At 41.3% G+C, this 267,171-nt stretch overlaps 4 protein-coding genes across 11 annotated transcripts; 2 read left to right on the top strand and 2 right to left on the bottom strand.

Moving 5' to 3' along the window:
- Nucleotides 1–35,817: 35,817 nt before the first annotated feature.
- add3a (adducin 3 (gamma) a) lies at nt 35,818–166,159 on the bottom strand. 6 transcript variants are annotated; one of them, XM_049567311.1, is made up of 17 exons: nt 166,006–166,159; nt 143,558–143,595; nt 79,148–79,392; nt 66,437–66,575; nt 65,663–65,814; nt 64,147–64,227; nt 57,013–57,162; nt 56,473–56,616; nt 55,774–55,872; nt 53,502–53,678; nt 51,452–51,709; nt 49,704–49,808; nt 49,459–49,545; nt 48,505–48,528; nt 47,634–47,757; nt 43,315–43,407; nt 35,818–38,822 (listed from the first exon to the last, which is right to left on the bottom strand). In XM_049567311.1, exons 3-17 carry the CDS (start codon nt 79,340–79,342, stop codon nt 38,572–38,574), a joined length of 2,079 nt encoding a protein of 692 aa, XP_049423268.1. In that variant the 5' UTR covers nt 79,343–79,392; nt 143,558–143,595; nt 166,006–166,159; the 3' UTR covers nt 35,818–38,571. The 6 variants fall into 6 exon arrangements, with proteins under 6 accessions (XP_049423268.1, XP_049423258.1, XP_049423260.1 ...); XM_049567301.1 differs by lacking the exons at nt 143,558–143,595; nt 166,006–166,159 and adding an exon at nt 126,421–126,720; XM_049567303.1 differs by lacking the exons at nt 143,558–143,595; nt 166,006–166,159 and adding an exon at nt 86,286–86,708.
- A 9,152-nt stretch (nt 166,160–175,311) lies between these two features.
- On the top strand, nt 175,312–191,322 carry cusr (Copper-only SOD repeat protein). The gene is made up of 10 exons (XM_049572038.1): nt 175,312–175,572; nt 177,345–179,427; nt 180,000–180,099; nt 182,715–182,783; nt 184,186–184,293; nt 185,262–185,394; nt 185,513–185,627; nt 188,609–188,733; nt 189,872–189,949; nt 190,812–191,322. Exons 1-10 carry the CDS (start codon nt 175,533–175,535, stop codon nt 190,901–190,903), a joined length of 2,943 nt encoding a protein of 980 aa, XP_049427995.1. The 5' UTR covers nt 175,312–175,532; the 3' UTR covers nt 190,904–191,322.
- A 2,339-nt stretch (nt 191,323–193,661) lies between these two features.
- xpnpep1 (X-prolyl aminopeptidase (aminopeptidase P) 1, soluble) lies at nt 193,662–206,156 on the top strand. 2 transcript variants are annotated; one of them, XM_049571711.1, is made up of 20 exons: nt 193,662–193,796; nt 194,975–195,099; nt 195,446–195,509; nt 196,111–196,215; nt 196,677–196,769; nt 197,023–197,166; nt 198,219–198,314; nt 199,088–199,169; nt 199,352–199,562; nt 201,082–201,171; nt 201,291–201,341; nt 201,762–201,820; nt 202,128–202,205; nt 202,935–203,006; nt 203,127–203,187; nt 203,333–203,402; nt 203,868–204,041; nt 204,965–205,041; nt 205,172–205,270; nt 205,579–206,156. In XM_049571711.1, the coding sequence occupies exons 2-20, from the start codon at nt 194,983–194,985 to the stop codon at nt 205,696–205,698; spliced, it is 1,863 nt and encodes a 620-aa protein (XP_049427668.1). In that variant the 5' UTR covers nt 193,662–193,796; nt 194,975–194,982; the 3' UTR covers nt 205,699–206,156. The 2 variants fall into 2 exon arrangements, with proteins under 2 accessions (XP_049427668.1, XP_049427667.1); XM_049571710.1 differs by lacking the exon at nt 193,662–193,796 and adding an exon at nt 194,551–194,672.
- Nucleotides 205,859–210,158, bottom strand: si:dkey-246e1.3 (uncharacterized). 2 transcript variants are annotated; one of them, XM_049571713.1, is made up of 3 exons: nt 209,388–210,158; nt 209,178–209,274; nt 205,859–208,000 (listed from the first exon to the last, which is right to left on the bottom strand). In XM_049571713.1, the coding sequence occupies exons 1-3, from the start codon at nt 209,491–209,493 to the stop codon at nt 207,778–207,780; spliced, it is 426 nt and encodes a 141-aa protein (XP_049427670.1). In that variant the 5' UTR covers nt 209,494–210,158; the 3' UTR covers nt 205,859–207,777. The 2 variants fall into 2 exon arrangements, with proteins under 2 accessions (XP_049427670.1, XP_049427669.1); XM_049571712.1 differs by having other exon boundaries at nt 205,859–208,120; nt 209,388–210,153.
- Nucleotides 210,159–267,171: the final 57,013 nt, after the last annotated feature.

Here is a 267,171-nt window from a genome sequence, read left to right as displayed (position 1 = left end):
TCAGATTCACTTCCTTGGGCTGAAAGATAAGAGAGGAAATATTTGTGTCACAACACAATGCTATGCCAGATTTTCTTCCCTGGTTTACCTACGAGATATTTAAAACCCTGTAGGTTCGAGTCTCTGATCAGATATTAAAGTATTTAAATTGAAAAGCTTATTATTCAATAGCCTTACTCTATCTACTATAGTGTTTGCCTTAGCTGTAGGTCTTCTACAAGGTGTTTGCTATGCTGACAGGCCAGAATGACACTCAACTCTCATACACTCACTCGCTAATTTTAAATTGAGCAACTATTGATGAGGTGCAATTCACTTAAAATGGGTTGACAAACTGATGTAGAGTTATATGATTTAACATTAAATCTTAATGCTATCAAGTGCTCCGTGGGTATTGTTAAGGCTTGTTTACAAAGGAAACCTGATAGTGTAAAGTTAGCTTGCTAACAGTTGGATAACAGTATCTAGACGGTACATTTCAACCAGTATTTTCATGGCACATGATATGGGGCACATGTTATGACGTTCTAATGTTAGCATGACTGGATAGTGAACATTAGAAGTACTAAGTTACATTGTTTGTACAAAACAAACATAACTCGCCCTCCTTCGTGGAAAACTCATGAACATGCCCTCACAGCACGGGCTGACTGGGGCTGAGACGGTTACAGAGCTCACGGAAGTGTGCACTACTACATCCTGCTAAGCCATGCCCTTCAGGAACTGCCCATTGGTCCAACAGCCCATCGGTCCGACAGCCCATTGTTCCGACCATATTAAACCCATTGTTCTGAAATCCATTCAGAAATCATCATGAAGCCCTGTGGTTAAGGTCTGGCTAGGTTTAGGCACAAAAACCACATGGTTAGGGTTAGGAAAAGATCATGGTGTGGGTTAAAATGAAAAAGAAAGTGACAAAAACATAAGCCGTGAGCCTGCTTCGCCTCAAGCCTTTCCCAGCATTTCCCAGTGCCGGTCACGGCGCACCATCAAGGTAGAAATACGCCCGCCGGGAGCCGTTCAGCACCGCGGACTGTCGGACCAATGACATAGCCCATTATTTTAGAGAGTCCCACAAAGTTGGAGGAACCTCAGCAGCCCCAACCTCGAAAACCAAGATGGCTGCTCTGCACACCAACAGTATAGAAATACACTGTTTTTTTAGCACTTCTGTTTCATTTGTGTCTCATTTGATCAGTCGTCCACACAGTCCTGTCAAACTTCTGCCTGTCGACATGTTGCCATGGTGTTTAAAATGCAGCTTAATGTGTTATCAACTGGTATTGCTAACAATGACTCACCTGGCTACAACTGGTATGCTAACTATGGCTAACCTTGCTTGAACTGGTATTGCTAACATCTTGGGTTTCCAACTTGCACTGGAACAAAGTCAACTTGACTCATTCTCTGCTAGGTAAACCCACGTAAATGGAGTGCAGCATAAATACAGGCTCACAGAGCTGCTAGCATGGCTGTAGACTCTTAGTGTTTCTGCTTGATGAATTTACATATCAATAAAAACACTAATGGTTAATGTTTTGTTGATCATCTTATTGTTTCAGCACAAGTAAAACTTATTCTAATGAGTGACATCTGGGGAGCTGTAGTGATATGAGGGTGGTAAAGCTAATGTTGCTGCTGACAATGACAAAATCATAATGTGATGATGACGACAATGCCAGTCCGTCATTTATGATAAGCAACTGTGTTTTCAGAGGATACAAAACCATTTTGAGGCATGGTGAACATTGATCTAATTGCATTTCGCCTGGGAGAAATTACAGAGTTTGTTTTGCCGGAGCCATTTTGCGTCATCCCTGAGTCAACATCATCTATTCAGTCTCTGTGGACTGAGGACATATTAGAGTACCCGGCAAAATGAAACTCTCAAATCTTTTGAAAGCGGTAACGTAGGAATGGGAGACACATTGACACAATAAAAATGCTCGGCTATAATGGGTCTCTCTCGCCCGTTATTGCTTCCTCTGAAAACTCACTGACATTTTCGGAAATGTCACAGATTTACATCATTCTCGGAGGACCACTTCAGCTGGTGGTGTTCACGGGTAATTAGGCAATGTCCACAACGTGCACCTCGGGAGGTAGAGCGGGAGGAGAGGAGAAAAAGGAGGACTGAGTGATAGAGAGAGGACGATAGAGGGTAAAAGCTGTGTAAAGAAACTGAGTGATAGTTGAGAGAATACCATCGAATCTTTTTACAAACACGCATGGCCCTCCAGAGTGAAACCTTTGTCCTGGCAGCGGGGCATAGAGATTTGAAGAGTGTCCATTCATACTGCTGACCTTTTTACAGCCTTGTATTCCTGTCTGTTCAGCTTTCCAAAACACCAGAAGCACCCTTCTGCTTCTCATTCACCCAGTCGGCCTTTTGACCTCAGCCTGCATCCATAAGGTAAATGAGAAAACTTTAATTGAGACTAAAGGAAGAAAAAATACATAGCAACATGCCTAAAATGTAAAATACTGTATACATGTCCGCTTAAAAGATGCATATTAAAATACACTCTTAACAGTTATTTCCAAAGATCAAAGATGGAGCATTTGGGTGTCAGCTGCAGGGTAGCACTATCCTAAATCAACCTCTCTCTTTTGTTTTGGCCTCTGTCCACTAGTGTGGTTAACAAGGCCTCTGAAAGAGCCCCTCATCCTTAACCTTTATGTCCTCTCCTCATCAGTCACAAAAGGTATTTGTTCTCCATGGGAGGTCAAGCTTGACATGCAAACACTGAATACATGTCCTGCCTGCTGCTTTTTTTCCCTCCACGGATCAATTACTGTAATTGTTGGCTTACATGTGAACCAGCCGTGGTAGCTCTTTACATTTACGCACACACAAATCTGCAAATCTCAGGCTGAATTGTCCCAAGCTACATAACAAATAACTATCACTGTGTTTCAGTTCCATCCTGTTTACAAAACTCCCTGTGCAAACCCAGAGCAAGCTAGCACAGGTGCGTGAGCGTAATCGCATGCCTGCTCAAAACACCGTCCATCAGATAGAGGGAACACTCGCTCAAGGAAAATGACCGGGTGAGAGTGACAAAGCATTTTTTCTATGGGAGCCTCTTCTACTGACCTCATGTTGACACTGTGGGCTATATGCTACTGTCAGTGTGCTTATTTTCCCAAGGGCCCACGAGCTGTGTGGTTCTCTGCTTTGTCAGGGCTTTCTGGCCAAGATACTAATCTGTCTTCCATCAAGATTGCAGTCAGGCTGTTCTTTTGTTTGGCTCGAACCGTGCGGCCGCTTGGGAAAGGCTTCCTGGGTATTATCTCCATTCCAGGATATTCTCAGCCCTTCCTTGTGATACAGTATCAAAACAACACATTATACAGCTGCACCCCACCCTGTTCTTCAAATCAACGCTGCTGATGCGACTACTTCTGCACCTCTCAATCTCAATTCTCACTTCCTGTCCCAACACTCTCCCTGGTGCATATTTTCACTATTTCTTTTTTTTAATTTAACGCCAGTGTCCCACGGTGCAAGGAGACACAGAAAACACCCACAGCACCAAGTCACTCACAAACATGCTGATGAAATGACAGGGCGAGTGAAACATAAACCTGTTAGACGACAGACTGGTGTTGCCCCTCCCTAGGCGATTGCCCTTTGGCTCTTGGTGACCATTGTTCCCCTGTGTTCCCAGGCAGTGACATCTGGTGACAATGGCCACGGCTGGAAAGAGGAAAGAGCCTGTGAGTGCGCACTTACACAAATACATACATACATACAAACACACACATGCAAAGCAACACATGTTTATTTGGAGACATCAGTGCAACAAACACACGATGGGTGCATGCAGAACTGAAACAAAGCTCAGACTGAGTTAACACACACATGCGCATGCGCACAAATTTCTGAACACACACAGAAAAGGAAGCAAACTAAATCTCTGTGCAGAATGAACTCGAAGGAAAGAGCTGAACCATAAAAGAATGATAACACAAATAAACACATTTGCAGACGATTACACACACACACTCTCCCAGACATGGGAGGGGCGAGAGTGGTGGAGAACGACACACACACATACAAGGGTACATGCAGAGCCATACAAAATGATGCAGATGAGTCAGATGTGTAAATGCTTATTAAGAGTTTAAGGGATGACATAAAACTAGCGCACACATGTACACATACACACTGTCTCGCACGTTTTCACTGAGCTGAAACAGTGGAAAGTTAGATAGATAGGCGGTGGGGGGTGGGGGTGGGGGGGGGGGTCATGCACATGCACATCCAGCATGTCCTTTCTCTCAGCAGCGACACACTGGTGTGAGTATTTGCTTCAGTTTTCCATACTAACCTGTCATTTATCCACGGGAGCCTCAGAGTGCTGTCTCTGTGTCTCTGAAGCTCCACTGGAGGTGTGGCACCACACTCCCCTAAAACATTACAACAACCCTGACTCTCTGATGTGGGACGCTGCCAAATTAGCCAGGAGGGCCTTCGGGCAGTGTGTCTCCTCTGCAAATTAAAGACAAGAGAGAGCAGAAGAAGACCAGAGAGAGAGGGCGTATGCAGGACACAGAGGGAGAGAGAGAGAGAGAGAGAGATTGCAGGTTCAAAGAGCTAATGACCTGCATAGGAGGGGAGCAGTAATGGGAGTCGTGCAAAGGGAGTCACGAGAGAAATAGGACGAGAAAGAGACATGACCTCATCCCTGTAGCTTGTTTAGTCTGATCAGACCAGAAATGGAGCAACAACATTCTTTTGCCTATCCTCACCAAACTGTATATAATGCAAGCTACTGAAAATAAGCAATTAGTTGCAGTCACTAGTTACTTCTCTCAAAAGTAATACAATTACTTTACCCATCATTGCATATACAAGTAATTAGTTACTAGGGAAAGGAACTTTTGCATTACTTTAAATATCTGCTTCAATATTCTTAAGATGCACATGTTATTTTGGTGTTGCTGTGGCAGTGTGGGACATGACAACTGTCAGATTTGATCTATTTCCCCTTTTCCATCAAAACAGCGCATGCACACAGGTTTTATAAACATTGGAAAATATGCTAAAAATAGATTTTATAAACATGTTACCATTGCCAAAAGGCCAAAGCTGTGTACACAGCTCTGCAGCAGACAAGTGTGCCTTTCTGTGTGTATGTTGTTTTTTTGTTTTACTGGTTTGTGATGTTTAATGTCACAGACAGGCTGGAAAGCAGGTAAGTAAACAGTAGAAAGCAGCATGGTGGCCAGTGAAAATGTTACAATGGTTACTTCTTTTTTTTTTTAACATCCCTTACTTACTCAGTCTCTTTTTCAATCTCAGTGCTGACTAATTTGGACCAATGTTCAAGTACTGCTTGGGCGGAGATGAACAGTATGTTCTGGAGAATCTAGTGGTGAATTGCAGATTGCACCCAGCTAAAGCTTCTCCTGGCTAGATTTCCTTTAGTGTTTGTTGTTCAGGAGGTTTTACCAGAAGCAGAATTATCCACACAGGTCTCTTCCTCTTAAAAAAAAAAAAGTGGTTTCATTTTACAAACCAGTGTAACTCCAATGCTGCTCATTGCAGATGGGCTTTGTAACCATGGTAGCTAACGCAAAGACGCAAAAACGCGGAAACAGGAAAACGCAAATGGCCCTATTTGGAGTCAGTGTTTGGTTTGTCCATTCTGAGCTACTGTAGAAACATGGTGGTGCAACATGACGATCTCCATGAATGAGGACCTGCTGACTATGTGGCCATAAATGGCTCATTCTAAGATAACAAAAACACAGTGATTCTCATTTTCGGGCAATTATACACAAAATAAAAAAGTAAAGTGGAGGGGCAATGGCCCCTAACCAATTTCCTGCCCCCCTACTTCCAGTGCCCCTGCTTGGACCGCACCCATCTTTAGACTCTGCCTTCATTGTGATTTCAGCTACACACCTGTAAAGTTTTGTAAGCCAGGGATGTAAAGTGGAGGAGTAGTGGCCCCTATACCCCTGGTTCTAGATTTGTGACTGCATTATGTACAGTTTTGACTTTATCACTGACAAAATCTGTCCACAGACAGACAGACAAACTAGCAAAATACTCAAAACCATTTCTGTGGTAGTTCCCCTTACAAACCAGCAAGACCTACTTTAGCTGTGATAACACACACACACAGTCACAAAGTGAGGCTCACAGATACGCCAGCAAGATGTCAAGAAGAGTCAAATTTTTTAAACCTATAATGATGACCCCAAAAAGTCAAGCACCAAATATGCTTAAGGATACTGGCATATCACAAATCAATGTATTTATCTATCAGCTTGGCAAATCACCTTAAAACTCTAAATAACAGCTTGGTCATATTGCAAAGTATTCTCTCTCTCTCTTCTTTTTTTTTTTTTTAGCTATTATGGCTAATGTTATGGTGACCTGCATGCTAATATGGAGGCAAACTTTCACATTATTTTAGGTGCAACAGCTGAAATCTGATGTTTCAAAAAATGTTCTCTTGTCTCTCACCCCTCCATCCCCCGAGCTCCCTCCGACCTAAAGCTTTGATTAATCGCAAATATATCTCAATGAAGCCTCGATGCCCCCAGACTGGTATTCGAGACAGCCCTAGTTTTGACAAATATCTCTCACACAGGAGTAAACAGTGCCTTTGTTTGAGACTATTTTCAGCAGTGGATTGTACAAAATTGGTGCTCTGGTGAGTATTTACAGCAGCAAGATGGTGCATGTGGGACTGACTCAAAATAAACTACCATGCCCCAGCTCATCATAATGCAAGAACACATCAGTCAGTGCAACGGTGTGGCTAAATGATGTTTTTTTTTCAATAGCTGTTGGACATTGTGGTGGGTGTATGGCTGTTTAAATAAATGTGTTGGTGTTTGTATTTTCAAAGGATTTGTTTAACGAAAAAATGGAATCTAATCAGAGCTATCCTTTAAATATTTAGTTTAAAACCCCAATTTAAAGCAGATTTTTTTTTCTCTTGATAATTAAGACATTATGCTGCAGATAGCGTTGGACTCAGATTTGGCCAGTAAAAAATCATGCAGGCTTGGCAGGATTTGCATGACAAATGGCTCCACTTCATTGTGGATTTTCTGGAATGTTGTCTGTAAAATGTCCGTCAACCAGAAATCTTAGATGTTGCTTTGGCAGTTGTGATTGCATGGTGATTACTTTGTACATTAAAATGCTGCCAAGTGCATTTCTTTGTTTTACATCTTCTGATGAAAGTAAACAACACGGCCAACACGATCTTATCCTTAAAAAAACACCAAGTGCTAACACACGAACCACAGACATTTGTTTTTGTCCCCAACACACACACACACACACACACAACAAACTCTGCTCTCATCTTTCTTGTAGCTGTAGTCGAGTAGCCTCAGACCCCCAGAGACACTGCAGTGTGATGATTGTGAGCACTTGGAGAAGCTGAAGGGGAGGCGAGAAGAGGAATCAGAGGAGGAGAAGAAAGCAAGAGAGAAACAGAGGAGAAGACAGGAGAGGGGATGCTGTGGGAATCCTCCCTCTGTCGTTTTCATACTGGCTTCCTGTTGTCACCGCTCCCATTTCCTGTCCCAGAGGAACTCTGCCCGCACATCCCATGGTTCTCCCTTTTGTTAGTGTTTATTTCCCGTCCTTGTCTGCTAAAAACATTTTTATTTTGGGGGGTGAATACCTGTGGTATTTTTGTCTGAATTCATGAGTCAAAAATAGATGATTCTAAGTTTTCTTGTCAGGAAACTGAGTCTCGAGGAGCTATGTTGATCACGTATGTTAAGTTTAATCATTCCCTTGTTAAAATCCTTGTTGTGTTTACGAATCAAATGACACATACATCCCCCTCTATCCTATCTTCCCTTCATCTTCGTACCTCTATCTTCCCTTCTCTTTCTGTTTTGTTGTTTTCCCAGGTACTTCTTCCTTTCACAGGCCTTCCTCCCCCCAGGGTCTGTCTGTGAATCTCCTCTTCTCCTTCCCCTCCTTCTCCCCTCTGTGGTTGTCTGTCTGTTTTCTAAGGTGGGGGCGGTGGGGTTGGGGATTGGGGGGGGGGGGGGCGTGCAGTCTGGCTAGGAGTTCTGCCTGCAAGAGAAGCAGTAACCTTTCTTTGGGTCCTTGCTGATTTCATTATTTTCATTATTGGGAGACTTCCACCGTAGCAATCCCATTAGGATAAGACGGGGCCCAGCAGGAGAGGGCGCGCTGCCTGGGGGTGTCGGCTGGCTGTGTGTGTATGTGTGTTTATGGCATGGGTGTCCCTGCAGGATAAGAGACTAAACTTCAGCACAGCTACATTTATCCGGATTGTCAGGAGTCTAAATTGTAAATGTCTCATTTGTGATATTTGCGGATTTAACTTAAATAGCTGTTTATATTATTCCCTGTATGATAACAAATGAATTAGTGTCCAGTGAATAACATTACGTACTTAACGTATAGTTACGCACTTAATTTTAAGTTACGTAGGGTTAGTTTTAGGCAATTGTTTCTGGTTTGCTTTGTTTCACACAGTTCCATACACCAGTGTCCTGGGAAGTCATGTGTTGGAAAGTCCTGTGCTTTGTGACCCATCCCCCACCCCAACCTACCTCCTTAGTCGCACTATTTGCTTCTTAAATCCTGTCAGCGCGTTGGTCATGTAATTGCAGCATAGGTTATACATTAATTACTAGCCTCTTTTGCATTGCCTCTTCAAGGTGAAAATTTTACGCCATTACGCTGCCTGTTCTCTAGAGAAGGTACAATCGTGGAATTGGGGGAGTTGTCTCGCCTTTAAGCAGCAGAGGTAGTAACAGCGCCAAAACTTAGTATGTGTATGTGGCAGCACGGGTGTGATCATGCGTACACCTAGAAGTAGTTAGCGGCTAACTCAAAGAAGAAGAAGAACAGCTTAGAATGTCCACTAATTGGGCAAATAATGAGGTCTGGGAGCTCCTTACACTCTGAGCAGGAGGCGAGATCAGCTGCCGTGTAACTGAGACGGTGAATGATTGAAATTGCCGTGCTAATGCCATTGTTAATATTTACAAAACACTGCTGATGTGTATGTTGTATGTAACACTAATGGCCAATGCTGTTATATTACATGTCACGCCAGTCATGCTTCTTTTGCTTCGTGGATGCCAGCATCTAAAATCAGACACTGGAGCAGCATGATGCCAGTGTTATTTAGTTCTGTGTCAAAATGCAAAGATGGCATGAAGAGGGGACTTCATAGTTAACCTATTGTGCAGTCCCTGTGTAAAAAGGGCTACTGGCTCATGATTATGTGAGATATATACGAATGGGTATACGTACAAACTGTGCATGAGAAAAGCCTGTTTAGATAGACCTAACATTACTGAGTTTTTGGAGACTACTACATATTAACGTGACAAATGATTAATTTAGCATTATGTGCAATCATTCATTGAATCCCCTTAGATGCAGTAATCCATAAAATTAAACCTACACAAGCCTTAAACATTGTTAACTAGCTTACATCCGATGTGCTTTATTGCCTTAAAGCAAATAAAAGAAGTCATCCATGCATCTTGTGGCTTGTCTTTCTCATACATTGTAAGTGGAAGTGCAACAAGCTCTCCTCCGACATTTACATACTTATCTCTCTGCTCCTTCTGTGTGTGGTTAGGCCCAGTGAGCTGCTTAGATGACATGTTGCTTCTCTAATCGCTTATTGGTGGTGTAAATCACCTCAGCTGCAGTAATGAGTATATCCCACAGATATGTAGCATCAAAGCATTGTTTTGCTTCTCTTGATATTTGACTTAGAGGACTGATGTTTATTATCAAGTGTTGTTTATTTAAAAGTGCTTTATGTCACTCAAGAGAAAGACAGTTGATTGTTGAGTCTCATTCCCAAGTCATCAGATACCTACGAATCAGGCTGATGGTTCGGTCCAAACTCTATCCCAAAGCATTGGAATTTGACGACCTGGAAATGAGACAATCAACAGTCTTTCTCTAAAATGACATACAGCACCTTCGTTGTAGATAGAAAACAAGTGAAACTGGTCAAATTGCTTTCCGGTAGTCCTTGCCCCATTTGCCCATTTATGAGCTCAGTAACGTTACTCCATGATTTGGTCACAAGTGTTCCCCACACAAACCTTGGGAGAAGAACATTTTAACCTCTTTTCCAGCAACAAGTTGTATATTCAAAGATCCATAATCAATAATCTCACGGATGTCTGCTCTCTGCTTGGACAGCAGACACCAAAACATTTTGACTCCACAGGTCTAACTGATTATTAATGATGACTTTATTCCTTTTAGTGTCCCAGTAAGCAAACCCAATGAGCCAGCAGGCTATAGTGCATGCCCATACGCAGAGCCCTTAAACTTGCATATTAATTACACCTGTACTTGTCCTGCTATGACATGTCAAAATGTCTGCTTCCAAAAAGGTCTGTTTCTACAGACTGCTCTGCCTAAAGCCCCAGTCTGCTAGCTAGCAAAGGGGAGAAATGTTGTGATTGAGACAACTTGAAACTGAAAAATTTCTCTCCTCCGTAAAAGAAAAATGCACAGCAGATCCATGTCATTAGAAGGAGCAGTTGTCTGACATCACATAAAAATGGCAGCACCCATAGAGGCACACATTTCAATCAGTAAGGGAGAGGGGTAGGACGTAGGCCTATTTGTAAACCACAGTGTTTGTATTAGGCTAAGGAATGGAAAATTTAGATACACTTGCAAGTATGGAAGTACAATTAAATGTATAATAGTGTCTGTTAGTCAACCTGAGCACAAGAGTAAACCTTGACATTGTACATTTCTGCAAACCCCAGATAAGCTACAAGATCTTTAAGCTTCATAACATTTCAACAACACTGTAGTTAACGTGTGGTAAGGTTTAAATCCACTTGGTTATGGTTAGGAAAAGATCATGCTTTGGCTTTAAATACCCAGTTTGGTGGCACAGTCTCTGCTGAAAATGCAACAATGTCTTGATAAAAACTACTGCTTTTCATGGCACAATCCACACAGGAAAAACAGCAATGAGTCACTAAAAAACAGCAAGGTCTGGTGTTTGAAAAGCCGTTGGAAATGTGACAAAGCCTCACTAAGAATAACTGGTTTTGTTGTTTGTTGGTCTCAAACAGTGGTCTTCTACGGAAGCGTATTGCATTCACTTGACAAATAAAAAAAGCCCTGTTTTTCCTGAGTAATTTTTTTTATTTTTCTGTGTTTTTTTTTGGTGTAATTTTTTTCTGTTTTTCTGCATATTTTTTTCTGTTTTTTTTTTTGTGGTATTTTTTCTGTTTTTTTTTTTTTTTGTGGTAATTTTTTTCTGTTTTTCGTGGTAATCTTTTTTCCTGAACGAGGAGACGCTCCCACCTGACACCTGCAAGTGACCGGTGCCTGGGTAAAGTCTTCAAACTAATGATAACACCATCTATATGACTTAAAGACAAGAGTATCTCCTAGTGTCTCAAACCCAAAACAAAGTAAAACTGGATTAAACTAAACAAGCGGGTCATGTTTGCTTCCATTATATCAAGCTCTCAAGAAAGGAATGAAAGCGTCTGTTGTTCTATTGCTCTCTTAACTCAGAAAAAATTACCCCAAAAAACAAACAAAAAACCCCCACAAAAAAACAGAAAAAGAATTACCACGAAAAACAGAAAAAATCACACCGAAAACTGAAAAAATTACTCAATAAAAAAGAATTTTTTTTATTTGTCAAGTGAATGCAATACGCTTCCGTAGTCATCAGCCTGGCATGTGTCTCACCAAGGTGATACACAATCCACTGTCCCCTCCCAGTGACTCATACACTACATCACTTTATTGATGTTCGTTGATATTAAAACCGATAAAACACACATGTATTGTATCTGTGTTTTTTTAGAAACGTATAATGCCGACATTTTCTTCTGGCAACTGTGTAGCTGTTACCTCATGTGTTGTATTTCCTCCTCTGTTCAGTATCTTTCAGTTTATCTCTGTACACACTTGCCAAAGAAAGATAAGTTTGTCATATTCAACTGTGATGAGCCTGAACACTTGGAGATCGGAAGCTGGAAATTTCAACTGGGAAATTCTGACCTTTGACTTTGACTGGAATGCAGCATAAGAATATGATCCAAAGAGTTTATCCTTAACCCCTGAATGTGCACAGGGAGCAACATTTTCGGAAGAAATGATTCAGATATATGCTCTTTTTTAACATAAAGACTGAAGTGGCCTAGAATCAGCCTTGTGATCATTTTTATAAATTTATAAGCACTAGTCACCTGTGGTCCACACACATAGGTGTTTTCACTTATGTTTGACACTCATCTTCCTCGTTCTCCTGTTACACTTGTTTGGGTAGGACAACTTTGAGTTATGCGACCTCACGTCATTTCCAGTGTAGTTCCACCCACCTTCAGCTCAGCTGGAGGTCTTATGCAGCCAGGATAATATTGAAAACACCTGTGTGGGTGTGCAGGACCTTTAACTGAAATACCGCCACAGATTGCAAGTCCATACCTCCTCCCCCCTCTCAGCTACCCTGTGCATCTGATGAAGCCCTTTATGAGCTGCTGAAGATCAAGTATGCTTTCCTTTAGTGGTTGTCCATGAATCACTGAAGGCTGAAGCCCAACGTAATGTTCATAGAGTCTGTGATAACTGCGCAGACACTGGTGCAATCTCTATAAACACCAGTGTGTCCAACGCCATTGGGGACACGAAAGAGAAGCAGAAACGGAGGCACAAACCCTAATTTGATCAGACTGTATGTCATCAGGTGTAGGTCTAATCCAATTAACATGAATAGACGTAGGCCCATGGTCAGAAGTTGTTTATCTTATCTGATGAATCTTCCTGCTGGCCCATGTTTCTTGGCAGCACCCTGTCTAATCTTACACCGACAGAGAGCAAAATTTCTCAGCACAGAAGGCAACTGTAGTGCTTTAATTGAGTCTGGGAGCAAACCATTTTCTGACAAACAATGTTAATCCCTCACATAGCTATCATTTACAGCCACAACTCTTAGCTCACTCGTTGCTCTGATGAGGCTCTGAGGGAGCAGAGGAGTGTAATAGCCAATGAATCATCTTGAAAGTGAGGGGGTGTGAACCTCTGCGGCCTCCTTACAACATTATCATCTGGAGCCGAACTCCCGCCCTGCACTCATCACCCTGACAGCTTAAACACCCCGTTTAGTGCCCTTTTTGTAGGAAGGGTGTGTGTGTGCGTAGAAGGGAAGCGCAGGAGGGGTGAAGGGCTGAGGGGCCTCATTTAAACTTCAGTGTGGACACCATTACATATGCGTATACTCACACAACCAGGCCCATTCACATTCTACATAGCCAAAGTGGCACAGATACACACTCACACACATAGCCACTCAGCTCCATACTGGCCTTTGGCACAAAACACCCCCTGCCCCCTAAACTCATGACTGCAGAAGCTAAATCCTTATCAGTCTAATACCTCAGTGTTGCTGTCAGCAAAATAAATGCCACGAATTTGGTATTACAGAGGGCCTGGGTCACGCAAGTGACGATCAGAGGAAATGTATGTGCAGTGTTGGTGGTGTTCAATCTCCAATCTGACATTTGGCAGAGTCCAAGAAAACTTACAAATAGGATGGGAAAGATCAGAGTCCTCGCACGCAGATAAAAGGTCAATAATGAAATTAGGCTTGGGACTGCAACATGCTGTTTGTTATCCTCTTGGTAACCATGGAGATTAGGATCAAGTGTCACCACTATGTACACACACACACACACACACACACACACACACACACATCCATATCCTCATGAGGACATTCACTGATAACCTCAACCATCAGGTGAACATACGAAACCTGAACCATTAATCAACTTACTAACTTAATTGAAACTAAACCATAACTCAAGCCTGATCTGCACTAAGAAGTGAGCCATGCCACCTCTTTTCAAACATATAAACCCTTAAACCCTTCCAGTTCCTGAGTGATTCATCCTGTTTTTCTGAAATAAATCTGAAAATCTGAAATCTTAAATTATGGTCACTCAGGAAAGACTGTCTGAGTTTGCTGAAACAATCTGTTTGGTTTTAAAGCCAATCTGGCTTTAGAAATCTGCGCTATGAATCCAATATGTGTACAATATATCAAATGACTATGTGTAGTGTGAAAGGGGTCACTCATAGGTTAGGTGTTAGGTCAGCCTTTGCCAGAGTAACCTAAATGAACGGTATTTCATTTAGTGTTTATTTTCATTGTCTTTTGCACAGATTAGGCTACATTATCATAAAACTCTGAAGTGCTTTTCCTCCTGGAGTTTTGTTGCATTTTGCAGTGGCGTGGTGGGTGCAGTTGTCTTCAATTCTGCGCTGCTGTCTAGTTCTCCCCTGCATAAACGCTATAAACACCATACGCCATAAACACACAAGACTTTCACACTGAGTACAAATGAAAATAGCGCTCATGATTTTGGTAAAAAAAAAAACATAAATAAACAGTCTCATACTGCATTTTTGCTGTTGGTTATGGCGTATTGTGGCATGGCTGTATTTTGTCACGGGCGGGGCTTGGCCCTTGCTCCTACACACACACAGAAGCTCAGTTGAGTGGAGGAGAAAAGAAGAGTGGAGAGTTGGAGACGGCTGCCCACCATGTGTTTCTACATGTTTCCCGAGTAAAAACACCTGTGTCACAGCTGACGTTAAACAAAGGATCACATGCTCTGTTTAGCTCAATATATCCAATCCTGAATAGTTAAAAAATGCCTTGATTGGCCCCAATCCCAATCGTTGAGATTGGATCGTGTCATCCCTAGTATAAAGTTAAGCCTAACTAAGATCATGGAAAATATTTAGATTATGTTATAGTATAGTCTAAAGTGTAGTTGTACTGGTATTACTTTGCTATAAGCTCAGCAAGACAAGTTTCCGCCAACGTTAACTCAACTCAACTTGAATATACATCAGTAAATATTTGTAAAATTCTTGAGGACTTAGATATTCTCCCTTCTCCCATTGACCCACAGTGGAAATAGGGTGACCTCAGCAGTGGGCTGTTTCTGGGTAAGTAGGTCCATGATGGGCCTCCAGCGAGGAGGAGGCCCAGCCAAACAATAGGAGCCAAAGGGAAAAAGTGGTGGAGAGGGTCCTCCAACCTCTACAGCCAAAACTAGGTCTTCCATTCACTGAGCTGTTCTCCACAGACAATGGGGCTGGATGGGGGTGAGTGAGTGAGTGAGTGAGTGGGTGACCAAGTGAATGAGTGAGGACTTTACGGGCATGGTGAGACAGCCGGTGCCAGGCAAGCACATGTATAGATGTTTAGGGCGCGTGTGCACGTGTGTGTTCCGCTTTCTTTGAGAGGAGCCAATCTACATACACACAAACACACACACTTATGCACAGACACAGACAGAAGGAGCCCCTATAGCTGAGCCTTGCACCCCGGTTATGGGTCCTCTGCAATCTAAATATGTCTCCCTACTGAACATCTGTGCTTTATCAAAAGCAAACAGCTCTCCTCTATTCATCTCCCACTCTCATAGCCCCTGAATGGTGATTTGATGTGTATTGTTCGGCCCTGTGGTCATGAACCCTGCTCTGTGATATTTTACTCCCAGGGAGGTTTTTTAAAAAAGTGGAATGGCCCTTTAGTAACCCATTTCCATGGCTGATTATGTGTCAGATGTCACTTTTTCCCACTATTTCATCCATTCTGCTTTCTTGGCGGACATTAAAATGAGTTATGAGTGAAGCTGCGGCTGTCACCAGGGAGGTATTCTTTCTTCTTTTTCTTTTTGCCCATGCATCATGTTTGATATTCAAATGTACAAATCTTAATCCAATGTCAGTTGAAAACAGCTCTGGTGAGAAGTTATTGCTCTGTTGAATAATTCAAACATTATCTTTTAGGGGGGTGTCTGGACTTTTTTTCCCCAAAAAGTCTGGGCAGAGACAATGAGCTATGTGAACAATTTCGGCAAGTCAATCGGCAACTCCCAGGAAAACACAGCCTCTCATTGTGTGCCAGAGAGATGGGAGAGACTGAGGAGAAGAAAGAAGAGAGAGAAAAGTTGATATTTCATACTGAGTGAGTGAGAGGAGGGGGCAGAGCTGAACACAGCCAGCTGCAGAGGAAAAGAAATGGCTGCCTCAATATGAGTTCCTTCTTTCTTTCTTTCTTTCTTTCTTTCTTTCTTTCTTTCTTTCTCAAGATAAACAGAGAGGGGTGGGATCTCCCCCACCTTGAAGCAAATCTCTGTCCCTCTCGTAGTTGCGTACGTGTGTGTGAAGGGGTGTGTGGAAAAGAAATGGGGAAGCTATCCCCCTCCTTAGACAAAGGGCGCAGATGGCTAGCCCTCCTCAGCTTTGGGGTGGGGTGGTGCAAGCAGACGCCTGCGACGGAGCGCCGTGCCCTCCCATGGAGTTCATTTCAGTTCCCCACTGAAAGAGACGGCAGACAGGGGGGCCCTGCTTATAACAAGAAGGGCTTAGAGACCCTAAACTGCCCCCCCTTCCCTCAACGCCCCGACGCCCCCTCACCACTGGCCCATGACCCTTGTTCCTCATGAGGTCACATGCACAGTTACGAAGGTGGGAGGAATGCCAAAGCAGAGGAGGGAAGGAGACAGGGGCAGACAGAGAGCAAAAACTGGCCAAAAAAACAGGACGGTTTAAGAACTCATCTAATCTTACACTGAAAGCAGATTGTGCTGAGTTTGTCAAATGGTTATAACAGACACTAATCTCATTTTCTAAGAGAGATAAGAGCCTGACAAACTGCTAGTTTCTACCTCCTGGCCTCAAAAAGTTTGTTACAAATGAGTTTATGTGCTATTTCAGCTGCAAATTTCCGGACTGTGGTTGAAATATTAATTTGATCACTACAATAAATGATGTCATGCCACATGTTGAATTAATCCCATTTCTTGTTTTGGCATTTTGGTAAATGTGTTGATTCATTCTCATGCTCAGATTTACATGAGATGATAAAAAGGCCTACCGCTCTCACACTAAATATGAAACTGGAAATAATTAGCGTATACCTTAAGAAATAAATCCAGCAAAACTGTTAAACCCCTAAATGTCTTTTCTACATTTTCCTATATTTTTGTAGGATTAAACAAACAAGATATAATATGTTAGTTGGTGAGCTTTGGAGGTGCTGCTCATAGACTATAACAAGGGTAGGCAACCTGTGGCTCCAAGTGGCCTTTACCAAATATTAGGCTACATTGAAATGAATCACGATTATTTTTTAACATTTAAATTTTCATTCATCATTGTTGTAGGCCTAAAGTGATTCTTAGAGTATCCAGCTGTAATTTAAAAAAGAAATTTTAAAAAAGTTTTAACATTTGTCAACTAAAACGTGAGTCATAGCGATATCTACAGCCTGGTGCCTTTTGTCTAAATTTTGCTGAACATCAAGAACGGTGACTTATCTTGAATCTCCTTAGCGAAGCTAGTCATGGATTCCAAATCCAGAAAGGACAAGTCTTGGAAGAAAATACTGAATTTAATAGTCCATATACAGATTTGTTTACTATCCTACAAGGTACGAAATATTCATGAATTCCACCTGATGGTAAAACATATTGATGATTAGACCTATTAATAATGTTTATAAGCTAACTTAAATAACTTAGATAAATAAGGCTGTGTTACCTTTATTAGAAGGCTCAAATATATTCTAATAAGTTTTTTTGGTAGTAAAGGTTGCTGACCCTTGCTCTATAATAATGGACCTAGCTACTGTGACATCACCTGTGCACTGCTGTTTTGAAACCTCGAGTTTGGGATTTTGGTCATTGCTTTCTTTTTTTTTTTGGAGTCAGAAGTGACCATATTTGAATGAGAGGGTTGAGCTGTGAAGGAGTGAGGGGTGGACCCGACTTGCTGACTATAGTGAAGCCTCTCACACAGCCTGTAACTTTAAGCAATTTAAACAGGTCAGTTTCAGAAATTCACCACCTGTACAGTTTTTCATAAAGAGGAAAATAAGCTATAGACACCAGGCTGTTAACATGTCAGTTTCTGCTTTAAAGTTGGCCATTTAAACAATGGGGTCTATGGTATTGACTCGCCACTGGAGTCAGCTTCAAGTGGCCGTTAGAGGAACTGCAGTTTTTGGCACTTCCTTGTTTGCATTATTTTTCGGCATCGGAGGTTGATAATTGGTAAACCCCAATAATTATTATTCATACATTTAGATTTTTTTTAGGATTAAGCAAAGACATAACATGTTCATTGTTGAGCTTCAGAAGTGCCGTCTTATTTTTCTTTGAACAGACCCAGGCCAGGTGGTTCGCTCTACTTCCTGTCTTTATGCTCAGCTGAGTAAACAGCCTTGATATTTACCTAATGGACGTGAGAATGATGTCCAGCTTCTTATCTAACTGTCATTAAGAAAGCAAATTAGCAATTTACCAAAATGTTGAAGTGTTTCATAAAAAAGGCCAAAGAATGGGGTGACCTCTAGCACACCTGAGTATACATCGCATATAGGCTACATCCTTTGCAGCTACACTGGTTTGATTCCAACCTGCTGCATGTCACCCCCCTTTTCTCTCCCATCTTTCCTATCCATCTACATTTCCTATCATGAAAGGCAAAGATGAGGAACAGCAGCCAAATAATGGAAAGACGGAGGAGGGATAGAAGAAGAGCAAGTTAGACACTGACCCAGGATGATCAGTCCCTTCCACCTATCAGCAATATTTGTTATCTCTGGAGGAGGTGCTTTGTTCGTGTGCTCATGCTCATGTCACAGCCATCCCTCCTTCACTTGACCCAGAGTACTTGAATGCCTTGTTTTGTTAATTTATCCCCCTTCAGATAGCTCGTTCTTGTTTCAGGAGATCTCCCAGGTCGTTTGGGATAACACAGTCCAACTGTTTCAATGTGGCTGATTAGCGGTGATCTGATCCCACTCATGTTTAGGCGACACCAAAACATGTCAACATACATAGTCTACTTTCTCTAAGCGGAGTTTGATTAAGGGCAGCATTCGATGGGGGATAATCTGCAGGTGATTATCTGTGGTAGATAGGGAAGAGGAGAGTGGAGGCACATTCATAATTCCTATGTAATACACAGCACTTAGTCCCTTTGACCCAATGACCCATATCCTGCCTTGTAGAAGGGGGAGCCTATATTGTGATACTGAAAGGCTTACAATGGCTTATCTGGAGGGACCTCAGGCACAGTGAGGCGCTTGTCAGCCCACTCCTGATCCAGGGGGATTTGACCACAATGTGTGTATTATAATGGGCAGTGGGACGTATGTAGGCGCTCTGGCAGCTGCCCCACACACTGTACGGAACATATAGTAGATGTGTGTGTGTGTGTGTGTGTGTGTGTGCTAATGGGGGAAGAAAGGGAGGGAGGGAACACTGTTTGCAAGTCTAAGTGTGTGTGCGTAATAAAGATGGAAAAAGCGGTAATATATATTGTTTGCCAGTCAAAGGGGGCATGTGTTGTGTGGCATATAATGTGTAAATGTGTGCCTGTGGGCATCTGCGTGAGTGAGTGAGTGAGTGTGTGTGTGTGTGTGTGTGTGTGTGTGTGTACGTAAAATGTAAAGAAAGGGGGGGATATACCAAGTCTTAAGTGCACATGTGCATCGTGTGTTTTCTGAGAACATGTCTAAAAGCTTAAGTGTACATGTGGACAGTGGTCATTGTGTGTGTGTGTGTGTGTGTGTGTGTGTGTGTGTGCGTGTGTGTGTGAGTGAGTGCATACATGTGTGATGTGATGATTGTTTAAACCAGTTCCCGCTGAGGCAAATGGAGGACCTGCACACACATATGAAACATTTATGCATGTGTATACCCAGATTTTCGCAATTCTGAGTATGTATTATACAGTGTGTGTGTGTGTGTGTGTGTGTGTGTTGCAGAGTGAGTGGGGGATAAAGGACGAATTGTTATCAAGACTGTGCACATGAAAACATTGTGTGTAGTTGGCAAGAGGGAGCAGAAGTGCGTAAGAAAAGGTTTTGTGTTGCCGTTGTACACTGTGTGTGTGTGACTGTGTGTGTAGAGTCCCAGAGTGTAGCGTTACAGTGAGTAGGGGTGGAGCCCTCGTTAGTAGCTGGTGAATGGAGGTCAGTGTGACTCCTGAATAGTAGGGAAGAGAGAGGAAAGCCTGACAGATAGAGGATGAATCAACAGCTCCTCGCCTCTGTTTCTCTCCCCTCCCTCTTTTGACTCTCTCTTCCCTCCATCTCCAGCTACAACTATGTTGCAAAGCAGTATAGACTGGAACTGGGAAGCTTGTACATGTAAATGTGCAGCATGAGAATAAATTTACAGGAAAAGATGTAAAAAAAAAAAAACCTGAATGAAAATCATCAAATCCTGTAAAATATCATGAATAACTTTCTTCAGGAAACAACAGAACTGAATCTGCAGTAATAGCAAGCAGTACACTTCCACAAGCAACTCACAGTGCACAGAAATTTGATATGGAAGAGCATCTTTCAATGGTAATGCAAACTCTAAACTAAAAAAGTGCCCTCAGCAGTGTGCAGATCTCTGCCCCACAGCCACCTGGGCTGATGGCGTCCAATCTAGACAGTTCTTGTAATCCCAGCAGACGTGCACAGCACATTTCATAAGCGACTCAGGAAAAAAAAAAAATGCATGCATACTTGTCTAGTTTTGATGGAGCTGCAGCGCATTGCAAATTGAGTTCTCCTGGTAACATGCACTGTATGTAAAATATAGCCACAATATAATTACTCATAAGTGGATTTTTAATAGTGTTAACATTGTTTGTGGGCTACAGCACAACAAAGTAGGAAATGACAACAATTAACACAACTATAATAGACAAAAAAAAAGAAACCTTTTAACTAGATAGCCTGCTGACTTACTTATGGCAAAAGCGCAACTACAAAGAAAAGTCCATAAAATCAGGCAGGCAAAACACTCGGCTTCTGAAAAGCTTACAGTGTGGTATGATGCCCTGTGGGGAACTGCCCATTGGTCCGACAGCCCATTGTTCCGACCATATTAAACCCATTGTTCCGAAGTCCGTTCCGAAATCATCATGATGCCCTGTGGTTAAGGTCTGGTTAGGTTTAGGCACAAAAAACACTTGGTTAGGATTAGGAAAAGATCATGGTGTGGGTTAAAATGAAAAAGAAAGTGACAAACACATAAGTTATGAGCCTGCTTCGCCTCAAGCCTTTCCCAGCTGACCCAGAGCCGGTCGCGGCGCACCATCAAGGTAGATATACGCCCGCCGGGAGCCGTTCAGCACCGCGGACCGTCAGACTAATGGGATGTCGGACCAATGGACTGTCGGACCAATGACATGGAGCCACCCTGTGATGGACGGAACAAAACAGGGTTACATCTGCACTATCTGCGCGCAGTGGCATTGTCCCTACTGTCTTCCTTCCAGTCAAGATGACAAAGAAGATACAAAAAAAAAAGAACAAAAACAGGGAGTAAGTCATCTTGTTTTGTGCTAACTTTAATGGATAATAACACATCAAGTATTTAAATAATCTGTAGATGCTCCGGTTCAGAATGAGACCAACATTTTTTATGGATGTCACGTGTTAGCCACAATGACGGCCAAAATGTGGCCTGCAACCAAGCAGCAACCTCTGAGACTGAAAAATGAAGCCAATGTGGACGTATCAAAAACTGCAGGTCATCAAATGGCCACTTGAGACTGGCTCCAGAAGCCAGTCAATCCCCATAGACCTCCATGTTAAAATGCCCAACTTTATTGCAGAAATAAACACATCTAAAGCCTGGTTCCCTGTACGGTTCTGGTCTCTATAGCTAATTTCAACATACGTGGCAACTGTTGGAGGGGTGAATTTACGTTTGATTAAGGCTTAAAGTTTATGCAAAATTACAGGTGGACCACTTTGAGTGACAGGCTGTCTGCTGACAGTGTCCTTGGCTTCTCAGCCAGATCCACCGCTCACTCCTCCACAGCTCCAGCCTCTTATCCAAAAATGGTCACTTCTGGCTCTAAAAGCTAAGATGGCAACAGCCGAAAACTGAACGCAAGGCTTCAAAACGGGAGTATACAAACCAGTGGGTGACATCTTGGTAGCTACTTCCATTATTTTTCAGTCTATGCCTGCAACAGATGGTAAGGCTTGTTGTTTTAGCTGTGATGACTTCCGGAAAATTTGCAGCCCCTACTGGCAGGTTAAGAGAAGTAAGGTTAATGGCAGTATAAAACAGTAAGTAAAACAGGTTTTTTGACAATTGTGAATCACTGCAACCGCAAGGGACCCTTAAGAACATAGTCATAAATGTGTTTGGCTTCAGACAGACAGATACAAACGCACACACTCACGCACACACAACCAAACGCATTCCCCCTCCAGGCTTATGCCTGGGGGAGATAATTCACCACTACAGGATCAGTAGCTTGCCTCTAATATTTAAACTCAGAGCTTTACAGCAAAACTTGACTGAAAAGCCAGTCAACAAGGATGTGATAAAAATCTCACTCTTTTACCACCTTCAGGCCACAGCAGCGACCCAAGACTGACGTCAGTGTTGACAGATCTACAACATCTAAGCTGACCTGTGACTGTGCCGCACACCTGTGTGTAATGTGGGTCACAAACTGCTTAGCTCTGGCGTGAAAGGGTTAACAGACTTGTGGGACTGGTCAAATGTGGGCTGAAAGCTTGTGCATGATCCCACATCAAACACAGTGTTATTGTGTGAAAGTGTTGTTAGTCTCATCAGAGAATGAAGATGATTTCCCCTGTGGGAAGCATGAAATTGGGCAAACTCTGCCAGCAAATGTGATTACAAAAAAATCCTTATAAAATCCTCAATAAATGTGACATTAATTATTCCTGTAATATACATTTGTACAGCAATATTAATCTTTCCCTCTGCCTACATTCTCCTTGTATGTATTGCCATTATGATGTCATCCTGGATATTAGTTGCATCAACGTCAGGGTAATATACATGCAAATGTACTGGGGGATGTAAAGTGATTTTGATGTATTAATATTTATTTTTGAATGTTTAGCTGTCAAAAGAGATATCTTCTTTTTGAAAAGTGACAATCAGAAAACTCATTTTGGTAAACCGCTGAAACAGTCCTTGCTTTAGATGCAAATATCTTTTAAGTTCTGCATTTAAAAGTGCAGGTTTTCTAGAATACGTAAACCATTCCTCATCTTGCTGTCTCTCCTCTGCCCTGTCTGTTTTATTTCTATACCACACTCCGTCATGATGCCTCTCACATTGCAAGCAGGAGCTCGAATTCCTCGATAGCATGAAGATATGACCGAGCAGAAAGTTTATCCCGATCCATATTCTCCCCTCTCTGCAGTCCTCCAGCTCTTCTCCTCGTCTCACATCTCTCCTCTGTCTGCTACACCTCTCCTCCCCTGTGCCCTTCATCGCCTCCATCCACCTCTCCCTCCTTCCTTTTCCCCTTTCTCGCCTCAGCAGAGAGACGGTCACTGGGGACTCGCATTTCTGTCTCTCCTCCCTCCTCCCTTCAAAATCCCCCACTGTTGTTGTTGCCCTCCAAATCTCTGCTGGCAGACTATGGAGAGAGCAAGAAAGGCAGACAGAAAGAAATAGACTTCTGCCTCCCCCCTAAACCATCCTCACCTCACCATCCCCCTGCTGTTGTTGTTGTTGTCGCCCCTTCAAATCTCTTCTGGCAGGCTATAGAAAGATGGAGAGAGAGATAGAGTGGGAAGGTAGGGTGGAGAGAGAGGTTTGGGAGTCTTCTCAACAGGGGGATAGTTCTCAGGGTGGCAGGAAATTACCCATGTTGTTTTTCGGTAATCCTTTTTTAATATCAGGTTTTGGGAAGGGGGGGGGATAAGAAGGCAGGAGTAGGGAGAGAGAGAGAGAAGGAGGGAGACAAAAGAGGGATCCAGGCCAGACAAAACGATTGGCGGCTCCCAGGGGGACGATATGGTGTCTGTGTGTACATAACACACATCTCAAGTGCTGGAAATGAATAGCATTATGAGACTCACACAGTATGTCTTTGCTGCTCAGTAATACCATTGGTATCCATCGAAATGAGTAACATGAATGAGCTAGTTTTTCTCTTTGGGGAGACTTTCCCCCCCATTATTATTTTTATTATTTTCACAATTACAAAGCTTCTTTCACAAGGCTTTGGTTACGAATAAATGCCTAAATGCCTGAATGAAATACTGCCGAGGCGTTCTCAATAAACTAACTGCAACTAACTAACTAGATTTTTGTATGTTCTTTTGGAAATGTGTTGGGCCATTGTAGCCTGTTTGCCCTTGTCAGCCACCGTACACCCCAAAGAAAAGCAGAAGCTCTGATAAACCCAATGTACAGATAACAAGGCAGCTGTTTGTTAACGCGATTGCCATGACAACTTTTTTTAAATGTCAGATGTGTGTTTAGTTGATGACATTCCTTTGCCCCTAACTCAATCAATGCACGTTTTAAAAAGAAGTTGAACAGCTAGGAAACAAAACTGTGGATCGTGGCCTTTCATCATGATTATAAACACTAAAAACATCAATCAACAACATTTTTAAAGCTGCACATATCAATATTTTCATACTGACAATGGATCATATGACGATGTGTAATGCAAATGTAAAAAATGTCACTTAAAGTCACAAACCCACAGACATCTATAATGTGATTCTAAAGTTTCCCTCAGCTGTGTGTAACATTTTAGCATCTTTTCGCTCGATGTTTTGATTTTATGGCTCGCAGTTCTGCTGTTTCGGTTCAGCCTCACTGCTTTCATAAACCTCTTGAATGCTGCAGGAAGTTCTTTCCAGCTCTAAAACCCACTGCACACTACTTGCTCAGATACACAAAGTTAGGAACTAGCTTGGTGGAACATTTAGCAGGTTAAGAGCTAAATATCCTGGTCAGAGGTTGGTAGAGACCAAACTTTAACTTAAAGTAAAGTGACTATTGGAGTTACACCTGTAAGGTGGCCAGAGAAATGATCCAAACGAATGCTAATGTTGGTTTATAGGCAGCTATTTGCTACTACTCACACCACAAAATCTTCATAAAGCAACCGTCGTGTTGTTTATGGCTTGCTGTACTACTTGTGCTACAACTGCAGCTGCTTTAACTTGTCAAAACTTTTTTTTCCCGCACTTAAAAGAAATTTAACCCCCCTTTCAAAAAGTCAAAACGTTCCTTCAAAGGCACACTTCACTTCTCACTTCAAGGCTAGATAAGTGAGGGCATGTAGTGATAAGGAGGAGAAGGATCTGCTTGCATTCTCAGCCATTAATCAGTGTCACTTATGGAAATCCAAGTCTCCCATCAGTGTTCCATTGTAGATGGTGGCTGACACAAAAGAGGAGGATCAGCCCACAAGACACAGCTCGCCGTAGCCTGGTTGTACCTTATTGACCCTCTTTATGGCAGATGCTCCCCTTTCCAAAGGGAGTTAAGCGTCTGTCTTCCACTCCTCCCCCACCACCCTTTCTTCAACGGGGTGTGGCAGATAGTGGAAGAAAGGAGGGACAGGAGGACAGAGAAAAAAGAAAACTATACAGTCTCTCTATTAAGACATTGTCAGAAAACATGTACACCCTCCTTTCAGGATGCCTTGTGACCCTGGTATTTTGCGCAGGGGTGATATATGCTCAGTGCAACACACACACAACACAAACACACCACACACGTGCCCCTTATTTGTCTAGCAGGAGTTGGACAACTGCTTCAGTTCCTGGGGTTTGGGGTAGGAAGGGAGAAAATGGATGTTTCACTCAACTCAGTACAACACAGGTCCAACGAGGACATAGAAGTAAAATCCAATTTATGTATTTAACCCTGTGCTTCATGGTTTGAAAATCTGTTGCATAACAACCAGGTGTTGCTTTGACTTCTTGACTGAGGTTAGCAGTGTCTCACGTATTGTATCCAAATACATCTGGGTTGTGTTAAGATCTAGTTTAGATGGCGAACTGTCACTCACACTGACCTCACACTTTGATTGAATTTTCGTTTATATGTTCACTTTTGATTTTACAAGAAAGAAAACTAAATGGTACTAATAAGACAGAGCAGACATTCGACTCAGACATTCTGCTAAAGAACAGTCTTAGTAATATTTGATGTCTTGCTTTTATGTTTATAGATTTGACTTGATCCAACCAACCTCAGTACATTCACAGTGGGTGCAATGCAAGGCATCAATATTGTGTAAGGGACAATTATCAATAGTTACATGATAAATAATTCTGTGAACCTTGTGTTTAGTTATAATCCATAGGATTTCAATCGTAGTTGATTTGGAAACCAATCCCAGCTGGCACAGGACGTCAATATGACATCAGAATTCCTACTATGGACAGACATTAAATTTTGGTTGGGATGAAAATCAGGTTTATGATATTTTGAATGTCTGACATTAGAATTTCATGTCATGGGGATGTAAACATTATGACGTTTTGCAGATGTTGGGATTTGTTTTCCATACCTTACGACCAAATGTCATTATTCTACATTGAGGCATTTGGAAGACATGAATTTTGGTTACTTAACAACACAACGTAAACCAATAAAATATTAATGTCATCTGTCTGAATTGAATCTGACGTCAGCCTGAATTCAGCAAAATATCAACATCTTACAACATTGGTGGCCAGCTGGGATATGCCTTTCTCACAGCAGACATTTTGACTTGTCACAGTAGGAAAAGCACGGGTGTCACTATTAACACCAATGATGGATCAGTTATATTCAAGTTTTCAAGTGAGAGTTACAGTGAGAAAGCATGCACAATAGGAGGAACCTGAAATCGCAGCAGCTAATTGGGATTAATCCATCATTAATTTCATATTTTCACGTCTTCTGTGAAAAAGGTCCATTACTTCTGGTAACTGTGGTTCATTTTAATACTACAAATCCCATAATTCTGGGGGCACCAAACACTCCATGAGCAGCAACTTTGTCAAAAATATAACAGAACGGCAACAGGCATAGGGAGGCCATTTGAATCTAGGGCAGGAATGGCGGACTCCACCACTGAAGATGAAAACTATTACATGAAAAGATGAAAACCACTAAATAGAAAGGTAATTACTGAATGTAAAAACATTTAATGGCCACTGCTGGAAAAAATGCCACCCATCAATAGTATCAAAACTGGTGTTTGACTTAATAAAATTTGTAAAGATTATAACTTCAACTGACATTTAATTGCATCTGAGGGTGGAGTTTCATTTTAAATCTAGCTAACTGTGAATCCAACTGACATTTTATGTTGACGTAATTTCCATCAAGTACATCTTGGCCCAACCACACTCATTTTAGACTTGCATTGTCCAGTAAAGTCCTGTCCAGTCTGATCTAGATAAAACCAGTTCAGCTGTTCTTAGTCTACCAGTCCAGTCCTCTTTAGCTGAATTTCACTGAGTGGAGTCAAACTTAAGGCAACCAAACCATGCACAATTTAGCTTGCTTCAGCCCACTTCAGTCCAACCCAGCTGTCTGGCCCAGTTACCCTTGACTTTTCTCGCCAGTTCAAGCTGTCATCTGAACCTGCGTGACAATACAAGCAACGCCCTGCCAAACCCAGCTTAGATCAGCACACTTCAGGCACTTCTCTGTCTCTTCCTTCCTGGATCCCTGGTTTCTGGTGATAAGGAGGTTAAAGGGCAGTGTGTGTGTGGTTGACAAGGGACTATAGATCACAGTGAGTAGCCACAGTTCTTCTATTTTCTGCTGAGGATGCACAAACACCCCCTTCAATCACCCCCCTTTGTAAAACAGCATTGATCCCTCAAACAGTTTATAGTGATATTAACAAATGATCAGGTCAGGTTGATAAAGGTGATGTGGTGCTGCGTTCTCAAACACCATACGTTGTAAATATGCTCTGTTTAACTAGTAGCAAATCATAATATATGGTTTGGTATCAAATAAATCCAGTTTTTTTAATAATGTGCAGAAGTCTAGTCCACTCAACTAATCTACTGAATCCTTGACAAGCGAAGAGGAAATAGGATGCTATTGATCTCCAATGGAGGATTAGATTTCCTATAGCAAAGGGATACAGGTCTCTTTCTACAATGGGTGGAGCATGTGATAGAGTGGCCTATATATAACCCATAGCAGAGAGTCAATATCTCGGAGAACAAATGATACTGTGGCTAAAGGCGATCCAGGCCACTAATTCCTCTCAGCAGTCGCTGCATTTGTCACATGGATCTGTTAACTGCAAGAGAATATAAAGCAGCTTTCCATCTGTTTCCAGAGCTGAAGTCAGTGGGAGTTCCTATGTGGTTTTGTTTAAGGGTACTTCATGAGCATCACATCCCTGATGGTTTGCTCCAGCATGTTGCCACTGTGTCTATTTGCTGGTTTGTTGGATATTTTTATTCTGTTGTCTGTAGCATTAGTCTTTTGTAGTTCTTACTTGTATACTGTATTCTGTTTTTCTGTCTACAATACTATACAAACAGCACCTATCTAATGTCTCTCTGTGTTGCCCTTTCTCTGACTTTCCTCCAAATACGCTGTACAGACTAATGTAGAAGCACAGTAAGAATTTTTGGCACAACTTCACCTACTTGCAAGGTGCATGGAGAAGGAAAAATGTCTTGAAGGGGTAAAACTCCAGCAACAGGTGCTGCATGCAGAACATTATATGTGCTGCATTTATATAACACCTTTTTACCTTACCGGTCAAAGTGCCTTACAATCTGTCTCTCATTCACCGTCATACACCAGTGGGGGTGGAGCTGCCATGCAAGACACTGGTCTGCCTATCGGTAGCAACTGAATTGCCCAATGACGCTTCAACGTGTGGACAGGAGGAGCCAGGAATCAAACCTCCAGCCTTTTAATTCTTTACACAAATTTACATCAGCTGCTCACTTGATCGGTCTCTATTCTGAGCATCTGTGGACAGAGCAGTTGTGTCTTGTCAGACGTCTGTACTTTTGAAGTGTATCACACTGAAGCCACTGCCTTTCATAACACTGCATTGCAAAGTTGTACCAATCAATATTTTTAACATTAACAGTGGATCAAATGACTGCATGAAATGTGAAAGGTGCTGCTGGTGGTGATGAAGCCTCAGAGATTCATCTCTTGACTCTGCTTTTCCTCTCAGATCTACTGAGTGTTTTAATGTGTTTGAAGGTTTTGCTCTTATGGACTGCAACTTTGCTGTTCTGTTTCTCTTTTACTGCTCTAATTAGCTTCATTTTGAGTGAAAAAGCTCTAAAAAGTAGCTGTAAACTATAGTGATGTGTGGGACAGGGTTATTTAATACCCACACCTACCTTTCCCATTATAAGAGCCAATCTATGTCGCCCCACCCATGAAAATACGCACTAATAAACACCAAACCTGACCCACAAACTGCCATCTGTATGCATTAGTAGCACAATTGTCAGGACTGAGGACTTAGACAAGGACAGACACATGAACTGAGCGCTGTGTATGTGTTTGAAAGAAGGGTGGAAGGTGGACTATTGCACCTAATATTTCTGTTAGCTATTAATAATTTGCTGAAGCTATGATACTTTTTGGTAAGCTTACCCAAACCCACCTGACCAATGGGTCAACTCATGGGACCTGCAGGTTGTGGGTTGATGTGCGCATCACTAGTAGGCCTACACTACCTGCACAGCACCAAACAGCAGCCAGACACAGTTAGTGTCTAGCTGGTGAACATCATGGAGCATTTAGCAGCTAAAAAGCTGATTATTTCAAAGTTGGAAGAGAACAGAAAACACTCTATAGAGAGAGCAAATACTGGACTTACATTTGTTGGGTGGCCAGAAACACAACTGTAAATGTATGCTAATGTTGCTCTGTGTCTGCTGAATGTGTAAATAGGCTTAGACTGTTTCCTAACACACTAGCAAAAGCAACTTCATTAGAAGAAAATATGTTAATTTTGTGTTTATGGCTTGTTTTTGTCTCTCATGTAGCTGAAACAAAAGCATCCATCAGTACCAGTTTATTGGCAATTACTGCTCAACCACACACTACTTATTCGTGATGCAAAATCACATCAGTAAATCAAAAATCTACTGATGTTTGTGAAACATTAAGCTCAACTTGTTGATGCAATCAAATTGTCTCTGAAGTCTGCAAGAAATTAATGGTGTTTTCATCATGCTACTAGCTCTGAATGCTGAGTCCAACTTTAGGAATTCACACCACTGTGACATATCAATCACAAGCTTTTTTTTCCCCTCTCACCATTAGGCCATTGTTGAGGACTCCATTGTGTCCCCTGCCCTTGAATGTCGATGCTAAAATATGGCACTGGGTTGCTTGTTGGGGGAGGAATGATAAAACACCAAGATAATGCTGCTCAGCAGATTTCCTTGTCTTGGTTCCCCAAACAACATCTATAATGTCGGCCTTCAATGAATTAAAGATTAAGGGGCCATAAGTGAGATCCTTACTGCCCCATAGCACAAAATGAACATAATACATCTTCAAGGATTTGATAGAGCAGTTTATCAATAACAGTGACTCCACAAAATAATCACCCCCAACACTGTCTTACTCACACACACACACACACACACACACACACACACACACACACACACACACTGACTTGCACTTTTCACCCTCTCAGTTGATGCAAGGCAGTGCTATGAGGGCACCATTATGTACTCAAGCCACAAAGCCAATAACACAGCAGTATTATAATCACAGTATACTGCATCATGATTATCTTATCACAAGACACTTTTGCTGGAGCTCTGCACACAATGTGACTTAATTAGTTCTGCTGATTACAGGCCACTGGGACCTTAAACACTGCAGCCAATCTGTGCATGCAAAAAGAGACCAATAAAGGTTGGAGGTTATTTAATACTTAACCTGCATTAACTGATTTCTTTGGCCTTCTGTGGGCAGCAGCAGGAACATGCTTAAACACAGTGATGTCTCTTTGTAAGTTGATATGGTGAACTTGTTAGCAAACAGTGGCTTATTTGCACATCCAGCAGTCGTGAATCAACATCATCAGTAAAACATCATGAAACACAACAAAGGGTTAAGTATCAAAAAAGAAGAGGTCTTTTTGGTGAAGACGATCTAGAGATGTTTGATTCATGGCCGGTCAGCAAGTCTAGATACGCATTTACTATCTTCTCTCTCACACAGAAGACATCAAGGATGAAGAAAATTTACCACCAGCTTGTGTGACTCAGTGTGTGTGTGTGTGTGTGTGCTTGAATGGGTGGGTGGTCCTGTGGGGTGTGCATTTGGGCTCAGACCTAACTGACCCCTTATGTTGTTTATCAGTCCTTAATTCATCCCAGTGGCATCTGGGCATCACTGCAGTCTGTGGTAGCTGTGAAACTTGGAGTGGTGGAGTGTCTAGTTGTGTTTGTGTGTGCATGTGTGTGTGTGTGTGTGTGTGTGTGTGTGTGTGTGTGTGTGTGTGTGTGAGAGAGAGAGAGAGAGAGAGAGAGAGAGAGTGTGCATGTGTGAGAAAGAGAGTGTGTGTGTGTGTGTGCGGAGGGCTGTGAGCCCCCCCCAAAACAAGACCTATCATGGTTTCCACACTCCCCTAGCAGAGCATCCATCTGGATGCAAGTAGGTTCATTGTTTTGACACTCACAGCGTGGTGCTGTCTGGAGAGGAGAGGAGAGGAGAAGCCCCTCTTCACCTCCTTAATTGTGCTGAACATGATGCAATAGGATGGATGTGTGTGTTTGATGTATGAGTGTGTGCATCTGTGTTGTGTTGGAGAGCTTCAGTCAAAAACAGGACACTTGTCATGTGACAAAGATCTACGGTGGCCACTAAAGCTTACAGCACAGCAACTGTAGAAAACACACACACATAATCACAACACCAACTTAACAATATATGCACAGCATACAGCCAAAGACAGCAGGACACAATGGAAAAGTTACAAAACAATGGGAACACTAATCGCTTGTTTTCCAGAAAGCATTTTTCCCCCATAGACCACCATTATAAAAAGACGTCTGTAACACCGTTGACAAGGTCAATAGTGACTGTTTTTATTACAACTTGGAGGTGTTATCATCCCGTATCTAGTTATTATTATACATCTATACATTAAATATGGTTGGTGTGTTCATAATTTTTTAGTGTACCCTAGAAACTTTTATTGTCTTTTCAGGGCCACCCTATAATCAGACCTATTCCTGCAAAATTACAAACTTAAAGGAACAGTGTGTAGGGTTTAGGGGGAATCTATCAGCAAAAATTAATTATAATATTCATTGGGGCAGCTGTGACTCAAAGGTAGAGCCGGTTGTCCACTAATCGGAAGATCAGCGGTTTCGATCCCTGGCTCCTCCAGTCTGCATGTCGAAGTGTCATTGGGCAAGATACTCAAAATTAGTCCCAGTGGCTCGTCCACCAGTGTGTGAGTGTGTGTGAATGGGTGAATATGTCATGTAGTGTAAAAGCGCTTTGAGTGATCAGAAGACTAGAAAGGCCCTATACAAGTGCAGTCCATTTATCATTATTTTATTTTAACAGTGTGTTATCACCTGAAACTGAGAATCATGTTTTGTGTTAGCTTTGAATTAGCCCTACATATTTTCATAAGTAGCAGGTCCTCTTTCATGGAGTCCATTGTGTTGCACCGAATGTTTCTTAGGTAGCCCATAACAGATAACCACTGGCTCCAGAGGGCCTTTCGAATTTTTTCGTTACCCGAAGATTGCAATCTGTAAGCTCACTACTACATGGCACTAAATTCTACATACTGCACCTTTAAAATTTGTAATCAGTCTCTGTTTTTGACCAAATACTAGATGATTAACTTCTTTTGTTTCCCTAAATTGATAGATTTGACAGTACCCAACATAGTTCTAATGAATATACATTTTGCCCTTATCGTGTGTTCCTCTTTGCTGCTCTACAGGGAAGAGGAACACATTATGAAAGATGAAGCTTTATTGATCCCGACCCAATTTCCCAAGGGATCAATAGTTTCTTCTCTTATATTGTAATTTGTCTTCCTATATAGTACAGTTAAAATGTGAACAACAAACCAATCAAATGAACTCGGCATCAGCACTTTACATTAAATAGAAGAAGCTATAATTGAATGCACTGCTAAAACTGTCATTAACACACTTCATCTTTCCACAGTCACAGGAAACACAAGTCACAGGATTGCTTGTATGCTTTTATTGTTCATATCAGGAACATTGCCAAGTAAAGTGCTGTATACTGATATCACATTCACTGACACCAGGACAGGATTACAGTGTTGTAAATACTATATATGGAAGCTACATCTAGCAATATGTAAAAACAGAAATGATCCTAGATAAAGACTTTCTCAAGACATTCTCTTCTTTCACTAACACACTCCCTGACGTGTGGATTTCAAGATTTTTAGCGTTTGTGTTAAACTGCTTATGACGCCATGTGGATGCCAGGAAAGTTTCCTTTCCCTAAAATTACATTCAAATAACTTTTTTCTCCAATCATTCAGGCATATCTTAAATTGTCAACTCAATTATCTGGTGTGTAAGTATCCTAAAAAATATGATTTCTGACAGGTGTGGTGAAAGCTGAGTTGTGTTGTTTCCCTCAGAAGAGTTCAAGTGAAAATAGGCCGAGGTGAGAAACGGCACGTTTAAATTTTAATCTGTTCTAAAAAGAGACAGCATAAGAAGTGAAGGGCAGTCCAGAGTGGACAGCTCCACCAATAATATCTGCAGCAGCTTGGCATCACAAAGATAATCATTATCGGAGAAAAAAATATCTTGAGGGGGTGTGTAAGACTAAAAACTGCTAGTTCTACGTCAACATATAAATATTCAGTCAATTGGCAGATACTTAAAGACCAGAAGGAGACATCTTACGGGGAAGTTAGCACACACTATCATGACATAGGTTTTGCATATTTTGTTTTGCATCTGAGGATATAAATGCAGTCAAGGCACATTGGCTGCTCTCATACACACAAAGTCCCCCAGTTGCTTGGATACTCGACTGGACAGTCCATGCTCACTGTGCAAAACAGACGCCATGTTGTGTCAAAGCTGTGACAGTTTTTTGAACCAGCATGAGACGGACATCCCTCTTGTGGATGGAAAGCGTGCAGCTGATTTGGGTATTAAGAGAGAAGTGGATTCTTTGGTGGTAAAGTGAGCATCTGTGGACACATCAGAAGGGCGCCGAATAAAAAGTCACACCTACTCAAACAAAAACAGAACAACACACACATTGTTTAAAGCAGTGGTTCCAGACCTCTTTTGATCATTTGAAGGGAAACTCCACTGAGCTCCACTCAGCTGTGTGAAATCTGCTAAATTTCCTAAAGTGATGTCATCTGCGTCAGTTGGGTCTGAAGACTCCAAGTTTGAAAATGGAAATAAATCTGGGGGTGTGGAGTTTGAAGAAAGGGAGCGTAACAGACCCCAGAAGCCTGCTGGTCATCCCTGCTGGAAGATAGAGGCTCAAAGCTACATTAGCTGCTGCTAGCTTAACATACTGAATTGAACTGGCTGTGGTAGAGTTGCATTGTGGGTAATGTCAACATGTTCTCACTCCCAGCTTGTCAAATATGGCAGCTTGATCAGTGGTCCTACGCTTCAGACTATGACACTCCACAGTATTTAGCCTTCTAGCGTCACTTTTTGATGCTCAGGAATGGCGTCTAAATTATTTGCTCGTTACATGCATAGTGTCTTTTCAAAATAAACTTTCATATTGATAGGAGATGTAAGTTTCATCACAGAAACTACTTTAGGTTTAGGCAACAAAAATACTTAATAGGCTTAGAACGTTTTGACTGTGTAATGTAGTTATTAAACCTCATCATTTCACAAGACACACACACACTGGTCTCCAGGGTGAAAGTCCTGCGATTGTTTGAGACATCCACCACCCCTCCCTTCCATCTACCTTGCTTTCTCGCTCTTTATACTACGTAACTGCTGTTGATGGGTTTACACTGGTGTTAGCTGAAAGCCCAGTACGTCTTTTACAGATGCTCAAGGGTGCCTTGAGAATCAGATGCAGACGGCCACTGACCAGGCTGCTGTATTTGACACCTGGGAATGAGAACGGGCTGGTAATGCAGGCCCCAAATTTTGTCTTATCTAAATATTTTCCAATGGGGTTAAAGTTATACAGTATTTTACGGGAAAGAACCAAAGGTAAGTCTGAAAAATAAAACTAAATTGCTGTCGCAGAACTGAGATCTTTCTCGAATTGAGATTTTTCTTATGCCTACCCAGTAACCAACTTGCAACCCATTGTGAAGGTCCTTCCCTAGGTTTGAAACCACTGCTTTAAAGAATACTGAAGAATTCATTACTTTACAGGTAAACAAGATGCCACACAGTATTTATAGTTTGTCAATAACAAAATATATGTCATATTGAAGGGTCAAATTTCTGGTAATGTGTATCTTCTGAGTACACACCTTTTTGGAGAGAGACCTTCTTATACACGTCTGTCTCTACATTCATGCAGCGATGCATATCTCACTGTGTCAAGTGTCATTGTGCTCACTCTGCATTTCACAGCATGTCTGCTCAAGTGCTTCCGCTTTTCCTGTGCCTCTGTTACGATCATTGTCTCACTTGCATTTAGTCAATCGGTGCCATAAATGTGTCGCGACTTCCTGATGGAACCATTCACACAAACAACATTTCCATCTTTTAACATCATGAATAAACATTTTAAAAAAGGCACGTTACTTTTTTCCTGCTCATTTAACACTGAAGTACTGTATTACAGCATAGGTGCTCCTATTCAAAGCTGCTCTACAATACTGTAAATCATCATGAAAATGCAGCATTAAGCTTGTGAAGCTATGAATATGTACACTTCATCATATACCTGTTTGATTCATGATAATGGCATAAAGGAAAATGAGTGTGTATGGATTATGCTGAACGCAAATTGTGATGAACAAACATGAAAAATGAGCTTCCGTTTCTTAAAATACAGTTTTATTTGTGAATTTACACTGATTAGCAATACATCTAAAAGCAACTCCATTAGATAACCATTTATATAGGATTTTCACAGGTCACAAAGTAGCTTGGCTCATTCTGGCATGCCAAAGCAAAACTCGCTCTTTAAAAAAAAAAAAAAAAAACAGAAAAAAAGGTGGATAGAGAGGCATTAGTAAAGCAAGGTGCAAACAGTCGGAAACAGAAGAGGAGAAAATAAAAAGGATGCAATGCACATTCAGTTCATCTGGGAGCAATTTATGCTCATAAAATGGTTAATAAAAAAGCCTAGTGCTCTCTGCAAACTAAAAGAAAAAAAAAACGTACTGCGATACAAATGGAGGATGAAAAATAAAAAGAACTTTCCGGGAAGAGAGATGGTATGAAAGAAGAAGACAGTCTGAGTGATAAAAACATGGTGCGTTAGTGTCAGGTTGTCCTTACCCCCTGCCCCTCTCTACTACACACACATATGCACTTCCATTTCCAAACTCACACCTCCCTTCTCCATCTTCCAGTTGTGTGACCTCAGCTCTTTGCCCAGAGCCAAAAGCTATCGTTTAACACAGCTAAAGATGTGTCCCTAAACCCTCCCTCCCTTCCTCCCCCCCAAATCCAATACTTCACATTGCTAGCTGGGATATTGGTACATCTGGTTAAACTGCGGGGGGGAGGATATGTGGCAACCCATCACACTTTGGCTTTGCAGTTCAACTGCGGGTCATCTGACAGTTACAACACGATCGTGTTTACTAGAGAAATTACATGAGGGGAGGCTTTAGAAGCTGAAATGACGATCGGGCTCGCAGAGCGATCAAATAAAAGTAAAAATGTCCATATGACCTCCTTATTATGTTCCAGTTCCAGGAGGAAATAAATGGCAAATTAAGCAAGAACCGTAGCTACTGTGAAAGTAGCTACTGAGAAAAAAATAAAGTTTGTGGGAGCCTGAGGGGTGTCGATGCAGTCACTGGGGTGATTTAACAGAGGTCTTGTGAGGGTCCTTGATGCCCCAAGCAGGCATAATCGCAACCCTTGTCTCATCATTTAAAACAATGGAGGAAAAAAATTACAATATGGCTTTAAAAACAAACACACAAACACACCAAACTAAAGATGTCACCACTCCACAACCCGTGATTCTCATTTCAGCTGGTGACTGCAGATAGTTTGGCGTTTCAACACTACACTTCCTGTTTTGTTGAGTTGAGAAGTAGAGATCATTTCTCACGCGTGACACCAATGAAAGACTACTCCCTCTTTTCATTCGACTCACTTTCTGGGTCCTGACCTTTCTCCGACACCATGCCTCGCTTGCTACTTGCACAACTTTTTTGTTTTTTTTTAACCAAATACTTCACAATCTCCTTCACTGGTGAAACCACCTGCAACTAAAATGTGTTATATACCACAAGAAAAGTGCAGCACAATAAAATAAAAAATATATAGTTAAAAATCTATAGCCAACATATCCAGTTTTCATATATCTGTGTTATATAGTAAATTTGTGTACTCTGAAGATTAGAATATAATTTGAGCAATCAGGCATCACTACAGAACATAGTCAGCCATATAAATTCAGTTCTTGCAAAAAGAGAAAACATGCGTAACATCTGTAATTCTCTGTAAAAGCTTACAAATGAGTACAAAACAGAGTCGACTAATACCAAATTTGTGTTCGATAAAAAAAGATCAGATTTCATGAGATGACAAACTAGACACAGTGACGCTTCACTAAAATGAGATTGTTTCTTCTTTTCTTCCATTTTGTTTGGCAAAAAAAGGGAAAGAAAACATTGAGATGAAGAGGAGAAGATATGAAAATGCTACATAAATATTCTGAGTGAGTCAGCGGCTCTTTGAGATTACGTCAACTTAGTTGTGATAAACCGTCAGCCTTCATCCTCACTATCTTTGTCCAGTCCACTCTTTAACTCATCTTCTAGTTCAACCACAATCAGCTGAAGACAGGGTTTGTATCAGACGCTTGGAGAGTGTGAGAGAGCAGAAAGAAAACATCTCTCACAGCAAAATAAATCAACACAAGCCCTGTGGCTGTTGTTTTTTCTGAGACCAGTTTTCCAGTGTGACTTCAAATTTCACGTGGCCTCTCAGTTCCCTATACAGAGTCAGGTGACCAGAATGTAAAAACAAAACCTTTAAAGACCAGGGGATGTCTTTAAATAAAAAAAGGTTTAGTTTCATTTTGTGCAGTTGTACAGCACTCGTGTTGCAACCCAACCATTTAATAAAATTGGATTTTGAAGCAACAAATATGCGAGGTGGTTTCAAGTTCTATTTTCAGCCTGCGAAACAACACAGGAGGAGCCAGTTATTCAGGATCTAAATGGCCTCAAATGACACATTACGACTTTCAAGGAGCCCTGTTAGAGTACTGCATGAGTGATCAGGTGTGTAGACACCCAACACCCACTAAAGTCACCCCATATCTGCTGCAACTTTAATTTGTGGACCCATACGCCCATCCCAAAAAACATTCTCGTCTTTTTGCAGAAGGAGAGACATTTCTTTTTTGTTGCAAACCAATTAATTTTTTAACTAATCAATTATTCTGCCTTTTGCACATAAAACCTTTTGTTAAAAAAATTCAAATAAAATTAAAAACATAAAAGGACATTGAAAACGAAGACAAAATAAAAACACAGACAAACAGAAAAGGTGGCTGCTGCCCCTCTCTTCTTCTTCTGCCTCGCTCCCCGCTGCCCAGCTCCTCTCAGGCCTCTGTCTTCTCTTTCTTTTTGTTCTTCTTCAGGAAGGACGGGGTGCGGAACTTCTTCTTCTTCTTGGTGTTGGGCGACTTGGAGGGCGAGCTCTCGGGGGACAGCGCCTCCTCAATCTTCTCTCCGGAGCGCACCGTGATCTCCACGCTCTCCACGCTGGTGGTAAGCTGGCTGACGCGCTTGGACAGCTCCTCATCCACGTCGCCGTGGTCGTCTTTGCCGTTCATCAGGCCCGTGTGGTTATCTGAGGGGAGGGGGGAGCGAGACACAGGTTAGATCAGGACAGGGAACAATGAACAAAGGAGACCACATCACTCAATTCAGCTTGACACACCCTATAAACAGACAACACCCACAACTACGAAACAACCATATGGTCTGTGCCTGATATAACATCAGGGAACAACATGTACTAATGTGGAGGAGTGGATCATGTGGGAGATAGTGAGACAGAATTTGCAATCAAATTAACTCATGGAACAAATCAGTAATTTTCTTATAAAATATGTAAAAAGCACTGACGCTGTGGGTGTCAGGAAACACTTATGTCCTTTATGTTCACTGTAAAGGTCTTCACACACGAGGGGCATTTTTTCATGTGATTCATTTACTCATCAATATATATGTTTTTGTACCTTTGGTTTGGTCATGAGCACTTTGACACAGAACGTGGATATTATGCAGTGAAACAGCTTCTTTAAGCTTTTTTTTAAGGTTGAAGTTACTTTTTTTTCAAGCTTTTACACCTCTAATAAAGGATGCACCAATCACATTGTGCAGAGTAGATGTCACATCATAACCTTACCACAATAGCAACTGTTTCTAATTTGCATCTTTGCCGGTGTGAATAGTTTTGACTGAAAGTACTCATAGCTGAGTATTTCAGTGTCATTTATTCACCACTGCCCTGGTGTGTCAAGGCCTAAAGTCAATGACAAGCACAGACAATGCAAAATGAAGTCACAGAGACTGTCAGTCGCACCATACGCCCGCCGCGAGCCATTCAGCACCGCGGACAGTCGGACTAATGGGATGTCGAACCAATGGGCTGTCGAACCCATGACATGGACCCATCTACATAAGGGTGACATGACACTGTCATAACTATGACATGACACTGTCACGAACTTGTCATAAACATTATGTACATGTCATAAACGTTTATGACTGCTGACATTAAGTGTCATTCGGTTTTTGTAATGACAAGTTGACATTAAATTTGTTTGGGATGTCCTTATTATGACGACCTGAAATTAATCAAAGTGACGTTACCAGAAATGGTCTTTGTCATGACAACTTGACATTAAATTTGTTTGGGATGTCCTTATAATGACAACTTGACATTAACATTAAGACATCCTCTGGTAATGTCATCCTGATAATGTCAAGATGGACATCCCAAACAAAGACATCATGACAAAGGCAACTTCTGGTAATGTCACTTTGATTAATGTCAAGCTGTCATAATCATGACAACCCAAACAATGTCAACTTTCATTACAAAAACAAAATGACACTTAATGACAGCAGTCATAAACGTTTATGACATGTACATAATGTTCATGACAGGTTCATGACCGTGTCATGTCACAGTTATGACAGTGTCATGTCACTCTTACGTAGATACCTTCAAGTAAAGTGTTACCCAAATATATAGTAGTTTATCCACAGAAGACGTTAGGATCATGTCCATCATATGAGGGGTGAGCTCACCAACATGCTTGTAAAATGATTAAATATAAAAAGCCACGAGATCATCAAGTAAAAGTTGTGTGAAATCCTCCCTTCTTCTGTTTCAAATAAAAAAGAATGAGACTCCCAAAATATCTGGTATTTCACCCTGGGGTGGTGCCTGAAATCCTGCATCACAGAGAATGTTGCGTGACTTGTGTGCGTTCGACAGCTCCCACTGGGTCGTCTCACCACTTTTAGCAAAAGCTAGCAAAACCGTAACCTAAACAGCTGTTTATGAACCTAATCTTTGCCTGAACCCAAACATTTATATTAAACATTCAACAAATAAACTGATCTCATATTGTATTTGTATATTATTCATTACAGTTTGCCTAATTTTCCAAGCTTTACTTTGCCACTCAGTCCAACTTCTCACTTTCCTCAAACCAAAGTAACTCAGGACTTTTTTAAAGCATTCTTGCAAAGGTGCACTCAGGTTATCACATAGTGTATGCTGAGACGGTCACGGAACATTATAAGCTTCACCAAAGTTCTACTTTTAGCAGGAACAGTGTATAAAACTGAACTATATATTACAGGTGTTCATCATGTTACTGTGTCCACCCTATGTATGTCTCACTCTGCACATGTCGTTCATGTGAGGCTTTGCTGTTCTGAACACACTAATACCATCTGAACTGTGTGTTGAACTTCCACCTCACACAAAGGGACATGCTGTCCCAGTGCTCTACATATTTCATAACATCCCTGCGTAAAGCTCCAGTGACCTGATAGCACAGAGACTCTGTCCTCCTTTCACCTTAAAAAAAATTGGGGCTTTGAGCAGCGACCTACACCCTCTCCCTTAATGACTGTTCATGTAACAGGCCCGCTAGTGTCACATCTCTTTCTCTGGGCTGTGAATGCAGGTCAGAGAATGAAGGGCAGCGGCATCGTGTTGCTGAACATGAAAACGGTGATGACTTCTCCTGTTATCTTCATCTGAGCACAAAAAACCCAACACAGTGCGACATTAGAAAGCAGCTCACACAACAACTGACCCGGTTTCAGTACATCTACTGTACATGCTGACCTCATAGCGGTGGTGTCAGAAATTATGGGTCCCCTGAGCCAATGTGCTGTCGTGGGTTAATTGTTACTCATTGTGTGGTTTTGCGTGTTTGTGCTGGAGGGAAGCTGAAAGGAAGTCAATCCCATAGTGTCATTATTTACAGCCTGTAAGGAAGCCGCTGTGATCTTTGTCTTTCTTGGAGGTACACCAACTGGCTTCAAATGTCAGACCCAAGAATTTCTGTGTAGGTTAATTGTTACGAAACTGTAGATCCAAATGGAAGCAAGAGGTAACAATTCAGTACCCAGAAATCATGTGAGGTGACATCATAGCACACTAATGTTACCAACCCAGCAGGTCTGTGATGTTTTACACAAAGGAAAGAGACGGGGCAAAAGAACTCATATTGATGTGAACTCCTTTTGACAATGCTAGTAAGTGGTGCATTTAAGGACACTCCAGCATTCAAGATTAAGAGTTAACGTGCCCAAAACTTGATTTGCCTCCTTTAAAAGGCATAGTTTGTTGTTTTAGGGAAAAAAAAAATTATTTGGTTTCTTGCCAGGAGTTGGACGAGGAGATCGACACCACTTTTACGTCTGAGTAATAAAGAAGTATTTCACCACTGGAGAGATAGTCTTTTCATAAAACTAGGCTGTCTTTGCAGTAGAAAGACATAAATACTTTTGGAATTGGTGCTACGTGACCAGAGAGAACAGTGAAAAAGGACTGTGTCATATGCTTAAGAGCTCCGGCTGGTAGGTGACATAATGTGAACTTGTCCATTTGACACTATGGCGGTTGAATGGTAACAAACGACCTCCTATTACAGCCAAAACACATTTCTGAAAACATCTGAGGCAAGAAATAGGCAACACAGTGAAAGAATCTTGGTTTATATTTGATCAACGCTGCTTGGCGATGCACGCTTCCCTCTGCACAGTGACATGGCTGGCAGATGTCGTTCAGTTGAAAGAAAATAGTTCCCACATGAAACTGCTCACAACAAGGTCTGCGGATTATCTTGAGTAACTGGGTCATGATTTCTGGAAAGTGACATTGCGGTTGAGTCTGCAAATGTTATTTTTTTGGCACTTTGAGCACCACAAGCTGAGTGCCATGTAGTGCCATTACATTGGAGAGAAGGCGGACATCTCTATGGCCGATATCTCCAACACTCAGCAATTCACTCCAAAACAATCTAACTTGATAAACAGCACTATGCTATGCTAGCTATGCTAATTGCCTGGCTCTCGCTCTATTCTAAACGTACAGACATAAGACAGGTATCGATCTTTCTGTCTAACTCATTGCAAGTCAGCAAAGTCTTCGCAAAATGTCAAACTACGACATCACAATCAAAGCCAGAAGACAACACGCAATAAGCCAACATGGACACTCTGAAAAGAACAATGTGAATTTGGTCTTTGACGTCCCTACATGCACCAATAAGGAGAGCTTTCAAAAGCAGTTCGAACAAGGTAACAGAGCTGCTCCTGTGATGGATTTAACTATCTTAAAGGATTATTTACGACATGTTTCTCATATTGTGCTGAAGGCAACCAGTGGCTCTGAATCTGTTTTTGTACCCTGAATGTAGAAATTATAAATGTATGCTTTAAAAAACTGTCAGCAGTAATGTAAAATAAGTGCCTTTAAGGTCTGCTTCATCGCTTCTGGCGAGTACTGATGAGTTTTCATAACCAACAGCAGAAATGTATTTGTGGTAAAAAAAGGACAAATTAGGTTTTAAACAGACGGGACACTATTGCAGTTTCATTATGTAGACGGGTGAGCTTTTACATGAAAAATGGTTAGTGCAGTACAAACTTATAGCACAGATCAGTAGTTTAGACATTGCATACTGAGCTCTGAGTCCATTTCATTTTAATTTGCACTCTCATGCAAAGACACATCTGATTTTAAAGACACACAGCAAGGCAGTGAAGATCATTCAGACAAAGTGTCTCTGTCTCTGAGTGAGCGATACCTTCTTTAGCTGGAGTGCTTTGCGGAGACTGGGTGAGAGACAGAGACTGAGAGAGAGTGGAGCCGTCGTCGGAGGTTAGCTCGTGCTCTCCATCTGCAGGGAGGGTGGGGAGGGGGTCGAGGCGGGGTGAGGGACGGATGAGAGGATTGCAGGGTGGTGTAGAGGATTGAAGTAGTGGGACGACAGCAGGGGTGAGTGGGATGAGAGGTTGGGGAGGGGGATTTGGGATGAAGGGTCAGAGGGAGGGTGAGGGAGTGGAGGGAGGGGTTGAGAGATTAGTGGTAACACACACATGTTAGAATCAGGCCATGCACAGCTGTTTTTCCACAAAATTTCACAAAAATCCTTGTCTGTTGATTGTCAGGCTCTCGGACAGCCGCCGTTTGTTACGTGATTCTCCTGGTGGCTGAGCGTGCACTGTAACATTCTGTTGTGCCTTAATGTCACACTGACGGGGCAGACGCTCTGAACTCAGAGGCTGCAGGTTGGATTACCAGAGCAGCTAGCTAGCTCCTTGCGCAACATGCTAACACAAAACATGCTAACAATAAGGCCATTTATCTGCTTTAAATATGTGATGGACAAAAATACAAAAATCTTTGGGCACTTTCACAGGAAAAACGAGGGAGATTAAATATATTAAAGCTAAGGCTGCCCATTATCTAATAGTGTATTTTAATTTTTAGCGGAACTGTATCATGATGAACTTGTTAGCCAAATTATATCATCAAATTTTTTGGTTAAGAATTAACAAGAGGAGCAATACCAACTTTTAATGCACTTTATATCCTAAAGGCCTTTGCACACTGAGCCTGTTTTTTCGGATGCATTTTTAAAAAATCTGTCATCTGAAAAAAATCTGCACAGAAACCTTGCACACTGACTCCAATGTGTGACGCATTTCCTCCTTTGCCTCTCTCCACCTATCTGGCTGTCATCACTCCCTCCCTGTCTTTCATTTGGCACTGCAGCTGCACAAAGGGGCTGCGCTGTCCTCCCTCTCTGTCTCCACATTCTGTGTACTGTCCACCTCCTCCTCCTCCTCCTCATCATCATCCACCTGAATAATACTATCTGACCTGCTGAACATGAGCTGCCACATTTTCTTCACTGACTCTTGGTCAGACGTCTCTGAAGGCTTCTGACAGATGCAAAGAACGCAGAAAATTTAACCTGTTCCAAAAATTTTAATGCTGGGCAAAAGTTTTGAACTCAGTGTGCAAATGTGATTGACACGTGAAGTCGTGCGACAATTTCAATCAAAAAATAAGGATTTAGTGTGCAAAGGCCTACTAAACAATAAGAATGTTCTTATTTCACATCCTACCATCATATTTTTTAAATTTCCAAGACTACCTTAAAGGAGCAGTGTGTAGTATTTGGTGCCATCTAGCGGCGAGGACTGCAAATTGCAACCAGCTGAAATTCCTCCCGTTTGCCAAGCGTGAACTCCCAGTTAGAATTACTTCAATTTTAATTGTTAAGGAGCTTTTTACTGGGTGCCAAATCATCTGCAGAGGTCTCCTCCTCTCCAAAACGACTGGACCAAGTTATTCAAAGATCTTCAAGGTTCCTAGAAGGTAGAGCAGTTTGGCTGCTAACTACAGTGGCTGATGTGAAAATGCGAATGGCCCTATCTAGAGCTAGTGTGCCAGTGTTTGGTTTGTCCATTCTGGATTACTGTAGAAACATGCCACTGCAAAATGTTGGATGAGGACCTCCTCCTTTCGTAGTAATGAATGAAAATGCAACATCTCATTTACAGGTGATTTTACATCAAACAAAACATAATTCTTATTCAAATTCTGTCCATATATCCCCCTAAATCCTACACACTGGACCTTTAGGCCACGTCCTGGCTCTTAATGCATGAAAAACAACCGAGTACATGTTTTGTATCTCGTCCATGATAAAAACAGCTTTTAAAAAACACCTTTTATACGTACAGATAATGTTACAGTGCAGCTCAGCAGTAGTAGCTTCATTAGTTTTAAACACTGATTAGTATGAATGAAAGACATTCCCATATTACTTTAACACATTCATTGACACATTCAGGGTTACACATTCAGTTGGCTGACGCACCACAGTTATTCACAACAGCATTATAGAACGTGGTTGCACAACAGCCTGGTCTGTGCAGTGAAAGTGCTAATATGTTCTCCATCAGATGTTACATGCATTTAGTTGAGATCTGAGGAGTGAACTGTGCATTTTTCAAACATGGTGTGAGCTACATGAGTCCTGTCATGTCGAAAATTACTAAGCTCAATTTAAGTGCACCTTAGGCAACACTTAAGTTTCCATCTGACAGCTGCAGTATACGCATTTCATACTCTATACATTTATAATGATCACACTTTAACTTACAAAATGAATTTACAGAGTTGACTGAACACTTTCAATCACAGGCTAAACCTGTAAGTGTGTGTGCGCATGTGTGTGTGTACGTGTGTGTGTGTGGCCCAGGCATATATCAGGCCATTACAGACGGTCTCCAGCTTGCATCCAGATTGGCCACCGGGGATTCGTGGGGCTGTGGGGGCAACAGTGTCATAGCAACGGGCTCTGCTCATGTGGCGGGTGTGAAGACCTGCTGTCTGTTCGGTCTGCCATCTTAGTCACACCGACCTCTCATACAGTACATGTACACGCACGCGCGTGCGCACACACACACACACACACACACACACACACACACACATTGCACCATGTTTCATATACACATAAGGATGATCCATGTGGATGATCCTATAAACACTCATGACCATGTGTATACTGATGTACACACACATGTACACCAGTATACACATTAATCTGGTCCAACATGGAGGGAGCGTATGCAGAATGGGGACTAGTGGACAACCCCCCATCACTATCTGTTCACTATTGATTTCCCCCCTGCCTGCCTGAAAGGCAGTGGGACAGAGGGCTAATATGATTAGCATTGACAATCCTGTGTGTACGAGCGTGTGTGCACACAAGGTTAACATGGATGATGGCAGCAGTAGAGCCTGCGGGAACAAGCCCTCATGTTAGGCGATATGTAGGTGTGTGTTTGTATGTGATACCCCAGGCAGTGTGTTAGAATCCTCTGGGATCACTATGGTGATAATATGGATGTTTACTGCTGAGAGAGCGCAGGACAGACTCAACCTGAACAGTAATCAATCTGCAAGTCAAGATATGAGGAGGAAGAGGAGGGACGGATTTGCCAGTTCTAAGAAATCCTGATTTGGTTTGAACTCAGTTTGAAATCTGCTCCAGCTGTTTTAGCTGATTCTGAGCACTTGAAAATGTCAGATGGAGCTTGTTAACAACTTTAACAGACTTCAGCAGGACGTGCTCACATCTGGCTGTTAGGGTCTCGTCTTTGCTGCAGTTGAAAGTCTTTGAAAAGGAAAGAGAAAGCTCATGGAGGGAGGAAGTCACCTGGCACCAGCTAGACTGGGACTTTATTCTCAGTTCAAATCCAATAGATTTAACTCTCGGTGCATGTCATGGTCATGTCAGATTTTGAGGCTGATACCAATATCTGGCTTATAATAGAAATAAGATAACGGTATACTGGATAATTTTGTAATCAACTAGTTGAAATACAAATGAAGTATGTTGGGAGCAGGATTTTTTACAGTTGAGGATAAATTTTAATTTAAAAGACGGCAGCAACAGCTGCAAATTCAAGACAATGAACTAAATATGTAACTATAATAAATAACTATCAATCAAAGCACAATAAATTCAATTTAAGAGAAACTGAGGTTAAAATGATCCATTAAAATACAACCTAAGAAACATATATTGCTGCGATTGATTTCTGATCTCTGATAAAACAAGATTGGCTGATACTTTTGACCCTGGTGACACATGAGAAGGCTCTAATACGAACAGCCAAAAATTAGAGCACACATCATTAAAGACAGCAAAGACTTGCCACTTACTCAAAATCTTTTTAAGGGCTCAGATTAATCAAAACAAATTGTGCCTTACAGATTGATTATTGAATGACTGTTGTAAATCTGCTCAATAATGTGATGTTAAATGAACCTTCACAGATTGGGAGGATTGTTTGCTGCTCACATAAAGCTTTTGGCTACGAGGACGTCACTGTGTGTGTGTTTGTGTGTGTCAGTGTGTGCAGTCCATATGTCTCTCAGTGTGAGCCGGGCTCTTGTGGTGTTTGCAAGTTGAGCGTGAAAGAGTTCAGAATCAAATCCACACACCTATGAACAGTCATGAATTTACGGGCTGGTGTGTACTGTACGCGTGGGAGTTTACACGTTTGTTTGAGTGCGTGTTTCCATGCATGTGTGTCGTACCGCTGAGGCCAAGTTGCCTCCTCTCCACGTTCTTGCAGTACTCCTTCAGCTCCTTCTCTGACAGCTCACTGAAGGGGTTGGGAGGCAGGGGAGCCATCTGCTCCTCCTCTGTGGGCACGTATGGCTGGGGAGGAGACAGGGAGAGGGGTGAGCATGGGCATTAGAGCACACACACACACACACACACACACACACAGACACACAGACGAACGCATCAGAGCACAAATGCATGCACATACAAAAAACAAATCCCTCTCCTTTTTCCTCTTCCTCTTAAACACACACACACACACACACACACACACACACACACACACAGTGTCTGAGGGGTACAATCATTCATTATAACATGACTACAACAGATCATATAAAGATAAAAGTGTCGACCACATCAAACAGAACTCATCTAATCATCAACTCCACGCAGAAATCTTCAACCAATTAGCCTGATAAACCCCAACATCTTTTTAACAGACTGTGGAATAATAAACACTCCAAAAGCGTACTGATGGAGTTTACACTGGGGGCACCTAACAAAACAAGTCACACACATGCACACAACAACACACATTTGTGACACGTCTGCTCAGATTTTTGCTAAAAAATCTCTCCTGAAACCATCATGCTCCAACATAACATTTCATTTCCAGATCTCACACACGGGAAAACAAGAAGTGCAACATTGTCTGAAACAGAATTATAAGTGGTGTAAATGAATTTAGAATCTTACAAAAACAACATTTATAAACACATGCAGTGTTTTTGTTCTGAACGGGCAAAAAGGTATAAAAAAAAACTCACAAAAAACTACAGTCAAATAAAAGCACCACTGCAAACGGTGACATTTAGAAAAACACTTGTGGATATTTACCAGAACTTTTATCTGCACCAGATCCTTCAAGACAAGACACCAACCACAAAACCATCAGCATGGAAATGTCTTAATTTGATATTTTTTATCTTACGTTTTATGTGTTCATTACTGTCTATTTCATTCAGTCTTTCATAACTACGTACATCTATAAAACTTACAAGAGGTAAGGTTGCTAAATGTGCTCACTTGTCTCCACCTAGTGGCCACAAGGTGTCATTAAACTGGCTATGCTCTCCAGTGAACCACTGAGGCAGGTGATTAAAGCTCCATCACAACAATTCAATGCCAGCACAGGTGTTTTCACTTGTGTCTAATCAGTCAGAATAACTGAAAACACCTCTGAGTTATTTCTCAATAAACAAGTATTTAGGGAAATGTGTATTGTTGCTCCAGTGCAGCAGGGAGGCCGAATGGTTACAGACACATATACTGGATCTTTATAGACCATCTGCCGAAATCCTGAAAACTAAATGTGGAGTAAATGTGTCTGGCTCTGAAGAAGAAGAGAAAAAATGTGTGTGTTATAATGTGTAAATTTAAAAAGGGGTAAAAATGGATGCGAACTCTCCATGAAAATCTGATTTCTTGCTCTTAATTTCCATCATTACTTTCTGAGCTGCCTTCAGTGTCAGACAACTCTGTTAAAGTGAACAGGTGCCTCTTTCGGCAGGAAACAAAACACTTTTCTGTTAGGCGGGAACATCAAACTGTTAAAAGCCATCTGCATTAATTCAGATATTTTTTTAAAGTTTATTTTTCTAAACTTTTGTTGTATTTTTCGTATATCTCTAACTGTAGGCAAGGTGATATGGAGGGCAACTACAGCCAAGTATAAAGGTGATCTAAAACAGGTCTTGGTGTCAGACCCAGTGTGAACAGATCTAAATCAGACTGTAATGCCAGCAAACCAAGTGAATTTAGATTTGGACATCAAAGACAGCAAATTTTTACCCGTCGCGGTTCATCTATAGGGATGCCTGCAAGGTGCTGAGAGCGTGGCCCCGATGACGTCATATCAAAGCGGTTCTGCTCTCTGATCTGTGATAGGACAAAACACACGATGGAAGCTTTAGCAGTGACTTTGATTTAAAATTATGGACAATTCAGAGCTCAAATTAAATTGACTGAAACGCTGAAATTTGTACAACTTCACATGTAACATTGCTGACTGAGAGGAGAGAATAGTTAAGACTCACTTTGTTTCTCTTCTGCAGCACTTCAGTGGGGTCTGTGTTGAGAGGGACAAACTGATTGGGGTCCTCGATTCGGATTGGGGTTCCTGTTTCCTCCGCCTTCATCCACTATAGAAGAAGAGGAGGTGAAAACACGTGAGATTAAAACTATCTGCTCAGAATTACAACCTGACACAGTAAAAACATGTAAAAACCTCTGATGCGACTATTGAATGTATAACCCTATTTATAAAGCACTTTTTTAAAAACACATCTATTCTATGCTTACAATATATATTTTTTTAAATATTAAAGTGTGGGATAAAAACTGAGGGACTAAAAATATATGAGCATCCAGCAGTCAGGAGCTCTGATAAAAACCTACTAGGTAGGCAGTTTAAATTTTGGCTTAACTGGGCAAAATTCCCATAATAACCTTTGAGCATTTTGTAATTCAAGTGGACTGAGAGAAAACTAGACTTCTGCACCTCCTCTTGTCTCTGTTTTCAGACTTTAGAAAGTCTCGCCTGTGATGGGAGACTTTGGCCAATCACAGGTCATTTTAGAGAGACGTGTGTTCCTATTGGCTGTTCTACAAATACAGATGTGCATGTGCATCCCTTCAGACTCTGAAAGCTTGACGTAATGGTGGAGAGTCCTGCAGAGATAGTTGTTATCCCAGCATTAGCAATTGCTGCCTACACTGCAAAGCATCCCAAAAAGGAACACTGACTTATTGAAACAAGAATCTAAAAGAGAGTCTGACTATAAATGAAACAAACACATGTCAGTGTTTCAGAGATGGAGAGATAATGTTTCAAATAGTTTTGCCTTCTGCTAACCACAGCCAAAGGCTCACAGCTGTTTCATGTTCCCATTTATTGTAGCTTATTTTAGCTAGATCCTCGGAGAAGGACCCCCCCCAACTGTCTCCTGTGCTACTGCTTGCTCTCCTCCCAGGGAAAAAGTCCACAGTGGCGGAGAGACCATAGGGTAGCTTGCTAGCTCAGTCTCATTTGTGGTCTGACAAGCAGAGACAGAAAGCAGGGCGAGGAGGGGCTGAGCCAATGAGCTGAATGCAACTGTACAATGAAAACAGGATTAAACACGTCAATGTATGGGGAACACTTGGTTACTGCATGATGCGTGTGCATATGCCTGTGGATGTCTGGTGGGAGGGACTTAGGGAAGAGAGAGGAGAGCTGCAGGAAGAGGACATATTTTAAAATTTTGCCTTTTATGCCTTTTCTAGATTTCCTCCCATCACATTTGTCAAGATGTTTCAGTTTTTGCTGCTGATTGTGCTCATTCATTTTAACAGTGCCTCTTCTGAACCATTCAACTTTGTGGAGGTGCAACATAAATCACTGGAGTACTCTTTTAAAGTCACTAAGCTAAATGCCTCAAAGATAAATCACATCAACCAGTGCAACTGATCCATAATGCAGTTCTCTACTCAGCCAGTAGATGGCAATGTAGTATCAGGTTTTAAACACTGAGGCGCAGCTCCAGTCACAACAAAGCAGTCAACACTGACTGACAGTAAACTGGAGGATGAGTCAGGGCACTGTGTGATGTACATGTTGACCCTTTTCCTTCAGGTTTATTATTATAAGTCCAGATTCACATTTTAACACACGAACATTAAGAAAAAGTTTTACTTTAAAGAAGTTATGGAAGTTCAGCTTCATACATTTATAAATCAGTATACAAACTGAAACCTTTAATCCTCATGTTTTTCACACCAACACACACACACACACTCTGCTCACCGTGGTTGTCCTGCTGTTGTAGCGCTCCTCTCCGCCCTCCACGCTGACCTTGGTGTAGCTGTTGGGGGAATTGAGCCAGCGCGTCTTCTCCCTCTGCTGCCGCTGCTGCAGGAACTTGAAGGGCATCCTTGTGGCGCCGCTGTCCCCGTCCTCCTCGAACATGAATGCTGTGACCGTGGCGGGGATCTCTACGTCACTCTTGTGCCTGGGCTTCTCTCGCATGATGGGGTGCCTGTAGGCGTAACCTGTCCTGTAGCCCTGCAGCGGGAAACAAGGTCACATTAACAGTTGGGTTTTTTGATACATCACGATTTGTTTAGTGTTTACAGTCACCAGAAAACAAACCTCATGGTTAAATCATACATTCCTATTTGTCTGCTGTATCTATGTTGTCCCCATTTGACTTCTGCTCCTCCATCCATTCCTTCTACAGCTGTAACATCCTGTTTACCCCATCAGGATCATTAGATGGTCTCAGATAATAGCTCACATGACAATACAAACATAATGATGCACTTAGTTTCTCATTTTTACACTAGCAGGAGCATAAATTAGAATTTACTCAGTGACTTTTCCTTCCTGTAATGCTGCTTGAGCTGCCAGTTTCACACTTAGTCGAATGGAAAAGAAAGAGAGACCCAGTGTTGTGACCGCAGGGTTTCTGGCAGCACAGACGGCAGAGCCAGAGAGCCATTTCCTGTCTGACCCTTTCTCTCTTGCCCCTCTTCCACTCACTCATCCCTCTCCTCTTTATCCTCATCTTTCCTTTTCTCTCACACTCCCACTGCTCCCCTCTCTCTGCAGCTTAAGTCTCACTGGGTCCTGCTGTTTTTCAGACATTTTTCCACACACGGCTTGACAGTGGAGTTCCGTTCTTTTCCGTTTTGTCCTTCTCTATTCATCTCAGAGTCACGGACAAAGTTAACCTTTCAACTTGACGTGAACCTCCTTTTTGAGACAGTTAGCAGGGCTGGCATGCTCTCTTCCTGCAACAGCTGATTTTTGTACTTGCTCAAACCAGGAACTTTGTTATAATTGTATACTGGTTGTGAAAGATGGACGGAGAGAGCAAGTGGTTTATTTTGTTTCCCCTCGTTCTCTTCACTGTGTCTAGGTCTTGTTCTGGCACCAGCAGCTTATCTGATACAAATGTCGTGTTCATGAGGTGTGAGAGCAGAGACGGATGACACAGAGCTGAGCTGTTCAGAGTCTTGACATGCTGCTGGGAGGCAGTGACTCGAGAGAGGAGAGCAGAAGAAGAGAGAAGAGGGGGACGGAGAGAGGTGAAAAGGTGAAGTGTGTGTGCGTGGGGAGGCACAGAGGAGGAGCAAAGACATTTAGCAAAGACTGACACAGCACCTCTCTGCGTGGTGATGCTAAATTATTATCTTTTAAATTATTTGCCCTCTTCACCCAAATTTCTAATTGTGCCATTTTAAATTCATCTCTCCTCCCTCTGACTGTTTCTGTTACCAGATTAATAGCTCCCAGTATTGCCAGTTTCCTCACATTTTCTATTAGTAGAGTTTAGGTTTCTGTAGGGGGCGCTCTTTTCTACTGTTTCTACGGTGGCCACCACCGTACATGTTGCTTCCTAGTCCCACATCAGTTCATTGCAAATAAAAACAGACACGTACTATAAAACTACAGAGGATTTCTCCCACAGAGAACATTTAAAACAAATATAATGCATTCATGAAACGCTTATGGGTTGTGTCATTTTTTTTTTTTTTTTTTAACGAAAAGCCAAACAGATGTTTAGTTGTAGGAAAATGACATCACTTTACAGAAGTGGTTTTGTAGAAAACGACCTCTGAAAGGCCACAATGTGCTGAGACTAAAGAAAGGAAAAGGAATCCTCTGTATACTTTTATCTTCGTGTAATTTTAATATTTGCCTCTGAGCTTATTTGTACAAAGATAACACACAGAAGCGAACAGTGTAAATCTGATCTAAGCATTTAACGAGCCCGAGGCTTTATGATAAACAGATGAGTGTTCTTTTCCTATCGTTGTGTTTGTGCTCCTCTCACTTTGATGTCTGGACTCACCAGGTTATCAAGCATCCTCATCAGAGACTCAAACTCCAGCTCGCCAACCTTCCATTTGTACTGTCCGGCCATGCTGACGGAAGCCATTGAGGCCAAGGTGAACACTCGTGATTTGTACTTCTCCTGATCCAGCACTATCAGGTTGTCCACACCGCCAGCACATGAGATGGCATTCACCTAGAATGACAAAGTAGGGACAGAAGGAGAGGAATGTGAGCATCGACTGCAGACTGATGGCTCGTGATGCAACACAAAACTGACACAAAAAGGCCTCTCTGTTGCCAAACATCTGTAGCATTAGATCATCCACCTAAAATAAGAATACGCAGACTTCCTGACTATTTTCCACGCAGAAGAAAGACGTCATTCACCAAAATCAAAATGAGATGCCCCTCAATCTACAGCGACCACAGCACCAAGGAATATACAGTACATGGCACACAGCAAACATGGTGGGGGGATTTATTTATAGAAATTAAGCTGGGCTTTGCAGGATGGATTAATGTTTTCTTTTGCTTGACCGGGGGAGAGTCAATCAGGAGATTTGGTATGACTGTTCCGGCCTGGGACGCAACATCATCTCTAAAATCCTCCGTAAAAGTGAACACAAAGACACGCAAGGGTCCACCAGCAAAACAACCAAATAAATCCCACACATATCTCTAAGCATTGATACATCATAGCATCTCTCAGTGATGACATGTCAAAAAAGTCTGATAGCTATATCTGCAGATAAAAACACTGTAGTTATGTGACCCGTCTTTGACATCATCATAGGATTCCTGATGTGTTCCTCTTTAAACTGAATATTATTCACCCATGAATGGTATACCAGCAGCGAATATTGTAACAATATGTTTTACATACAGTTGAACAGTCAATGTTTATGTCAAGCAGGTTACGTTTGGATTCATACTGCTACATTTCAAACATTTACCCACCCATTTATTCAACCTTTTCCTACTTTTGCCTGACTATCCCGATCACTTATCAATTATTTTAAGCTTACTATTTCAAGCATTTATCAATTGTTTTTGGGTAATTATTTCAAGCATTTATTAATTATTTTGAGCTTACTATTTCAACCATTTACCCATTATTTTTAGGTCACTATTTCAACAATTTATCAATTATTTTTTAGGTTACTATTTCAAGCATTTATTAATTATTTTGAGCTTACTATTTTAACCGTTTATCAATTATTTTTAGGAAATTATTTTAACCATTTATCAGTTATTTTGAGCTAACTATTTTAAGCATTTATCCATTATTTTAAGCTTACTGTTTCAACAATTTATCAATTATTTTTAAGGTAACTATTTTAACCATTTATCCATTATTCTGAGCTATTTCACCCATTTATCATTTATTTTCAGCTAACTATTACAATTATTAATTATTTTTAGGTATCCTTTTCGAACCACTTATCAAATACTTTCATCTAACTATTTTAACCATTAATCCCAAGTGATTTTTTTTTACTTTTGCAAACTATTGAAACCGCTTATCTTTTCCTTTCAGATAACTACTTCAACCATTTAATCTATTATTTTTTTAGGTAACTGTTTTAATGATTTATACTTTCGACTAGTTGTTCTAACCGCTTATCAATTACTTATTGCTTACTATTCCAACCAACCGTTTTAACTGTTTATCCATTACTTTTAGCTAACTGTCTCAACCATTCATCAGTTACTTATTACTTTTTTTTTTTGTTTTTGTTAAATTAGCAGAGCTACAATCTTTCCACATACCCCCTTGACAACAGACGACAAAATTCAGATACTGTAAACTAAATATGAATGTGAAATTGAATATCAACTGATAATTCTGATTTCATTATCATTCATATCTCCTGCCTGATCCACACCTCTTGAAATCCCCTCTGCCATCTTTCTTCCAGCTTTCTCAGGGGCGCAATAAATCAAAAGGAAGAACAACACCCTTCTCTAAATGCTGCTTTGGACCAGCGTCAACAACAACACATCAGCTCATTACTCCCTTCATCACTCCTGATAGCCTGACTGTGAGACTGTTTGGCCAACACTTTCCATGAGGCAAGAGATTACGACTTATGGAGTGTTAAAATAGTGAGAGTGGGGAAATGTGAAAATGGCTGTGGAGACATTATATTTAGCGGGAAAGCTGCCGCCCTGTTGGTCTAATACATGTGCAGAGGAAGCTGAGCGGTGCTGGAATGTGCTGGGTTCCCAAAACAGCAGCAGCTAGCTCGAGTGTGTGCATTGGTCTGTGTGTGTGTGTGTGTGTGTACCTGGATTTCGCAGGCGTATTGGGCATTGTAGATGTAGTGAAAGGCCTCTTCGATGGTCTCCCCGAGAGCAACCACACCGTGATTCCTCAGCACCAAAAGCTGTAACACAATCAGTGATTAGGAACAGCAGAGCAGTCAGATCAAACAGAGTCTTCAGAGGTACAATTATGTAACAGGTCATTTAATTAATAAGTAACTATCAAAACATTTCTAAGTCAATGTATCAAGGGGTTCGCGCCCTGGATGACGACAGCAGGACCTGGCAACACACTACTGGTGGAAATTCCCTTGAATTCCATCTTTCTGCCAATTCAAATTCTGTTGAACTTCGATCATTACAAAAGAAGCCAAGTGCATGACACTCACATGAAGAGCGTGCAGGGACAGAGAGGTAAACCGAACCTCTCAACATCTCAACAGGATGTGCTGGTTTGACTGTCTTGCCACTGTTTCCTACTTGAAATAAACCACACCCTGATAATTAGTTAATTTCTCTTTCTTGACTGCAAGGACAAAGAACGAAAACACCCCTTCCTCTAGCATGTTAAAAATACCCGTCAAGATATCAGGTCTGCACATCCCAGGCTTAACAATGGCTCTGTGCTAATTTAGCATATTTCTAATCAGTGAGCTATTCCTTTAAGAATGACGACGACTGCCCAGGTGGACGACCTTGCTCAATTTCTTGTTTTTTCCTACCTTCGCCGTAGGTCCCAGGGCCTTCTGCAGCTCTCTGCGCTCCTCCTGGTCGTCCAGGCTGCCCTGGTAGTTGTAGTAGGCGATATCACCCAGGATCAATGCCTCCTGGGAGATGGGCAGGATGCCACACTTCATAGATGACACCTAAAGCAGGAGGAAGGTGAAGAAGGCAACAGAGGCATATGAGAGATGAGAAGTTTTGACGGGTGTGCTCGAGCTGTTTTATTCATCTGAGTCTGAGGCTGACATTTATATTAGATGTCTCTGTGAAGAACACTTTGAAACTCCTCTGATGACTGCAGAGACGAGCCTCTGTGTTGCGTATCACAAACACTTCCCATAACAGCTTCTATTTAGAGATCATTATTCCTTTTAAGTTGAGGTGTGATTTAATTACAGCATTCAAATTCTAAAACCTCTCTGAAACAACTCAGCTCAAAATCCAACATCTGATTATTACGTTTGCTGTCAACAAGAGCCTCAGGTGCTCTGCAGGTTAATCAGGAGGTTTCAATACTGTGTAGTGTAATGTGAACTTACAGCAGCTGCGGCAGGAGTGTGCACGTGTATGATGCAGCGGATGTCTGGACGCATTGAGTAGATGGCAGCATGTGGGCTGAAACCTGCAGGGTCGACCCTCAGGTTGGTGGAGCCCTGATCGATCACATCCCCTATGATGTTGACCTTCACCTGGGGCGACAAGGAGAGGAGACAGAGTCAGTGAATGCTTCATGGAGCTGGTGGAGGTGAAGCTATTTTTACCCAAACCTTTTTTCCTTTTTCTTAACTGGTGCAAAACTAAAGCTGGCTATTAAAGGTTTCTGAAACCCTGACAGCTGCACCATCCAGACAGCTCTCCTGAGAAGGGAAGGGAGGAGAGATGACGAGGCTGCAGGGAAACATACTCTAAAACAAACCATGCCCAGATCAGTGTAATCAAATATACCCAGGCACTAAAGTACGTCCGGAGACTTGCATATAACCAGATCCACTCCCTCACACACAAACAAACAGCTGATAGCCCTCAGAAATTAACTAAGAAGACATAAACACAAGTCAGAATCAATGAGCATGAAGACAGAAATCACATTATCAATGATTTCTCCTCTCCGTCCACTCCTCTCTGGGAAATGAATTGGAGCGTTACCAGGAAACATAATATAGTCGGGGAGTGGACATGACGTCCTGTACTATGACAACTTAATTACCAGGCAGTTAGCAGTTATTAGATTTAAGGATGGGAGAGAAGAACGATGGAGGGAAAGATAGAAGAGGCAGAGACCTGGAGGGAAGAGAGTTGGCTAACCAGAGTAAATGAAGAAAGATAACTGGACCAAGAGGCTGAAGAAAGAGCAACTGACTGCAGATGACAGTTCCTCGCTGTAAAACCTAATGACAAACAGAAAACAGCTCTGCCTGTAGATCTTGCGCTGCCGTTACCGTGACCACATATTCTGTGATAGAAACTAGAACCTACAAGCTCACATTTCGCTTTCACATTACAAAGTCCAAATGTGTATCACAACAGGAAGGGGCATCCACCATCCAGTCTGAGGCTAACGAAATACACCCATTCAGCTGAATATTTACAGTCCAGATTTTATCTCATGTGCTTCACTTCTGCCACACTTCGCTCCTGCCTTGAGAAAGACTGTGTTTCTGGAGTAACTTGTTTTAAACTCTCTTTTCTTTTTGGGGCTTTTGTCTCTTATTAGGACAGTCGAAGCGGGAAAGGGGGGGGAGAGAAAAGCGGGATAACATGCAGCAAGGGGCTGTTGGCTAGAATTGAAAAATCAGAGCCCCGAATAAGAAATAACTGGTACAGCCAAAAAAGACATCTCAGGTAAAATAAGGGGAAACAATATCAGCTGGGAGCCTATCCCATTTGATATTGGGCGAGAGGCAGGCTACACCCTTGACAAGTCACCCGAAAATCGCAGGGCTGACACATAGAGACAGACAACCATTCCCTCTTCACACCTACAGCCAATTTAGAGTCACCAATTAACCTGCATGTCTTTTGACTGTGGGAGGAAGCTGGAGTACCTGCAGGAAACCCACACTGACATGGGGAGAACATGCAAACTCCAGGGTTCAAAGCCCCGACCCTGGGTTCGAACCAGGAACCCTCTTGCTGTGAGGCAACAATGCTAACCACTGCACCACTAGCAAAAAGTAATTTTAAAATCACATGTTTACTTTGTTTATCATCATCAGTTTTCACAGTCACTTTCTATCAGGTTTTCACCCCTCCAATTAACATTCAAAACTTTACTGTGACCTGAGTGGCAGTGGCAATACACTATGTGTGGAAAATTTTGTGTAGTTGCCTTGAAAAAAAAAAAATCAATAATTTCTTGATTATTCTTGACATGTAGGATAAGCCTTGCACACTGAACCAGATTTAGTAGGCCAACATACAGTACTGCTACCGAAAACTTAGTATAGTATACAGAGTATTAAAAGTACCGAATGCTAATGACAAAAAATGCATCAGATTCAAAACATGACTTTTAATTGGTTTACTTTGTATTTTGTTGCGCTTGCATTTTTATTTTATCAAGATCACAATCTAATGCATTAGTGAGTTTGGCTTCACACAGACAAAAGGTGTGGAACATGACTCACTTTGCAAAGTAACATATGTTTTGGTATTAGAACAGAAACGCAGGTGTTATATCGGCACTTATATAAAAAAAACAATATTGATTAACTTAAACACCAGGGTGAAGTGCACAGCTTGATTTTAATCTCTGGGTCAACTCAAGCCGAAAATCCTGAGACCTGTCCTGAGTGCTGCTGCTCTGTCTCCGACTGTTTGGATGGATGACCTTGTATTGATCTTTCACCCAGCTTTGGAAAGTGAATAGCACCAGCCGAGCGTAACTAACCACCACCATTTTTTGTCTCTCTGCGCACACCCACAGCTGCAGCCAGCTGTCAGGCAATGGAACATCGATTGGTTTAGATCACATGTCCAGTACAGTGTCAGTTCACCCTGTCACGTCCTTCAAAAAGCAGCTCCCTCACCCTGTCAGTCAAACCCACCCTGCTGCTGAGAGGCCCCTCTGACAAACATAGCACTTCTAATTATAAGAAGATGCCAAAGGACGTGTCAGAAAGAATCTGAAATGTGACTCGGCTGGATGAAAAGTACAGGATAAGGGCCTGAAGAAGAAGAAGAAGTGTGGGCAGCTGGAACTATTTATCACTGCACTGACATCAAACTGAACTAAGAGATGAATGAAATGCACAAACCAAAAACACTCAGATGGACCAAAGTGTGAATCCCTCTACGAACTCAAACGACCTCGTCTTCACCTCAAAGCTCAAACAGAAGATCGAGAGGGAGAGGCAGATGGAAACTGACCAAAGCCAACTGAACTCCAGCCTTTCTCTGACGCTACAGCCTCCACCCAGCTGACCCCAACACGACCCCCAAGACTCTTTATTCTGGATGACTTCCTCTTAATCAATCTCTTCGCTTCTCTAAACACTTGAACTCAACCATGTAACTACAGAGAGCGATGGATCAAAACAGGTTGAGAGAGGAAGAATAAGAAGGGGAGGAGGATAGAGAGAGCGAGAGCGAGAGCGAGAGAGAGAGAGAGAGAGAGAGAGAGAGAGAGAGAGAGAAACCCAGCAGCGACAGACTGGCATCAAAACACAGACAGGCAAATCTGAAAAGTGCCCCACAGCATAATTTTGTTGTGTCTCCTGAAAGCTGCTATGTTGTGGTCGGAAAAGATGGATGTAGTCCAGATGCACACTCAACTAAATATATGCCATTTTCAATGATTTTGTCATATATCTTCAAGACTGAGCCACACTTTACCCTGCTGTCTCTGATTTGTACGATACAGTAAGTAGCTGTCAGCACAAAGTGTCATTATGAGCTATTTAACTGGGACAGTGTTTTTAGTAGTTAGACTTTTCCCAGTGGTACAAGGACAGTCATTCTTTCAGTCACTGAGACAGCTGAGAGAGTTCAGAGTGAAAGCTGCATGTAAACAGGTTCATTTATGTTTCATTTGAAATGAGTCATGTCGGGAAACAAAACAAGTCTGGATTGGTAAAATATTTTGATGGGAGGAGTGTGCGTCCACTTTTAGAAGATGAGGTGTCTAGCTCGTAGAGTTCTAAAGGCCTAACCACACAGGGTTTAAGGTTCCTGCTAAAAACTTTCTCAAGTGTGTTAAGTATTTGACGCCAGAAATCAGTTTAATCTGGACAGGACCAGAACATGTGAGTATGGTCAGCAGGCAACCTTTTAAAATTATTACTTGTATACCCCGAAGAGGACCTCAGATTGTAATAAACCATGCCTTACTCAAATAGAAGAAGAGCGCACTAAATCAACGATATGGTCCCACCTGTTGTCAGGTATTGGCACACCAATTTCTTGCCCTCTAATCTGCTTCAGATGGGCTTTCAGATTCAGGTTAAGGGAGTCAATGGGATTGTAAATTACAGAGATGGAGTGTTTCTGGATGGGATCCAAAGCCGGAGGAGAATCCATCAGGGGCCCAGGAGGGTGATTAGGGAAATGGGGATAGTTAGAGTTAATGAAATGTCAGACTTTAAAGCAGTATTTTAACTCCCTAAAGAAAATAGTGTTCTCCCTTCTGGACATTGAAATTGTGAATACACTATACACGGCAACTTTTCCTATTTACTATTTGGTGTGAGAGTGTTTTTGTTACAACTAAAGTAAACTAGAGAGCCTTTGTGAGATACAGTGGTGGAATATTAAAGATGTTTTATTTAGTTTTAGTCAGCTAAAGACCTCTGACCTACCTGCGTTTGGCATTGAGGGAATACCACACTCCCCAAATGATTATTTTATATAAATTATTTACCCTGTGTTGTTGAATTTGTGAAGAAAACTTTCTTTTTCTCACATCCCAGTCTCGAACGACAAATCCAAGAACAGAGAAAATTCTTTATCAATTGAAGTAAAAGGGGTTTGTGTTAAACAACAGCAAAGCTATATCAAAACATCTGTTTGCAAACTTTCACACAACTCGTGCAGTATAATCCGAGTCTCATTTATCCAGTCTTATGCTCGGTGCTTCTCAAATAGACGGCCCTTACTGACGGGGAAATGAACAGAAAATGGAACTTAATCTGTGCTCTCTTCAAAGCCAGACTCCATTCACAAAAACAGTAATTTTACCGCGCTGATCACGGGAGCTGCTGGTCTACCACTGCCTCCATCAGTTACTTAGTTGGTATTATTGTGTGACTTTGGTGAATCTAACCCACTAAGACTTCAATTCATCAAGATATTTTCAGTTTTTTGGATTCTTTGTTCATCGTGAACATGTGAGAAAAGCAATATTTTCAAAAAAATGTAGTTTAACAAGGGGTGAATTATTGATACACAAACGATCATTTGGGAGTGAAGTATTTCTTTAAACTAGCACATTCATTCTTACTTAAAATATGTTGGGTGAATAAAAGGTTATCAGATCAGTATCATGCTTCACTTCACACAGAGCTCAGCACTGACTGCGCAGCATCTGGACTTATTTGTTATTACGAGGTAGCTAACTGATACCACCACATCTTTGGAGGGTTGTAAAGTTGATCCAGATGTTACACAGACAATTTCTAATTTATCTATTTATTTAATAGCGTGACCATTGTCTTTATTCCTTGAATAACTTAAATCAGATTTGGATTTAAGCGATAAACACACATATAAACTGAAGTAAACTTTATGTTCATTTGAGGCTGCAGCTTCTGTTTGACAGATATATTTTCTGAGCTTTATTCTGCATCTAACAAAGTTTTTCCACCAGTTGAACTTCTGCATTGTATTCCCTATAACGAACACAAAGCTGTATTTCCTTTGAGAACAGCTCCAGAAATATCTCACTGTAAAATCTGACTGTGTTTTGTTCTCGACAGAAACTGAACCAATCAGGACTGCCAAGAAGGTTTAGCAATAAAAATGTTCAAATTAAAGCCAGACTTAGAGAGGAACAAAGAATAAAACTAATTCGTCTCAATGACCTTAAAAATGCTTGTAAATTTACTCTTCACTCTCATTGCTATCAGGCACCAGCAGGAACTGAACTTCAGCTGAGTTTCATTGCACATCTCCGCCTGCCAAACGCTCCCGCGGGTCAAACAGTGAAATCTGCCTGTCAGCAGTGTGGCTACTACATCCAGCTGTCGACCCACACCTGCAGCCACATTATACAGGTGTGTGTGTGTGCGTGTGTGTATGTTTGCACAGGTGCTGATAATAAAGTAGGAAAGAAGTACAACAAAGCAAAGAGAACAAGAAGAGAGGACATAAAGAAAACTATTTAAGTGTCAGGTGACTTTTATGCAAACTTTGATAATGTTACATAATAGAAAAAACAGATTGTGGGGGAGTTACGTGGCTTTGTTGGGTAGACGCTGAAAGATATTCCTCCTGAACGTCAAACAAACCGCAGCCACCAAAAACATGACAAACATTCCAAGAATTTATCACTACTGGGCAAGTTGATATTGTTGTTTTGTCAGTTCATATTTTTTCATATTTTATGGATTAAACCACAGGACAAAAATATTTGCCCTAGAGCACAAACGGCCCCATGCAAATGACTGAAAGTTTAATTAATCTCAGAAGTTGTGACTGACTGACTGAATTTTCAGGGGAACATTAATGCTAAAGTGCTTTTTGTGCAACAAACATGAACCATCTTCTGGCTGCTAATGCCAAGTATGAGTCATTTTTTTCAGGCTGTTCGGTATGTCTATAAAACTATTCATAGCATACATTACTTCATTAATACCACAAGTCAGGGTGTTTCATCTTGTTTTAAAACACTGAGAAAGCCTAATTAATTTTTGTCAGATACATGTGAGCAGAAATAAACTCTTGGATGGAGACGAGAGGGAGAAAGTAGAGCACGAGGAGAACAGACAGACAAAAACATGAAAATAGAAACAGAATTAGAGGGAGTTTAGGTGTAAGGCAGGAGGAAACGGAGGTTGCAAACAGATTATTACACACATCTATTGACATCGCATGCTTGCCACTGTGACAGCGTGTGCACTCACTGAACCAAAACCTGACAAATAACCCGAACAACAATATTTGCTGACTTTTTAGGGAGAAGCAGCAGACAAAAAGGGACGGACACAAGACAAACACTTGAGAGAGGGTGGCTGAGAGGGAGGCACGTTGTCCTTGCAAAGACCAAAACACTGAAAAGAGGCTCATCTACAATTTTTCATACAATTCAAGGAAGTACATTGAAGGAAGTAAATGTCTGATTAAGCTAAGTGGAAAAGCATTAGCCTTGTCCAGTGAAGTTAACAACATTAATACTCAGAGCAAACCTTATTACTGCTGGCAAACACACAAACACAAGGACACTGACACACATTTACTACCTATTTGTTTGTTTCACGCTAACCAAGGGACTGCTAAAATCAAAGGTAACTTCGGTTATGAAGTTACACAAACACATAAATGTCTTGAAAACATCTCAACTCAGAATCTTGCGCTTGTTGTTAAAATTAGATAATTGGACTATATCTTAATCCAATTATGTAACTTTTTTTCTTTTTGGCTTTACTGCTAAAAATGTAATTACATTCTTTAAGGCTGAGAATATAACTTCATGGCTGTATGGATGTAAGGAAGGGTCTGTGGCTTCTTAAGTTTCTTACCAGGTTTGATGCAGACGCCTCAGCGAAGGACAGTCCTCTGGGGATGATGAGGATGTGGTCTTGCTCTTTGCTGACTCGACCCTAAGACAGGGAAAAGTAGAATTACTTTTTTTGTTGAAGGATCAAGTTGACTGAAGTCTGATGGCAACTAACTTAAAAAAAAATCTTCCTACTCTGAATGAGGGATGTGAGTGATTAGTCAACTTCTGTACACCAACTTCTCTTCACTGTTAAGTTAGAGGCACTCACTCTCTCTTGTGTATCACTCATATCTGTCCCCACAAAACAGGGTCAGGTAGGAACCAACTGGCTCATAACCAAGGGAACATAATGACTCCACTTTAACACGGCACATGAGAATACAAATGAAACAATACACAAAGTACAATAAATGACAATGAAATAATAATTTACCAGTAACTCAATAATGCTGAATCTCTTGCTACTTAAATATAATTAATGTACCCATTAATAAATACCACAGTAACTTAAGAAATAAAAATAACTGAAAAACATAATGTGTGCAGTAATTGTGGTTACATTATTTATAAACTTATTATTATATACAATTGTGTTCACCAACAAAATCACATTTATTAAAGATTTATTTTCTTAAAGAATATTGTTTTAAATAAATGTTATTAGTGAGCTTTATGAAGTGAGCTGTTGCCATTTTTTGTATGATAATGTGCAATGTTCGTAATGCGTGGTGTAAGGTTCCCCACATTTTAATGCATTTAAAATATGATTTAGTTATTGAAAAATGTGGTTAATGATTTCAAATGGCTCTTATAATATATGCAATATTTTTATGTTTAACCATAAAGAATAAGTTGTGCTCAATTTTGAATGTTTTTCTGAATGTTTTGAGACTTTTTTAGACTTGCCGACTAATTAAAGTTTAAATTTCCATTTTAACATCAGTAAAATTAGTTGTAAAGAACACCTTTTTATTACTGTATATAATATTGAGCAGTGAAACCATACTGGTCAAAAGTAAAGTTAGCATGTCAAAATTATTCTTTTAGTATGCTTCTATGAGTGAAAGTAACATGTGAGTCAAGACAATTCAGTCAATACATCTCAACAGAACAATCAACATCTGGTGTATCTACTCTTATTGCCTTTAGAAACCATTGCTGTGTCTGAAGTCATTTCCTTGTAAATTCATTCACTACTCCCTGTAAGAGAGGCACTCAATAATAAATCATCAAGTGCAGAGTCACACCTGCCACCTGTCATTTTTACTATAAAATCCAACACACTGCATTATGGGAATGTGGGAAGAAAGAAGCATACATGCCACAGACACTGTTTTTTTTATCCGTTTTTGAAGGCAGTATATATAGTGCATAAATTTCACATTTAAAATGAGGACACTGAAATAAAAAGGAGGACAGTAAACATAGTGTACTATATAGTAAACAGAGACTGATTTCAGACACAGCTCATGACTGTCAACACTTCTAAAGGACAGAGTTTGAAACTCAGTCGTGCACACGATGCAGTGCCTTACTGTGATGAAGGAGTTGGCGAAGTGTGCCCAGCTGAACAGGTCCACCAGTCTGTAGAGGCTGGCCACTTTACAGCGTGTCAGCTTCTCGCCTTTCACCATCGTGCTGGATTCCACTCCATACATATCGTTGATGGGTGTGACCATCCCCAGACCTGAACGATGGCACGATCAAGGTTAAAGGAAAGAAAATGATCCAGTCGCATTAAAATGACATGCACAAACACTTATCGTCTCTTTCTAACTACGGTGACGACAGCCACGCAGGACCACTGTCAACATCTGTCTTGTTATCTAATGATGTACCCAACACATCTGGCTCCACATGAAACACACTGAGGTGATGTAAACAGCACTTAAGCTTTATACTTTGTTTACTGCCAACGCCTCTTAGATTCACTCATTACGGGTATATCTTAAGGCAGAGCTCAACTGAACTACTACATAGCCTTTGGTATGTAATTCTGCATTAGTCGTGCATTCCAGCGCACTGATTGAAAGCAGACTTCACATACGGACTCCTGGACACAACTCAAAGATCAAAATGCAGAGAAGTATGCGCAGCTCTTCCGGAGTCTGGGGTCGGGCTGTCTTTGGGTATTTATGCCCTTCAGCACACAAAGTTCATGTTTGGATGTGGATGTCCTCTCTGCAAATACTGATGCTCCGTTTTGTTTTTCAGCGTAAAGTGGCTGCACCCTGAGCAAGGGTGGCACGGTCTGCTAAATGTTAGTCTGGTTGCCCAGGGTGATGGCCCACAGCACTGTGAGCACTTACTGAGGGGGGAGGTATTGAAGCCGGCCACAGAGCTGGCCATGAAGAAGTCAGCGATCTGTCTGAGGGCCAGCAGGCCGGTGGGGTTGTTGCCCTTCCTCTGCTGCTCCTGGATGAGGCTCTCCAGCTCCTCTTTGAAGGCCTGGAAGAGAAGAGGAGAGAGGAAGAGTTGAGAAAGGAAACAATGTGACAATGAGATGACATAACGTTGATAACTAGAAACGGAACCCTCAGATTCCCCTAAACTCGGATGGGAAAGCGATTTTTATAACATCATAAAGGGCTTTTTGGATTGAAAAGATAAGATCCACCTGTACAGAGCACCAGCAGGAGAGTTCTGTATATTCAATTTAGAATTTTCAATGTATCACAACTGAAAAGAAACAATTTCCAATATTTATACACCACACACAAAAATCAAACCTGTGATTTTGAGTTACAAGACTGGACAAGGAAGAAAAAAAATCATTTTGAAGATGGGACTTCAACTTTCTTCAACTGTACTGACATATATAAAGAGTGAAAAGACAGCAAGAGTTGATGGTGAGAGTGATTAGAGTTGAAGGGAGGGCAGGGGATTAATGGTGACAGAGGGATGAAAGAGTAAAAGATGTGGGAACATTAAGAGAGACAGGAAGAGAGGGAATAAACAGGGAGACGTGTTAATCACAGATTAGACATGCTCCTCCAGTGTCAATCTAAATAGTCGTCAAAGCGCTCTATGAAGCCGGATCAGGATAGGCTGGCTTCCCAACAAGCTGAGTCAGGATTGGCCGTCCGGGTAGCTCGCAGCCTGCGCTACGATTGGCTCCAAGAGTGGGAAAGAGAGTGTGTGTGGCTAATCCTCCATGTCCAGACTACAGTCATCTGTTGAATCAACAGATTTAGCTTCAGCTCCTTCATTTAAAAACAGATATAATGTTCATATTTATTATAGCTTATTCATGTTTTCATTGTATTTTTTCTATGCTATATTTATGTTTCTTGACTTTTGCAGTACTTGATTTTATTTTATTTTCACTTACTACACAAATGCAAATTCCTAGTATGTGGAAACCTACTTGGCATTAGACCATGCTCTGATTCTGACACAATAAAATAGATGCCAACAAGCTCTTATGCAAGACCATATACACTCACAGCCGGCTGTGATACATCACATGAAGCACTGTATGATTTTATGTTTTCACTTTCCTTCAAAGCAAATCACAAGACTTCTCATTGTACACTGACTGCAGACTGTGACAGCAGACAAGATAATACTGTATGTGTAGCTGCTCATAATCTTAATAAGGTTGTTACCCTCTCAGGGCGCACGTTCAGCTGTCCATACTGGCTAATGTCATTAAAGCTGTGACCAGTACAGAGGTAATACAAAGGAAGACATGATAAAGTGTTTATATATGGAGAAATAATGAACAACGTCTGTTATTTTCCATATCAGGACATCACATTTGTATCACATGGTCATCCATTAGTTTTAAAGTTTGTCTTCAGTCAGTTTAGCCCATCGTCATTTCACTGAATAAGAGAGTTGATGAGCAACGAAGCAGTGTTTAACTTCAGTTTTCTGTACTTTGTGCACTGGTTAAAATTCTTTATTAAATCGACTCCAAGCAGCCAGAAATAAGTATTTGTCTCGCTGCTATTACAATAAATTCAATATATATTAATGTAAATGAAAACTAAAACACTTCCTGGCTTATCTTATCCCCTGAACCATCTCTGTACGAGATGATATAAATGATTTCCTGGACTCAAATCCAGCTGAACGTTTTAGTCAGAACAATTTCCTGATAAATCCGTAACAGAGATAGGCTCCAGTCCCCGCGATCCCTGACAGGAAAAGCCTTTACCGAAAATGAATGAATGAATGAATCCCCGAACATTTTGTTTTCTCCATCTGTTCCACCACCCTATCTTCTATCCTGCATTTCTTTCAAGATCTTCTGAAATTATATTTATTCATTTTATTATATCATTTGAATTAACAGTCCTCAAATCTCTGTGAACTGATTTGTCAAAATCCTTGTGTGGATCTCCTGCAGGTACATACAGTTCATGTCTGACATGCCTTAAAGGGAGTGCTCACCCCAAAAATAAAATATACATCTTTTTCCTCATGGGCTGCACAGTGGTGCAAAGGTTAGCACCCGTCGCCTTATAGCAAAAGGATTCCAGGTTCAAACCAACCAGCTGGCTGGGGCCCTTCTGTGTGGAGTTTACATGTTCCCCATGTCAGTCCAAAGACATGCAGGTTAGATGCTCACTGCTCACAATATGATCTATGAAGGAAAAATATGTGGTTTTGATTTTGGGGTGAACTGTCCCTTTAAGAGTTATACTAATTATTTGAGAAGAGAAAAAGACGTGTATACTACCGCCTGTTTTGGCCTTACCCACTGATCTGATCTAAAATCGACTTCACCTCATGTGAAGTATGCTGACAATCTCTCACAGGCTCCGAGTCCACATTAACTGCCTGGTGGAAATTTTACACCAGTGATTGGAATCTGTGGCAAAGTCAGCACAGCCTGAGAATGAAAATAGGCCATGACACTATTTCCATGCGATGACTCCTATTGCAGGGAAACATCCAATATTTATGATTTTATTTCATCTCAGTGCTTATGCAACAGCCAACACATTCCCAAAGGAGCTGCATCTGTGCACAAAAACCTCTCCGACACTTAACTTCCCCTTGTCTCTGCCCCCCGCATCCCCTCAGCTCACCCTGTGGGACAGTCCATTAGTGTTATGCCAGTGGAGTTGGGGCCGTTGGTTTTATGCCCATGTGGGAGTGTTTTTTGTTAGAAGTGGAGCAACCCCCCCTGTGTCAGGACGCACACAGTCCCGGAGTACCGCTGATTCTTAACCCAAGCCAGACATTCCTCAGTCCCTGGTGGCAAGGTTGCTGTGGCAACTGGCCTGTTACGGATGTCTGACAGTGGTGGGTCGGGGTTTTTTGTTTTCAGTTGTTGTTGTTGTCGTTCTGGGCATTTCTGTTTGAAAGACTGTTGTGCCATCACACTGACACTGGAGCCGCAGTGCTAAAGACACAGTTTACTGGAGCCAGAGCAGAGTCACTTGACCCTCAGGCAGATTCTGTGCTCCTGACTCGACTATAAAGGTTTTTGTTTTGAGTCTGTGCTGGAAGATTATTTCTGCTGTGACGCTGCTTTTACAAAACGTCTAACATGAACAAAAACTTCAACAGTTGGTACAGTACCATTGTTACTATTAACCCTGCATTAACAGACTTATTGACCACTTGAGGTCAGAGGTACCAGGTATCGAAACAACCCAGCAACAAGCACTATTGAAACTTCACCAGTCAAATGATACATGCATTTGGTCCTTTTTGTACTCTGATCTAGAAATAATGCCCATTTATATGGTTTTGTTCACGACCAATCATCGCAAGTGCTCCTCAAGTTAACGCGACCTGTGATTGGCCCACTGCCACAGCAACTACGACCCATACAGTCTGTGGTGTGGTGAAGTCGAGCTCAGTGTATTTGACAGAGTTGACAGTTAAGAGTGCAGGGAAGCCACCAAAACATTATTAAGTATGGCTATACCACACGCCTGTGGCATCCTGTGGCATCCTACGCAGGTGAAAGCTTCCATTCACATGATGGGTATCGAATAAAGTAGAAAAAAAAGGATCAAATAAAGTTCTCTTTTGGTGTCTGTATCACTTTTAGGGTACTGGTATCCTAATGTTTTAAATGATACCCAACCCTAGCGCTACGAGGTGTAAACATTAACACTGACATATTATTGTCTTTAAAGCTGACATCTGCTTATTTACACATCCAGCAGATGCGAAACAATATTTGAATTCATTGGAGTCATGTTTCTGGCAATCTGATAAATTTAAATTTAACATTTTGTCTCCTTTTAGCTCTGTTTTGGTCTCCACCGACTCCTAAGGGAAATATTTGGCTCCAGCTGCGAAATGCTCCACTATGTTTACCTACTCCTCATTCATTTTATCTGTCTGCTTCTGAGCAGGCAGTGTAGGCTACAGTGGACTTTTACAGCTTTTGGCTTGGCTTCAGCTTGATGGCTGAAAATGATGCTATTGAGAGCTTAAACTGAGGCAAAACAATATAGTTGCAGGCCGTAAAAACAAAGTAGCTTAAAGATGCTAAAAAAAACTATTCAGAATCACTTTTAAAATACTGTCCAATCAATTTCAGACAAACTTACAACACTACAGACCCGTAGTGTTTTGGAATGAAACCTTATTAAAAAGCACATGAGCATAACAACAAACACATCCAGAAACACACACACGCACACACAAACACTAGCAGGCATCTGCTCTACAATTTGTGTGTGTGTGTTCTCAAGCAGATTATGACAGCAGGGATTTGATTCCCATCATCTAAACAGATTAATCCTGAGGTCTAAAGTGGATCGTATCATTAATATTTTGGCAAAACCCCCACATCTACACCAATGAAAATAACATCACACGTCAAGTGTGTTTTTTAGCTGCTGTGGCGTGACTGCTCGACTCTGATAACACCTTCGAACCTTCAAAATGCATTACATCACTGCAGTTACAGCACATTTGCCTTTGGAGTGAAAAATAACAAATATCCATCATCTACCTCGCCTGATTTAAAATCACTGACAAGGCGAAGCAGCTCTCTCCACTTACTGGAGGAATAAAATGTGATCCAATCAGAGAAAAGGTTTCCGTGACTGCTTCAAAATGGCAAAAGCTAAACTGCAGCAGGCTTGAGAGAATTAAATCAACATGCAGACTAGAGCTCGGCCAGCACTTTGGGTGGACAAGTCGAAATCTAAGAGTAGAAAAAAAAGTAAAACATGTTCACTCCTGTAACGTAACAAAAAGCTGGTTTGTCTGACATGGAAATGTTTCAGACAACCTCTGTTGTAAAGGTGAGGATTTATTGGATGAGCTGTCAGGATTCACAGCCTGCTGAAGGACATTACATCAGGGCAGATGCTTCCTGGAAAGAGCACTTTTAGACTTTACTACGCTGTCTGGTGAACAAAAACAGACATTTTCACATGCATATTTTGGATCATCGGAGTCACATTCTCCAGAGGTCAACAGAATCCTTTCTTCAAACTCTTACTATAACAGGAAGTTTCTAGTCTTCCAAGAGCTTGAGTCATATGACCTACATGGGAGTTTCCTTTTGTCTGGTTTAGTTATTGTTGCAGATACAGGTGACACTTAAACCGCTGTACGTCATTCTGTGGGAAAGGAAGACAGAAGTTTTTATGACTTTGTTGGAGCGAGGCTGCTTCTGCACGTCTGTGCTTGTGTGCTGATCAAAGAAGTGACGGTTGCAGTATTATCTCACATGCTGATCTGAATCAGTGCATTTAAACAAATCTGGTTGTTGTTAAGGTTCGCACAGAAAACCAAGGCTTGAAAACAACCGTCACAAGTAGCCTGTATTGGACGGGGACTCAACTAGGCTTTATCAGCTGAATATCAAATGTCTTCTTCTGTTTTCTTATACCTGTGAACGCTGTTTTTTGGGATCATTTCCTATAGCAGGTTAGGATTACCTTCTCACTCCTACAAAACTGCATCACAGCTCACCTGGAAGAACACAGTGACCTTTTTACAGGTCTCTCAATGAAGGTATCCAAGCTCAGATTGCATTACCATCAACTGGGCAAATAAACCAGTAAAGGATCAAAATCAAAATCAAACTCCTCAGACATACTTGCCGTGAAAAGACTCTTACGTACACAAACAAATGTGCAGAGATAAGTAAAAGGCAAACACACGCACACACATTATCCTCAAAGCTTGTAGACACACACCAGGTGAGGCCTGTAATTTCAGCCACAACCTCCTGAGTTATGTCAGCACAATGCTGCTCTTTCAAGTCGCCAACGTGACAGTGTTACAAAGTAAGAGAGTGTCTGCCTGCAAGCTGGCCAATGCTATTGATTTCCCCCATCCAACCTCAGAGGGTGCGTCAGTGAAATTGGTCCCCAACTCCAGCTGCAACAGCTCCCTACTCTGCATAAACTCCCTGCCCTTTTTCTTCAGAGATGAACTTGTTCACCCTGACAGAAACTACAGGAAAATCTGAGTAACTGGGAGCATTTACACTGACAGGAATTACCTGCTCCTGTTTGTACACAGCATTGCCAACAAAAATAAAAGCATATAGTCTATATACATTGTTTTAGGAAGATCCTGCATTGTATTATGAATGGTTGTCAGAAGAGGACGGAGGGAAGGAAAGAAGGCTGAGTCACTGTCAATCAGAGTCACTGCAAACCTCCAGGTGTGCTCGTGTGACATTAGCCTATGGCACAACATACTGTTAACTCATGTAAATCACACATGCCACCAAACCATCTATCAACAGACTCTTATTTCACTGGTTGCGCAACAAATGAAAACAAACATAAATGTACCGACGCTACATGATACAGTAGCTGGCCTGCTGTAACACGTAGGTGCAGGAATGTTTATGTGTTGCTTGGCAACAGTCCAGTCCCACTCCAGTTGTAGAACTACTTGTGTTGGCAGTGCCAAATAAATGATTAAATAAACAAACAAATCTTAATCTATAGTTGTTTATTACTGTTAACTAATAGATGGCTCTTATAGAACTGTTGTATAAAAACAATATCACAGCTCAGGCCGTGCTGTTGTATTGAATATCAGGTTGTACGACTGAATCCGTGCTGATAGTCAGTTCAACAGCATGACCTCAAGTGTGATATTGCTCAATTAAATTAGTTGCAAACTAATTTGATCATAGATTAATAAGTTTGAGTATTTTTTAAGAAAAAGAAGTCAAACCTTTCTGATTCCAGCTTCTTAAATGTGAATATTTTCTGGTTTCTTTCCTCCTCTACGAAAGTCAACTGAATACTTTTGGGATAAGGACAAAATAAGATATTTTTGGACACTATTTTGGGATATGGGAAACAGTGGTCTACATTTTTAACCATTTAATGACACTTTATAAACCAAACAACCAACGGATTAATCGAGAAAATGGTTGACAAATTAGTGAACAATAACAATAATTGTTAGTTGCAGGCTAGTCCGGATTGTATCAATGTCACTGACATCAGAAGCAAGGAAACTGTGCATTAAATATAGTAGGTTGGTCATGCCACGGCCAATACCCAATCCACCTAATCAGGTCAGTATCTGCACTGCTACTGAACCGGCATACTGGATCACTGCATAGTTGCAGATAGGTTCATGCCCCCATTTCAGCAAGAAAAATCTTTACATTTATTTTGCTTTATGACTAAAACATTTCTGCCCCTGATTTGGAATGAAAAATGTTTATTTTAGTTCCCAGACGGGGAAACTGATGACGCTTACACTCTAAGCACCCGAGAGATTCTTTTGACTTGTGGTCGATCCTTTTGAGGTTGCACATGAGCTAAAGTGGACTTAGTAACATTTTAGTATGTTACCCTCTAATCCTGAGGGCTTCTGCTAAGTTCAGCACCCAAGAGATGTTGTGAAATGCCAAAACTGAAACACAGTCGCCGAGACATGGCTCTGAGGGGAGAGGCGGTGGTTTAAAAGAGTCTCTGGAGAGAGTTCAACCACTAATGTTCTATCAAATGAGACCTTCAGGACTCGAAAAAGAAAAAGGAAAAACATAATAGAGCGCAGTCGTGACATTCGCCTCACACGAGGGGTTCTCAGCAGAACCCGCCAAAGCACCATAAATTATCCACTTGTGTTTTCTGGCAAGTGGGGGGGAAGAGGGGAAAATGTGCACTTCCTCTGAAAACCACGGGACCGGTGCAAATGAGGCTGAGTAAATTCACCACTTGGCATCAGTAAGTCACTTCTATGGATGATGAACAAACTGTGCCACAAGACGTGGAGAGCAGAGGAAAACCTAATAGCAGGGGAAAAAGCAAGATGAGCGGAGATGCAGAAAATAGAAGCAGCATGTGGAAGTACAACTCAAATTCAATTTCATCTGATTTAATTTCAAGCCTCTGAGGGCTCCTGACCTTTTGACTTTCTGGGTCGTGAATAGAGTCACAGCAACCTAGTTCCCAACACAGAGTGAGGCTTGACCGCAGAATTTAACACAAATTAATATCATGATTTACCAACCATGACATCATGAGACTTGGATTTGCAGCCAAAATCTGGATCCAAGCTCCTTCTTGTGTATGAAATGCGACAGCAAACCACCTCAGCGTGCCTCACAAACCACCTCAAGGCACATTTCAATCCTTGCATGTCATACGAAACACTCTTTATGTTAACCACCATTACCAACGAAAGCCTTCTGAAACATCCTTTCGCTTCCTCTTCTCTCTTCCTTCCTCATATTGAGTTTAAGCAACCAAATAAATCGAGTAATATTAACACTAAAACACTAAAACACTAAATGAGCAGTTTCACGTAAGAAAAATCTGGGTTTTTCGGATGCTCTTGTTGCAGAGAGGGGTTCTAACTACGGTGGCAGATATGAAAACGCAAATGGCTCTGTCTAGAGCCAATGTTTAGTTTGTACATTCTGGGCTACTGTGAAAACATGACGATAAAACATGGTGAACTCTGTGGACGAGGACCTGCTCTGTACGTAAAAATATAAAAATGGCTCTTTCTAAGGTAACAAAAACATAACAATTCTTATTTCAGATAATTATGCATGCGTTACCCTCCCTTTCATCCTTCCACCTGTTGTCTTACTGTGCCTCAGTGCATATTATCGTTGTGTACATGCAATGTTAAGTGTCCACAAAGCCTGGTGGGACACAAAAGGACTGAAAAGGGTTCAAGGTTCATCTGCAGCGTCTGACTTCCAAAGGTAAACACTGCCGCATGAATGAGGCGGGTGCATGAAGTCAGCTGAGTTGATTCAGTCCCGCCTGGGCTATATTGGTCCGATTTTAACTACAACCTGCCATCTGAGTGCTAGAAACATGTAATCTGGAGCCGCCACTAGTCCCATAACACTGGAATCAAAACAAATAGACAGAGAGCGAAAGAGGGAGAGGGAGAGAGAGAGAGAGAGAGAGAGAGAGAGAGAGAGAGAGAGAGAGAGAGAGAGAGAGAGTCCCCATGTGTAGACTCCCAGCTGGTGACATTCCTGTTATTGTTGTAGCTGAACATGGGAGAGCAACAGACTGAGAAAGATGGAGAAAGACATGGAGATGATAGGACAGAGAGAGGGAGTGAGAGGGAGGACAAGCACACATGTGCACGTCCAGCTGGTGACACACACTTGTTATTGTTGTTGAATATGAGCAGAGCAGCGCTGAGAGGCCAACTGTCCTGATGTAAGGGCTGAAAAACCCTCGGCGGCCAACAGGGAACCACCTGTTACTGCTGACGGAGAGCTGGCTGGCTCATGTTTACAACTGCATCAGGCCCGGATAATATACATAACACTGCAAGTGTTACACATAAGCAAACACACACACAGCTGCTGCGACTTGAAATATGATTGATGATGACAGTGAGAGTGAACTGAAAAGGTCAAGTTTTGGGCCATAACACCAACAAACGGTTGAAAGAAACTAAAACGCTCCATAGAGCTGAGGGGAACTGCAGTATCAATTAGGGGGGACCCATATTCGACAATATGATAATAAGATCTGGCAATCTGATGCTAATTGATGCATAGAAACAGCTGTTTGCAGCTCACTCTCTTGTTAACTATCCCTTCAGTTCCCTGTTGTTTCCCTTCTGTCTGTTGATTGCTAAAATGGGGGGACCAATCAGATCCAGCTATGTAAATTCTTAGGGAAACCCACAGTGTTGAGTGGTAACTCTCTGTGGGTTCATCATAATGAGGAATATCTTTCACATCACACACTGTCATTTGATCTACTGTGAACACAAACATGGATTAGAGCTGCTAAAATAAACGGTTATAGTTTTGTCATGATTAAAACATCACTTCAGTTTAATAAACTATAGTTAACCTTAACATAGACCATGAGTTTAGACCATGAAGATCAACCAAGAACTAGGGCTAACTACAACTTACTTAGAGCCTGGCTTGAAAGCAGCATTAGAACACACTATAAGGACAAGAGCCAATAGTCAGCTGGTGGTCGGCAGCATTCATGTGTTCAGCACCTGCCTGAGAGGAAATAACTAGTTTATGTTCAAGCCAATCGTCTCATTTCACAGTTTCACTGGTGTGTGAAATATGTAAATATGTTCATAACACAAGTTGAGAGCATGTTTAACAGATAACTGTCTGGCACCGTTTTTGCTCGGTGTTGTCAGGCTGTGGTCGGGCAGCTCTCACTCACTCACCACCTCTGCCATTGATTCAACATGCTGAATCACTACTGATAAGGAAGGCCTGAAGCAGGCTGTGCCAAACACACCAATAGCTCAATGATGGCCCTGCGGACGACTGTCTGATCAGAGCAGGGCCCTTTACTGTACACACTCATTGGCTCACCCGAAACTGCACTTGTGGTGCTCAATCACGTATACAGACAATGTGACACAGACACACACAGGGTATCAAGTGGAAACCTGCATCAGCAGCACCACGCTGCTGCCCACCCAGACATCTGGCACATAACGCAGCGTGCCAAGAAAACCGCACTGGGCATGTGCAGAATGCGGATCACATTTAAAGCTTAAAAAGAAACAGGCCAAACCACGGCAGCCACTACCCAATATCAATCACACACACACACACACACACACACACACACACACACACACATACACAAGGCTTGTGTTACACTACTTGTGAGGGACGCTCATTCATGACATTCATTGCAGCGTCTAACCTTATCCATTACCTAACTTTAACTTCACCATAAACCTGTCCCTGCTGACTCTAAAACCTTCAAAGCGTGTTTCTCACTTTAAAGTAATTTGAAGTTCAAATACATACAGACATACACACACACCTCGTCTTTCCAAATGTAAGATCTCATTGTTAACAGTGAGGAGTGCTGCAGTCAGAGACCAGCCTTGAGTCAATAGCACAGAGTAAATATTCTTAATACTGTGTGGGCTGAGCTGAAAGGCAAGGGGCTCGTTGTAAAATCTCCACTCAAGGTGAGTGGAGTGTTCAAAGGGCACAATACAGACAGCGAGACAGGGCAACACTGAACTTGACTCTGTGGCCGAGACTACATGTCCTCGGGTATTATTTTTACTATGATTTTGGCCTTTTGTCCTCACGCAGACTGCATTGTAGGTCACTGAAAATAACCCTGTGTAAAACTCTGTACAGGGTGACGATATTCAGAGACTTTTCAGTGCTGCCATGTACACAGAGAAAACCGAGTTTTTGGCACGTCACATCAAAGTGTGCGCTGTTATCTCCTTTGTGAGATGTCACAATCGATGCGACATTTCGTGCAATGGCGGATGTGTCCAAAATAATGCTGGCTCTAACCTTGCTAACAGGACTTCTTACACAGTTATACACACATGTACAGTTACTCTTACACTATACTGATAAACAGAGGCGTCAAAATATGCTATGGAGGTCACTGCTTCAGGTAGCCTTGCAGTATTAGCTTTATTTCAGGCTTCAGATTGGACATCTTCTTCTTTGTGTGGCTTTAGGGTTAGCATTGTATCACTGCCTGTTGGTTTGGCATGAAGTGTGCTTCAATTGTGTTTTCATTTGGACAAATATTTTTTTGAAACAGTGCTTGTGTGGACAGTTGTTTTTTTTTTGAGAATGAAAGAGGAAAAACTGTTTTCAAATATACCTGTGGATGTGTGGACTAGGACTGTGTATGGGTAGATGAGCGGAGTGAGTGGGGCTGTTATGACCAGAGTTGGGTGCTGAGTTCCTGACAGGGATGCATCCAAAAAGGAAACACAACCATCGACAATGGTTCGTAACCCTGTGAACTCTGGCTCTGTCGCATAAGTTGCCATAACTTGTGCTCTCTTTGAGATTCTGCCTGTTATCTATCCAGCAAACACACAACATCCGAATACTTTACAGTACCACAAGTGCCTAAATAATTAGTATGCGTGGTCCCAAAGGGGCTCAAACCTTTAATTGTAGCTCCAGCACTTCAGTTTGGCTTTTAGACTAACAGTAATTCTCAAGAACTCAAGGCCTCCAGGGAAAGAAAATCCAACCACAACATGATGCTTGTTGGCTGAAATATGCCCTGTGCTCACAGAGTTGTTTACCTCAGCAAAACCTGACCCAACACGAGAGCCTCTGGACTGGAGGGCACTTGGGAGAGTTCTGACAGTAAGCCTGAGCGAGGGCGTGGTAGCTGGTGGTTATATTAGGGTTTAGGCGGGCTGCTGACTGCTGTGATTTTGTGGCCAGTGTCACAACATCAACATGAACACAGACACACGAGCACATGAGATGCTGTAACGTCTTTAGAAATAACTTGATTGGGGAATAATAACTGACAGAAGGAGAAAACGGGAAGTGATTACACAGAGTGTTAGTCAGTGAGGTGAAAAGTTTGCGGCAAGTGCTCCAGTGAGTCGTCAGTGATCTTAATAACTCAACCACCCTGTTGTTTGGCAAAAGATAGACTGACATGCAGGTGGTTTTCCCTCCTTCCATCCTGTGTCACTGCAACAGTTTGTTTTGTTCGGGCTAGAGTCTATTCCAGCATACACTGTGGAACAGGTGGGGTACACCCTGGACAGGTCCTCAGTCTATCACAGGGCCAACAGATACAGACAGACCAACACATTCACCTATAGCAGATACAGGGAATTTAAAATTGCCTCTTTTGACTTACGGGGCTCTGTAAGATCTGCGTGACTCGTTTCTTCTGCTCCAGTACATTGAAGTCCTGCCGGAGGTCAGGGGACATGTTCCTGGCCCTGATGTACTCCGGATCATTGACATTGACCCGGTCGAAGTAGCGCTCCTTAGTCCCTCCACTGGGCGGGGGAGGAGTGGTCACCACCCCCTGATGGCCGTCCGCACTCATGCCTGCTTCACCTCACACGTTCACTCTATGGCCGCCGCTCTGACTCTCACCTGAGAGGGAGAGAAGAGAGAAGAAGAAACGATAAAACACAAATCGTGGCATTATGAAAGGCAAGTGTGAAGTGGCCATAAAGCAAAAGCATATGCACTCTGATGTTTTGCAGTAGGTTTAGGGAAGTTTAGGGAACAGAACAGAATGTACAAAGATCCAAACTAAATGCAAACATAGTCATCAGGATGCAAAACAGATTTGCTTGTAGAAGGCAAATTCCTTCTTATTTCTCCTTATTTCTACTACAACACACAGAACAAAGACTTCACTGACAGACACACCACTGATTTAATATCCAGTGCTCCCCCTTGCCACTGGATTGAGTTCAATGATTGTTGTCTTTCTGACATGACAGTGTAAGCAAAAAGTAACATATAACTTTCAAAACTAAATCAAAACATTGGGCATATGCCAGTCCAATTTACTGACAAACAACATATCACCAGCAGATGACGGAGCCACAGTGTGTGTTTCAAACAGAAAAAAGATGGCCCTGTTGCTGCTGCTCTTTGACACAAATAACAAGCTCCTGCGCTGTCCTTACAGCACAGTTTTGTTCCATACACACATCATGTCACAACTGCACGTAGGCATTAGTCAGGTCACTCTGACACAACACCCAACAAAGCATATGAGGAGGACAGGAGCAGTTTTGTTTGAACATCCAGGCCTTGACTGGTGAGAGGGTTTACTCCCACCGTTCATTCTCAGGTCAGCTGGCATGACAACAAGCAGTTTGCAGGATAGAGGAATTGTTACAGTAAAAGCAACAAGTGTGACTGACCCTCTCAATGCCTTGTTGTAATGCCAAGGGACAAAGCCAATGAATGCAAAAGGAAATACATTTGAAAATATGGCAGCATTTGTTATGTAGAAAGAGTTTACTTTGTGATACAGGATACATTTAAGAGGAAATCTAGCAATAAAGTACAATCTTGAAAACAGACTTTCTTTTGGTTTAAGTGCATAAGTTAATGACCACAAAGCCCCATCTATGTCCTACGCAAACTCCTTTAAAACTTGACCGAAGACCAAGTGAGGACACAGTGGCCTGACTTTCCACCAATTTCCTTTTTTTGGATATTGTGAAACCAAACACATGAGAACAAATGCATAACCTCCTTGGTGAAATGCAAAGATGAATTCAAAGACAAAACATATAAAACTTCATTCTCCAGGATCCCTTGCAACACAGCTGCTGTTGCAGTAGTGAAGGATAAGCTGATGGTGTATTAGGAGAGGCGGGGTTTATGGGAGCTCTAACAGATGGTGCCTTGGCTTGAAGAGCAGAGGAATGATAAAGAGGGAGCAAGAAAGAGTTTAAGAAAGGAATCCCGCTGCTTTCCATCTTCAAAAGCCCAGTGGTCATCTGACAGCAGGAGGGTCGAAATTTAGGGTTTACTCTGCCAGAAGTGACTCCTTCTCCTTTAGCTGGTTCTCTTAACTCTGTACAATAGGAAACAGGGGGGTTGGAGAGGTGATTTGGTCCGCACATGCTGCTAAGCTACTCACTCAGGTCAAATGCCACTTAAAAAGATGGTTGAGATTAGTAGAGTGACACACAGCTCAGTGTATGGAAGAGTCGTACTCAGAGCAAACAAACAATGAGTTTAAGAAAAGCCTTCCGAGCGGATGAACGTGTTTTCAGTGGGTTTTTTTCTCATGACCACACGTCCTCACTTGCTCCTATGACAGTAAACCACTGTGTAAAGACTTGACGTTTATTGTGTTGCTACTGTACCAATTAAAATACACAAGAAAGCCAGCAACAACACTTCCTTTCTATTACCAATGGCTTCAAACGTTATGAAAAGTTACTGCAATTATCCATTACGCAGCAGACCGTCGATTTACCTCAATGTAACCACTGCTGCTTCCTCTGCTACCAAACACTGAGCGGTCAAGTGTTTAATGCCTCGCTCAAAGACACGTCAGTGGTGGTTCAATGTGTTTGTCACTTGTTTTTCCAACCTAAATATTCTCCATTGGTACTTTGAACTGGAATCACTGTCACAACCCTTATAAGCTAGGAGATGTTGCAAGCCACAGACAAGGAGTGTTAGAAAAGTGAAGGTAAAAGAAAGCCGGGCACACTGTACAATTTGAGCCCATTCTGGACTTGATTTTTGAGCCACATGACTCATTTTAGAATCAGAACCAAATTTCAGCTTTGTTGGGTGTCATTGCTATGCAGTTTTTCTAGCGAGAAGCGATCCTAGCCCAATCAGCTGCTACTGATCGTCCGACCGATATTCGGATGAACTTCTGACGTGTCCGAATTTTTGGACGCCCATCATCAGGCTCTTTCGAAGCTGAAGCAGAGCTGGCTGTCAATTTGCCAGGGTCAGTGCTTTTTCTTTCCACTCAATCACTCATACAGCGCGTACGTACATATCCAGCTAGTTTGTTGGTGCTGCTCATTTGATAACTTGTGTGTGTGTGTGTGTGTGTGTGTGTGTGTGTGTGTGTGTGTGTGTGTGTTGGTGAGGGAAAAGAGAGTGAGAGAGAGGGAATCAAAACCTGGACCAGTTTTGCAGGAATGGAGCCTGAACCGTACGAACCGTACCTCTGGTGGCAAACATACTTCTTAATTGACAATTGGGAATAGCCACAAAAATTCCCAGGGCCACACAGGATGAGCATGTAAATCATGAACTTTGGCTTCACATCGCAGATGATTTACTCTTACAGAGGGAGTTGGAATTAAATAACAGTCTTTTTAAAACATGCACAAATTGCTTAATATGACAAAGGTTTGCCAAAATATCCATGTTATCCGTACACCAGAGAATCCATGGAAGCGCAGGAAGCCCCTCACTCCGCACCTGATCCCACTAATAAAGCTGTGATTTACAGTATGGAAGTGAATGAAAGCCACCAAAAAAATCCTCTTTAACTGGAGGCAGCTGGGTGGTGAAGAGTTATGTAACATGATATTGAATTCACCCTCCTGCTCGCCTGCACAGTTCTGTTTACTGAACGCACAGGACAGGCCAGGCCAGGATAAAACCACAAAATGATGGGTTGGTGATGGGAGTAGGCGTAATGGGTAATTAAAAGAAGAAAGACCTGAGGAGTTATTTGCTATTGTGCAACGTCTGTACTCCGTCATCAACTCGTCACTGTACTGTTGTTACACTCTCAGCTTTGAGTTCCTTTACTTCTTGTACTCATCCTGTTGCACTTATTCAAAGATGCTCCAGTAACCAAAAGTAATGAAAAGTTGCATATACAATTATCCACACCGTCTCAGATGTGTTCCTGACTGACAGTGGAAGCTCATGCCTGAAATTTGCTGAATGAGTGAAATTCTGTGGGGCCGAATGCAACAGCTGAAACCTCACCAAAATAAAGTGACACCCCCCCTTGGAGCTCTGAACCCTGCCTCACCCCGCCCTCTACTCTCACAGATACACCAGTACACTATCCCATCCCTGCTCTGTCACAAGACACACAACTCCAGCAGTCCCCAGCATGAGCTTCCACCCTCCCTCCCTCTGCTTCTCTCAATAGATCATTGTCCCCATCCCGAACCCTCTGGGCCTGGCCACATCCAGAGAGATCGACGGTTGGGAGGTTTGGGAGGGTGATGCGGGGAGAGGCGGTGGTTGTGTGAGTGTGCACAATTAATCTGAGTAAGAATGAAATCTGATCCTCGCATTAATGCATCAATGTTTATAATTCAAATTTCACGCTTCACGGCAGACGCTCTCTCGTGATTTGCTCAAACGCTTCTTGAATGAGACACATTGAAGTCTCTCAACAATGCCAGAAGTTTAGATTGAGTTCAGTGACCAACTGGAAATTTGAGACACAATTGCCCTTTACAGATATGGCATTAGAGGACAGAGCTGTATTGTAATTGATTTAAGCTCCATTAATCTGTGGCAGATAGACCAGGCAGCCTGTGTTTACTGAAGGGCGCTAGACTGTGACTGCTGCCTGAGGCAAGGTGACCACAACCTCTCACCCCATGACCTGCAGTGACCTTCCCCTCCCTCTCACAGCTCTGGAGACATAAGCTATCTTCATCAGTGGGCAAGCTGTCCATGAAAACTTTCTCATCTATAAACAATTACTTTAAAAGTGCCATAAAACAAATCGCTGCGATAAACCTTGCCATGCTCAACATGTTTTTGGTTAGGAGTTACAAGATGAATGGTGTGGACACGTAACCCCCATCTAGCCCCACTTTAACCTTAACAGTAGGCTGTTAATGCATGAGAGGGAGAGATTTATCAAACACTCTGCAGGTATGTCTTTATGTTAACAGAAAAACCCTTGGAGTGTATTCCAGGGTTTGCATCGGACCGAAAAATCTGTCAATTATCGATCAATAATCTGGCAATTATTTACCCAATTAATGGGTGAATTATTTGTTTCAGAAAACGTCAGAAAATAGGAGTAAATGGCTGATGCCACTTTTTTAAGCCCAGCCTGATGTCTTCAGATTACTTGTTTTGTCTGATGTGGTCCAAACCTACAGACTTTCAATTCACTATCGCAGAACACAAAGAAAAACAACAAATCTGTACAATTAAGAAGCAGTAACTAAACAAAGTGTCTGCTTCAAACACCCAGTGAAATGAAAACAATAGTTTTCTCAGTTGTGTCCCTGTGTTTATTAATCATTTGTCTATATGCCAAATGTTCGTCAAAAAAGTAGTATCAGAGTATATTTACATCAAAATTCTCGTATTTATTCTTCGTGTAAAACCAGGTAAAACAGCTGAGCACAAGTTTTTGATGACAAATCGTGCACTATGGGATGTTTAAAAAAGTCCATCCAATCAAATGAGACTTTGGGCGACTAGCCACACCAATTAAATAAGCTCGCACCTCACCATTTGTGGGTTGTAGTAGCTAACAGTGCAATATGGAGACTGAAAGAGATGTGTGTTCAGAAATCAGTGGGCAGAACCTTTGTTTTCATTTCCATAATACTGTGGTGGAGGACTATTTTGTTTACCTCTCCCTCATCTTTCTTCTGATCTCATGGTGAAGGAGTTGTGTGTGAGGAACCAACAACCAACTAAACTCTAAGCCCGCCCACACTTAAGTGGTCCTGCAAAGTGCAAAGGATTTGATATAAATTCCTCAAAGTACAGAAGCTAAAGATGCTCTAACTTCCATTTCATTAGGACTGTGGATGTCTGACCAACAGTCTAAAATCCCAAAATACTGTTATGACTATCATGAATGACCGTCACATTGGAGAAGCTGGAACCAGCAAATGTTTGCTTATACATGGACTAAAGCTATTATTTGATCATCAAAACAGTTGCCAATTAACTTTCTGTTCATTGACTAATTTAATTGCATCGATCAGTTGCTTTGCTATAAACAAGAGAGTACATATATCAAATTCTGAATGACTTAAAAATGCATCTGTCTTGTGAGACCTCAGAGAAGTCATATTGATGTATGACTGCATTCCTTCATCTTTATCATTTTTAAGAGCTCACTGTACATTTCTAAGACAGAGTATTCACCCACAATGCTTCAGTGGTCCTCTGACATTCGGAGCTGGAGCAGAGCCAGCAGCTCAGACAACACACAACTCTCCATCTTCATCTGATGACAGCCAGCTAATCTGAAAACCTGCATCTGACCCATGTATCTGCTGCTCCATCTCTCTCTCTCTCAGAGCCTGTCTCACTAGTTTGCTACATCTCTCTCATTTCTGTCCATCACTCTGTCTGACTTTATCTCCCTCCTCACCTTTTGTTTTCTGCCCTTTAAAAAAACTGCACGCAAGATACCTGGCACATGCACGCCTAGAAGAAAAGCATGACAAACTAAAAACAAAGTCATAACAATACTGATTGATATTACAGGCAGTCGACACAAGCACACTGGAGGAGACGCCCACCAACAACACCACACACCCATCCACCCACTCACACACACCTCCTATCTTTATCTAGCCTGGGGGAAGCTTCAAAGTGTGGCTGCTTGAGTCTCCACGAGCTGCCACCACTAAAAATAGACAAACAGCCTTTTGGGTTGTGTTACGACCCCAACGGCAACAATACCAGGAAAGAATCTGTACGTTGGCTAATTTTATCCACACACAGTGTAAATGGCACGGTGAGCACACGCATGTAGAAGCAACTCACGCACACAGAGGTAGGTGTGTCATAACATGCCTGCATGACAGATCCAGCAGTGAAGCTGGAGGATGGTGTGTGTGAGCCAAATGCTCAGCAGCTTACAGATCCTCCAGCGGCTTTACTATGAGACGGTGAAAACTCTTCTTACGAGCCCACCAGCGAGCCAGCAGTCCCTGCTTTTGTCTGTAGCTGTAACACATGGCAGCGGCTGGTTGCAGTTTGGGGTGTTGGTTTATTGTGCAACACTATTATGCAGATTGCAACACACAAAAGTCTTATTTTGATCCTTTTCTGGGCGTTCTGTCTGAATTATTGATTCATATTTTCAGGAAAGGCATGCTGAAGGCTGGTTCTTGTTGCTCCCATGACCCTAAAGTGTGTCCTTCCTTCACAGACAGCCACTGATATTGTACACATTAGAGATAATAACCACAGCTAATCTTCTCTGGTGTTCACACTCACTGCACTGTTACTGCCAAGCGTGTTTATAGTGCAGGAGTGTGTGCCTGCGTGTGTGTGTGCCCTACCAGTCACACTAACATGGAATTCCCCTAAAACTACAAATCAGTTTAAGGGTTGGGAGCTGGAGTCATGCTTTTGAAGCTTGTGGGAGCACAAAGACAGAAGACAAACTGCATTCCTATTCAAATGAATGAGACTGGGTCTTCAGAAGACAATTAGAATATATATGTACGTATCCCAACCAAAATTCAAATGTCCAACCAGGTGTGATGCCAGAAGAAACCACGTCATAGACAAACAAGCCAAGCCCAACCAACCTTGTATTTCCTCCTTGGTCAGTGAATGGGAGAGAACAGGCAGTAGTAGTAGGCGGCTGGGGCAAAACACATGTCTCTATTTTTCCTCCACTGCTCGCTGTCTGTGCTCAAATTCCAACACTGAGTCCCAGAGAGAAGCCGGTGAAAGACGAGACAGAAAGAGCGGGATGCGAATGACTGAAAATGAGAGCCAGGCTGCAATCATGAAACCAGTCGGTCCACTTGTCCGTCTAGATTGTCCATATAGATGCTCTCTGGCCGAGCTGCCAGCAGTCAGCAGATTCTCCCAGATTCCTGTGGGCTCTGCTCCTCGGCTGCTCCGGCGTTCATCAGAGAGAAACGCATCAACAGCTGTGAGTGTGTATGTGAGAGGATATATGTGTGAGTGTGTGTGTGTCTGTGTGCCCTCTGAGAATGAGGGTGTGTGTTTGTGTGGAAAAGAAGCTAAAGGGACCACGTGATGCAGGCTTAATCCCCCGCCCACTGGCTGGAAGCACACACACATTCGGGCAAACACACACGTACAGGCTGCTGGACCAATCAGAACTCAGGCTCACACACACTAATCACCCCTTCTCCTCCTCCTCCTCCTCCCTCCTCCTCCTCCTCCCTCGCCTGCTTTCTCTCTCTCTCTCTTTCTCTCTCTCTGTCTAGTCATCTTTTTTTCTTGCCTCTCTTTTTTCTTTGATCCATTCACTTTCTGCTCTTTCTCCCACATTCCACAATCCTCTCTCTCTTTATGTCCCTCATTCACGCCCCCTGCTACAACGCCACCCCTCAGGCGACTGTACTAAAGGTCAGTGTTTATGAGTCCGGCTGGCAGCGGTGTAACTACAGCCACACAACCTGCTGCAGCCAAAACTGCACGGCCTTTAAAGCTGCTTCCGCCCCTCACGATCATTGTTCTCTGACTCTGTGGTGAACTACAACACCAAATGCCTTAAACCAAGTCAGAGGACACTGTTGAAACTACAGTTTCAAATTAAAATGTCACAGTTTAATGATTCCAGGTCAGAGGTCAGAGGAAGCCTCGTCACAGCTGTTTGTAATTCAGCGCCTTTGCCTAAAGCAAAATCCATTATAAGCCTGGCGTCTTTCCTGCCATCCATTTTTTCTGTTAATATTTGTTACTGTTGATTGATTCTCACCAAAGCTGCAACTACTGACTAACTAGTGATTTGGTTAAGTCATCAGTTCCATACTGACACAAATAGTGATTGATATAATACAGCAACTGTATGCACAATCACACAAAATATGATAAACTGCATTGCTTAATCACTGCATTGCACCATGTTCCATTATAATGTATAATTGGCCTTGAGGCCCAGACGCACCAAACCAACATCAATGAACTAATGGCGACCAAGGCCAACTGTTGCGTTGCCTGTGTCTCAGCCAAAACATTGTTCCTTAACACATGGCAAAGTCTACAACCATTGGCCAACTACTTGTAGGTTCTGTGTCTGTGTGTGAGGAAATAACTCTTCATACCGACAGGAGGAGGTAGTCTGTATTCAACATTCAAAACGGGAAACCAGAGGTCTGTCAGGATGGACTGAAGATGCTAGTTAGCCAGTTAACAAATTAACAACGCCACCCAACGTTGAAAGAACACATTATATTTACCGTGCAATGGTGAACAAAAACGAACCATTACAAACTATCTCTGCTAAAGAGCTCACTGGCTAAAAAATAGCCTTACCTTATTACAAATTTTTTTGTTTGTTTGCTTTCCTCACTTCTGTTTCTCTTCCTTGTGAACTGACCTGAACTGCCAATGAGAGTGATTTCATTCACCAACTGGCCCCGCAATCTGCAATGGCTCTGGCCCCAATTAAATATGCTGAATTGGCCAAAAAAGGACAAGTAAAGCAACAATCTCCACAGTGACTACGTGATTATAGGGCTAAAAAGAAAAAGTTGGACTTTGGGTACATCATCAAATGTACAACGAGGACATGGAAGTTTTTCTTCCTGTTGATATATCGAATCAGGAAATTTACTAAAGTTGTACCATAAAATAAAGACCACAATCTGAACCCAACTTGTGGAGTGGAAGCAGAGGCGCAGACGATTGAACACAATTTACAAGTCATATATGCAGAAGAAAACAAACAATCCAAGCAGCCGGCAAGATGTCAACAACCTGTCAGCCGAGTCATGCATGATGCTGTTTGATTTTCACAGAATTACGCTTCACCTTGACTGCTATGTAAATTTACACATGGATAATTTAGATTTACCAGTGAAAAGAGAGATTATAAATGCAGGTGTGATGCACAGAAGGGTTGAAGAATCAACAGGGACTTTTACTCTAACTTGAATAATTAAACAACTTGTAAATGTCTCACACATGCAGGATACGACACCTCATTCCTGGCTGAGTGTGAGAGATAGCGCTGGTATGTAACCTACCAACAGTCCCTTTTAACTTTGAACTGTCCTGTAAAAGTATGTCATTATCTCACGCTGGCGCCAAACTTTGTCATAAAACCTAACACACGATTTATGTGGATAATAGATGCCAGAGGCTTTTGGCAGAGAGCGTTTGGGTTATAAAAAGCCGTAGTTCACGGTGATTGCCATCACCTGATAGCTTAGATGATAAGACATTTTTGTTTAGGCTCCTGCAAGAGAAACTGTAGCAACACAGTGGCAACAGATGCCAAGCTGAACCAATCTGATGACCTGCAGTGTGAGCTGAAAACCTGCCAGAATTAAACTTTACACTAAATCCTCGATTGTTTTGTGAAATCTGTATTTCCTGCTGATATCTAGACAATCGTGCATGACATTTTCTGTACTGTAATACAAAATGGTGACATTTGTGCTGGTGCTTGAATTCACTGAACAACATGTAACACATGTTCAGGCAAGAAGCGAAAATCAATGTGCCAAATATGCATGTTGTAAGTATGCAAATAATGTTGGCAAAAGAATGAGTTAATCAAGATAACTGCCACTGTGCGGAGTCTGATTATTAGTGTTTCAGTGTGTGTGTGTGTGCCTCTCTCTCTATCGCTGTGAGCCTGAGGTTAAAATGAGAGGGACACTGTGACTGACAGCTTGACACAGGAGGCAGTTAACACCACCGAGGTGAACCTGTGACACAGTGCAACCATGTGAGCTCCGTAGAGTTTAAAACCACAACTGGCAGCTATAATACTAAAAATATTTGGACAAATTCAGTATACTGATATATTGTGTTTTATATGCTGTTTAACTGTATGTGAAGAGTTTTTAAGTTTTTCAAACTGTCTCTCCTCTTGAGCCCAAGAAGAAAAAAAAAACATTATCATAAGAACTCATAATACAGGCTTGCAGTACAATGGGTTTACAAGTTATTTTGAGAACAATGTTTGTTATCAGAAGATTTCATGTTTTTCATTGTGACGCATTATTGCACAATCTATTATCTCCACCTGACTGTTCCACTTTGATAGGAACACACACACAGACACACACACACACACGCCCATGCCCACACACACTGTGCGAAACTTGTCTTTATAGCAGAGGAAGAAGATTGTACCCATTGATAAGGCTGAGAAGCCGCGGACATCAATTTGTCAAAAATATCAATTTATCAATACACATCGATTCTGAATATACTAAAAGGTTTCAGTGCTCATTTTCCGCAGTATCGATACACCGACACCAGCTGCGCTTTCTCATTTTCTTGTTGTTAATGTTTACTACAGTCATTCTGCTTTTTCTGCTATTAGCCAAGAGAGGAAAAGTCAGTATGTCATGTTATAGCCTTGTTATATCTATTTATTTTAATAATAAAAAATTATAATTTTATGCCCTAAATGTCAATTCTTCCGTGTGATATCAAAAACGGTTTAAAATATTGATATTTTTAAGTGTGTGCCCATTGTATCAAAGTTAGAAATTCCAATATTGCCACAACACTAGTGGGCATACAAACACAAACACACAGACTGTGTTATGCATTCCACAGTCATGGACTGGGTGCTGCCGGCTCTTTTAAACCAGTCAATTCCTCTAAATGGCATCACATGCATGTGGAGGGAATAACTGGAGCATTTGCTCAGGGTGCTGCAGCTGGTTTGTACCAACAAACAACTATCATCCTGCAGTGGCCTCATGACTAACTGTCTTTTCCCACATACTGTGTCCCCTACACAAAGAACAATAATGTGCTCTTGGGCATTGCTTGCGCTGCTTGTCTATGAAATTACATTATGAGCAATGCTTATAGAAAATAACCGTATTTTTAACACTGTTAGCTTAGAGGAGAGTGAGCCTCGACTGCAGCAAAATATTCCTTCAGTGCAATAAATGTGTGATGGAGAGGCTCTGCAGTTTTTCAGCCCAACCAAATGCTGACACAGCAGATCTCACTGATTAGTTTCTCCAGTTTCAGTGACGGTGAGCTGATCAATACAATCTGCAGCAGTACTGATTGACTGGAATCAACATCTGCACGGCACATTATTGTATCCTTGTCAGTCCGTGCTTTACATTATCAGTGACATATAAAAAGCTGCACGGAGGACTCTGCTATTTGAGCTTCATAGTATTCTTCATGCTTGCAAACCATGGACTTTAATGGAATGGCCATGAATTCCCTTGTTCAATATTTGATTTTGCTTTTGTTGGCAGAGTCAGTGAAATACTGACACTGGCATTATTCCTTTGCATTGGTACAATATTAAGTCTCTCTGTGCTGCCCTGCCCTCTGTCTGCACACTGTATTCTTATCCGCAGTGCAGCGAGTATGCCAAGTACAGACTGGCATAGAAAGGAGACTGATCTCCCCCTCAGCTACCATCACCTCCTGGATGTTGGTGCATCACTCAGCACTTTTATGCGCACACGCACACACACACACACACACACGATCCCCAGCTGTCACTGCCAGGCCTGACTCAGGAAAACAGAGCTACACACATACACAAACACCTGCACAACACTGAACGCTGCCACTTCTAGACAGAGTCTAAACACAGGTCATTGTATGAAGACATAACACTGCATTATGGATTGTGTCACATTAGTATGGGTTGTAGCACCTGCTGCTCATGTACTTTGTAGTTATCAAAGGGTTGGCCTGGGGTTAGACAATAAGAGCATTCAAAGTACCAATCACTTTGCTCTGACAGACAACATCTGGACTGTAACGCTTGCACGCCATCTAAAATTTTAAAAACCTAATGAAAGATGCAACACAAAACTGTTCTACAAACTTCACTGCTTCTCTCTTTTGCCTACACAACAAGTGCAAAGAAGGCTAAAGCAAAGGGAAGACATCATGTTGGGACAGACAGTATCCAAGCAGCTATGTCTCAGTGGTTGATAACAGCCGTGTGGAATCCAAAATTACTGTTATTGCTTTAGGTTGACTCATGTGACACATTACAGACGAGGTTGGTCTAAACCCAGGCCATCAAAAAGAGCTTGATACTCTGCCGTCTCCACGCAACTGTTATCAAGTCTGATGATTAACGAGCCCGTTGCACACCACAGTGCTCTTAAGTCACCCCCCCCCCCTTGACCTCTGTGATAAGCCGCGGACAAAAACAAAAACACAACAGTGAGGAAGACGTGAGCGTCTGCGGGGCTAAGTGCATGCTGGTATCATTTACTGCCAAAGCCCTGCTATCAGCGTTCTGTCAGCGTTTCCCATCAAACGCCAAGCAGTAACAGGAGAGCAGTGAGGGGCACGTTCACTGATGCTAACTGTTCAGGAATGTACAAACACTTGAGGTTATTGCTGGGCCCTCTGAGCTTTTTCCCAAGATCTGAAAAAAAACAGCCGACCAGTTTGGGAGACCCCACGGTGGGAAATTGACAGATGTGGTAATGCTTAAGAAAATAAAACTCATTTGGTTAATGGGTGTGAGGCGACCCCACTGACACAAGAGAAGGATTTTTTCCATGAAGCTTGTTTTGACTACTTTTACTTCAAACACCATTTGCCCACATGACAGGGAGGTCAAGTTGATTCCCAGAGGACAGTCTAAAGCCACATGACGGCCTCCGAAATAACTTTTGCTAACAGCTTGTCAGTTCTTATAAAACACCATCATGTTTGTGTCATGGGTCGACCTGCAGGACAGATACAAAAGAGCAAGTCTGCAGAACATATTGAGACGTTTATACCTGCCAAGGAGGATTTCAGCCTCACCTGGAGACCCGACATTCAGAAAGAAAACAGTAGTGGTGGGGACATGCTGCAGGTGCTGGCCCAGTTTCAGAAATACTGTCAATTCAACAATTTGAAGGCTTACTAGATGTGAAAACACTGCAACCATGTAGAATTCTGAGACACTATTATGCAACTCTGCAAAGTTATCAGGTTGATAATATTTTTTTCTCTGGTAACAACACAATAACCCTGTTCATGTTACAAAATAATCTAAATGTGCATTTACAACAATGACTGGAGCGTCTCCACTTCTGCTCACAGTGCAAAAATGAAGCCAAAACATCCCAAATACGGGCGCTGCCATCTTGCGCTGATGAAGTCATTTGGAACCCGAATCTGCACAGTAGCGATCAGAAAGCGGAGCCGTGATATCAAGTTCCCACCCATATAGCCATCCAAGCCAATCACGAGCACCCCAATTTATATTCAGCTGTCCATCATGATGTCAACCCCCTTTTTTTAAAGCATTGGATAACAAATTAATACCAAACTTATCGGAAAAGCAAACACGTGACAAAAAAAATTCTAAAATGAAAAAATGAAATGAAAAATTAATTTGACATGTACTTGGATCTTATAGTTTGGCCCATGTCCCATCCGCTAACATGAAGGAGAAGGGGTTAACGACCTATACTGCAGCCAGCCACCAGGGGGCAATCCAGATGTTTTGGCTTCACTTTTAGGGAACTGTCAGGCCGTCCATCTTTATTATACAGTCTATGATTTCCATGTATACACACCTGCAGAATGACCTTGTATTTCTCTGTCTTAACACTAGGGATGTAATGATTACCGATATTACGGTAAATCTCGGTTAATTTTTACACGGTAAGAATTACCGTTTATGTTTAAATAATTGCATTATCGTGGTGGATTATCAGGATATGGAATAACAGCCTCATTCAAGTCTCGCGATGCAGAAAGTTGCTGCGAAGGGTAGCGACACTACAAACCTGCTGGCTCATCTCCGTGACCATCATCCACAGCTTTACAGCCAATGCAAGTTATGCCATGCAAACGTCAGTTATTGTGTGAGGGACTTCGGTTTTACTGAGATTGTCATAATGTGTAACTCTCGACGTACACAGGACATTTGAGCCGTATCTGTCCTCCTAAACGGCGACTAGGTTTTCCGTTTTCGTTTAAGACACTTAGGAGCTAATACTAGCTGAGTAGCTAATAGCCGTATTAGCATCTATGTTGTAAGTGTTTCAAAATGAAACGGAGCTGAAAACACTGAGCGGAGCCAACAGAATATAAACCAACGTAACGTAACGCTAATTGAGATCAACTATGATTGAATGACTGTGATTATGGTTATTGTATGGCGAGCTAGAATCGATATAGACAGCCAGTTATGCTTTCTCAACATAAGCTCAAGGAAACAACATAAAACGCTGCCGTGTTAACCTTTGACCGAGAGCATGCACTCCTTTTCTCATACAGGTAATCCTCTGACTCACATGCACACTTCTAATGTGTGAATTATTCTGTGTAATGATGACCATTGCCCTTAGGGCTTTTTTGGTTTCTTCTGCACATTTGTGATATCTATTCTATATATTGTATGTTTTTTTGTTCTACTTGTGCATTGTTTTGTTTTATATATATTTTTCCTCTCGTGCTAATAAATAAATAATTAATATATAAATTGTTTACATATTTTGCTGACTGTTAAAATGCACCAGACAAATAAGCTTTGCTCCTGTAATGTGTTTACATATTTTGTTAATTTAAAATAAAATTTTCTGTTGCTGTGCCAATCTCTTGCCCCTTTAATGTGAAAGTTTCATTTTAATATAAGATTTTGGCTGTTAACATTTTGGTATGATAAGGAGGTTACAAGATTTAGTGAAGTTATTTCAATGTATCTATTTTTTTGACATTTTACAGCGCTTAAAAAAAAATATCGCAATATTATCGTTTACCGTGATAATTTGGTGACTATAATCGAGATATCAAATTTTCCATATCGTTACATCCCTACTTAACACAGTCTCTCAATAAAAGAAATGACCAACCTCAGTGTCATTCATTTTTATACTACAAATTTGATGTAATTGACACACAGCTTGCTTGCTCCTGGCAAAGTTTTTTGTACTGTAGGAGGTGCGACATTTATGTATCACGTACAAATTGACATAATAATAAAAAAACATGGATACTAGGCATCTATTTATCGATTGTCATGCAAAGTATCGTAATACTATGCTGTATCGATTTCTTCCCCTACCTCTATAACTGACACGGTTGACATATTTTTACTTGAAAATGGCAATTTTCACTGAGAGGTGCAGCCATTATAATGAGGAAAAAGTTAAATAAACAAAACACATAATGAACCCTTAACAGCTACATTTGCATTTGTTGCTTTTTTGCAACTTCTTGACGTTTTTTTTTTATTATTATTTCTTTATTTCAAGGAGACAGTGTTGGCATGATGGGTTGCATTTTGTTTCCATGTAGTGCCAATGCTGGTCTGAACCTTAGTTTATCTATCAAACTTATGTGGCATGCTTGCAAGTAAAAAAAAAAAAAAAAGAAATAGAAAAATAAATAAATAAATAAATAAACAAACCCACTTTAATCTCAAATTAGATATGTTTGGATGCCGGAGGGGACTGAAATCTCCTGATACCTCGTGGCATTCAGCAGACCCTGTTTTTTTGTTTATTTTCTTATTTTTCTACAGTGTCTTGCTTGGACACGACAGCAGAATACAGCAAAGTCCTTCATTAGCAGTCACATTCAAGTGCAACAACAGCAGGTGGAACACAAACCTGTGTTCCTGCTATTGTTAAATAAAAACAGAGAGATAGAGGTGGAGAAGACAACCAGGTTCAGAGCCTCTTTGTGTTCTTGTAATCAGCCTTTATGATCATCAGGGTAGTAGGTGTTACAGTGAAGCCAGCTCTGGTCTTCTCTGATCAGTTTTTAACCCAGCAGGGCTAAAAAAACAAAGGCAACTATTGCGTTACCTGCTGTACACACACACAAACACACAGAGAAAACCTGTAAAGCTGTCACTCCTCCGTTTATCCGGCTCTTAACGGCCTGTCTAGTTTTACGCTTGTATGGGAGTGATCTTAAGTAGCCTCTAATCCATGTTTGAGGGGTAAAGAGGCATTTAGAAAGCAGCTAATGTTTAACGCACTGAGACGCGTTCAGATTCACTTCCTGGAGCATTCACTGGGAACAATGCTGTCACTGTCAGGGCAGCTGTGTTACTTAGCAAAGAGCAGAGGCACACACGCACACACACATAAAGGCCATTACAGGGATGTACTCAAGCGTGACCAGGGAAGTCTGCCTCTGCCTCAGTTCAGGTAGAGAGATAAGGGTAGAGACAGAAGAGAGTGGGCAAGGAAGTAGAGTGCTTGTGTGTGTGTGTGTGTGTGTGTGTGTGTGTGTGTGTGTGTGTGTGTGTATTTTTTAAGAAGTCATTGTTAATCCTTCATTTCCTCCGTTGATGGAGATGAAAAGAGGCCTGGAAGGGACAATGGGAAGTCACCGCCCAGTCGTCACCTCGGTCAAATGTGCAATTCAAGGTCAAGTTGAACAAGAAGCACTACAGTGACACATCGCTTAGGAAATACAATGTTTGTCTGTAGGAAATTTAGAGCACGTATGCTGATTTAGTACCCAAAATGAACTACCGATTAACCAGTTATTTCCCGGATCTGATCTGTGTCGACTGTTAACAGTCACGTTTGAAGTGACCCATATCTGACCGCCATACTTGGAAGGTCTTATGACGCCATTCTGTATAATGATTAGCCATGTGCTTCTGTTTGGAAGAGTGTGTAGCATATTTTGGGAAAAATGGCCCATCAGAACAATAGGAGTTTGTTTAGTGGGAGCGGGCTGTTATACAAATGGGCTTTTGGTCCACTAGCTCCATTAAGCAGCTACTGCTGGTAGTTCTGTGGCGTAAAAGAGAGGTGTGGGTGCATCCAGGAGAGGAGTCAAGAGTGGTGGGGCTGCATGTGGAAGGCTTCACAGAGGAAAGCTTCCTCCAAGACCTGAGGACACCCGGAGCTACATTCTGATATCTCTGTTGGCACCTCCAGATAACACTGTCACGGCATGTGGCAAGCTGTCCTTGCCACAAAGCATGTGGCAGTCAGCTCTATTGACTGGTGACTGAAGCCTACTGCAGCAGTCGTACAGCTATTGCAGGCTTCTGTTACTTCAATTGTTTTGTTTCGATGATGCATGGTGAGTGATCTGCTCCTGCACACTAAAGTATGATGTGAAAAATTGCGTTGCGTGGCCAGTGATCGGATATGTGGATTTGGGATCAGATATGAAAGTGGCCCAGATCTGATTCTGTATCCACACTATGCTAAAAAAAATCTGATCTTTGTCACATGAGAGCAAAAACAAAAGAAAATCAGATTTGGGCCACATCTGCTTGTAATGTGAACGTGGCTGTCAACGTACCTGTCAAGGCTCACAACTAAAACTAGAGTAAAGATAAAACCAGCTGATAAAAATGACCCATTCATTTCTATGTGCTCTTTCTTGTCCTGGTCACATGTGTCACTGCCTTGGAATACTGGTAATACCTTTCAACTGGCCTTAATTCCATTTTCATTCGTCACTGAAGCCTCACACTGATATCTCTCTGTCTTTTCTTATCTTTCTTGTGAACAAGGCGGGTCACTAAACGGATTGAGATAAGCTTCTGTTTAAATTCTCATGAAGGCATTATTGAGTCATTTTGTTTCCAAAAATACAGAAGTAGAATTTGAATTTGAAAAAAAGGCCGGTGAATTTTGTGCTATTGTAAATATCTAAGTGAATTATCATGTAAAAGTTTGCTAACATTGCCTGACATGGGGCACAGGCGTTGGGTTTCCAGCTGGTGTTCATTCAGGTGCGCTGTAATGTCTTTATCTGTGCTGCATATCACATGTGGAGGCCCCAGACCCATTCTAAACAGAGCCTACAATACCTGGGCTGCCATCACTCCCATAGCAATCACAGCTTATCAGATAACACCATGCACACATACATGCACCTTTTCTCCTCCCTGTTGACAAGAGAATGCGATACACACCTTGAGTCAACAGAAACGGAGGACAAAAGTTTACAATAATATCACTTCCTCTGGTTGTTAATGCAGGATTTCACATTTTTACGTTCAGCAGGTTTTTAAGTTGGCACTTGATCCGTTAATACATTTATTTGATTTACAAATTGTAAAATGAGCAAAGCAGAAAAAGGGAAAGACGTCAGACATTTTCTGAACTCTTGGTTGACCTGCAGTCGTTATAATCTGAAGGAGCCAGATGGACCAAATTCAAATTCGACAGAATGTCAAAAGAAATTTCCTGTCAAGTTTTAGTCGAAAAATGGCCGGATACACCTTGAACGCAAACTATAAATGAGTGCAGGACAGCTTAGAAGTTCAAAGTAGACGTTCCATTTTTGAAGCTGAGGAGAACCAAGTCTATCACAGTCCAGACTTGGCAGTCAGTTGCATGACTTTTCAATGAAACTGTGGCATGAAAGCTAAAACACTGCGACTCACACAAACTTTCAGGAGACAAAAAGGTGCTTTGTAGCTTCACATCCCACAGGCCAATTCCTCTGTATCAAAGCCGTGAAAGGAGGGGATCGCCCACTTTTATCTCCACAACTGAACGCCACCGTGTGTACAGCATTAAAGACACTAATGACCTTTCATACCAGCAGAATGTGTGCATGCAGGTCTCTGTGTGAACGCGTGTCCTAAGCCTCTGTGTGTGCCAACACTGCCAACACAGTAATCAGCATCAGTCAATACTGTTTAGCAGTAAGTGGTGTGACACTCTTAATTAGCTGTTGGAAATGCACTGGTCACGCCGTGGTTTGTTGTAAATGGTTAGAAAAAGTTATATGAAGCATGGAATTCTTGTAAAGAGCTGGAAAAGCAAGTAAGTGTGAAAGAGAGTTACATTTAGTTACACAACTTGATTCATCACAATGAAAGGTCATTTTGTCGTCAGGTCATTAAGATGGCCTGCACAGTAAAGCTTGTCGTACCACTGATATCACAAACTAGGGGTAAAATTAATACCACAGACATGTTTTCCATGAATGTATACAAAGATATGTAACTGTACTCACATTTGGACATAAAATTATATAAAGTGCAAGGAACTGTGCTCAACTGTTGTGGATTACACCAGACAAAACTCTTCCTGTAAGCTACCGTATCAGTACTTTTTACTTGTAATTAGTTGGAATAACAGAATTTCATAATAAAAATGAGCACAACAGCCCAATAAGATTACACTGGAAGTACATATGTGTTCAAATATAACTAGTCTTCAATTTTGGGAATTATGTTTATTGGTTTCTTGCTGAGAATTCGATGAGAAGTCTGATACCACTCTCTTATCTGAAGCTCATATGAAGCTTCAGCCAGGGCACATTTATCTTAACTTAGCATAAAGCAGTAAACAGCCTGTATGGCTCTTTCAATTGGTGGTTTCATGCTAAGCTAAGCTAAAGCCAAGTTCACACTACACACTCAAAGTCATTAGATCGCTACGCTGTTCACACTACATGACTGAAAGGCGACAGGGGGTCATAATGCCAGGGAAACACAGAAGTGCAATAGTCCACCTTCTCTTCCCCACTCTCTGTCCCTGGTTCTCTCTTTCTCTCATACACAGACAAACACACCTTGGAAAGCACAGCAGCACCACTTGTCTCAGTCCTCAACCTGTGTCTTGCGCTGTCATTGGCTGTAGCTCCCAGACAATGTCCATGACTGGTCCAGATATCTGGGGAGCGTCTGCAATGCGTATGGTTGCTTCTTGTCTTACATCTTCAGTTTACACATAGCACTCGAGCCCCAATTTAGAGTGCCAAGCCAGCATTGCTTTGCCTCTGATCTGTGACGTTGCTGAGGGGCTCAAAAACAGTTGGGGGGTGGACAATCAAGGCTACAGTCATGTAGTATGAATTAGGCATAAATACCTTGAATGTATGTGTACAGGGGAGTCCTGTCATCGAGGGTTTGTGAAAATTGAAGCTTCATAGTAGTCACATATCATTTTAGTATATCATTTAGAGGCAACAGTGAGTCAGAATTTGTACAGCATACTGCCATACTCAATAGTCAAACAGGTCCTTTACTGTTGTTACATCTAAGTTAATTGGGCCTGCCCAGTAAAGTGATTCTAACATTGATGTTTGAGCAATTTAGGACAATTTAAAAAGGATTAAACAAACAAACCCAACTGAAATGTAAAATAAACTCTTATGCGCACACACACACACACACACACACACACACACACACACACACACACACACACATTGCTGGCTCCTAATCACCCTGTAATTACAGCTGGTAATGACAGAGCCATAGACAAAGTTTAACAAGACCCCGTTGCTTTAACCATGCAAACAAAAACAATCCATCGCCGGGTGTCACAGATGCTAACTGCTACCGCATGTCCTCGCCGCCAGACACTGGCTTTATAGTCAGGCAGGGGCTCAACAGCAGAGCGGTCCAGGGCGCTCCATGGCTACACAACACAATATACTTTTACAGGAGAGCTGTGTGCTGAATTAGCTTTGGTGTGAATTACTTGACATTTTCTCAAAGCTCTTACTGACATCAATGCCTGACTGGGAACGACTGTGAAAACCACGTGGATGCTGATAAGTTGACTCCACTGTTTTTTTCTTTAACTACGCCCTGATGGTTTCTACAAACAAAAAAGCTTTTGAACAGTTTTAATGGTACCTGGTTAAGATTCAAATCACAGGCTGCGGCTCAGAATGTCTCCCTATTATTCAGACAAACAGCTTCGGCTACACAAACAATACTGACCACTAATAAACACACTCGTCTGTGACGCTTTGCTCAAGGGCACAGCGGCATGTAATGTTAACAGAAACTTACTGCAGTACTTATGAACTCCAAATACCATTTGCTGGTCAGTCAGTTCAAATCATTGGACTTGACACAACAGAGACACACACACCAACAGAAGTCAGTTCCCATAATGCTGTGTGGGATGTAAACAGGAAGTACAATGTTGCCATGAATTTAAGTTGTTAACACTGTACACACTTTATTTTTAAGTACAGTGAATTTCTAGCAAAAGCTTTTATTTTAAAGTGCCTTTTCCTGTTGTTGAGTGAGTGACTAACAGACAGCTACTTAACAGATACAACTAGCTCAACAACATGGGCAAATACAAGTGTGACGCTGAATATTTTAAACTTTGTGGACCTTGAACTAATGACTAAAAAACAATCTGGACCCTGTGGCTGGACCAGTTGGGAAACCCTGATATAAAGTATGCTGAATTAGCTATTTGTAGTTACTGTCTGCATTGTACCCAGGTCTTTACAGACAACTATTATTGGATTACTTTGATGCTTGAGAACATTTTAAAACACAATGATTCCTGGGCAAGTACTTGAGCATTAAGAGGTGTCTTTTGACGTCCGAGGTATTATATGATATTAATACACGTATATGATATCCTTGGAAAGAAACAGTCACACTGAATCTAAAAATATGTGTTCAGTGTCTGTGTGTTCAGATTTGATGCATCTGAGTTATGACAAAGAATTACAAAGCCATTACTGAAATGGCTGAATCTTTGCCTCATGTCTTTCTCCACAACCTCCCTTCAACTCCACTGGATTTAAACATGTGTTAACATAATCTTTTTGCCAGTTAGTTTAGTCATGTCTGACTAATGTATCAGAAATGTTGAGCCGTGTAATACAGATCCATTTTTCAGGAAGCAAAACTGCAGTATCTCTCAGGCTCTAAGCAGAAAAGTTCTACAGAGAAACCTTTTATGATCTTTTTTATATCTATAAAACCCCTGGAGATTTCCCCGCTCTAGGCTGCAGTAGCTTACACAGATTCCCTGCAGTAGAGGACGAGAATACACTTCTGTCCTGGATTTCTAACAGATAATCGAGTTATTTTTTGGCAGTCTCAGGGGCGAAAGCTGCAGAGTGAGATGGACTGTGTGTCACTATTGCAGTAACAATAGATAAGTCATATCGGAACGACAAGTTTCATTTTGTATGTTTGGCAACAAACTGTAGGATGTACTAAATAATAAAAAAGAATTTGTCTTTGAGGCCCCAGAACAGACGAGTGACAACAAACTGCAGCTTTGAGGTAGGAAGGTTTTGGCGCCGTGAAGCTTAGCGGTTAATTTCCAAGACAAATGGTTTCTGTGCCAATCCCTCCACACCAACCTGAGCCTGTCTCTACACCAGGTGAGCACACATTTTGCCTGAACTGGCATGTGGGAACAGATAGGCAAATTATCCATGCAGCACAATAGCAGCTTTGGGGGATTTCTCTGCTAAGTTGCTTGAGTTGATGCGCGTTGGTTGTAATCCCTGAGTCCCTGCAACAACCTTATAGAAATGACTGGTTTGAGTCAATTTATCTATTCATTCCAATGTGAAATGCCTGTTTGAAATCAGAGTTGTAAAGTTGCATATAACAGGATAAGTAGTCATGGGTATCCAAATGTAACTGATTTATTTTTCTCAGCTTTGAGTACTGACAACGAAGGAGGCATACTGCAGCAGCAGCAGCAATGATCCATCGACACTGTGTCAGTACTTTGAATGTGCCCCTTTTTACAGTGAATATGGCCTTTCGGTGGACGACCACAGTCACATGGTGGATCAGTAACAAGGCCTTTAATTACCGTGCACGTTTATGCTTTGGGGGAAAATAGATCTTCCAGAAATCTTTGTGTGATGAAGCAGAACTTTTCCCCTCAGAGAAAGCAGCATTCTTTTCCACACGGAAAAGATTTCTTACCACTGACTTGGCTCTCAGCTATAATAAATGCACATCAACAGCTGGGCTGTGTTCCACATTTTCACACTATCTGAGATTAGCAGCTGAGGAACGTCAAGTGATTGACCCCAGGTGATAAGGTGGGAGTGGGAGTGGTTTTGTAACAACATGAAACACTGAAATGCAGCACAAACACATGTAGAGAACTCAAGTTCGAGGGTTCACAGTCAGTTCATGAACTTTCTTTCCCCTTTTCTTAAAAGTCGTCTGATTCAGATAAATCAAATTCCACGCTTATGCATGATACAAAATCACATTATCAAGAAATCCCGGATTGTTCCTTTTCTCAAATGGAGTTGTACTTCTGTTGCTTAGGGACCCATGACTCGTCTGTGGTCAAGCAACGAGGCACAACATTGAGGGGGCGTCGGCCAGGGAGCTGGTGTGTGTGTGTGAGTGTGTTTGGGGACTATCCATTACACAATCCGAGGAAGCAGACGGATTCGATATGTTGGGGTCTGTGTCTGGATGAGGTCATTACGCGTGAAGCAGAACTGCAGCCCCATCACACCCGAACAAACACATGCACATATACACGCAGGGACATGAGCACACAAACAGTCACAAGCTCACATGAGTTTCTATGGCAACTCCAAACAAACAGTCCGTGCATGTGGTGACCCCACCCCGGCAGAGAAGAGGGAGAAACCAAGAGTGCGAGGCAAAAACAGACATAAAAGTAAGATTGAAAGTGAGAGCAGAGATGAAGACTGCAGCGAGGGCCATCACATGCAGCTCCATATGCTGCAATTTATGCTTGCTCTATGTCTTATTCATGCTGTAGCTGCCATTAAAAAAAGATCACAAGCATCGAAGAAACTCATAACCATATGCAAGTGTTTCCCTCTGCACATAAATCTCCTAAACTGTGTTGAACTTTTAACCTAAAGTTGCATTTCTATTCCTGAAACCATCCTCAAATTTGGTAACTTCACTTCTAAAACCGGAGTCTCATGTTTAGTCACTTGGAAGGACTTGATTTCACAAGAAGACAGGGGAATTGTGAAATATCCTCATCCCACCAGTATCCCACGGGTTTCTTGTGTTGTTCCACCACACAGGTTGCAGCCTGAACACAGTGACCACACAGGCAACCACCCCCCTCCAAAAGGCCTTTTCATTCACCTTAGAGCTCCAGGAACAGCCAGGGAAACAAACCAACAATAGACACGCAGCTTTGCATCAAAGTGACGGCCAGTTATTGAGGCTTCGCAGCTTCCAAGGTCAATCAAGGTTGAAGACGCCCACATCCGCACATTAAAAGGACACTGGCATTTAGATGTTTTGCTGGTTGAACAAACCTCTGACCATCTGGACTTCTGGCATTTTCACCTCTGTTTTACAGATGAAAGCTGTGACTCTGCTGTTGTAGCTAAAAGGTTATGGGTTGGATTCCACGAAAGCCGTGGGCACCTATGGGCAGGGTTGGGAGGGTTACTATAAAAACATATTCCACTACAGATTACTGAACACATGCCCTAAAATGTAATCTGTAACATACTCCTTTAGATTACTCAAATTAAGTAATGGATACTAAACACTTTGGATCACCATATGGAATGCTCAACAGTCTTACTGAGCTTATCTGTCTGGGTCTTATATTTTCATGCCAAAAACACTAGCTGTGCATCTCCTCTGACACTGTTGAGTGGCAGATGCACTGCCCACACTTTTTTAATTTGCTAATGGGAAATGTGTGCCTCCTATGAATTTTACAGCATGTCCTACAAGAGCAAGTAAGCATCGCTCTCTGTCCACACAGAATCTGTTGAATATGCACTTCTGTTACATCAAGCGTGGGTTTTCTCCAGGTACTCCGGCTTCCTCCCACAGTCCAAAGACATGCAGGTTAATTGGTGACTCTAAATTGTCCGTAGGTGTGAATGTGAGCATGAATGGTTGTCTGTCTCTATGTGTCAGCCCTGTGATAGTCTGGTGACCTGTCCAGGGTGTACCCCGCCTCTTGCCCAATGTCAGATGGGACAGGCAGCCCCCCCGTGACCCCTAACAGAATAAGCAGTTACGGAAAATGACTGAATGAATGAAATTAATGTTACATCGTGTAAACACCAACCCTGTCTATAGGCACCTGACGTGGAGGATGACAAAACTTCAGATGTGTTTCAAAGCTTTCTGGTTGAATGAATAACACAGAAATTAACCAGGTTAGATAGTGGCATGACCACTGTTTCTCCAGTAGAAATTCTGCACAAGAAGAAATGTTTCAGTAGCATCAAACTGCCAATTTTGTACTATAAATAAATGTCAAGCTGTTGTCCCATCAGGGAAATGAAACAGTGAAATGCCACAGTGATGCCAGTACTCACTAATGACTAGCAGCATCCTTTAAAAGATAATAACAAGTAAGGTGAGTAGTCGACCATGACCTGATGTATACACACAGCTGGGGCAGGTCTAGAAGCTAAAATGTTTAGGATGACAGATACAGGAATATTTCTCTCTTTCCAAAAAACACTGACAGTAATGTTCAAGAAGCTGAAAAGCTGCTCTCCAGACTGGACTACAGCATGGACCCATGTAGAGTGGGCACCAAACGGGTAGTCTCCACCGTCTGGAACTCAGCCAGGGGTCTTTGATGAGTCCTTGTTTTGTTTGAAAGGAAATCTCAGCATGTCTCTACCACAACAGGAAAGGAAACAAGCAGAGTTCTTCTCAGTGAGTCACTGTCACTGTGCTGTGCTTTGACCCTTTCTATCACATCTGACCGCTCAATGACACACTGTCAGAGCGGAGAGAAAAGAGCCTCCAGTGTGTGTGTCTATTTGTGTGCGTGTGCGCGAGCCCCTTCGTGTTTCCGGGCCTGTCAGGCTCGGGCCTCGGGGGTTGCGACATAAATCCATACAAAGCATCCATCATGGAAAGGAAAGTGGCAACAACTGATGCTGATGACATGCAGGAGGTCAGGCATCTTGCTGCACTGGTCCCCAGGGTCGGTCCTCGCCACGTCAACAATTCATCCACTGAGCTTTGCTGTCATGGAGAGTCCAGCTAACGTGTGCTAAGATCGAAGAATTTCAGCTTTGATGAGGAAAGAAGAACATTTAGCCGGTGCTTGTGGTAGCTGTCAAAAGTACAAGTATGTGTGGCTGAACAGAATGATATATTTTTGAACAGTAGTGCTGAAATGGTTAGTCTTTCAAGTCTGGGCTGTTGCTTGGACAAAACAAGCAGTATGAACACATCTCCTTGGGCACTGTGGTGGCCATATTCAACTGTCATTTTATACTGAATGATTAATCAGGAATATTAACTGCCAGTTGCAACCTTAAAACTGAAAAATAATAGCACTTTATCTGACATATAAAACATACGGATGGTTTTACCGTCTTCTTCGAACTATGAGTTTCAAGTCAGCTGTGCCTGCTCTATGGAACCTGTAACCACACCTGACAGCGATGATGTCAGAGTGTACCAACCACATTGCTGGGTTTTTCTGATACCGGTGCTAAAACAGCACTTTTAAAATGGTACAAGTGCCTGAACTGATAGCACAAAATGATGGTCAACGATATTGAAAAACGGCTTTTCTATTGCCAAGGCAAATTTTAACTTGAAATTGAACAATATATTAACTCTTAATAGTTTAAAGTAAACTTAAGTGTGTAAATAAACTAAACAATTCTCTCTTCTGCACACAATCCGGCACCAAAATGAGGCACTGAAATCTGCATTTTGACTGACTGATTGCAGTGCAGCAGATGCTTTTCGGATGCCAGGCACTCAACATGGGGTCACTACTCTCCATTAAGAGGTCCTGGTGTAATTTAGGCACAATTTCCCTCCATTTGTGGTCTGTGTAATGAATTCTATTCATCTTTGTCTCCTTATCACTGTTATTCTGCGGCTGTCCAAATGTGTAGCCTGCAGTGTTTCAGTGCCTCTCTCTCCCCCTGTGACAGTCCCATATGTGTGTGTGTGTGTGTGTGTGTGTGTGTGTGAAGGAAGGACAAGCTTCCTGTCAGGATGTGGGGTCCAGCAGGGGGACAGTGGCTCTTTGCCAGAAGTCACAACTTTCTGCTGAAACCAAGTGTGTGAGTGTGTGTGTGTGAGTGTGTGTGTGTGTGTGTGTGTGTGTGTGTGTGTGTGTGTCCTTGCGGTGCACGCATTCATGTGCGATTGTCCGTGTACTGATCGCTCTGGCCGCTGAGTGAGCATACTTCATTTCAGAGGAGTCATTTCATCTACTGTAAGAAATTCTTTGCCAACATCAAAGAGATTTGAGGCTACTGCTGCAGCAGCGCTTCTTTCATTCATAAACTCCTGAACAGCAGAGCTCAAGATGAACCTGAATAAGGCCAATTATCAGCATCTCTCCTGCAGCATGATCACAGTGTAAGGCTTCACTGGTCTATACACACTCCAGATAATTAGACCACCAAGGAGGGGAAAAATTCTCCAGAGCCTGGGCCTCATAGATGCTGTCTCTTCCTCTCCTCCTGTCTCTTTGCTTTTTTACATCCTTTCTACTCCCTCCATTCATCTCCTTTGCCTTCTCTACATGCATTCTCTCCTCCTTTCAACACAGTTCATGCTTGGTTCTCTCTCTGTCTTACTACCAGGCAAAATGTATAGAAATCATTGAGATCTGCACAAGAAGAACACATGGTGCCCACAGTCTCTGATGCTCTGAGCAGGAATAAAGCTTTATCAACCAAGAAAAGTAGAGAAGTATTTACATCAGAGACTTAAGTGACACTTTGTTAATAAATACTATGAAATTACAATTTGGTCTGAACCAAGATCAGTACTGAGCTAGTGTTGGGTGTGAGGGGAAACTGCAATCATCCAACTATCACAAGATGTCTCGCATGGATTCCTATGATCATTTCATTCACATAATTGTGTTTTTATGCCTTTAAAACAGAGAGGAAGTGGCAAGAATATAAATGGTCATAATCGACAAATAGCATTTCCAAGAAAGCATGAGGTGCTTCTTTCCCCTCAGATGTGAGTAAAATCCCACTGTACCTTGTCACAGTTTCAAGGCCCCAAACAAAATTGCCCACAAACATAGAAATGACCTCACAATTATTACCAATTGTACGGATGTGGATGAGTGTTTCTGTGTGTGTGTTTGTGTAAGTAGGTCCAGCTGTTTCCTCACACTTCCCTCACAATCCCACTTACACACAAGTTCACAAACTGCCATCCTTCCCACTCAGGAAGAGCTGAAAGGATATCCAAAGAGAAGCAGCGTATCATTGGGGCAACTTATTGTTCCTGACGACCACTGTGTGACTCACAGTCGCCACGGAGACCGAGAGCTAGTGATGCAATCAGGAAGGAAAAGTTTGAAGCTAGTGACAATCGTCACAGCTGAAAGCTAAAGTTAATTTTCCCTGGAAGCTGCCAGATGCTGCCTCTGAAAAAGTCTAGCTGTACTGAACTGACTTGAGAAACCCTTGATGCAAACTTCAGGTTTTTCACACTTCTCCTATTAAATGAATAATTTATGGTACTTAGAAACTAGTTTTATTAAGAAGAGATTAAACTACTGTTTGTTCTGGGGGAGGTTTGCTTGGTGTGAAGAAATTTCAGTTTATGAGCTCAACTGCAATGGTAGCTATTTACTCTCATTACACCTCCACCATGGCACCATTTCTGGTTCCAGGAACAAACACTGGGTCTTGGGTGTAGGAGCTAAGAGCTTAGCACCATATTACTGAAAGCAAAGCAGAAGCAGAGGCAAAAAAGATGATGGGATGCAGTACAGCCCTGAACTTGCAGAAAGCTAGAACACATCAATAGTGCTTACTCATGGTATTCACCTGGTTTGTTTTGTCTCAAACCTCGCCTTGCTCTTTTATCTATTTGGCATCTTGACAGAAGTATCTTAAGACTCCCCGTCGCTGACATGCAGTGCGCCTGTCCCGCCATCACACGTGTCACTGTCATTTGAGACAGGTGGGGAACATACCAAAGGATCTAATGACAGATATGTTAAAGCCACTGCAGACAGGGAGATCTTTAAAAAGGCAGAGGAAAGCAAAGCAGGCAAAGGAAGGATTACACAACTGACGGAGGATCATAAAGCACAAGGGATTATCTTTTCAACCTTCAAGCTTAGAAGTCTGATCATTTTCCCGCCGGGATAAAGATCACTCAGATGTTCAATCAAGAAAACCTCCTGCAGGATAATGGTTACTGGGAACTACAGCGTGTCACTGTGCATCAGCTTCAACTCTAGTCGCCTCAGCTCACTCGTCTGAGAATTTTATATTTTCAAACATTTCGAGACAAATCAGGAGTCATTTTGTCTGACAGAGGAAGACCTTTTATCAGTTCCAAACTTCAATTAAAACCATAAACACCTGTTACACTCACATTCTTATTCACAATGAATGCAACAACAGAGTATGCTTACTTTCTTATGATACAACTGACAGGTTGGGAGTACGAAACGCCAAGAAAACAAAGCAGATTTCTGTGCCTTCAAGATGGATGACTGTCACCAGTAGTACCAACCAAGGGAGCGTATCTATGTTTCCCGGGTTCTATGTTTCCCGGGTTCTATGTTCCCCACTTAACCCTGCAAAAAAGGTTCTGTGTTCCTCGCTTACACAAAAAAGGTTCAATGTTTCCCGAGTTCTATGTTCCCCACTCAACCAAAGCGGGAAACACAGAATCCTTTTTGGTTGAGCGGGAACATAGAACCCGGGAAACATAGGGACGACCCCCCAACGAATACATACAGAATGTCACACAAAATAGGAGCTTAATGCATTGGCAGCTCAGCAATCTCATCTTTAAAGTGACTTGCTCAAGAGTAACATCAAGAAGAGAGTCAACCACTTCCTCTGGTTTAAGGCCTCACTTTGCCTCAAATGAACAACTGCGTATGCAGTCTTTTCCATTCACGTGTAAAAGCACTCAAAGGTGGGGTAAAATCTTCATCGTCGTAGCTTCTTCTCAACTGGATCCCACCAGCTGTGTCACTAGCCAAGAACTATGTGCTTTGCGGGTCCTTGCAGTCTTAATGTAACTAATCAAAGCATCCTTAAAGCGCCCCACGAATTGCGTTGTTACATTACGTACTTAACGCAAAATTATGTGCTAAACGTAAAGCTTCTTAGGTTATGTTTAGGAAAAGAAACACGGTAACAATATAGGCTACCTTATCATAACTCAAAGTTAACTTGTATGCGCATATGAATACTTGTCTCTTGGGAGTGATCTGATTGCAGCTTTCCTGATTACAGTGGTTAAATATGAATTACTGGCTCATGATTACGTGGGTTATATATAAATTTGGGTGCAATATTTGTTTCTATGTGTACGGACGAAAAGTGCGTAAGAACAGCCTTGATAAATCATATAAATGGGAATAAGAATGCACACTTAAAGGCAGTCCTTCCTCTAAGGCATTCATGGTGTTGAACTTGGTCAAACACAAAAAGTGACCAACATACACAATACATAAAGTTCAAAGCCTGCCTTCTTCACACCTGGATCTGCACAACTAGCCAAGCTCTGCGTAAAATGGGCAGGATTGTCGATTTACTGCTTAAGATGATTGTGCCACTGGACAAGATGCTTCAGATGCTGTCACATGATCCGACAAGTGAAGCATGGTGTGGCCTTTAGGATTCAAACTGGGCACCTTCTTCTTTGACTTCATAAACTTTTGAATAGAAATCTGTTCATACTTATTTAAAGATGGTCACAAAAACCAGAAGGCAACCTCAGCAAACCTTTTGCATTTGTCTTAAAGCAATAACAATAATTTACAGAATCCCACTTTCATTTTCAAGCATATCTACCTCACATCTTTGGTATTGAAGAATGCATCTGACCCATGGCACCTATGTCACGTCAGCTTAGACATACCTCGTAATGATTTAATTTGGCATCATGGACATGTTATCCCAGTCTTGGATCTGTGTCAAAGGCCACAGCCGTCTGGGAGGGAACATTTAGGCGGGAGGGAGACACAGGTTCTCATGTTACATCTCAATTAGCCACCGATTTGTCGGAGAGGCAGGTAAATGCCAGGATCACCCCCAGGGCCCACATTGCAGTGTCAGACTCGATTAGTATGATCAAATAGAGGGAAAGAGAGAGAGATGGAGAAAGGAACAGAGAAAAAAAGAGGAATAGAGATGGAGAGTGACCTCGCTGAAGGCCTGTTGCTGAAATCTCAGTCTCCTGGCCCACGATGAGGGGAGTCTCCGCGGTGAGAAAGATCTTTTTGATACATTTTTCAGCTGCGCAAGGCCATACCGCAGCTATGCACCGAGAAATTCCACAACTCCCTTCTTTCGCTCTCTGACAGCACAGTCCTCATCCCTCATTCCCTCCCCCTGTGGTGTCTTCACAATCTTCTTATCCATTATCACTGGTTATAAGATTTAAAAAATGACAGAAAGATGAATGGACTCGAGGCACAACCCTGAGGTCGACTGTAGGTTTTCCCTACTATCAGGCTACTGTCAGATCAGATGGCTAACAGAATATCTCCAGTCGACGAGAAAAAGAAAAGCAGTGAAGTGCTTTAAAGTCAAGGCGGTGACTTGACTCGGTTTACAAGGTGCCTGATGGAACAGACAGACTGGTCATTTCTGTTTTTGTCTCCCACACACACTCACACATGCACAGTGGTACATTATAGAATCGGTTCCCCCGGGGTAACACTCTGCACCAATATCCCTTTCAAGTCCTCCCCTCTGTTTAACCAATCAGAAAAAACGCCCACCATCGCAGCAGGCCGTTCTTGGATGTGGTGTTTAAAGACGAGCATGAAGGGATCTTTCCACATTTAAAATGAAGGCAAGAAAAGATTTATGGCTAGTTGGTAGGCGATGTAAAGCATGACCATGTATTGCATATGGAGGAACTAAGAAAATAAAGAAAATTACGTCTTTTGAGGTCCCTTATTAACTGAAGACAATGCTGGATGGCTTTAACAGAGGATAGTGGTGTGCAGAGGGGAAATGATCTGATGGTCCGATTAGCTGTTTCGGTTCGTACTGATCGTACTAATATTTAGCCCGTTTCCATTACCAGCTCGACAAATACCGTGGCTTTGTCAGTGATCTTGATGACTGACACACTTGGGCACTTTTCACGGGGGTATGATACACATTGGGCAGCAGCAGTTGACACAGTATGCAACAACCAAAAAGGGAATGTCCATGTGAGATACCGATGCACAAAGGTACAAACGCACCACCCCACAGAGTTTGTAATGCCACTGGCAACTACGTAATATAAAGAGTGAGACTGTTCATATTAGGGCAGGAGGGAGTGGTGGATGGGTCAAACAAACTACAGACTTTCACATGGGAGACCATTGTTCATTTCCCGTGTGAAAGCAAAAGTTAATCAACTTATAGTGTGCTAGTATGTGTTGCATGTGACAGTAGTGATGCAAGTCACATCGCAAATAAATGTAAAAATAAGGTGTTTTACTCAGGTTGTACATTTATTTTGAAAAAGACTATAGGCCTGTAACAAACTACAACTGTACATTTCCTGTGAGAACAGATGGATATTTTCAAAAGACACGACGCATGTGTAAATTAACGTGCCGTCCCAGAAAGTTCAAAACTGGCACAGGAGGCTACCTAGCGCGTCATAACTTCACATTTACGTCCACTAACAAATGGCGGTATTTGATATGTTGGGATGAGAGTGCACTGTAATATTATTATTTGATAATGAACTTCATCAGGACTTTGTTTTAGTGGTTTGATCAGAATTAACAGACAGTCTTTGAAGCAAGCAAGCAACCCTGTAACCATCATCAAATCAGTAAAGGAGGGAAAGGAAAATACTGCTAAACTGATTAACATCGCCTTTTTCCAACAGAGCCTTGCCAACATAAAATCGGTGAGATAAAAAAACAGAGGCCTTTCATGGGAAATTATCAAAGGTGTTCTCTTAACTTTGTGTGCTCATGTCATGAGAAAATACCTCTTTGGAGCCTTTGAGAGGCTCTGTAAAAAACAGACTTGTTTAGCTAAAATCTGTTGCTCAATTTCACCTCATGGTTGACTACAAAAACAAGTAATCTGAAGCAATTTGCTTCCCCTTGAAGGTACGACAGACCGTGTTCACATTTTTTCCCCCAAAACAATCTCTAAAGCCTCATTCCTACTGGCCCCTGTGCCAGCGTAATGCATTGACGGGTCAAAATACCATCTGTCTCCGTCTAAGCACCTCTCGAACATGATTCAAAAAAGTCTGCACCATATATATATATATATATATATATATATATATATATGACTGTGACATGACTATTTACATTGTAGATTCTCATTGAAGGCATCAAAACTATGAATGAACACATGTGGAGTTATGTACTTAACAAAAAAAGGTGAAATAACTGAAAACATGTTTTATATTCTAGTTTCTTCAAAATAGCCACCCTTTGCTCTGATTACTGCTTTGCACACTCTTGGCATTCTCTCCATGAGCTTCAAGAGGTAGTCACCTGAAATGGTTTCCACTTCACAGGAGTGCCTTATCAGGGTTAATTAGTGGAATTTCTTGCTTTATCAATGGGGTTGGGACCATCAGTTGTGTTGTGCAGAAGTCAGGTTAATACACAGCCGACAGCCCTATTGGACAACTGTTAAAATTCATATTATGGCAAGAACCAATCAGCTAACTAAAGAAAAACGAGTGGCCATCATTACTTTAAGAAATGAAGGTCAGTCAGTCCAGAAAATTGCAAAAACTTTAAATGTGTCCCCAAGTGGAGTCGCAAAAACCATCAAGCGCTACAACGAAACTGGCACACATGAGGACCGACCCAGGAAAGGAAGACCAAGAGTCACCTCTGCTTCTGAGGATAAGTTCATCCGAGCCACCAGCCTCAGAAATCGCAAGTTAACAGCAGCTCAGATCAGAGACCAGATGAATGCCACACAGAGTTCTAGCAGCAGACCCATCTCTAGAACAACTGTTAAGAGGAGACTGCGCGAATCAGGCCTTCATGGTCAAATAGCTGCTAGGAAACCACTGCTAAGGAGAGGCAACAAGCAGAAGAGATTTGTTTGGGCCAAGAAACACAAGGAATGGACATTAGACCAGTGGAAATCTGTGCTTTGGTCTGATGAGTCCAAATTTGAGATCTTTGGTTCCAACCGTGTCTTTGTGAGACGAGAAAAGGTGAACGGATGGATTCCACATGCCTGGTTCCCACTGTGAAGCATGGAGGAGGAGGTGTGATGGTGTGGGGGTGTTTTGCTGGTGACACTGTTGGGGATTTATTCAAAATTGAAGGCACACTGAACCAGCATGGCTACCACAGCATCCTGCAGCGACATGCCATCCCATCCGGTTTGCGTTTAGTTGGACGATCATTTATTTTTCAACAGGACAATGACCCCAAACACACCTCCAGGCTGTGTAAGGGCTATTTGACCAAGAAGGAGAGTGATGGAGTGCTGTGGCAGATGACCTGGCCTCCACAGTCACCGGACCTGAACCCAATCGAGATGGTTTGGGGTGAGCTGGACCGCAGAGTGAAGGCAAAGGGGCTAACAAGTGCTAAACACCTCTGGGAACTCCTTCAAGACTGTTGGAAAACCATTTCAGGTGACTACCTCTTGAAGCTCATCGAGAGAATGCCAAGAGTGTGCAAAGCAGTAATCAGAGCAAAGGGTGGCTATTTTGAAGAAACTAGAATATAAAACATGTTTTCAGTTATTTCACCTTTTTTTGTTAAGTACATAACTCCACATGTGTTCATTCATAGTTTTGATGCCTTCAGTGAGAATCTGCAATGTAAACAGTCATAAAAATAAAGAAAACGCATTGAATGAGAAGGTGTGTCCAAACTTTTGGCTGTGTGTATATATATATATATATATATATATATATATATATATACATAAAAAAAAGCTGTAACCATCGTAACATTTTCATGGACTACCATGCTGCTTTCTACTGTTTACTAACCTTTTTCCAGCATGTTTGTGACATTGAACGTGACACATTAGATGGGGCTTTTTAGCCTTTAATGGATAGGACAGACAAGTGTGAAAGGGGGAGAGAGAGGGAGTGACATGCAGCAAAGGGCCACGGGCTGGAGTCGAACCCGGGCCGCTGCGGCAACAGCCTTGTACATGGGGCGCCTGCTCTACCACTAAGCCACCAGCGCCCCTGCTCTGGTCTTTTTAACATGTTTCCCTAAGTTTATAAAACCCACAGACATGGGCTAAATTTGGTGGGAAAAGGGTCTAAGAAAAGTGAAGACACCTGTTGCATATTGTTCAATGAAAGGATTAAGCAGAAGTTGTGCCCATAATTCACAAAAAGTATCCAGGAATAAGATGAAAACAGTTCCTATATAAGTTTCCAACTCTCTTTCCACAGACTGACTTTCTTTGCACTCCAGCAGTTGGATTTTCATTTCATTTTTTTCAACCGATATCAATATTAGAAAATCTGGAAAAACAAAACGCATAAAAAAATTCCTCTTTAATATAACATGTTTACAATATTTAAAATTGATGTGGCCTTTGTTACCACTGAATTCCTTTTTAAGGCCATGTCATTTGCATTAACCAAACCAATAAAACCTAGTAAACTTTATTACATTTTTGTGACATTGTTAAAGTTTGTCTAAACTTCACTTGACAGTTGCACAAAATGTAGCCATTATATCTCCGCTTCTGCCTCCCTCCACTGCTCTCTCTCCCGCCTCCAGCCTGTGTGTCAATCCATCCGTCTCTAATCCTCTTCCTGTACGGCTCACTGAAACCTCAACGTTCATTTGTGCGACTCTTTGTTTGGCATCCAGTAGAGGGTGTCTGCCTCTCCCCCTCCTCTGTCTCCATTCATCCCTCCGTCCTCCACTTCCCTCTTTTAACCACTTCCACTCTCCCTCCATCCTTCGGTCCCTCTACCCACCTGACCTCCACTCATTCCTCCCCTCATCCGTCTTTCATCTCCTTCATCCTCGATCAGGCCGTCCTTCTCTCACACACTCAGTCTGCTCTCCTCTGTGCTGAGAGAAGGACAGTGCAGCGTCCTGGCAGCTCTCCACCCTCCCTGCCTGGGAGGAAAAATAAACAAGCGTCCACATGTTCCCAAGGAATTTTAATGACTTCCATAACTCTGACTTCTTTACCTGCCAAAACCCAGGCAGCATGAGAGAAACGGGGGACTCTGGACGAGCCAGTGTTAGCGGCTCTGATGACGAGCTTCGGGAGCCTGAGCCAAGTAGTATCCTTTGAAGAGCTGAGCAGTTTTAAAAGAGGCTGGAGGTTTCTCAAGCGAGAAGCCATATAGCCATATAGACAAATCAAACAACGCTACATAAACCTTGAGACTAAAAGACATTTTAAAGTAGAATAATTCAAAAACATTTTTTTAAATGCTGAATCAGTGGTTAACACTCTGCCAAATCAACTGTAAACTGCAGATTTCTTTCTTTCTGTTACACATTAACACACACGCACACACACATACACACACACACACAAACATTTGCATCAGTAATGACCATGGCTAGATTGGGGCCTTAGCACGCATTAAACGTGTAGTGGTGTGCTGAGCAGTGATCTGTGCATCCTCACAGCAGGAAACCCATGATAATGTGGTCCTCCTTAGAAACAGTCTCTGTCCTCAGCTGGGATGTTTAAATGCACTGAAGTGATTGGCTCAACATTTGTGGCTGGGCAGGAAGCTACAGAGAAAATGGCATTTACAGAGAACAGTAGCCTTTTTAAATAGGAATTGTGCAAAGTTGCATGAAAGCCCAATCAGTCTTTGTTCAGCATCGGCAATATAAAAACAAAATCTGGGAGTGCAGCAAAATGCTACCTACTTTTGATTATACAGAATGCGCCTTTTTCAGGGCAATGGGGGGCGTAAGCAAGTAACAAAATGTGTGACGTAAACAGTGATGTGGGAGGGAAGCCGTGGCTAGTCAGTCCTTCGACGATTCTCTCGTAAGTCGGCCCGTCTGTCACCTTTCCCGTCATCTGATGGTTAATGGCCTCTTCGCTTGCGAGGACAAGGAGGGCGCGCAATTCCTTGTCTCCCCAGTTGCTCATCTTTACAGTGTCTGTCAGGTTTGCGTTTCCCTCTTACTACTAGCTGCTCATTCCTGCTATCAGCTGCTTCCTGTTTATCCACCGCCAGTGGGTCGCACATGCAGCGTCATCAACAGCTCCTCCCACAAGTCTTCAACAGCCCCTCCCATGGCGGAAGAGCGCCTTGTTTTTTTTTTTTTTAACCAAAAAGGTTCTGCCAATATGACTACCCTACGAGGTGGAAAATTGGGCACCTCGGATCAACTCGCCATTCCGCCTCTGTGTGTCTAAACGCTTGCAGCTTGCAGGCAAAACGGCCCAACATTTGCCGAAAATCTGGCAGTGTAAAAGGGGCTAGTACCTCTGTAATTTCCTGTGTCAGGTAGTGAGGCTTCACTTCCATGATTTGCTGATCTGCACGTTTTGGCCAAGGCTACTATCTAGGTGCAACTGCTGTGATGGACATCACTAAAGACTTCAGTTTGCTTGAAACAAGTGGGTTTGCATGATGTCTCATCTGACTACATCTTAAGGTTAAAGTGTTTATAGCTGATGAATGGTCACACTACAAAAGCCTGCCATCACAGCCTCCCTCTGGCTGCCTCCCTCTGCCTCTCCAATCTGTCTCCCAGAGTTCTGTGTCTTTTGCATGTCTTCATAGTCTAAGAATCATAATGGGGAAAAGCTTGCACACTTTCATTCTCCTCTCGGCTATCATGATGTTGTATCCAGATGTGCTCACAATAAGTGACGGCAGCAGCTGTGTGAAGAATAAAAAAAGAAAAATTGAGAGAGAAGGTCAAACCCGTTGACCTGACAAGCACTTTGTTTAAAGCATAGCACACGGAGGCCTCTATATAAACCAAACATCGTGCGCTTCAGCTACACAAGGCTTTTGTTGTAACAACAGGAGCTCTGATCACGATTGCGTAGAGTATGACATACAGCGGGTATCCCAACCATATGACCCTTCCTGGGTTTGAATTGTCTCTGGTGTGTATGAGTGCATACACAATTGTTCATGAGTGTATGTTTGCAGTGACTGAGGTCCAAAGGAGACTCACTGTCAGGTGGTAAAACCCTCGTTGGGAGTGTGTTTTAATGGGGTCGTGACCCACAGACTGTCAGGTCAGACTCCAATGACCTGACCTGAGAGTAGACGGGGGGTTGATGGGAGTTCTGTCGAGGGTAAACCAGGGCAATAAATCTGTGGAATTACTCTTGTCACATTAAATATTGAGACCTGTTTAAGCAACAGGGAAACAAAACAGCCACGACTTTCAATGAACTTGTATCAGAAGAATATCTTTTTTAACTTTGTGAATCTTTGCTTCAATTCACTGATTTATTTAACATAAGGGCTGCATTGCATCTGTGCATTTGTAACTCGCCTTGCCTTCTCTTCGCCTTCATTAGCACCACATTACGAAATCAGACAATGTGTTTTATTACAGATGTGTCAGCGGAGGGGAACACCCAGCCCACTGGCAGGACTAATGTTTATATTTCTGATCTCCTCGGTTGTGTTATTCTTTCCCTCTCAACCCGGGACCAGCTGCAGAGGAAATGACAATACGAGGGGAAAACAACAGAAATTAATAACATCTCCTCCCACCTACTCACGTGCCCAGGCCTTATCCCGAACTGGTCTTTTTCTGTACATGTGGCCTGTTCGACCTCCCACCCTACTCCTCAATCTGCACTTATACTCGTTTCATCTACACGATTGTGACCCTCGACCCATGAAACTGATACGTCACTCTGTGTTGCACGAACTCAGGAGGCTCACACACTTCCAGATTTAGTTTCTCCCTCTCCTTTCCCCTCTTTGGAACCCATCCTCTCATGCGCGAGGAATCTGGGCTGTGTTCTCGAACTTTAAGCCAGCAATGATTAGCAGGCCTTGGAGTGTGGACCCACAGAACTCCCCCAAAGTTGTAATGTTAGAGCTTTATGGCTCAACGCAATCAAGAGATTTGTCTGTTCCTCTTTGTCTTAAATGTGTAAATCTACTGTCTGTGTATCTGCACAGTAAAACATCTTAGCCCTTTTATACTCCCCTTTTTCCTGTAGTCATCACAGTGTGAGAAAGGTACATGCTGACTTAAGACTCTCTCTCACAGAGGAAACACAAAGGTACAGATCACCTCAGAGAATACAGACGGATCAAATCAGCATATTTTCCGGTGAACCCGATTAGGTAGATCCGGATGAGAAAGCACAATGAGAGTACAAACTAGCTATCTCCTCGCTCTAATCCAGTTTGTGTGACAACGGTAAGAGACGAGAGGAAAGGAAGCTCTTTCAGCTGAGGCACAAGATCAAGATTAACAGGATTCACAGAGACAAAGGAGGATAAAGGTTAGAAATGAAACATGGATGTTCTCAGAGAAATTCTCTTTCCCCTTGGAGAGGACTGTGAATGACAGATGCTTTGGATTTGTTTCCTTCAAAAGTGACTCAGTAATCCATTCCTTTAAGATACGCTTAGACATAAAGCAGTGGGGGCTGTACATTGGAATATCGTGTGTACATGGTAGGGATGTCAGTTTTGGTTAATTTGCTTTCATTAGCCTGACACCCATTACCACTGACTAACTGGTTAATTAAAAAAAAAAAAAAAAAAAAAAGTAAAGTGACGTGAAATACAAGAGGCCAAGAGGCGCTACAGTGAGCTTTGGCATCACATTTGAAAGCACAATCCATTATGAAGTGGTGAAGTTTCAGTGCTTTTAAATGTGTTTCTACTTGTTTAATGGTCTCTTGACTTTGCTGACAGACAGCTGGCTCACTGCAAAAACATGCGGAAAGATAGCGTCCACTGTCCATCCTCCAGTATCCACTGTTTAGCTAGCCTTGGCCTCTCTGCAATGCCACCCTGGGTCTGGTGGGAGCAGGCTAGCAACACCACTCATTTGGCGATTACCACTGGTAATGGCATCCCATTGGTGGGATGGCATTGCTGTCCATTGCTGTTGCTGTCGAAGACCAGAGGGGGGCTACCATGTTTCCGCAGTAAAGCCATTATGCCATTGGAACAATGTCACTGGTCGTAATCACGGAATGAGTGGCACCGCTAGCTAGCTCTAACCCCACCTGGGTGGAGCACACTGCAGAGTGACCAAAGCTAATATTAGCTAACCAGTGAAGAACAGAAGTTGGGAAGTGGGCACTATGTTTCAGTATGTTGACGCAGGTTATCTGTCAGCAAAGCCAACATTTACATCACAGAACATTAAAATTTCACCACCTCTAAATGGATAGCACTTCAGAATGTGGTGCTAAAGATCACTGAGTCAGTGGAGCAACAGACTATAAGGAAAGGCCTCCTGTAATTCAAGTAATTTTGCCTTTTCTTTTTCTTCAAAAATATGTGATTGGTTACTAGCTAAAAGGTGTTGAGCTAGCAAAAGCAAAATTAACAGGACCTGATATCTCCAGTTTTGAGCAGATAACCCCATTAGCATTGCTAACCAACGTATGTTAGCACTACTAGCAATGCTGACACCACTAACGGTGCCAACAGTGATAACATAGTTATCAATACTAAGAAGGGTTTTCATCTCAAAACTGAGCCGTTTACTCACCAGGGTGAACTGGTGGTAGACAGGAGGGTGGGCACAATGTTTCCATAGCAACACTGTTGAGTCGGGACGGTGTTACTTGCGGTAATAGCTCCCATCAGACCAGGGTGGTGCCAGTGCACTGAACTGAAGAGTAGCAAAACTAACCTATGGACCGACAAAAATATTCCTGGCCTTTACTGATTACAGGTTAACCAATGACATCGCTAGTACATAACAGAAATCCATCAACTCATTTATCTTCTTATCATCACTTAATGCCCTGAGCTCAGAGGAAAACATGTGGTGAACTGTGCCAGTATAGGATGTTCCTGATTTCTCCCTCACATTGTACAATATCTTGTACAATGTGTTTTCACCAACACTACTGACGCATATTCCAGCACTTGTTTACACTTGGGAGACTTTAACTAACTGTGGCTGTAGTAAACACAATCTCTGCTTTAGTAACTAAGTTTTAGTTATAGCCAAAGCTCCACTCTGATGCAATTCTCTTGATGGGAGGTGTGGGACTTCAAACTGGAGTCCCTCCTCACTGAGCCCTACTCATGTATCCACTTCTGGATGACGAGAAACCCCATCCTGCCCTCTTAAATGACTTCCAGGTTTCGGTTAAGAAGGCGGGAGAGAAGGAGGAAAGAAATGATAGAAAGAAAGAAAAAGAAGAGATTTGAGGGGAAATTGGGAGGTTGTGTGCTCAGCCCCCTCACTACCAGAGTCAATATTTGCCAGTACAGAGAAGCTTCCCAGTCAATGATGAAGTCATTGTTTTTTGGGGAAACAAGGTTCTGTATTGTTTTGCAGTGTATCCCAGGGATGTCATAAGTGTTTGTGCTAGCTGGTTGGTATGATGCTTCGTTATGTAAAAGCTGACAAGGCCAGGATGAGTAAAGCAACACCCTCCTTCATGCATGCTTCACTCCTCCTTATACAATCCCCCAACCTGCCTTTACATTACACAGAGCTGCAAATCCCTGCAGACATATGTCACATATAAGCAGACAGCTTGTCAAAAAACATCTCCCTTTTCTTTGTTCACACATCCCCTCTTTTTTTAATTACAAAGCAGAATTCGGGGTTCCAAAAGTTTCTACTCTTAAAGACTTTATCCCAGGGAATTGAGAAATTAGCACGTATTACCTTGCATTTGGTAGCAATTAGAGTGAGAGTCAATGGAGCATTAAACATTACAATAAAAAAACTCATAAAACACCTTTCAAACTTACCACAGCTACAGAAAAACCAAGAGTGGCCTCAGTTTGATGTGGTTTCTTATTCGACTAGCTTCCATCAGCATTATTATCTAACACTAATAAAAGGCTGATGCTGGTTTTATGCAAACACAAACCCTGAAATTCCCCCCTAGGAACAGCTGATCTGGTGTAAGACACACGATAGTCCCTGTGACTCAGCACAAGTCTGCTATTATCACTGCCAAGACGAGGAGGAAGGCAGTCCTTGACGAAAAAGAAGGACTGAGGAGAAACTATTAGATGCAAACAACATGCTACGTTTGCAGATAAAAATGTTCATGAAGCACTTTGGGTCAAAGAGTAATTACAACTTTGGGTCTTATGACCAAGCGAAGCAAATTTATGTACAGTAATGGAGTAATATTTGCAGATGGGGATGAACCAAAGTGAAAGGAACGTAAGCATAATGGAAAGTAAAGGTTGGTCATGAATGGGGGAGAAATGTCCTGCTGCATCGTGTCCCCAAGGCCTGAGTCATCTGCTGGTTTCGTGAATATTTCATCTGGTGGAAACTTTTACTCAGTGTCTAGGAGTATTCAGTAACTAATTTAATCTTGAGCATGCATTCACAGCCAATGCAACTTCTTTTATTCACACTTAAAATGCATACATTACATTAATACATAACATTTACTGGGTCAGAAGCCACATTAACAGTTTACTGAACACCTACAGTAACAGGTGTGTATACATTTTCCTTACTTCTACAAATAACTGTGAGGTAACTTTGATGACAAGTCATGAGAGCAACATGTCAGCAGGTCCTGCCGGTCGGTGAGGACAGGTTCAGCAAAGCTTTCCCATGAACTCTGACCCAACCAGAGCAGTCTATAAAAAGTGTTACTGGTTTCACCCCACAAGCCTCAACTCACTGCGGTCAAGGCCGACTGGGAGCCTGGGGTCAGAAGGGTCTAACCACTGCTGGGCGAAGAGAAGAGCAAGACATTGCCAGACATTTCTATTGGCACTTAGCCACTTAGCTGATATTATCATCCAGAGGGGCATGGACAATGGATATAGTGAGCGCAGTTTGTATCTCACTGCCCTCTCAGGCATCCTCAGAAAGCAAACAATTCAACCACGCAGCATCAACTCCTCCTTTTTGGAGCCGTTTTCAAGAATTTGATTAAGTGGAATGATTGTAAACCACCGTGGGAGAGGACAACAGTGTCAACAAAACATGAGATATGTTTTTAAGTCTGAAGGAAATTGAGGATCAGTTGTCCATGGGAATATCAAACTTTAAAAGACCTCAGTGTTTACTAAATAAAATGACCTTGACTGTAAGAAATTGACCATTTGGCAGATTCAAAGATCTCCATGCTTTGCTTTCTGCAAAGAAATGTGATCGTAGTGAGTCTGGGCCCCTGTGTGTGCACCTGCATTAGAGCTGAAACGTGTGCAGTCCTTTGTCAAAGCTCACATCTAAGCCCCTCACTGGGACCCAGCCCAAATACATTTGGTTTAACTTAGAGCAGGACTGCAGTGTTCAATCAGACCCAAATCACATCATCAAAAAGGTTCAGAGCTTTCATCAGCCAGAATCTGACAGCATTCATTACTTGCTTGGCCGGCTGACAGGTGACGCTTAACAGAGTTTATTGAGTGTGCACGTTTATATAAACAATTAAGCACGAATCTAAAAAAGTACAAATATATACTGCTTATGTACACACTGTGACATAAACCACACACACACACACACACACACACACACACACACACACACAGGTTGGGGATGACTTTCTTGAAAGCAAAATTAAATGCAGCTGACTTGGACAGCTGGAAACCATGCTGTATGACATAATGGCAGGCAGGCTAGCCAAGCTATTTAACACAAAAACACACACACACACACACACACACACACACACACACACACACACACACACACACACACACACACACAAGCACAGCACCATTACATAAACCAGTGATTTACAACACACGTTAGAAAGAGCAGTAACACCCATTTTTTGGACGATAAGACACCCACTTTCCTGTCTCTTTGTAAAACGTACACTCATTCACTCACATACCCACACCCATACCCACACCCACACCCACACCCACATACACATACACACACACACACACACACACACACACACACACACACACACAGGGTCTATCATCCCTTCTTAAGTGGAAACATAAGGAGAGGAACTGGAGAGCTGCTTGGGTCACTGAGGTTGATTGAGACACCGGGACAATACTTCACCTCCCAGGCCTCAGCATGGGGGAAACTGGACCTCTTTCAGCTACTTTAAAAATGTAATCGAACTACATGTCCAAGGTTGAAGTACAATATCTCACTTGCAACCCCGAGGAATCTGTCTTAATTTAACACAAAGATATATCTTAAAAAACCTTGACCCCGAGAGCAGGCATGTGGTGTTGAATTCAGATGAATGCACATTTGCCTGGGGAGAGGAAATCAAGGCCAGCAGGACTGCAAATCACTCGGCCTGAAGCAGCAATATTTTTGTCCAACCTCCCCGGCACACAAAGTCATTCCTGAAACAATGAGAAAACCTCAGAGAATGGCCAAAAGATGAAGACCAAACAAAGCCTGTTGCAAAGGTCCTGTTTTATTACTTCTCTGGAAAAAAAAAAAAAAAAAAAGCTCTGGACAAATATTTGATAATATTTGATTAGACGACTCAGGATTTGTCAGAGAACTGAGGCCATCACCATGGTAGCAAGTACCATGGAAGCAGGGTGTGTGCGCAGATTGTATCTGTCTTCTACAGACAGAGTTGAATCTCAAAGCAAAATAAATTTTACCTCACTCTGCAACAAGGCCATTGAAATTGCAACTGAAATGACCGTGCACATTTTGTTTATTCATAAAGTGTTTTGAGACATTTTGTGACTGCAATCTTCTTTTCAGCAAGAACAAGATGTTTAACAAACAATCTTTTACATTCTTTCTGCATGATGCTATCCTTTTATTAGAGCATTATAATCAATGACATTCTCTGAGGACCTCTAGTTTCAAGTATGTGTACCTTAGTGAAGACTGAGGCTCGAACAATATGTTCATCTCCTGTTTGGATATTATTCTTGGGTGAAGACTCATATAGCACCACAATATCAACTTTGATTGCCGCATTGTTGTTTTTTACAATGTGAAATGGGTAAAGTCTTATGACATTGTAGAGTTGCATGCAGCACACTGAATTGCTCGGCTCCTCAACCCATTCTCGCTCTCACTCTCTGTTCATCAGACCACAATTGAGACAAGAAATGACAAGCTAACATAGACTATTCCTCGGGAGGAGAGCAGTCAGAAGCACCGGAGATGGACCTTCAGGAGCAACTGTAGCAATTTAAGATCAACCGGAGCAAACCCCAGCGCCAGGGTCACAGCAGGCTGCATGGGTTTAATCTGTGTAACAGCAGCAACAGAAAGTTTGCTGATCCGACAGGGAGTTTTCACTGGCTGAATCTGAGTTGCTGTTCAGGCTGCTGAAGGTCTGTGTACTTGTACCAACCATCATTTTCGACTCTGGCACTTCAGCTTTGTTTTTTACTTACAGATTACTACAACAAAAGCAGCATTTTCTTTCCACCGCATTTAAATTGTAACAATTCAGGCATTTAAAAAGCAATCTTTGGTGAATCCCGGTTTTTTCCACCTTAAGCCAGTAAAGAAAGTGTGTGTGTGTGTGTTTGTGTGAGGAGGTCACAGCCCTCAGGAGGCAGTACCATGGACGCAGGTGTCTGTGTCACTGATGCGAATCCATCAGACATCATCGCTTCACCGCTGACAAGACAGGCATGACAGCAAGTCAACCCTTATTTGCCAGCGGTTGAGAAATTATTTCAGCTGTGCTAGACAGGCGAAACGGTGAGATGACAGGTAGTAAGACATGAGCAAACAGACACACTTTAGAGTGTTAATTCTAATATGGACATTTTCAAGTTTTGTTATTACACTTCAGTGTTCAGGCTCGTTTTGTTGCAGTGCTGAATGGTCTTACTGCAGAAAGATTTGGCGTAGGTTGAAATTATACCTTACTACCAAACCAAAGGCAGCACAAACAAGACTCAACTTGACTCTTAATATTTCTACTTCACTCCCTAATCCAACAGATGATAAGAGTTTGCTGTCAGATAAAATGCGTACTGAATGTTAAAATCAGAGGAGATTGAGCTGGATTAGAGTACTGATATTGTGCTGCTTCTTCTGTAGAGGTTTACAGAGAAAAGAAACACTGCTCCATAACCTCGAGGCTTGGGATGCAGATCCTCGATCACGCCAAACACCTCAAGCAACAAGAAATTGAAAAAATGAAGTGACTAAAAGCCGCACATTCAGAGCCAGCAAACAGAGATAACAACACAAACAAAGGACAACTAAACGGCAGACTTTCCCATCACTCTGTCTGTTATTCTACCATAAAAGGAGGCCTTTCATAGGAACACCCAGAAAACAACAGGCAGAAATAGAAACAAGCAGCTGCTTATCACTGCTCAGTGAATGGTAAACAGACACCTATGAAAAGATTGGCTAAAGCACTTGACTGCATCACTCCGCCTTTCCCTCGAGGGTTAAAGAACAGTATAGGAACCACAAGAAACATTAGATTTTAGACAGAAATGAACCTTTGGGACTTCTAAAAGTTAAAACAAGTAGATGACTACATGCAGGTAACAGCTCATCTCTTATAAATGTGTCCCAAATGCATGAAACCCAGCCCCCTCTCTGTAAACTTCAAGCACATGAACCTACCCCCCGCCATCAACCCACTAAGCATGCTGACACTTGAGAGGGCGGCACCTCTCTTCTGCACACAGAAAGCCATCTCAGGCCCATTCACAGCTCCTGCCTCTATTCTTCTCCAAAGTAAAAGCAATCTGAAAAGGAGGGAAGAGGCCCTCTGCTTTTTCATTTAGCATGAAGCAACCAAAGCAGAAAAGTCCTCTATTCTCCTCCTGGCTTAGAAGTTTCTAATGTAGCCTGAACTTGCCGTGCATGAGGTACCAAGAAAAATAAAATCCATGCCTCGAGCTTTGAAAACAATGTGTGAGTTTATCACAGAGTCGTGCTCTTTTTCCTTGGTACTGTCAGCTCTGGGAAATGTCACAACCGCAAAGAGGCAACAAGAGTAGACAGCAGTGAGATAGCAGCCTTGATGGTGGAGAACACAGCATCCATTATACCAGTCACAGAACACACACACACACGCACGCACACACAGAGGCACACAACATGCAACAATGAGTCAGCATTGTAAAGAAACTGTGCTACAAACCTGCTGGACCGCCAATTAGAGTTTAACTGCTGCCTCCGAGCCTTCCTCTTCAGTTGTGATCCACCTGCACTGCAGCGAGTCCTCTGCCTGTACTGCTCTCTCTCTAACACGCCTCTCCCATTGTAGCTGAGTGCAGTGTAAAACTGTTGCGCCGGCTGCCCTCTTTCCTTCACGCTCCTCCTACGGTATCTCCCCCTTTTTTTCCTTTAGTGCTCTTCCTTTCCCACTAAAGCAGGAGTCACTTCACAATATCTAGTCCTGTGCAGAGTAACACTGATAGAAAACAACTTATCTGATGCAGGAGCTGCAGAGGACTAGCCAGCATGGAGAGAGAGAGAGGGGAAGACTGTGAAATCAGTGAGTGATGAAGGTGGTGGGGGTAGAAGAGGGGTGAAGAAGGGGGAGGGTCAAACCTGATTTAAATTCACGCACACAGGAGTGAGATGACAGGGTCCTTTCCCCTCTTAGAGCTTCAGCTGTGTGTGAAAAATACCTTAATTTTTTTCTGTTATAAAACCACTTATTGGATTTATTCCCTCCATCTATATTCTTACCTTCTCTAAATCTTCTTAACTATTCTCCAATTTCTTTTAAGATCAAACTTTTATTTAAATTTCTCCTCTCCTATCCATCATCGTTGCTACATTTTCGAGAGTCCTTGGCGAGACAGAAAGAAAAAAATGCCTGTTTCTTTCAGCAAAGTTTGACAAGAGAGCCTTCCCATACTTTCCCTCCACTGAAAGGGTCCCTCCCTCCCCATTACTCCTCCAAAAGACGTCCAGCACTTTCCCTGATAGCATCTTAACAACCTCCTCATGTGAGGAATCTCACCTCCGCACAAAAGAGTTTGGGGAGGGGGGGGGCTTTGACCAAAACAAAGACAGGAGGGAGGTGCTGGTATTTAGGAATTGGGGAATTTGCATGAAGCATCAAGACGATGAATATTCTGCAAGCTTTTTGTGTGCTTGTAGAGTTTCAGAATACACAAGCAAGCCAAACCAAGCCTCTTCCTCGGAAGGAATAGTTTGACTTTTTGGAAACATCATTAGCCACTATCTTGTGAGGCTACATACACAATATGTTTTCATTTTAAAATGAAAACAATCTTTGCACAGTCAAGTATTTCAGAACTAGCCTCTGTCCATACCATGCCTGAAAATATATCACATGAACATTGACATATGCTGGGCATGCATGTGCCCGTATAAACAGGAAGCAGATTGTCTACTCTGCAGTTGGTTGCTTAGTTACAGAAACTACGAAGTGAAAAAACAGACTTTTGCAAAGCAAGCTCAGCAACATAACAGAGCAGAACTGGTATTGTTACAAAAAATACAATTCCAGTGTCCATACCAGTGCTCTTAAAGTGATACTGATACCAATGGAGTTCTTCACTTGATACCTTATTTCTACTTCATTTGATACCCATCATGTGAATGGAAGCATTCAGTTGCGTAAATACCACCAGGCACCACAGGGCGTGTAGAACTGTCATATTTTCGGCATGCTGAACCGTCAACTCCATTAAATACACCTTGCTCTACTGGCTGTGAGCAAAACCATACAAATAGTCTTTTTTTCCAGATGTGGTAACAAAAAGGATAGAATGAAGGTATCTTTTGACTGGAAAAGTTTCAATACCACTTGGGACTGGGTTATTTTGGTTGATAAGATATGTAAGGTATCGCGCATCCATACCAGGCCCTAGGTTCCAGGAGCATTAACCACTGCCCGAGGAAGCCATGGGAATGGGAAAGAAGTAACGCTACCCACAGAAAATGGATAAAATCACAAAATGTCTTGCTATAATGTTTTGGTTTGACACGTCTTGTCTAAAGAGACCCAATAGGGAACCGAATGTGTGTTCTCCTTCTAGACAGAAAGGCGAAAAGGCAACCCTGGAGTTTCAAACTAAAATGGGGTCAGCTGCATTTTCCAAGGTCTCCACTTACGCGGTTCCAAAACCTCAGAGTAATGTGGACACTTGGCATAAACGTAGCAAAAGTTAGGCTATGTTCTACAACCAAAATGCAATAGCATGAATGTAGCCAGAGTGAGATGAGAATACTGATGTCACAGTCACAGCCTTGCGCTCCATATAAGTGAGAGCCAGCAGTCAGTTAGCCTAGCTTAGCATAAAGAAGGAAACAGCTGCTTGTAGAAATAGTCAGGGACATCACCCCCTAATACAGTGAATTGTAGTTTTGACACTTTGGCTTTTGTAAGGACTGTAACAAACTTCTGTAGCAAACACAGTATTACATGTTCATTAGTGATATTCAGAGGTGCTGGTAAGCAGATTTTTCTTATCTTTGGACAGATCCAGTCTGTATGCTAAGCTAAGCTAACTGGCTGCTGGCTCCAGCTTCATCATGTTATCAATCTTATCATCTTACTCTCAGCAGTGTACTTTCCTCAGTGTCTAATTCCTTTATAGGAGGCTCAAAGACACATATGAACAGTAAAGGGTAAATACTACTTGTTGGCAAACACTGTAGGGACTATAAATACTTCCAACAGGACACCGATAATTAATATGCTTTAGTGTTGTCACATTGCTGTGGTTAGGTCAATTTGTTAACTGGGGCGATAATAAGAAGAGGCCAGGGGAATGACATTAAATTAGCATGTGAAAGGATCACTCACTGCTCACACTGTCCAGGCTGTCCACACAAAGTTCAACTGAGGAGGCATCTTCACACTTATTCCCCCCATGTCCCTGAACAACTCTTAACACACTGGCTTTTATGGCCATCATTTAGTTAGTTTGTTTTCAACTGATTTTGAGAAGATGGATATTGAGGAAAATCCATTTCCAAGAGGCCTTAGATTTCTCAGAACTCCATTTAGAAGAATTAAAATAGGCATAGGCTGACATTTAACTCCCCTCATGTAAAGAAACGGTTGGTGTGTGTAATTTATGGTTAGTAAGAGCAACAAACAAATCTCAAATGAATTTTTAATTACCACTTCCTCGAAAATGCTTCCATTTAGAGGGTAAAAGCCTGGCTTTACTGCTGACTAGCACAGAAACAAGGCAGACAATAATTATAGGAAGTAAAAATACATATACGGCAGGACGAGCAAGTGAGCCAGCTGAGCCTGAATCAATTCAGAATCAATTATTCAGGTCGAGAGGAGGGGATTATGGGGAGACACACTCTGGACAAGCTACTGTATACCCAGCTGTCAATCTCTAAGTGGCAGGGATTCCCTGCTTACTCTGCTTGTCTGTGCGGCGAGTGTGGTTTTGTTTGTCAAACTACGTCTAGTACGGGTGGATCAATCCCTCGTCAGGGCTGAAAGCAGTGAATCTCCCACACTGGAAACTATTTAGTTGTGGTGTGTTGAAGCTGCACTGGAATAAATGCTGTCCTCTGTGTTGTCGGGAATAATTTGTAGCTGACAGCTAATGGCTCATGTTTGCAGGAAAATCTCATACCTGCATAGCCTTGATGAGAAGATGCTTCATATGAGAATAATTAACACATGCATTTATTTAACAGCATATTAGAGGAGCAGCAACACATGCACTCTCACGGTGTCCCTGCAGCTCTTTCAGACTGTGCATACCTGTCCCAGAATAAACCTGGCCCTCTGGCCTCCCGCTGGATGCCTGGTCTAACATTAGCACATATTTGAGTGAACTGTGCAGGGGCCCGGCAGTCTCCACGGGTTAAAAAAGGATGCACGTCTAGATTATTTATGAGGTGGATTGCTAGTTGTAACTTTCTACAGTACCCGCTTTAAGAAGGGGAAGGAGGAAGATGAAGTGCACTTTGCAAATGGCAGAGGGTGTATGCCCACTGTGTGTTAATAAGCACTCATAGGTAGGTAATTATATAGTTCAAGCAGAGCAGGATGAGCTCTACAGTTAGAATAAAGATGTAAATCTCTGCTGGTAGGTAATTCTGTGTGTGTACATGTGATCGGTGCTTACCACAAGATTCATACATTATAAATCATTAAACGGTTACGTGATCGACAATCAGAACAATCAGAAACCTCTCCTGTAAGCATGCCTATACTAAGGTCCTGTTTATACGACAGCGATTTCAACCGAAAATGGTAAACTTTAGGTGCGTTCTGGCTGATCGTTTACACAACAGTGGTGTTTTGGGTCCCTGAAAACGCATCGTTTTGAAAACAGGTTCCAGAGTGCAATTTTTTGGAATCAGCACCGTCTCCATTGTCATGTAAACTCGCAACATGTAGTTCCTCTGAAGAGACTTTTCGCACATGCGCATTACGGTTCCGGTCACTCTGCACGCGCAAGAAAGTCGACCATCACAACAACAATGGCGGACTCCCGAGCTCTGTTTGTGCTTCTCACAAACTTTATCAACGCTTCTCCAGCAAAGTGTAGATTTACTGTAGCAACTCCACCTCGTTGTCCATCCAGACATCCGTGCGGTTGCCATTTTGTTTGATTATACATCACCGCTCTGTAGAAGGAAGCACATGTGCGCAGGCGCCTGTTGTTTCATTACAAAGTCACACCGCCAACTACCGGCCTGGCATGTAAACTACAGTGTTTTTGCTCATTTTTGCAGCTGCATGTGCACAGCGATTGTTATCAAAACGTTGTCGTCTGAACATGAAACTTTTTTCAAAACAAAAAAGAGAAATTATTCCGTTTTCAGCAGTTCGTTTTCGTGTAAACATGGCCTAGGGTGGAAATATATGTCTCCCTTGGGATGCAGCAGATAATCAGATCAAAAGCTGTATTGTACGTTAAGCTGTAATAGCATTCAAAATAAATGATACTAAAGCAGCCTGCCATGTCTGAGGAGGCATACATCATCCCCCCCCATGATGTGTTCCCTTGATTTGCATCCAGCAATATTGTATTAATTGATTCAATGTTCTAATTTGCCTTGTGTCCCATCTAGAGCCACCATACATTCTTGGAGTTCTTTCCGCTATTACATTTGCAAATATGTAGCTTTTCCTAATGAAAACCAGTTAAGTACACAGCCAGGAGCAGTAGAGAAAGCCATACCCACAGAACTGCAGCATCAACAAGAATAAAACAATAGTTTGTCAGGATGTTTTCTTCCGAAAAGGAACAAGATGTGCTTAAAAATTAGATCAAGTAGCTTAAAAAAACCTAAACCAAAACAAAAAAATAATAATTTCTTTGCCCAGAGTCCAACTCTGTGCACGCACAGTGAATGAACCCATTCTACTCGATGCAAACACGAAAGGATAGCAAAGCAAAGGAACTGCTGACGCAAGCTCAAATCCCCTGAAAAACCCAGAGGAAGTGCAAGGATTCACCTGCAGTGACCTATTGGCCTGCATCCAGCATTGCAAATAAAGTGTGTATGTGGAGTAAAGAGTAAAGGGAAGTTGATGCAGAGGAGAGGGGTGGAGGGCTCATATCACAGTGACTGACTGCCTTTTTGTATAAAAATTTGAGCCATGTGTTGTCAAATCCCCTGATAATGCAGGAAGGCTTTGCAGCAGCTACAGTGGAGAGTTTTGTGTTTGTGTTTAAGTAATAAAACCTGTAATCATTTTAGAGAAAACAGTGGAACTGTATGTATGTATGTATTATTCATCAAACTCCTTCAGGGGTCTATAAGGTTTCTCGGATCATAGCTCCAGATGTTTACAAAATATGACATTGAATTAATAATTAATGGGTTTAATAGTCATTCATTCATTCATTCATTTTCTGTACTGAATATCCTCTTGAGGGTCGCGGGGGGGCTGGAGCCTATCCCAGCTGACACTGGGTGAGAGGTGGGGTACACCCTGGACAGGTCGCCAGACTATCACAGGGCTGACACATAGAGACAGACAACCATTTTCGTCACATTCACACCTACGGCCAATTTAGAGTCACCAAGTAATCAAACCTGCATGTCTTTGGACTGTGGGAGGAAGCCGGAGTGCCCAGAGAAAACCCATGCTGACACTGGAAAAACATACAAGCTCTACACATTAGGGCTCCCCCAGGATTCGAGCACCCCACCCTGGGTTTGAACCAGGAACCGTCTTGCTGTGAGGCGACAACTGCATCATCGTGCTGCCTATAATAGTCATATTTCATGATAACTAAACCTGACAAAATGGCCCCCAGCACACAGCTTTATTAATCATCCAGATTTATTTGTCCTTGTTTATTCAGAGAATTCGGTCGCCTCAAGTCCTGAGGCGACCTCCCTTCACAGTGTGGGGTGTGGAGACTCTTGGCCTATTTGCAGTGGGGAGCGGGGGGTTCTCCTTAATTCCCCATGTTGACTGTAACACCATGTGACAGAGGTAAACATGGTGTTTCAGCTAATGAGTCCATGTCTGACACAAGGTCAGGAGGTGCTCATTATGGTAAAAATGCACTCTGGAACAGGGACTTAAACTTCACCTTGTGATAGTTAGAACATGTTTGCAGCTTCATTTTAAACTGAATAATCCAATTCTTAAAATACCACTGAAGGCAATGTTGTTTAAAACTGACCTCACATCAGTGGAGCACCTACCCCTCTTCTGCACAGACAGAAACACTCATGCTGGAAGCTTCATACTATAATGATGTCAAGTTTAGCAAAAGCATGAACGTCATGTACCTACAACAGGCTGTAAAAATGTGAAATTTCAACCTAATCTCCCAGTATGGTCCGCAGGGAGCAGTTAAGACATAAAATCTCACATATATCCGAGAGGGGGGTTGGGGTTCGGGCAGTGAGAGCCCCTCGTCAACAGGAGGCCCGGACTTAAAGTCTGCCTGACTCCACTGGAGACAGCGAGGGAGAGATCCAGACAAACACAGCTCGCTGCCAAGCATCGTTACTTACAACACCCACTCCACTCCGCAGCACATTTCCACTGCGGCTGCCAGATTCAGTAATGATGATATTAGATACAAAAAAACAAACGCCTTTGTAAAATAAAAAGATCTCTCCTGCAGAGAAATGAAATTAATTTGGGATGAGCTATTGGAAAGAAAAGGGTTTGGACATTTTCAGAGTGTTTTTATGCATCGGGACAGAATGACTGAAGAGTGTAAATATGTTTGAATCATTGTGAATAATGATGTGTTATGGTGGTCGTCAGTTGCCTCTAAATTCTGGGAGTTTTGGCTGTGCAGCTCATAAACTAATGCAGGATTATGTTTTGATGGTGCACTTTTACGACAGCCATAATGATGCTAATAATGACTCTCTATGCTCTCTATAATATATCTGGACCCTCTGAGCAGAGCTGGGTCACAATGAAGGTTGTGTTTGTTATTACCTGCCTTGGGTATGTGAGGTTTTCATTTAGCACTTGAGCCAATCAGAGACAAGATATGACATCCCTCCAACTCTCTTTTACCACAAACATAAACCCTGCAAGACACTTAACTTCAAGAAGAAAACCTGTGCAGAGGGAGGAAATCCAGAAGTGATCTCAGCACCGGCATGATTTGCATGCTTTTATGTCACAGATCTTTAGGCAGTGTCACATTACAAGTTTGTAGTATACCAAAAATATAGTTCAGTCAATTAAACTCAAAACACATTATACCCACAATACACTGTTAAAACCAATGCTTCTGCCCACAAAAGCCTCGAATGACACTCATCTATGGGCCCTGACACACCAAGTGGACAGTCGGCCATTGGTCAATGTCCAGTCGTCGTTGAGCGCCTCTTGCCCTAGTTTTTGTGGGATGTCCCGCACTGTTGGCACTAGTCAGCCCTTGTCAGCTGTTCCTCAGCTGATTCATTGTGTAGAATTTGTGTTGGAGACGGCAGAGCCTGTCAATGAGGGAAATCACTCTGATTAGAAGTTCAGCTCAGTGCACAAGAAATGAAACGGAAGTGAGGGAAGCAAATAAAATGACTGAAGTCAAAAGGGAGTGAGATCAAAACAAACTGACGTATATTAGGTAGGATTAGGTACAAGTTTTTTAGCCATTGAGCTCTTTAGCAGAAACCCAAAATTGTTTCTGCCATTGTCCACTTGTACAGAATAAATATCCTTTGTTCTTTCAATATCGGGTTGTGTTGTTAATGTGCTAACTGGCTAACTAGCTAACTAACTGGCTAACTGTGCTAACTGCTAACTGGCTAATTTGAATCTGTCCTGTCCGTCTTCCAGTTTCACTTTTTGAATGATGAATACAGATGACCACTGCCTGCTGGAAAAGAGAGCTGTTTCCTCTCACATACATGCTAGTTGGTCATTGGCTGTAGTCATTGCGGTGTGTTCAGGTGCAACTTTTGGCAAGACACAAGCAATGTGAGGTGACTCAACAGTCAGCCTTCGTTGACCTGAACACTGTCAGGTCATGTCTGATTTCAGCCGCAGAGTGCTGAGCTGTAACACTCCCGTCTCCTCGTCCTCCCTTTCCTGCAAGTCCATTTTCTCCTCTAGTGTCATGAGGAGGCTCTAATGAATCAGCCTATTGAGCCGGGCAGAACTGCACACAGGCTTTGACACTGCCAAAGTGTGTGTGTGTGTATGTGTGTGTCTGTGTGAGAAAGAAAGTGTGCGTGTGTGTGTGTGTGTGTTGCGGTCCAACTTTCCCAGCCTCCCTGAACACAAAGCTGTCGTTTGTGGCCTCTCGGCACTACAAAAGCCCCACAGGCCACCAGAGCTGAAAGTGAATGTGTGTGTGAGTCTATACGCTTATATACTGTATATGTTTTTGCCATGTGTGTTTGACTAAATGTCCTGTGTGTTTATGAGAAAAATACTTTCTTTCTTTTTTTTTTTTTTTTTTTTTTTTACATGTGTGCATGAGTTTGTGTACGCGGTCAAGATGTGGCCACATACACCCCGTCTGCATTTCACTGGGATGCACCTAATGATTACAAGACACATCATGTGGCCTAGAACCAGTGAAACACAAACTTCACCACCAAACCGTGGCACACGGACAGACGGCCATAAAGCTGAAGATATACGACCGCTGCAACAAAACTAGAGCTCTGTCTTAGATCTTGACACAACTTCAAACAGGCCAACAAATCATATCAAGTGTGTCTGTAAAACACAAACCAAATACAGTACATATGTAACAGACACAAACACACACAAACCAAATTCTCCTCCGGCTGCTGTCAGGACTGATGAGTCACAGGAGAGGCAGCTGTTATTTATCAGTGAAACACCCACTGTCATTATTATTAATAACAGTTTGTTACTACATATCTGTGGGTGTCGGTCCTTGGAAAGACAACTTTTGATTAATATCGATGCACATGGTCACCACAAATCAACATCAAGTGTATGTGTATGTGTGTGGGCGTGTTCCTCCAGGCCTACAGAAAGAGGAGTAGGTCAGAGTGTGACCTTGACTGTTTGCAGATTCATCTCTGTCTAACCATGCTGTAGATGCAAAACAAAACAAAAATATAAATTTAAACAGTTACATTCATTTAAAACTTGGATGCGTGTGCAATATCTCAATAACTCTAACACAGTGGACAGGACTAACCAGAATTAGCTTGTAAAGTTGAAGCCCTGTTATGCCAGAGGGCTGGGCTGAACATCATTCTTCAATTATCCATGTCAGATGTGCCCGGCCTTTCATGATTTACACCAAAGACTCTCCGCGAAAGTCCAAGAACTGCATGCCTTTTATTGTTTCCACCCTCTATAAAAACCCATCTCTCTGGCTGGATGCCTGCAGTCTTTTTATGTTTCTGTATCACGGCCTGTGTGCCCACCAACAGCTGCCCATCTCTGCAGTATTTTTTTAAAAATATAATTCAAAACCCTCCTTTGTCTGCAGATTTTCTCAGCAGTCTCTAAACTGACACCAGCTAAGCATGTGTGTGTTGACTTGTCTGAGTATGTGAGTGAAAGACATGTCTGGCTCATGATGTATCTGTGAGAGAGAAGACGAGACTCACAATGTGAGTGCACAGATCCTCAGCTGCACCCATCTTTAAGGAGTGGAGCTCTGGACCAATCTATAGTCTTAACATACGTGACTGCATTTGCCTGATGAAAATGCCACTGTTATAATCAGACACATTTCCTAAAGATTTATTTTCCTAAAGAATAATGTCTTCAGTAAATGTTATTTGTTAACTTTAATGAGCTGTTTTCGTGTTTTGTAGGACAATGTGCAATGTTCAAACTGCACCGTGACGCACATTTCAGCAGCATTTAAAATCCAATTTGGTTATTGAAAAAATGTGATGGCTCTTACAATACATGCAACATTTTTTCTGACAATGTTTAACTTTATAGATTAAACTGCGCTAAATCTTGACTGTTTCCTGAGGGTTGTCTCACTTCTCCACTACTCTAAGTTTATGCATTTGCTACTTTCTTACCAGCATAGAATGTTATACATATATCTTATGTAAACTATGTGTTCTGTATTTCCTGATGACTTTGCATGCATAAATATATTTTATGTATCCTCACGGCTATTTCTGCGGATATCATCGTGGATGATGGAGGAAATTGGCATCTGTATTAAATTCCTGGTTTATGTTTATAATGGTCATTGGATCCCTGGCTGGCAAATGGGTGGGGTTGGAATGAATAAAGTAGAAGGAAGGAAAGAGTTGTTATTCATTTATCTATGTATTTGTTTATTTTCTCTCTTTTTCTGCATGTTTTTGTTTGTGCTTGCTCCAAGTCCATGTACATTGTCTTGTAGGGCTGCAATTAATGGTAACAATGGTAATAATAATGACAATGACAATTTTAATTATTAGTCAATATCTGCCTTACTCAGCTCCCGTACTATGGTCTCTTCTTGTCAGGGTTTAGGGGGCCCTGGGTGGAGTGGATCAGGGGAAAGGGAACACAGGAAATAAGGGGGGCAGAGAAATGGCCGATTTCTTTCTTGTATTTCACTACATTTGTGACTCCAACACCTCCTTTGGTGCCTAAAATATACACAATAAACAATAAAAAGTTTAAAAATTTGTGGTAATCTCAGGGAAACTAGTCATTAGGAACATCCTTGTTGGCAATTAAATATTTAAAACATTAAAAAGGAGAGGTTCATGCAGCAAAAATCCATTCATTCATTTTCTGTAACCGCTTATCCTGTTCAGGGTGATGGGGGGCTGGATCCTATCCCAGCTGACATTGGGCCAGAAATGGGGTACACCCTGGACAGGTTGCCAGACTATCACAGGGAGGACACATAGAGACAGACAACCATTCACACTCACATTAACACCTTCAGACAATTTAGAGTCACCAGTTAGCCTAACCTGCATGTCTTTGGACTGTGGGAGGAAGCTGGAGTACCCGGGGAAAACCCAGACTAACATGAGAAAACATGCAAACTCCGCACAGAGGGGCTCCCCCACCCTGGGCTCGAAGTCCCAAGCAAAAATCCAGAAAAGGTTAAATCAAAATCAGGTATGTTGAGGGTCCTCTCTGTCTAGAACTAAATAGGGTTTAAATAGCATTGCCGATCAGTTGTGTGTGTGTTGTGTACTGAAACTACAAATCAAATTACTGAAAATGCATTGAATATATGTTGGCATCATGTCTGTATCAGTTTATATTGGCTATAGTATCAAATGACTGCCTGTATTTGGTCACTTGTGGAATTTCTTTTCTCAATATGTTACATTGCAACTCTCAAGAGGTACGTCTGAAAAGCTTCACCTGTTTTGCATTTACAGTGAGACTCTGGAAAAAATTTTGATATCAGTATCAAATGATGTGTGGAAAAATTATATCTTCACACAAATCACATTGGTGCACTCCTCACAGAAAATAAAGGCAATTTCAACAGGCATGGGAATTTCCATCGTCACTGATCCCTGATGAATTCACCAAACTCCGCTGCGTATGTGTGTTTACACAGAGACGGTTATGTGGGTGGCCGGCGTGTGTGATTTGGACCATGCGGGAGATAAGAGCAGCTGTGATGCCATCCAGATGACTGGAGAGGAGACAGCACCAGCGCCAAGTCAAACCAGCATCTCAGGTCACAGAGCTGATTAACTTCACCAAATATTCAACATGAGAAAGTTATCTGTGGGGATGGAAGCCTGGAGGTTTTTTTTCATAGTTACCATCATTGTTTCCAAACTGCCAGGGCCAATAACAAAAGGCAATTTACTATTAAAGTCAGGCAGATCGCACCAAGCCACTGAACTCATATTTCTCCTGTAAAATCTCAGTGTAAATCACATTACAAGCAGGTGCATGACATCAGAGGGGCGAAGCAGCCAGGACCGGGCTGCACGCTGAGACATTCAACAAAGTCAGAAGATGAGGGCACTTTAAATGAGGGTGAAGGGAGACGGCTAACATCCCTTTACTGCCCTGCTGAGTAGAGGACAGCTTGTCTTACAGAATGAAAGAGACAGAGAGGAGGAGCAAATATGGAAAGTGAAGGGATTGAAAAACAAGAGTGGAGACAGAGGAGAAAAAGACAACTGAAGGAGAGAAAGAAAATGACCAGTGGAAAGTTTTAACCTTGGCTTCCAGTAAACGGTTTAGCAGTGGTTTTATATCTCTATTCTCCTATTTTTTGCTTGGCCCTCAACTTGGATTTTCAGCCCTTCTTGTAGTGCAGACACCCATGAAATCCTCAAGAATGCCTGCTCCTTTCCTTTTTTCTTACCTTACATTGTGTCTTTGTTACCTGGTTACATGGACACCTTGACCGCTTGTGATGCAAAGGGTTTTGCTCTTTCACTGTTGAACTCTATCATAGACATTAGTCACGAAAGACTGGCTTACAGGAATAATTAGCTTGAGAGAAAGGACTTGCTGTAAGCAACATTTTTATGTTAACAACAGAAGAAATTCTTATGTATAAGGGCGGGGTATTGCTACTCAATACCTTTAAGCTGCTGACAGAAATAACCCAGTACGAAGCAGTATCAAAACCACGAGCTAATGCAGCAGCGGCTAACATCCAACACCGAGCCGTTAAACTGTCCCAGCAAACTCCCATTGCAGTCTCCAGAGCCACTCTCCTCTCAGCAAACGGTAAGTTCAACTCGTGCCCAGTTAGCACAAGCTAACACAGCAGCAGCGACTAACAACCAACACTAAGCTCTTAAACAGTCCCAAAATCAGCAACACTAAAATAGCTCAATAAGCTTAAATCTGTTGATAACCATAACCAGTGTGATGCTAGTAGTTAGCCCTGTTACTGTGTGTGTGCAGGCAGACTCCCTGTCCCAGACATGTATAGTGTGTATTTGACTAAGTTGACAGTTCAGCGTGCCGAGATGCCACCAAAAACGTTGAAAAGTATGGCAATACTACACACCATTCCTCTAACATTTGGATATCAAATGAAGTTCTCTATTGGTATAGGTATCAATTTAAGGGTACTGGTGGTATTGTTATATTATAAACGATACCCAACCCTTATAGGTGTAATGTGAAAGGGATTATTCCCATAGACAATTAGCAGTTACCCTCAGTTATATGGAGCATTTCAGCATCTTTCAGTGCAATGTTTTGGTTTTATAGCCCATGACTTTACAGTTTCACTGCTCTCACTAGAGTCATTTCCCATGAAAGTTTTCCAATAAACCCAGAGTACGCTACCTGCCCAACACCCAACAACACAGACACAAAGTTAGCACCTGGCTAGTGAACACTGTGAAACATTTAGCAGCTAAAGTATTAGATATTTCAGTCAGGAGTTGGTAGAGACCAAAAACAGAGCTAAAAGAGAGTAATGGACTTACTTTTGGCTGGACACAAACTCGACTCTTGCCTGTGTCCGTTTGAGTGTAAATAAACAACTGCTTGTAAAGATGTTCCCCACATCAACTTTATAATGTGATAATATGTCAGTGTTGTGTTTCAAGCTTGTTGTGCTGCCCACAAGTGGGCAAAAAATCTGATATTGCAGCCTTTAAGAAGAAGAAAAGGCAGAAGGATGGACTTAAATGTCTCCTCACCACTACAAAGTTTCATCACTTGACAATATCAACATGTCAAAAGTCTGACATGCTTAATTCAGCTCAGTAGTGTGTATTTCTTCTGAACTCTGCTATCAGTGCAGGCTAAACCAAATCACAGAAATCACTATGAAACTCATTAAGGGATTACATCAACAGCTGTTAATCCACTTTCTATTGTGGTGTAATTTATAAATGGAGCATTAGGGGCTTAGCCAGATGGCTTAGCTGTGGTTTGCATTGTAAATGTCAAACCTGTCTGAATCACAAAGCTGTCAGCTCCACTGGGAATCCTGTGGCAGAGGCCTTGTTGATAATTACACAGACCCAAAACAACATCAGATTTAGTTATTAAGTCAACTCTTAGTTAAGTTAAGTCAATACAATCTCACTCCCAATACAGACTCAAATACAGATGCTTGGTCAGTGGCCTTACACGTCAAACTGGGAACCCTCCTTCCTCAGTTTTGGATGCTGTGGGATGACGTGTCAAATACACTTGTTACACGCATTGTGTTTTTGCAAAATAAACTTCCGTTTTCACAGGAACTATGCAGTTTTATATTTGACATACATCACATGACATAAAGTATGTACTTGCATAGTATGCTACACATACTAGTACACCATATTATTTAAGTTATGTTACAACTTGACTGACTTTTGGTTCCACATAGGAACCGAACAGCTGTCTTGTGGGTGAAAGTCCAGAGTTTGTTTGACCTGACCACCTCGCCCTATGCAGACTTTCTTGCTCTTTATACTACGGCGGTTGCGGAGTTTCAAAAAAATGCCGCCGCATAGGTATTTGACAAGAAGGAAGTGAGACAGGGTTGGTTAAGTGCATGACTATATAGGTGGAAGTGCTTAATTGAGTCAATGAGTAAATGTTTAGAAAACTTCATAGTACATAAAAAAATTCAGGAACACTTTATTAAGGTAGTCCGTCTACAGATATTTCATACAGTATTTGTAACATTTCAACAGTTTGTTAATTTAGATTCTGTCTAGGTTATCCATAGAGTACATGTGACAATTTATGAACATAAATGTTCTCCAAATACTTTAGTTGAACGTAAACTGTTCACTCAACCTATGCAGCACAGACTGAATCAACGGTTCAAGTTAAACTAAATTATTCAGAGAATACGTAATGGATTGTCACATATATTCTATAAATAAATACCTACAGATAAAGCGAAACAGCTGAATTCTTGAATCTCAACTAATAAGCTGCTGAAATGTTACAAATACTCTATTAACTATCTGTAGGTGTCACCAAAAATCCTCTGTGATTTCTGTAGGGAAAAGTGTGTCTATCGCACTCAATGTCTGCAAGAAAGAGGCAACCTACAATGTGATGTTGTCACCTTTGTTTGGCTTAAACTTTATCGTAAATGTAGACATTTATGTATATCGGAAAGACATGCAAAGTAGCCCATTCCCAATCCCATGTTGGGTGATACCATTTAACATACTGATCTAAATATAAAGCACAGCATTATCAGCTAACAGGAGCCGAAGCATCAGAGAGACACACTAATAGAGTCTTGAAAACAACTAAAGCTCTCAGCAGCTAAACCTGGTGAAGGTTCAGATGGTCCCACACATGGATAAAGAACCCTGATATGAGGACAACTGTCGCCTGGCTTAGTCTGCACCAGTACTCTGAGAGGTATCTGACACATTATGAGACACGTCAGCAAGCAGAGCTGCATTGTTTTTTTTTTTCTCCTGACCTCACCAGCCCTGGACCTGACAGGTCTGCCAAACTGGGAGAGAGAGGATGGGAGAGACGCTCTAAAAGTATCTGACAGAGAGAGAGGCAGAGTGGGACGGTGAGATAAGACTGAGACAGCAAGACTGAGAGGCAAGACAGGTTAAGAGAGACACAGAGGGGGGATTCTTGTGTCTCTTGTAACACACTGTTTGACAGTTAGAAGTGAACATACTGACACTACAGAGATAATAAACTGGTGAGACAAGACAAGTGGAGACAGTCAAGCACAAAGAAATTAGGGAGGGAAAAAGGGGAAGACCACAGAGAAGCCAAAAAAGAGATTTTAAATACAAAATAGACTAAAGCAAGCAGGCACTGCTGCAATAAATGAGATTATCTCTTTATAGTCTGAGAAGGGAATTTGTCTTAAGAGGGAAAGGCAACATTACTCAAAAAGTGGAAATGAAGAACGGCAGCTGTGACCTGTGCAGCCATGTGCGACAGAGGCCATTAAATTCTCAACAGTAAAATAAACAGGTGTTCTCCTGCCACGGAGTTGGTATGGTCGATTCAAAGCAAGATTGAATGGGTTAGGCTTGTAAGATGTTAGGATAAAAGACAAAAGTGAATGTGAACTGACAAAAGAAATGTGAATTTGAAAATTAGAAGCTTTACCCCTGCTAAAGTGCCAGTCAAGTGCACTTAGACCGTCCAACCTTTGCAGCACTGCACCTTTTTCAATGGCTACAGCTGCCAGTCAGGAAGTGTTGTGGTGTAGTGGCACTTGACATGCCTTGCCTTCAATAGGCAATTCATCTGTAAGTATTACAAAGTCACACATGCACAGACTCCTCATGTATGTTTGCTTCAAACAAAACAGACCCCCAAAATGTCAGAATCAAAATGCCATTTTCACCAAATTCACCAAAACAAATTCTTATTCATACTGCACTTGGTAAATAAAGTGCTTCACAATCGAATTCTTGCTCTTTCCATGAGCTACTGACAAAATAAATAATGGCCAGAAGGTTCTGACAATCTCAGAAAAATGCTTGTACCATGCACCATGGGAAACAGTAAATTATTTGGGAGACTCATGAGCAAGCCAAGATATGAGCAGGATTTATGATTGTTAAAGTCATCATGCACCAAACAAGATCCTGGTTAGTTTTTATGACCACAAGTAGGCAAAGGAGAAATAGGGAGAGAAAGACCTGTCACTGTTTCCTTCGCAGGATCCCTTCCAACACAGTAAAATGTCTGGCCAGAAGCAGTTTGTAAGCTTACCACTGACCAAAGCTGAAAAAGAGCTCACTATAATTCTCCATTTACCTTCTGTGTCCTTGAAAAAAACAAAGAGGAGGGTGGAGGCGTTTGGACGTCAGAGCAAAACTTCAGTCAACACTACATTTCAGACTTACATTTTTTTTTGCATCTTATTTCCCATCAGCTGAGGGCTGTTATGGCGTAAAATAATACTCACAACTGTGCCGCGCTGTTAATGCAATCAGCAGGTGTTTTAAAAGGTTTGAGCAGGAGCTGAAATGGTGCGTGTTGATGTAGGAATTCTTACCTCTCAGGGGACTGCTGGAGGTAACGACGTCTCGCCAACTAGGACAAAAACAGACAAATGCATTATTACTTTCTGCATCCGAGTCTTCGGGGGGCTCTTAGAGCTATCCACTAAAACTCTGAGCCCTATCGTTTGCCTGAGGTGAAGAAATCTGTCACAATAAAAGGCAGACGCATTCATCTGCTTTAAATATTATTTACTTGTTGTGTGTGGTTTTGAAGTCTATAATGGCAGGATGCAAAAACACAAATTAGCCCGGAACAAGTGAAATAAAAACCTGAAATTAAAAGGAAGACAGCTCCCATAGTAAAGCTGGAAACCTTCTCATTATCCTTAAAAACTCCGGTGTGCTCTGTAATTCGACATATTTGACATACTCCAAAAAAATCTAATCATAAAGAAGATACTCAATGTAAGCAAATGCTTGTAATCTTTCTTTTCCATCAGGTGACAGACATGGATTTATGTTACTTATACATCCTCTGCTGTTCTGTTGTGTCTCCAGGCACAATTACAAACCAGCTGTCCTATTTTGAGACACAGCAGACCTTATATCTAACCACCTTCTTTACAAAGGAAACATTAAATGCCCTTCTTCTTCTCTTGTGAATCATCTACAGAAGAAAAGACGTAGAGATGAATGTACATGTGGTCCAAGTGCTTCATTTATTTTCATTGTGCTCTCCCCAAAGTCTCTGCACTACAGGAACCTCGACCATCTCTAGATGTGGCTCAATTACTGCCCGTGTCCATGTGTTTGCGCTGGTGAATTCTCACGTGAGGTTAAAGGCCTCAATGTGTGTGTTTTTGGTCACGGCGGTCAGCAGTTTCCACCGCGGAGAGTGGTACTGTACTGGCGGCTACACCAAGCGGCGGGCGGCCTGAGGGACTCGGTCTGTGCCCTTGATAGTCATCTCTGTCATCTGCACAAACACCAACTGTGTCAACACCAGGAAACACGGCTTGCCGTACGAGAACACGAGAGCTATTGATAGCATGTGAGATGTGTTATTGCTGAGGGTGCTGCGCCTGCATTCCATTATAATGATAATTGGCTACTGGGAATTTTGGGATTGGCCCAAAATAACACAACAAAAAACATTCCAAACCTGTAGGACTGTTTATCGTTTAAAAAAATGACGATTTCAATACCATTAAAGCGATACCTATCCATTAAGATACTTCATTTGATACCGATGTGAATGGAAGCATTCAATTGCGTAAAATGCCACCACTAGTCCTTTACAGCCAAATAATTTTTAAAGACAACATTTAAAAAGTGCTCGAATTATTAAAATACGAATCCACATTTTATGCATTTATTTTTATTAGATGCCAAAGGCGTCATACTTTCAAACCTTATGGCGACATCTCGGCATGCTGAACTGCCAACTCCCTCAAATATACAGACTGTATGGGTTGTAGCTGCTGCTGCAGTGGGCAAATCACATGCTTGTATTAATTGGCTGCAAGCAAAACAATGCAATACAGTCGTCTTCTTGTTTAGATCTTGGTAAAAAAAAAAAAAGGATCAAATGCAGGTACGGTTTGTCTGGAGGTGTTTCAATACTATTTGAAGCTAGGTTATTTTTTTGATACCTTAAAAGGTCTAAAGTACTGACAGCTGGCCCTACACAGATCTATATGTAAAAGAATAATGGAGCAATGTGTTGAGTAGTCTCATATAGCTAGACCTATCTCCACAGCACTGTGTCAGTGCTACAGAACGGTCTGGAATTGCCAATTATCTTTCTGCTGTAGGTAAAAAAAAAAAAAAACAACAACTCTGGTTTGTTGTTGTTTCTTTGAACCAATCAGTCATCTTGGGAGCACTAAGCCCATGCCCAGGATGCAGCAACCTTGCTCTTGTGGGTAGGCGAGCACTGTCATTAAAATGGCTCCACAAAGAAAAAAATGGCACAAAAAATAAAAATAAAAATATTAGTAACAGATGTCACTGTGTGATTTAACTTTTAGTGATAAAAAAAAAGACAAACATAATTTGATAAACGGTGCCCCAGAGGGGAGGCATGACTATACCTTACCTCTGGGGGAGCTTACTGGAACCATTAAAACCACAGAAGATTTGCTGGGTACTTGTGGCTTTAGCAGAACATTTTTACGACGATATCACAGAGGCTTGTGAAGTAGAATGGACTGGCATTAGTGAAGCCAATGTCACTGGCACATGCCTTCGTCAGAGTTAAAATCGACTCTGACTGGCTGTGTCACAAAACAGATAAACATCGGGGGTTGCGAGAGTCCTGCAAGACATAAACTCTCTTTCCCAAGGTGTGCTCACAAGTTGTTTTATTTGTTGTAGATCTTAACAACAATTCACTGCTAAACAAAGGAGGCATGCCTTGTTGCAAGATCAAAATCTTCGTCAAAACATGACATTTTCAGCTGTTGGGTCGGAGGTTGTTGTCGTTGTTTTCTGTAGCAAAGAAGATTTAGAAATGGTAAAACACAGATAGTAGAAGAAAGAGAGTATGCTGGCTGAAATCTCTTCCCCAATGGAAGGCTTACAGCCAAAGTCTACATCGGGTGAGTCAGACTATGTGTTGAGAGAACAATATGTGCAACGATAAATGATGAAGTGACTGCATGAATCCACAGGGCTCACATTAGTTTGTATTTAGCAGAACAGCTCAGAGATGAGTCTTGCATGAGTTTGTACAGTCAAGATTATGTAACTGCGGTCACAATGACTGAAAGTGTTGGTTGCTTCTGGGAGTTATGCGAGATGTTGGAGAGCAAGTGAAAATCCCCAGATGGCAGAGCAGTTGTGGAAACACGCTTCTGTCCAGTTTGGCTGAACGAACGGGAATTGAAACCACCTGCTGAATCTGGTGGAGATGTTTTTCGTATTAGTGGAGGTGGAGAAATGAATTTTCCGTCAGGTGTGGAATGACAATGAGAAGTGTGAGAAGCACGAAGCTCGCTGACAGCAAGTCTGCATTTTTTTCATAGCTCAGATCTACAGTATCGAGCCACATAAAGAATAAGAAGCCAGCAGTGTCAACACAGAATTGGATGACAGATTCTACTCAGCGTGGTTATCTATGCACCCACAGCCTGTTTAGACCTAGTGTTTTTGTAATGAGATATATTAAGACTGTGCCTAGATCAAGTAGAGATGGACTGCTGACACCTGGCATCAGCATTAGCATCTACCTCCTGAGCCACAGCAGACCCACAATCAAGACACATCTGAAGTTGAGACATCTGAAGTTGAGACATCTGAGTTGTCCAATAATTGCAGGGTTGATTGTTTGAGCCCTAGCTCTTCTGTCCAATTGTCCTCAAAGTGTCCTTGAACAAGACACTGAACTCCCAATGCTGCCGATGCTTAGGCCAGTGCCTTGCCTTGCGTGTGTGAATGGGCGGATGAGCAGCAAAAACGGAAGCTTTGAGTAAAATATTATATATTGTGAATGCAGTCCCTTTCCAGGTAGTGACAGGAAGTCTTCAGTCATACATGAAGGAACTAGGAATCTACATTCATTTATTTATTTTAATTTCACTTTTGTCTATAGATCAGTTTGACACAAAGTGGCAAAGCACTGCTTTTGCAAATATGAAACCTTCAGCAAACAAAAGTTAATATAGTAAAAGCCTTCACTCTACCTTTGCTGGGATTATTAAAAAGTCAGTGTTGTCATATAAATTAAGGGAAACATTGCCCATCACTGTTAAATATTGCCTACCCTGTGTGAAAAATGGTAGAGCAGATTTGTACCTTAAGGAGCAGGACATCAGGTTGCAGAGATCCTATGAAGGTTACTTTGTAGAACTTCACTATACGTCCATTTTTTTTTTTGGACCGACTTACTCAGTTTTTGTTGGTTCCTGCTCCCACTCTTGTTCAGAGTAAGACAGAATGAATGGAGCAACCAATAGCCATTACTTTTCCTGCATCAAATACATAATCCCTCAACGGTTTCCCAGCCACCACCACTACCAATAGTTTTTTGATGCCTACCCAGAAGGCACCGCTGCCAGCGATTCATTCTGGGTCTCGTGGGCCAGAGCTTTTTCCCCTATGCCATCTAGATGCCTCATCAGTGTGCTACCTAAACCACCTTTTTAACTTTATCTCTGATTTGAGCCAAATTGCTACAAATGAGGACCAGAACATTTGTATCAGAAACTTGGACTTAAACTTAGAAATTTCGTGGTAGCTTGTGAATCTTAAGATAAGCACCCGCACATTATGTGTTATGGTGCCAAGGTACATACTTAAAATACATAAGTACTTACTTTTAGTACTTTTACGTAGATCCAGACAATATCGCGATTTATGGATATCATGATAAGAGACAAGATATTCTTAGATTTTGGATATCATACTCTACATGTTGTCTTTTCCTGGTTTAAAGGCTGCATTACATTAAAGTGATGTCATTTTCTAAACTTCCCAGACTGTTCTAGCTGTTCTATCATTTATCTTTGCCCACTTAGTTATTATATCTACATTACGGATGATTATTTATCAAAAATCTCATAGTGTAAATATTTTGTAAAAGCACCAATAATCAACCCTACAATACTGTCACAATATTAATATCAAGTAGGGCTGTAATGGTACATGTATTTGTGTCGAACCGTTCGGTACGCGACTTACGGTTCGGCACAACCCTGTACCGAATTATTGGGCGCAGGATATTATTTTATTTTATTTTAATTCCATTTTTGCGAGCCGAACCATTTAAAATATCTAGTTCCCCGACGGACATAATTGAGTGACGGACCGAGTCCAACCGTAAATCTCCGCTTTCACTTTGTGCAGCGCATTCTCGCATTTTCACAACATGGCAAGTGAGCCTGACGAACCTGAAGACCCACCCGCAAACCTTAAGTCCTCCGTTTGGGAACACTTTGGTTTCAGGGTAAAATACGAAGATGGAAAATGGACAAGACAAAAGCAGTGTGCCAACACTGCAGAACAGTGGTCGGGTATGTACTTGGAAACACGTCTAACATGCTAACGCATCTAAAGCAACACCACCCGAGTTTGAAAGTTAACCGACATGACTAGAAAAAGCAATCTGGTGCAAACTACGATATCGTCGTCGTTTAAAAAGAAAGAGCATTTCCCTGACCATCGCGCTAAAGAAATAACCAACGCCATTGGAGTTGAGTAAAATTGTTTAAGCTGCACTTTAGATATAAGCATGTTTTGTTTACTGCACTTTAACAAAGTGGGAAAGCTAAGTAAGTTCCTAGTGAAACTGAATCTGAGCAGGCTTTAAAGCTGACCAGCTGCACTATACTTTTTATTTTAATTGAGTAAAACTGTTTAAGCAGAAATGTATATTTATATTTTTCATTCAAAAAATGTGTTAAAAAAACAGCAGGATTTTATTTTTCACTTTTATATTTCTATTTTCATTCAAACAATGTGAAAAAGCAGGATTTTTTATATATTTGCTTCATTCAAAAATTGGGTAAAAAGAGTTAACTGCTGTGGTGGTATGTTTTAATAAGGTTACCAATAAGTAAAAGATATTTAATAGTTGTCTATTTTTTTCATTACTGTACCGAACAAAAACGAACCGTGACTTGTGTACCGAGGTACGTACCGAACTGAGATTTTTGTGTACCATTATACCCCTAATATCAAGGTAAAGTATTTGGTCAAAAATATCATGATATTTGATTTTCTCAATATTGCCCAGCCCTACTTTTAAGAACAAAAAAAGTACATCTATTTATTTGTACCCTCTCTGTGGAATGTAGCTGAAAATGCAAACTGATTAAAGAGTCTGCCAGATTGGTTTGTGGTGTTGATAGTCAGCTGCAGGAAGTCCCCCATCACCCATACATCCTGGGGTCAACAAGCACTTTTAACATGGTAGCTCTCACCCCTTAAATCTTTGTTTCACACTAATCGTTGAACCATCAGGAACACACAGTTGTGTCACAGCCTGTTGTCCAGACTTTAGCCTCATGGCATTACCCTCATGACCGGGTTCAAGTCACACTGTCAGCAGCATTAATATCCTCTACCAGAGCAACTAGAAAGACCAGAATGAATTCCGCTTCACGTCATTAACTAAGCTGGGCACTGCACTTGACATGCTAATTATTTTTTCTCTGGCCGAGATGCAGAGAGACAAGGAAAACCAGCACAGTTACATAACAACCTCTTCTGCTGACCACTTTGGTGGATGTGACTGTCTAGCCGCACAGCATGGCCCCCTTCAGCCTCATTATATAAAATCCAGACAAATGTTATTTTTAACTAATTATTGCCTTAGCCATATTAGAGGAGGTGAGGTCACTTCTAATAGTCTGAAAGCACCGCAAGGCCTTAAACAAGTGGCTTGAGGTGTCACCTAAACTCTAAGAGACGCCACTTCATTATAAAAAAGCCCAGGGATGAGACAAGAGTGAACTTTCTGTCTTGTTAGTTTTGCCACAGTTATACAACAATCTCAACATCTCGTTAATCTGATTCTGTCAGACGGGTTTAGAAAGACGACGTGAGATCCACAATGTCCAGTCTGGTCAGCCTTGTCACACTCTGATGGCATGATGGCTAGAGACTTAACTCAGAGGTATGAGGAGGCTGAGGTGATCCTTTCACTGCTGTTGAGCTGATTTATGTTACTTGTGACTTTGAAATTTAATGAGAATAAGTAAGTGAGTTGAGGAGACAACTAGAGTGGCTGAGCAAAGATCGGAGGTCAAATTCTGAACTGAAGGGCAAAAAAACATAGTGGATCCTGAAGCAAAAGCAATTGTGTGTTAAAATGTGTTTATGTTCACATCAGTTGCAGAGCAGATGGCGAGATAAGACAGTGTGTCAGGACTGTGTTCATTCAGCAGGAAACATCAGCAGATGATATTTAGTAGAATTTGTTCGGGTGTGAAAATCAACCCATTTATCCAAATAATCACACGTGGGCATGACAACATCTCACCACAATAGCTTAATAAGGCAGTAGCTGGTGATTGCAGGCCTGCTTATATGTTTTCCATTCTGCTTCAATTAAATGCAATGCAGTCAAATTTTTCTGCACATAAATCAGTTCAAATTCAAGAAACATTTATCATTCTTAGCATTCACTCAAAATGATCTCTTGCAAAGTTGAGACTTGGTTTCTGATCCTCTCATTTTTTATACATGCAAAAGTGGATATGAATCGATGTACCCTTGCTGCCTGGCTGAAGAGCAGATGACAACAGAAAGCAGAATTTCCACCTGGTAGCAGCAGTTTTTCAGATGGTGTGATTCTGTCCGTGCTGCTGTCCACTCCAAAAGCCCCCTAATCTGACTACTGTTGACTCTGCTTTATAGGGACATGTGTGTGTGTCTGTGTGTGAGCGTTTGTATCCGCCCAATGCAGCTACTGTACTGTCCATTAACATCAGGTTATATTGGGCAACTTTACTGCTGGAAAAGATGAGTTACTTGTTAAACTTCGAACATATAAGTAATTGCTGAAAATGACTAGAAAGGCAAATATCTTAATAATGAATGATCAAATCAAAATAAAGGCTATTAAGTGAAATGCAACATGAGTCAGTACAAAGGTTGCAAACAAGATAAAACACAGTGACAGAAAGCAATTGTTTCCCTTGAAACTATAGCCAAATAACTCATTTATCCCAGTGGAAAAAGATGACAATAGCCTTAAAGCTGAGTTAAGACATGGGCTAAATGAATACATTAATATACAGTAACCTCACTGTATAGTTGGAGTTGCTTGTTAAGTCAGTTATCGACCCATTCCTTGTACAACTGTGCGGCTGTAAAAACCGGGCTATTGTCTGCATGTCAAATCTGCACATTGACTGCACAGCTGATGGAGGTCCCAGGTGTGAGCTGAATTTTGGGGGATCTTATCTTACAGTAATTTCACTGGAGAGAACGAGCAGCACAAAGACAGGCAGGTCACTAATACTAAAGTTGGATGAACACAGCTGCTCAGGTCTGGAACGCTGCACACAAGCATGCACACATGAATACACGCATGTGCAAACACGCAGATGCCTTAACGGGGCACAGGGAATTATCAAATTTGAGCTCTGGCACACATTTAGGGGGTGGATATGTACTATGTAATGCAGTTCAATGCACTTCAAGTCCTTTTCATTCTGCTAACAAAATCATTTCACAAAAGGGAACCCCACCCATAAACAAACACAACCAGATTAGAAAATATCCAACACTACTTCTTTGATGGGAGACAAATCTTTCTGGTAACGTAAGGACTGCAGGGTCTTTCAGACACACACATGCGTCAATACAAACTCACAAACACAGACCCCAGCCCAGCATGAACCTCTCCACCCCAGACAAACTACATGACAATCCAATTTGGATAATTACCAGAGACACAACTTGTTTGGAGGAAAACAACACCACACAGGCTGCGAAAAGGAAAAAAAAAACCCACAGGGATTGTGCAGAGCTGTGGGAAAAACAGACAATACTTTAACCAAAAATTCAAAACTGAGACGCCCGCTACAACTGAATTTATGTTGGATTAACAAGACCTTCTGGTCTGAACAACAGCAGTTAAATACTTAAAATAATACTAAAATGATCATATCCAGCCCATTTGTTTGCATTCACAATACAAGACGAGCAATCCGATGTCGAATGTTGTCTATTGTTCTGATGAGATGACACAATCTCCTGCTTTCTCCCTCAGGTCGATCTGTGTTCAGTGCTGGCAGCCTGCTGCTCTCTACAAAGCCTTTCTGAACAGATCACCCAGACAGCTGTATTAACAGGAAGAGCGCCTTCACTGAGGGATAAGTTCAGGCAGAGTACATGACGTGACTAGCCTAGAAACCGCCCCATTAAACACTCACTTTTGTTTTCATTTGTTTTTATTGTAATAACAATTTGATATACTATCAATCCAAGCAGGACAAACACTCCTCCTCAGGGAGGTCAGGGGCTGTGCTCAGCTGTGATACAGACACTTTGCTCAAAGGCACCTCAGCAGGGTCAGTGTTTGATGATGACACATGGGCTGGTAGGTGAGGGACGCAACAGCCCACCATGCTGCCAAAAACTGTTGGAAAGAACAATAATTTTGACTGCTGAGTGTTACTGTGACTGATTGTTGTAAAACTTCCTTACATCCATATAAAGTCACAAAGTTAAGATGCCGCAAAGACCTCATTCAATCACATTACTCAACAGATGTTTTGTTTTTCCAGCTCCCATAACTTAAGAAACTGCTTTAGAAAATGAGTCCTACTGTAAGTAGCTGAATGGCTTTTGGACAATCCAAGTAACCAAATAAGTCCAGTGTTAGTCTGAGTCAACCTAATGTTTCTTTAAACATGGACCAGTTGTATTCCAACCCACAAACTGGCAAGGTTAAGCAGCATTCAGTGCAGATGAACTTGAATTGTCCTCCCAAAAAGGAAACCTGCTGCCAGTCCCAGGAATCATGAAATGTAAAATTATCATATGACTGAATATCGATATGGCTGAAAACCACAGACACAAATAAAAACACTGGACTCAACATTTTGTAAGTTGCCCTCTGTGGCTGTTTTCCTAACCTTGACATCATCTCTAAAAATTCACCCAAACATAAACCATGTTTAAACCTAACAATCACCACCACAATTGTACCTCTGGCACTAAACCGAACCTCTAGCCAAGAAATAACCTAAAATTAACCTTGTCAACAAAGGATCAAATATGGCCCTGCTGATTTTATGCTCTCTCAAAGAAATAGCTCAATATTATTTGGTTTCTTGCAGAAAATTAGATGAGAAGATTGACACCACTCTGTCTGTACACTAAATATAAAGCTATAAAGCCAGAGGACAGTTAGCTTAGCCAGGCCTGCCTTCAGGGGGGTCAAAGGGTACAGGTTACCCCTGCCCAAGGCCAAGGGAGGCCCATGAAAAGGTCTACGAATCTGCTTTTTTACGTATGGAACATCCCATCTGGAACGTCCCTTCTGCAACGGTTGAGATGCGTCGTCGTTGAGGACTTGGCTCAGATTCTGGAGTTACTCTTATCCTGAAACCCCCTTAAGGAATCTGATCCCATTTGATTCGGCGGTGGGAACCTCTTGCGACCGCATGCCTTTGCTGACGTCGACCCCGGCAGGATTCGAGCACTGGACCTTCCACATGGAAGACGAGTGCTCTAACTACTACACTAGGGAGGCCCATGAAAAGGTCTATGATTGACCTTTAAATTAGATCAGGTACAACGATTTACTTACTGACTTAAATCACCAACATAAAAGGTTTTATGTATTTTTCTAAGTAAAAAATGTTTTAATGTGCTGTCTGATACTCCCATACTCAGTCCAGGACAAGTACAAGTACGTGTGGAAATATGTTTACTTCGATTATATTCACAGGAAGTATAAAAATGCATAGGGATCCCCCACAAGCCTTATATGTGCCAGTTGGGGGATTTCATTAGCTTTGGAGGAGCTAGATCCAGGCTAGCTGTTTCAACCTGTTAACAGTCTTAATGCTAAGCTAAGCTAAGCTAAGCTAACCAGCTGGCTCCAGCTTCATATTTAACTGACATATTATGAAAGTGGTATGAATCTTCTCATCAAGTTCTTATAAAGAAAGAAAATAAGCATTATTTATCTCTTTAATGGCCTCTGAAGTTCAGACGTAGTTGTGATTTCTCTGCGTCTGGCTGTGAAATCCTGCAATTCCTAAATTTATCACCTGTAAGCACATCTATTAGTCTAGACCAGCCTGGGCTCGCACTGCAAGTAATGCTAATGATGATATGCACTTAAAAAAACAGATGGTGATGTTCCCAAACTCTGTGATTTACAGGCAAAATGTCATCATCACAATTTTTAAAGATCCTTTTCTTTAGTTCATGCTGAAAACATTTTGGACTTGAAAAACCAGTAACACTCACTCAGTAACAAATACTTAGTAACATACACAAACACACACACCACAAGCGTATTTGTCATCTTTTCCCCTGATTGTCATGTCCCAGAGGCCATGAAACACATTTTTTCCGGAACACCAGAGTAGGGCTCAAACTGATGACATCATCTCTAGGACACACCACCACAGTCCCTTTGACCACAAGATGAATGACATCACTCGTCCAACTTATAAACAACAACTCTTGTTGGCCCATAAAGGACGCAGAAACATGGTGATATCACATGGCCTTGTGTTTGTCTAACTTCCCACCCGGAGCGTATCAGTGACCGTCCTGGAAGGACAGAACAAAAGATGGGTCCTATCCAGTGATTTCCTCTGCTTAGGTAAAGGAAATACAGCGTTCCCATACTTCCCATCCTGCGACAAGAGCCCAAGACATGTGACACAACACCACGTACATCTGACAGGGTATCTCTCCCCGACTCCGACCAGATACATCCTTAGTGGAAAATCTGTGAGTTTGTGTGTGTGTGTGTGTGTGTGTGTGTGTAGGCAGGGATCCTTCATGAGGGGGAACCGATAAGGCTGAAAGTGTATTTGTCATGAGAATCTGTTTTGAAATGCTTAAAAGGAAATGCATACACTTTGTATTTGTTGTTTTGATAAACTTCCTGAGAAGTGTTGCAATTTGCAATGATTAATCATTTAGTTAATTGCACAATATGAATGGTGGTTTGAGAATTTAAATTCTATTTCAGTGTGATGAAAATTGTATTATGAATTTCTTTTATCCACTACTCTACCTGACACTACGGGGTGATGTTTCAAATACCTAAAATCTGTTTTGTTTTCAGCCCATTTTCATAGCCTGACAAATGCACAGTTTTTTTCTCACAGTATGTATTAATGTTAGGGTGGGTCCTTTCTTTGAAGGAAGGGTTGTGTTGCCATCTGAATGCACAGGATGTAATGCAACATCGCTCCTTGAGTAACTGAAACTGGTAACAGACAGGGAACACTGGGTGTGACACGATGCAATCTGCTATCAGATGATCAGTTTGTTCACTTCTGCTCAACCTCAGCAGGTTCTCCTCTGCAAGCACTGAGAAAGTAATAAAAACCCTGAGCTGGAGAGGATGAGTGGCAGCTGGCGGGAGCTGAGACAGATGGAGCGGCTCCGTGCTGTACCTGTGCTGCACACAACACGCACATACATAAATGTGCATTTTTCATCCTTCTGACAATAAATTCTGGAGGAATGATGAATTAAAAGTGTAAAAATTGGGCTTAAACAACTTGAAACCTCAGTTTTTCCTGTGCATATAAACAAACACACCAACAGATTATCTATCTCTAGGAAGAGAAACATTTACAGTGCACAAAAAACATGCAGTAAATTCAAACAAAGGGGAGCACGTTTTGTTGCACATCAAATTGTTAACACTACAAACACAAACACATGTCAATTTGTGTACCATGCACACAAACAAACACAAACTGAAGGAGCGCACAGACTCACAGGCTGCTCATGATGCCCAAAGGGGGGCTACTGAACAGAATGCAACATGCATCACTGATGACATGCGTTTGCCCTCTAGCAGAGGAGAAGCTCAACAACGTCAACAGGAACACGGTGTAAAGACACACTGCTCCTGTACCAACAGTACAGTGGTTTGCAGGCCAAGCACCAGTGGACACAGTAGATTATAAAGAGTTTTTACCTTGTTTATAATAAGGATCTGATCAATTACAAAGTCCAGCAGATGGACTCCTGATGGTGTAGTATTATGGACTCAAGGGCGCTGTGAGGAGGGAGGAGGTGATGGTGATTAGAGCAGCCCACGCCTGGAGGGAGTCCCCTGTCTTTTAATTAAGTGTCTTAAAGGTTGTCCACTTTGTTCATGGTTTTAATGGTGTCTTCAAATGTATGAGCCTCACGCTATGTCAGGAAACCTGCAGCAGCTTATCAGGGATGTCAAGGTTATGAGTTTATGATGTCCTGTACTTTGAAAGTCATGCCAGAGTGTATTACGACAGCTGGCCCTGACATGCTCATTCTGCATCAGTGTATCAAGTAATCAGCACTATTGTAATAATCACACCTGTGCACACTGTTTGGGTGTAACACAGCTTCGATGTGAGTGAAATATCAAGCAGAACAACCATGTTTCACTGTCTCTGAGTGTGTTTGTTTGCACCACTGACCAAACCCACGGGTGCTGTCATAGTGTACTGACATACCCTGGGGTAGGAATGCACACGATGAGTTGACTAGTCGATTAAACGTTGCCACACTTGCTAGTCGGCGAGTACTGTGTCACTTTTAAGCATGTGACACAAAGAAGAGCTGCTTTTTATTTAACATTTTAACAAACCATATATGTTGTAACTCCTTCAAAACAAACACACTATGACCCATAGAGTATTGTCTGCATGGTGTCCCGAGTGGTATTTCTGGTCACGTATGCAGGGATGAGAGGTCATATTAACAAATGTAACTCCATAAACACACACAAGGGCAACACAACTATTTGTGACCCAGCAGGAGAGGAAATAAATGAACCGCAGATTAGCACCATGGTGGTCCTCCGGATCTAGTGTCACCACACACATAGCTCACACTCCACAAACAGCACCACTATACCAGTGATGCAGGCTACTGTACCTTTAAATACAACCTATCACTGTGGTCAGCTCGGTCAATGTGCTAAAAAAACACACACATGTAAAACACAGCTGACTGACAAGTGATGTATGGGAGGCACAAATACAGAAACACCAACAGTAACCTGTGCCTCATAAACGTCAACACTGTTCTGTGAGCTGACATGTGGCTTCATGTCACGTCTCGTCACGCCCTGCTGCACCACACATACAAATAAAGAGCACTGAATCAATTAAAACCATGACGAAGGACAACAAATAACTGCCGAAACTCAACATTAAGACCACACTGGGCAGTGCTGACACAGCGTTTTAGTTCAGTGGCAGCGGAGAGGAGACGCATCATTTAGTACACAAGCTGACCCAGTTAGAGACGAGACAACAGAGGAGGACAGCACAGTACAGCTAAACTCAGTGCTGCCAACCATGATTTGTCACCGTGTGTGTGATGTGACAATACCACGGTGTGTGTGTGTGTGTATTTGTGTGTGTGTGTGTCCACAAACAGGAACCGAAGCATGGGCGTGCCTGCTGAAACAGATGTGGTAAACGTAGCTGTTTGGTCAGAGGCAATAAAGCATGTTTCCTGGATGCAAGAGGCCAAAAAGAGTTCAAATATGCACTTAGAAAAACACATATATTTAATTTACTGGATTCAATTGTGGTTTCCACTAGATCCCTGTGTTCCCCAAGTTGAATAAGCTTACATGAATGAAGACCTGCAGCATTACTATTACTATTTTACAGCAAAAATGCCAAAGATTTAATGGTTTCAAGCTCTCAAATTTGCTGCTTTTCTTGGGTTTACATTGTAGTAAATTGAATATTTATTGATTTTGGACTGTTGGTCAAACGAAACAAGACATTTAATGATGTCATCTTGTGTTCTAGGTTACTGTTATGGGTGTTTTCCACTGTTTTCTAAAGTTATAGCCCAAAAGATTGAATCAATGAATCAATTATGAAAAAAATCACTAGTTGCTGTCCTAAAATAACATAAATGTTTAGCCATTTAGCTTTTACAGCTCATCCACAAGACTGTCTGTCAGCTGGACAATAAGTTACTGATATCATGAATCTTTACCAACTGAAAATTGAGTCATAGTGCAATTTACAGCAGTAAAATAAATGTATATTAAGTGACAGTAGCGACAACAACCACTGATATTTACGAAGAAGTTCGACCAGCTAATCGGCTAACAGTTGCCTGTCTTTAATCGGTCAAAAAGCAAATACATGTACTAATGCTTGGTACTGAGGTTAAACCTGATGTAGATTTTAGGTGATATCATTCAGCTGTTTCACTGCCACAATACCTCAGTCAAACAACCACTAAATGCATCCACATTCAAATACAGAGGTTAAACATGATATAAACCAATGCTGTGTTCAGGAATCCCCAAATTAACCAGCTGGTGGTCATCCAACCGAGACAGTAACCGGTGCAACAAGTGCAATAGCATTTTATTTCGTCACCCAGAATGCTTTTCACCTACACAGTACATGACATCAACATGCTGTGTTAATGGTTGGTAAGAATTTAAAATCCAGTGTCCTTTTAGAAAACACGTTCCAACCAGCGAGAGTAATTACACAGAAGGTCAGTTACAGAGTGATATATCGTTCTATACAATGATGACAGAATGAACAAAAGCAGGGCCGACTGAGCTGAATGTCACCATGGATCCAGGGCTGAGACTGTGTGAGGTTTTATGTGTGTGTGTGTGTGTGTGTGTGTGTGTGTGTATATATAAGAGTTATGTTGCTCTGTAGGACTTTTATAGCAGGGTAATAAAACAGCAGAGAAACATGGCTCAATAGAGAGAAGAGAGGAGAAGAGGAAGAAAAACACCAGGCAATATCATGGATTCAGATTTGGTGCACTCGTGCACACACACACACACACACACACAGTACACATGTGCAATTTGAGCTTTCCATCACAATCAGAAATAGAGACAGTGCATCCTCTCCAGATCCCCACACAGCGAGGGGATCAACACCCGTAATGAAGGCATCCATACAAGCTCCTCACGTGGCCGAGATCACAAACACACACACACTGAGCCATACTGAACCTCACATGAATGGATTCACCCTGGTTCATGAATACAAACCCTAATGGCTACATCACTGTACATTCTAGTATTTCTTTCCTTTGCCAGTAAATATGCAAAATGACAGTCAGTTAATTGAGTCGATTAAGTGACCTGGAAGATTCCTAATCTCCATATTAATGCGGACCCTCGGGGCAGAGTAATGGCCGAGGTGCCCTCCCCCCCTTCCTCCACAAACAGTGGCTGCACACTCACTCACATGACTGGCAAGCAGCCCAGGCAAAGCAGCATACCAAGTCAGTGCCATTCTCTGCTCACAATGGCAGCTTTTCATTTGTCATCAACAATAAAATCGACAATTAAGATTGATGGTTAAATAAGGATCCAAGACTTTATGGATCTCATATCACACAGGAAGAATTCAGCGATTGTCCTGGTTGATAAAATCATAACAACTTTACAAACTCAACGACTGGATGACGACAGTAAAACATCGAATATTAGGTCTCATTGTTCATGATGAACACTCCAGATGATTCAAAGTCCAATCGTCATGTTGAGTCGACATTCCCATGTCAGCCTCAAACTTCCATGATCTCAAATGCTTGACCCACAAAGAGACACTTTAATAAGGTGACGACCGCGGGGATCAAAGGAGCCGCTGTCTGCTTCAAAAGCTCATTTAGCCCCAAACTTGGCACCTCCTCTTCTCCCATGGTCGGAGGCTGACCTCGTTACCGTGGCTACGCCACTCTAATATCTATGCAAACGCCTTCTCGCTGTGCTGGGAAGACCCACTGCTGACCGGAGTTGACGCCCTGCCAGGGACTGCCCCCTCACACACAAACATAGAGCGGCCTGTGTAAACATAAACATCTTATGTACCCGATGCTAAATAAACACTTGTATATCAACACACATGCAAACACATGCATATCCAAAGTGATGGCATATGGATGCACATGTGGAAGAACACACGTCCCCCGAGCTGGACAGAAATCAGCTGTGCTCCACGTCAGGCCGGATGCTTTCAGTAATTCATCCACCCACAAGTGTATAATAAGGTTATTCTAACCCCGCCCCGCTGGGACCTTTGGCTTTGGCGACCAAACAACTGTGGAATCTAAACACTCGGCCCACACATGCAACACTTCAAACAACACCCTGACTGTGGGTGCACAATAGTATGAAATAAGAGACTGACTCCTTCAGAGCATTAAAAATAAAACACTGCAGATCAGGAGCGCAGCTTGGCGCGAGTTTATCAAGATCACCCACATCCTGAAAGAATCAGTATCTCAACCAGAGCTGATCCAACTACACAAACAAGCGTAAACAGCAACCATGCATGTCCACATTTATCAACAAAATCATCTAAAATGGTGCTTTTTTCTACATTTTTCATTTAAAAAAAATGGTCTGTTCACATCTGCTTTAAAAATGGCAAAATTTTGTACTGAAATTAATTAAATCCCATAAAATCGCTCATGGGGGTGAAGGAAATCTGCACTCAGCTCAACTGCATTTAAACCTTTACGTGCAAAATTGTGCCATTAAGCAAAAGTGAGCCATTTGACAGTGTTGCCCCCTTAAAGGGACAGTGAAAGGAAGCTATCGAAGCTTATTAGCTGTGTTGTACCGTCCAGTTTTCGTTAACCTCCTCTGACAGAGTATAATCTGCTCCACAACAAAAGAGGAATGGTTTTCAGACAACAGATCTTTTTCACAGCAGCCATTTTGACATGTCATAATAGGAAAAGAACAGGTGTATAATCACACTAATGATGGCTGCATTCACAGTATTGTCCATGCTGGCTCACTGGAACAGCTTCCTGGGACACTTAATGAGCTATCGTTGATGTTACAGTTTCACCTGTGCTTTTCATACTATGATACGTCCAATGTCTGAACAAACTCTGCACAGATATTGTCCAATTAGCAAACTAGCTAACAAACTAGCTGCATGTTAGCTACCAAGCGGTTAGAAAATCTTTGGTTCAGAGAGCTTTTGTCCCTTTTACTGAATGAAATTATTACATGACAATCTGGAAAACGCCAGGGGAGAGTGAACTGCACAATGGAGAGAAAAGCGAAAGAAGCTCAAAGCGCTAGTGCTAGCATTTTCACTGTCTAGCGTGTTAGCTTGCCAGCTACAGCCTTTAAACCTTTAAGTTTAAAGAAACAGTTGGACACTTGGGAAATACTTGATGCTTGATAAGATAAGATGGTAACTATAACTCATCATTTATTTTCTGAATCCAACACTTTGTTGCATTTACCTTTTATCAGTACACCAACTTTTTCACCCTCAAGAGTAAAAACTCTTGTAATATTTGATGATTTCTTTTAATTTTTGGTGTTTCTTTTAATTTTTGGTGAAACACACCCTCTGAGTGTGATATCAATCTTGTCCTCTGACTCTCAGAAGCAAGGCAAATGAGCATATTTCCTAAAATGTCGAACTATTCCTTTAAAGCACTGTATAGTATTGTTGTGTAATAATATGGCCAATAAATTGTTATCCCCGTTATGTTTTTCCTCTGGTTTCATTGGGCGGAACGGACACGTACACACGAGCTCAGATGCTCAGGCATGGTGTCGTCTATAAGCCTGTCCAACTCAGTCTGACCAAACCCAGAGCTACACACTGAAACAAGCCAAATGAATGACAGATGAAGTCAAAACCCAGAGAGAGAAGAAAATCCAAGATAATAAAATGAAGCCTTCTTACGCACAAACACACATGTCCCCTAACAAAGGAAAAACATTGGAGTCCAAGACTCAATCACTTTGCAGTGTGGAGGGAGAGTGGAGCCACATGTTTCTGATAAGTCCTCTAGCAGAGCAGGGTGAGGTAATGATGAAGTCATCTATGTCCTCTGGACAGGTTCAAATTCACTGGGCCGTGTGCATTTTAAATGGCTTCAGGCTCACTAACACACACACACACACACACTTTTTTTTTTCTTTTCTGGGGTGCGATGCAGTAAAAAGAATACTGCGCAAAAACTTTTATTGAAGTTTGCAGTAGGTATCAAGACCAGATAATAACTGAAGAAGCTGTACCATGTATGCGCCTCATCTTCTCCACACCTGTCACTCATAAAGGACAAAAAAAGAACTGCATTCATCAAATATTTTCTGCCTCCACGCTCTTCAGTTCCTGTTTCCACCAAAACACTCCCAAGCAATCAAGTCTTACTATGGACACACCTCATTAACAGTCCCTGTAGACTGCGCCCACTCAACCGGTCACTGCCACAGTGTTATTAATCTGTGAGGCTGTCTGTCCATTCCCCTGCCACGGTGGATGCTGAACTTCCTGTGTCTCTGCGTGGATCTTAAGATTTGCCGAGCTGCCTGGGGTTATTATAAAGCCATTCATTAGGGCAGAGAAAATAAACAAGAGCGAGCAGCTCAGACAGAGCGACTGCTGCAGATGTGTTGAGACAAAAGATTTCCCTCAGCTTAGCACTGTAAATGTTATTCTATGAATACCATAGAGATAATCACTATAAGCCTAGACTACAAATACAATATGGACATGGAGAACACCACCTCCTCATTGGCTGGTATATTATTTTGAGACAGCTGCACGGCTCTCATGTACTCATCACTATTGTCAATACACCCAAATGTCCCATAACCAACACAAATAACACCACAGTTTAATTAAATCACTAGTGTCACAAACACATTCTTTAGCAAGCTAGTGGCACGCCTCCTCCTCTAAAGCAGTTGTGCGACACAGTTTTATAGATGCTGAGTGTGTTGGAAAACCATGTGGGCAGAGCAACTAAACTGCATGACATTTAAGTATTTATCCGTATGGAGTGAGAGACTGGCTTTAAAGAGGGAACATCACCTAAAGTAAGAATTCCAATTTGTTATTTCCATGGCCTTAAAAAAGTTCAATCAGTATTAGTTAACATGAGCTACTTTCTCTCAAAGCCAGAAACCAGAGAAGTGAGTCTGAAACTTGTGAAGTTTCAGGGTATAAAGTTTCACAATGAAAGCGAGACTGATTTTGCAAATGAATTAATGAAATGACTGAATTTGCAATTACTATGTCTAACTAGTGTATATATCTTCAAACATTGCATTTACGGTTAAAAATTACAACAGAAATAAACAAGTTTGCCAGGTGCTCTCAGTGGCACCTGTAAAATCTGTCCCAAATCATTGTCTGTGGAGTAGTTCCAGACTTTATATTTGATGACATCACAAATTTGAGTTTTAGCACTCACAATTTTTGGAGTTGTTCATTCCATCTACTATTTTTGAACTGTCTTGAATCACAAGAATAACGTGAATTAATTTTGAAAATGGGTGTAATTCCCCTTTAAAGGCTTTAAAGGAAGCCAAGTGTACTCAAACAAAATAACACACATTTGTGGAGAAAATGGAGATGAGTGTAATTAAATGGCTTCAAAACTGCTGGACTAATGAGGGAATCTGATGGACGTGTAATGAGCAGTTTCAAGCTGCGTAAAGACAAAATTATCAGCAATCATTTAGAAAAAGGTTGGAATCAAATTATAGAGACATGACAGTGTAATTAGATTTTGCAGAATTGATGCTTAATAAGTTTTCATATTAAAAGCAACTTTCATTTCAAGCTTCATAAGTGGGTAATATGCCTCACTTGACTCAGCTGAGAGTGGCTAGAAGCCTCACCGTCTTGCCTCCCTTAAGTCCCAAGCAACTGCAATATTCATGAGCAGCTCGCGAAACACTGCAAAATAGAGTTTACATCAAAGAGGATGTGCGGAGGTGGAGGAAAAATAAATATGGGGTATGTTTGCATAGTCTATCTATTCCGTCATTGGCTCTGGGTTAAATATCTCACTTGTAGAAGGTCCCTGAAGGGTTCTGAACGGGGCCCCCTCTATCAGACTACATCAGAGAACGAGGGGAATACCGTTTTAGATTTCAGCTCCATATGGTGAACATTCACAGCTTTTCAGAGGGCTCTGCTGAGCAAAATAAAAGAAGGGGAAAAAAAGAAACAAAAATGAAAAATTAAGTATGTCAGAGCTCAGGCCATTTGGAGACAATTATCATATTTGTCTGGGTCCTTTAAAAGTTCAGATGGCCAGACTTTCGTGTGGAAATGGATATCCTCGGTGAGTCATTACAGGTCAAGAAATATCTAGAGCCAGAGGTGTTAAGGAGGCGCTCGCTGGTAATTTGCATTATGAGGAGGGAGGAGAGGGATGGCAATGGGGCTGCATGCAAACCTGTGGTAAGTGAGAGTCACTGTTACTCTGAATAAACACGTTAACACTTATACCTGAGGTGTCTTATCTGCAGGTGAAATGTCATCGAACAGAGGGTGAAAAGACAGCACCACCAGGTAACCTCTTAAACTCGGCAAAAGCTTTAATCAATAGGAGAGTATATTGTATTATTTTCTCCTGCGATACTTTGTTTTTAATCTAAACATGCAGGCACTGTTAACAGATTGCCCTGCCAATTTAACGTAGCACAGTCACTACTCCATGACTCCTCACAGTGACGCTTATCAAATGAATGAAGGTAAAGTAAACAGACGTTAACTTGATTGTGAAAAGGAAACTCACAGGGGGAATGGCATACAGTAAGGACAGCAGGGGAAAACAAATCAGAGAGGCATAACCATCTTTCAAGTCGAAAGTCTGGGCCCACTTTGGCTTTCAGAATACAGATGGGATAAACAAAATCGATAAAGTCTACGAGATGTGCAAGAACTGTCTAATGAAAGCAAAGTACATGGGCAACACAGCGAACATGCATAACCACCAGATTTGTCTTCACCCTGATCTTGTCATGGAGAAAATAGCTAACGCTACCACAACTGTACGTCAGACTACAAAAAGCAAAGCTTCCTTTCATGTACCCAAGGGTTACTAGTTTGGTGTGTTGATTTAAGCTTTAGGCGACTGTGGCTCAGAGGTAAAGTGGATCGTCTACTAATCAGAAGATCGGCGGTTTGATTACTGCCTCCTCCAGTCTGCATGTTGAAGTATTCTTGGGCAAGACACTGAACCCCATATTGCTCCCGCTGTGTGTGAGTGCATGTGAATGGTTACTGAGTAGCAGGTGGCACCTTGTATGGTAGCCTCTGCCATCATTGTGTGAATGTGACTCAGTAGTGTTAAAGCGCTTTGAGTGGTCAGAAGACCAGAAAGACGCTGTACAAGTGCAGTCCACTTTTTCCTCAGAATAATGTGATGAATATGCTATACACAGGTTTAAAAAATCTACATGTTGAGATTTTAGAGAGGTTTTCTTAATCACTATGTATCCCATTAAGATATGTGAAAATGGTATGCTAGTATGCTTACTTCTCACTTTAACACCACAAGTTAGTACATACCTTGTGGTATCAATATGAAGGCTGGAAATGTGGTGAGTGAATCAGTGTGAGCTGCAGGAGGTGCTGTACTGTCACTGACCCTGACCTTTGACCTCCCTCCATAATAAAGACCACTGCAAAACCTGGGCATATTAGAAATAGCTATATGTGCCGTCAAACCTGAAATATATATATACACCTATAACAGAATATGGCAGCTACATTGAATACATCTACAGAACCTTCTGCAGTGTGCCTAAATATCAAACACAAGAGCAACTCATACAGTAGGATATTTAGTAAACAAGGTAGTAAACAAGGTAGTCTAACAGCTGTTTGGATAACTAAGTGTGGACAAGGTTGCACATTGCCACCAGATGCTGGACAAACATCATAAAGTCAACGGACATAAACTTGTGTCACAGCCAGTAACACCAGTAAACATCTTTAGACAGGCACTGCAAGGATATACAACTACGAAGCAACGCATATCATCAAAATGATCTAATATGAGAATCAAATCATCCACAGACCTTCTGTGTGTCTCACCGCTGTCCCCGGGTCAGCAGCTGACAGTCGACCTGCACCAACACGAGTGTCCCCGGGACTGTTCCTGACGCTGTTTCCACGGTTTGAATGCAATGGTTGAGCACGACGTGTCCGAGCACTTTCACTGACGCTCAATCAACACGCTGCAGTTAACCCGCTCCCTGCAGGCTGAGCAGGCAGCACACACATGTTGTGGAGATCTAGTAAGCCGGCTAAAGCGGAAACGCTGGCTCACAATATGGCAGGAAGTGGAACGTCATTCACTTCAACGGGCGCATTTTTTCGCGATTCCCTTGCTTGAGATGGCGCGCACGTGACTCAGCCGGCCCAGTTGTTGATGTGTATTATTAATGTGTGTCCCAGTTTAGACAGAAAGAGCGTAGACTGTCTTCAGCAGACCCAGCAAGGGACATGTGTCATTATACAGGCTTTTAACTGGTGTCAATCTATCTCGAAGTATATTTTAATTTACAATTTAAAGGCTACACTTGACACTCTGTATCATTTACTTAATGCTGCATGCAAACATGTCAGAATATATAGCTTGTTATAATACCACTATCCATCAGGTTACACATTAATATGCAGTGTTTACTCATTGTAAAGGTCCTTTCAGTCTGCTTTTATCTCTGTTGTCTGTATCTGTATATGTCTGCCAGTATAAAGCAAGCATTAACCCTGATTGTGATGTAAAGACTGCTTTTTGTGCAAAGACTGAACCATTTGAGACTCATACAACAGTTTAGCAGCCAAGTAAATAGCAACTGACTCATACAAATATGCTGCACTGCCTCCATCTAGTGGCCTTCAGCTGCCAGAGCTCTTACCATCACAAATCACTTTATTGGCTTCCCATACAGCAAAGACATTACTTTAAATTCGTCCTATTGGTTTTTAAGGCACTACATGGTTTAACTTTTTAGTTTATTTCTGACCTGCTCACTGACAATGCTCCTGTCAGACACCTCAGAATAACAGAACAACATCATGAGCTGGTAAAGAGCTGCCCTCTCGAATGCTTTGCCTGATGATCTGCGATCTGTAAAGACTACATGTGAAGTTAAGCACAAAGTTTAATTGGATGTCCTATAGATTGTATGGGGCAAAGATTAAAAGTGATCCAGGGTGCTGGAAATGCCACGACTAGAGTACGTTACCTCACGCCCTCTGGGATTTCCCCAAAGAATGTGACTTTCAGACGTCAGTTCATGATTGCATCCAGAGAATTCTCAGCCAGGAGTCACCTTTTGCACTGGTTTATTTCTGTTGTGGGACCTGTCTACACTGAAAGACACTATTTCCTCTGTCTGTACTGAATGGATCCAGACAACTATCAGGTTCGGTAGGAGATGGCTCGTTCACCAATGGAAGTCAGCTCAAGCACCATCAATCACAGAGTGGCATAACCTGCTTGCTTAGATGGCAGTATATGAACGGATATCCTTCTCACTGCTGGGCAGGATAGAAAGTTATTATTTGAAATGGGAGAGATTTCTTGACTAAATGAATGGCCCTTACAGGCAAACATATGGGTTAGCTTCCTTCCATGTATACACACACACACACACACACACACACACACACGCTTTTGCTCACCTGGTTCCACTTACAACACTGTCTTTTTTCTACCTGAATTTTACTCCTACTTTTCATGTGTTTTATTTTTATTTTTAAAAATGAATACAGTATTTTGTTCTAGTAAATGTCATAACCTTCTGTGTTAAGTCACATGTGTACACGTTGTCTGTTTGTTTATATTCCTACACCTTTTTAAAATTCAATAAAATGTCAATCACAAAAAATTAAGCTCAAAGCCTTCCTGTATTCTCAGGCCTATGAACAGCGTTAGTGTGTCTTTAAGTCTGGCCATTCCATTCGCGAGAACACAATATCTCAAGAGCACCTTGGAGGGTTTGGCACAAACGTCCACCTGGACTCAAGGATGAACTGATTCAGATTTTGGTGGTCAAAGGTCACTGTTTGGCCATAACTCGTGAATTCATACACTAGTTATGACAAACTTTCACACAAATGTTTTAGTAGGAAAAAATTATGAAGTGATGACATTTTATATCCAAAAGGTCAAAGGTCAGCTTCATTGTGACATCATAACATTCTGCAAAAACACTTTTTCTGGCCTATATTCAGCATCATATCTGAGACATCTCAAATATGGTCAGATACTGAATTCGTGACACTAATCTCGGGTGTCCAACTTGAAACTGTGCTGATTGTACAGATCTTCTGTGCTGACAGGTTGAAGATGTGTGTGACGCATCCACGTTTTAAAATTTGTAGCTTTTTTGCAGCAACATCTGTATTTGAAGCTTTGTTAACAGCCGTGGCTACATAAGAGTCTGGACAGACATGGACGTAAACTGTAACTGCAATCCGACTGGTTGGTGGAGGCACACAACAGCAAGGTGGTGGTTCTAGTTTATTATTATCTTCATTGTAATGCCATAGCATTGTTTGTTCATTGTTTTTATGTCCCTCTTGGTTTGGACATTGCGTTTCCTTGGAGTGAAATGTGCATGTTTATGTATAAAGCAGCCTTGCCTTGCCCTGAGGGTGCTGGTGCACAACCTGATGAGGTCAGATACAGGAACAGCACTTAGCTTAAAGAAGGCGGCAAAAATCATAATGATTCTTCTCTGCGCCATTGTTTTTCTTCTGTGTTGAATGTTTACATAAAGGTAATGCCATTGATCTTGCATCTTAAGTCTACTGGTGTAAAGATGTGTGTGTGGGTTTTACCTTAGCCATTGTTTCTTTTAACACAAATACAATCTGTAAGAAAAAAATAACCCTATACTGTTTTTACTCAGGTGACATTTTTCTTTATTGCACATTAGTAATGTATGTATAAGTCAACTGTTAAGTCATCGGTGTGTTAATATGCATCATATGAATGGCAAGTTAAGGCCATCTAGTGCCAACACTTGCAAGTAAATGGAAAAACAATAATTCAACCATCCAAAGCTGCAAAGGTATGATCAGGCTGACCTCTTTAAAAACCTGTTCTCCAGTACCGCAAGCGTGTTAAAAATATCCGTTCATCTCAGCCTCTCACACATCAGATCAGTATCAAAGTTTATGTTTCACTGACAGAAAAGAACGCGGACACATGGTGTGTTCGAGCCACTCTTTTCTCATCATCACAAGATGACAATAATGATGACAGATTTGATTGACATGATTAATTTGGATTAGATTCAAGGGTGAAACTCAAAAGGAGCGTCAAATAAAAGGCCATTATTCTAGAGAAGGGTTTCATCAAAATGCCTTTCAAAGGCTTGATTGTCCGTTGCCTGGGACTGCTATTGTTCTGGGTGACACCCAAAATTCTTTAACTTCTTTTCCAACCCCACCCAACTGGCACAAGTAAGTGCCAGGAAACACTTTGATTCACGCCTGACTCGACATTGTGGTAACAGCTGTGTGTCTTGTTTTGTTTTCATATAATTTGAATAAGTTTCTGGGGAGCGTGAATTATTACTGATACACGGAAACAGATACAGCGAGTGACAGGGCTCAGTGTAGAAAGGGTCCAAATGGCGGATCAGGTCTTTTGACAACCTCACTGACGTCAACAAGGTCGGAAATAATAAGAGGAGTTTACCGCTCGTCCTCCTTGTGACTCTGAAACAAAGTACAAATTGGTCCCAAGTAAAGGATGTATGGAAGCAATCTACACACACAACTAAGTGTGCGTGTGCATGGCTATACTTGAACAGATTTACAGTTCTGTTTGTGAAGTACAACAATAGATACTATATGCAATACAGTTTGTTTTGCATCTCATTCAGTGATTATCTCATTTTGAGATACTCATACTTCCATTTTATGCAAATTTTTATTTTTTATCCTCCACTATGTTCAAAGGGGGGAATATTTTACTTCTTGTTACATTACTCATTATTTTTTGACATTTCTTTACAGCTGAAGTTACTGGATAAATTAAGATATTACTATACACTTGAGGAGCTTATAAAATACAGTGCATTGTTAGTGTTTTTTTTGGCTTGTGAGCATTTACTCAGACATCTGTGTTTTAACTGAGGTAGGATGATTTTGATTACAGGTGTATTTGGTCAACCAGGTTTGTCCATAAAGGGCTGGAACTCTGAAAGACATTATCAACTGAAATCAAATTAATTCCAGATATAAAATCCTTTACAACAAATGTTAAAGGTTCAGTGTGCAGGATTTAGGGGGATATATTGGCAGAAATGTAAATATAAGTATGTTTCCTTTCATGTATAATCACCTGAAAATAAGATTCGTCATTTATATCTACAAAGGGATCGGGTCCTTATCTATGGAGATCACCATGTTCCTACAGTAGCCCAGAACGGACGAACCAAACACCTGCTCTGGATAGGACCATTTTTTATGTTCAAGTTCTTTGCATTTTCCTGTCAGCCATCGCAGTTTGCAACCCCTCTGTGAGCTGAACGTCGGCAAAACGCTTTTTTTTTTATGGGAAACAGCTTTATTCAGTGTTTTTACCAGGTTCAATCACCTGATCTGTTCGTTTTGGAAAAGAAGGGACCTCTGTGGATCATTTGCTCCTGGTAAAAACCTCCTGAACAATTAAAAACTAATGAAATTCTAACTTCAGCTGGTCGCAGTCTGCGATCCCAGTGGTTCTGATCCTAACTCATCAAATATCATTGCTTTCAGTAGACTGTCATGTCTAAATATGACATGCTGCATCTGTTGTTGAGTGTCTGGGATGGTGTGTGAATTTACATTTGTTACATGCATTGTGTCTTTTCAAAATACTCTTCTGTTTTCACAGGAAATGTACAGTTTCTGCATGTTGGATGCAAACAGTATTTTTCAAAGTAAACTTACAAGGCCAGAAAATGGTTAGATTTGGGGGGGGACATGGTTTGGTTTATAATAAGTATGGTTATTACTAAAATGATGTAATGTCATGTAACATAGGTCTCTACAGTAACTTGCTACACATACTAGCAAGCTACATTGTTATTAAAATAACTCCATTGACTTTTGGTTTCACAGTGAACAGCTGTCTGAGAGTCCCCAGCCTGTGCATTTCATAACACCACAAAAGGTGCCTTTGTGCATATGTATTTTACGCCGACATCCAATGACACTGTGCCAATATTTGACGACTTCGGTCATTGACCGCTGTGTATACCGGCATGAAAGGTGCCCGTGTGCATCAGTGTCTAACGCCCAGATCACTGACAAAGCGGCCGTACTTGATGAGTTCAGAATGAGAACAGGCTGGCAATCCTCACCGCTTGATGCCACTGAAACCCCCTAAATCTCAAGTGTTGACAAAAGCAAATCAAAACTGTAGCCATTTTAGCTAATTGTAATGAATCACCAAGGTGTACTGGTGTGTGGTCTATGTGTAAAAGTGTACTGTGTGGTGTGTATTTTTATTAGATTTCCACACGTAAATAATATAATTGTATTTTTATATTGCGGTTGTTTTTTACACAGGTTCTTAAACAACCTCTATAACTCCATTTTCTATCATATAAAATTGCCATAATTCCAATTTCCTTATCAAAATAAAGCAATTATAAATGCAAGTTATGTAAAGATGAAATGGAAAATAACCACCCTTGGTTACTGTTCCTTACTGTGTTGATTGAGAAAGAATGGTGCATAGCTTTCTGTTCACATGCCCTGGCAGCAAAATATCACCCCTTACTTGGAACATAGGATGTTGCAAGGAACAATAAAGTATGGTTAGTACTGTGTCGATGTGTATTTTTAAACACCATTTCAATTCTTCTCAGCCACCCCTGGCAATCATTCTTGACATCTTTGACGTTTCCTCATGCTTCCAACGTTTGACGATGAGTCCATTGTTCAGACATTTTTTGAATTTCCTGTTGGCATGTGTTTTATCAGAGTGATTTCCAGTAAAAGATCCCATCCCATCAAAGTGCCACTTTGCCAGTTCACATGATCATCAACGTAAATCTGAGATTACTGAATTGAAACTACAACATAATTTTAATGTTTTTAATAGAGATATTAAATAATGACTTAAAGAGAAACAACATTATTTTCACACTTAGTGCCACAGTAGACACCCAAGTATTTTGTATTTTGTATGGATGTAAACTGATAATGTAGGGATTCAATGGATGGATGTGTACGGATTTGGGGATGTATTTTGTGTGTTTATTTGTGTATGTGCTTGCGGATGCATTTTCTATTCATTTTAATATTTCAGTTTTTAAAAAGCCTGAGCTGGTGTGAGCAGGTGAGGCAGGCTGCAGCAATCATCTCCACACCTGCAATCATTCAGCAATCTACCTGGAGTATCTGAGACCGGCTCTTCTCTTTACCATACCTTTGTATGGTAAAGCTCTTGGCATCTGTCTTGCACCAGGTTTTGTGCATGTTTGTTTTTTGGCCGTTTACCTCACTCTTAACTCTGATCTCCTCGGTTTCCTGTTTGCATCTCCAGAACTTCAGCTGCTGACCTGCCTCACCTGCTGCTGTCTGTACCTGCTGCAGTCCAGCCTCAAGCTGCATCCTCCTCAGCCTGCTCTGCTCCACTGCCTGCCCCACTCCTCTGACACCCAATCCTGGATCTCCACCCACCTTGCCTCAGTGCAGCTCTGTCCTCTCCCCTGTCCTGGTTATCTGTGGTACCAGCCAGTAAGTACTACCTGTCCATGTGGTCCAATAGCAGTGTTGCTGCCTTGAATGCAGAACACCAGGGTTCAAAACCAACTCTGGACAACTAGTATAATTCTCTTGGTGGAGCAAATAAACCCTTTTTGAACTGAGCTCTGTGGTTGTCTGCATTACTGAGTCCACCTGTCATTCTTTAACTCAACAGGCTGCTACCACTGTAATGTCTCTGTTCTGATAGTGCTGCAGACTTTAGCTGCTTCTGCCTGCTTCTGCATGTGCATGCGTGCGTGTGCAAATTATAAACCTGTGTGTACATGATCACTTCACGATTCTAGCTCCTGCCGCAATCAGTGAGCTAAACAAGCCAAGTGAAGCACCTGACCCACTTCACAGGCCCTCCAATATGTGTAATAGCTGTGTGACCTACCCCAAATAACCCACAGTGATGGCTGCTATTATTAGAACAACTTACTATTTTCTGTCCTCTTCCCCCCCTCAACCCCGTCACAAGGACAGCTGAGGCATATTCTGAGGGGAAAGATAAAGAGGCAGAATCAGGGTTGTAAAAAGGGATAGAAAAGAATGGATTGACGCAGCAACCAGCTGAAAAAAAATGTGAAACTGTGGGACTACGAGCTTGATTCCGGACACCTTATTTGTTTTTGTTCCCACTAAGCAGGGCCATATAATTAGAGGAAAAACCTCAATGAAGGATTGAAGAAACATATCAAATGCAAATGGCTTGGTGAGTTTAAAGATAAGAATGAAATGTTACAACCTTTACAGTCACCAGATCTCAACCCTGTTTCACACCTGTGGAAGACTTTGGAGCAACATGGAAGACAATGTTCTCCACTACCATCCACATTAGACCAACTCATAGTATAAACTTTTATATTTAAGTATATTTACTGATGTCTGTGATTGTCTCTGACAATGCGTCCTTTTGTTACGTCAGGCTGTTTGTTTTTCTTTCTATCTGCTGTACTCGGGCCTCTCTCGATCGGAATGAGATTACTTGATTAGACAAAGGTTACGTGTTGTTCTGGAGAATCGTGGTGGTTTGACTCTATGGTAACACCCTTTTTCCTATGTTGTGATCGTCATGAGATGAGTCAGCAACTTTGTTTGAAAAACTAGTTTGCATATTCTCGAAAGGCTGCATCTGAAAATTACTTGGCTCTGTAATTTGACTTTGGCTTTATTTGCTGCTGTCCTTTATTGTTAATAAGTATATTAATTTTTTAAATCTTTATTTGTATTAATTCATTATTTAGTGCATACAGCTTGTATGCCTTTGTGTATAGGTTGCTGCTGTTCACTCTCATCAGTGTGTTCTGTTTTGGAAAAATCTGAGTGTAGGTAGGTACTAAAGTATTAAAGGAATAGTTTAGACTTTTTTTAAGTGGGGTAGTATGAGGTATTTATCCATAATCAATGTATTACCTACGGTAGATGGCGGTCGGCACTCCCCCAGTTTGAAGAAGCAGGCTCGAGTACCATCACAGGAGCTAAGCAATGTACTGCTGTGGATGGGGTCCGCAATAAAACGTATTTTAGCCAACTAAAAAAGTTTCCCCTAAAAACAAAAAAAACACAACAGTATAAGTTTATCCTGTACTGAAAGTATTGTCACTGCTTTACCCTCTTGTTAGACAGCGATTTCCAACTGGGAACTGAAGCTGTTATATCACTCTCTTCCAAGCCAGACTCCATTGAGAAAAACAGCGATTTAACGTTGCTGAACACAGGAGCTGCTGGTCCATCGCACCTTCCATCAGGTAGTTTGTGTTATTGTGTGACTTTGGGATTTAAAAGGGTTAGTTTGGATTCACCAAAGTCACACAATAACACAAACTAACTGATTGAGGCAGCAGTAGACTACACGCATTCAACAAGCCTAAATGACTGTTAGTATCAGTGGACTTTGAAAAGAGCATACATGTGGAACTGAAGACGTAAAAGCTTAACCTTTGAAATGGGCTGTCTGATGGAAAGGAAGAGCGGTGAAAATACTCTCAATATTGCATATACTTAATCTGGTATCGATTTCTTTTTTGATTGGGACTTAATTAGATGGTTAAAATACATTTTGCTGTAGACCCCCATCCACAGCAGTTCATGCAGCTTCCATTTTGGCACTCCTATTGCTTCTTCAAACTGGGGGCATACTGACAGACATCTACTGTAGATAATACACTGACTATGGACATGTACCTTATACAACCCGACTTAAAAAAATCTGAAATCTGAAGTATTAGCTCACTTTCAATTCAACCAACTGAGAGTTTACTTTCCTCTGAGTCCCCCAAAACTATAAATTGAAAAAGCTTCCTCAGAAATATTGATATGTTGCTATAATAAATGAGTTGTAACATGTGCTCTTTAGAAAACCACTGAACATCTCCTGATTTCCTAAAGATTTTTTGAACACTGTGATCAACAGGTGCTTTTCCCTCCAATATTTTGCACCGAGCTGAGCATGGCTTCGACAGAGACGGGCCACCTCTACCCACCCAGGCTGCTAAGTATGCTCCCTCCCGCCCCTATCTCCATACATGAGACATTGTCACCATGTTGACCAATCACAGGCTGCCTGACTACAGCTGAAAAGCAGAAGCAGAACGGAGGCTGCACACTTTTGAAAACCTGTCTCACATGACATGTTCTTGGAGAGCACACACACACACACACACACCATCAATGGTTTTGCTGTCATTGATCTTTTGTTAGAACTGAGCTGTTGTTTTTTCCTACACCTTCAGAGAGGATTTGCGTGACTTCAGTGAAGTTTTTTGCAACATTATTTTCCTTTAATTCTAAATAGACATTTTTTTTTCTCTCTTTGCTGTGTGTCTTTCACACATCTGCCACCATGTGCCTTCTGACAGCTGCCCTGCTGCTGACTTTACTTGGTGAGTATTTTTTGCAATCATTGACCTTTGCATAAAGTGCCACCTGGGCTTTTGTGAGGGATTTGTGTATTCAGCAGTCTAATGTTTATGTGAGGGTTTTTAAACCATGTGCCAATGGAGGGCAGAGAGCCTGCAGGTTTTCTGCCAATAGAGGTCATTTCACTGCTTAGTGTCTTTGCTCTGGCACATAAGCTGTTCTTTTTTTTTTGTTTGGAAAAAAAACCCCTGCAGGTTCTGTGATTCAGTGGCATGTTGATTTTGCTTTCTTTATAATGTTTAACTTGTTTTGAGACCAATTGTGCAATAGTCACACAGACAGCTCAGTTCTATTTATGAAAGCTCAGTAGGTTGCAGCTGCCTTTGTGAATCCCATTACTATGTCGAAATGCTTGAAACAACCCAAATGATAAAATTAGAAACATGTGATGCTAATGCTCTCTAACTTTGAGGACAATGAATTCCAAGTAGGCATTATTTGTTTATGCTACACAAACTGTCAATGCACAGCATCCTAAGCAATCTGTATTTCAGGATCTTTAAATCATTCATAGTCCACGGGATAAATGGTATGATAGCAATCCTGAGCATCTGTTTATCTTGCGCAAACAATGAGATGTTTTCCTTGATTTTGTATCACTACCGTATAATATTCCAGAGACAAAGACTAACCAGATTAGCTGGTTGTCATCGTGGCTGACTCCAAGCCTGGGTTTCTGACTATTTAGGAAATCATTGGTAGCACAATAGCTCTAGATGGGACAATACATCAATAACAAGTTAAACTTAAAAAATTGCCACCATGCACTCCAAGATCCTATTTTAATGCTATTCAAATAAGAAACAAAACAGAGGCAATAACAAAAACTTCAGACCAGGACTGTAGTCAGTGTCAAAGACTATAGCGAACGTAGCATTTCTATGAACAATTCTCACTTCAAATGCCATGAAAGCTTAATATAACTTTTGAATGAGAATAGAAACTAAAAGGTGCACACAACCTAATTTGGGCAGTGCTTTTACAGAGACAGTTCTCTCATTGTTAATTGTATGCTGAAATGCTTAACAAAAATAAATAAATATATAAATTAAAAAAGGATCAAAGTTGGTAATTATAGGTTGTTTGAAAGTTAGCGTAATGTGTAACTAGGTCCAGTGATTATATGTAATTATATGTAATGTAGTAGTAATTAGTGTGTCTTAAAATAGTGCTGACCTGTCAGCTCTGTTCAGTAGACCTGCATCATGTGCGCATTTGCCTTACAAAATTTGCAGAATTTGAATGTGAACAGATTTTTGGATTATGTAATTTTCTGTACTTAGTCATCCATTAGGGTGCAGACACTAATGAACCATTCGCACCAAGCAAATTAAGCATTATAATGCATGTTGAAGCAGGTTTAAAAACCAGTTTAAACCAGTTTCTGTCTCTTGTACTTTAAGTTTTATGCTCATTTCATACCTTCTCAGATTTTTATATTGTTTTGAATTAGGCTGAAAGTTCAAACCTATAGTGTGTTACATCGCAACACTGTCAGGTTTGGCAGTAGTTTAAAAGCCACCTGTTAGTGAAAGATAGGTATGTCTATCTCTGACAGAATCAACATTAATCAGTGATATAGTGCATTAGCTAGAGGCAAGATGTTTGTAAAGTGATACGCAAATGCTTGTGAGAGTATTACTGAATAATGTTAACGTACTGTTTGTTGAGGAGAGTTGTATATTCACAGGAACCCAGAACACTACCTTCACCTCCTCCTTGTTGCCCTTTTCAGATTCCATTTCCTGTGTTCAGTTTATGGCGCCTCTGAACATGGGGGGAGTCACAGGGCAGGTGCACTTTAACTCCACCTCCCACATGGCCACTGTCAATGTGACTGGCGCTGGATCCTGTAGTGCAGTCAACTTCACCCTCAGTGTGTTCCCCGTCAAGTATGGCCACTATGCTCAGCCCTGTTCTGAAGCACATATCGGCTCCAGTGTTTACACCTTCACAGCTGATCCATCCTCAAATTCCGCCGTCAATGTGTCAAGCCTCTTCGAACAAAAGTCAGACCTGGATGACTTCTCACTGACTTTGCACACATGTAATGGCACCAAAGTATGCACGGTTGTAAGTCGAGGTCAGATGGTCAAAACGTATCAGGCCAGGTTCACTGGACCCATCGCCGGTAATGTTTACATTCGCCTTAACACAGGAAACTCCAGTCCCAGGTTGCTCACAGACCTAGTTACAATCGGTCAGGTCAGTGCCTCACAAACCAATGTCACTCTCTATGGATCTCCGAGCACTGCCGCAAGCTGCGATGGTCTTCTTGGAAACTTAAATGCCTCAACTTTGACCAATCTGGGTGTTGTGAAAGTCGGAACCCCTTTACAGCCTGAGAAATCCCGCCTGGACCCAAGCAGCTTCAACACCCAGCATCGATTTCTTATCCTTAAGACAGGGTCAAGTTACAAGTGTGCTCAGATTTATCGTGTACCTGAGAAACAGGTGATGGCCATGGTGAATATGAGAGGAATCAAGGGATACTTTAGCTTCCATCAGGCTTCCCCTTTCGATGCGACAAAGTTGAAAGTGAACCTGACCAACCTACAGAGCAAAGTCGGCCCTTATCATGTCCATCATTTTCCTCTCCCCTCAGTTAGGTCGCCTTCATATAGCCGGTGTTCAAATGATAATGTAGGTGGCCACTGGAACCCATTCAATATCAACACAAACGACCCAACATACCCAAGAGTGCCTGGTTCAACACATGACATGTACGAGATTGGTGATCTCAGCGCCAAGCATATGTCCCTTGCAGGTAAAAACGAGGTGGACATGATGTTCAAGGACTACAACCTCCCACTGTTTGGAACAAACAGTATCATAGGTCGCTCAGTTGTGATCCACCAACCAGATGGTGCCAGGTATGCTTGTGCCAGCATCGGCTATCCTGGTGAAGTGATTGTAGGCAGAGCCAGATTTCAGGGCCCTGTGGTTGGTGAGATCTGGTTTACCCAAATGACAAACAACCCTCTGTCTGACGTAACCATCTTCACAGATCTGTCATATGGAAATCCCTCAATGACACCAACCAATAACCACAACTGGCATGTTCACATCTACCCCATCAGCTCCGAGAGGGATGATGATGAAAATCACTGCAGCACGGTGGGAGGACACTGGAACCCATTTAGAATTAACACAACAGACAGCAGCTATGCTCGCGACTGTGGCCCGTCCAGGCCCTTGTCCTGTGAGGTGGGAGACCTCTCAGGAAAACACAGCACTATCAACCTTGGCCCCAATGTGGGCGGAGTGGAAGCAAAAAAGTTCTTCACTGATGTCACTTCCTGGTTGCCCATGTCAGGCATTATTGGTCGTTCAGTGGTCATCCATGAAGCAGACAGAGGAGGGCCAAGGATTGCTTGTGCCAACGTCACAATGGTGCGAGTCCCAAAAGCTAGGTTAGGTAGATGGTTTGGCTCCCAGCTACCTGGCGGCCAGATCCAGTTCACCCAGGCTGTCCCACTCGGACCCACGACTATAAACGTATCCCTAATTAACCTGAACTCCTCAGCTGGGGGTTACCATATTCACGTACTGCCTGTAAAACCTGGCACCACAGACCCCTGCTCCAGTGCAAACATCCTGGGCCACTACAACCCGCTAGGCTGGAATATATCGAACAGCCCCGCAGCTGGAACAGGAACAGTGGACCAATATGAGATTGGGGACCTCAGCGGGAAGTTTGGCGGGCTGGCTGGCCTCAACGAGTATCAGGCTGTACACACGGACCCTGATATGCCATTAACTGGACCCTACAGTGTCGTGGGAAGGTCGGTGGTGATTCACGCAACTAACGGATCAAGGTGAGAACCTGTGTGCATTTACACCTTTCTGCTTATTAGAAAGAAAGACACCAACAGAGAGTGGAACTGAATGAGAGAAGGAGATGTGAGAAACATTTTACATATATATATATATATATATATATATAAGATGACCACAGATAAGAAGAAGTGGTGAGCACTGTAACTATGACACTGTAGCCACTGACTTTGTTAATGTGTACATACAGCATACAGAAAAAGGCATCAATTCTATCAGTTTGAGTGGTCACTGATGCCTTTGCAGCTTGAGCAGACTAACAGATCAAAGCTTCCACACCCTGAGTGGCCCTCTGGCACAGTGAAAGAATTGGGCAGTCTATTGAGGGCAATTACAGGTGTAGGATGTCATACACATCGAGTCATATCCTCCTCATGTTTGGATTATAATACACAGATAATCCTCCTCATTCACTGGGAGTGACTCAACAAAACATTGCAAAGGAGAACATTCTCATGGTTAACCCTGCAGGATTTGGATATGTTTTGCTCATCTTGTGTTTTTGTGTCTTTCTGTGCATGTACGTACATGCATGTGTGTGTTTTCTGTACAGATTGCGGTGTTCTAATGTCTCAGCTGAAAGAAATACAGATGGACGATGGACTGTTGCCAAGGCTGTTTTCAGCGGTACAGTGAATGGGACAGTTACACTGGTAAGAAGTCTTTTCCACTTAATGCCAATTTTTTAATACGCAGTTGAAAGTACATATATTCTACATCGGTATTTTTGCTTTACTGTCTATAATGTAGAACAAACGCCATGTTCAGTTCATTTTTTTTAAGTTCCTGTGATGCAATGTTCAGTATTACGACACTAAACTTCTTTAAAATGTTTGTCTTATTATTCCACACATTTATTTTCCTTGCTAAAAGCTGGCACCTACATAACCCACAATGCAACTCAACTGCTGCCAGCCCAGTCAGAGATTCAGGTGTGTTAAGCTACAAGTAGTCTCGCTCACCAGACCTTTCTCAAGAAAAGAAAGGTCTGGCTGGGCCGACTCTCACTTTGAGATTGGAGAAAAAAATGCCCCGGCTGCTTGTACTTCTTTCAACCAATCACAATCGTTCTGGGCGGTGCCACAGCAACGGTGCGCTTGCAAAAATATTGCCGGGGAGAAACAGGTTTTGGTGTAACACGCCCACAAAAATATCACCTACAGGATGCGAACCCTGGCAGAAAAATGGCTACATCCCCGCAAGATCAAACACCACAAAAGTTAGTAAAGGACATGTTGAAAACGGTTGAAAACTGCTACACAACCGGAGGTGGTAGGGCGGGACTTCAGCGGGTGGCTCGTTCCGCCCAATGAGAGGCTGATCTATGCAGCGAACTTCCGCCCACTCAGACTAAGCTACAAGTGGCTAACGCAGCTGGAGACCCTTGTTTACTGTAAGCAGAGATGAGGAGAGGGCAACGCAAGTCTTGTAAGCCAAATTCTCTCCAACTCCACATCATTTTCAAACATTCAGTCTTCAGCCCCAACCTACGCTGACTCAAGTCACAGCTTTGTAAAACTTTCTCACATATGCAGTAAAATTGGTGGAGTTCACCTTTAAGGAGGGCAGTGGCTGTTCTCATCTCCCACAACACCTTTTAAGATCACATTTATCTGCGGGTGGCTCACACCAGTAATTAAAGTAATCCTAACTCAGCCGCCCAATTTTTTGTTGCCCAAGTTCGAGTTGCTATATTAAGTCATAACGCAAAATGCCAAAACATATTTCATAGACATGAGAAAAATAAGGTCATCTATTTCCAGAGGTGGGACCAAGTAGTTGTTTCGCAAGTAAAGTCTCAGGTCTTTGCACTCAAGTACCCATTTGAGTCCAAAGTCAAGACTAACCGCTTCCAAGTCCTAAACTTTGAGTTTTGAGTCCTAAACAAGTCATAATGCAATCCTCACCAAAAGTAATGCCATTTTAATAACAGAATAATTATATATTGCATTTACAAAAATCACAAATGCTTTTTAAAATTTGTATTTGTTCAAACAAGTTTGTTAAAAGAGGTGCGACTGAACTGAATCATAAATTGGCTTAAGGGAAGGTATCAAGTATCCACAAGTCAAAAGGCTCAAATCCAAGTGATTCAAGTCATGAGTCATTGGTGTTAGAGCAAAAGTCGAGTTCCAAGTCTTTCTTGATTTTGTCAAGCTGAGTCAAAAGTCATCAGATTTGTGATGTGAGTCCATGTCGTTTGACTCGAGTCCACACCTCTGTCATTTTCAACATAAATATATAAGTATGAAATAAAGAAGCTGACTTCTGTCTGCATACAGGGCTGTTTGCTTCATGAACAGGTGGTACAACTTCCATTAATGTGTGTGTGTGTGTGTATTTGTGCATGATCTAAACTGAAATAGGATGCATTTATTTAGAGAGGGACATACATTGTCTTTAGCAGTGATAATGTATCAGTCTTGCAAAACATCCATTGTTAGGATAAGAGAGTCAGCCTTTGTAACTTGACCACAATATGCTTTCATATTGTGAAATTGATTTCGAAAGTGTTTCCTCAGCTCATAACGTCGAAAGTTATTCTTTAGAAGACTGTGTAATTGATTCTAATAAGAAACACCCTGCCCACACCATCAGCAAAAAATAAATGAGATTTCTACATGGTTGCAACAAACCATAAAAACCAGATTTCAGTGGTTTTGTCTGACAGCTACAGAACACATACAAGGTTTTCTCTTGCTAACTTATTAGGAGCCAAGCTGCCACAAAAACATGACAGAGTTTTTCTGCTGCGCTGGACAGACAGTGAATTCATTATGTCTGTGGTGGGTTGCAACAAGGAACCATGGGAAGCAGGGGCGAGATCATTAGCTTAGCTTAGCATTTGTCTGCTGGCTAGTGAAATATACAAGCCCCCTGAACTAGGAAGCTCCACAAGGGAACAGCTGTCTCTGTCAGCCGCCCTCCAGACGCCCCATACTGAGTTCAGCAATACATCTATGGATGAGAGCTTGCAATACTGTATCCCCTGAGAGGCTATATTATCAGGATAGTCTGTGGAAAAAACAATGTTACTAACCTTAATCTGCAACATTTGCTCAGGCACTTTAACTGTGAGTCACAGAGTGAGTGTAAGAATGGCTTAACAGGTTACAATGCAAAATCCCCACTGGTGTCCATTGTAACTGCCTGTGGATTTCAGCAAAACAAGCACTCAGGTTTGGCTGAACTATTAACTATGAGAGTATGAGAGTACACGTTCACTTCTGTCACTCTAACTGTCTACTAATATTGGACATGTTGACAGAGGCAGCAGATGTTTCCTGATGGGAGTAGCAGTGATGCCACAATGGAGGTGCTCCTTAAAGCGGAAAATGTAAGTACAGAGTCATTAAAAAGGGCGACATCTTCACTCAGACATTGGGGGTGGGGTGGGGACAGGTGTAGGGCACTAGGGCACTAGGGCACTAGGTGTGTATTTCCTGTGTAGTAGACCAGTACGTTATCACCTGTACATGGCGCACAAAGTATATGAAATGCGCAAAAATTCATTCATTCATTGTTAATCTCTATCTGCATGTATGCAGAATATGTTAGCAACGGTACAACATTTAGTACTGGAATCATTCTGGTTTCCATTTATTAGTAGTATTGACTTATCACATTTGAGTGGGCTTTGGTTGCCTGCAGGCGAACATAATCTCTATGGAGAGCAAAAGAGGTGGAATTGCAAACTTGGAACCCATCGGTTACCGACTGTCGACAGTTCGGCTTTTTATTAGCTTTGCACAAAAGAAAAAGTTTTGGCCCAGATATCCACTTGCTACCCTAGATGTCAGTTTTTTACCCAAGGGTGGCAACAGAATGGTGAAGTCATGACCCATCTTCCTCACCAAATGGCTAGTACTACTTGCTTTCGTTGGTTGTATTGGTTAGGTGTAGGTGTGAGGAGTGAGATTGGTTTGTTAGTGTAAGAATGTCAGGTTAGGCAGATCAGAGGCAGAGTAAGGGGAGACATGCCTTTGCTACGATAGCCAGTGGGTTCAACGATTGGTTGACATGTAAACTAACATGACACAAGAGTTAACCACCAAATTTTAAGGGGAGAAAAATAGCTTTCTTTTAGCTTTTTGAGGTCAAATCAGATCTACCTTATTAAGTATTTAGCATCCACGGTGCAAAACCATTTAGACATACTAAGAATAACCTGAAAAGGGAATCTTCAAGGAGGAGTTACTTGATTCGTGTAACACTTGAGCAGCTGAACATGCAAGAGGCTACAGGAAGAACAGTGAATTGGACAATAACATAAAGAGTGATGAGGAAGTAAGGGAGCACTCACATCCAGTGCCAGGTAGAAACACTGCGGTGGAATTCATTTAGCGCCAACAACTTCTGTCACGTAGAAGCCGTAGAAGTGTCTAGTGTCTGAGCAGGAGAAAACACTTACAACACACACACACACACACACACACACACATACACACTGAGATCCACATTGAAAGTGCCAGAGTTGGTTTTATGAGAGCAACAAAAGAGTGGTGCTGAGTTTCATTTTGTAGATTTTGAATCCAGAGAAATGGGGCACTCACCAAGAATAAGTTTTGCTTGCCTGTTGATGTTTTCAAGATCATATACTTGTCTGAATCATGTGTTCATTGTTGGTGTGTGTGTGTGTTTCTCTCTGTTCTGACGAGACAAATTGAAACCACACAGACATAAAGGATTAAAGATAAATCCGTGCACACCTCACATTGTTTTTACCCCCCTTCCTACAGACATCTGAGGCATCCCTGTTCATCACCACCAGACGCAGCACCAGCAACAGCACCCGCCAGTGCAGCAATGGGCGAGGCACATTCAATCCCTTCAACATGACATCAATGGTGAGACCAGACTGTCCCTACTTTAACTTCTGCGCTTCTTTTCCTGCTGATTGTGTTGACTACTTAACTGGTTATTTTGTGTAGATATTTGGTCAGATTATCTTAATGAAAATTCATACATACAAGGTTAACCCCTAAAAACTTGATATCAGCTCCTTAAAGCCTCTTCCAAGACAGCATCAAAACTGGATACTGACTTGAAGAAGACAACATAAGAAAAATTCATCATCAAAGTCATTAAATTCAATTCAGTTTTGATAATTAAATAACCCCAACATCGGCTTAATATCTGGGTAAACTGCTTAATAGATGTCCCTTATGTAAATATTTGTTAGCAAGCAGTGCATGTTATACAGTGATACCTCTGTAAATTCTCCATGGTATGATCATGTACCATTACATAGTGTACTGTGTGTGAATAAGCCAAGATGGCAAACTTAGTGAATACAACAGACATAGAAGGACATTTTTGTCTTTTATCAAGTTACTTTTACCTGATAAATCACGTAACTTTATTTAATCTCTTAAAAATACTAACAACATAATATATTCCCTCCCAGTTTTGTCAGATTGGTCCGTTTGTACTTGTATGAAATGATAATCAAGATATTTTTACTGTCAATTACAGTATATGACCTATGGTAATTTGCAAAAATTACAACAAATTTTCTTTAATTGCATTTAGAAGCTTAGAAGTAGCTTAGAAAAAGGTCTTAGAAAGTAAGAGATTTAAACATTTCCAGGGCAAAGACTTTTGCTTCTGATTAATTCCTGGAGGTGTTACAAGGACATTTGTATTTGCCCCAGTAGAGCACTCGGTTGGTTGTAAGAGCTTTAACACTGTATGGCACAATATGCGGTGCAGATAAGGAAGTCTAATACTTAGAATTTTCTTTTTCTACCAATAAAAACATGACCATTACTGTATGTGGTTAACCTGTACTGCTCTTCCTTCCTTCTATTCTCAGAGCTCCAGCTGTTCACAATTAAACCCTCTGAGCTGTGTGGTGGGAGAGGTGTCTGCAAGACACGGCCCAGTCAGCCTGACTGAGGGAATGGTCATCACTGACAGCATAATCCAGCTCTCTGGACAGCGCTCAGGTACCACACTGACATGATGTTTTTTTCCAGTGTATTCAGCACTTTTTTTTTACCCTTGTTGTCACCTTTTTTAATGTAATGGGAAAAGGATGTAGTTTAAGTTTGTCTGTGTTTACAGTGGTTCACAGATCTGTACTGCTGAAGAATAACAACAGCATCATCGCATGTGCCGACATCCTCCCCGAATCCCCTTCAGCAGAGCAGATCTTTCCCAGAGTGAAAAACTTCAGCGAGTGAGTGTATCTCTAAAATTCATGGTTCATACCCTTTCATCTTTTCAATTTTATCTTTAATCTCTTGGCAAACAATAGTTCAATATGTGCTCATAGCGGAACCTCAAAGGTTTGGTAACTGGAGACAAATACCACAGAAGTGTTCTTCCTGTAATGTGACCTGTTTTGACTTTAGTTTGTTTGTCTTTAAATAGAAACAGTAGCCTTCAGATATGTTTCAATAGTTTCCTAGGTCACTTTTGACCAACATATAAGATAAGAAAATGCATTGTTTGTTATTAAATTCCTTTAATCTTTAACACGGACAGCATACATAAATCCATGCTTTGTAGTGTAATTGTAAAATCAAAATGTCAGTGTCACTGTAGGAGGTAGATATACAGTTACATGTGGCACTGTGTGCAAATGTCACGTATGAATGAGCTAGTAGGGAAATGTAATAATGTAACTTTACTGGGGAAATTCCAAATATGCTTATAAAAGAACATGAAAACATCTGTGTAAGTGTTAAAAAAATACAGCACGCAAATCAGAGAGAAAGATCGAACGCCAACCATTGTTTTCAGACTTAACAATCAAGACTAGTTCATCTTCATAAAACACTGAAATTACTGAGGAAACAAAACAACTTTTTATCTGTAATGTTATCTGAGATAGTTCATGGATAGTGAAACTATTCAAAATAAGGAAGCATCCTGTGATAGTGTGCTCAGCTCGTGTTGAGGGGAATCTAACCATACCATCTCGCTGTGAGATGGCACATTTTGATATTCAAAAAGAGCATCAAGATCTATGATCCAAGACAAACTTCCTGTTGAGGGTCATTCACACTAGCAATAAGTATGCAAGAGAGGTTTTTTTGTAATGTTTAAGTGCAGGGTTTCTCACACATTCATTTATCTGTGGCGGCCCTCATGATAACATCATCTGCCGCCATGTGTTTTATATTTTTGAGCTGGACCGTTCATTAGGAGCACTGTTAGAATATATAAAGTCTACCGTTTGGTTATTCATTGTATGTGTACACTGGGCGGACGGAGCAGCAGAATGCAAGGCACAGGTAAACTTAATTGTTCTTAATTGCTGTGTTCGGGGACCCACAAAAACCTCTACAGAATGATACAAAGGGACAGGTGCGCACACAACTCTAGCATTTTGCTCTTGATGAGAGCGTGGATGTGAATGACACACCATGTTTGACTGTCATAGCAAGATTGATTTAACTGTAAGGGAGGAGATCTGCTGCTCAAAACCAGTTCCTTAAACAACAAAAGGTGAGGACATAGCCAATGTTTTAATGGAGCATTTAAGGAGGGAGGGACTGGCATTATATTGATGTGGCACACTGATGAACAAGATAATTGCACACAATGGCACTTTATATCAAAAAGGTTTCCGATCCCTGATCTAGATTGTTTTGGTGTGACTTGCAGTGTTGGAGATATCGGCTGTAGAGATGTCTGACTTCTCTCAAAAATAATGGAACTAGATGGCACTAGTATGTAGGAACTATTTTAATTCTATTGAATTACACCCGCCAGCAATATCAATGGACTGAGCTAGCTTTTAACACTACAGCTCAGCTGAGGACACCATTAATGTTTAATGAGTAGATTCTCGCTTCCTTCTGTGTAGAGATGTGGTTGGTGACTGACGTTCAGTGGAAAGAAAATAGTTCCTGCATGAAACTGCTCACCACAGGCTCTGTAATAATCTTGAGTAACCAGTTCTTGATTTCTGGAAAGAGACATTGACTGTGTTTACAAGGTCTTTAGTATCCCGGTTTTGAGGCTTATCCCGGCTTTGCGCATATCCGGGATATGATGTTTACATGGAACACAGAGAAACCTGGTTATTCATATCCCTGTATACATGATAAATACCAGTAACCCGTTTTCTGATCACTGCATCCTATCTGCGCAGGCGTGTGTTACGTCTTTTGTTTACAACAGATTGAGTGGGAAATGTGATATATTTATTATATTTACAAGTAAGACAAAAATGAGGCCTCTGTGGCTTCTAGCGGGCTTAGCGTTAGTAAATACTTACAGCCCTGAGTCGCATTACAGCTATGGCTCATCCACTTCATCTTCAGTAATGGGAGGAGAGAGCGACAACAAATATTGAATAAGTCACCAACTTTGATAGGTATTCAGCTGTTACTGCCACCACGCAGTACAAGGCAACAGTGGATGAAAATACGTAGCCGTGACTGGTGGGATAGGATCATTCTCATGGAGTTTACAGATTCAGAGTGGAGAGAAAACTTCAGAAAGAGTAGGGCATCCTTCAGCCGGCTGTGTGACGTAGTTGAACCATTCATGAAACTGGGATATGGTGTATACATGCTCCAGTATCCCGGCTTCTATCAGAGTACTCCAGGTGGCAAAACCGGGTTTCTTGAAACCGGGATATGGTGTTTACATGCACAAACACAAAAACGGGATACTAAAGACCTTGTAAACACAGTCATTGCTGTTGAGTTTTTCAAATGTACTTTTGTGGCTCTTTGAGCACCACAAGCCGAGTGCCATCTAGTTCCATTATATTCGAAAGAAGTCAGATATCTCTACGGCTGATATCCAACACTTGGCAACTCACAACAGAACAATCTGGATTGATGAATAGCACTACAGGTAAAAGGAAAACCATGTCTTTTTGATTTTGGGGTGAGCTGAATGAATGATCCACATGTATTACTTCTTCACACAAACTCAAAGTGACTATCGTTTCTTGATTGTGACCAACAGGAATACCAGGAAGCATGTGTTTTGTACCCTTATTAATATAAAGTGTTCCTGAGAAATTATTACAACCCCTGAAGTTCATTGAACGCTGTAGTTTGATCATGCCTGGGTTTGATTCGAGGAAACACACTGAATACAATGCATTTCGTTGAATACAATGTATGTCCAATGTATGTCCAGTTAGGTCTTATGTTATGTGATCACAAAGTTGATGTTTAATTTCTTTTTGCCAAGGTATGACTTCCGCAGAAGGGTTGCAGATGTCCTGAATGTGACGCCAATAACAGTCACCGTCCTGCAAGGCTCTCCCAGCTCTGCAGCTGATGGAAAGTGCCAGCAAGTCGACTACATGGTGTCTGGTAAGTCGCAAACCCTCTAAAAAAAAGGCTGTTTTCCTATGAGCACAACAGTGTGTCTATTTTTTGCATTAAAAGGGTAACTGTATTAGCTTTCAACACAACAACAGAAACACAAGTAACATCTGTTCTGAGTAACTGAGTGCTTCCTCTTCCTCTTTTTATACTGGTGATCATGTCAAAATGATCAAAATCTAACCAATTCATATTCTCAAGAGACACCTCCACTCTTTCCACAATTACTTTTAAGTGGGTCACATTCACTTTGGTTACATAACGTGGCCTGCTGACTCACCTCATCAGGGAAGTTCATATGATCATGATTAATAGCTATTTAAAATGGCACTGTGTCAAAGTTATTAATGCAGAATGCTGCAGCTCCAGTAGACAATGAATATAAAACCTCTCATGGTTTCATAGAGAGGTTTTTGTTTGTCAGATATAACCTCAAGCTATGGGACTGTATGTACAGCATGTAAGCTTATTAACACTTCAGGCTTCCAGGTCCTATCTTGGCAAGCTGTGTGCCAAGCGCTGTGTTCATCAGGACAATGAACAATTATGGGCATTGAAGAATCTTTAGAAAACCTGAAAAATTGCCCAGTAACCTGACGCTGGAGTTGAGTGTCTGTGTGTCTCATTTACTGTCCCTTCCTCTGTCCCGGGGGGGGTAACAGAGACGGACCCGTACAGAGGTTTCACACAGTATAGCACAGGACAGGCATTTATGCTCTCGCAAGTCTCTCACAAGGCAGAGAGTTTACTATTGTGGTCATTCCAGGAAGATGCACACACAGGAGTTTTTACACAGCGTGAAGCTGAGCATGTGTGATAATCAATATTATGCTTGAGAGAATTAAAACACTTTTATGTTTGTCGGAAGCAAAAGTACATGCAAAGCAATCACAGCTACTCAGCCGCCGACTGAAAGGAAAACTTGCAGTGTAATAGAGGTTATTATTATTTCTTAAACATTTAAAATACACTGCAGCATTTCAGTTAATCATCTGACTTAACGATGGGAAAGCAAGTCGATGACTGCCTTTAGTTTCAGCTACAGTAATTGTCAGGTATAACAAAGCAGTAATTGCAGCGTGGACAGTTTGTGTGTAATTAAACACTCACATTGTGTATCTTACAGGGGAAGTCGACGCAGCACTTCTGGCATCCGTCAAAAACAGCGACAAGATGGGCATTTTTAAAGAGTCGAGCATATGCGGTAAGTACACGCTCGACTCTTATCATAGCTTCAACTGGACTTATGGTGCATAATGGGAGTGTTAATGTTCATGTATTTAAGGGAGAACAATATTTAACACTTGGAAACCTGGATCAACATCAGTTTTCTTGAGCTGCATTCAGATGCCTTTCACAAGTAATTAACCCTTTGTAATCTGAGCAAATTGGTTTTATTTGTTCTTAAAAACATGGAAAAAATGACAATTACTAAGAAACTGGTAAAAGCTGACGAGAAAATGAACTGAAAATCAATTATTAAAAATAGAGAGAGACAGAAGATCTTGGTAAATTAAAAAAAAAATAGTAAAAATGACAGAAAATAATGGAATGAATTTTCAGGTAATTTTCTTGTAACTTTTTACCAGTTCTTTTTTTTTAATTGCTAATTTTGGGTCATTTCTAGTTAAGTTGCTCACGCCCTTCTTCCCATGTTCTTAAAAGAAATCAAGCCAATTTGCCCAGGTTTCAAAAGGTTGTAACTACTTCTGTGTTTGACTTGTATTTATGAATACTACCAGCTCTCTGAAAGAAACAATGTCTTGTTAAATAAATATTGATTTTGTAGAAGAGATTGTGTTGTGGGTTATCTCTCTTCCAGACTGTAATAGTTTCAGATTTAAAAAATTTACAGTATGGCTGAGCTGAACTGCATTTTATAGAGATGGTAACATGGAAAGAATTATTTGCATATCTGCCACATAAAGGCAGCATTTTTCTTTTTTTGGGAGTGTATATGCCTATAAACTTTCAAGTTACGCAGTAGCCTATAAACTGAGCCACAATCCTCTTTTAATTAAGTGCCATTGTTTGCTATAATAACCTTTGTGCACCTTCTCATTTAGGGCGTGCAGGTCTGCTGCTGATGCCAGGGACTTTGCTTCTTGCCTTGATGTTTGCTGCCGCCTGCCTGCTGCCATCTGCAGTCTACACATAGCTCTGAGATTTGGCCACACCATGCGTCATCAGTGGGGATACATGGATCCTCATATTGTAAAACTGTGAATATGTTTATGAAATGTAGCCCACCAAATGATACGATGGTCATCTGATTCATTAACAAGTAAATAATAACTGTGTTTCTTTGTACGGCTTGCTTTTTGCAGTAATTTAGGCAACAAGTTATTCATTAACTACTCAGCGTAGCCTTTAAAAAACTTCATTTTTCCATAACAGATATCGCTTATATTTTATTGATTTGGACTGTTAAATGGATGGGTGAAATTAATGCTGTACATTTTCTGACTTTTTTTTTCTTTACTTACGCACCATCCATAAATTCATGTCAAAATGTGTGTAAATATCAGGAAAATTGTGAATAAAATACAATATTGTTTGTATGCTTTGTTCCAAAAATGTGTTGTTTTTTTTTTAAATTCTTTGCATAAACTCTTGAACACATCGTAGCACATGAATAAATGTGTGAGCATCACAGAGTATACGGCGCATTAGCAGGACAGTAATGTGATGCATTTTAAGAGTGGAGCAATCACACAAAATGTTGGTACCACTTATCACTGAAGAGCCATTAACAAGAACAGCTGTTGGGTTTTGAAAAATCAAATTTTCATCCTGCTCCAGAAATCTACCACTAGGCTACTCCTACTCCAAAAACTATTTATTAACAATTTATTAACATTTACAGCTAAGGACTGAGCAGATAGTGGTAAAGCAATTTGTTAGTAACTTATCAAGGGCTTATAACTAATATATGAAGCATTAATTGAGTGATTGTATTAATAAAGTCATTAATTAAAACCTAAAATTAAGGGGCAGAAAGACGAAAATACACACACACAGAGTCATCAGTGAAAAACTGACAAGACTGTAAAATGTTTTATATGATTAAAAAAATAAAACTGTTAATTAAACTGTTAGTAAATGGAAATATGAAGCTAATATGATAACGTTAATAGTCCATACGTTGCACATTGCTGGGGGAAATAGACAAATGGTTAAATGTGTGCCAAGATAAAAGAAAATGGATTAATGGTGCGTTCCAGGCAGGCTTTTGAACTCGTAAGTCACGACTTCAAGTCACGAGTTACGACTTTGTAGCGTTCCAGGAAAGTTACGGCAAACTGCCAGTTACTTCCTGTTTAACATTGAACATGGCGAACCGTTTGTTTGTGCTTCCCCATTATTGCCATCGCCAAAGGTACCTGCTCCTTGCTTATTTGAGTGAAACGGAGGAGGATAGGGTCACAGATGCTATTATAGGCTATTTTTTACGTTATCTGTGTGTTTGGAAACGTATTTTGTATTGATTTATTCTTGCACTAGAAACCAGCTGTTAGAGCGGTTGCCAATAATGCGTTAACATTAGGGTTATTTTATGCCTATTTCTCACCATGTATCACCTGCATCAACACCGCATCCAGAGGGCTGCCATTGTTGTTTAGAGGAGTAAGGTAATTGGTTTAGAGGGCTGTGTGACGTCAGAAACCGTAACTGGGAGTACATCGATCTGGTACGAGTTCACGGGTGGGAAGTTACGGGTTTGACTGCCGTTCCAGTGCACTTTCACGGGTTACAGGTTGTGAAAACACGAGTTACGGGTTGCCTGGAACGCACCATAACACATGAGCTGAAAAATAACAGTGACTCGTCAAAGATGAATAGACAAGTTGAAAAAATTAAGTTGACTTGGTATTTCTTTTACACACCATTTTAATTTACAGTAACTAACTACTGGTATTTATTTAGGCCTATTGAGGTAATTTGTAATTAATTAGGGGTAATATTTTTGTCCGCAGGTGTGGATTTGAGTCACATGACTTGGACTCAAGTCACAAATTTGATGACTTTAGACTGGAACTGCAACTTGGACTTCTACATCAGTGACTTGTGACTTCACTCAAACTTGAACTTTCTGATTTGAAAATACTTGTTGTTGTCCCCCAAACCCTAATTAGAAAGTTTATTTAAGAAGTGTCAGCGTGGGTTCTCTCCGGGCACTCCGGCTTCCTCCCACAGTCCAAAGACATGCAGATTGGGGACTAGGTTAATTGATAACTCTAAATTGTCCATAGGTGTGAATGTGAGCGTGAATGGTTGTCTGTCTCTATGTGTCAGCCCTGCGATAGTCTGGCGACCTGTCCAGGGTGTACCCTGCCTCTCGCCCGATGTCAGCTGGGATAGGCTCCAGCCCCCCCGCGACCCTCAAGAGGATGAAGCGGTTAGAAGATGAATTTAAGAAGTGTACACCAACTAAATTTATCTTCCTTTATTTCCTGTATCAACTAACGTTAATCTTTTTACTTTATTTAGACATAAAACAACAACAACATATGATATCACTTGAAGTCTTCCTGAAAGTTCTGCGAGGAGGAAGTTATGGACATTTTATCAACACAACACAACAGGACAGAAACATACTAAATTCATTTATATGATTAAGTTTAGTTGCACTTGTTTTAACAAATAAATACAAATTATGACTTGTTTAGGACTTGAAATTCATAGTTTAGGACTTGAGACTTGACTTGTGACCTGCAAAACAATTCATTTTACTTCCTTTTGTCGGATTCGATTATCCTTATCTTTACAGTGGTGTTAGACTGCTATATAATTTTAGACTCCCTGTGTGTAGATTATTATTGTGGCGATATTAAGATGACTTGTTATTGTTGGGTGAATGCATTACTCACTGAAAAGGAGGCGAGTCTGGATCCCTCTGCGTCTACTGGAAGAAACTGCAGTCACGTGACCTCAAACGTCAACAGCGAAATGGCAGCCTCCTGTTTTGTAAATTAACACAAGGTCCGAGCTGGCAAAGGAGCGCTTCGTTTTCTAACCCAAGAAACACATTTCCCAGACGAAACCACCGGGTGTGTATTCGCCATTTCACTGGCTGCATGAGGGGGGACTTTAACGTTAGCTAGCGGCGGCGTGGCGAGCTAACGTCTCCGTCTCCCGGTGGCACAGCGGGAGCTCAGAGAGGATATTACTGTTATAAAATGAAGGGAACGGTTGGTCAGCACACGCCCGTTACAGCACGCTGTGTGTTATAAAGTCGGAGAGAATAGCGTTTACTAGCTAGCAACTTTACAAATATCCCACCGGCGTGCTACCACACCCACTAACGTTACTAAAATCAACGGCGACCCAGTGAATGAATTAACGGTAGTTATTGTGTGTTACGGTTGGCCTGTTGATAACAGTGACTTGTTGGGTGAATAAAAACTCGCCTGTCCACTTCAGTCCAAGCTCTGTGGCTTTATAGCTTTTTATCAGAACATCATAGTGTCAGCTTTTTTTATTGTAGCTAGTTAGCTCGGATGTTAGATACGAAATGCGACCGATTCATCCAATGCCAACTTGTAAACAACAATCGCATGTGGAGGATTCAGCCAATAGGAGAGCTCACCGATGAAGGAAACTGAAACATGATTGGTCAGTTTGTTCACACTGAGCTCTACGCTCTTCAAAGTGAAGAGTGATAGTGAATTTATGACTGCACAGTGTCTTCTGGCCTTTGCCTTGTGAGATTGTCGCTGTGGAAATAGGTCACAGACCTGTCGACACCAGCCAAGAAGCTTAGTCTGTTCCCTTTAATATTTAACCCTTATGAAAGTTGCTTAGTCAGCATGTTACAGCAGGTTAAAGATCCAGGTGTGGACTGTGACTTTGAGCTCCAGCTAGGCTGCAGTCACTCACTGTCCTGCTCCAGTCACCTTAAGTCAACATGACTTCCCAAAAGCCAGGTAATCCAGGGATGATTAGGGTGGGTTTGAAGAACAGTAGATGAGGGAACCTCGACATGTTTGTTTTTTAATAGCTAGATGTGTAAAATTATGTCGTTACCGTGATTAAGCAGATTCATTTCTCATCATAAATACCTAGGTGTGTCATGTCTGCACTTGGTAAATCCCAGCAGCTTTTATCCTAACTTTTGACATTTACCTCATTGCTCATTTTACAGGCATTGTAGCTCTGTTTTGAACAAGTATGGTATCAAGAACACTACTAAATTGTGTCTTTGATGTCATGCTCTTTCTCCATGCAGCCACTGCCATGTCTCCAAAGATCACTGGAGAGCTGCTCAGGCAGCTTCGCCAGGCAATGAGGAGTTGTAAATACTTCTCTGAGCCCATACAGGCTTACATCATCCCTTCTGGAGATGCACATCAGGTAAGTGAGATCACACACATAACGTTCACATGATAACAGTCACCCCCAAACATAAACTAAGACGCACAAGCTCACAGTCGTCCACTCCTGCCTGTTTTACTTTCTGTGTGTCGTGATCGACTTCTGATTGTTTGGTCTGACCTTCGCAATTAATTCTAGCCCTTTTACCCGCTGCTCCTCCCTTTTCCCCTCTCCATGCACAAGACATGATGTGAGAAGAGCAGCGAAGGTGGCGTTTAAAATGTCTGACTGGTTGATGGCCACTTCACACTGATTGTTAATGAAGCCGATCTCTCTCTTCTGTCTCACTCTCTGTCTTTCTCTCTCTGCCTTGCATGTCTTTCAGAGTGAATACATTGCACCGTGTGACTGCAGACGTGAATTTATCTGTGGATTTAATGGCTCTGCAGGTATGTTTTGCTTGCGTGTGAATGGCAGTGTGAGTTAAAAAGTCATCCAGAGTTCAAATCTTAGACCTGTCGCCAAGATTTAATTCTCATCACAGTAAAAACACAGGACTAGGTGATATATATATACTCCCAGGAACATCCAACTTTTATTCTGTTGATTTATTCAGGGTAAACCACCAGATCTGATAGATGAGATCCTTGTCTCATGTTAGATTTAGTCAGTACAGTAGATGCCAAGTTTGTTTTTATGATGTTAGTGGAGATGTAATTTCAGACTAGGTGGCCTACTTTGTTATAAATCACTGTGGGAAATCAGCACAGTTTGAAAAGAAAGTAGGAAAGATCCCTCACTCTCAGACTGTGTGTTCGCTGCTGTAATTTTAGAGGCATATACTCTATATTTTGCTTTTTAGAACTGACCGAACAACTTTTGACCCAAGGTCTTACTGACGACTAATAGACCATAATAGATTATCATATCACCATTCCAGTGTCCAGTATTTTCTTGCATACATTCCACACCTATCTGTTGTCTAAACTCCATCCCCAAAGCACCTATGATGCTGAAGGTCACATCTGTCATGTGTTGTGTGATGTGTAGGTACAGCCATCGTCACAGAGCAGCACGCTGCAATGTGGACTGATGGACGATATTTCCTCCAGGCCAGTCAGCAGATGGACAACAACTGGACCCTCATGAAGATGGGTAATGTTCTGCTTGATGTCTCTGTTGTACACGATGAAAAATAAAAACTGACTTGTAGTATTGCTATGTAAGCTATAAACACAAACACTGATCGATTGTTTTTCCTTTTTCTTTTCCATTTTGTTTTTATTTTAAGAGTTGTGATCATTTATAGGGAACTCATACACAATTATAAATAGCAAGATTTGCATAACAGATTCTTTACTGAAGCCAGTCTTTATATACAATATAAAAAGTACCCTTAGCATACAAATATTATCAAAGGACTGATGATAAAGCGTGAATCACAGCCAGACTGTAAGTCAGGAGGTTCTGACCCCATTTTAATGTGGAAAATAAAGCAAGATTGTCCTATTTATGTCTGCACTGACTTGTTAAGACAGAAATAAATCATTAAAGATGCTGCATGAGTCAGGCATATTCTCTCTGTGTTTGATTGTGATATGTTTGTGTGTTTGTAGGGCTGAAGGAGACACCCTCTCAGGAGGACTGGCTGATAAGCATCCTGCCAGAGAACTCCAAGGTGGGAGTAGATCCTTGGATCATCGCTGCTGGTAGGTTGCTGTACCATTTTCTTCTCAGCAATCTTCATTACTAAAGGGGAAGGAGACACAGTGACAGTCAAAGCAGTGTGAACACTGTGCTCCTTCTAGAATACAACAGGAAGTATTTTATGGGAAATGACAATCTTACATTTTAGAGGTTTGTGGTTCCAGTACTTCTGCCCAGTCTGATTTGTAGAGAGATTAATGTGCTCACATTCTACTGCTATTTGTGCATCTCAGCATTGCTGATGTTATGTTTCAGATCAGTGGAAGAACATGTCCAAGGCGCTGACAGGTGCAGGCCACTCTCTGGTGGCAGTGCAGGATAACCTGATCGATGTGGTTTGGATGGACCGCCCAGAAAGACCCAGCACACAGCTCCGCACTTTGGGCTTAGACTACACTGGTCAGTGCAAAACCCCTTTTACGTCATTATCGCATGCAGATTTTTTTAAAATAGCTAAGTAGGGTTTTGTTTCAGAGAAACAGAGATATTAAAATCATGAAATATTTTAAGAGAATTTTAATGAATTATTTTACTGCAGAAAGAAGTATTGTGCGGTAGAGTATAAGAGCCAAATTGTGGGAAAAATAAATCTGAGATTTTGTGATAAAGTCATAACATTACTAGAATTATGTTGTAATTTTGAGGAAAATCATTATATACATCAATAAAGTTTTAGTTTAATGAGAACAAAGTTATACCACTTTAAGAGAGAAAAAGACATTGTTTAACGCCAATTCAGTCATGATTTCAAACGGAAAAAGTCTTAACATAAAGTGAATAAACTCACAAATTCACTGCCTGAAAGTCAGGTGATATACTAAAATAGGGAGTAAGTTGTGATGGATGAATGGGTCGAGCACATGACTTTCACCCAGGACTCTGGGGTGCGTGTTTCGTATCAGAAGATGTTCATTTATTATTTTTAGACTTAACTGAAAATAATGAGTCAGCTATCTGTGCAGTATGCCCTGATGCTTACAAAGTATGTCAGTTTGGCACCTGCCCAGTCTGTTCACACACGAGACATTCAGTCAACTAAGTCTAGAAATAATAAACTAACACAAAAACTGTGCTTAAACCACTGATCCACCACGACTTTTTCACAACAGGGACTTTGTGTCACTCTTTATAGTATGTCACCTGACTTTCTGGCATAACATTTGTTAATTTTTCCTGTAAATTTATGAGTATATTTATGCAATATTATCACTTTTTTCCTTGTAAAATCACATTTTATTCTTGTAATTTTATAATTTATTTTATTGTACTTTATTTTTTTCAAATTTATGGCTTTATTCTTGTAATATTGTGGCTTGGATTATGTTTATTATTTCTACCTTTCTTATCTTTCGTCTCCAAGCCAGACAAAAGTTTTCAGTCCACTGTAAGTAGATATACAGGTTTTGGAGGAAGTGCCCTGCCACATGATGAGCATTGCTGTCTTCCTATAGGTATGTCCTGGCAAGACAAAATCACAGCGCTGCGAGCCAAGATGACGGAGAGGAAAGTCACCTGGTTTGTCGCCACGGCGTTGGACGAGATTGCATGTATGGAAAGTTTTTTCCAGAAACACACGTTAGTCTTGAAGGTGCTTGAACACAGTAATGGAAGTGATGAGATGGCTTACTTAAATCAACGATGTGTAGAATGTGAAAATTTCAGAAAGAAACATTTTTCATTGGTCGTATCAATGACAGCATGCTTAATAAGCCCTGGGCCAGGGGTGGAGGCATCCAAGTGTGAAACATGTTAACCCACAGCTAGTGTATACACAAGCCTGGGGTCTTAACACCACAACCCAAAGGAACAAATAGTAAAAGGCCTGTTTGAGAGCTTGTTGTTAGTCACTTTAGGTTTAAGCAGTTTTTAGTTACCACTGTCTAAAACAAGCAGCAGCCATACCCAGCATCACCTCTGTTACATAAGTCCGTCTTCATACACGATCACGATCCAAGGACCCAGGGATGCACGGGTGTCCCTCTAGGTGCCTGTCTGAGCACCTCGGTCATCGTCACTAATGAGCTCTTGTTTCTGATTGTTTGGCTCGAGAGCTTGTGTTAATTAGAGTAATGCTGATTTTGATTGTCATCAGGTAGCATTCACACGAGAGGGTTTCAGCGGGCATTAAATTAAAGGAGATTCGTTCAGGCATCCACAAAGGATGCGTGACAGTCCAATAATTACATTGATATTTAGCACCAAATAAAATGTAGTGAGGTTTCAGTTGAGATATTTGACACTGATTTTAAAGTAACTTTAATGTTTACTGACATTGACGCTTTCTTTATGATGAAACAGTTTCTTACTTACTTTTCCTCAGGGCTTTTCAACCTTCGTGGTGCAGACATCGAGTACAACCCAGTTTTCTTTGCGTATGCCATTGTGGGGATGAACACAATAAGGTAATTGAATACAACAGTGCACCAGCATACTGGCTAAATCTGTATTAAAATGACCTTAATGCCACTGACTAATATGAAAGACTGAAGGAATAAATGGTGATGATGAATTATTGGTCAGTTGGAGGAACAGGGATTTTCATCTGAATTTACTTTTTAACTGAACTTCCCCTTCCTCTCCGCAGGCTTTTTGTGGACCTAAAGCGCCTTTCTGATCCGGTATTAAGAGACCACCTGCAGCTGGACTCCCCCAGCAAGCCCGAGCTGAGCATCCACACGTTCCCGTACGAGTCGGTCTACACCGAACTCCAGGCCATCTGTGCGGCACACAGCCCCAAGGACAAAGTGTGGATCAGCGACAAGGCCAGTTGTGCTATAACACAAGTCATCCCCAAGGTAAGAATAGCTACATTGTTGTATCTCAATAATGATTTCCTGGTTCATAAATGGGGCCACGCTCTCGAGCATCATCTGTATCCTTACACTTATTAAGTGACACATTTTGAGAACGTTTCCTGTCGTCATGTAGGTCAGGTGTGTTCTCACTAACGGCGTGCATTGCAGTTTTGCTGGCGGAAGGACAGAAACACATACATTCTCAGACATCTCAGTGTCAGGGTTATTATCGGGTACAGCCTTCCAGTAGTACAAATCCCCTTGTTTCAGCAACACCGCTCCTGATGTTTGTTGTTCAGTAGAACCTAAACGTATGAAAACAATCAACAGTTCATTTACTAAACCATTTGTCAGGACAGACAGGCATTTATCAGATAAATTTTGTCTTCTTCGGATCTTTCATTTTTGCCTGTCCAGATTATTGTGATTCCCTCTACACATGTCCTAGTAAAGCTGCTCTAAATCATTTATGGTTGGTTCAAAATGCAGCTGCAAGGCTATTAATTAGAGCTAGCCGTCGGCCCCACATTACACCTGTTCATGCATCCCTCCCTGCCTTTTATCTATCCCCCGGTCTAACTGCAAAACAAAAGATAATTGTGCATTTTAACCTCAACCCCCTGGAACAGTCTTCCCTAGTACATCAGATGTGCCGAATCTTTGGACTGCTTTAAGCATCTACTAAACCCACCTTTATAGGCAAGCTTTTCTGGGAGTTTCTTCATGTTTTATGTTTTTGTTTGCTTTAGTTTTTTCTGTCTCCCATTGTACTGTGTTTTGTGACTTATTTTACTTGATTTATTCATTCATATTTTTCATGTGTGTGAGTAGCTGTGTTTTAAAAAGTGTGATATGAGTAAAGCTTTACTTGCTATTTTGCTGATCAGCATTAATGCTCTTGACGTTGAAAGTTGGCTCAACACTTTGCTTGAAATATTTCTAACATAGATATTTCACATTCTAATAATTAATTTCTTTTGAAGTGGAGACAGATAACTTTACAACTTTTCCCTTCCCAGTGTTCCCGGTTGCTTTTATTGTTGGTGCCTGTGTTGCAAAGAAAACCAGGTCACTTTCCATTGTCCTCAGAGCCTACCAACAGTTACCACAGTCCTTTGGTTGCTCCACCACCTGCTGTTTCCACTACTGTGGATAGTAACTGCAAAAAACTTACATTGATACTCTTTGGAAACTGGAAATAGCTACTGAAAGCTATCACAGATAACAAAAGCGCTATCCTCTTCCTGTATTGGTAGCACAACGCTTGACGCGCTCCCTTTGTGTCTTACATCAAGCCGCTGTTTACCTTGAAAGTCGTATGCAGTGGCAGACAGAATTGCACCGTGAAAGCGAGGCTTTTAGGGAACCAGTCTAAAAGTGTCATTATTCTATAGCCATTACATTGCACAATCACATTACTTCATAATGGTAAGTTAAAGCAAAAAAAAACGTGTCTATTTCCAATTTAAGATAACAGCTAGTTATCAAACTTTCACTGTTTTCCTTTGATCCATTTCAGTCTCACAGGACTCCGATTCCCTACACTCCACTCTGCCTCGCCAAGGCTGTGAAGAATGCCACTGAGATTCAAGGCATGAAAATGGCCCATGTAAGAACCTTTGGACCGCCTTAAAATCTGCTGTGTGCATCCCCCAATTAATCCTCATAAACTGTCTGTTTCACCCCACAATAAATGTATTACAGCATCTGCACTTTCCCCCCTAACAGATCAAGGATGCAGTGGCCCTGTGTGAGCTCTTTGCTTGGTTGGAAAAAGAGGTATTTTCATTATTTCATTATTTATTAGGCCATACATTTGTATATCCATAGAAGAAGAGAATAGGTTCCTCCGGTGTGTATTCACAGGGTTCCCACTGGACTTTAAAATGTTTTCAAATAATTGGATAAGCTAAAAACATTAATGATTTTTTAACGTGGTGGCCTCTCTCGGAAGCACATTTGTTGTACATATTTGCAGTGTGATGATGTAAATGTTTATTAATTTACCATTTTCTAACATAAATGATTAATTGATCATCATTTTGAAAATTAAATGATTAGTGGAACGTTCATGATTTGTGAGTGTGGGAAGCCTGCATTCAGGTTGAGGTCATTATGCAACTCGCACTAGACTGTAGGATATGCCAGTGTTTTTTACGGTCTCTTCGCATGACTTGGAACTGCCGTTGTTGTTTATAGATTCCAAAGGGCACTGTGACTGAAATCTCTGCTGCTGATAAGGCTGAAGAATTACGCAGGTGGGTTTTTGTTTGTTTAACTTCATGTCACCTGTCACGCTTAAAAGGCTGCGTTTTAAAGATGTTGTTTGAGAGTGAGTCGTGATGATGACGATTCTAGAGTTATGTCCCCCTCTGCTGGATACAGAAGTGTAGCAAAATGTCTACCAAAGGCCTTGAAATGAGCTTGCTCATTTTTAAAATGTATTATTCTCTCCGTGTGCAAAAGAAATCCCAGGAAATTTGAACATTTAATCACCTGTCATCGTAACGTGTGCATTGTTGTGTGGGAATGTCCCTTTTCTTACATGTACTTTGTCTACTTTAGTCAACAGAAAGATTTTGTTGGCCTCAGCTTCCCCACAATTTCCAGCGTTGGTCCAAACGGAGCAATCATACATTACAGGTCAGTCGGCTCACGAAACAGACACAGGTGTATTAGAGTTTTGTAATGGTATCTTTGAAAAGGTTTTTGTTCTCTACAGTGAAAGAAGGAAGCGCCGCATGGCACTGATAGCTGATCCGAGAGGTAGTCTTAAGTGGGGCAGGGGGAAATACAAAAAAAACAGGATCCAGGAAGTGTTGCTTGATATTAAATGGATACTTTGCATATTTCCAACCAGCTTTGTATCATAACAGTGTGGGTATTATGTGTACATGAACTTCCCTTCATCTTGCTGGAACTACAGATGGTACTACTTTATTTTCGCATGCCCTCGACTGACACTGACACAAAGAGTATAGAAGTGGATCTAGAGATAGCCGCCGCTCTTTGTTCTGCAAACTCAGCTCAAACCTGAGGTGAAATAGTGCTATAAATGTATTATTCTAGCAAAAAGACAATCTAACAGACCAACGTGTATCAACTCTAGGTCTTCATCAGGGTTTGAAGAGCAAATAAACATTCTGAATTACATACCAGCTGTGGGTGTCATCCTCCCCAACAGATTAGGTCTAGCTCATAACCCACAGAGGGCGCTAAAACAAAAGCATGTGCCTCATACATGCACACAAGCCTAAGATATGTGAATCTACAATAATGCATATTAATAATAAGTAAATAACATGAAGTGAAAATATATAAGCTCCTGAAAATACCCAACAGATACTAACTTTTTTTATCCTTTCTCTGCAGACCGCTGCCTGAAACCAACAGAACCCTCTCCATGAATGAAGTTTACCTGATCGACTCCGGAGCTCAATATGTGTAAACATGATAATCATTACATACATGAATTGCATTTAGGCTAACCAGCCGCCGAGGAAACAGTTGTAGTTTTTCATCCATTACATGCATTCACCAGCTTTTACATTCTGTGTCTGGCAGTGATGGAACCACAGATGTCACACGCACAATGCACTTTGGGACGCCATCAGCTTTTGAGAAGGTAAAATATAGATTTGCCTGTGCACTGTTTTCACTGTCATTATAAGTAGTCTAATCTCAGGTCATAGTTTATTGACTAAAGCTATTTGAATTATTCTGATAATATTTAAATTGTTATGCTCTCTTTCTCTCTCTTTTTCCTCAAGGAATGCTTTACTTATGTACTGAAGGGACACGTAGCTGTCAGTGCTGCTGTTTTCCCCAACGGAACAAAAGGTACAGTCCTCTGCTCTGACACGAGGGTTACCTTACATCATAGTATACCAGTATTAAATAAGTTCAGCACTGACAAACAGTGAGGCTCAAATTTCCTAAATATTCTTGTCCATGTTGAATACAGATCTATACTTTGTCTCAGACACAAAAAAAAAGTCAGAAGTCATGACTAAAAATGTTGTAACTTAAGAGTAGCGTCCTTCTGATAAATCAGTATCAAGTAAACAGGATAAATTATAGCCATCTCCCTCTTCATCGTATGGGGTGAAAATGTTTACTTATTCATATGTTTGTGCACTGATTTCACTTTTCCAGCACACATTGATAAAATCACTCAATCAATTTTGCATTCAAGCAAAATGTTGTTTAGATATTTATATGCCATGAATTACGTGAAAAAAAATTGATGATTTTTTTTTGTGTGTTAAAATGATCTCTAGCTCTAACTTTCTGTTCTCTCCCCAGGCCACCTGTTGGATTCCTTTGCCCGTGCAGCTCTTTGGGAGTCGGGGCTGGACTACCTCCACGGTACGGGTCACGGCGTGGGTTGCTTCCTCAACGTCCACGAGGGGCCCTGCGGCATCAGCTACAAGACCTTTGCTGATGAACCTCTGGAGGCTGGCATGATTGTTAGTGATGGTACGGTAGTGGGGCAGGGAGGGGAGTGATTTTGATTTAGCCAGTGCTACAGTTACAGGACTCGGCGATCTTTTAATTTATGGTGTAAAGTTTATCAGTTGGATAAACTTTTCAGACATTAAAAACACCTTAAAGGGACAGTTCACCCAAAAATCAAAAATACATATTTTCATACATATTTTAACTGTAGTACTGCTATCAATCTAGATTGTTTTGGTATGAGCGTTGGAGATATTGGCCGTAGAGATGTCTGACATCTCTCAAAAATAACGGAATTAGATGGCACTCGGCTTGTGGTGCTCAAAGCGCCAAAAAAAAATACATCTGAAAAACTCAATAGCAATGTCTCTTAACAGAAATCATGACCCAGTTACTCAAGATAATGCACAGACCTTGTTGTGAGCAGTTTCATGTAGGAACTATTTTCCAACTTACTTCATAACTCAGCCAAGGAGGACACCATTCATGTCTAGATCTCTTGCTGTTCATGAGAAGATACACGCTTCCTTCTGCACGGTGATTCGGTTGACGGATGTGGTTCAGTCGAAAGAAAATAGTTCCTACATTAAACTGCTTTCAACAAGGTCTGTGGATTATCTTGTGTAACCAGGTCATGATTTCTGGAAAGAGACATTGCTGTTGAGTTCTTTAAATGCATTTTTTTGACACTTTAAACCCCAAAAGCTGAGTGCCATCTAGTTACAATATAGACGATAGAGGGCAGACATCTCTACGACTAATATCTCCAACACTCTGCAACTCACACCAAAACAGTTGTACGATAAATAGCACTACAGGTAAGAGGAAAAATATGTATTTTAGGTTTTTTGACGAACTGTCCCTGTACCACTAACACCTCTATATAAGTATTTCAAAACCCAATATTTTGCCTTTTTCATCTTAGTTCTCTTTCTTTTTTCTAGAGCCGGGGTACTATGAAGATGGATCTTTTGGCATTCGTATTGAAAATGTGGTCCTTGTTGTACCAGCTAAGCCCAAAGTAGGTCCTTGAACTAAGAACAAGGCCAAATGTGTATATAATCATGATATCCATAGGGTTGCAGTAGAATTATTCTTTAAAAGCAGTAAGGAAAGCCAGTATGTTTTTGCTCTCTTGTCTGTGTGTTCAGTACAACTACAGAAACAGAGGCAGTCTGACGTTCGAGCCCCTCACTCTGGTTCCTGTCCAAGTCAAGATGATGAACACAGAGCTGCTCACTCAGAAGGAGGTAAAGAATAACCAGTGTGATATATATTGTAAACAATCAAGGACAAATTCACCCACATTAAATTAATAATTTGTCTCAAAAGGTTTTTATTGGTAAGATGATAAACAGTTCAAATACATCAAATCATTAAATGTAACCTAGATAACACTCTGAAGAGTTGGAGAAAGAATATGAGGAATAGGAACGATTTAAAATCATTAACTATGCATTTGAGTGTTTGATAATATTCCCAGCTATTCCTATTACGCTATGCACTACCTAAACACAGCCTCTTCATGGTGTGACGGCCTCTCTTCTCTGTCCTGCAGCGGGACTGGGTGAACGAGTACCACAGGAAGTGCCGGGAGGTGGTCGGAGCAGAGTTGGAGAGGCAGGGCAGAAAGGAGGCGCTGGAGTGGCTGATCAGAGAGACCCAGCCAATCATCTGAGAACTGACTCTTAAACGATCCAATCCCTTTGCCTAGGAGCACTCTACAATCAGGTGCCCTGCAGTGATAATCGTTTGTATTTTTCTCATCTTTCTCTGTGTCTCACACTCGGCTTCTTTTGTAAAGCACATTGTATCCGCAGTTTTATTAAAGTTCATTCAAAAAAAAAAAAAAAAAAAAAAATCGAGAATAACTTTTCTATGTTTACTACTTTGTGCCTCCAACGTAATCAGCATGTGCTGAACTATGGCAGCCTTACAAACCTGCTTTGAGTGTGAGCATAACATCATCAGTATGTACAGTATTCAGACATTAGCCCTCAAACATTAACACGCATTTACAGAAGAAATCCACAATTACAGCTTTAGACATGATTATCAGGTCTCTATGTAACTGGCAGCATAATTCTGTTCTTACATTTTGCACCTTTCAGATTAAAGGTACCCCGTTGAGTCTTCTGTTCAAATTCAGTGCTTCTCATCAAATTGCATTGTTTGTATTCTTGAAGCCTTGCAATCATGTTAAATGCATTTTCCATTTTATAAAACATTTGCAATGATGTTTTTAAATTATTTAAAATCCTGCGTTGTTTACATCAGTGTTTGCTAGCTTGCAATCTTCCCCATTGTTGAATTCTGTTGACAGCGATTCCTCCAGCTGTATCGACACAGCCGCTATCAAACAACAGCTAACAAAATCACAAGTGGTCAACTGGACACACATCATAGACACAGGTGTGAGGAGTAACATGTCTCAGCTGTCCCAGGAGTAAACTGGCTTAATCTTTTAGGGACACAGAACTGTTCTTACACTTTCTACTGACTAAGACTTCTAGCCAGTGATGTCAAGAAAGGTATTTCCTTACAGTAGAATCTGATGCAGTGTCATGATCCAGTACCATATACAAATTCTTCTTCGCTTTTGCATTTGAATCAGTGAATTATTCAGCAACAGTCAGAAAATGTTTTAACTTCAGAGTAGTTTGTTATGAAAGAGAAGGTTAGGGTCTTAAAGGGGTATGCCAGTAATTCATTATTTATCTTTAAAATCAAGGAATTGTAAAGTGGATGGAAAATGCTCAGTTTTAGTACCGTGTATGGGCAAAGCTTTCAAACACTGGATCTCACATATCCCATAATGCAACTTGATAAGGTCTTAGGTTCCTCTCCTGGTAAACGGCCACATTTTTCAAACTTCACGCAGACTATGACCTGGTAGCCCATTAAGCTATCTGTTATAAATTCATAGTCTCAAAGCCTATGCTGTGATAACCCTGGTGATATCACTATGACATCACCAGGGTTATTTTCTCAGACTTGAGCTACAGAAGACATTATGCAACTGTTTTTTACAGGCTGAGTAATGCTCCCCCGAGCCCAGTCTCACTTCGAAGTCATCGAAATCTGACACTTGGCCAGTGACTTGTGGCGTCAGAAACCAACGAAAAAAGGCGTCCTTTAACGTCAGCATGATACACGGCCGGTTGCTGTTATAGTTGAAGGTTGCCCGGCACCGTCAGGGTGAAACGCAGTGGGACAAGAACGAAAGTCAAGACGGCAAAGGTCTGACTGGGGCGGATGGGAGTGGTGGTGGATGAGTCCAACAAACACCGACTGTCACCCGAGATAGCAGTGTTCATGTTCCGTAAGATTCTAAAGCCAAACCCTGTTGTTTTTTCCTAAACCTAACCATGTGCGTTTTTTGTTGAAGGAAAAAAACTTAAATTCGCAGTGTTGTACACATGTAGAGCATTTATTTTGAAGGAGACTGCATGTAAACGTTAAATTTCCTGGGAAAACAGAAGTCTGTTTTGAAAGAGGACAATGTATGTAACAGGTAGAACTTGACATAAATGTCAATATGTGACGAGGTTGCAGTGAGAATGTTGCTCCCCCATGACTACTAAACTGAATTCAATTTGTAAAATTGGTGGAGTGTCCCTTTAATGGCCTATACATTGTAACATAACCTTTGACAGACACGGTCTCAGGGGTCCAGCTTCAGACCTTTCAGATTCTAGTGTCTCGTTTATCCAGTTCATAACAGTCCCCCTACCCCCACACCATAACTCTCCACCCTCTAAAGCTGCATGTAAAAAATCGGAGGATCCAGGGTGACACCGCTGTTGGGATCGTTGGCGTACTCTTGAAACGACAATGGCAGCGTCAGTGCAGTTTGCCCCTCCGCTGGTCCCTGCGGGGTTTTAGTCCCCCCCTCCTCCTCTTCCTCCTTCAGTCCTACAGGCAGCGGGTTGCTGTAGATGTAGTAGATCCTCGAATTGTCCTTTGCTGCCTCAGGTTTCCTGAAGAAGGCAAGAGGGTTGATGAAGCTGGTGGAGCGCTTCACTGCTTTGACAGCCACGGGGTCAGCCGCCTCGCCTCGGGTCACTGCACTCTCATACACATGGGCTCTCTTTGACTGCCTGGTGGAGAAGACGGCACTAATTGCACTAATGACTTCAGTGTAATTTTACATTGCATCGTACTCTATTTTAAGTTACAGTGGCATCAAAGACGAACACTCTGCAGACGGATTGTAAGAACACTCATTGTTCGAAAATGTCAATTTTCTTTGAATCTGATTAATTAAGGCACTGACCTATATGTTAATAAAGGGACAGTTCGCCCTAATCAGAAATACCTACTCAAACTTAACAACAACAAAACAGAGCTCATTATTGTTACTCCCAATGTGATAATGTGGACGGATGCATCACCCACCCTTCCCCAGGAGTCCACAACCTGGGTGTCATTCTGGACTCCACCCTCTCTTTCCAGTCACACATCAAAACCATCACTAAGTCTGCTTTCTTGCACCTGAATAATTCTTCCAGACTCCGGTCAGTGCTCTCTGACTCCATGGCAGAGACCCTCATTTACACTTTCATCACCTCCTGTCTGGACTACTGCAGTGGGGTCCTGTCTGGGGTACCCCACAAGTCTCTTGACAGGCTCCAGTATGTGCAGAACTCAGCTGCCAGGGTTCTCACCTGTGCCAAGCCCTGGTAGCACATCACCTCCACCCTCATCCATTTTACTGGCTTCCAATCAAATCCCACATCCACTATAAACCTCCTCACCTACTGATGCCTCCATGGTCTTGCCCACCCCATACCTGTCTGACCTCCTCCAACCCTATACCCCATCCGACAACCTACGGTCCTTTGACTCGGGTCTGCTCTCCAACCCCAACTCCAGCCTGTGAACTTTTGGGGACAGAGCATACAGTGTGGCAGCCAGCAGAGATTCACAAAGCTCCATCTCTGGACATTTACGAAATACTGCTGAAAACAACAACAACAAAAAAAAAATTTTTTTCATTATTATTGATTTTGGGGTGAACTGTCCCTTTAAACTAGGGGCTGCATGTATACACAGAAGCTTCCATGAATCCTAATAAAGTTGAGAAGGCAGGTCAGTCACAAGTGTTTACAGCAATCATTTTAGCGTATCAAATCATATCTGACATCTGATGCTCACCTGGTGCGGTTGTAGCAGACAGTGATGCAGTACAGGCCGGTGACAGTGAGAACACACAAGGCCAGGGTGATGAGGACAATGTTAAACACTTTGAACTCTGGGTAAGGAAAAACACATGAGTTTAACTTAAAAAGAAACACTAAAAAAAAAATCTTCCATTCAGTCCATCTCTATGGTGACAGTGCTGTGGAAGTAAAGAGTACAACTCACCAAACAGAGCTGTGTTGATCTCCTGGTCATGTAGCCCCAGAGCTGCCGTCTCGTTCAGATGGAGGCTGTCTGCCGTCATTGCTCCGTCCAGTTGGGCTCCACTCATGCTGCTGCCATTGGCTTCCAAAACATGCACTAAAGATTGAGCTTCAAGCCTCTTCTTACTGCTCTCAATAGAAACCCGAGGCCATGTGACTCAAACAGCTCGACTCAGTCGCTGTGGAGACACCCCCTCTTTTGTCACCCCTCAGTTCAAGTTGGACACCCCCTCTTCTCCCTCTGCCTCTACTCCACTTGTTTACTGCTCATTATTCTGCTCAGCAATTTGGGGGGACACGGAGGGGAGGGAGATGTTGGGCCTTTTATACTGTCTGTAATAAGCTCTGAGTAGTGACCCAAAACCAGAGAGTGTGCATGCATTCAGCCTGCAAAGACCACCTCTGAAAATGTGTGAGAGGAAGTAAAGAGGACAGGTTACTTCAAATATGGTGCTCTCATGTGTTTTCAGCTTTGTGTTCTTAAAGCAGTGTGAATCCTCTGATGTGAAATACATCCATGAGATGGATGAAGGAAGTCTCGCTGCCATATCTACTCATGATTAACAAACAATGCTTGTGTGCCATATGCTGTCTTATACTGTTAAAAACATCTGTATCAAATTAGGGCTTTGTCTTACAACTATTTTCTGGAGTTTACAAAATGAAATAAAAATCACCAAACACAAGAAACCAAAGCCTTTTCCATCTGTTCTAACAACAGCTGTAATATGACCATAAAATTATTACAAAAGGACACTGAAAAATGGACATAAATAAATAAATGAATAAAATAGAATTAAATTAATTTAATTATTATATAATAATAATAATTAATAAATATGCACCTCTATATTTGGTAATTTCAAACATTGTTAAAAGAGAACAAAAATGAAACTTAAGGTAAATTAACAATTCCAGTATGAAGAATAAATGCATAGAAATGCTCAGTTTGTACATTTCATATTGACCATGCCGACACATCACTGCGTCTTCAGCCAGGATTGTGGTGATTTAATTTTTTGTGCCTAAACCTAACCACATGTTAAACAAAGCTTTACTGAAACTTAAAGAAAAGTAAAGTTTCAACGTATCTGCTACCTAGATACAAATGTAACATATCAGTGGTTTGCAGAAACATACAATGCTAACATTTATTCTTGTGATTGGGTTGACAATCTGTTGAATTTTCTGTCCATTAACACCTTCAGCAATATATCAAATCAAACAAGATGTCAATTAATCATAAACGGCCTAACAGAGTGCCTTCTCCTGCAGCACAACATCTAAAAACTCTTGTTCAGACCCAGACATCATTCAAATGTCCCAAATGTACCGGCCATGACTGCCGTACTTGTACACCTGTTGTTTTTATGCTCATCGCTGCTGGTTTTGTGTGTTTTGAGGATGGGAGTAAAGGGAAACTAGGACCAGGCCGACACAAGAGCCAAAGCCGGCAAAAAGGCAACAAAGACAGCATTCTGCTTTCTCCTCATGCTTCACTTCACCCCGCAGCGCCACGGGAGATATTATGCAATTAGCTGAGCATCTAATTAAAGCAGGGTTTTGTCTCCCTGTTTGACAAGACGAGCTGCTGTACAGAGTGAACTTGGAGGGGAATGTTACCTCTTTGCGAGTGACCTCTGTGTCAACCTGCTTGGGTGGGATGCTACACAGGATGATACATAATGTGTGTAATAAGATAAAGATCAGAACAGGGTATTTGAAGCTAAATTTAGTTTAATATTAAAGAAAAAGTGATATTAATCAGCTCTCATTCATGCCATTTAGCTATGATGTCTGCTGCTGGAACAACTGGACAATCACAGTCTCAAGCTTTCTTCACTTTTCACACATTGTTTTAACATTATTAGTTTTTCAAAACAGACAATATCAGGTCTATCCACACAAGGACAATTATTAGAAACTGCACAAGATTAAATTTCCTTTTGCTTGTATATTTTAGGTCCAACAAATCCTCCACTAGGTGTCAGGCCTTGCCTTGACTCAACATTACTCCATAAAGGACACCTCTGTGGTATTTATCAGTCCAGCAGCCTGATCTTGAGTGACAGCGGAGGCATTTATATTCCAAGTCAGCATACAGTAAAGAAAAACAAAGACAGAGAGAGATTGAATGATTAGGATATAAGTAGTGACACAGAGGCTGAAATATGTGTTTATTAGCCTCCTAAACGTCTGTAAAGCCTGTTTAATTTTCAAATCCATCCTGGCTCTCTGCAGAGTTAGGCTGCTTTGATTTAAGGGGCATGTGGGTGGCATTAAGTTGGTATGGTTTATTTGAGCAGAGCACTATGCATAAACCAACTCTGCACTGTCTGTGGTGGCGATCATGGGAAGGACACGGGGAATATACCACCTCAGTGATGGATAGATAATAGATGGCTGAGGTAATTATAATTACTCTTTCTGTTGTTTAATTCTTTTTTTTTTTCAAAGGTTTTAATTGAAAGTGTTTACTTAACCAAGAGTCATTGGAATCATTATTGTATATCATAGGTTTAATGACGTACTAATAATGTGCTGTGCTGACTGAGGATGCCATTTAAATGCTTGTGGTTTGGCATTTTTATTGAGCGAGATCTAGCTTTCATTTTTTAAGCATGCAAAGTCTGAGGGCCGCTGTGAAACTGTGCCTACTTAGGGCAACAAAAAAGTTTATCTTGGGTGTGTCGGTACAATGGACAACCAAGAAAGGACGGCAGAGGAAAAACCTGCACACCAATGCAACTGGGCTGGACAGCCACAAACAGGTTCACAGGCTGTGATCAATGCAAAACAAAAGTCAATTTATTAAGGACATTCGTGCACAAGAAAGGTGCTCACAGTGCAAAAAATAATAGAAAGTGAATACAAACAGCAGCAAATGTTTCAGTCCTTGACTATCATCAGTGCTTCACAGAACACATACAGACACAGACAGATTGCTACCAGTGATTGCTACCACTCATTAGATAAGATCAACTCTGAGGAGCAGAGGCCTGAATTTTGTAAGCATGCACACAAGAAATGATCATGGGCGTGACATCATTTTGCAATACCAGATGATGGGGAAAGTTTGGCAAAAAAATGGGGTACTTGGGATCCTAAATTACTATAGATCTGAGAACAAACTGCTTGTGCTTGGTTAAACTTTGACCTAAATTGAACTGAGCATTTGTTTTAGAAAAAAAGGCTCTGTAGTTATAAACTGACAATGCTTTGTCAAAAAAAGAGAGAGATTACAGTCATCTGGTTTTGCTTTGTGCGCTTTATTGAATTAATTTTTGTATTAAATAGTCTAGTCAGCTCTTGACCTCTTTAAGAGTCCCGTAGAAAACTTTTAAATGAGCTTCTTTCCTAAAGTAGATGTGTACAATGATTTGGTAAAATATCACTCACATTTTTACCTATACATACAATATATAACTTTATTTAACCAAGAAATGGCCTCACTGAGATTAAAAAGCTCTTTGTCTTGACCAGGAATGCAGATCTACGTACAAAATAAAACATTAACACTTAAAAATGTTCCAAAAGAAATGCACATAATACAGATAATAATACTGCACACAGATAATAATAATAATAATGCACATAATACTGGGTGTGTGGGTGTGTGGGTGAGGGGAGGGATGGGTGCGATTGAGTGGGCATTTGGTGTATGTATAACTGCTGTCTTTTAATATTGTATGTTGCTTTGCTTTTTATGGACCTACGGGTCTGAAATAAAAATGTATTATTATTAAATCAAAGGAAAAACAAAAAATATAGACCATAAAGGTGTGTGTTAGCTTAGGCTTATTATACCTACCCTTTTGTCTTGGTTTATTCCCATAAGTAACTCATTTACTTTAGGTTGCAAAACACACAAACAGACTTATTATGAGCTACATAGAGGATAGACTCATAGATAAGGATCACAAAACAATCTTCTCTTTATTTTCTGACTTGTTTCTCAATAATATTTTCGCTACATTTGATTACAAATATAAAAATTTTAATAGCCCCAGGTCATCTCAAACCACATAGGAAGCATCTAATCTCCAAGGTTTGGATTCAAAACATTCACACACTTACTTGGGCTGCCAACAAAAAAAAGCTTGGGAAGAACTATAAGCTCGGATCTGAACATACCACATCCCTCTGTATAAGACGTGGATTAATACAATTCAAAGTCTTTTCACTGACTACATTTGTTAAATGCTAGATTAGCTAAAGTATTCCCCTCTGTATAAAATGGGAAAACAAATCTAAACAAATAACACTGATGGTTACTGATGGTATACTGCACTGCACAGCAGCTAATGCAGGCTGCTTGCATGAATTAAGTATTTAGGAGGGAAAGTATTTATGCTGTTTATACAACATAAACCTTCTTGATGTGCTGCCAGGTTAAAAAAGACGTGTATCTGTGATGGTGTCAGCTTCAGGAAACACACTGGATAAAATATTTATTACCAGTGTTAATGCATGCTCTCACTTTCACAGCTTATCCACAACCAGCACCTCACTTATCAGCGCAACAGCCTGTTAATATACTGCCTCATAACTTTCACTAAGTTTCTCTCACACACACACACACACACCCAAGGGTCCCTTATCAGGCCGCATCAGCATTTTGTGTTTGACATGTAGATTTGAGGCATCTTTAACCGCAGCAGCTTACAGTGACAAAGCAGGTGAGATTTCATGTATTGCTCAATGACTCGTGGTTATTAGACGCGCTGGCCTGGGCCCAACATCCTCATGATAAGTCACTATTTCCTTCGTTCATTTCCTCACCCACTTCCCTTTTTGTTCTCATGCTTCTGGTTCTGTGTTATCTTTCAATTTTTTTGAAAAAACTGGCATCTGCTCCTGCAAAATTATATATTGCCCAAAAGTAAATAAGTTTGGCTTCGTGTTAAAGGCCTTGCTTGACCTTACGACTACATTTACAGAGCGGATCCACTGAGGGTAACATTTTATACTGAGGGGCTTTTCAATAGAATCCTTTTTTTGGGAGTCATAAAATACAGTCAGCTCAATCAGTCATCTCTCCTATAATCTTCCCCCCAAACTCTCCCCACTCTCTCTGACTGGCCGGTGAATTCCTGACCATCCTTCATCGCCCTGCCTCACCCCTCCTCACCCTTCCTCACCCTCTGCTCCTCTGCCTCCTCCATCTCTGTGTTTATACAGAGGCTGGTGGGGAATTAGCATTCTGGCGCGATCCATTTGTTCTGACGTGGTTCAGCGGGAAGGTCCTGCCTTGATTTATTACACTTGTCAGTTAAACTTCTGGAGGTACATGTTAATACACAAAGGCTGCGTATACCGAGTGGTGTTTTTGCCCCGCTCTTATTTGATTCATTTGTGTATCAGTGATCATGCCGCAGAGTTTGAGTGACTCTATACATGGTGAAAGACTCACTGCTGATTGAAGTTTATTATATACAGCAGAGGTCATGAGACGGATATACAGCAGAGGAACATGTTAGGATTATTATTATAAGGCTCCATATTGTGAAGTTTGCATGATTCTTTTTTGTTTTTCAGATGCACTGTCATGTTACATAGTTAAAAGGATGCCAATAGTGAACTTGTGGAAAGTCTAAACCTCATTTTAAAAACATCTTAATGAAATGTCTTTATGTATACAGTAAACTTCATGTACATAAGTAGAGGAAAACAGGAATTCCTATGATAGGAACCCTTTAAACATCACACAACGCTTATTACAGCTGAAACACTAAACTGATTGACTGATCAACAGAAAATTAGTCTGCAACTATTTTGGTAATTGCTTCATTTTTTTGTTGCAAAAATGCCAAACATTCATTAGTGCTTTTTAATTTAAAGGATTTTCCGCTTTTCTGTGTTTTGTATCATTGTAAACTGAATAGCTTTGTGTTAAGTTCTGTTGGCTGGACAGAACATATAATTTAAAAACATCATCCTGAGCATTTTTCAGATATTTTATAGACCAAACAATTGATATATCAATTGAGAAAAGAACCATATGACGATCTATAATGAAAATAATCGTTAGTTGCAGCCTTAAACTCAGCTCTCTAAGTAGATAGATAGATAGATAGATAGATAGATAGGTAGATAGGTAGATAGATAGATAGATAGGTAGACAGATAGATAAACTTTATTGTCCACCTCAGTGGAAATTTGTCTTTAACTAATGCTCAAAAATACAAATTTAGGCTACAACATACAAGATATTTTACAGCACTAATAATAAAAGAGAGCTCAAAATAATAGTGTCCCCTGACGCAATCACTCTGTGTTCAATGCCCGTTTGCCGTAGGGAAAAAAATATATGTTCCGGCTTATTCTTGGGATCCTAAATTGATGGCCACTGGAGCAGCTCAAACTCAAATTAATCATATTATGTATATGTAAATTATGGGATTACTGTTACTCCGACATTTTGAGCAGTGGAAGCTGGGATATTCATTTCATCAGTCTGCATCAGCCTTCATGCAATTTAAGGCATTTCACCAGGGCAATCCAGTCAGTATGAGAACTTTTTTACTGCAGGCTCTGGGTATTATATCAAAATCAAACAAGACAATTAAAACCTATAAACTGTAATAACAGCTTGTTGCTCAAGTGTATTGTGTCATTTCTTGAAAGTTCCTGTAACAAAGAAACTACACTGATGCTGGAAGAATTTTTTTAGTTCTGTGAAGTCTTTCAGGCTGAATCTGAGACAAAAATACTCATCATGGCGGATGTCAGACTGCCCTGGTCTCTTGGCAGCATGAAGTTAAAGATTATTTATGCAGTGAGGAGAATACAGAATGAGCCGTGTTGGATTTACAGTGTCAGAGACAGGAAACGCCAAGGAGCCGTGAGAAGTCATATTCAGCGACTGCATATGTGATTTAATGATTCCCACTGTCATCGCTGTTCTGTCCAATTAGAATCGAACACAGGATGTCGTGGCCCTTGGTGGACGGCTGTGAAACTTTACCAAGTTGTTTGGAAAAGAGGCTCTATATGGTGCGTGGCCCATAAAACATGCTAATGCGCTACTTTCTTGACCCTGTCTGACCCTGGACCCTCGTACTGTACTACACAGGAAACACGCTGTGAGCCAAATCTAATTCACTTTATTTACAAAGTGCATGAAACAAACACAGTAGTGGTAAGGCAAACAAAGAACACAGAGGCCTATAGAGATGAGTGTGTGTGTCTATGTGTGTGTAAGCCCTATATGCTTGTACATGTGTCTTGTATGTACTGAAGCAGAGAACATCTATATAGTCTAAATCTTTGCTGTAAATCTTCAGGGAGTATATGAAGCTTACTCTCCATCATTTATTTTTTAAATTTTATAAAAACAGGCTTTCATCATAAACACAATAGCTCATATATGATCTCCTAATATCTGACAATATCATTAGAGGGGGTCTGAAAATCTCCATTTCAATTCGAGGATCACTGCTGCAGAGCCTGTGCGGTTTCTCCTCAGGCTAAGCTTTAGCTTGTGCCAATATGAGAGTGAGCAGAGACCTCTTGTCAGATGTGAATGTACATTTCTATCACATCCTCATACAATTAAGAAAGGGATGCTACATGCTGTTGTAGACTACAGAAGGTTTCAGCTGGTTTCAAAGGTATTTGACTTGCATTTATCAGTATTTATACATCACCATACACACACACACACAGGTGGTTTTTAATTTCTGTTTGGCTAATAATGGATGATAGGATGATAAAGAAATAAGGTGTAAGAGCTGTAATCAGGCAGACAAGAAAAATGTGTGTGTAGCCTCCTATGGGCCTCCCTCACTGGATGAAATCACTCAGTAGGAAAGGGGTCACTCGTAGTGCCAAAATCATTAAGAAGTAACACCTGTTTTGGTTTAATGCACACTGAGTGCCTCTTAGTCTCTCACATTAGATCCAGGTTTCCATCAAGCTTTGATAAACACAATGTGTGCTCAGGAATGACTATTTACATGTAATTAAATCACAAATTAAATGTAATTGTAATCAGCTACAGTAACTGAGAAAATATATGTAATCAACTTACAGTGTTGGTGATTATATATGCAGATATATTCTCTTTGGTAAAACATTCGTCATCCGAAGGAAATCTCCTCTCACTGCCTGCGTGGACCAAGCACCGAACCTGGGGGGACATGGCCTCCTCCATCGCTGCCCCCTCCCTCTGGAACTCACTCCCCAAACCCATCTGTATCTGCACACACATTCAAGACCATGCTCAAAACTCACCTTTTTAAATTAGCTTTTAATGTATAAGTTTGTGTGTTTTATACTGTTTTATTGCTGTTTTTTATTCTAACTTGCTCTATATGATTTTTAAAAAACTGTAAAGTGTCTTTGAGCATTTGTTAAAATAAATGTATTATTATTATTATTATTATTATTAATATATAAAATATCACCTTCACTCTGTTGCTTTGCATCTTTACACTGTGCGGGAATGGCTTCATTTGGCGTGGCTTATTTCTAGATATTTTTTCAGCTATATTGCAAACATCTGTTAAAAAAAAAGAATCACAAAGTAATCACATGTAATAAGTTACATTACGTAGATGAAATAATTCATAGTTAGCCTACATTATTTATTACTTTCTAACAGTGTAACTAGTAATCTGTAACCCAGGAGAGTCCAACGTTTTTTGAGTGGGAGGCCAGATTAGATAGTGTGAAAATACCTGTGAGAAAGCTGCTTTTTGTATCATATGGGTAACTGAAAAAAAATCATGCATACATGAGACAAACCCAACTATTTCATCTTTCAGTAAAAAAACAAGTATTCAACTTTCTGCCACCCTTGAAAGCAGCAGCCCTCACTGTCAACCACAAGGCCTACTACTGGGACCATGGCTGCTACCTGGCAGGAAATGTCTGCTGTTAGGTAACTGTTCATTCGCTTGTTCATTGTCTGTTAATGAAAACACCTGCATAGTTTCTATTTGGAGCATGTCTGCAAACTGCAGTAGTCCTGCCATCATACGGTGAATGGAAAAAATGCAGATGATCTTGCTTGATTAACCAATATTGTGTGTTGGGCCACATAAAGTATATTTTGAAAAACAAGCCACGGGCCACAGCTGTACTTGGACATACCTGCTGTATCTATTACATTTCAATAATAACTTTCCCAAAATTGCTAACAAACATCAAACAAAGTTAGCAGGTGTTTCATGTAAACATCTTATTGGCTGTACAACGTTACCAAGATAGCCACCAGTACAACAGTCACCTGATTATTGCTCATTGTAGAATTACAGTGTGAAGTCACTGCACCCAGCTGTTGGTAGTTGAGTGTCTCTATGATGTGTATTGCTCTTTGTACTGTTTTGTTTTTATAATTCTGTTCGCAGATACAGACTAGCTGCTTCCCTGTGAACCCAGCCTTTGATTTAAACTCAGCTACACTACTGTTGTACACAGTGTGCAAAATGAAACACATCTTCTCAGTTGAGACACATATTTCCAAATATCCCACACTCTGTCTTCTTTCCAAATAAACTGCTGGGAGAAAAATAAAGCCTCACTGTATCTGAGATGACCTCTGTGTGTTTTAATGTGACATCTTGGTTCTCACCGAGGATTTCTTTGCTGGGAACCATACTTTTTGAAATATCTGTCTAATCCCATGGGAGTGCTCTATGTTCCTAAACTACCACCTGCACTTCACATCTATTACTCAAATCATGAACTAGAACCAAATAAAGTTGAAATAACTCAGTTCTACTGAGCAGGATGCTTCATCCCCCACACCTCCGTGCTCAGTCTCAGCCCAGCTCCATGCACTGTTGGCTGGGCACCAGGAGCCTGTTGCATCCCTGAGGATATCCAGGCCTGATCTCCTGCTTGCCAGTAGTAAATACAGTTTGGCAAATGGGCCTTGGAGGCTGTGAGTAGGAACTGCATGCTGAACCGAAAGCAATGCACTTGCTTTGGGTTTTTCAACATCTCTGGACAGACTCTGTATCTGGGTCATCTGCAGGAGGTTGAGGAAAGTCAGCGTCTAAACATGACAGCAGATTTGTTCCAATTAGTTGTTTTTTGGAGTGGATTAATATCAGTATTTATTTTTTCACTAAGGGGAATTAAAGGTCAGCTAATGTTTGTAAAGCACTGAGAGTGCTGTTGTTGTGAGCAACGGCACAGAGTGAATAATCTTGACTGAGATATGGGGATACTGCAGAAATCTCAGAAGTATTCTAAATGACACATGCCTATGGACTCCCAGCTGTGTGGTTTTGCTGACTACATACAGACTGTTAACACTGACAAAACACACAGCTGCAGCAGTTTGATTCTGTGCCGAACTGCGGGCAAACTAAAAATTGGGGATAGTTTAATTTTTAGCAGCAAAATGTAGCCAGAGAATACTCACAGCCAATAGATCCTGTGACTCCCTTTACATGTTGACCCATGTAACAAAGAATTTCATCCCACCTGAAACACACAAACGTGCCTCCTGGGTGCAGAAAATGTTATTACTGCAGCGAGCCGCATGTCACTGCTGCTTGGTGCAAGGATTTTGCAAAGGAGGGTTCCCAGTCTGTACAAGTTTTGCTTAAAGTGCTCCCCATTTATCTGTAGTCAAAAAATGCAAATAAGTGCCAGATTCTGAAAGGGTCAGAAAACTGCCTTTACAGTATGCTTCTGTAGATCTTAAAGAGTATGTTTTGGGCTTCAGCAAAACAGCAGCAACACCATTAAAGTTAGCTCAATATTAAGTTTGGACAGTTTATACATTATAGGTCATGAAATACATTTGTACTTGTGCACATGGCTTATACAATATTTCTGTTACAGTAGGTTTGTCAAAATAGGTTGTCCAGATGTTATTAGCGCTTTTTTTCTAGTGATGCCCCCACAAGCCCTGAAACATTGGTTTCATACTAACCCCAAGTAACCACCGACACAGGTCTCTTAATTGATCTATTGTTGTTACAATGCCAAACAATATGTGAATAACTGATTCAAAAAGGAATGAAAGGGCTCTCATCTGCAGCTCTCCATAAAATGTCAACAATGATCCACCACTGAAGTCTCAAGGATACTAAACAATGTGCTTTGTTGTAACTTATCAGCAGGTCAAAGTTTATTTCTGTGTCATTTTATTATATTCAGTGACAATTTCATTCCTTTATTGCATCAAGTCTTGCTTTCATTTGGCCACAGTTAAAACAAGCAAAAAAAGAAAAAGTTCCCCTGAACTCAGACCACCTACTGTGGGAAATAAAGGATTGCAAAATTGCTTCACTTTAGCCTCAAAAACAACATTACAATATAAATATCCTGTCACTGACAGAGGTCCCATTTAATAAATGAAAAATTCATACAAGACAAAATTAGACTTCTGTAATCTAACACAATTTTGAGTAGAATAGAATATTTCAATATATAAAATATATTTTTTCCGCAACTACTGATGTGTCTGCAGTTGCTAAAAGTGCCACTTGTATCCTTTAGTAGGTGGTAGCAAACCTTTTTTTTTTTTTTTAAATATTTTACTATTACTTCCCTTTAAAGGCGCTGTATGTAAGAATGTGGCCAAAACGGTTACTGCACTCAAATTCAAAATACTGCCGCGAGTCGTGTCCGATTAGATTTCTTACATATAGCTCCTTTAATATTCAAGTTCTTTCTTTATGTACTCAAAGTCATGAAAATGGAAAACCATGACTTATTAATTATATTTCCAAAACATTTACAAGGTTTTGAACCAAAATAGGTCACATTCTAATGTTTTGCTTTAGACAAACAAAGCGTTTGTGTGGTCTTATGAAGAACCCCCATGTAACACACACACACACACACACACACACACACACACACACACACAAAGGTTAAGGATCCAGATAAATGTTCATTTCAGTAAAAAAAAAAAAACCCACTCCAGCACTATGGTAAATATGTGCATGTACTATGTCCTTGCACACATGTCTAGTACTGAACACCTACACACACACCCACATGTGTGTAGACCGTGCAGGGTCCCCAGTGAGTCGATTCTGTTATCTGAACAAAGCCCATCACACATCTATTTATCTTGTATGTGTGACAAAGCAGCCTGGGGAGTCTTGCTTAAACAGTTTCTTCAAAACAAACTCCTTCTGCCAAAAGCTGCTGTTGGCCAGAAGAAGTCTGAACTGGAGTGGCAGCTGAGGGGAACTGAGGCCAAACAGACGATCTCTGGAGGGGAGTCGAGTAAAGAGACATTAGGGAAATATCGAACTTCTGTAGATATACTCATGTTAGTAGGAATTTATTGAATCTTTGCGTGTGTTCAGTGCAGAAAAGGAGATGAGGCATGTACGACAAAGGACGCTGACATTATTTTGCATTTTTCAGAACTTTTACTCTTGTAACTTTTATCTCTACACTTCATCCTCTCCTCTACTAAACACATTTATTGCATTTGACAGCAGCAGATTTATCAAGCCTGCCCGGACAGGGGCAGGGGCAGTTGCTGTCCTTGATCATCTACCTCTGATCCTGCTGTATTAACCTCTGGACGTGATAACACAGCTACTATCTGCAGTCCATCAAGTCAAACCAAGTTATCCATTTTGAGCGGCTCCCAGATGAGATAAGGAACATTTGGAAAAGCAGCGCTGGAAAATGTACAGTGATCACTTGATGAAGAAACAATCTAAATAGCATTAGCGTGGATTGTATTTAGATTAACGAGCCATTCATCACAAATCTGAAGAAAGATAAATGGTTGGTGCACTTTGTGAGGTAATGTGTCGTTAGCTGAATTTCACTGTTGACCTTTCAGCAACCTGTTTAATGTCTAAGAAAGAAAAAGTGGCCTCAAGAAGTTGAATAAATTTGGCCCCACAGATTAAGACAAACGACGAGAGAGAGGAGCAGTATGTTAGTGTCACACTCCTCCTTGTCTTGCATAATGTGGTTGTTGCGTTTCACAACCTATCTGCTCCTCATTTTAAATATGGTTCTATTTCTGCCTGCAGTCCTTTCATGCTGCTGCTGTGTATACCCTCCACCTCCCCATCACCACCTAGCCTTCTTGGATGCAGCTTCTATTTGCCTCAGCAGTCATCAACCAAGCTCATCAGCCACCACCACCTCAACCAGTGTCTGGACTCCATGGTGGGATTTATCTTGCTGCCGCTCAGATGTCCCACAGTCACAAATAATCTCCCTCTGGTGTCTAAACACCAAACACTTTGTGAAAATATTATCAGCACAAATCTGTACAGTTATATTTTGCAATAAATGTCATCTTTATTTCATTCTTCTGTCTCTCCTGATTGAAATGTGGTGAGCCTGTCAACTTATTTTGCAAGTATTAGATCATGTAGCATTCACAATAGCCGACTATAGAATCCACTTCCAGTCGATGCAGTTCCTTTGAAGGTTGCCAAATGTTGCCTCCAAAATCAAACTCTAATTGTATCATAGAAAATTAAATACAAGCTAAATCAAGGTCAATGCACTGTGTTTACGTACAGATTGTCATGTCTGTCGAGTTTCAGCAGCAGAGGTCGATGCACTTGACCCACCTAAGCTCCATTCAGGGTCAGTCCTGTTGAACAGTTGTAGATTTTGTGCCTTCAACAACAGACAAAGATGGAAGTGAATGATAGATTCTGCAGGCCTCAGACAAAAACTCTATTGTAGCTTTGTTTAAATTCTAATATGATGTAAGATTGTCTGTCTCTGGTTATAATGTGAAACACTGAAAACACTACGCACTTCACAAAGCAACAAATGACACAAACAAGTTGATACTGTGCTGTGGTGGCAAAGCATCATGGTATGGAAATGCAAAGCTCACTTTCTTTGCCATCCTGTTGTCGAGTCTGCCAGCTCGAGGCCATTTTAGGTTTTCTGCAAAGCAACTGGCAACAACATTCCTTGTTTCTCACTGCACCATGGCACTGCAAACAGCAGCCCAGACGCACCAGACGCACCAGGTTTAGTGCTCTGTCTGCTAGCAAAGACTGTAGTGATTAGAGGAAAGAAACCTCTGTAAATTATGTATTAGAGTAAATGGGATCTTTTAATCAAATCCAGTTGTTTCAGTGCTGCCTTAAACAGTGCATGTCTAGGATTCTAGATCAGGACCTCCAACCTTGTCAGGCCTACAGTCTAAGAAGAAGCTATTACAATCAGATTTAATGGCAGAGAGGGATTAAAAGGTTTGCAAATGTCAGGGAGGAATGTGCTGTATCATAGACGGGAGGACACACTACTACTCAGATACCATTTACACACACTCATCTCCTCTGTCACAAAACTGCTTCTTATTACTCTAGATAATAAGCACATATTTTTCAGAGTTGTCGTTCAACTTCAGCGAGAAATCTCAAGTTTTTGCAATTCAGATACAAATGATCAGATTGTTACAGTAAATACTCAAAATGACTGATTGTTTTGTTGGATCAAAAAGTCATTTCCCTCCCCTGACTGTTGCCCTCCTGTTGATAAATGAGTGGACGTGAATTATGAGCGGGGAAGCTGAAACCATATTTTACTCAGATGGTTGTGCCTGTGTTCTGTACAATGCAGTCATTATTCATCCCTGTGCAATATCACACCCATCTCAAAGATATTTCTTTGTGTGCCATCAATCATCACTGCAGAGAGAGACCTGCCGCTGAGTGATGACACCTAGCAGCGGGTTAGCTTTAAAGGCTAATGCTAGCTAACAAGCTCTTAAAAAGAACCAACAAAAAAACTCTTAATATTTAGGTAGGTTTATATTACTTTAACAACAAAAAAAAAAACCAATCTGTGACTGATGCCTTTCTAAACTAAAAGATCTCCCCTGAGCTTTTTTTTTGCATTGCACCTTTAAATTTACCATGAAATACCTAAAAATGTTCAACATAAAAGCTTTAAAATCTCCTCCCTGAAGCAGATCACTGTCTGGCCTTTTTTAAGATGCTTGCCAACTTCATGTCAGTTCCCTTTTTAGTTTTATTCAGAGGATTTTCTTACTGGAACTTGGCATCAAATTCTTTTGACGAAAGACTAAATTCAGTATCCAAGAGTTTCAATAGGCCTGCAGCTAGGAGAAGTTATTGCTGACTCACTGACACTGACAGGCTCAGAGACATCCAAGCTGGATATGATGCATAGATCTGTCAACAAGCGATGGAGCAAAAATCAAATCTATCTTGACTACTAACCTGAAACCTTATATTTTAATGGAAGCATGTGGACAGGCTGTTTGGTCAGTCTCGCGTTGTTTATGTGGGTCAGTCACTTGCTCTGTCCAGTGGTTCAGTTATCTTTCCACTACATGTCTATTTTTAAGTGCTCATAAAATGGTGTCCTCTGTTATCCAGCCAAGAAAACACATTTTGGCAGCAGTACCAAAAACATGATGAACACATGATCCATCATGGAGCAAGTCAGATGGCTTCTCTCAGCACTGCAGGGAGCTTCACCTCAGCTTGTATTTTCAGTGAAATGTAAGCATTGCTCATGTTATCTGATTTTTTTTAAAAATCCATATCAGTGTGCAACAGCACTAAAACAATATGTCAGATTCAACTTAGTATGACCTCTCAATTTTTACCAAGACTGAGAGGCTTTAGCCATGCTTCGTCTGTGAAGCTGTAATTCGGCACAGCGGTGCTTTGAGCTAAATGCTAACATTAGCCAACATGCTGTCACTCAGCTCCTCAAATACCGACACTTGGTCAGCACCCTGTGCCTCGAACTGAAAGCCTACAGGTACCCCTCTAGCGTCAGTTTAGGATGCTCTGGGAGAGCGTCTTAATTTAAGCTTGTTACTTGCTCTTTTTTTCCAAATACACCCCCATCTTCACTGGAAATGCACAGTTTTTGATCATTAAATGCATATAGCCTCTTTTCATCCATCCATCCATCCATCCATTTTCGTAACCGCTTCATCCTCTCGAGGGTCGCGGGGGGGCTGGAGCCTATCCCAGCTGACACTGGGTGAGAGGCAGGGTACACCCTGGACAGGTTGCCAGCCGATCGCAGGGCTAACACATAGAGACGGACAACCATTCACACTCGCCTTCACACCTATGGACAATTTAGAGTCACCAATTAACCTGCATGTCTTTGGACTGTGGGAGGAAGCTGGAGTACCGAGAAAGGCGAAAAACGCACAGGGTTAGGTTTAGAAAAAACCCATCATGATTTGTCTTAGAATAAGTAGGCCTACATTTGTTATTAAATGGAATGTAATGTCAAATGACATACTTTACATATGTCACATGACACATGTCACTTGTGTAGCACCTAATTACTACTCAATAAAAAGCTCATATAATGTTATTAGTTTGGCAGATATTTGGTCATAAATCAAAGTATTGGAAAAATCCCAAATTTTGACTTAATGAAGGGATCACCACCCTTATTACAATTCATCCTTAGTGTCTGAACCTGATTTCATGGCAATCCAAACAATAGTTGTCAAGAAATGTTCCCCTAAGCTGCCGGTGTTAGCCTTATGGCAGCGCTGGAGGAAAAATCAGTGGATTATGAAAGATTCATCTTCTTGGCAACATGAATGTCTGCACCAAACATCATGACAATCCATCTAACTTATATTGAGATATTTCAGTCAGTGGTAAACCACCAACCTGAGCCAAGTCACGGTGCTGGAGTGGCTAAATATACAAAGATTACAAACATTTTTAAGTGACTGGATCTTTTATTTCCTACTGATGAATCACAAAGTTTGCTGACTTGGCTGCTGAACTTAAGTTTTCAAATGAAATTATTCAGTATTTTTAGTCTCGCAAAATAAATACTCATACATTAACCTTCAAGACAGCAGCAGAGACAGATGTTATTTGTTGTGATTTGAATTAACTGGTCCTTTAAATGTATCTGCCTTTTCCAGCCCTGTATAAACTGTGTACATCACTGACACTTAATGGTTTGCAGCAGAGAACATGGAGCTACTGCATCTGACACAGTTTGTCAGTATGTCTGGAGAACCACAAAACATTATGTTAGAGAAGATCCAGACCTTGTTGCACTCTTGGAGACTTTCCACCATCGTCCTCTGGAGGGGATGCACAGTGACCAACCATCTGATAAACATCAAATCAGAGTGATTGAACATGACATGTTTATTTGGAGCTACGGTGGAAATCCAAGCCAAGAATTTATGCTATTGTATAAAAGATGTTTTTCCACAATTAAAGACCTGACTCTGACTTAGTGAGTAAAACAGTAAAGCTTGACTGTGCCATATTAAAGGCTCAATATGTCTACATTTCCAGTCTATGAGTAAGGAAACTTGCTAATTCTTTGTGTCAGATGCTAGTTCCTTTTGATTTATGTTGGCATTGGCAAACGCTACTACTATGCTTTTCTCCCCATGTTGCCCAAAACCTTGTCTCTGGGAACCACATAGCTGATCTGGGAGTGCCTACATGACAAATAAAGATGACCTAGGACGCATGTATACATAGCTCTCTGGGAAAAAGATGTCACCAGACGCTCCAGGGGAATCATGCATGTGTGGGACACAGGAGCAGTGCCCAAAAATAGATACAGACCTCTTGTATGGAGATGGTTTGAGGAATGCAGCTCCCCCTTTTTCAGCTTGTTTTCACAGGATCGACACGGGAACGAAGCTGCTGAAGCACCAACCGCATTCAGCCTCATCATTCATGCTATCGTTTGTAAATTTGGGAATTTTCTTCTTGCTTTATCCCTGGAGAGACAAAGTATCTTGGCTTTTGGCTGCAAGCAATCAAACTGGCAGCATAGAAATCCCAAAACGCACTGATTGATCAAGAAACAGACGTTATAAAAACAGGCTGAAATGTTGAATAAAATGTCAAAATTAAGAGAAGAATGTGTAGCTGCATGTTCTTATGTCATAAAACAACAAACCAGAAATGTAACAGTCAAACATAATGCCCTGACAAACATTTAATAGAAGGTATTGCTGGTTTTGCAGGTTCAAGCCCAGCCATTACAAATCATGTCGATTTTACATTAAAGTCAACAATATCCTGAAGAAAACTTGCACTTAAATTCCTCTCTGGGCATTGATTATGTCCCTAAAACCCATCTCTGTTGATTAAAACTACATATTACGAATTTTTTCACCATGAAAAACATCCCTTGATGCCTTTAAACAGCTTAGAAGTAGTAGATATCTATGAATATGCAAATTAACCCCACCCCTTTCTTACTCGCCTGTGAGTGCACCTGCTAACCCTCAGCTCTGCTCAGTGAACAAATAAACACCTGCTTGTAAACAGTAATAAAACATGAGCCTTCTTTGCGTTGGTAATACACTCTGTCTTTTTATTTACTCATTCACTTAATACGTTTTTTTCTCCTTTAAAATTTCTGTCTTTGCATCTGTAATAACATATTGTTGTTAATTGTTTTTTTAATTTTCACTGTCTTAAACTGAAATTGTGCTTTGGCAACACATAAAAAACATGCCTATAAAGCTTATTGAATTGACTATAGCAAAATATGATACATAGCTACACCTGGCTTCTCCTTGTTTCACCTTAGCATTATGGAAAGCCCCACCTCACATATTCAAGTGATTGATTCCGTATATTTGTGATGTAACAAACCCTGGAAGTCTGAATCTGTCTTTTTGAGACTGTCGCTCATTCACTGCAGTTCCAAGGCAGAAATACTCAGCCATAGCTGGATGCTTATTTCCCTCATGATATGTCTTATAGCATATAAAAAACATCATATGGACATGTTACAAGGTTAAAAAGTGGATTTTCCCTGGAAAGTATCTATGAATGAAATAGATACTCATGACAGTGAACATTTGTTATCTTAATGTATTGGTAAAAACTGCAAAATCATCGTGTTGTAATGCATATGTGAGCAGGGACCATTTTAAAAACCCTTATTGAAGGCCTGTTCAGGGGAGTCCTGACATCTGATACTTGAGAGTCAGCCCCTAGGAAGCATTACAAGGTATGTTGGAGGAAATCAAGCCCAAAGGAGAAATGTTGTGAAAGAAGATAATGTGATTTTGGCTGTTTATTGAATTACAAAATTGATGTTTGCGGGTGACTGTGAAAAAATGGATGTTAAAGAGCTCAAGTATGCAGTACAAGCTGACGATACATCATTTTGATTTAACAAGTAAATCTAAACTTGTTGTTTTCATATCTACTTTTGGACATAAGGATGTAGCATCGCCATCTCTACAAGTAACTAAACTAAAAAGAATGGAACCCATCAGCTGCCTCGAAACTAATGGTCTGCTTTGAAAAATGTTCAACAGTGCTTTAAAGTATAAACAATTTGCAGTAAATGGACTTAAACATGCAAAACCACCAGTGTGTGGCTTTGAGAGTTTGGCCTAAACACCTCATAAACAAAGACTGTCTGTGACCCTCATTTAAAGACATGACCTCATTCACTGAACTCAGCTGTGAACATCAAGAACATGACACAACACCACTGAAATGCTGCAGCACAAAAGTCATTGTCGTGAGTTATTCTTCTGTTGTACCAAAATAAACAGCTCCATCAACCTAAACAGGGGATTTTTCAAATAGTTCCTCCATGATGCCTGTCTTTTCCCTCGCAGTCCGGCAGGCCGCTCTTAAAGTCGCGGACAGTTTCGGTACGGGCTGCCAACCCAAACAGTGTAATCACACACTCTGCGGCTCATGGTACAGTGAGCACACTCGCCCAAGCGTAGAGAGAGGGGAGGGCGGGAGGTATTAGGTTGTCTTCCCCAGAGATCAGACACACACTGGAGGCGCTGAGCTTGTATGGCCTCCACCAGCTGTACCGGGCTGGTGTGATGGAGCTCCTTCACTCCTGAGGTCCTCCTGAAACACGGAGTCGGGGGGGACTCTTATTTTGTTTAGGTTCATTAAGTAACTTAATTAGTCTAATTCCAAAATTAGATATCAAGCACATCCACATTTTGGCCAGTACAGACCTCAGTGTGTATTCTTGTACCATATTAATGGAGTATATGCAGTGAGCATACATGTAGTACAATTTTGGTGACCTTTATTCAGATTTTGTTTTTCCTAATTCTTTTAATGGTAATATAGAAAGATATGTTTTAAAAATAGCAGGGCAGGTGATTGCTGATGACATGCAACCAACATAATTCCTAAACATGCAGGAATGCTTTTGATTTTTGGCATTAGAGGGAAGATTGGCTCAGTAAGCTGGCACAGATAATTAAATGTAAATATTGCTATGTTTTCATAGACATCATATTTGCATTCTCAGCCTTATATCATAGTTGTCCCTTATTAACATTGATAGAGGCCATAGTTTAAGTCCACTTATACAGTGTCCGACATGGGAACAGCCGCTTTTAACTTGATGGTTGATTTACAACAATCCAGAATTATATTATATTTGGCCGATGATGACGAATTACGCTGTCAGCTGGTATGAGTGAAGATGTCATATCATCTCCTACTGATTTATGGATATTTCTCTCAGTGGAAAAACAGAATTCACTCTGGATCTTAGATAACTTCAACAGCTGTACGTCACATCTGTACACAATCACTCACTCTGTTAGTTTTTATCATTGTCATCATTAAGAGCCTTTAATAAGGTGACAAAAGCTTCAGTAGTGACAGTTTTATCAGGAACACACGTGTTACGCTGCGCTGAAAGCTTCTAATCATCACAGAGCTTTAACAAGGCACTTAATGATAAGCCCTTTAAACCCCCACCTCTACATCAGTGTCATTGTTATCATACGGCTTTCTGAGGGCTTCATGTGATCACAATCAGTGGTGATGAATTACTGAGGCCTGAGTACATGTTTGTCTTCATGGAGAATTTAGCACCAGTCTGAATCTTCACTGTGATGATTGCTGATGAAATATCAATCAATATTTGCTGAGCGCTGGGTTGATAATTGCTTCTATAATGCAGTAGAAAAACATAAAGTTAGTATAAATATTAACTGCAGATTAAATAGTCAACTGAACCCATTAAGATGAGCAATATATTCAGACAGAGTTTTTGTGAATTTGATAGTACGATTGCTTTATTGAAAGTACATTAGTACCATTGCCAATAGTGGGATAGTTAGTGGGCTAAAACTGTACATTAGTAGTTGAGATAGCATGTTGAAAGGCAGATAGTTAAAGTGTTTATATGTTGTATTGACTTAAAAAGTGGGGCACACTGGTAGTTTCTGTGATTATGTAGAGCATACCATACCATGACTTAGTCATACCAAAAATTAGAAAAATAGAAAGAAAAGCATTTTTCTGTTGTTATAGCGCCATCCAGTTGCCAATTAGAGTTTAATTTCTCCAGTCACCTTGAGGCGTCCAGTTCTACATATCTACCAAGTTTAGTAAAAGTCGATATGGTGGTTAGGCCTAGATAAGAAATTAGCTCTCTAGCGCCCCCATTGTGTTTGATCAGGTCAATAATGGAGGGGTCCCCTCAGATTATGTGTGCTCATATGCCTACAAAGTTGCGTGGTGATCGGTGAAACCCTTGAGATGTTATACACCTTTCTGTGATGAGCCACGCCCTCCGCAATATTCATTGCGTTATAGAAGCTCAGTTTTAGTAAGTTTTCCAACTTTTGCCAAGAGGGAACTTTAGATATTGGTTCCTTGATTATGTTCACTGAGTTTCATGCAGATCGGTCAAACTTCCTAGGAAGAGATCGATTTTAAGTGTTTTTCAAAAAATTCAAAATGGCAGAAAATCTATATAGTAATCCTATATAGTTATGGGTGCTTGAGGCAAATTTGTTCCTCATGAGGAGAGGCATCTCTGTGCAAAGTTTCATGTCTCTACGACATACAGTGCATGAAATATGCCCATTCAAAGTTTGCAATTTCAATCAGTTACTATAGCGCCCCCCAATTGATTGATTGATTGATATTGCATTTAATTGCAGTGAGGAGAAAAACGTGGAACAGACACACAGACACACAGACACACACACACACACACACACACACACACACACACAGGCACACAGACAGAGTTTTCATCATTATATAGTAAGATATATATAGTAAGATAAGGTTAAAAAAAAGACCAGCTCCACACTTTATACTTTATACATTACAAATTTGGGTTTTAGCACTCTTGTGTTTGGATTTGAGAGAGAGTTGTTCACGTTTACTAATATTTTATGACTGTATTGGACCATTGGAATAATGTTTGAATTTTGAAAATGAGTGTAGTTCCCCTTTAAACAAATGGATTTAGCTGTTTCCACCTCTCAGCACTAGAAGACAATATTGAATTCATAATGTAACTTATGACTTAAAATAGGTTATAGTATATCCAAGTGTTCTCACTGTAAACATTCATAAGTTGAGTATTCCTGCCATCTGGCCTTCAGCCACATTAACATTCTGCACATAATTGTCAATTGTAAACAGAATATACGCCAACACAGAGGAGAGGCTGTCTGAGGTCAAAGGCTGAAGTCAGTTTACGTCGCCAAGATGCTTAACAACAAGTTTAATGTGGCTGCAGAAATGCTTTATGACAGTAATTGTTTAAGTGGGAGAAATACTCAGTGTACAGTACGTAAGACCACTTGGCTTGTGTTATTACTAAATGTGTTCAGCACATTAAACAGATTTATCTATAGTTGATGTAATCGTAAATTTGCAGCCATAGTTGTGAGGGTTTGGTTTGACTATCTCCTCTCACACTTGACTGAAACAACAAGTGTAGAGCTGCTGCAGACTCAAATGATGACTAACTCCACTTAGAGGATTTGTTTTAAAAAGCGAAGGTCACACACAGGGTTGTAAAGGCTAAATTCCACCATGAGTTCATAGCTGGACTGGCCAAACGTCATATTTGAAAATAAGGATGCAGACATGAATCTATGTCACTGTATACATTGTCAGAGGAGATGAGGAAAGCATCTACAGAATGTGTCTCGGCCATATACAAATGGGTCTGAATGCAGGGATCGGATGACGACACATGATGAATTCTGGACAAGAGAGCAATCACATGAATCCTCACCTCTACTGAGTACAATGAGGCCTAAACAAGCAGGTTTGGGGCGAACATAAAACAGAAGTGACCCTTTGTCTTTGAGGGCTTCACTCCCACCACATCTTTCAGACGGGCTCAAAGCTCACTCTCACTGGGAAAACAAGGACTCTCAGAGCAGGCTCTCTGAGAGCGCGGTCAGGGCACACCTCAGAAGTGTTACCCCAAACATTTTTTCAGTGTGGCGCTGAATGCCGTGATCAGCTTGTCAATGTGGAGACCCAGAGCTGTGTTAGCTTTACCACACCTCCCCCTCAGCCAAAACTGTGAACCTGTGAAGAGTTTATTATTTCTACTCAATTAGAGCTTAATGTGATACTCCAAAGATCCACACCTAAATATGAAAATGGCTTCAACTCAGGCAAAGTGGCTGATTAATTACTTATCGCTGTAATTGAGGGTGGCATTAGCGAGACAGTTGGCTTTAGAAAGTTCTTGATAGGGAATATCCAGTAGATGGCTGGCTGCGGAAACATGTTGTCTCCATAGAAACCATCACATTCAAAATAATCTCTAAAGCGCAGTGGAAGTGGAGAACATCTTGAGGCCCTCCAGAAGTGCAATGTCCCAGTTCCCATAAGGCCTTTAACATCTTGTACTCGTCATTGGAGGAGAGCAACACGTCCATTAACTGTCATGGTATTTGGTCATAAGGTATTGATTTCGTTGTGCTTTGCAGTCTTTTGTGTTAAACACAAACCCATGATGACAGAAAAATGGAAACCAGCTGAGCTCCCTGCACAGTTGGCACTTTAAAGCTTACATAAACTTTTTTGGTGCTGCTAATAAATTGAGCTGCAGTGACTATTGTAGAGGTGTAATTATAATCTGTGGGTCCTCGGAGAAAACAATTACTGAAGCCAAAGCCTCGATAAAAGCTGGAAATAAAGCTGAGATTACACAGATGACACCACAAGGTATTTTTTAGCCCCTGAATAAATAGCAATTAAAATGCAACTCATCCTGACTGGCGATGGTTCACGAGCTGTTACAGACACTTAAACAAGCAGCTGGTCCTGGTGCCAGTTTCAACTGTGAAAACCCGGGTAAAGTTAGCTCAAGAGTATTTAAACTTCCTTTTATAAGGTCAAGCTTCTTTCTTGAAGAGTTGTTAGAGTGTTCAAAAACCTGAATGAGGTGATGGTTCCAACTGATCCAAGAAATCTATGTTCTCTCAGCTCCATGTTCCTTCTGTTGGAAACCCCTCCAGTTCCTGCAAAGTAATGTCCAGAAATGTCCAATTTTGAGGGAAGCCGCATATTCCCTCGACATTTAAAGAATAGTATCCAATTCAATTGTTTGATTTTCCTATATCTTACACACCAATGAAGTTGTGCTGAGTCAGATCAGCTTGGCCCGCCTTGAGTCTGATGAGGTGTCACTATGGGCCCTGACACACCAAGCCGACGGTCACGTGTTAGTCAATGTTGTCCCGTCTGTTCTCCTAGATTTTGTGGTGTTGGCAATAGTCAGTTGTTGTCATCGGAGACCATGAAGCTCTCTGGTGAATGAAATCACTCTAATTAGCAGTTTAGATCAGTTTATGAGAATGGATATGGAAGTGAGGAAAGCTAACAAACAATTAAAGTCATGAGGGTGTGAGATCAAAACAAACTTGTTAAATTAGGTAGGATTATTTTTTTAGCCACTGAGCTCTTTTTGCAGGAGCAACACATCATTAATTGTTTTATTGTTGGCCACAGTAAATTTCTTTTGTAAAGCATGGGGTTGTGTTGTTGATAAGCTTACTGGTTAGCGTCTTGACTCCTCCTCTTCCTGTCAGCCTTATGGTTTCCTTTTTTGAATGATGAATACAGACTACCACCACCTGTTGGTATAGTGAGTTGGCCATTGGCTGTAGAATTCATGATGTATTCAGTGCAACTTTTTGGCCGAGACACAGACAATGTGAGGTGAAGTAACAGTCAGCCTTCATCACAACAAGCTATATGATGTTGGTTTGGTGTGTCACGGTCTCAAAGAGTATGTGGGGGTAAGACCGTACCCGATTAATGGATGACTGAGGGAACTCAGGGACAAGGAACATAGACACGCTCCTGGTTTCGCAAACAGTCTGACTCATGTCTGTACTTTTCAGTCAGTTTATTGTCGCGAGGACTTACTGGTCAGCATATCAATAACTTCACTAAACAAAGCTTGATGCCAATTTGTAATCCTTTTTGAATGTTTTTCCTCCTTCGAACAAACATGGATATAGAGATTTTTTTCTTATTTTTTCAAACTAATTAAAGGAGAAGTCCGGTATTTTGCACTTTGAGCCCCATTTCTGGGTTGTTTATGATGAAATAGAGTGGCTAAGACCAAAATAGTGACGACTGCTCATTTGTGGAGAATTTGGCTTTCCCCTGCCTGGCTTAACACTGCTGCCTATGGCCATGTGTGAACCTGTCCTAAAACCACCCTAAACATTTGTTTTCAAAGACATGAAACTCACCGAGTGGTCAGTGGTGTTCACTGATGTTCTGACATAAACATGTTGTTTATGACATTTCATCATAAACAACCCAGAAATGGGGCTCAAAGTGCAAAATACCAGAATTCTCCTTTAAGCTTCTCCACAATCTTTCCACCCTGACAAAGGCAGAAGTACCCCCTGTAGTGCAAGTATCCCTGTCTGGAAATTATACTAGTCATGTGTCCTAAATTCAGTCAAACACAGACCTCAGACTGCCAGTGACAAAACACCAGTCCAGTGAGCTTGATAAACATGACTGTTCAATCCAAAGCGTCAACCTAAACTGGGCGTTGCTGGCATACAACTGCCATAACAAATCTGGCAAGCATCTGAACTTAACCTAAGGAGATGGAGGTGTGTAGACAGTAAATGTCTAAGCTCTGAGATGCAGATCAGTTGTACATGCAGCCTGAGGGACAGGAGTATGAGGGTGTGAGGGTAGATTAGCTTCCATTTACCTAATATCAGTGTGTAGATCATTAACATGGCAAAACAGTCACACCAAAGCAGACAGACAATGGCTGCATTGATAGAAGGAGGACCCCATGGGAAATGTGGGTGGCCTCTGAGGATGCTGTAAAGGGATCAGTGTTGAGCTTTAGAGGTTCTTTTGCTCTGCTCTCTATCTCTGCCTCTCTCTTATTTTCTTGATTTAGGCTCATGAACATATGAAGTTACTTTCTGTCTTTTTTAATTTGCATCACAGGTTTACACGTTAAAATAATGCTGAGACGAAAGGGACAAAATTGGGTGCGACACTGAAATAAGCCACTGGGCTTCTCTTATTGCCATGCTTAAATTTCCTGCAGTGTTAACTATACTAGATAAACTCGGCCCAGTGTTTGTCCTCCCTACCTCATTCTACTGAAAACAGGCCACACACACGGGCATGTACGTGTGCACACATAAATTCAATCATGTTAACGTGGAAACACATATAGAGTCACTAACATCAACACGCACGAACATCCCAACTGAGACCCTGATGAATTCAAATGACAACACACCCAGAAGAGCCTGTGTGACTGCAGTAATGAAATAAAACATCCAGCGAATCACAGTGGTCCAGACATATTAATTTGATTGAGTCGATAAACATTTTTACATCCTGAATGAGGACCCAGCGGACCCCGCTTTGGAGGACGGTTGCTCTTGGAGGCCAGTTGGTTTCCATCTCGTTCTTTTTCAGGATTCAATGTACATTTGCTCCAACTCTGTGAGTGGAGATTACATTTTGTGGTTGCTTGGATTTCTTTTGTTGCTCTTTTCAAATACCAGCCCTCCTGGAAGTGCAACATTACCCAGAGACCTCCTCTTCAACTTCGGGATATGGTGTCATGATGTTTCTGCCCTTTTGATAAATGACTGTCTGGAGCAGGTTCCCCCTCTGCAGTGTGTCCTCTTGATTACAGCCCAAATGCTCACCAGCTGGCTATCAACAATTCTGGTTTACAGAAATCTTTTTTTTTTTGGTTAATTATTGCAGAGGTACGACCAAAATGTGCATATTTTTTGTCTCAGAAGCTTGGCCTGTCTACAGTCCTAAAGAGATTGGCAGAAATCTTTGTGTGAAAATAATGTCTCAATAAAGATCCAGACAAGAACCAGTTGCATCGGACAAGATATCAGAAAACATTATGCAGAGTCTGATAATTTGGGTTTCTGTGTGAGGACGCTGCTCCCATTTTGATCTCCATTTATAAATAAGGAAAGTTAAAAAGCAAAACCACCAGCTTTGGATGTTTGTAATTTAACTATGCTGTGATGATACATTTGAATATTTCTAGTCCCCAGGTTCCACTTAACTTGATTTTCTCCGTGCCCCACTCTCACTGAGCAACATTTCTTCTCCTCTCTTTGCTCCTTTTTCCTCGATCCCTTGTCCTCCACATCCACAGTCTCACAGGACAATGTAGCCTTCAAAACAGACTGCTCACTAGCCACCAGAATTAAATGTTGACATTGTACGTGTCACATGTATCATATCAACATTTTTTAAGTGATGTAGTTCAGATTACATGTACATGAGCTGAGTGTCTCATCAGCAGGTGGAGGAGACAGTGAATGGTGTGACACGTACTGTAGGTGCGATGGGTGTCAAGGAGCAGAAAGCAGCAGACCACTGTTTGAGACCAACAAACAACAAAAGTATTTTCACTCTCACTCCCAACTTGTCTGATACCAACTCAATGGCCCTCGGCATCAGACAACGGCGCAGGGAGGCACCCTTAGCGGCGAACCCTGCAGGCAACTACGGTACAAGAAAGAGTGAGAAAGTCTGGGAGGGGAGGTGGAGGGGTCAAATAAAGTCCTGGACTTTCATTCGGGGAGACCACTATATGACTGACGATGAAGATGTCTTGAATGACTCTGAAGTGGTGTTGAAGATGATATCATTGTGTTACAGTTGTGCTGTGTTGAAGTGTTCAAGTTTGATCTGAAGGTGAAGTCTCACTGACTTGCAGTGTTGTAGCAGCTGCCCTGAAGTTGTGTCAATGTTGGCAAGGTCTCAGTGACAAGTGCTGAAGTTGCAGTGTTTTGTGATGAACTTTGTTGTTGATTGATGACAAAGTTGAAGTGGCTGGTACTGAGCTTGACCCCACCGGTGGGGAAGGTTCTAAAAGTGGGAATGAAGTCATGCTGACTGTTGGCAAACTTTCACTTAGGGATACCTGACTTGAAGAAAGTGAGGGTGAAGTATGAGTTATTGCATTTCCCATGTACCGAAAGCCAAGTTATTTCAACAACTAGTTAGTGTGCTAGCGTTACTATTACTATAGTGTTACTATTAGTGTGCTAGTATGTGTAGCAAAAATCCTTCTCTAAACCTAGCCATGTACTTTTGTCACTTATACTTAACCTATGTTGTAAGTTAATTTTAAAAAGACAGCATAAATTTAACAAGGAGGAACAGGGCCGTGCCGCCCATAGGGCAGGTTAGGCAAATGCTATAGGCATCAGCATGCCAGAGGGCGCCAGGGAGGGAGGTGTTTTTTTTTTTTTTTCTCCATTCTATTCGAAAAATTAGACAAGAATACACTACAAAACAACAACAGTACATATAGCCATACGTCTTTAAATAATGATGAAATAATATTTCTAATTTAAATTTCTGCCTGCTTGGCATCCTTCTACCTCTCTGGCAGGCAGCATCAATTTCGCCACGGTCCCCAACCGCGCCCCCTCCCTCCTCCCTCCGCTACCTGCCGTCTTCTGTAATGTGATGCTGCTGAGTGACAAACTGACAGTCTGCTGCCATCCTCATGAAGAGGCAAAAGCCCTCTGGGGCGCAGTACAAAAACAAAGAAAAGAAGAGGAGGAGAAACGTGAACGAGACCGAGGTAATGATGTGATGTGATGAACACTTCATTAAAAATGGTAGAAACACAACTTAAGTTACAGTTACTTAAGCACTTGCAAGCTAACGTCAGCTCATTAGCCGCTAATGATTAGCGGTTAGGCTACGACTACGTAACGTCAATGTTACTGCGACTTCATTAGCCACTTGTTTTAGGAATACTTTAAGCATTCAGCTAGAGTCAATGTCAGTTAATGTTGCTCCCATCTTATAGAAAGTTGGAAAGAAAGACTCAAAGTGTTTGGGGGAATGAATAAGCAACATAATTGAATATACTGGCCTATCTTTTCTTTTAATGTTTAGTGTGCAGCTGCACAAACCACTCACTGTTTACCAACCAGGCATATATTCATATACTGTATATTTATGTTTTCCAATTTTCAGATTTGTCCAATTTGTGATGTTGTAGTTGCATTTTTTATATTCTGGCTGTTTGCTGTGTTTAAAATGTCATTAGATCAAGGCAGGCTGTAATGTTAGGTGCTATTATGGTTATGCCATGATGGTTTCACAATCAACAGCCATTTGATTAATATATTGTAAAAGCCCAGTTTGTCAAATATATGTATCTCCTCTTTTTAGATGCACTTCTGAAGTATTTGTCCCCCACCTCTGCAAATCCTGGGCCTACTAATGTAACTGCACCCACCTCATCCACCTCAGCACCAAGTGATGCAGCCTCAAGTGCATCTCCCTCCCACACACAAACTGCTAGTGGAGAAATAAGATTATTTAGAGAATATAGACTGTTAAGAGATTAACAAGTTTTTATTTATTTATTGTGAACTCTAAGTTAATATAACTTAAGTAATGATCATGTTTATTGCAATGCAACATTTGTTTAATAATTAATAAAATACAGACATTTTTTCAGGACGTTTTTGAAATGTTTCGAGGTTTGAACCGAACCGTGGGGCGCCAGCAAATATCTTGCCTAGGGTGCCAAATTGGTCAGGCACAGCCCTGAGGAGGAACTATACATTTCCTGTGAAATGAAGGTTTATTTTAAATTTACATGCTGTCCCTGGACATCCAAAATTATCCCAAGAGGTTATCCTGCATGTCATATTTTGATGTGTGGGGCCACTGACCAAGTGTCGGTATTTGACAAGTTGGAATGCATTGGTATCTTTTAATGAGAAGAGATATCCAGCTGTGTAGTTTCACAAATATGACATATCCGTGGTTTGGAGAAATGTGCAGTAAAATTTATTTTGGTGGTTGGGTTGCAGTAACAGTACAAAGCAGATCAGTGATGAAACATTATAGTAAAAAAGAAGAAATATAGGTTCTCCACAACCTCATTGTCGGTCTGTATTTTTGGTTTTCACTTATCAGAAGTGACTGTAATTCTCTTCCAGCATCCAAACTAAAGCAGACCCTCAGACACTATCGGCAAAGTGTTGCTGATTATTTGCATTCAGATTATTTTAAATACACACTGTTACATTCCATTCAGCTTTGAGCCATCTGTATCTCCTCTGGAAAATGTCTGTTTATTTGTATTTCTCCTGAACCCCTGTTTTATTTATTTTTTGTTTGAAAGAAAAAACACGATTCAGAGCCACTGTGGTGTCCTCAGCAAATATTTGCCATTTTTATGTGAGTTTTATAAGGTTACTTGCAGCAGTACCATTTTTCTGGTGCTTAATGTCATTATGTGGTTAAGGCTCTTATTCCTACAGCATGCAACCACAAGTCTAATTTGCTTAATTTTCAGTTAAAGTTTGGCAAGTAGCCAACACAAGAAGCAGCATAGTGGTAGAAGACAATTTAATTTAGCGCTACAGAAAGCCTCTGCACCTGCTTTGCAGCAGACAAAAACAAAACCATCCAGCCTGTGACAAACCAAGCAGAATCAAATCTGCAGTTGAGTGAGAGAGAGCCGTGTGCCAAAAACCATAAACACTCGACCACAAGCATCACAGAGGGGAGCAGCCCTTCACCACAACACAGCACTCTGTGGTAGACAAGATCAGATCTGAATCATAAATCAGACAAAGCAGACGACAACCAGCCGAGGTGGAGCTCCAGAGTAAATAGACAAATCTGAACCCCAGAGTGGATTTTAATGCTCTGAATTATTTGGTTTACAGTCACTGCTCCAGCTAATGTAAAACTCACAGATTGTAATCTCATGTTGGTGTATGGTTAATGTGGCTCTATCCCACACATCATTCATCTGTTTTCTCTCTGTATCAAAGAGCAGAGACTGTTGTGAGAGTGCTGCACTTTAGGAAGTGTTTTATTTTTGTGCTGGAGGTGATGATGACTATGTTATGGTTATCATAGACTGAGGAAATAAATGTAAAATGGCACCTCACTTCCCGGTAGTGATCGAAATGGGATTGATTTGAGTCTGGCATAGATTTTGTTCTTTCACTTTAGTGGAACTTTTGCACATTCGGGTTCAAAATTTATAACAGTTTGAGACGTTCCCAGCTGAAACCAGACCTCAAAACAACATCAGAAAGTCTTTGGACTCTTACATTTAACAGAGGTCAAATTTTAGCTGGAATGACAGTTGCGTTGATATTTTGAATGTCTAATGACATCAGAATTTTGCATTGTGTGGACATTAACATGAGGACGCTTTGCAGACGCTCAGTTTTTTTTCCATACCTTACAAGTAAATGATGTTACTTTCTACATCAAGATGACGTGCATGCAACGTATCCTCATACAACAGTTTGTACAATAACCTCACAACTGTTCTTATGATATCCTGTGACTTATCAGCCCACCAATGGCATTATGTTCTTAACGTTAAGATATGTAATTAAAGTAAAGTTGATCTAGTTAGGTTTAGGAAAAGAAACATGGTGAGGATGTACCTTAAATTACTCTAAGTTCACTCAAAGCTCACACAGTTCTGGACACTGGTCTGCTGGTGGAAAGTCCTGTGTCTTGTGACCCATCGACCACCCCAACCTCCAGTCCTACCTGGACCTCTCTGGATCGCTAACTTCCTTACTCCTGTCAGCGTATTGATCACGTGATTGCTGCCTTCCAAAACACTGAATTAAGTATGAACTACAGGCTCATAATTATGTGGCCTACATACGAATTTTAGTAGATTACATTTCGTAGGATGTCACAACCTAAAGTAAACCAAATTACCAACATCTAACATAGTTTGTGCTGGTTTAAAAATGAACAATGTTAGAGTTTTAGGTACTAAATGCGTTTCGGGGTGTTTTAGTTCTTAAAATTCCTCAGCAAATAAAAGCTGGGGAAAAAATCAGAGCTCTAAATTACCTAATGGCAGCATTATGCTCCGCTAGAAGCCATTCCTAAGACTTTAATCTCGTCTCTACCATTTTAATCTGCTACAAATCTTTGTACAATTGTTTTTTTTTTTTCTCCAAGACAATTTGAAAACACCCAAGGAATGCTATCTGACATCCATCAGAGGCTATAAATCATCATAAATGGAATCGCTGGCTTCTAAAGAGAAACAGGTTCTCGTGGCTCAATCACTTCCATATGAGATACTGTATGTAATTCACACACACACACACACACAAGGACTGTACGCATGGTGCACTGTGAACACTACACATCCATCTCAGCCTTAACTAAATCACAGCCTTACAGACACACACGTACGAGACACACCCACATGACAGACGGTGTTGCTGGGTGGCGTGCACTCAGACCTGGCAGCTGTTCAGGCTGAAGTCAGCGCTGTTTGATTTTGTCAGACGATGGATCATTTATCACTGGACAGACGTGCTCCATCAAACTGTCCTCGTCTCTGTCTGAATCAAGTGTAGCCGCTTTTTATTGGTTATCCATTCATCAGCTCACTGAGGGGTCTGACAGCAATCTGTTGATGTTCGGATATCTATCTCGGTCCAATTTCTCATTTGTAGAATTATCTAAAAAGAGAAAGATATCTATCCGTGAAACTGCTTTTGATAAAGTTACTTCATGTGAAATGTTTTCTAAGCCCTTAAAATAGTAGGTTTGGCATGCTCCTCTGCTGTGTTTAAATTATGTCCAGCTTTAAGTCCACACTGCAGCTTGTAGCTTGAGGGGGGAAAACTTGGCCCAGACTTTTATTAAATCACGTTCTGGCAGGCTTCTTGATCAACAAAGAAATTAATGTATTCTTATCTGTTTTCCACGGAGAATAATAATTTTAAGTGAGTTGATAGATGTGTTGTGTTATGAAATGCAGATATATACATTCACATGGAGGAGTGTGTCAGGTATTTGGCTGAGATTCAATTGTATTTAGATATATTGAAACTTAATCCTGTGCTTTAGGCCGGTGCTGAATGCATGCTGGCTAATCTTTTTTAGGAAGACCCCCTTGGAGTTTCCACAAAGACTGTATATTGGTGCAGTATGATGTTTATTGTTCTATATAAGAGGCTTAAGTGTAGGACGCAGAGGAACTAACCGAACCAGCAGCTCAGTATAATGCAATATTAAAGTAACATAAATGCATGGGGAAGACACACAATAAAGACATAATTTAGCAGCTAAACACTCTGTGATCACTTTATATGAGCTAGCAAACTGCAACACACCTTAAAGTGCTTTGTCTGGTACGTCTTCATTACAACAATAACTCACTAGTACATCCTGCACATTCCCATGAGCTTCTTCTCTCCATAGCAATTGCAACTACAGTCATTACATCATCACCCAGAGCAGCTTCGCTCCATTTGCTGCTCCCAAACGCACTTTAAGATGAAATTAATTTGAGCTCCAGTGGGGGGGACATGAGACATCGTGATTGGCTCAGATGTGCATAGTTGTGATCGAACGCTTGCAGGAGAGCTTTCCATTAAGAGGACTAAACTTGACCTCTGACCTCAACTGCAAGTATCCCAGTTGGCCCCCAAGTTTCCGTGGGGCTTAAAGCTCAGTTTATTAATAATTGTGATGACCACATGGTGTGGGTCACAGGTCAGAGGTCAAAGGAAATGAGGTATTAACTGAGACCTATAGGACCATACATGGTGTTTCCTCTGTATGTTCTGACACTATTATAGTCGCCACTGGTGCCATCATTGGAAAATTTCATGATATTGGTGTTAAAAATCAAATCATTTTCTTGTTAATGAGTGACTTTAGTGTCAATGATGGCAGATGTTTGGGGAGACGACATTTTTCTGTCCTGACCTCATCAATAAACAGCATACAGACCACACCCCCATCCAGTCAGAAGTTTCTGCAATCCAAAGTAATAAAAAGCTTTCGACTTCAGGCTGTGTTTTTACAGCTTCAGATTTATTTCTGTACTTTCACATTTTATTGAAGAAAAAGAAACAAATGTGACATTTTTATGCTGTTGGTCTTTTGTTTTGTATTTTTTTTTTTTTTTTTACGATTGGTGGTTTTATGATGTGTGCTAGTGGTTTTATTTCATGTTTGTTCTAGTTGCCTGTTTTGTTACTATGTGCTCTGCATGTACAGTATTAACTTGTGGAACTGCAGTGCAGAGCTATAAACAGATTTCCCCATGGAAAGTATATATTGATATTGAAATGTACGAAGTTTATGACATTTTTAAAATCATTTTTGCATACAAACCACCCGAGTTAACCAGTGCAGAGCTAATGCAAATAGTTGCTACACTGCTATAAATTAAATCATATTATAAAGATAAAGATATTTTCTCACAAAAAAACCAAATGTTTCTTTTCTTGCACCATGTTTTTCATAGAAAAGATAGATTATGTCACTTTGCATTCTTGTATTAGTCAGATTTTTTGAATGTTTATCATTTCATGTATTTTAGTCAATATCTTATGTCTGATAAGGAGAGTTTCTTACAGTCTGATCTTCTTGTAGTAGTAAAATCAAGCTGGCTTGAGCAGACTATGGTGTGTGTTTCCACAGCAGTTGGTCTGGTGCCCGCTGCTGTCTGCTGACTTGTTCATGTGGATTTAACAGGACAATAAACAGCCTGGGGCTCTCTTTCCACTTTGTGATCTCATATCAACACCACATGAGGGGTGATAACCTCTTTCACACTGCATGCAACATATTAGGAGCAGCATTACTGTCATAGACACTAGACTGAAGGTCTGATGGGGTTGACTGGTATAAAGCCGCTTTTACAAGTCTCTCCCAGCTCCACATGTGAGACATGAGAGTTTCCTTGCTGAGGTCGATGCAATATTATAATTATTTCATACACGGAAGAAAAAGAGAAACATTGAATTTACTAATGGTGAATGGACCTCTTTTATTTAAATGCTGGTGTCCACCTTTAAAAAACCTATTCAGCAGGATAAGAGGGGTTGCTTTAAAAAAAAAAAAAAAATTAAAAAAAACTTCACTGTGAGTTACTGAGTCTGTTTCTATGTACATTCATTATTTCATGATGTAGTAACTGAAACTCAACAATGTCACATGTGTCATTTTAGATACTTTTGGCATTGATAAACATCCAAATTTTAAAGAAGGAACGAACCTGTACCATGTTAAATTTAAATATACTGTGTGTAACTGTGCAAATGGACAGCAGGATGGCTCTTTTAGGCTCGGATAATGAGGATATCCTCATAATATAAATGACTTTTTCCTCTGAAACATGATTCCAAGTATTTACAGACATTTTTTCAGTTGCTATGTTTTTCTACAGTAACTAACAAATTAGAGTTGCCAGTCTTTGTTATCCTATTATCTTATCTGCTACTCCCCAAACTTAAACATATGGGTGCAGCAAAAACACACATGTGCACACACTCATTTGCTGACATGGCTGACACACACATCACCCTCCCTGGTCGACCTCCATCACTCATCACATCATATGAACAACTAAAGCGTGACTTTCTTAACATTAAAAAAGGGGGTTTGTGCAGACTGGGACGTCCTCTCTCTGGTGTTGTCTTTTTCAGTTCTGGGATCATTTTTAATAATGTCTTCATTTAGCCAGTCTTAAAACTGCTGAACCCTGGGGGTTGTGACTTTTTTAAAAGCTTCAATAAAGACGGATGTGGAAATAGTCCAATCCAGGAATCCTTCAGTTTTTTCCATTTCTCCTCTAACGACCTGCACTTCGCCAGTTTGAAGAATGACTTCTGATTCCTATCAATGAAACAGGAATGTAGAGGATGAAGTGCTTTTTCTGAAAAACACTGTGGCCAAAGTGCTTGTTTCAGTCTGTGTATCAAGTTTCCGCACTCACTCAGAAACAAAGGTGCCTCACTACCGACACCCACACTGCATTGGGAAATAAATCATTTCTCTAAGTTGTAAACCATACTGTAGATACCACACTTCAATGGACATTTGTCAGAGTGGGAATCATGTTGTTTTTAATCCTGGATCTTTTTGTGAGGGCATTCGTCTCTCCGAGGCCAAACTGTGAGTTCTGTTTGTCATTGGCCTGAGTGAGAGATTGATAAATGAGCGCTGTGAGGATTACTCTGAAGTTTGAAAAACATTCGTCATGGCCAGCTGCCTACACACAGTATCACATGTGGATCATCTAGATGACAGATCCATTAAGCCTGCTTTGATATTACATGATTTCCTCCTTTTAATTGTGGTAAAGAAAAAAAGAGCTTAATGTGCGCTGCGTCTGAGTGCACAGAGGAAAAGCAGACAACATCTGGGTGCTGAGAGGTGATGGGGGTGATAGCCAATGAATGTAAACACATGCATGAAATGTTGGAATTTTCTAAATTTAAGCCAATAACATAATGACAGAACAAGCCTGGATTGTGATTTACAACCAAAATGCAAAGATTAATTGTGCTGTATACATGCCATGTACATCTCCCAAGCCTTGTTTATTTACACAAACAAACAGCACACTATAGGAATGCTGGGTTGCGTCTAATTGTCATGACCGCCCTCAGCTAGCTGACAAGCCGACAATGTCGTGCAGCCATGTGTGGAGGTAAACACCCAGAGCCTCTTCCCTTCTGTCTTCCTGACTCCATCCTGACACCCCCGTCTCACCTCCTCAATCTCCAGCTCATTGGGTTGACACCAGAGAGGCGTTGATCCCACTTGTTCTGGTTCACCAAGGCCTGGAATTCCCTGTTTGGATGAACAGGAAAAGTATCCTCTCCGTCCTCTGAGACAGCTAAAAGCCTGTCTGTTTTAAAGAGGGGTGGGCGTCTCGTAAACCTGTCGGACCCCACGGTGTCCTTTTACCTACCTAGCTTCAGTGTTGGCTTGGAGAATTCCCGGACGCTCTTAAATGGCGGTTTATGGATAACCTGTCAGCCCCGGGATCATCAGAGGTTTATGGGCGACCAATAAAAACGCTGCTGTGGTTCGGAAGCTCCCTAACTCATCTGCCTTCCCTTAACCCAACCCCCAGTTCACTCTTCCTGTTTCCAAAGATTAGAGGAGACCCCAATAAACTCACCACCTTTTCCCCACTCGTCCATTTGCCCCCTGCATTTATCTTCCATGTTATCTGAGGCCAGGTTAAATTTTACAGTGTGATGACCTCAGCCTCTCACTTAGCTTTTTGTCATCACTAAACTGTCATCGTGAACAATGTCAGTTGAGTGATAATCTGAAGCTCATTTGTATCTTACAATTCCAGTGACATTGTTATTTTTTAGAGGATCTTATTTGAGTTAGAGGGAGATGTTGATACCACTGTCATGTGGTGTCAATTTTATACTTTGGTTGTTGTGTGGATTAAACCAACAAGACCTTTTGACAGAGCCAGCGTAGCTGTTTCCCCCTGTGTCCAGTCTTTATGCTAAGTTTCATATTTACTGTGTAGCAGAGGTGTAGACAAGATTCACGTGACTTGAGTCAGACTAGAGTCTCAAATTGGGGCGGCAGTAGCTCAGTCCATAGGGACTTGGGTTGGGAACCGGAGGGTCGCCTGTTCAAGTCCCCCTCCCAACCAAAATATGGAGCGTGGACTGGTAGCTGGAGAGGTACCAGTTCACCTCCTGGGCACTGCCGAGGTGCCCCTGAGCAAGGCACCAAACCCCCAACCGCTCGGAGCGCCTGTCACGGGCAGCCCCACTCTGTCATCTCTCCACTTAGTGCATGTATAGGTCCAGTTTTCCACACATGTGTGTGTTCGGACCTGTGTGTAATTGACAATAGAGTGAAAAAAAAAATTCAATTTCCCTCAGGGATTAATAAAGTATTAAAAAAAAAAAAAGACTTGACAAAATCAAAAAGGACTTGCAACTCAACTTGGATTTAAACACCAATGACTCTCTACTTCAGTTGAACTCGAACCTTTTGACTTGAAAACAGGCTTCTTGATGCCTTACCCCAAGGCCAAAGATTAAAAGCTATAACCCTGAACTCCCCAGGACCACTTTGTTTGAACCAATCTGACAGCATTCAGTCAAGTTTAAGTAGAGAACCACAAAGAACTAACGTTATGTTACTTAGTGCCACTTGAAAAAAATTAACCAAAGATCATTTTGATTGTGTACACTAGAAAGTTCCAATGGAGACGCAACAACTTCCAACTTTGTTTGACATTTCAACCCAGTCTCACTCCAAATTCGAAAACTTCCAGCATTAGACACCAACGAAAAAGCAATCCTTTCAGGTTGACATGATACCGACCGGTTGACGTTGTTGTTTAATGGTGCCCAGAAGCATCGGGGGGGAAACGCAGTGGGACAACAACAAAAGTTAAGGCAGCGAAAGTCCAAGTAGGGTGGGCGGGAGAGGTTGTGGATGGGTCCCACAATCACCACCTTTCACTTGGGAGGCTGTTGTTCACTTCCTGAATGTTTGTAAAGCCAACCATGTGCTTTTGTTGCCTAAACCAAACCATGCCCATGTGAGGGCAAAATGTAACCATGTGCGTTTCTTGTTGAAGGAAAAAAGCACCAATTTGCATTGTTATACCAATGTATTGTGTCTGCATGTCGAAGTATCCTTGAGCAAGATACTGGACTCCAAATTGCTCCCGATGGCTGTTCCATCAGTGTGTGAGTGTGTTAAAAACTGAGTAGCAGGTGGCACCTTGTATGGTAGCCTCAGCCACCAGTGTGTGAATGTGTGTATGAATGGGTGAATGCGACTCGTAGTGTAAAAAGCACTTTGAGTGGTCAGATGACTAAAGGTGCTATACAAGTGCAGGCCCATTTACGATTTATTTTGAAAACAGAAAATGCATGTAACAGGCTGATATTGACACGGCATCTCAGAACGTCAACAACCAGGGCACCCAGGATGCCTTGCACATCATACGTCGATGTGGAAAGTCCATGACGAAATGGCGATAAGTGACGAGGCTGGAGTGAGAATGTGTTTGATATTTGAAGTTGCACAAAGAATGGTAAGTTGAGGCTAACATTAACACCATTAGCAAGCTAATGCTTAGCTAACACTAGCTTAACAGCTAAGTAGCTTTTTAACAAACTTGTTTTAACAAATACAGATTTTAAAAAGCATTCGTGATTTTTGCAAATTTAGTTTTATTGAAATGACAGTACATTTGTTAAATTGCACATTATGACTTGTTTAGGACTCTTGCCTATCTTGACTTGGAACTTGACTTGGGACTTGAGTGTGCAGACTTGAAACTTACTTGTTACTTGCAAAACAACAACGTGGTCCCACCTCTGCCATGCTGACATGAGAGTCAATAAGCAAAAAAGCCTATTTCCCAAAATGTCAAACATTCCTCTGATGCTCTAAATACTAAATATTCTCTGTCTGCATCTCTGCATCTATTTCTATCTGTATATTTTCCTCTTGGGGTTCAAACTGATGTCTGACATGATATCCACGAGTCCAAGTACAATACACAAATGAAAGAATCAAGAGGACGAATGGATTTCCCAGAGGTTAAATGTGGATCTGTTTTATCAGATGGTTGACTGGGTCGATGAGAGACATTCAGAAGCTCCAAACATTCACAGTGAGAACATCACATGACATCTAAACAATGTCTAGTTTGTAGTACTACTAGAAACAGCTGGGAAAATGCTCAGCCATGTCTTTAATTAATGACTCAATGTCAAGTGAACATCCATCACTAAGAGTAAAGATGGTGTATGTTGTTGCACTCCTGGGGAGTTTGTTCTGTTGAAGATAAATTAAAGGTTATTTAATGAAGTAGAAGTTTGGGATTCAGGGATTAAATTGATTTCCCTCTCTATGGTTTTCTCTTCTTCTTCTTTTCTCTTTTTGCCTCTCTTTTATGTTTATCTTTCTCCGTCTTTTCTAAACACATAAACATCCACTAACATCATCTTTCCATATGGTGACATGGTACATTTTTACTCACTATTTTATGTCTTTCGGTGGTCAAATTTTATGGCAGCTGACCTTTCCTCACTCATAATGTCCATCAAAGCAAATTACTGTTTTCTTACCTGCACACCCACAAATTGGAGGTGACAGTTTTAGATGGGACAGCTAGACGTGGTCAGGGCCATTCATAAAAGCAGCGGCTAGGGTCAGTGCCACATGATGTTCCTGGTTATGGTTTACATGACAGATGGTGGAGTTACGGTTAAATCAACATGTAACCCACATACATCAAGGCGGGGAGGACCTGACGTCTCGTACATTTGTGTCCTGGTGTTTGTATCTGTGTTAGAGAGGGGTGTTTGGAGATGTGTGTCTGTCTTTGGTTATTTGTGTTTCTAGCATGATAATTTGGTGTTGGACTTTTGTTGTGATTTTATTCTCACTTACTCAAATTCAGGGAATTGGTTTCATTTTATATTAAAGGCAGCTGTTTTGAGGTTCACGTTTTTTTGTTCTGAAATATTTTAGGCTTTATTTCATCAAGTTTTGCCTTCAGCCACAGATAAAACAAAACAAACCTAAATCTGCCAGATGTAAACATGCCAAATATTTAGCCTATCTCAAGAATAGCATTTAGCTTTTCAAAAGAGACTGGAACAGTGTTGATTTCAAATTTTAAACAATCAATCAAATAATCACTGTTTTGTCATTATGGATATTTATCACAACTTTTGTTGCAGGTAATTTGGTAATTCAATAAATACAAATCAATGAATGTAGGAAACAAACACACACAAAAAAACTAGGCCTGCAACATTGTGGATTTTCTAATCTTAGTTGTTGTTGTTGTTGTTGTTTTTTTTTTACAGTTTGTCATTATATAGATGAATATCAACCACAACTTTTGCTGCAGATTGCTCATAGGTAGAGCAGGTTGTCCACTAATCGCAAGATCGGAGGTTTGATCTCCAGCTCCTCCCGTCTGCATGTCAGTATATCCTTGGGCAAGACACTGAACCCTAAATTGCTCCTAATGGCTGCTCCATCAGTGTGTGAGTGCGTGTGAATGGTCACAGAGTAGCAGGTGGCACCTTGTATGGTAGAACTTGGTCACCAGAGTGTGACTGTGTGTGTGAATAGGTGAATGTGACATGCAGTGTAAAAGCGCTTTGAATGGTTGAAAGACTAGAAAAGCACTGTACAAGTGCAGTCCTAAGTAAAGCCTTGTTTCGTATTTCAATTTTGTGTTCGGTTGTTGTATTTTGAGGTAATATTTATCTGTTTATCTAAATGTAAAATCTATTACATGCATTACAATAGATTTCAAGACAGTTGTAGGTGTAGGGTTTGCAAAATGCTAAACTTATGATGAATACAAAATTCAAATAAAAATTGCTATTGGATATAATATTGATAATCCTAAGATTGTTTTTCAACCAAGTGAGAGATGCAAATATTACAGTGCTTGGTGTCTCAATTAATATTAAAATGTTATGATAAGGGCGCCCACAAGCTGAAACGTAAGTCAGAGTCTATGAGTGGAAGATCTATGCAGGCTCTGTGTGAGGCCTGAAATGAGTGAACGATCCCCAGCTGGTGCTGAAATAGGAAGTCACTTCACCTGTTTACTTTACATTACAGACCAACTTAATTCTCTTCCCTCTGAACAGCAGAAGACCTTGTTCCTGGCTTTTAACAAAGCACTGATTTAATGTTTTAATGAAGTTGCATGTTCCATTTATTCTCAGTACAGCTGTAAAAATAAGGACTGGCCTCCTCTGAGGGACTATTTATTTCAAATTCTTATTCATTCACCCCAGAAACAGAGGTGAGATCGGTCCTGGATGTCGAAAGATGCAACAATTTCTGTGAACAGGCAGACACACATTTATGCATCAACCTTGTGTCTTTATTTTATCATGTATGTATGTATAACACAATGATGGGATTCATTTCACATGAACGCGCATGCACAAGAAGCAGAAAATAAATGTAGTATCAAAGCTTTATGAGCATGCTGTCTGTGTAGGCCTACTGATCTATTTCCAACTGTCTGTGATATATGTCGGGGGACTGGGAGATGTTCCCCCTCTCAGTCCCTGAGTGGGTGATTAAGGTCTGCATGAAGAGAATTTATGTCCAGCTCTGTGCAGCAGCCAAGCCTCCAGATGCTGCATTCAAAAGGGGAAACACACCGTCCCTCCTTTGAAAGAAAGATATGAGAGAAACATCAAGAAGTTGTTTTACTTTAAAAAAAAAAAGTCAGACTTCAATTCACATGGCCTACATTTAATTCCCATATAGACCAAGATCAAAACTGTGCCCAACCCTTAATAATTCTGACTCTGAGGTAGTCATAATCACACAGTTTCACACAGTTATTATCTCAAACTACAAACATCCATCATCTTTGAGCAGTGTCACATTGAAACACACAACAAGGACAGAGTGAGGATGCCAACTTTGTGTCAGAAGCCTTTTTTTTTTGACAATTATTCATTTAATAATTCAAATTACTGACACAATACTTGCTTACAGACAGGTGTTCAGTCAAACTCATACCATACCCTGATGTCCTTAAATGAAACCCGGAGTAGTTGCTCTTAACTATAAAGAAATCTGTTTCATCTCTGTTCAGACAAGCTCTGACAAAATCAACCTAAATTCTAGATCATAAAAATCTTTATTGTATTAGAAATACTGAAAAGTGGAACTGATTATTAAAGGTTCAGTGTGTAAGATTTAGGGGAATTTACTGACCTCTAATGGTGAGGATTGCAGATTGCAACCACCAGAAACAATTTTCTTTAGTGTTCATTGTGCAGGAGGTTTTTACTGCAAGCCGAAATATCCACAGAGTTCTCATCCTCTCTGAAACAGATAGACGAGGGGTCTCATTTATAAACACTGCGTACGCACAAACTAGGCCCGAAAGAGGCGTATGCCACTTCCCATGGAAAAGTGTTGATCTCTAAAAACAGAAACCTTTGACCCATGCTTACAAACACTTTGGAGACAGGATATTGGCAATGCAGATGGTAAGGTGGAAGCCTGATTGTAGAAAGTGTTGAATAATATTTTGGCGGTACACACATTTTAGTATGGATATTAGGCACTGTTTTACAAATGATACCCTAGGTGATTAACACTGGTAGAAACACGAATAAAGCAGTTTCACATTACAAATCAGTGTTTCTCCAACAATGCTTGTCACAGATGGGCTTCTAAAAATTCGAAAAGGCAAATGGCCCTATCTGGAGCCTGTGTTTGGTTTGTCCATTCTGGGCTACTGTAGAAACACGCAGAACATGATGATCTCCATAAATGAAGATATAAACATATATACACCTCATTCTAAAGTACCAAAAACACAACGATTCTTATTTTCAAGTAATTATACACTAATGAAAATATACTTATCATGTTATATTCAATTTCTGATAATATAATATCATATAATGAATATAATAATATAATATAATATAATATAAGCAACATATCAATGCTGTAGAAATGAATACATCTAATTCGTGTTCAAATATGAGCTAGGTTATTTAAAAGGGGAAAAATCAGCACTAATCTCATGATATTTTTAACACATCAGATGTGTGAGTTACCACCACATATTTGACCAAAGCTTGTAAAATAACTGACTTCCTCTAAATGTGTATCTCAGAAGTGGAGAACTGGAAAAACATCTGCTGTGGCGACCGCAGCACCTCAGCTGTCAGAGCAACGTACTTCAAAAGGACATTCATCATTTAAACGACACGTCGTTTTCGACACATCCATGCATCTAGTTCAGGACACTTGATATTGCATTTCAATACGATACATATTTCAAAAATACATGCTGCTCTGCTGCTGGTGAAATACCCACATTTTTCCCCTGCATGTGAATCACAGCTGCCTCTGGTACTACAGCACCTCAGATGTCAGAACGTAATCCAGTCATCCATTAACTTAATCCATGATAAACACATGCCAAGCCCATAGTAACACTTTCCCTAAATGCTTGTGTGTGTCCCAGAGCCTGACCCTTTGCTCCATCTAAGTGGACCATAACTCTCATCTAAAAGTCATCTGGTCTAGTTTATGGCCTGTAGAAGGTCAGAAGATGGAGCGCTGTTAACTCTATCACTGTCTGCACCAATCACAGCTGCTCTGTAACACTTATCAGTTAGGTGGAGTAGTGACAAGATGATGGGGGTGATGAGATGAGAGACACAAAGCAAATCAGAAAAAATAGACAAGACAAGATAGAAAGGCAAAGAAAGAGACGGGAATGAATCACAAATTTCTGATTAGAAGTAAGCTCAGGTACCACAAAAAAGGAGTCGGGAAAAAGGTTTTCTTTTTATGTTGGATAACAATAAAATAGTTGAAATCTGGCAATTGAATTCTGGCACAATTTCAACATAGGATCCATATTTTATTCTGAGACAAAGGGACATGAAAGGAGGTCCAGGCAGGTGTTGCCTCTCCCCAAAGTGATTGCAGGGATCACAGTCTGTCAGCGATGTAACAGCGATCTGAGACGGCACTCAGATGGACTTGCTGATAGGATAAGACTGAGCTGTTGACCTGAGAGAGACTGACTGATCCATGTTCATGGTTGAGAGCTGATGGAGAGAGATAAAATGGTTGAAGAGAGAGAATCAAAAGATATTTAAAGACAGATTGGGGAAAAGGGGAATGCAATAAACAGCCTTGAGAAATGAGAGAATCACTGAAAACTTGTTTGAGAACTGAGGAGGACTGTTTAGAGCATGAGGTGATGAGTTGAGGTGATGGTTTGTTTAAACTGTCTATAAATCTCTCTCACGAGACAGGATTGAGTTACATCAATGAGTTTGTGTCCAAAAGCAGATGGAGGGAAGATGAGACCAAGTCAAGACTGAGACCAGAGCAATTGAGTCCAATCCAATATCAAGTAGTCTCACAGTGTATATTGTTTTACAGTTATAAAAAATATGACCGGTGTGCCGGTGAGCAACAACAGCACCACAGAGAGAGAGTTATGTTTAACAAAAGGACGGTGTGCTGGTGTTGCTCTGCAGCTGTATGGGAGGTGAACTGAAACGCATCAAGGAAACAAACAAACTGGAGGACAGCTCCCTGTTCCCACTGTGTTTTAATAAGCCATAGGCGCAAAAGCAGAACAAGATACATTGTAGATGTTGCAGGTATATTATTGGAAACACACTGAACATGGCAATGCACAATATGACATGACCCAGATGTGCCGATCACTGACACCTTTCTATAGGCCTAGCTAATTTAGTCTGTAATGACATGACAAGACACAAAAACCTCCAGGGGATGTTTTTTCTGGTGGCACACTTGTGGAAGTGGAGAATGAAAAACGAATGAACTGTTTATTTCAGGTAACACGTTATGTGACACTGTAAAGGTAATGGTATTACCTGAAATCTTGTTGGTGACGTGTTGTATTACTTTGCTACTGCCGAAACATGATATAATATTACTGTACCCCAACACTGGTTGTGTTGCCCAAAAAAAATGTATCCACTGATTTACAGATGTCTTAATCACCAGGTAAGTCAATTCCATCAGGAGAGACTTGTTTTTTCATTGTGAAAAGAATATTTACACATAAGAATGAAAAGTGTGAAAAGTCTTTGGTGATTAGACCCCATAGAGACGGTATGATTTAAGAAGGGTGATTAATCCATAGTCGAATAAGGAACTCCCCGGGGTCTAGACGCTGGTGGTGGTAAAGGTAGTGAAGATGAGATGAGAGGAAGATGGAGAAATGCTGACAATCTGGATGGGTAGAGGAATGAGTCTTTGTTGAGCTTGTCCTGGAGGACAGCAACAGAGGAGAGAGTAGATTTAAAATATTGCAGTGGCATCCTGATTGGCTGAGAGAGATCGTGGCCAAGTTTGATAGGATAACTAGAAGAGTGAACACCCATAGTCAGCTGATTAGAGGAAGCAGTGGGAGTGGGAAGGAAAAAAACGGTGAAAGAATGAGCACAAAGAAAGTCTTCATGATTGAACTTACGCTGAGCTTCATTAGAAAAGAAGCATTTTTGGGCAACACTTGACAGATGTTATTACACTGTTTGGCCACTGATGGCCTCAAAGCCTTTCCTGAGGGCTTCCTCCAATGTCTGTACATTAAATATAACGCTAAGCAACAACCAGTTTGCTTAGCTTAGTTTAGCTTAAAGACTGAAAACAGTCGTTAAATGGTTAAAACAATCCACCTACCAGCACCACTAAAGGTCACTAATCAATAAGTTATGTCTTGTTTTTTTACTCTGCACAAAAACCTGAGTGTAAAAGTGATTTTACACTGTGTGCAACCGTTGCTTTTTTCCCTGACTCGACTCGGATTTTATTCGAGTGGCAAACAGTGCAAAGTTATTTTCTTAACTTAGCTATTCCTGGTGGATAAATGTAAGGTGCCTGGAGCGCAAAAGCCTCACCTCTCAGGTTCTGTGTGAATCCAGCCAAATACCAGTTTCCACACTCACATGGTGAATAAAAAACTGGAGGGAGACCTTATCCCAGTGAATTTCCTCTGCTTTGCAAAAACAGCAGGGTTTCATGCCTCTTAAAGGTTTTTACTGAGATGCTCTTTGCCTCTTTGTTTCTCGGCTCTAAAGCTACGAGGGAGACGCTGTCCTAAAACGCTGCAGCAGATGTGTTACAGAGCTCATTTCCTTAACTGAATCCACACTTGGTGGAATTTTACTGCAGCGCAAAACTCACCGTAATCTTTCATGTTTACCTTTTACGGGAGAGGGGGTCACAAAATGACATCTGTGCATTGAAGACACAGTTGTTTGAGTGTTACTCCAAAGCCAAGGCGTGTTTTGCAGATGGACAGATTTTGTGGATGAGTTACTTTGATTCCGACTGGCATTCCTGAGGTGCAAAACAGAGAGGATGGGGACTTAGAAACCAGGCAGTGGAAGCATAAAGATATATCATTAAAGAGTGAATAGAGGTGGCCTTCGCTGGCCTTTGGACCCCAGTGTAGCTCAAGACATTCTTAATGACATTCATCAAAAGCCTGAACAACGCCAAAAGGCTCATTCACAGTCCGGGGCTCAAAGGCTGACCATGGACTTAGACACATGAAAACTCTCCCTCCTTGCATTTTTTTTTCTTCCTCAATGGCAGCTTCTCAGCCTTTGTGGGTCGGCCACTGGAACGAGATGGGTTTTGAATGATGGCTGTCCGTTTGTGTGAAGTAAAAAGTGGAGTGAAAAGGAGGGCAAAAGAGGACTCCTGTTTGCGATTTGCCTGGAGACTTCACAAAACTAACATCCTATAGAGTGGTTTCTATAGAGGCCAGTGTTTTTGTCTGTGGAAGTCATGGGGTTAATGCTATGCTGGAAGAACCTGGGTTCCAGTTGGTTGTTCGGTATGAAGTGCTCCTTGTTGACTCTGTGTGTCAGTGTGTGTGTCTGTACATTCTCCTGGTGCGCTCACACTGGTGTGTAGACAATCAGTCAACATGTGTATTTGTGTTTGTGCAAGAATTAGGAAACATTAGCCTTACTAAACAACAGTCTCAGTTTGTGAGATGAGCTGTGTTATGTGTGTGAAGGTTAAGTTAGGTTAGGTGAGGTGAGGTGAGGTTAGGTTAGGTTAGGTTAGGTGAGGTGAGGTTAGGAGTAGGGGTAGGGGTAGGAGTAGGCTAGGTTAGGTTGGGTTAGGATAGGTAGGGCTAGGTTAGGTAAGATAAGATAAGGTTACTTTAGGTTAGCTTGGGATAAGTTGTGTTATGTTAGGCTAGGTTAGGTAACATAAGGAAAGGTTTGGTTGGGTTGGGTTAGGATAGGAAAAGTTGGTTAGGTTAGGTTGGGTTAGGATAGTTTAGGTTGGGTTAGGACAGGTGAGGATAGATTAGGTAAGGTAAGATAAGGTTAGGTGAGGTGAGGTGAGGTGGTGAGGCTAGGTTAGGTTAGGTAAGATAGGTTACTTTAGGTTAGCTTGGGATAAGTTAAGTTATGTTATGTTATGTTATGTTATGTTATGTTATGTTATGTTAAGTTAAGTTAAGTTAAGTTAAGTTTAGTTAGGTTACGTTATTTCAGCCTGAAATAGTTGTGTGACAATAGCATGGCACGAAATGCAATGCTCATTTGCTTGCAGGGGAAAGATAATCCAAGTTTAAGCAATTTTCTTCCCTGCATTGTCAGATTATAAATAGCTCAACAAGAGAGCACACAGACAGACAGACAGACAGACAGTTATGAGAATAGGAGTCATGGGAACCAAGACATCATTTGAATAAACCACATTTACTTATTAAGAATTACTGAAGTGGGGGAAAAAGCTCTCTGAGCTGGCAAGTTTGGTTTGCTAACTGACAGTGAACAAGCTGGCCTGCTCATCTAGCAACTGAATGAAATGTAATAGTCCTGAGAGCAAAAAAAGAAACCTGAAAAGTTCTAGATAATCACGATTGCAAGCATGTTGCCAACATGGCTAGCATGTCAGCAGTTGGTTTGCCAGCTACAGTAGTTTACCAACTATCCCTGTGTGTGATTCCTACCTCAACAAGTGGCTAAATAGATATAATATCCATCCCCCTTAGTTGCAATTTGAACTGTGAACATAGCTCTCACCAATCCTTGCAATGTTAGTTTAGGGGAGACCGGGAATGATTGTAACACTTTTTGTTTGAGCAACTGTAACTCAGTGGGTTTTTTTGTTAGAGCTCTTAAATTTTGATATGTGATACGTTAAATTATTGTGCTTAAAAAAGATTCACAATAGGCTAAATGTATTCAAGCACTTCAATGAACAATAAAGAAGGAACAATAAACTTGTAAGGATACAATAATTATAATATTAAAATAAATAGAAATGTATAACGTAAATACAAAAAAGGTTGATGTTTGAACAGCATTTGAACAGTTGAACAATAAACACTTTCGAAGAGTAACTATTATCTGAGCAAACTAAGGCATAATACCTATAGCCTATTTCAATCTGATTGGCAGTTGTGGCAAATGTAGATGTCCTTGCCTGAGGTGCAGGCTTCGTGGGCCCAAAATCCACACTTTTTAAGAACTGTTACAACCCTCCCCATGCCTAGAAGCCATGAAAGAGCTAACAGTTTTTTGCATTTAGCTTCAAAGCTAGTACTAATGAAACACATCAAATTAAACTAGAGAAACTACTACTTGAACCTATGTAAGTGAAACAATTGTACATACAACACAATGGACACTATGCAAAAAACAACTGTGATGAAAATGTTTGGTTTCTCACCTCAAAAACTGTTTTTTGGCTCTAGAACAGACAAATTTGGACTCAGAGACATGCGGCTTCACCAGTGAGCTCCAATTGTAAATGGGCATGGACTATGTTGATGATGTCACCACAGCTCATTTCTAATTGGCCAAACTGAGAGTGTTACAACTATCCCTTTGGTACAACGATCCCCGGTCTCCCCTATATGGAGAACATAAGACCCTGGGAACATAGGAATGACCACCCTTGTCATGCTCACAGAGGTCCAGTTAAAATTGTGAGATAATAAATCCTGCTGACAGACAATTTATTTGTTGGAAAAATGACAAGAACCCACTGTGTTTCTTGAATTTTTTAGGTCTGTATGCGCGAAGGTGTGTCTTTACAAATCTTGTTTTGTGTTTGGGAAACAGACCTTTCTTCCAGTTTCCATATATTCTGGAGCTGCTCTGTCAATGCCTTGGCGGTACTAAATAATTCCCTTTCCCTCTTTCCACGATGTCATTTACTTTAACTTTCTTTCACAAACTTCATTTTTTAAAATTGACAAACCATAGCATAGCAAAATGAAGATTAACATTTTTGAATTGCTTTTCTGCAGTATTACTTTTGCCAATGGTTACAGTTCTTCTTGGCAGGTGTGTCTATTAAGTTATCAGCGGGGAAGACTGGCAGCGAAGTGGTAAACGTGGACTTCGTAGAGCAACATAGATGAGGCTCATGATGGGGAGATTTCAGCTCCAAGCAAACTGGCCTTTAATTAGGAGTAAAAGAGGAGAGTATAGATGACTATAGGAGTATAGAGCCCTTATGCCAACAGACCCCTTAATCCTCCCCTTAAGACATGGAGGCATGACGAGACTCCCAACACTCAGTCTAAACTCAAACAGACTGACACAGTGATTGAGACGTTTAGATTTGGTTTTTGTTTGGGTGCACATTTTTTTCCCCCAGGCTGGTGGGCATTAGCTGTTTGGGGTTCTAAATGCTGTGTTTAAGTGTGAAGTGTAGGCCTGGGGGAGTTTTCTCTGACCGAGGTATTTGGAGAGTTCATTTCCAAAACACTGGATATCCTTTTTGAGAAACACCTGCAGTCTCTTACTAAGTGTTTTAAAAAGAAGAAGCTCCTTGCTACCATTTTTACACCAATGATACATTCATATTTTAAATGTAACAGTTGTTACAGGATTTTTTTTTCTCCGTTTGCACGGTGTGAAACCTTTTTTTTTGTTTATGTCGCAAATGATTTTTAAACTAACTTGGACCAGTTCAAGGTACAGCTGAGTGTTTTCAGTTAAAGCTAATCACAGACAAATGATTTTGGCACAGCAAGAGGATTTAATAAATCATTCTGGACACATAATAATCCACACTGACCATACATTGCTATCGTTATTCACCGAATCCATCTCCAGTGCAGCTGGTGAGTATATTTAATAATCCCAAAGCAGCATCTGAATGCTAATCACTGAAGCCCTCCGCTGATTAAAGCAAACATTAGAAAAAGTGAGAAATCTACTGTTTATACTGCAGGGATTGCTACATTCATCTTGAACAGTATCGGTATGTACAGCTGAATTAAACAGACATCGGACCACACGATTGTGAGGGTTTGGTGAAAAGCAGGGAACCATAGACTGTTTTGACGTTTCTCTGACCCTTTGGATCTAGTTTAATATAATTTTAGATTTTTCCCCAGCTGGGTGGCTTTAAATGCCCTTGTTTCAACTGCAAAATATCAAATTAATGTTGGTAATCATAAGGGATTAGGGACTTTTGTGTAAGGGAAAAGAGAGACTTAAAACTTGATCAGATATCTGATAAGTAAAAACAAGCAGGGCTTTTAGTTTTACACCCTTGTGATGGTCAGATGAAAGAGGAAGTGAAGAGGAAGTAATGGTGAAGAGACTGGTGTTAAGTGGATTGACCCTGGACACCAATTAAAGCCATAAAAAGGTTTCTGGTTCGAGGTTATTAAAGGATTATAAAGGGCTCTGGAAGGTTATAAAGGACAGGTCTGGATAAGATTACCCAACACTGATGCTCAAATCAACACTGGTCCACATTCCACACCAGTTTACACACCGGAGAGATAAGGAGTCAATTTAGCTGACTCGCAAATATCTTTATATCACTGCCTTGTTGCGTCAGGTAAAAGAGACATTGAGACATTTCAGAGTATAGTCAGGATTATTATGCCAACCCAAAAGAACATTTCATTTTACAAACTAGAATATGCAGTTGTAGTTTGACCAGAGGAAATATGAAAGAGCAACATATTTGTTTCTATTGTTCTTTCAGTGCCCTGAAGCCTTCGTCATTCGTTGGATGTAGTCTTGAGTTGGTGAATACAGTACAGCACATTTGATTAAGTTCTATTACAGACACTTATTGCCTTAATGTCTATTTGTGTCATGCCTCTGGTTTTAGGTATGACACCCTGTTCAGTTTGCTTTTGTGCCTTACATGTTCTTTTGTTCCATAATTCTTACTTTGTTCTCAGTCAGACTTTACTTTCTCTCACATCCTCATGTTGCTCCAGTCCTTTTCTTCTGATTAAAAAACACCTCAGCATTAAGCATAATAAAAAAGATGTTGGGCTCCATGTGGGCCAGTGCTTCAAGGATCAATCTGTGCGACAAAAATAAGTCAAGCTGCCTATTGCAACTGAAAATGACACCATAATAGAGGTGAGACTGACCTGAACAGTAAAGTTGTTGGGCGGAAAGCTAAATGATATCCGCTTTTACGTCTGGAACATCCCGTCTATAACGGGCTTGAGACACGCCCTCGTTGAGAACTTGGCTCAGATTCCGGAGTTACTCTCTTATCCTGAAGCCTCCTTAAGGAATCTGATCCCATTTGATTCAGTGGTGGGAACCTCTTGCAACGTATGCCTTTGCTGACGTCGACCCCAGCAAGATTTGAACCCTGGACCTTCCACATGGAAGACAAGTGCTCTAACCTCTACAATAAGGAAGCTAAATAATGATCTGAAACTCACTACAAAGCTCTGTAAAGCCGAGGGAGGCTCCAGAAGATAATAATTCTCCATAGGTTCATCTTTACGAGCAACTAATTTGACATTGTCCTAGTGTTTTCACATTATTTCATACATTTTTAGCATAAAAATAACAATTATAGTTGCTTTAATTAAAATATCACAGTGTTCCTTCAGCCTTTGCCAATACCAACATTCTCATTCAGAGCCTGGGCCCCCCTGAACACTTAATGTGCCCCTGCCTACGTTAGCAGATCCAGATGAATGAACTGGGTGATAATGGAAACCAGAGCACCAGAGCTTCCTCAGCTAATCACACGCAGCCACCAGCGAAGGCAGCAGCACCATTGGTCTCTTACTGCATCACTCCATCACTCTCTCTTTCCTCTCCTCGCATGACCGAGGCCTGAGTTTAGTCGCAGCTGTCGCCTGTTGCACTCACTGTTCATCCTTCTTATTCCTTCACAGCACCGTCATTTTGTTGCCCTTTTCTTTGTTGTGTCCCTTTTTCACCGGTCAGTCCTGCTTTACGCTCTTTCTCTCATTGTTTTCTCTCTCTCTGACACACACACACACGCTCACACACTATGCAGACTTGTGTTTCGGCCATTCATCAGTAGCTAATCTCAGATGTCTGCTCTGAGGTGTTTTGGGGCCACGTGCTCATAATGAGAAATGGCTCCCTGGCAGGCGGAAAAACAGATCAGTGTGTGTGTGTGTGTGTGTGTGTGTTTGTGACTTTCCTCACTAGTGACCAGAGGTCTAACTTATATAAATATTTAGTCCCATAAAGGCCGTTAGCAGCAGCTTATGAATCATAAAGCTCGTTAAACAGGGGTGTAAATAAACAGTAAAGCGAGTCCTGGCGCCCCGCCGAGCTCCCACTCCTTCCATAACTCAGTCTGGGCTCCGCCTGCTGCAGACGGACATGCTCGACTCTCCACCTGGGCAACAGGTCCCACTGTTTGGCTTACTAACCTGTTCAGCTCGACTGTCAGGACAGGAAAACAATAAATTAGCTGAAGGTGGGTGCTTGGGTGTCAACTTGTGTAACAGCTCGTTGGAGGCTGAAGCTGTGGACTTGTTTGGAGAAACCGTTATGAGGCTTGTTCTCTCAGAGGTGATTTCTTTTATGGGGTTTGTCATTTGGAAGGAGTCAAAGTTTATGATGCATGGATGATTTGGTCATAACGCAGACCAGACGGACAGAGTGAGTGTGTGTCATTTGCTAAATTCCTAATGGAAAACACAGATTTGAACTGAATTCTTTTGTACATGAAAAGATATGATAATCCCATAATTATGTTTGTATATGAATGCATCTAATTTTCAAGGCTTACACCAGTTCATTTTATGTCTTCTGATTTTACATTGATAGTGTATTAAAAATGCATACATTGTACAAATGCAAACTTGGATTAATACTTTCTTTAACAAAGCACTAAAGTATATTTTCACTATCACTTGCTTTGTGTGTTCTACGCAAAAGTGGGCACATGTCCCTACAGTGTGCGCACCCTTTAAAAGGTGTGAAGTGCATCGGAGGGCAACATGTCTACATGGAATTACATTCATCAAACCAAACGTCTGCACAGATACAGCGTCAGCTCTGTGTCTGTGATGACAGTGATGAACTGGAGCAGAGATCTAAGCGCAGGTTGATAAATTGACCGTTATATCACCACTGAGACCAAAGACAGTAGCCACAAAGATCCACAACAGTGTGATGTTGGTCATTTTTCATCTCTTTTTGGGAACTGATTACTTGTGACACTGTGAAACAGGTTAAGAAGTAGCTTTCTGGAGCATTTTTTAAAATAAAATAACAACAATATGAAATAATTTTTTTCCCCAATTGGACAGAAACCTTTGAGATGCCAAGACATACCAGTAATACAATATATTCCACTTCATACCTCCCTGTCTCTCCTGAGTCACACTTCACTCTCCCATGTCTTCTTCCTCTTCATGCTCTGCTACACATTGTCTTAACAAAACAATCCTTTGTTTTCCTCTCATCGACTTCTCTCATTCGTTTTCCACGCATTTCTCTATCCTACAGGATCACACAGGAGGTCACAGGAATATTTTGTTACAGTTATTGTCAGGGCAACTTTGGACCTTACACACCCTGATGCTTTTTTCTTACTGCTGTGGTAAATTAGAAAATGAAGGCACATATACAGCTTTACTTATTGTGAGTCACTGCTTTAAAGAGCACCATCTGTATGAAATATAAAGAGCAAAATGTATGCTTCAGTCAAATTACATAAATTCATGATAGTCCTGCTGTCAGTAACACTTATTGTCCCTGAAGGCGAATTCTGTTTTCACTTGTTCCTCTTCAGGGAGGTCAGACCACAGGGTCGACTGTGCCGCAGCAGCAGCTCTGGAGCGGGAGGAGCTGCAGGGTCTTGCTCAGAGACACTTCAGCAGGGCAGAGATTTGCTGATACTGGATTAAACCAAACCACCCTGACTGAAGGATTCCAGAAATTATGTTCATATGCAGAAAATAAGTTGTGAAGCAAACATAATACTGCTTGGACTTCTTTTTAGTGTTGCTATTGGCTCCAAGGATGGCAATGTCAGTCTGATGGTTGGTCCACGACTTTGGTACAGATTAAAATATCTCAACAACTATCGGATTGATTGATATTAAGTTTTGCACAGATATTGATAATACCCAGAGGATGAACCTGTGACTTTTCTTCTAGCGTCACCATGAGGTAGAAATTTGTGGATTTGAGTGAAGTATCTACTACTGCCAAATGGACCGACACAAATTCTAGTACATACATTCCACTCAGGATGAATTCTAATAACTTTGATCATCCTCTTGTCTTCAGTTAGCTCCATTGTTATGGCAAAGTTTGTCCAATACTTTGGTGTTTCACTAAATACCTGTTAAACTAATGTACTTGTACTTTGTGTTTGAACACAGCTGTGGCTAAGAACAGCCTCACAGAGCAGGAAATGGAAAACATTTATCTGTTCTTGATAAGTAAACAGCTCCCACTGCAGCCTGATGCAACGGAAAATGTATTTTATGATCGAAAATAGAACACAGTGAGATTCTTACCCCTCCGCTGTCAACTGCTGTAAACAAAATGACAAAGGAAAACTTGCACTTATGGATCCTAAAACAACAAGAAGTAGTTTGACGCCCACAATGCAAACACACTTTCAGCTGGACCGTGTAATCCAGCCAGCTATTTTCTTTTTCCATTCATGGGGCATCTGTGTAAGTGGTGTCTTCAGTGCTGCCGGCTCCTGTGTTAACCTCCGATGTATTCTCCTTTTGTTTGCTGCTGCACGGTTGATGTGGTGACCTCGTGACCCCTGTGGTGATTGTCTTGTGTGGTTAAGTGCCTCCTTATTGTGGGCAGAGCTGAGTGGTGATAATGTCTACCAGATTCCCCTTCTGTCACACACACTGCATACATGCAGAAGCATGTAGGCACGTATTTCAGCACACATACAAATCTACACACTGACCACTCTTTGCTCTCGGCCCCAGCAGTAAACAGTTTAGTGATTCCCTGACACTTCAGAATGTTTTCAGATGGCGGAGGAAGTCTCATCAACACGCAGCTGACATGTTGACAAGCGAATGTTGAAGCATGTCAAGTGTTTTCTGGTGTGTTTGTTTTGGAAGCTACATGGAGAAAACTCATCTCCCAATTAGCCTGACTTTCTGCAAATGTTCGTATTGCTGACCTGAATCTCCACTTTGCCTTGGTATCCCTGCAATTTGCTATGTAATGTAGCCGTTTATTTTTAAACATTTCAACAGTGATCAAAGGACTTGATGGAGCATGAGGTCTTGCATGAGTGACCCACAACATAAAACTTCAACATATACATGCACACACTCACACATGCACCTCACATTCACATCAGTTCTTCTTCCTCCTCTCATCACTGTAACCTCAGCCTCCACCATGGTGACTCGAGCTGTCGACAGATGGCCAATCCCACACGGTGAGTGTTGATTCAGTCAAAGATGTGAAAACAAACCAGGTGTCCTCCTCTCCTCTCCTGCAGCTTCTCTAAAACCTCTTTCCTGTGGTGAGCAGGCAGATGCCTTTCAGATCTCAGCTGGTCTTTTTAAGCCATCACTATTTAATAACACTACATAATAATAGGACAAACAGCACATTATTCAAGCACATCATCATCATCTCGCTGAATTGTCTGGGAACCCAGATTCCCACTGAGTATTGCCAAAGCCATGGAAACTTTGTACCAATAGGCAGATCCAAGGTCAGTGCTTGACACTATTTTAGGCTCATTTTATCATTTGAAGCATAACTCTGCGCTCTGGGGCTTAACATTTGCAAACCTAATGGAAACTTGGTTTGGGAATCTGTTTATAGAAGCTGCTGAATACAAGAACAAAGATGGGGCAAGGGAATGGTCCTTATGTCCCTTTTGACATGAAACATCATTTTGGACACAAGTCAGAGGGTTTGAAAATGCCTCTCCTTTGGCCTGCTTACGTTTTCCTGATAATCTGCTAATATGTAGTCAGTCTCCTGCAGGGAAACAGGGCTTGATTTCTTAAAAGGGCAGAGTCATTAAGGTTGCATTTGTCTTCCAGCACATATTTTATCAGCATACCTGCTGGTAAATATCAGATTAAGTCACCAATAGACAGAATCTGATGCTGAATGGTCACTCATACAAAAAAACACATTTTAGTGGAGCAACAGCTGCTGATAATCAATAAATAAAAACGTGTGGTAACTCTGTTAAGTCTTGTACCCTGAATCTGATAAGTAATGCTAACCACAGAGGCAGATGTCTTACACAGTATTCCCCTGAAGAGAGTTCATTGACACACACAACCAGATCTGGCTGAGGCTTGTGTGTGGCCTGCAGAAGGCGAGTCTGTGGGAATTCATGAATTCTGCATAAACACTGTTGTATTAAGTGTCGTTTGCGAAGATTTAGTTGCCTGTTGCAGGATAGAAAGATAGAAAGAGATATGCTGCCAACTGAAAGCAGACACATTCAGAATACACAGCTTGGATCAAACCTGCACACACTCACAGACACACACCTACCCATCTCTTTAAACACCTTTAATCTTTTCTTCTGTTCCTTACACTGTTTTCCTTTTCATTCTTAGTTTCCATTGAAGCCACCTCTCAACCATCTGCTCTTCTATTCAGCAGGGTCTTCGGCCCCGGGCCTGGCACCGAAGGTCAGAGAGTGTGTGTGTCAGTGGACAATGACCCAGCTGGGTAACCCCCAACACACACTTCAAACACTGAGATCTTACACCGCGACCAGTCCATCGGCATCTTTCAAGACGGGTGTTCGGTGCAAAGAGAGGTGAGAAAGGAGGATGGAATTTATGTGTGTGTATGTTTTAGTGTATGTCAAGTGTGTGTCTCTCTATATGAGCCTTGTCTACTCACATCTACATATCAGTCCATCACTTTTTCATACACAAGAGGATAAGGTCCTTAAAAGCAGCACAGATGAGCATCTAATCAATACAAACATTCCAGAAGTGTTAAC

This window comes from Epinephelus fuscoguttatus, linkage group LG3 (genome assembly GCF_011397635.1).
Source record: "Epinephelus fuscoguttatus linkage group LG3, E.fuscoguttatus.final_Chr_v1".
Taxonomy (NCBI): Eukaryota; Metazoa; Chordata; class Actinopteri; order Perciformes; family Serranidae; genus Epinephelus; species Epinephelus fuscoguttatus.
Note: the sequence above shows the minus strand (reverse complement) of the source record. Positions and strands in the feature narration are given on the sequence as shown.

Excerpts from the sequence above, each read along its gene's own strand:
- si:dkey-246e1.3 (XM_049571712.1), bottom strand. The coding sequence starts at position 209,493 with ATGAGTGGAGCCCAACTGGACGGAGCAATGACGGCAGACAGCCTCCAT. Across the intron at positions 209,275-209,387 it reads GATCAACACAGCTCTGTTTG|AGTTCAAAGTGTTTAACATT; the intron begins GTGAGTTGTACT and ends TTCCTTACCCAG. Across the intron at positions 208,121-209,177 it reads GTCTGCTACAACCGCACCAG|GCAGTCAAAGAGAGCCCATG; the intron begins GTGAGCATCAGA and ends CTTCTCCACCAG.
- xpnpep1 (XM_049571710.1), top strand. Across the intron at positions 199,563-201,081 it reads TAACACAAGTCATCCCCAAG|TCTCACAGGACTCCGATTCC; the intron begins GTAAGAATAGCT and ends GATCCATTTCAG. Across the intron at positions 205,042-205,171 it reads TTGTACCAGCTAAGCCCAAA|TACAACTACAGAAACAGAGG; the intron begins GTAGGTCCTTGA and ends CTGTGTGTTCAG.
- add3a (XM_049567311.1), bottom strand. The coding sequence starts at position 79,342 with ATGAGTGCGGACGGCCATCAGGGGGTGGTGACCACTCCTCCCCCGCCC. Across the intron at positions 55,873-56,472 it reads CCCTGGGACCTACGGCGAAG|CTTTTGGTGCTGAGGAATCA; the intron begins GTAGGAAAAAAC and ends ATTGTGTTACAG. Across the intron at positions 47,758-48,504 it reads TGGTGCAGATAAAAGTTCTG|CCATACGTGCCCACAGAGGA; the intron begins GTAAATATCCAC and ends TCTCCTCCCCAG.
- cusr (XM_049572038.1), top strand. The coding sequence starts at position 175,533 with ATGTGCCTTCTGACAGCTGCCCTGCTGCTGACTTTACTTG. Across the intron at positions 182,784-184,185 it reads TGCTCCTTAAAGCGGAAAAT|ACATCTGAGGCATCCCTGTT; the intron begins GTAAGTACAGAG and ends CCCTTCCTACAG. Across the intron at positions 185,395-185,512 it reads GCTCTCTGGACAGCGCTCAG|TGGTTCACAGATCTGTACTG; the intron begins GTACCACACTGA and ends CTGTGTTTACAG.